Source organism: Schistocerca piceifrons, chromosome 7, assembly GCF_021461385.2.
Source record: "Schistocerca piceifrons isolate TAMUIC-IGC-003096 chromosome 7, iqSchPice1.1, whole genome shotgun sequence".
Lineage (NCBI taxonomy): Eukaryota > Metazoa > Arthropoda > Insecta > Orthoptera > Acrididae > Schistocerca > Schistocerca piceifrons.
Genome location: NC_060144.1, coordinates 480,313,288 through 480,601,645, shown reverse-complemented (window position 1 = coordinate 480,601,645; position 288,358 = coordinate 480,313,288). Strand labels below are relative to the sequence as shown.

Genomic DNA, 288,358 nt, shown 5'->3' with positions numbered 1-288,358 from the left:
GGTGTTGACGTAACACTACAGTTCAAGCACACATTCTCCTAAATCTACTCTTTAATTGCTCCCTTGAATACATAATGAGGGAATGGTACAATGGCAATCTGAAGAACATTAAGGTTGGAACACAGAAAGATGAAATATAGCTGAAATGTTTAGGATTTGCAGATGACTTCACTCTTCTCGCCAGCAACATTCAAGAAACCAAGCATCATTACAGGAAATAGCTGAAGGTCTTGGCCCTAAAAAATCTTTTCCAAAAACAGAAATAATGCTAATGGAACAGCCACTAGCAAACAAGATTAGAACTGGAGAACAGGATATAAAAATAGCTGAAAATTTTAAAGAGTTGGGAGATTTTTTTTGTGGTTTTAGGGAGCACAACTGCAGTGGTCATTAGCGCCCAAACTTGGGAGATATAGCAATAGCTAACCTGAATGAGAATCCATCCTGGCAGCGTAGAATAAACAAATTGATTAAAACAAATGTTGTTACCAAGAACACAAAAAATGCCTCTCAATAGCAGCAAATCTGAAACATTACAAAACAGTTACACAGACGCAAATAACAAATGCTAGCGAAACTATATTTAAAAAACAACCACCACGAGTTTGGAAAATAGCTTCATATGAAACAGTTTATAAAGAAATAGAACAAGTGACAAGTTCCAGGTGGTCAAAAAGTCAGAATAAATTTTAAAACTTAATAAACCACGGAATAATGTAGATAGAGAGGTAAAAATTGACACATATGCTTGGAATGACATGGGGTTTTATTAGATAAAAAAAAACAAAGTTCACAAAATATCCGACAGATGGCGCTGGCCAGCAAAACGTCAGTGACTGCGTACGACAATCGTGTATAATAGGAGCTGTAATGAGAGAGTCAGATGCGCCAGCAGTCGTAGCCTGTTGATTTTACCTGAAAAGGCGCCTTTAGTGAAGCTGTATTATCAGAATGGGGAATGTGCTAGTTCAGCGTTACGATTCTATCGTTATTGGAGGGGGATTCGAATGGGTAAAGGTCCATTGACTAATGCAACTGTGGCGAGAATGATTTCGAAGTTCAAAGCCACGGATTGTTTAGACGATAGACCTCGTAGTGGCCGACCGAGCATAAGGCGTAATGCTGCTGAGACAGTTCAGGAAGAAATGGAGACTGTAGCGCATTCGTCTATGCATGGGGAAGTCAGCGCTCGTGCAGTGGCATGTCCCACCGGCATTCCATACACTACTGTTTGGTTGGCACTGAGGCGTACCCTCCGATGCTGTCCATACAAAACCCATCGGCATCATGAACTGTTCACTGAATCAGTGAAGCGGAAGGCATTTGCAGTGTGGGTGTTTCAAAAGATGGTGGAAGACGACGATTGGTTGAGCAACGTGTTGTGGACCGACGAAGATCATTTCACGCTCCGAGGATCTGTCAACGCCCACAACTGCAGAATTTGGACTACCGGAAATCCTATAACTGTCGTGGAAACTCCATTGCATGAAGAGAAAGTCACGGTATGGGATGGATTTACCACATCTACCGTTATCAGGCCTTTTTTCTTTGAGGAAAAGTGTGATTCTGGTTTTGTAACTGCTACCGTGACGGGTGAGAGGTACGCTGATATATTACAGAATCGCATCATCCTAAGCCTGGCTGATAAACACCTGCTGTAACGCACGATGTTTATGCAGGATGGCGCTCCACCCCATATTTCAAGACGCGTGAGAGATCTCTTGTGCGCGTCGATTGGTGATGATCGTGTGCTCAGCCGCCACTTTCGTCATGCTTGGGCTCCCAGGTCCCCAGACCTCAGTCCATGCAATTATTGGCTTTGGGGTTACCTGAAGTCGCAAGTGTATCATGATCGACCGACATCTCTAGGGGTGCTGAAAGACAACATCCGACGCCAATGCCTCACCATAACTCTGGAGATGCTTTACAGTGCTGTTCACAACATTATTCCTCGACTACAGCTATTGTTGAGGAATTATGGTGGATATAATGAGTATTTCCTGTAAAGAACATCATCTGTGCTTTGTCTTACTTTGTTATGCTAATTATTGGTATTCTGATCAGATGAAGCGCCATCTGTCGGACGTTTTTTGAACTTTTGTATTTTTTTGGTTCTAATAAAACTCCATGTCATTCCAAGCATGTGTGTCAATTTGTACCTCTCTATCTACATTATTCCGTGATTTATTCAGTTTTCAAATTTATACTGACTTTTTGATCACCAAGTACAATGAAAAAGAAATGGATCTCTTCCCTAGGACAGATGATGAGGAACACTGAAAAATAGAATTATCAGGAGGATAACTGAGAAGTTATGGGAAAATAAGAATGGCATCAGCTTGATCACAAAGGAGGGCTTGATGAAATAACAGATTACGATGGAGGATTTGAAAGGCACGACAGATGCACTCAAGATACTTCAGGAGAAACGTATCACATTACCAATAAAAATTAACAAACAGGGAATGCGAAATGTTATGATATTGGATGGAGAGAGAAGGGCACAATCTGAAAGAATGAAAAAATACTGAGGCAACAAAAAGACAGGAGAAGCTAATTCGTAATATTGTCTGAAGTGGTCCAATGTTGGCCATAAAATAAAAAAAAAAATTACTTTCATGAACACTCTGAAGGTGTCATAATGAGGAATCCTTTGTCTGCCATCATTTCCAATTCCTTTATTGAATATTTTGAGGAGCAGGCACTCTACCAAGCAGTTTTATAACCAAAAGTATTTATGACACTTTTATATGACAAACAGTCAAATAGACATGAGACATTGGAAAAAAAGTAAGTAAACTGTTTATTATTTCAAAAGTAATAGCCATTACTGTTGGTAATTTATGCTGTTGCCCGTGGAACCATGATTGTGGCCAGGTATGCACCTTTTCCTCTGAAGCATGCAAAATATGTAAATTTATGAATTTGTTTCATCGCTGGAAGTATGAGCACATTTAAGGAAAATCTCTCACATCATCAATGTGCAGAGGGGTCACAAAATCTGTTAATGCACTTGTTTTCTCTGGACCAGGACAGGCTCCATCATCATTCACTAGGTACTCCAATACTTTTATTTATTGTGCAGCACAGAGACACTTCCTCTGATTCAGGTGCAGGACTGCAATATGAACACACATCAAAATGGTTGTCAGGTGACTTAGATGTTCTTCACATACCTTTGAAAAAATGGTAATGCCATTCAGGTAGCAAAGATATATTACCCATTTAGGGTGTTATTTTACAAGCATTAAATAACAAAATATCGACGGTTGGTAAGTTCTGCAATATACACCCCTGGAAATGGAAAAAAGAACACATTGACACCGGTGTGTCAGACCCACCATACTTGCTCCGGACACTGCGAGAGGGCTGTACAAGCAATGATCACACGCACGGCACAGTGGACACACCAGGAACCGCGGTGTTGGCCGTCGAATGGCGCTAGCTGCGCAGCATTTGTGCACCGCCGCCGTCAGTGTCAGCCAGTTTGCCGTGGCATACGGAGCTCCATCGCAGTCTTTAACACTGGTAGCATGCCGCGACAGCGTGGACGTGAACCGTATGTGCAGTTGACGGACTTTGAGCGAGGGCATATAGTGGGCATGCGGGAGGCCGGGTGGACGTACCGCCAAATTGCTCAACACGTGGGGCGTGAGGTCTCCACAGTACATCGATGTTGTTGCCAGTGGTCGGCGGAAGGTGCACGTGCCCGTCGACCTGGGACCGGACTGCAGCGACGCATGGATGCACGCCAAGACCGTAGGATCCTACGCAGTGCCGTAGGGGACCGCACCGCCACTTCCCAGTAAATTAGGGACACTGTTGCTCCTGGGGTATTGGCGAGGACCATTCGCAACCGTCTCCATGAAGCTGGGCTACGGTCCCGCACACCGTTAGGCCGTCTTCCGCTCACGCCCCAACATCGTGCAGCCCGCCTCCAGTGGTGTCGCGACAGGCGTGAATGGAGGGACGAATGGAGACGTGTCGTCTTCAGCGATGAGAGTCACTTCTGCCTTGGTGCCAATGATGGTCGTATGCGTGTTTGGCGCCGTGCAGGTGAGCGCCACAATCAGGACTGCATACGACCGAGGCACACTGGGCCAACACCCGGCATCATGGTGTGGGGAGCGATCTCCTACACTGGCCGTACACCACTGGTGATCGTCGAGGGGACACTGAATAGTGCACGGTACATCCAAACCGTCATCGAACCCATCGTTCTACCATTCCTAGACCGGCAAGGGAACTTGCTGTTCCAACAGGACAATGCACGTCCGCATGTATCCCGTGCCACCCAACGTGCTCTAGAAGGTGTAAGTCAACTACCCTGGCCAGCAAGATCTCCGGATCTGTCCCCCATTGAGCATGTTTGGGACTGGATGAAGCGTCGTCTCACGCGGTCTGCACATCCAGCACGAACGCTGGTCCAACTGAGGCGCCAGGTGGAAATGGCATGGCAAGCCGTTCCACAAGACTACATCCAGCATCTCTACGATCGTCTCCATGGGAGAATAGCAGCCTGCATTGCTGCGAAAGGTGGATATACACTGTACTAGTGCCGACATTGTGCATGCTCTGTTGCCTGTGTCTATGTGCCTGTGGTTCTGTCAGTGTGATCATGTGATGTATCTGACCCTAGGAATGTGTCAATAAAGTTTCCCCTTCCTGGGACAATGAATTCACGGTGTTCTTATTTCAGTTTCCAGGAGTGTATATTTGGCTCTGTTAATCACAGAAGTCTCAAAGATAAACAGGGGGTTTATGGAACTCATAGTATAGCCAGTCAATGGATAATGTCCTAGCTAATCAAAATAATGCAATATGGTCTGGGGTTATTATTCTGATTGGGGAGAAATTACATGTGGGGTTCCGGAAGTCTCAATCTTATGACCACTATTGTTCCTCATACATTAAATGATCTTCTATCTCATACACAACAAACAGAATTAGTTCTTTTCGCAAATGAAACTAATATCGTAATCAACCCCAGCATACACACAGAAACAGAAAAAGAGTAAAAAGTGTTCTTGAAAGTATGATTAACTGGTTTTCTGTGAATGGTCTCACCCTCCATTTTAAAGAGACACAACATATTCAGTTCTGCAGACATAAAAGTACTACACCAATGACAAGTGGAACACATGACCAGGAAATAATAAATAAGGTGGAAACTTCAAAATTCATAGGTTTCCATATGGATGAGAATTTACACTGGAAAAACACATTTTCGAACTCTTAAAAAACTTAGTTCAGTCACATTTCCACTTAGAATCACTGCAAATATTGATGAAAGAATAATCGTTAAGTTGTCATATGTTGCATATTTTCATGTAATAATGTCATGGAATAATGTTCTGGGGTAACTCAACTTTGAGAAATAAAATCTTGATTGCTCAGTAATGTACTCTAAGAATAATATGGGGTGCTCACACATGGCCATCTTGAAGGCATGTGATTAAGGAGTGTCATTCTGATCGCTGCTTCACAGTATATTTATTCCCTCATGAAGTTTGTTGTAAATAATTTCCTGCAGTTCAAAAGAAAAAATGATGTATATAATTGCAATACCAGTAGGAAAAAGACATTCATCCCTCCACATTAAGATTGCCTTTAGTACAGAAATTGGTGGACAACGCTGCAACTAAAATTTTTGATAACTCATCCAGTGATATACCATATCTGACAGACAACAATGCAAAATTTGAAAACAAACTGAAAAAGGTTCTCCTTGAGAATTTCTCCTATTCTGTAGAAGAACTTCTGTTATGGTAATATTTAAAATATGGGAGGCAGGAATTAACACATTACATCTATATACAGGGTGCGTCAAAAACATGTACACACACTTTGAAGCGTTATAGAAAATTTATTTCCCATTCTACAATGTTAAATTTCTGGAAATGGAAAGCTTAAAGTCCAATTGGAAAAATAAATGTACTTTGCAAATGTGATTAATGTTCAAACCGGTGGCCTTCAGCATCAATACATTTCTAAGTATGAGTCACCACTGATTCCGTACATTGTACCAAAGTGTCCAATGAGATTTCTGCACACACTGCCTGAATCTCATTCCAAAGTGTGTCCAGGTTACATGGTTTATGTCTGTACACCTCATCTTTTACTGTGTCCTATAAGAAGAAATCCAGTGGCCTGAGGTCTGGAGAGCATGCAGGAAACTCGATTGGTCCCCTGCGTCCTATCCACTGGCCTGACACACTGCGATTATGCTCTTACGTCCCTATGATAGTGCGGCGGGGTGCCATCTTATTGGAAATAAAACTCATCATTACTGTATAATGCACGAATGGCAGGGAATATGGAGTCAGCAAGCATTGTTAGGTATGTTTCTCCAGTAACATTACCTTCAAAGCAGAAAGGCCCAACGAGTCCCCTTGCAGGCAAACCACACCACACATTTACACCAGGCAAATCCACAGCCTTTTAAACTGTAATGTGTGGATTATCTTCAGACCAGTACACACAATTGTGCCTATTGACAGTTCCATTGAGATTTGAATTGGGCTTTATCCGACCAAATTATGCTACCTATAAATCCTGGTTCACGTCTCACCATCTTCTGAACCCATTCACAAAATTCTAACCTTCGATCTGGATCGTCGTCACTTAGCTGTTGCACCAGCCTTGGAATGTACACACGGAACTTGCCTTTCTTCAGAATGTGTAGCACACTACTAGCACTTACATTACTCTCACATGCCGCTTGCCTTTTTGAGGCGAACGCTGAAACAGTTCCAAGACCACAGTTGTGGTACGAGGTCGCCCTGATCGACCTTTATGCACATCACACACTGTTCCATTAATTTCGAATTTGTCTCGTAGATGTGTAATTGTTAACCTTGAAGGTGGTTCTGTACCATACTCACTTCTCCACTGTCATCGAACTGCAGCTACATTCTCAAACTTTCAGTACCACTTAACTATCTGCTTCCGCGCTTCAAAGCTCAAACGCACGTCCACCATGTTGCAGTTACTTCCTTGCCACTGCTGCCACCTGTTGAAGAAGCATAACATTACTTTATCAGAGATATTTAACCTTGTAGAACCGGAAATAAATTGTCTATGACATTTCAAAGTGTGTATACATTTTTTTGACGCACCCTGTATTTAATAATTAAAAAATAGATGAATAAAACTTCAAAATTTTATAAACGTTCAGCATGCAGCCGTATTTACAAATTAATTTTCAATATAGGTGCAAAATGACTTGTTCTGTAGCAATACGATTTATAGAGTGAATGATCCATGTAACATTTGTAAAGAAAAGAAGCAGGTTGCCCATCATATGATGAAAATTGGGTGGAGAGCTACATAGTGCAAATGGCGTAAGTTTGAAACCATGTGGCTGACTGGACCAACCATGATTAAAAAGCAAGATAACTGAGGGTCTCATGATCACAGTTAAAAATCAGTCGTGATTAAGCTGTCCCTGCACTGCAGCAAAGTTAAACGCCAGTTATCAAAAGGCATTCAGCTAATTGGGAATTTGACAGCATTTAACTCTGGATGTTATAAAGGAAAGTGTCCATTATACACACAGAGATAATGATAATCGCTGTCTGTCTATGGCAAGGAGGTTAAACTATTGTAACCTCCTTGGCATGTGGTAGTTACGCACATGCTTTTTAGATTGGTCTCATAAGGTGCCTATTGTGCCTTTACTATGGAGACCATTAAGTGCAAGAAAAGGAGGCAGAATTTTTCCAAATATTAACTTGAGAGCCTTCTGATGCGAACTGGCTGTAATGCAACAATATTCGAACTGCAAAAAATCAGACAGTGTCAAATATAATGACGAAGTTTGATTCCACTCCAGGTAGGATTAAATTTTATTTTATTTTTCATTGCACTTGGATCAGTATAACAGTAACAATTCAAGATTCATAGAATACAAAAATGGGTTACATTTTACTTAAAATATTGGCAGCATTTTCGTGTGTGCTCATATTGGCAACTAACACATTAATTATTTATTTTGTGGACAACACAAAAGACTGTTCCCTACATTCTATGTGGTTAGGTTTTACAAAGAATATTGACATCAATTCCAAGCATTCAACAGTTGTTTTCATCACGAGCACACCAAGCAGATGCCGCCAACACTATAAGCAAATTTTTACCGAAAAATAATACTAGCAACTACCAAACGTATTCAGTTCAGATGTAACAAAAAGAACACCTGAAAGACTATAAACGAGTTAAGAAAATGTGAAAGAAAGTATGTAAGACAGACAGAGGGAAGGCAGTAAAAAAAAAAATCCACACAAGGCAAAGCTGCTTGAAATAGTTGGATCGCCCTTGAAGTCCCTTAACAACCGATTTATTTTGGATCCACAAAACAGTGTGATAATGGATCCAAATGTAGATGTGACTGGAGACTCAGCAGTTGGTGGTGACAACAGTACTCCCAATCACAGTACTGTAATTAATTCTGAACCAGCAGAAAACGTCACTGCAGCTGAAATTATTATGGATAATCCTTAAGCTTCCCAAGTTTCAACAAGTGCAGCCACATCATCCACTTGGAATCAGCGAAGAATGCCCTCAAGAACCTATGGCAACTTTATCATCTTTATTGGGCAGTGTGTTGCAGAAGAGGGCTGAAATACTTCAGGAACAGCTGGAAATAATGAGAGCAGAGTATCTTAAGGAAAAAAGGATTGAAAATTTAACAATTTTGGTACTGAAAGATAAAGTAAAATACTGGAAGCGGAAAAATGCAAATGTGTAATTTTTAAAATGTTGTCTCTTCACTATTTTTCTCATTTTTAATTTAATAATTGAGTTGTACTCTATGTCCCATGTCATTACTAATAAAATTAGTGATTCTGATAATTTTACATTTGCTTTCAGTGTGTGCTTCAATATTTTGATACTTGTGCAAGATAATAATGCGGTATAAAACAATTACATGTTTTTCATTTATTAAGTAACAATTACCTCAGTGAAAAATGTTCATTAATTATAAAGCGACAGACTGCTCATCGTGCAAAGTGTCATCACTATATATTTGTTGACCAAGAAGCACTGGCTCGTTATCGTCGATGTTGGGACCTCTCTCACTACGTAACAGCCTCAGCAGCAGCAGCACAATTTCCAGAACTTGGTCGTGTTCCTTGCTATATTGTACAAGACAGCTGTAAGCACTATAATTGCCATTGTTTTTAGTGGATTACTCCTCATTCCCTGTGGATAAAATGGAGAATCTCCCCTTACACAAACAATACTATTTCTCCACATTGTTCCTTGTTCTTACATGAGACCTGTTGGTGTTCTGTATCGCTTTGTAGATTTCAAACTGGAGTCAATACACACATAGCCACTATCTCCTTGTAAGTGACCTATTGGTATTTCCCCATTCTGAAACTAGGCTCTCAGAGTGCAGCTGAGAAATATTGTACTTTTGTACACACAGCCAGGCTATTGAGCCACAGTGTCTCAAATTATTAAATTTTAGTCACTGACAGTTTGTCAGTTACATGAAAAATATGATATTCTGTTGCAGAAAAGTTCCGTTTTATACCACCCAGGACACTGAATCCTTTATTGAGTACATTCCACTGCACCACTGACTCCAAGAAATCCAGCCAGTATGATGAAACCATCCATCACAGAGTGTAATTCTGCTTGAGAAGGAAACTTTATGTATTGAGGAGATATTGCCACTATGGTGCACAGTACAACACTGATAAATTTTTGTACTATTGTACTATGTGGATTAGCACAATCACCAATTACTCCATTAAAAGCACCAGTTGCATAATTATGCCCTTAATGTCAATAAAGTCTGTTCCTAGATGTGACAACGTTATTTCGATAGGAAACAAATTCCAATGTATTGTAGATTTGGCCTAATAATCACCACACTGATATTTTGAAAGACGAAATCTCTCTTCAAATTTTTTGCCCCTATAATGTTCGACAGGATTTCCCCTTTCCACAAGTACACAGATATGGCGACGATTTAATGGACAAGATACAACATTTTTTCGTCCTAAATGCCATCGAAAACAACAGAACGTACACTAGTCAACTGTAACCTACAATGTATCACATTATTTTTTCTTTCTTCGTTCTTTTCCTGTTATACATGATATATGCAAAGACAGAGGTAAATTAACGAGTTGCTTTGTGACAGAGATAATTTTTCGATACAAAAAAAGAGAAGAGACACGCTCTTCAATTCATTAATTTCTGTACCTTCACTTGTTTGTTCGTATAAGTGATAGCGGTCGGACGTATGACGAGATCCGCTGTACCTGTATTGTTTAAAAATGCGTAGTTAAAGCGCACATAAAAAGTGTTGGATAAAGACATTGAGAAAGTAAAGTTTTATCCATATATTAACATCGACCACACCTATCTGTTCATCATTTTCCCCACGCCGATAATCCTGCATCAAGAGTTTCAGAGCAGACAAGAGGAATTTGTGTGAGCAGCGAAGGAGCAATCCTGCATCGGCTTTGTTGTAATTAGGACTACGCACAGTGCTAATAATGTGAAGAAGTACATAACTTAAATGATGAATATTGATCTTAAATGTATTGACATTTAAGGTCAGTTGATATTAGTGCCAGTTAAAGTTCACCCAGGATATGTGTACCTTCCAATTTCTTTCAATTATGCTTTAGAATTAATTTCTTAAATTATTCAAGCAGCAATTAGTAAGCAGTTTCCATTATTTATCCACAGACCTATTCTGCCACTATTCAGTGATACCATGACAGGATGGCGCCGAACGAAATATGAACAGATCTTTCAAATATTGAAAAATTTTTTTGAGATAAATGTTTCATTTTATTGTTACAAGAAGCTAATGGAACTTTTGTTGTATTTGTTACATTTCCATGAGAAGGAGAAAAAAATTGAAGGAGTAAATTAAAATTAAATTCCGCCAACAAACGAGAGGAGCCGGGAATACTGATTTCAGTGGTAAAGGTAGGAAGCTGCTATGCTGTATGGTTATGTGCCCGCAATTGGTGCCTGTTTCTCTGGCAGTAATGTCCCTTACTGAAGGTGCAATTTAATAGAAAAGGCGAAAATTTGTATAACCTTCCAATTAAAGTCATCATTGAAGTGCAAGATAAATCATAAAATTCTATAACACTGTGTCAGAAAATGATCAGGTTTATTAGTGAATATGCAGCGAAATCTAATTTAATTGAAAAGTACTGATACAGCCAAAATTTCATTTTTGAAAAATTTTGTTCATAAATTTGTTAAAAACTATTCACAATGGAGTCAAGGGAAATGGCCATACTGAAAATTCATTACAAAGTGCAATATGCGATCATGTCGGAAATGCGAGCTTGGCAACAGTTGAAGGTAACATGACAACTGGCCGTTCACAACCAAAATAACGAGGTCAGCGTCCCACTATCAAAAAATGATGGCACTGGTAATATAACTAATCGTGATGTCACTATTATGACGCCCAATGAGACAAGTTTTAAGTTCTCACTGGGAAAAATTTTTCCAAACACTGAAACTGAAACACGCGACAACGAAAATTCCTTTGATTATTTGCTCACGACGTCGTAAACAAAGAATAGGAAACAATTCGTAACAGCAATGTAAATAATGGTGGGGCACACAATTTGACACAACTTGTGCAACTAATAACACAACAGTTTACTCAGCAGTTTACGAAACATAATATAGGGCAACAGTTTACACAGCAGTTCACAAAACATCAGGAAAATATAGGGCAACAGCTTATACAGCAAAATCAGATGTTTAACGATTTCAAGAATAGCATTAGTCAACAGTTCAGTGAGATAAGCAAAACTACATGCACTGAATTATCTGACATACTCCTCTTCCAACAACTAGTCCAACATCAACAAAAATACTATAATGATACTTGTGTATGCATTATAATAGATATAAGAATCACAGTGTTAACAAACCTTAGAGTCATCAAATATTTGGAGTTTGTTTTAGACTACATAAACCCTTCTTCAGCTTACAAACTCTATTTGTATCATAGAAGCTAGAAAATGTAGGTTCAGACTCACTTTTTAATAGCTAGCACACTTTTTTTATAAGATTAAAAAATCTTCGATTCTTTTATCTTATAAAAAGTTAAGCTCTCCTTTAAAAAATTGGCCTGAACCAATATCTTCTATCTACTATTCCATTTTTTTCCTTTCTGGCTCAATTTTTTTCATATAAAAATTACAAAAATATCAATTTTACTATAAAATTCGTATAAATTTAATAGAAAATAAGAAAGATAAACCCAGGCAAGTAATTATAGTAAATTTGCGTAATTACAGTTGTTCACATTTCCCTAAAATTTTGTTATATAATACAAAATTAAGGGAAAAAAATGAGCAGTATGTTTTTTCCCTCTTACATTCCTTTTTTCGGAAAAAATATAGTTTGAGGAAAAAAAGGTAAATGGAGGTAATTAAAACAGCAAAAAAATTCGCATTTACCTAAAATTATATCAAAGGTAAAAAAAAGCACTTTACATTATAGTGCTATATTATTACCATTAATATTTTAGATTCTATTAATTTTGGTGTATCAAATGCTGTGAGTGCAAGCATCCACTACGACATTATCGTGCATTTAAAGAAACATTGAAAAAATTTTAAGAATAGCTAAAAATTTCAAACTAGAAATTCTGTCATGAAATTCTTTATCTTTATTTTTAAGTTTCTTCATTCCCTTGTTTCTCAATTTAATATTACCACAAAAAATTGAAAATCTGAAACACTAATTATTTTCAAATAATTTTCTGGTAAAAGAATTTTAAATTCATAATTCCCAAACATATTTTGTCTCCTTTTTCTAGCATTCAAATATTTGCAGCCAACAATGTTGTGTAAAACATTTATTTGTAGCTCACCATGTTTTAAACAACTTATTATTGCTAGCATTGTTGAGTTTCTTATTTTTATACTTATGACACTAATACGTAATGTCCGTATGATAGTGTATTTGTCCTGTTTTCCAAAATAAATCCTTCATCATTATGTTGGGTGCTCGGTGCCTTTTTATTTATTCAAATATCATGCTTAATGGTTTGCATTAAATTCATAGTTATGTATTGTTCCTTATTGTTAAACAATCTTCATAATCTTGCAAGCTTACTTTATGTTTAACAGTACTTTTCTTGACAATTTTCGAGTTTTTCTCTATTTTGTCATCACTTTATAAACATACTTTTTGTTCTAAAACCACAAAATTCTTCCATTATTTTCCATTACATTCATCTTTCATTTTTCCTAAAACTCTCTTGTTTACTTGGGGAATATTGTATATATTATCTGTTGGATGGTCACTACTATCAAATTTATAAATCATCGATTTCGTGACAATGTAGAAACCTTTAGTCTGTATATTGTATATGTAACTATCTGTATCTGGATTACACAACTCAATTTTATTATTTTTATATTTTGGTTTCATAAGTCTGTAATGAAAATTATACATTAGTTGTTTACATAAATAAAGCATATTCATGGCAGTATAAACTGGCTTACTAAACATAATTTTTGTTTTATTCATACAAGATTTTCATTAAATATTGTTCACCTTTAAATTTTGACTTTCCTGCAAATTTATCACATTTTACTCCATCTGAAACTAAACTTATATCTACACCATTTCTTATATTTTCCATTGTTCTTCCAAATACTGATTTATTAATCAGTTTGTAGAAATCTTTTTCAAAATCATTCTTTGCCTTAGTTCTCATTTCTGAGTTTTAGTCTACATATTTCTTTAAGCAATTGGATTGTTTGAATTTTGAAACTTTGTGTATTTTCTTAATCTTCATTCTTAAACACAGATACTGTTTAAGATTTCTATAGTGAACTGCAAAATTATGTTTATCTTCAAGAGTAGTCAATAACTTGCTTTCTTTACTGCCAGGCATTGAAAAATCTTTATGTAAATTATGTAATTTTTTGAATATTCTGGATGTAATGTAAATGTGTGTCTAACTGATGATGCATGACATATTTCACTTATTTTTGTAAACATAAATGAATTTGGTGTATTTCATTCAAACTGTCCATATGGAAAATATCTTCTCATATCCCAACCATATTAATTATTTGCATGTAAACATGCTAAATAATCAGGGGACTGATGACCTCAGATGTTAAGTCCCATAGTGCTGAGAGCCATTTTGCTAAATAATCTGATATCTTTTTACAACACAATATTCCATATATTTCTTATTTGCTTTCATATATCTTTACAACATTGGGATGTACCACCTTTCATTCCCTATTCAATCACTAAAATCATTTTGCAATTATGTAATGATCCAAGTGGTTGTTCATACAGTTTTGGCATGCCATCTAAAGGGAAATTATGTGTATTAAAATAACAAGATCGATCTAAATTATAAGCTTTTATAAAAGTTTTTCTAAAATTTTGAAATACATCTGCCAGTAACAAAACATCAGTCTTCTGATATAAATCATGACATTCACCAAGATTTTTATATTAAATTTTTGCCAAACTAATTGTGCATGTTTATAATCTTCATCAATTATTTGGCAGTCATTTAGTTTATTGTAAATATCTTGTCTTGGTGGAAGATGTGTTTCTTCAATTTCTTCCAACTGTCCTTGCAATCATAGGAATAGACACACTTTATGACTAGTAGATTTACTAGAGTTTCTGGAAAAAAATTTTTTAATGTTTTTCATCTGACCCTTTTTCAAACTTGATGGAAGTTTATCAAGACTTGAAGCCATAAATCTAAATGTGTCAGTAAACCTATCTTTAAATTTTCAATCTTCTCCCCAAAACTAATATATCTGTGCTCATTATTTGGTATTAAAGCTATATCCTTTCTATCATCACCAAGTTCTTTTACTAACAAATGAGAATCATATCCAGACAAATTATGCAGACAAACAACCACAAAATTTGGGTGTTTAGTTTTAAATTGCAATGAATACACAGTGGATTTATATATTTTCGAGTCATGATGATGAACATTTTTGTTTTGTTTGTGTACAATGACATCTACATAACGAACAAAATTTTCATTTTCCATCACTTGTTTGTTCATCAGTTGTTAAAGGTTTAATTTCTTCAAATTCACAATAAATTCTTGCAATTTCTTCAAACTCTTCTTTCATACATTCGATAAATTTTTAAAAGAATTTGGCCCGTGATAAACAACAGGCTCTTTATAGCATCTATTTATATATTTAATATAATGTTCACATTAACACAGGTGAGATTTTAAATAGAATTATTACAGAGTATTATATAGGGAAATAAAAGAGACTATTGAAAGTGTGCTTGAATTTTGTGATCAGACTACTGAGGTGAATAAAAAATTAGTTATTAATGATGTTTCAAAATGTATTCCATTTGAATTAATCAATATAAATTTTTATCTAACTACTGAAATGTTTGTGCAACATACTGATTGTTCTCATCATGAAACTAATATTATTACTTCATTCAGGCCTATGCTGAATTTGGTGGACGAATAAGTCATGAACAACTTTATCCCATATATTCCTATTTTTGATACTACACAGGACTTCGAAATAGCTGTAACTAATGAAAATGATAATTTAATTGACTGCAATGGAGCTTGTGTGATAGTTGTTTTAGAAATCTCTTTATAGAATTTTTTCCCTATACACTGAACAAGATTGAGAGCCATCGGTTCTTCTCATTCCCTGTGAATGAAAAATCAAAGAGTAATCTAAATTCCTAACAAGGATATAGAAATTATCATGTTGTTGTTGTTGTGGTCTTCAGTCCTGAGACTGGTCTGATGCAGCTCTCCATGCAACTCTATCCTGTGCAAGCTTCTTCATCTCCCAGTACTAACTGCAACCTACATCCTTCTGAATCTGCTTAATGTATTCATCTCTTGGTCTCCCTATACGATTTTTACCCTCCACGCTGCCCTCCAATACTAAATTGGTGATCCCTTGATGCCTTAGAACATGCCCTACCAACCGGTCCCCTCTTCTTGTCAAGTTGTGCCACGAACTCCTATTCACCTGAATTCTATTCAATACCTCCTCATTAGTTACGTCATCTACCCATCTAATCTTCAGCATTCTTCTGTAGCACCACATTTTGAAAGCTTCTATTCTCTTCCTGTCCACACTATTTACTGTCCATGTTTCACTTCCATACATGGCTACACTCCATGCAAATACTTTCAGAAACGACTTCCTGACACTTAAATCTATACTCAATGTTAACAAATTTCTCTTCTTCAGAAACACTTTGCTTGCCATTGCCAGTCTACGTTTTATGTCCTCCCTACTTCAATCATCATCAGTTATTTTGTTCCCCAAATAGCAAAACTCTTTTACTACTTTAAGTGTCTCATTTCCTAATCTAATTCCCTCAGCATCACTTGACTTAATTCGACTGCATTCCATGATCCTCGTTTTGCTTTTGTTGATGTTCATCTTATATCCTCCTTTTCAAGACACTGTCCATTCTGTTCAACTGCTCTTCCAAGTCCTTTGCTGTCTCTGACAGAATTACAATGACATCGAGGGCGAACCTCAAAGTTTTTATTTCTTCTCCATGGAATTTAATACCTACTCCAAATTTTTCTTTTATTTCCTTTACTGCTTGCCCTACATACAGATTAAATAACATTGGGGAGAGGCTACAACCCTGTCTCACTTCCTTCCCAACCACTGATTCCCTTCCACACTCCTCGACTCTTATAACTGCCATCTGGTTTCTGTACATATTGTAAATAACCTTTCGCTCCCTGTATTTTATTCATGCCACCTTTAGAATTTGAAAGACAGTAATCCAGTCAACATTGTCAAAATCTTTCTCTAAGTCTACAAATGCTAGAAACGAAGGTTTGCCTTTCCTTAATCTTTCTTCTAAGATAAGGCGTAAGGTCAGTATTGCCTCACGTGTTCCAACATTTCTATGGAATCCAAACTGATCTTCCCTGAAGTCGACTTCTACCAGTTTTTCCAATCCAAATTATCATGAAGGTGGGAAGTGGATGGATTCATCCTAATCATGCTGTGTTGTACATGAGCTTCAGAGTTGTTCGAACTGATGGTACAGATTATTGAATGTATTTTGAAAAAAATTTAATAAAAATTAATTGATAATTATGTGGCAAAGCTATTTGATTTTACAACAATGAAGGAAGGAAATAATGTTATCTCTAGAATGGAGCATTCCTTTATTTCATCCTCAGTTTTGTTGTATTGGACTTCATCTCTTAATGACATAATAAACATGGAAAGACACATCCTCAATAATGATAAAGTAAAGAGTAAGAAAAATAAAGTGCTTTATGCACTGAATATGGTTGGTGGTTTGTTGAAGGACTATAAATAAATTTTATGGGAAGGGAATCCTGCTGTAGTTTTTACTTGGAGTTCCGATGCTGGAGATGCTCTTGTTAGTTTCTCTGACTACAACAGTGCTGGAGTTTACAAAATGATGCAGTTCCAAGTGAAGGAAAAATTATACTAGAATCTGTGGAAATTCATTTATGTTGTTAAATATGAGCCGAATTATAAGTCTGAACAACGAGAAGGTGTACTGAAAAATCCTAAAATTCCAATTGCTTCCTACAGACCGCAAACTGTAGAAGTTTCTGGATTAGACAACAAGAAAAATTTCAAACTAGATCTATTGAATTAGCATTAGAATTTGATATACTTATTTTATTTTGTTGTGAATCAGACTACTGTTACAACTCAAAAGGCAACAATAGAATTTGTGGGTATATCTAATGATAAGATACCAAAAGACACACATCTGTATATAGTCATGCACAGTAAGAAAAATTCGACATGGGGTTCTCAACACAGAATACGTACTGAAAATTTTTAATTAATAGATGATATCCGATTTTATTCATTATATTTTTTTGGTTAGAGATTTATTATGTACATTTTGTTATTATTTTGAATTTTTAAAGTCAATTGATAATTAGCTGAGAGATAACCAACACAGATTTTACCATGGAATTGTTATACAACCCAATTTATTTACGTGTGTTGCTGGTACAGGTTTTTACAGGGACGAGGGTCTTATTCAAAAGTGCAATCAGAATTCATTTATTTGCAAAAATAAAGGAGTTACTACAAAACAAATTTCACACACTTTAAATTTTGCGCCTCTGAAAGAGTCTGAGATATATTGGTGCGAAAGTCTATCAACAGATTGCATTGAGATAATCATCATTTAACTTATTAGAGGAATGTACCTCATTTTGAACAGAAATTATTCTTTGTTTAATATTAATTTGAGTATTGACACTACATGTTGATCACATTTATTCTCTTCAAATAAAATAAAATAACGTGAAAAAATAATTTATTAGCACCCAAAATAAACTGTTGAAAATGACTTAATTTAAATCAAGTTTGTCATTCAAAATTCCAGCTTTATACACAAAGTTTAAGACTCTTTACTTTAGAAAAATTCTACTGCTTATGTTGACTGCAGGGACTGCGCATTACTGAAGGTCAGTACAATGTAATGCGTAGAGAGTGCTGCCATTTAGCTAAAACTAACAACACCCTCGTCTTCATAACTAATAGCAGCTCAAATAAATGCAATGCTTCTGTCAATTCAGATGTTAGTCTTCGTCTACAACCCTGTACTTAGTGTCAGAGGAGGCTAAAACAAATACAATGTTATTAAAGGAAAAATTGTAGGTAATTGTGAATAAATTTACTAACTATAATTATTTATCTCTGATTAACTTTTTATTTTCTCTTAATTTTATACTAATTTTATAATATAATTTATGTTTCTTATAATTTTTTATGAGCCAGAACTGAAAAATGGGATAGTAGATAGAAATTCTTCCAATCAATATGTGGGTTACAGCAAACCATTAGATAGAAAATGTAAGTTTAACTCGTTTTTATGCAACACCCAAAAACAGGTTAAAGGTTTTAGATTTTTTAGAAGTTCTATAAGACTCCAAATTTTCAATTTTATTAGGGATTTGTATTCAACAGACATTGCCCTATATCAGTTTTTGTCTTTCACGGTATTTGAAGTATAAATGTCCTCAACTTCGCCTATAATGCCAAATTCGCATTATTGCATTGTACAGGATCTGTCTTGCAGTCTGTAAATCTGACAGGCTACCTAAGGTTTCCTCGGTGATGGGATTCAATTTTGTGTTACACAGTCAGATGACACCCTGTAATCTTCAGAGACATCACAGATATCTGGTTCTTTTTCTTGCGAAAGTCGTTCTACAATTGTACAATTGCTTCTTCTTTACTTTCTATTATTTTGTCAAAAGTAACATTATCAGAGGTAGCACTGTCCTTTTCATCATCTAAATAGATTCTGTAGCAGGGCAAATCCAAATCATACCCGACAAAGGTTCCTTTCCTTGATTTATTTTCAGAACATAGCAGGCACATCCAAAATTTCTCCACTTAATAAGGCCTATTTCCGTCCATACACAATTCAGTGTGACTTTTTCATTTTATTGAGCTTCTTACAGTTTGATTTGGGATAAAGACTGCATAATTCACCGCTTCAACCCACATATTCTCATTCAGGTTCCATTCATGTATTGCTAAGCATGCTGACGGAACAACTGTGTGCATTTCTCTTTCAATTCTCCCTTTTTGGTGAAGTGTGTACGCATTAATCTTTGTGTAAAAAACTCCACGTTCATCTAGACGATCTTTAGAGAGAGAATTCTTTATTTCTTTCCCTTAGTCTAACTTTAAACATTTAGTTTCTTCCCAAACTGATTTTCTACTACTTTCACTAAAATTTCTAATTTGAAAACAGCTTCATCTTTCATCTTCAGAAAGCAAACAGTTCAGAAATGAGATGAAATCACCTTTAAACAAAAAAAAAAGATTTTGCTGCTCCTAGTGACATAAGACACACAAGTCAACATGAATTACATCTGGAGTATTTTAAAGAAACTTTGCATTTGTCAGATGAGATTTGTATACTTTAAGAACAACCAACATATACATATTATATCTAGTTATCAATCTCATTCCTTTTTAATATGCCTTGGATGTAATCAACATTATGATGAGCTAGCTTTTGAACCCACGTTCTAACTGAGATTACCGTCATACATTTGTTGGATTATTTTGTATGATGCATCATTTTGCACAGCTGTTGTTCATATCTGCCTATTGCTACAGTTTCCACAATGTCAGCAGTATTGAAAAATGAGATGTCCTCATTTGGAGTCTCAAAATCGCCTTTATCTAAGACTTGAGTAACAGAAAATAAATTAAAGTTTATATTTAGTACATGGAACATGTTCTCCAGAACTATGTCGTACTGTTGTGTTCGATCAAAAGCCTCTAATTCGACATCTTCCACTCCAGTTGCTTCTAATTCATTAGCATTACCTAGCAACGCTTTTTATGTACACTGATTTTATTTTACATAATTTGTTGACCTTCCCCTTCTAAATGTAATGTACTGCATGGTGCCACAATTTTGGTTCTAAATGTTTTCTCAATCAGACTGCAAATTTGTGTCACTTTTATTGGGAATAGATAATCCAACAGTACCTATTGCTTTACTGTTGAAAGCTTTTGATTCTTTTCTTTCAGGTTTTTCACTTATCGCATTTCTGTCTAATTCTGCATTTGGATATTCCCTAGCAAACTACAAACTAGCCCTGTCGTTTGCAGTTGTTACACAAATAATTTTCTCTGCAACATGATAAATACATTTTGCACATGGGTTTTTCCTCCAGTCTTTCTTCACATGCCTGGTTTTTTGCATTAGAAACACTGAACTATAGACTTTTCCTGCTGGCTTGTTTTGATGAAGTGCTTATTTTGTTTTGAGATGAAAGCAGTTTGGGACATGTTTGAGTGTTCTGACTCATTTTAAATGAATCTATCTACTTCCAGATGTAAATGTTAAAATAATGTGTCGAGATATTTGTCAGGTTCTGCTATGTTATTCCATATAGTACAGAAGTTGTGAAGCATCGGTAGTAATATTCCAAGAATTCACGATAAAATCCAGCTCTCTTTCACAGCTCTGTTGTCTACAGCTAAATCTTCTGCGTATTGTTGAGTCTACATACATATTTGAACAGATGGCTTACTAGTACCAAATTTTTAAGTGAAGAAATTTCTCTGCAAACCATCAATTGTTAAATCTGATTTCTTGCCATATAAGTGGCTCGAGAGTATTTGTAACGTTGTATAGTATTATAAGAGCACCTGTAAAGAGTATTGTTACCATAATTGTACAAGTATATTGCAATTAATGTAATAATGATTGCCTTGTATATGCCAAATGAATAAATAAATAAATAAATTTTTAATATTTTAAGCATCTGATTAGCAGACTTGCAACTTGCTGTTTTCGAGTCATGTTGCTTCTGATATTCGAACCCATAAAAATTTGTGCCTCAAGATCTTTCTCAATCCAAGGCTTTACAAGTTGCTCAGTTTCGCCTCCTGCTAGTTTAATTTGCTTTCCAGCTGCTATTGAATTCAACTTCTTTGATTTTATTGTGAAACATGTACATTTCAAATATGATTGAAATTATGTAACTGACAGTGGTCTGAAACACAACTGTAAGAATGGGAATAGCAGGTGAATGTGTATTTTATCTCATTGCTTATGCGCTTTGCCCTGTACTGAACTTTCCTGACTGCAAGAATGTAAGTTTAATTTAGCTGTGAGAATGTAAACTGTCAATAACTTTAAACCAAACCAAAACTGCATGAATTATTGTAACACAAAAACTGAATCTGATGCAACACTATTGATTTGAAATTGGCTCTGGTAATGACACAAAACTTGATCAATTTGAAAAAAAGGACATCTGCTTAGTGAGTGCTATCCTTGACATAATAATATTTCTTACCTTTATCTGTGCAATGATAATGCTCTTCACACTGCTCTCTGTTAGTACCCATACTTTAAATTGTATAGTTAGCAGGCAGCTACTGTGTAAGGCTGTTGCTTAGCATGCGTTTCAATTAAATCAAATATGACTGAGACAGTAACTTCTTGAGAAAAACAGTTAACTAAAAACGAGATGAATCTGAGAACTGGTATTGAGTTGGGGTAAGTAACAATATGGAACTAACTTTAAAACTCGTATTTTGACTCATTGCAAATTAATAATGATCACAATTAACACACTCAATAAACTGATTATACATTAACAATTAGCTTTACTAAATCATTGCATGTGAGTACTATACATTGTCTCAATCATCACTTATGAGTACACACATTGCATCAGTAACAAAACAACCCTCTTTATCTTAATTATTTCCAACTTCTGTTGATATTCCTTTTACAGTTAGCAAACATCATAGTACATTGCAAATAAACAAAATCATTACTGCTGATAGCGAGTAAGTATATATCCAGCACATATCAGATATGACATGTCTTTACACTTGAGAGTCCTCCATATATCCCTCGATCTAAAGTTACTCTAACAGATTACCCATAACACCTCTAATCAGCAATTTCTACTGCAAAAACGATACTATATTTGACCGTCTCTGGTCAATATAATATTTTCCTACAAAACTTGAATTAATTTACTTTATATATATATATATATATATATATATATATATATATATATATTACCTTTCAGTTGCTAAGTCTAGTTTAAAACATCTGGAGACATAACTGGCATTTCCATGATGATCCTCTGACAACACTTTCAATTGTAACTTAATAGAATTCACTGATTATAGACAAATTTGCTGTTGGTGAACGTTTACTTGTTTTTTTTTTTTTCATGGAAGACCAACTGATGACTATTGCAAAGGTCATAACAATTGTTTACAAGTTTTGTGCAAAGATAGTGTATGCATTTTATATACAAATAAGTGATACAAATATCAGTGTATTTAGTAAGACAACAGAATTTACAATTTTTGTACATGCAGAGAGCAGATACATTGTACACATGCATAAATAATAATATATACATGGTACAAATATCAGTGTACTAAGTAAGACAACAGAATTGGTTGCCAAATTATAATTATTACAGATCTTCAGGTTTTACGTAACAGAATATACGAAGATTTCAGTTTAGTTTAATATTAATATTCATTCAAACAGTTTAAGCACTAATCTTTTTGAATAAGCCCCCTTTCTGACACCTTACCGAGCTCTGCATTTTGTTATACAATATCTGGTCATTAGTACATGGACTATGGTCTATTGTTTTCAGTTTAGTTTGTTCATCTATAGTAGCAGTCTTTTTTCCTTGTACTATAGATATGAATATCAGAGCTCTTAGTTGAATTGTTTTAATGTTTGACGAAAAAATATAATTAATTTGTCACAATACAGTGAGTAGAAAATGAGCTATTTACAAAGGACAAAGATTTCCCTGCATGAGTCTCTGTGCCCTATTCCATGGAGAATACTAACTTCTCTTTTCTGCAGGGTTGATATTATGTTCATGTACACTGATCAGCAAAACATTATGACCACCTACCTGCTATTGATTTAAACCCGCTCTGATTTAAACCCACACAGGCGATAGCAGAATTACTTGGCGAGGAATGCCAGCTGGTCGGACACTTGCACAGTCCAGGCAGTATCAGTGAGTGTGCTGTACATGTATAGAATGGGGAAGGCACACAATCTATCTGAGTTTGACTGAGGGCAGATTGGAATGGTTGGGAAGCTCGACATGATCATTTCGGAAACTGCACGACTTGCATGTGTTTGAGGAGTGCTGTGGTGAGTGTCTTCAACACATGGCGAAACCAAGGTGAAACCACATCCAGATGTCTCGGGGTCAAGTGGTCACCATCCATACAGATGTTGGACACTTAAGGCTAGGCAGACTGGTAAAACAGGACAGGCAGAGAACTGTGGTGGAATTAACATCAGACTTTAATGCAGGGCAAAGTACAAGTGTGTATGAACACACAGTGCACTGAACACTCGTAACAATGGGCCTTCGTAGCTGACGACCCATACATGTGTCAATGTTAACACTATGACATTGGCAACTAGGACTGAGATGGTTACATGACCATTGGTACTGGACGTCGGCGCATTGGTGGAGTGTTGTATGATGCGATGAATCCCGATACCTTCTTTATCATGCTGATGAGAGAGTGCGAATCCGTCGTATTCCAGGGGAACAGAACTGATTGACATGTGTACTGTAGGATGGAGACAAGCTGGTGGTGGCTCCATTATGCTCTGGGGAACATTCACGTGGTCATCCATGTTACCAGGGGAGCTTGTGCAGGGCACCATGTGGGCCAAAGAGTATCGTACACTCGTTGCAAACCACCAGGCAAGGCGGCGCAGTGCTTAGCACACTGGACTCCCATTCAGAAGTATGATGGTTCAAACTCGCGCCTGGCCATCCTGATTTAGGTCTTCCGTCATTTCCCTAAATCGTTTCAGGCAAATAGTAGGATGGTTCCTGGCATGCCTGACTTACATCCCCATCCTTCCCTAATCCAATGGGACTGCCGATCTCACTGTTTGTTCCCCTCCCACAAACCAACTGGTCAACCAATCGCTGCAGACCACATATGTCCCCTCATGACAATCATGTTTCCTGACGACAGTGGCATTTTTCAACAAGATAATGTTCATTGTCACAAGGCCAAGAGTTCAATGGAGTGGTTCGAGAAACACAGTGGCGAGTTCCCTCAACTCACCAGATCTGAATCCGATCGAACACATTTAGGACGTGATTGAATGTGTTGTCAGAGTTCACTCCTCACCCTCCCCAGAATTTACTTGAATTACGTGACTTACAAGTGCGCAGCTGTGGTGCCAACTCCCTCCAGCAACTTACCAAGGCCTCATTGCTTCTGTGCCATGACGCAATGCTGCTGTTATCCATGCCAAAGTTGGATATACCAGCTATTATGTTGGTGGACATAATGTTCTGGCTGGTCAGTATATGTCAGCAACACAGCCCTATATCTCTATCTCGTAAGCTTAAAGTTCTTAACGCCTTTTCTGACTATACTTTGTCTGACAATTAAAAAAAGGTTTTGTGACTTTCGTTTGCTGACAGTAACTTTTTGGCTGTCTCTACTCGGACTATTTGCTGATACACAATGTGTCAATAACCTGTTAGTGTCCTCCTTCATAAGAACTGACGAATAGTTATGTGTTCAATTTTAACCTCTTGATAAATTCTGGTTTCAGTGATAAAAACCATTTGGTGATATTTAAGGGAATAAACTTTGATACAACTTATTCACATACTACATGCTTACACAAGAAAAAAATGACCGCAAAGAGTAATTACCACAACACTAGTATAAAATACATGGAAAATACACACACACATACACACACAAATACACCCCCCCCACACATATATATATATTTATATATATATATTTATATATATATTCTGTTATGTAGGCAGCAAAATAACATATATATATATATATATATATATATATATATATATATATATATATATATATATATATATATATATATATAACCAAACTTGTTTTTGAGTCAACAGTGTTCTGAAAGATTTGATGTAACACCCAAAATTCCTCTGCTGTACCAACCCTTTCATCTCAGAGCAGCACTTGTAACCTATGTCCTCATTATTTGCTAAATGTATTCCAGTCTTTGTCTTCCTCTACAGTTTTTACCCTCTACAGCTCCCTCTAGTTGCATAGACATTGTTCCCTAGTGTCATAACAGATGTCTTATCATCCTGTCTTTTGTTCATGTCAATGTTTTCAATATATTCCTTTCCTCAGCGATTCTGTGGAGAACTTCCTCATTTCTTGTCTCATCAGTCCACCTAATTTTTAACATTCTTCTGTAGCATCACAAATCAAATTCTTACATTCTCCCCTGTTCCAGATTTCCCAACATCAATGTTTAACCAACATTACAATGCTGTGCCCCAAACGTAGATTCTCAGAAATTTCTTCCTGAAATCAAGACCTTTATTTGATGCTACAAGACTTCTCTTGGCAGGGAAGGCCCTCTTTGCAAGTGCTATGTTGCTGTTTATGTCCTTGCTCTGCCCATCACGTGTTATTTTGCTGCCTACATAACAGAATTCTTAACTTCATCTATTTCAGGACCCCCCCCCCCCCCCCCCAATTCTGATGTTAACTTTCTTGCTGTTCTCATATCTACTTATTCTCATTACTTCCAACTTTCTTCGATTTTCCGTCAGTTCATATTCTGTACTCATTAGACAGTGTCTCAGATGGCAGTGAGTGACCATGGTAAATAATGTTTAAAGCGCAAAAAAAGCAATTAAAAGCATGGAAATATTTATAATGTGTGGATTGTGGAAATCGTTCCACAGTGATTGTGCTGTGATGTGTTCAAAAGCCCAGATCAAGTTTAATTGTCAAACATGTGAGTAGTGTTTAGGCTTTCAACTTTTCGGAGAAAAAGGAACACAAGAACCTAAAAAACCAGAGAATTGTGTAAGTAATTGAGTCAACTTATTAGCATTAATACAAAATCTAGTCAAGTTAACACATAAACTATCACACAGAAACTCAGCAATAAAGACTCTCCAGCATTGCGGGGCAGCGATCAGCGTTTACAGAGTCACAGATGTTACACAGCCATAGAGCCCATCCCCCACCCCAACTCAGGGTGGAGCACATGAGGAGAGGCTGCTGGGTGCGGCCCTCTGTCCAAAGTGATGTAGGCAGCTGTGTGACTGTGGATGCGATGGAAGACACATCGTAGACAGCAAGGTGTGTAGGGGACACAGGGAATGCCCAAAATTAACCATCAGTGGGGCAACTAACATGTTGCCACTGGCAGCGTTAGCAGATAAGGAAGTATTCTCGGCAGAGTCTTTAATTGTTGGTGGCTCGGCGGCGGCGTCTGAAGAGGGAGACATATTGGCGGCGTTGCCTTGCATTGTTGCTTCCACAGGAGGCATTGTGAGGCCGGTGGTGGTGCAAGATGGGGCAGTGATGGTGAGTGTACTGTCTGCTGAAAAATGGTAGGTGAGTCCTACCATGTCGACTTCTGGTGGAACAGGATTGGTGTGCACGAAACTGTGTGTGGCAGTGCTAGTACCTGGCCATCTTTCCATGTAGGTACTGGTAATCTTGGGAAACCATCGTCAGGCAGAAAATCGTGGAGATTCACACACACTTGGAAATTGACTTATGGGTGCATAGGAGGCATTGGGGCAGGAAGTGTCTGTTGTGACAGGTCCGCTAAAGTCCACACTAGTTTAAGCCTTTACACCGACACTGTTGCTTGATTTTCAACACCTACAATATCAAAAGTGTTTGTATCATGTTTCATCACTCGATATGGTGCTGTAAATGGTGGTCGTAGGGCGGGTTTGACTGCATCTGTACGTTGCATCACATGAGAACACGTGGCCAGGTCTTTATGAATAAAAAATTCGTTGTATCACGTGATAGGAGGGCAGTGACACATGGATGTTTTGTATATATGTGTGCACCCCTGTGACTATGTATGTTAAGCCCTGGTCTGTAGGGACCGCTTCATGTACTACGAATTCAGCAGGTAGAGAGAGGGGCTTGCTGTTTAGTATTGCAGCAAGTGATGCATCGAGGTCGTCTTTATGTGCTATGCAAATGTCCAGGAGGGAGGGACTCCACCCACGATTCTGAGTGTCAGATGAGAACAGCTTTCATCATTCAATGCAACCGTTCCAAGAGGCCATTGGATTGTGGATGGTAGGCGGTTGTGTGGAACTGGTGGGATCTGCATAGGTTGCTAATAACTGAATAGTTGCGATTCAAACTGCCGAGGCTGACCCGACATTAAGGAGACCAGGCAGTCGAATCTGCTAATCAAACTGTTTATGGAAGTTTTTGCTACTCTCTGCTGACATGTTGGAAATGGGCGTGGCCTTCATCCATCATGGCATATGATCTATCATTGACAGAATGTAGCGGTAATCATCCAATTCAGAGAATTTTATACTTATATGGATATGATGTCTGTTCTTTTGGACATGTCCGAAAGAATAGACACCATTGATGACCTGCAACGGTCTAGAACGAAATTAGAATTATGTTAATAACTTCAGCTGCTGACGGGCGTTGATATATATCAAGGGGGACAGGTGAAAATGTGTGCCCCAACTGACACTCGAACCCAGGATCTCCTGCTTACATGGCAGACGCTCTATCCATCTGAGCACCGAGGGCACAGAGACTGCAGGGACTATCTCGCGCACGCATCCCGCGAGACCCACATTCTCGCCTTGTATGTCCACACACTACATTCGTAGTGTCCCACCCCAACACACTCATTACTCGTGGAAGACATTCTTACCAAGAGTTCGGGGAATATGTGTCCATCTGCACAAAAGAAGAAGGTCATGACTGGTATTGCCAGAACTTTACACTTATATGAATGTGGTGTCTGTTCTTTTGGACATGTCTGGCAATACCAGCCATGACCTTCTTCTTCTGTGCAGATGCACACATATTGCCCGAACTCTTACGGGACTTGGTAACAATGTCTTATACGAGTAATGAGTGTGTTGGGGTGAGACACTATGAATGTAGTGTGTGGACATACAACGTGAGAATGTGGGTCATGCAGGAGGCGTGCTCGAGATAGTCCCTGCAGTCGCACTATCCTCTGTGCCCTCGGTTGCTCAGATGGATAGAGCGTCTGCCATGCAAGCAGGAGATCCAGGGTTCATGTCCTGGTCGGAGCCGACATTTTCACCTGTCCCCGTTGATATATATTAACGCCCGTCAGCAGCTGAAGGTATTAATATAATTCTAATTTAATTAAGAGAAAGGCCCTTCAGTGTCATTGTAGAAGTGGTGGAACCACCCCATTGGAATCGGGAATTTATAAAAGTTGGGCTGTGCGTGGCAGCCAGTTTTAGCATGTTGACATGGGATGCAAGTCCTGGTCCAGGGGACACAATCCTTTTTAATATTAGGTCAGACAAACCGTTCCGTGATGAGGTGTACAGCAGGGCACATGACTGGATGTGCAAGGCTGTGGACAAGGTCAAAAATTGTCCTGCGGTACAGCTCTGGGACGACTAGTCGGACATGTCCATTAAAAACATCACATCAAATTTATTTTGCCACGCCGGAACAATTGGAGTCCGGAGTATGTTCCGTTAAACAAGTTGTGGCGATCGGCATCTATCGTTTGTGCATCTGCCATTCTATCAAAGTCCAACTGGGTAGAGATAGCTGCAATACAGGAAAGATAGTCTGCCACAATATTATCGTCATCTATGATGTGTAGCATGTCGATTGTGAACTGTGCTACGAAATCTAGGTGGCGCAATCTCCTGGGTGCGGAATACAACTGTCAATGGGCGATGATCTGTAGATGTGGTAAGGGTTCTCGCCTCAACATCATCTTGAAAATGACGAAGTGTTTCATACATGGCTAGTAGTTCATGAGCAAACGTGGACCACTTTGTCTGTGTGTCGATATGTTTGCGTAAGGAAAACTTGAGCAGCTGAGTGATTCCACAGATCTCTTGCTGTAGAGATTCCCCTGAACACGTGATCGCTAGTATCAGACTCAATAATAGTAGTGCGTCGCGCGATGGTAGGGCGAGAGTCTTGACGTGTAAGAGCTGTTCTTTTATTCTGTCGATGGCTGCGTGTGTTTGGAGAGTCCAAAAGGGGCATCGTTTACCAGATGTATACTTGTCATGCAATGCTTGGCTGAGCTCTTTCCATCTATCCAGTCGCCCCTCTTGCTTTTAACAGTGGGATTCCCATTGCACTGATAATGCTACTGCCCTTACTTTTTATTTCACCGAAGGTAGTTTTGAATTTACTGAGTCAGTCGTTCTGACAACTATTTCTTTTTCAACGTTTTCACATTTTTCATGTAGCCATTTCGCCTTAGCTTCTCTGCACTTCGTATTTATTTCGTTCCTAAGTGACTTGTATTCCTGAATATTTTTGTACTTCCTTCTTTTCTTGATAAACTGAAATATTTCTTATGTTACCCATGGTTTCTTCACAGATACCTTCCTTTTGATTACGTTTTTCTATCCAACTTTTGTGATTGCCTTTTCTGGACATGCCCATTCCTCTTCAACTGAACTGCCCACTGAGCTATTCATTATCACAACAGCTGTAGTCTCAGAGAAGTTCAAGCATATCTACATTCCTTGGTACTGCTGTAACCCAATTCTTTGTGCATTGATTCTTCCTGGCTAGGCTCTTAAACATCATTACTGAATTGTGATCAGAGTTTATTTCTGCTCCTCGATATGCCTTACAATCCATTATCAGATTTCGGAATCTCTGCCTGACAGTGATGTAATCCAGCTGGAACCTTCAGTTTATCCGTTTTTTTCAGGTATACTCCCTCCTCTTGTGACTCTTGTACAGAGTACTGTCCGCTTTTTTGCAGATATCAGTAAGTCTTTCTCCACTCTCACTCCTACTACCAAGCTGATATTCTCCCATAACCATTTCTTCTACTCCTTCCCTTCTGACTGCATTCCAGTCTCCCATGACTATTAGATTTTCATCTCCTTAAGTACTGATTCACCCTTTCAATATCCCTGTATACGTTCTCTGTCTCTTCATCCTCTGCAACATCAGCACGTGTACCTGAACTGCTGTTGTCGGTATTGGTTTGCTGTCTAATATGATGTGAACAACCATATCTATCATTGAACTGTTCACAGTAATTCACACTCTGCCCTACTTTCCCGTTCATAGCGAATCCTAGCCCCATCATACCATTTTACACTCCTATTGATCTTACCCTGTACTCGTTTGACCAGAAATGTTTATCTTATTTTCATTTCACTTTACTGATCCACATTATTTCTAGATTGAGCTTTAGCATTTCGCTTTTCAGATTTTCTTGTTTCTCTACAATGTTCAAACTTCTGACATTCCATGCCCTGTGTCATAGAACCTTTCCCTTTCGTTGGTTGTTCAGTCTTTTTCTCATAGTCATCTCCCTCTTGGCAGTTCCCTGCTGGAGTTCCGAATCGGAGGTAATCTGTAATGTTTTGCCATTGTAGAGATCATCCTTGTACTTTTGAATTACAGGCCACATGTCGGGTGGATACACATCATGTGTCTTTAATGTAGTGGTTTCCATTACCTTCTGCCTCTTAACGCGACTGATCATTGCTGATTCTCCTGCCTTTTAGGGGCAGTTTTCCACTCCAAAGGCAGGAGAGCACCCTGGACCTCTGTCCATTCCTCCACCCACTTTGACAAGGTCATTGGCAGAATGAAGGTGACTTCTTATGCTGGAAGCCTTCGCCTGCAATTGCTACTGATTTTTATTCAACATTTAAGCAATGGCGATGTTCGAACCTGTAAATCATGACGTTTTGAATTAGCAGTCAAAGGCGCTATCTAGTCCAGAGGTGCATCTAAAAGACACAGGAAAGTAATTAATCCTCAATCCCTTAGTATTACAGCTGCTAAGTTCCAAATACTTTGGAAGCAAATTTTCTTACCAGTGAATAAAACTGTACTAGGATGTTGTGCACTAGATTATTGTTTCCAGTAAATATTGAATACATGGTGCATATGCAAGCAGAATTGTACTGGATTGATGCTGAACCTCTCGCAGAACTGCCAAAGGTGCGCCCCTCTTCCAAGTAAAGCCACCTTTCTCGCAAATCTATCAACATTTTTAGCCTTGTAAGTGAGTTAAATAAAAATTAATCATTATTGCACAGTATCATGTAAATGAACTATATAGATGAGAAATATGACACATAACAAGTAAATGCCATCATTACAGCAAAATATACAATTTGTCTATCCTTTCTAAAAAAAAATGAAAGTAAAGCAAAATGTATGTCTTATTGTTTATGGCAAAACATTTTACCTGATCCTCATAAATTATTAACAGTGCATGAATTATTAAATGAAAAATATTTAAAAATGTGCTGTAATTAAGAGTTGGAAAATGTCCCTTTCCAGGAATTATGATTTTATTATAATTTTACTTTGTATGTGAGGTGTTGAAAAAAGGACTGAACTCTTTAAATAGCGCCTCATCTTTGTGGTAAGTTTCACAACAAGATGGCATGAGGCTCGTTTCAGAGTGACTGTTAGTTGCCAAGTTACAGGCGCTGATGTGAGCATGTGCACAAGCTTTTCATCCAATTAGTGACAATGAAAGAACTTGAAGAATAATGTGTGTGTGTCAAATTTTGCTACCAACCTGAAAAATCTTTTACAGAGACGTTCGATTGCTTAGTTAGTTTTTTTTTTTTTACTGCGAAGTTGTTATTCATTAGGAGTTTATACCACCTGGTCAGATAGTAAACAAGGAAGTTTACCAGCGAATTTTAGCACGTTTACGGGATTCTGTGCGCAGGAAGAGGCCTGAATTACGGAAAAATCAGACTTGGATGTTGCCTCATGACAATAGCTGTGAGTTGTACTCAGACACGCAAATGGTAAGGTGACCACTCGCGATAAGAGGGAAATCTGGGTTCGAGTTCCAGTCTGGCACAAATTTTCACTGTTATTATTCCACTATACAGCTGATGATTGTACATATTCGCAACTGTGAATACGTTTCACTTTGAACAAACGTCATTTCCAAACTGTAGAGAAGATTCAGGATAATGCAACAAGAGATCTGTCCAAACAGTGCGTACCAGGAGGCTTTCCAAAAACTGAAGATACATTAGAAACTATGTATTTCTGGTGAAGGGGATTGTTTTGAGGGGGCAATGTTTGAAAATGTGTGCAATGAGCAATAAGAGTATTATAAGCAAAGTTGGCTTTTTGAACTCTCCTTGTATTCCCTTGCTTTGAACAAATGAAATCACTGAAATCTAGTTTTAGCTGTGTTTAATCTGTCAGCAAAGTACTTAAATTTTACAATCTGCTTTCTCCCCAAATCAGCTTTAAGTAGTTTCTTATCACCTTCAACTTTCTGAGACTGCCATCCCAAATTGGTACTATCATTGGAATTGTCATAAACATTCTCAAAGTTATTCTGATTTTTGGATAAGCATCTCCAGATCCATACCTTTGAAAACTTTAAAAATATCCAAATGGGACACAGTATCAATTCTCTTCAGCAGCTCTGTCACGAAAAACTTGAAAGTAGCTGTTTCATTAACTAGTTCATGTGTTCTCTGCTATAGTTTGCGCCAGAATCAGCTGCACATTTATCAGTATAGAATACAGGGCTTTCAGTTAAAGCGTTTCCTGATTGATGATTAAAGTAATTTGAAATGGTTTGATATATGAGAGATTCGTTTTCCATTTCACTCGCTGTTCTGTCAGATACTTTGATGAACTCTGGCTCAAACATATGACTCCAATCCACAGCTGGTAGAAGTGGTCAAGAATTGGAATCTTTCGATCAAATAGCCTATTTTATTTAACACTATCTCGCCAACCTTTGAGGTCCTACATTACTGTATCGAGGTAACAGGGAGAACTATATTGTTGATATGAGTGTGCTGGGTGGGTGGCAGTTGTGTGAACCAAAAATCATTTTAGCAGTGGATGTCTGTTTGGTAGTAGTCGTTTCTTTATCACGCTACTTCGACGTAATGATACTGTAGAACTGACACAGTGACAGCAATGTGCATTTACGGTCGTTGACTTAGGGATTAGCTTCTCGTTATAGGCATAAGACTGCATCATGAGAGGTAGGAGAACTCTTGTACCTTCCGTAGTTAATTCTTAAACTGCCTTTGGGAAGTGGGGAATCGGTGGTGTGGTAACAGAGAGATACGATTTCCACACTATTTATTAGTAAGCACATATACACAACAGGTGTAAGCATTACAAGCGTACAGCCTCACGGGGCATCAATCCTCATTTACAGAGTCAGAGATATAAAGTCGCCACAGAGCCCCTCCCCCCCTGCAGTGCGGAGCACGTGAGGAAAGACTGTGGTGGAATGTCATCTGTTTGATGTGATGTAGGCGGCTGTACTGGAATACATATCGTAGGCAGCAAGGTGCGCCGGGGAACGCAGGGCGAGCCCAAACCGTGACATCGGTTGTGCAACGAACGGGTTTTCGCCGTTAACGAACGGGTAGCGTTAGCAGATAAGGAAGCAGTTTCGGCAGAATCTTTAATTATTGCTGGCTCGGCGGCGGCATTTCAAGAGGGAGACATGTTGGCGGCGTTGCCTTGTATTGTTGCGTCCACAGGAGGCGTTGTGAAGCCGGCAGTGGTGTAAGCTGGGGCGGTGATGGCAAGTGTACTGTCTGCTGAAAAATGGGAGGTGAGCCCCGCCATGTCAACTTCTGGCGGTACAGAAGAGGTGTACACGAAACTGTGTGTGACAGAGCTTGCACTCGACATTCTGTCCATGTAGTTAGCGGTAGTCATGAAGCCGGTATTGCGCACTGTGACTGATATGTCGTCAGGTAGGAAATCGTGGAGATTCACACGGACTTGGAAAATTGACTAACAGGTGCAAAGGAGGTGAGGACTGTCTGTTCTGACAGATCCACTAAAGTCCACGCCCATTTAAGCCTGTTCACTGACATCGTTGTTGTTTGTTTTATAGCAATTGCGATGTCAGAAGTGTATGTATCCGCGTTTCAACGTTCGGTATGGTCCAGTAAATGGCGGTTGTAGGGCGGGTCTTACTGCATTTATAAGTTGCGTCACATGAGAACATTTGGCCAGGTCTTTATGAATAAAAATTCGTTGTGCCATGTGAAAGGAGTGTGAGATGGCACACAGATGTTTTGTATAATTGTGCACACCCACGTGAGTAAGTCTGGTAAGTCCTGGTCCGTGGGAACCATTTCATGCACTATGAACTCAGTGGATAGAGAGAGAGAGGCTCACTGTATAGTATTTCGGCGAGCGACGAATGAATTACGTTTTTATGTCCCATGCAAATGCCTAGGGCACATGAAAGCAGCTTTCATCATCCGATGTCTCTGTTCCACAAGGCCGTTGGATTGTGGGTGGTAGGCGGTTGTGTGGTGGCATCTGCATAGGTATCATAAATCAGTGAACAGTTGGGACTCAAACTATCGAGCCCAGTCCGACGCTAAGGAGGCCGGGCAGCCGAATCTGGTACTCCTCAACTGTTGATGAAAGTTTTTGCTACTGTCTCTACTGATACGTCGAAATTGGGTTTTCCTCCACCCATCATGTCATGTGATCTGCCATTGACAGAATGTAACGGTAACCACGGATTCAGAGAGTGGCCCTACAATGTCAATGTGGTCCACGTGGCACAATCCTTTTTAATGCCATACCAGACAAATCATCCATGTTGTGGCATACAGTAGGGCGCACGACCAGATGTGCAAGGTTGTGGAGAAGTTCAAATTGTCTTGTGATACTGAAGTGTTGGCAGAAGAGCCAACACCGTGTTGCTAGAGGAGGCCGAAATGCACGCTTTTAAGCTAACGCAGATTGGCGTGAGGTCTAGAACATTACAAGGAAATGAGAACTTAGAAAAACGAACGCAGTTGCTGTAATACTTAAGTTTAATCCATAATTGTAGAACATCTCTCTTGACTGTACATGCTTCAAGATAAATATCAATTGAATACGGCGCCTTGCTAGGTCGCAGCAAATGACGTAGCTGAAGGCTATGCTAAGTATCGTCTTGGCAAATGAGAGCGTAGTTGTCAGTGTAGCATCGCTAGCAAAGTCAGCTGTACAACTGGGGCGAGTGCTAGTAAGTCTCTCTAGACCTGCCGTGTGGCGGCGCTCGGTCTGCAATCACTGACAGTGAGGACACGCGGGTCTGACATATACTAACGGACCGCGGCCGATTTAAAGGCTACCACCGAGCAAGTGTGGTGTCTGGCGGTGACATCACAGATATGGCTCTGGACGACTAGTCGGACCCATCTGTTCGAAAAACACACCAAACTTGTTTGGTCAAGCCAGGTAGCGTGCGTTTTTGCAATTGTAGTCCAGAGTCTGGTTTGTTCAGCAAGCTGTGGAGATCGGCATCTGTAGCTCGTGCATCGGCGATTCTATCAATTTCCAACTGGGTGAAGGTAGCTGCAATACACGAAAGATAGTCCGCCACAATGTTATTGGTACCTTTTAATGTAATGTACTCTTAAGATATAGAATGCTGGTAGTGAACTGTGCTACGAAATCTAGGTGGTGGAATCTCCTGGGTGCAGAATCTGCCGACGTGATGCGAAATTCGTCTGCCAATGGGCGATTGGTTGTACATATGGTAAGGGGTCACCCTCAACATCATTTTGAAAGTGACAATCTGTTTCATATATGGCTAAGTAGTTCGTAGTCAAAAGTAGACCGTTTTTTCCGTGTGTCGGTACATTTGCTTAAGAAAAACCTGAGCAGCTGAGTGATTCAACCAATCTCTTGCTGTAAAGCAGCCCGATCACATGATCTCTAGCATCAGACACAATAATTAGGTGTGTATCGGGCGATGGGTCAGAGAGGGTTGTGGTGTGCAACAGGTATTCTTTTATTTTGTCAAAGGCCACCTGTATTTGCAGTGTCCAACCGAGGCATCTTTTAGCAGATGTATTCTTGCCATGCATTACTTGGGTGAGTGATAGAAAGTCTCAGCGGCGTGTGGCAGTTGATTCGGTAGTTGTTGGGAACTAGGAGGAGGAGGTTTATCTGGTCAGTTTTCTCTGGAGTAGGACGCACATCAGATGCATCGATCTGGTGTCCAACAAAGGCTGTCGAATATGTCACTTTTCATCGTTTATCAAGACCCCACGAGAGGCAAGCTTGTCATGGACGACATGCAGGTGGTTGTTGTGGTCTTGCTCGTTTCTCGAAAACATGCCTAACAAAAAGGATAATTGAACAGTACGCTATCAATAAATCTTTTCTATGTCTGTGCAACGCTTTTTAGTCTACGTGGCATGAAGAGGAACTCAAAGACACCGAATGGCGTGATTATCACAGTTTTTGGTATGCCTTCAGCTGCCACTGGAATTTGCAGATACTCTGTTCCACAATCAGTGACGCTGAAAATTTTTGTCCCGGTCAAGACGTGGCAAAAATCGTGCTATTTCTGCATGGGTATCTGTCAATCATTGTAAGGGCATTGAGGTAGTGGCAGACGCTGCACAGGCGACAATTATAGTTCTTTGTCCCACGTGACACAGATTGTATGTGGTCTAATGGGGGAATGTAGAGTTAGTCCAGGAAGGGACGCGCGACGTGATTCGTTGTCACTGTTAATGTCACACGGCATTGTCTCAGGAGTGCACCCAAGTAGAGTTATGACGCTTCACTAACCTGTGTAGACGGCCAGAGTGGCCGAGCGGTTCTAGGCGCTTCAGTCTGGAACCGCGCGACCGCTACGGTCACAGGTTCGAATCCTGCCTCGGGCATGGATGTGTGTGATATCCTTAGGTTAGTTAGGTTTAAGTAGTTCTAAGTTCTGGGGGACTGATGACCTCAGATGTTAAGTCCCATAGTGCTCAGAGCCATTTGAACCATTTTTGAACTAACCCGTGTAGTGTCTGTAGTAACGGCGCCATGGTAATGATCGGGTCGAGATGACGAAAGTCATCGAGATACTGTTGACCTGCATTTAGTGCTGCCGTGGCGTCCATGATTCGTCTCTGTAGTCCTTCATGGGTGAGCAGCGTGACGTGGTTGTCATAATGCAACGATGAGTACTCAGTTGCCTTTAAGCGTAGCTGGTTGAAAAGTACTTCGCTTTGTAGCTTCAGATCGAGTAGTGTATCGAGCAGTGGCAGTGTGACTGAGCATGTTGCAGTACCGGCAGGTAGTGTATCGTTGACCACAACATGGATCGACTGCTGGTCATCCCATTGTAATAGGAGGGCGCGGTTTAAATCTGGCGGTAGTTGCTAGTGTCGGAGAAAGTCAGCTTCCAGGACTGGTTCAGCTGTCTCTCTTACTAGGAATGTACAAATATTTGCGAACCTATGACAGAGTCGAGAGTGGTGTGAGCAGTCACAGCAACTGTGATTACAGTGTCACTGGCTGCATGGAGTTGCAGTTGTGATGGCGACAGGGTAGCAGGCGGTAGTGTGCTCATATCAGCCACAGTATCAATGAGGAAGTATGTGTGCAGGCGCCTGTCATGGACAAATAGGTAGTGACTATCTGACCATTGAAACCCTGCGTAGGTGCTGTTTTGTTATGATGTGGAGAGGCGTGTCTCCATCAGGTTGCTGTACTAGTATGGGTAGTTGCAGAATTGTCTGCAGCACTGTGCGTCCTGCCCAAATCTAGTGTGAAACCAGCAGTAACATTGTCGTGTGTCTGTTGTGGAAACAGAAGATGCATTTGGTTGGTATGGCTTTTGTTTGTACACAATTGGGTTTAAGATGGTAGAAGTGGGGCACACGGCCTGGGTCGGGTCGATCCAGCCATCGTCGGGCGGTCTGCAGTTGTGCGGAACGTCGGGACAGCTCGGCCAGGACCGTGCAAAATCGGTTTTGGTGCATGCGTACTGGCGTCGAATGTATTGTAGCGCTATTGGTTGTTGATTAGAAATCAGTGTTGTTATAGTGTCTGCATTCTATCAGCGTGTCGAAGTTTAATCTTTGGCGATGCCTCATGATGCGCTAACATCGCTGTTTAAATATTTTCTGTCAGTTTTAGGAGTTAAAGCGTCAATAGCATGTGCTCAGACAGGAGCGTTAGGTCAATTAGAGTTCTCAGGCAGCACCAGAGAGAAGACAGCTTGCTGTTGCCCAAAGTAGTCTTGTTGATGACGAGTTGTAGCTGCTGCTAAGGCGTACATTGTTAGTCGTTGTATCAGTAGTTCTTGGCAGTTTCGTATTTCTGAGAAGCCTTAATGTTCAAAAGCAAGTCGCTAATAAGATCCACACTGTCTCCAAGATGGTTCGCTGAGGGCAAATTACATCGCAGGAAAATCAACATGGAACAACAGTAGTTTTGAATAGTAGGTTTGGTTGTAAGACACCATCGCAAGGTGGGCGTGGTACAGAGGGAGGCGTGGGAGCATTGGTGTATGCGACAGGCAGAAAATGCAGCTCGACGTAGGGGGTATGTAATGAAACAGGTCAAGTCTTGGTGTGGGTGGCGTCGGCCTCATGCAGCGATATGGGTAGAACTCGGGTGGCTGTTTGGAAGACAGGTGTGCAGTAGGTATGACCTTTCTAGGGTAAGATATCTGAGACAGCAGAAAATGCATCTGAGAGTGGCCATGAGGTCCCAGCACCATAAAGAAGGAAGGCATAGTCCATTTATTATCCAGCAGTACTGTGTGTGTCTCATGGAGTTCATGCAGATGTGCAGTCATCACAACGTGGCTGACACAGGTGTGACTTCTCTCAAACTGGGAGGCAGCGGTATCTGACCTTGCCTAGATGAGGTCGTGAAAAACGCGTTCTTATAGCCCATGTTGGTTTTGGTGTTGGGTGCAGGTGATGCAAATGCGAAGCATGGTGCTGGAATGGAAGCGAGTCTATTATGATGCCCAGCACAGTTGGGATATGAGTGATGTCATAGTTTGCGGAACTCGCATTTAGTCGCAACAATCAGAAGAGGATTTGGAAAACGGAATGTATCACTGAAAGGAGACGTAAACCTTGATCCGTTGCAAACTGTTGACGCGACAAAACGACAGAGTGGTGTGGCGTGGGCCATTGTTGTTCAACCATGACGGCACTGTGTGAGGCGTCCATATGGTTCAGGTCGTAATGAGAGTGTCATAACACACATGTTTTGTCCTGTGCATAAGTCGAAGGCACTTAGATTAACATTTGTTATGGAGTTGGGCGACCATTGTTTATTGTGAATCTCTGCTGCACTTTTGTCTGGAATACCAGGAACAGATTTACTTGGTGTCAAATCTGGAATGTTTATCGTGAAGTCACTCGGTAAATTCGACACTCGTCGTGGCACAATACGCTGCTTGGCATCGGCGGCGATGGGAGTTTGTTCCGAAGATGTGGCGTACAATGAAGGTACTGTCGCTATATCGTTCGGCACTGTAGTTTGGCCAAGCCTTGGCTGGTTCAAATGGCTCTAAACCCTATGGGACTTAACATGTGAGGTCATCAGTTCTCTAGACTCTGAACTACTTGAACCTAACGAACCTAAGGACATCACACACATCCATGCCCGAGACAGGATTCGAACCTGCGACCGTAGCAGCAGCGCGGTTCCGTACTGAAGCGCCTAGAACCGCTCGGCCACAACGGCCGGCCCTTGGCTGGTAATTATCGATTTTTCATACAGGATGTTTATGGAATTCACGACCGCTTGTTGAGAGATTTTGTCGACATTGCCGCAGAAACGATGAGGTTGTACCGTCTGTCCGGCAGCATTCTCGTTTGTGTAGCCAGCGCGGGAGATTTTCGACTTAACAGCAAAATCGCTCCGCGACGCGAAAATTCGGGGTTACCACTGTGGGAAGTGGGGTACCTGCGGTGTGACAGTGGAATAGTGACACAATGTAGTGGTACGATTTCCACAGCATTTGTTAGTCTGAACATACACATAACAGGTGTAAGCGTTAGGAGCGTGCAGAGCACATTAACTCCCCAACCTCGCGGGGTAGCGATCCACATTTACAAAATCAGAGACGTTACACTATCACACGTCCTTTCTTGTTGCTATTTTATCTGTGCCTCTGCCCTCGACAGGGCGCCCATCCCGCCACACTCTCTGTAACACCCTGACTTGTGTCTAGCTCCTGATGTGCGACTACAGATCCACAGGTTCTATATCTTATGGGAATAGCTGAAACTTCTGCGAAACAGCAGACTGGCTTAAGTGGCTTGATAAGTGGCTTGATATCCGATATTCAGAGTGCGGAAAAGGCTCACATTATAACAAGAGTTCGAAGAAAAATGTATTACTGGCACAATGAAAAAAGTTGAGCGTATTGCTCCAAAATGAAGGGTACAAATATTTTATAAATATTTCATTAGCTTATGTGGTAAACATTTTAACCAGGATCGTAATTTTATGTGCCTTGAAAGAAACACACATAGATTAGAACAAGGTATTAGTTTGCAAATAAAACGTGTGGATCTTATTATACTTCAGATTAATGTCACATGACAAGTAACGAAGTTCAAAATGTCTCCTTTCCTTGCACTGAAGTGATCAACACTGGAGATGGTAGCTGCAAAATCAAATACTTGACTACTTACGTGGGTCATCAGAATATTAAAATTAATTTAGGCTTGACAGAAACAGAAAAATGATAGCTTATGACATTGTGAACAGAATTCAGTTCCATGCAATATACAACAAAATAAGAGGACCTCTATCTGCTCCCAAGTTAAAGCGAATACATTTGGTAACAAAAAAGGTTTATGTAACATTGAGAAATACCATAATTTACGTTCAAGCAGTATTATGATGTAGGAGTCCAGTAAGATTCGCTTGAATATCACATAAAAACATAGGTACAAATGCATAAGTGTGGGTTAATGAAATCAACACTAGCGCTAACTACCGCAGTCTAACACAACAGTCGCAACACTCTGTCTCATTTTTGTACCCACTGTGACTGCAACGCCCCAAGCGGCCAGGAAGGTATACTGTAGAGTCAGATGATATCTTGTGAAAGCGAAAGCGAATTGTAATTGTTGTGTTGGTGCGAAGAATGATTTTTACAAACAGGAGCGTTGTAGCTCAATAAATTGCAGCAACAACAAGAAGAAGACACCTCATTTGTCTTTTTTAGGTTTCCTAACGACTCTAGGAGCTATGAACTGCTACATTACAGAACAGTTCATTTACGATTTTCTTGTAGCCAACAAATATTTGCTCGAGAACGTCGTGTTCTTTAAGGGAAAAACTGCTAATAAACATCAGAGGACCTGACCTTTCACAGAAAGGCATCATATATCTACTCAAAAACGTGAAGTTTTCTTCACCACACTTCCAGCCGAATCAGTGTGTGTGGAAGATAGATAACGTGTATGGAATGCAATACCTACATTATTTAACTTTACAGATAAGCTACCACAACTGTAGCCGAAGAAAAAACCACCGAGACGTGATAATAAAAGAATAGAAACAATAAAACTGCTTACCAACACAGGAGAAACCAGTTCCACAATTTTTGCTGCATTTGAGCCACAAACGATAAGAACCTTCAACACATTCAGTTTTGAAACAAAAGTAATTACATTTACTAAAATATTTATGTATTAGAAAGTCGAGTAAAGTGTAAGACTGTGTTTAACATTAGGCTCCCTACAAAGTTGTTATGTGTCAGAGGAAAGTGCCTGTCATAATAAGAACAGGTAACAAATGAAATACATTCTTCTCATGCATGAAATATGTGTTTATATTCTCTTGTTTTCAGTGGAGTTAGCTGCAATATACACATATTCGAAAGTATTTCTTCATCATTAAGTTGTAGCTTACATCACTGAATGAGGGAGATTTAGCTGTTTTTACATATATTTCATGATCATTTATGTCTCTTGAATATTTAATAACACTTGGAACGCAAAAATTTAATAACTATTACACTAACTAACAAGGAAAATGATTAAAAACAAACTTTAATTTTATGGCTGTTTTCTCGCCACGTGGGGCTCTAGCATCACATCAGTTGTCAGATGGTAACAGTTTTCACAGCAGTGGGTGTCACGGCTGTATATATTAGACTGTGCTAACTGCTGTGTGTTGTTCTACAAGCCACAAGATGTAAGCAGACGAAGGCAATCACTCCTGAGAAGAGAAGACTTTGCTATTATTATTGTTAGTGTTATTATTACTATTATGGATAAGCTCATAATGAAACGCTTAAAAAGGTGTCACAGCAACGTTATTTACGTCGATGGAACCAATGATTAGGGTTTTGAATTAATTTCGATCCTTGTGCTTGACGACATGAGATAAGGTTTTCATTTATACTTCGAACAAATCAGATCAGGAAGTGCCACATACCAGTTTTTTGATGAATCAAGGACCAAAGTAGGAAAATATAGCTTCGGATGTGTGTGTCAGATTTAAATGAATCATTTTACAATCCTTGTCTTTCAAAGATAGAAGAACCACAAAACAGACTGCATTGTTGATGGCATACAGTAACACAGTGACTAGGCACAAGAGAAAAAAAATATGAAAATTAAATAGGAGGAAAGAGAAGCTGAAGTGTGTTATATGGTGAGAAGTCTTATGCAAGAGGGACAAGCTATTACTTATGAAGAACTTTAATTTATGCTCAGCTCTCTGTAGCACAGTGTTGTGTTTTTTCTGTTTGTTAAAAGTTGTTTTTTCTGCTGCTCTCATAATTAATATGGTAAAATGATAATAAGCTACTTGAGTGTCAGAGATATGAAGGAAAAAGTAACTTCATGTAGCTTAATTTTGGAATCAGCTCCTGGTGAGAATCCAAGGTGTAATAATTTGCCAAACAGTAAAAGATTATGGGGAATGCTAAGCTATAGAAATGTAGCAACGAACCAAGAATTACCAGTAGCAGTAAATTCTGTGTGTTACACCAAAATATCAATGGTCTCAGAAGCAAACTGGAGCTTCTAAATCTTGACATTACTGACACTGAATCTGTAAACCAAGCAAAAGTAATATGTCTTACAGAACACCATGTGGCAAATGGAACTGAAATGCCTCAAATTGATGGATACTCATTATCAGCCAGCTATTGCAGAACTATATAGGAGAAAGGAAAGACTGCAATCTACATTAAAACCAATGTAAAATATAAATCCCTAGACATAAGTACTTACAGTGTAGATTCTCATTTTTAAGCCTGTGGAACAGACATTACTACAAATAATAAGTCAGTTATAATTTTTGCAGTTTATAAGGCTCCTGCAGGGGAAACTATATATTTCTAAACCATAAGAACAACTTTTGAACCAAATATATTCAAAACACAAGGATTTAATTATCATGGGTGATTTTAATATTAAGTTCTTAACTACAAATAACAGCAGAAGAGAACTAGAGAATCTGATGGAATCATTTAACCTAATTTCAGTAGTTAACTTTCCCACTCGAGTAACTAGTACTAGTAAGAGCCTAATTAACAATTTATTCCTGGACAGATACAGAAGCGGCAGTATTATTGTAAGTCAAATTCTCAATGGTCTGGCAGATCACGATGGTCAGCTGCTTACAGTAAATAATATCAAACTGTGTGATAAAACTGAAACAATCCTTTAAAACAGTCAGGCCAGCCAATGATGCTATCATAGAACTCTTCAACCTTCCCTTACCCTTACAGCAGAACAAGTGGACCCTTGTATTTATAGAGAGGAATATTAACGAAAAATTTAATCTGATCATAGCGTGTAGGTTTTCACGGACGGCGTCTTCAGTAATTAAAACTTCCGGGCTAAGAGGCCATGGTCCAATAGTAGAAATACTTCCCCCTGACGTTTTGTTGCCAGCTGCGGGCAACATCATCTGAGGTGAGTCTACGACGGGCTGCTAGGCCGTGGAGGTCCTGTTTATATAGAGCGCGTAGAGGGCACCACCACTCGTCACGTGTTGTCAACAATAAAACTATCTCTGGCTGGCGTCATTACTCTCGATCGAAGGTAATCGGTTGTCACATCTTTGGTACAAAGTCGATCGCCATATCTTACCTAACTTCAAGCCTTCTTCTTTCCTGTTAAAATTATTGTGGTGCTTAAAAATCTCTACAGCCTCTCTATACATACGTGCATAATAATGTGATGTCTTAGACATCTTATGGAGACAGAGAGTAATGGACAGATTAATTTTTTGGACGTCTCAGTAATTAAACGAGCAGATGGGACTCTGGGTCACAAAGTCTACAGAAAAGATACACGCATACCGATCGTTATCTTCGTAAGGATTCGAACCATCATCCCAGCAGAAGAGAGGTATTATCAAGACATTGGTGGACAGGGCTAATAAAATCTGTGAGCCAGCTTATTTGCAAGAGGAACTAAACCACTTGCGTACCGGTTTCCAGAAAAATGGGTACGCTGGCAAGGAGATAGATCGAGCACTCCATCCCTGAATAAAAATGTCCGAAAACGTGCAACAACAACAACCATCGGTGGGGAAAGTTTTTCTTCCATTCATCCACAATATTACGGACCGTATCGGGAAAGTGCTGGCCAAGTTGAGTTGAAACAATCTTCAGACCCACCAAGAAGATTAGTGAATGCTTAAGTTCAGCAAAAGATGCACGACATCCTTTAGCTACTCCTGGTGTGTATAAAATTCCGTGTAGTTGTGGGAAGGTTTACATTGGAACCACAAAAAGAAGTATCAATACTCGCATAACTGAACACAAAAGGAACTGTCGACTGGGACACATGGACAAATCGGCTGTAGCGGAACATGTTTTTGCAACGGGTGACCATGAAATAAAATTTAGTGAGACGAGCGTGCTAGCTAAGACATAGTATTATTATGCATGTATGTATGGAGAGGCTGTAGAGATTTTTAAACACCACAATAATTTTAACAGTAAAGAAGAAGGCTTGAAGTTAGATAAGGTATGGCGATCGACTTTGTACCAAAGATGTGACAATCGATTAGCTTCGATCGAGAGTAATGACGCCAGCCAGAGATAGTTTTACTGTTGACAATACGTGACGAGTGGTGGCGCCCTCTACGCGCTCTATATAAACATGACCTCCACGGCCTAGCAGCCAGTTGTAGACTCACCTCAGATGATGTTGCCCGCAGCTGGCAATGAAACGTCAGGGAGAAGTATTTCTACTATTGGACCACGGCCTCTTAGCCCGGAAGTTTTAATTACTGAAAAATTTAATCTGTTCTCTAATGAGTTTGTGTCATTGTTTGGAGCTATATTCCCAAAAATAATCTTGAGAAACAACCCTCAGGCCAGTAAATGGAAACCCTAGATTATTAAAGGGATCAGAATTTCCTGTGGAACAAAAAAAAAATATATATGAATCCGTAAGGCTCTTTAATGATTCCATCAACAAGCAGGACTATAGATTGCACTGTAATATTTTAAAAAGGGTAATAAAAAATCCAAAACTATGAACATAGCATCTGAAATTGATAACTCAAATAACAAATCAAAAACCATCTGTCAAGCTATAAAAAGGGGGAGTGGTAAAAAGGTAGAGTACATGACTGACACATAATTAATTCAGGATGGAAATATCGTAAAAAATACTGAGGAAGTTGCTAATATCTTCAATAAACATTTTTTAACAGCTGCTGAAAAAATTGGCTGCGAAGGCTCAGTGTGTGATGCAACAGGTCTTCTGCATAAAGCTAACAATGCCAGAGTTTGCCAGATGCAGATAACCCCCCTAACAATTAGTGAGATCAATAAGACAATCAGAGAGATGAAGTCAAAAAACTCTTGTGAGGTTGATAATATTTCAACTGAGATACTTAAGCACTGTCATGGCTATATAAATGCAATCTTGTCACATTTTTAATGAATCTCTGAAACAAGGTATTGTTCCACTCAGGTTAAATGTGCCTGTGTGAAACCACTCTTCAAGAAAAGTGAAAAAACTGATGTAACAATCCATCGCCCAATATCCCTGCTAACAAGGTTTTCAATGGTCCTTGAAAAACTGATATTCAGGAGAACTGTTAATCACCTGAACAGTCATAACATTCTCAATGTCTGTTTGGTTTTTGGCAAGGCCTATTTTGCTATTTTCTGTTTCACCGATCAAATTCTCGAATCTCTTAACAATTGGAATCCTATGTGGTGGGTTAAGTGGAATAATGGGGACATGAATTAAACCCTACTTTTCTGATAGGAAACAAAGGGTAATAGTTATTGACAGTAATGGGATCCCAGCTTTATCCAAGTTGATAAAGCAATAGGGAACAACCGGGAAACATCTGTGAACAACGCATTTGATGACATTCTGAAAGCATTTAACTGTAATGGTCCCTCTCTGAATATCAGAAAAACTAATTATGCACAGTTTCATATGGCACATAAAGAATTGGGGAATATAAATATAGAATGTAATGGACAACAAATAAAGCAAACTGACTCAGCTAAATTCCTGAGTGTGTACATAGATCGCAAACTGATTTGGTCCAAGCTTATTCTAGATCTAAAAATAAGGCTACATTCTGCAACATTTGCCTTACATATAATTGCATTAACCACACATAAGGATGCTATAAGAGCTGCTTATTTCGGCAACTTCCATGCACTTTTGTCTTACAGAATCATCTTTTCGGGCAAGCAGCCCTTGGCAAAAAAAGTTTTTATTGCTCAGAAGAGAGCTGTATGCATTATGAGTGGTGTGCAACAAAGGCGCTCATGAAGGAATCTGTTTAGGAAACTACAGGTATTTACAATGATATCTCAACATATACTCCATTGTATGTTTCATAAATAAAAACGACTCTCTCTTCAACACCAGTAGTGAATATCATAGTCACAACACAAGGTCAAATGAGGACTTCTATAGTAACCAGTCGAACTATACCCTTGTACAGAAACGAGTAAATTATACAGGCATCCAAATTTACAATGCTCTTCCCCACGTCATCAGAAGTCTTGCTTCCGAAACACCAAAGTTCAAGATGAGACTGAAGGAATACCTAATACAAAAGTCATTCTATTCAATTAGTGAATTTTTTAGTGCATAGGGACAAGTTTTTATTATACAACTGAGTGAGCCATTCAGTGTGAGCGTGCACTGCTGGCCACCGTAAATGCAACACCAAGAAAGACAAGAGGTAGCACAACAAAATTTATTTTGTAGATAACATGTTGACCAAGTATCAAATGATTACGTTTACAGACGTCTGTGGCATGTGGTTCCTGCCAGAATCAGTAGCCATAGTAGCCGCCATTGTTGGAGATCACCGCTGCCACACGTCTCGGCATTGAGTCAAAGAGATGTTGGATGTGTTCCTGGGGTACAGCAGCCCAAGCAGCTTCCACACGTTGCCAAAGATCATCTGGTGTGGCAGCTGGGGATGTAATCTGGGTCACTCGTTGAGCAACCATGGACCACATGTTTTCTATCGGCGAAAGATCCGGAGAGCGAGCCGGTCAGGGAAGCACTTCAGTCTGGTTATTGACGAAGAACCTTTGGACAATGCGTGCCACGTGTGGTCGCGCATTATCTTGTTGAAATATGGCTGAGGCCGAGCCCTGAAGGTAAGGAAGGACAACTGGCTCCAGCACCTCGGATATGTAGCGCCGGCTATTTAAAGTACCGGCAATGCGTACTAGAGGCGTGCGAGAGTAATATCCAATACCGCCCCATACCATAATACCCAGTGCAAGACCAGTGTGGCGGTGCATAATGCAGCTGTCCAGCATCCTCTCTCCACGGTGTCTCCACACTCGAATCAGACCATCGTGGTGCTGCAGACAGAAGCGTGCCTCGTCAGTAAAGGCAACGTCATTCCATTCTGCCGTCCACATCTGTCTGTCATCACACCATTGGCGATGGAGACGTCTGTGGTTCTGCGTCAATGGTAGACAAAGCAATGGACGTCTTGCGGACAGACCACTCTGCTGTAAACGGCGTCGAATGGTACGTGCAGACACTGGATGATGCGTTACAGACGCAATGTGCTGTGCTATGGTTCGGTATGTCGCTGAGCGATCTGTCACTGCCATGCGCACAATTTGCGTATCAGCACGTGCAGTGGTGCACCGAGGTGAATGCGATCGACCACGTCGGTCCGTCGTACCCTCCTGCATCCAACGGTCACATATCCGCATTACAGTTGTTTGGTTTCGTCCAACACGACTAGCGGTTTCTCTGTATGATAATCCACAATCTCGGTAAGCCACTATCCTTCCTCTGTCGAACTCGGATACTTGATCAAATGATGTTCGCTGTTGTCTACGAGACATAACTGATCGTCTTGTGAAACAACCACAAGGTAAACACACGTGCCGAACGTACACTCGACGAAATCGCCAAGCCTTAAATGGCGCTATGAGGTGGCGCCACAAGTGCGCGTGATGTGCGTCTGCACTGAAATTCTAATCAGTTGCATATCTCATCGCTGCAAACCCATGGTGTAAATTTCACTTGATTCGGATGCTTCCTTCAGGGTGTTGCATTTACGGTGGCCAGCAGTGTAAATGTAAACTATTTGTTGCTGTAGTTTTACATTGTTGCTCAATATACTTTGATATTGTAAACAGTCTTCACGGGTTTGCCGCCGGATCACGTTGTGCAAATTCCACAATATTTCCTCGGAGAAACTGTCTGACATCTTCAGGTGGTTCAACCTTGCTGGTGGCTAGGTACGACTGACAGTATCTGCACATCGATGCCCAGTTTCTAGAACACGCGCGCGAAGAATGCGCAGCCGCGGAAATCGTGCATGCGGAATGATTTGCCATATTAAAACTTCCTCTGCCGAAAATCGCAGTGGGGCTCTCCCGCGCCTGCCCCGTGAAGGCTATTTACAACACATTCGCCGGGAAAGCTTGAAGAGTTACTTTGATATTGTTAATTTGAATGTGTACACTTAAGTATTAATTGTAATGTATGTAATATGCTTTTATTTCTGTTAGTGTTCCATGTTGTTACCATGAGTCTTGTCATGAATTAACCATATTGTGTGCTGCTGTATTGTTAACATTGTAAAATACTGACTCGTCCCATATACTTGCAGCTCCATTGCTATCAGGATCAACAGAACTCGCAATAAAATAAATAAATAAATAAACCTGTCACAAACAAAGAACAAGAACGTGATATAACATCTAGAATGAAAATCTTTTTCTTTGTAAATGCGTTTAATTTCAGTGTACTAATAAATTCTTTCACCGGTATACAGTATACCTGTCGGTTGTAAGGATCAAGTTGACTTCATGTGGCGCACCACACAAAAATCAGTGAAATTCGGATTTCTCGCCTAAACTCGGCTCACTTCATGTGTCTGAAGTCGTAGTTGCACGTCAGGGGCTAGAACGAGTCTGCCCTACGTGCAAGTGTTCGATGCCTGTGGGAAGGCGGCTTTATTGTAGTAGATGTGGAATGACTATCTTTGAAGTGTCGTGAGGGAATTACATAGTTGACTAGTTGAGCGTGATGTCTGCTAGTGCAGTGTAGAGCTATACAAATTACTGTATGTTGCAAACGGATCTGTTATTGCGTACTGAAAAGTGTCACATCGTTTAATGTAATTTGAGAAGCAATGAGGCTAAATCGGCTCGTTCTGTCAAGGAAATACTGCCTATTTGGCAGTCGTTCTTCGTTCGAAGTACTGCTGGTATTTACTCTGTTTGTATGTACCATTGTGATGTGTTTATGGTTGTGACTGGATGACTTTAATTTGTAGGGTCATCGGACGAAGTATACGTTGCCGGAAAAAATTAAGAAGAAACTTGCCAGTGGCCCTGGGTTAGAAGAATTTTTGCAAGAATCTGAGAGGGACTGGAGCAATTACGATGGAAAATTGAAACGCGAGAAAGGTGAATCTGAACGATTAAGATTGCCACCATGGTTGAAAACTAACATTCCAACCGGCAAAAATTTTAGTAAGATAAAAGACCAATTACGTCAATTGAATTTACATACAGTATGTGAAGAAGCAAGATGTCCCAACATAGGGGAATGCTGGGGCGGTGGTACACATGGAACCGCTACAGCGACAATAATGGTAATTTTACTGTATATTTGATTTAAAATGATGCTGTGCCCCCAAAGCCATGGTTGATGGTTGTTTTTATCAATTCGTCTACCCCATTCTTCCTTGTGATACAACCTTTTAACTAAAACACGTAATGTTTCTGTAGAAAACTCGAGCTCCAAATTGAAGGGGTGTTAAATTACTCTTTCAGAGAGATGCAAGTAGGTTTGCAGAAAAAAAGTTTGGTGGTAAAGAATGAACCTTTCACTTTGCTGCGGATTGAATACCAGTTTGAGATTTACACCTGCTGACATTCCATTGTAGACCCTTGCTTTTCATGGGCAGTACTATTACTGGCTTAACTATTCATGCTAATTTTGCTGTTCACATCATACATAGTTTGCCAGTATTTATTGTACTCTTTAAATACTACTTATGCTTTCTTGCATATAAAATTATAATACTCGGTCACTTCGCCGTTTTACAACACCGTGGAACACTGTAACAACACTGCCCAAGACAGAAAACTACCAACTTCAATGTTTACAGTTCTTGAGAATGTACTTTTTGCCATGGTTTATTGAACATACTTTGGTATGACCAAAAAACAGTAGAATATATATATATATATATGTGTGTGTGTGTGTGTGTGTGTGTGTGTGTGTGTGTGTGTGTTTTTGTATCTCAGTCTGTGGTTTCTATCAATTAATATTTATTTATGGAGGATACCAGCTTGAAAATTAATATTTGCTCATTGTATTGAAACTATAAGTTAATAATCTGACAATTTTTTAACTGAAATCTAAGGAAGTGTAAATATTTCTCATATGGAATAAATGTATTTGTTTACAGTTGTTGGGTGATACCTGCACACGAGGCTGTAGATTTTGCTCAGTGAAAACATCAAGAACACCTCCACCACCAGATCCAAATGAACCATTACATACTGCTACAGCTATTGCATCATGGGGATTGGATTATGTGGTTCTAACTTCAGTTGACAGGGATGGTATGTTAAATGTTAAGTGTAATCTTTCTTGTGTTGTTGTTTTTTTTATCTGTGGACATACTCAGCTAATTACATTTTTCATAGACTGGTTTAATGACAGATTTTAACAATGATTAGCAAGTTAATTTAGAGTTAACATAGTTAATTTCTGTTTCATGGGTGCGAGTTGTATGTTTACATTTCACAAGGGGGCCTTATGGGCTGGCCATCGTTGATTTTCTTCATGCTTACCGAAGTGCATAATTCTTGAAAAAAAAAAATCACCTTGAAAGGTCAGAAGGTTTCAAAGTGTTCTTAAGTATGACGTTTGTAACTTTTTTGACATAACTGTAGGTGGCAGAGCGCATGTCTTGTGACCATAAAGTAGCTGGTTCAAATATTGCTAGTAGTATAATTTTTGTACTTCTATTTAAATTTGATATTTATAATAAATAGAAATATTAACAAATATAAATGTTAATCAATTCATAGTGAATCATAATTTTTAATAAAAATTCCTTTTTGGTTTTAATTACTATTGGCATGAAAATGCCAGTATTAGCAATAAATTAAAATATGATGCTGAAATGCAAAATGTCAAACAGGTTTAAAAAATAATTATTTCTAGAGCTCTAAGTACATGATTATTTTTTAATGAACATTCTTTTTTGCTAGTAAATATGGGATTTAAATAAGTCTACTAGCAAGAGTGAAACCACTGGCTTTACAATTATAAGACCACTATTCTACACTGTGACCTACTGACAAATAAGTAACAAGTGTGTTCTACTTAACAGCTCTTGGAAATCTTCTATTCTTCAGAGGTGATTTTACTTTTAAGTTGGGGGATGGGGGGCTGGGAGAGAACAGTCATACTACTTACGGAAACTCATGTCTGGACAGTGGCTTTTTGAATTATATAAGATGAAGAAAATCAGAGAGTGCCAGTTCATGTGAAGTCTGCTTGTTATTATCTAGGTAACAGTCACACCTTGTAAGAACTTCAACCCAATGTAAGGTATAATTTTTCTCTGCATCCTTGCACTTCAAGTTGATCAAATAGAAACCAGTTTAGAAAAACAGGAAGTTCATTTTATGTACCATGTCCAATGAATCCTGAAGGATAATAGGATAAACACTGGAGCATTTATTCTGACCTGTAAAGGCATGCCTTTTTCCAAAGAAAATGAAAATAATGGTCTGTGAATGTAACATAAAACTGTAAGTGATGTTTCAAAGGTTTGCACTTTGACCACATGTTGTATCGTTATATAAACAACCAATCTGTGGAGATTGTAGCTGGTCATTTTGAGAGGGTGCTCTGTATGGAAAGAAACCACTTTGCATGAACTGTAACTTACTGACTTGCCAGGTCTTTAAGAAGTAGTGCAAAACACAAGCACACAATCTCCAAAGGATTAATGTACTTCCAATCTCAGAAAAAAAAAATCCAGATCCATACATCCTGTACTGATAACAAAAAAAATTTGACTTGCGTAACATTCAATGTACTAAATGTAGCTAAAGTGTGTGCACTCTCTCCATCCTCAATAATAGGTCCTGGTGGCCTCCCAAGCATTTCACTTCTGGAAAAAAAGATTGTCGCCCACTGAGCCTTCTACATCTACACTGAGGACTTCTGCCTCCTTTCATCGAGCAGAATGGTATCCTCCATAACAAATCTGTTGGAGGTGGTGATTGGGGGGGGGGGGATAGGAGGAGGGAGGAAGGCTACACCCTATCTCTAGACCCACTCCCACATGTTACCCCCTTCCCCCACTGGGTCATGGTTCTTTTGTGAGTTCGTGCATGACACCCTTGGGGCCTTGAGCTATTGCTGCCCATTCTTTCTTCCTGCGCTGCATTTCCTTCCCTGTGCTCCTCCCTGCCCCATCCTCGCTCCTTACCCACTCCCACCTCTTCCTCTCCTCTCAGTGTTCTCAATTATGTTGACCTAGTTAACCACCTGGTTTCACATATTCCTTACAGTTTTGTTGTTCTTGCCTGTTCTCTTTCATCGTGTTTGACATTTTTGGTCCCACCTTGGTGTTTGACCTCCACTTCTAAATTTTCTGTCTTTAATGTGAGCGATTTGTGGAGGAACTCTCTCCTTAGCATCTGCAGCATGGATTCTTCTGATTCTTCTGCCCCCCCCCCCTCCCCCCCTTCCTTCTCCACTGTAGCCCCCTCGATACCGCTAAGTCACCAGTATTGTAGTCAGTCTGTGTGGTGAGGCTGTTACGAACTCATCAGGCTGAGTTCCGTTAAAACACAGGGTTTACACTTCTGACACCTGAGCTGTTGCCTCCACCTGTATGCCTAGGAGTGGTTGCTTGTCATTTTGGAGCATTGGAACTTCCAGCAATGGCCGCCTTGCCAAATGGCTCTTGCTGTGGCTCGATGGCACCCATGGGGAGAGCCCCTGATAGGAGCGGGTGGTATTAGGGCAGATGCTTTTTTCATGAAGTGTATCAAGCCACATAAATCTCTCCATTCTCAAATGGCCATCTGTTATATTGGTAACAGGTCATTGAATGCTGCTTCTTATGACCCTGCAGCCTTCCCTTCCCTGGCTACACCCTGGGATGTGGGCCAGACTTGCCGGCTTGGGGTGAAACACTTTCACCACTACCCGGTCTGTACTAGGTTGGGTGGGGACGCATTTACCAACATAGAGCCGTTGTTTTTTGTGAAGAATATTGAGGATAAGTTTGGCAAAGTAGAGTCTCTCACTAAGAAGCTGTCTGGTTCCCTGTTGATCAGAGCTTCTGATGCCATCCAGTCTGTGGCTCTTCATGCTCGTTATCATCTTGCTGATATCCCAGTATCTATTACCCCGTGCTAGTCTCTGAATATGGTTCAAGGAGTGGTTTTTCATATGGACCTTATCCTTCAACTTGATGAGGAACTCCAGGCTAATCTGGAGTGACGCGCGTTCAGTTTTTTCACCATGCGCAGAAGGGTAGTAAAGACACACGCCGATACTGGTACCTTTATTCTGGACTTTGAGGGAGATAAAGCCCCAGAGAAGGTCCAGGTTGTGTGTTATTGATGTGAAGTGAAGCTGTGCATCCTGCCGTCCATGAGGTGCTTTCGGTGCGTGCATTTTGGGCATATGTCTTCCCGCTGTACGATGGACTCTCTGAGTGGTGACTGCGGACACAGACTCCATGAGTGGAACCCCTGTGTTCCACCACCTGTGTGTGCAAATTGTCATGACTGCCACTCTGCACACTCACCAGATTTCCTAGCTTACAAGAAAGAAAAGAAGATACAATAATATAAGTCCCTGGATCGTCTGTCTTATACTGAGGCTTGTCAAAAATATGATGTGCTCCATCCATTGTTGATGTCTTCTACGTTTTCTGTGTTACATCCGTTCGCCTTCCTTACGCCAGTCCTGTCCCCCTCTCCTATCACCCTTCCCTGCGATTCCCACTCCCTCTTGCTGGCAAGGGAAGTGTCTGGATCTTGCAGAAGCTTGCTCTCTCTCCGTGCCCTGCCCTCCTCAACCTCCAAAAGAGGAGGAGAAGAAGAAGAAGAAGAAGAAAAAACACAAGTCCCAAGACAAGGCCCCTGTGATGGCCCTTAAGGTGCCATCTCCTCCTTCGCAATCAGAATCTGACATCTTATTTAAGGATGTCACCCCATCCTCCTTGGTGATGGGTGGTGTCCTGGTGGCATGATTGGCTGCAACTCGTTCACTGCCCATTTGGATACCCACTCCGCTATCATTCAACAGAACTTTAGTAGCAACTGCTATCACTTCCCAGATTTGCAGTCCCTTATTTCCTTTTACTCGGTAATTTGTGTTCTCCACAAATCTCACTTTATTGACGCTCACTCATCGTCCCTTCATGGGTGTCGTGCTTTCTGTTAGTGGAACCAGGTCAGCTCTTTGAGGGTTTCCAGTGGCGTATGCATGTTGGCCTGTGCGGATATTGTCAGTACATGGATCCTCCTCCATTACACATTGGAAGCAGTTGCCATTTGGTACCAATTGGACTGTGCAATCTCTTATCTCCCTGCTGACAGGCCACCTACAACAGCTACCCTAACTGCCCTCTTCAGCAACTCTCCCCTCCCTTCCTCCTCCTTTGGGATTTTAATGCCCATCACCCTTTCTGCGGCAGTGCTTCTTCATGTAGTCGGGGGCTCCTCAGTGACCAATTTCTTGTGGATCATGATCTGTGTTTTCTTAATTATGGTTCTCCCCTACTCATTTTAGTGCTGCATATGGCACCTTCTCTGCCATTGATATTTCGTTCTCTTCCCCTCCCCTTCTACCTTCCTTATACTGGTTGCCACATGAGGACCTCTGTGTTAGTGACAACTTCCTGTTGATTCTCTTGTTCCCTTCCCGCCTCTCCATGACCAGGTTACCCCACTGGGCTCTCTGTCATACTGATTGGCCTCTATATACCTCCCAAGTCATGTTTCCACCTTCTTTGTCAGATTGCACTGGGGTCATTCCATGTAAAAGGGACCAATATTAAAAAGTCCCCTCACTTGACCCTCTCCAAATCTAATGGAATTTGGTGTGAAGGTTGTATATGGTCTTTAATGAGTATATATCAAATTTCAGTCCAGTATCTTCAGTGGTTGAACTTTTAGAGGCTTTTAAAGAGAGGCTACTCACCTTCACATCACATCCGAAAATGCAAATGTGCCAAGTTTGCTAGGCTTTTTTAAAAGTTCTAGCAGACATTTGGTCATTTGCTCTAGTATACATAGACTACTTTTTATGTTGAATCACACTATGGCAAAGATTAGGGATTTAGTCACACCTAAATATAGACAAGTCCGCAGCTCGTGGTATTGTGGTAGTGTTCTCACTTCCTGCACATGGTGTTCTAGGTTCGATTCCCAGCACGTTTAGGGATTTTCCCTGTCTCAAGATGACTGGGTGTTGTTGTGTTGTGTTGTCTTGTCTTCATCATCATCATCATTCATCCTCATTACGGTCAGAGGAAGGCAATGGCAAACCACCTCTGCTAGGACCTTGCCTAGTCAGCAGTGCAGGTCTCCTGCATTGTCCCCCTATGCTCCTTGGAGTATGGGACCTCATCATCATCATCAAATACAAATAAAAGGCTCTAAACTGGTAAAAAATTTGTCACGCTATTCTCAAAGACAAGGTTTGCTGACCACTGCTACTTTTCATGTGAACCAATCACATCAAAGCTTTAGAGGGTTAATCCTATCTATGATATCTATAAAATCAAAAAATTCGTAATTGTAGTGTCTTTTAATAGTATAAGATTTGCCTTTGGTTTAAGGAATGTAACTGAGCTTTTGGGAAGTGTTTTTACATTATTTTACAGCATAAAATATAAATATAATAAAACCTTAGAAAATGCCCATAAGATTACAAAATCTAGATCATAATGGACCGCTATGTTGCTTTAGAACATTTTAACTCTACAGTGTGTGGTGGTGCGTATATGCATTGTCACTCAGTTTCCATCGGCATAATAAGCAGCAGTAGTTTTTTAAGGCTCTGTCCTTGCAGCAGTGATACATTGCTGAATCACCACTTTCAATTGTTGCTTTCATTGTTGGTTGTTTTCACAGTTTCAGTCTTCTGTTCGGTGTAATCTTTGGCGTTTACATTGTACATTCTTAGTGTTGAGCACTGAGTATTTGAATAATCAGTAATCATTGTTGTAGCTGAAGGTAAGCACTAAAACTATATGTTTTGATACGCTTATTTGTACATTTGATACACAAACAAGTCTGAATCAGATATGCTTCAAACCAGGATATTCACGAGCTTTCAGAATTGCTTGTTACAGGTTAATAAACTGTTGTATAAAGTGAACCAAGGGACCCTTGCACCCCACTACTTGGGCGGATCAGATGGAGTTGATTGTCGTAAGTCAGCACCATTCTATTATGGAAAAAGGCAACTACAATCAGTTAAGGAAATGTCACCAGTGGACAAAGATTGTCTATGCCTGGACTTGATTTTTGCTGGAGATACCCAAATGTGTCCATACCAAAATGGCTTGTTGATGAAAAAGTTTCAATTCCTGCAGAAGACCCATTGGTAAAGAAAAACATGTAATCATGAAGGATTTAACATCAATAACCATTGCGGTGTCTCATATATTGAAGTTACTGACTAATGATGTTTTTAAATATGGTTGGAAAATTTGTACCAAATGTAGACATAAAGTGGCCCAAAAAGAATCGTCCCACCAAGATAAGCAAGAATCACCATCCACTGAAGACATAGATGTTGTTGATGCTTGCTTTACTGCTAATACTTCATTATCATCGCTTGGAGAGTCAGTGGATTCAATGGTATACATAAACCGCAAATTTCTGAAAGCCGAAGGTAATTGCCACAGCTGCTGGTGTGAGCCCAGCAGATATTGCTCAAATACAAGTGGAAGAATGCCAAAAATGTAAAGATATGGACATCTTAATTGGAGAACTTAAGATTAAACTTCAGACGTCAAGCAGTTGCTGTAAATTTCAAAGTTTGACCCTGGCCAAATAGCTGGTCTATTGAAAAAATGGCTAAAGAATTTGCTGTTTCAAGTAAAATGGTGAAGAAGGCTAGGAAACTTAAGATGGAAGATGGGATTTTGGAAACATGTGTAAATCAAAAAGGGGTAAAGCTCAGTCTTGGAGTAAAATAAAATGTCCTCACTTTTTTTTTGAAGATGATGATGTTTTCTGGTTTATGTCCTGGCGGAAAGGATTGTGTTGCAGTGAGAATAAATGGGGAAAAGATTCACAAGCAGAAATGCCTGCTCCCTTGTAACCTGAAAGAAATGTTCGTTGCTTATTGTAAGCAATATGGAAATCAACTGAGCTTCTCAAAATTTTGTGAGCCCTGGCTGAAATGGTGTACTACAAGTCTTCTGGATAACATTCAGTATGTGTATGTACAGTTCATCTAACTGTCTAATGTTGGCTTCAGCAACATCCAGCCTAGATTACTGCAAGAATTTGATGAAAAAAAACTGTATGCAGTTTGGAATCAAAAGATTGTATGCAGCAACATTGTGAGGAATGGCCAGGAAAAATGCAACTAGAGGCTTTTTTGAAGGTGCTTTTAAAGACTATGACTTGTAGAAAAACAACGGAATACAAGCAATGGGTCCATACCGACAGACACAGTAGAGACATGTCAGGAACTGTGAAAGATCTCATGGAGGCACTGATTTTGAACATCACCAATTTAAGAAGCCACCACTTTGTGCCAAAACATTAAAGTTTGTACCTTAAGCAGCTAAAAAGAAATCTTGCAGAAAATGAATTAATTATATTGATGGATTTTGCTGAGAATTATTCATTTGTTATTCAGGATGCTCTGCAAAGATTTCATTTGGAGAATAGCCAGGCCACATTGCACCCATTTGTTGTCTAGTTTGGTGGTGAAGAACATCAAGAGTATTAGCACTTGTATGATCAGCAACTGTCTCTGTCATGATGCCATTGCTGTTCATGTCTTTCAAATAAAGTTTATAGCTTATTTAAAGACAAAGCTTGAAAACATTGAGAACATTTATTACTTTAGTGATGATGTTTCAGCTGCTCAGTATAAGAATTTCAAAAATTTCATCAATTTATGTCTGCATGAAAAGGATTTTGGCATCACTGCCGAGTGAAATTCTTTTGGAAGAAGCCATGGTAAATCGCCTTGTGATGGCATGGGAGGAACAGCAGAAAGGCTAGCAGCCTGTGCTAGTCTACAGAAACCCTTAGATTCGTTCAAATCCTGTGATGATGGTATTCCAGTCAAAGCTTTTTTATGCCCCAAACGAAGAGACTAAAAAGAAATCTGCTTGATTAAGGAACAAGGTTTGCCATGGGACATGCAATATCAGGAACAAGAGAAAATCAATTTAAGCCAGTTAATTGTAAACAGCTCAGAGCAATTAGAGGTTCAAATGATGCTACAGCATTCATAGTTCATGCCTTTGAAGCAGATGAAGAAATTCCAGCAATCTCAATTGCAAATTTACAACCAGAACAATATGTTGCAGGTATGTATGCCAATTTATGGTGGTTTGGAAACAAGTGAAGTTCCACATGAACAATAAGATGTCCTTATCAGCTTTATGCACCTACACAGTTCTGCTTGTTCCTTCCACTGGCCAACTGCTAATGACACTTGCTGGATTCTGAGCAACATATTTTCATGATTTAAGAAGCACCATCAACATCAGGATGACAATACAGTTATCCACAGTTTTCCCTTGACAAAATTGTAGAACTGTTAAACCAAAAATGGAACTGACTCATTAGTATTTTTGTTTTGCAAATTTTTGTTGTTGTGTATTGTACTTGTTTTTATGGCATGTGTTAAATTAATGCTTGAAGCTGATTTATATACTGGAATTAAAAAATTGATTATGGGACTTAATGAGCAAAGTGTTTCACTCTTCAATCTTCTCGAAGAGCTAAAATAATACCTTTTTAAACCTATTCTTACTCATCAATATGAAAGATCCAGATATTAAACAATATAGCTTTGGAAGCTTAAAGCACTCTTTTTTTTTTCAGCTGCAGCAGGGAAAAAGAATTGAACAATACGCAGTTGAGATATTGCTCCCCAAAAATACTCTAAAATTTGCATGTAGAAAATTTTGGGCAAGTTTGCATATGCTTATCTTTTCATCTAGGCATCTAATGTTAATTAAATTTGATCCATTTACAGACATCACAGGTAGGAATAACCTTCTGAAGTTGTGGTGTGATTGGTTCGTATGTAAAGTAGCAGTTGTTGGTCAAACCTTGTCTCTCAGAATAGCGCAACAAATTTTTTAGCCACTTTTGAGGCTTGTATCAATACTTAGATGTGGCTAAATCCTTAATTTTTGCCATGGTGTGATTCAGCATAAAAATGTGTCGATATCTATTAAAGCAAATCCTAGCAAACGTGGCACATTTGTACCTTCGTATTTATTGTGAAGATGAGTAGCCTCTCTTGGAAATCCCTTAAAAATTCAACCACTGAAGATACTGGACTGAAATTAGGTACACAAACATCAAAGACCATATAGAACCTTCACACAAAATTTAATTAGATTTGGAGACAGTTGGGTGGGGACCCGTGGTCCCCTTGATGTGGAATGACCCATGGATGGAGTCGTACTTGATCTGTCAAGTAAGATAATGTATGCTGCCAGCATTGCTGTTCCCCATTTGACAGGCCCCGTTTGCCTTTGGCCAGTTCCATGACAGAGCACGGTTATTGCCGCTGCTGCTGCTATCTGTGATCGTAGCTGTGCCTTGTAGCATATTAAGCAGCACATGACCACTGCAGTCTTAATTACCTTTAAATGTCTGTGCACCAAAGCCTGTTGCTTAATCAAACAGAGCAAATGGGTATGTTGGGAAAGCTTTGTCTCCTCTTTGGGTTCTTCTGTCCCTTCATCACTGGTGTGGGATACATTGTGTACCCTCCAAGGTTGTCAGCGGCGGTCATCCATTCTGGACCTTGCCCTTCCAGGCGGTCTTTGTGTAGAGATCCATCAGTTTTCGCAGAACACCTCATGATTCATTTTACAACAGCATTGGTGTCAGCCTCCTATTGTGCTGCCTTCCTCCTTTGGAAGCAGCGGGCTGGAGCTTCCTGCTTATGTTTTACCCCTTGTCGGGTTGAATGAGAGCTTCATCTGGCACTCTCTTCTTCCCATAATCAGCTCCTGGCCCTGGTTCCATCCATAACCAATTGCTTCCACACCTCAATTCTCTGCGAGATCAATATTTCCTTCAGGTGTTTGACTATATTTGGCTCCAAGGCATTTTCCCCTCTCAGTGGAGAGACAGTTTTGTGGTTCCCGTCCTTAAGTCTGGCAAGGGTCTGTTGTCCCTTGATAGTTAAGAGCCCATCAGCCTGAACAATGCTCCCTTTAAGTTATTCGAATGGATGGTGGCTCTTCGGCTCAATTGGGTCCTTGACTCTTGGGATCTTTCATCTCTCTATCAGTGTGGCTTTCAGGAGCGATGATCTCCGATTGGTAATCTGCTTCATTTAGAAACCACAGTTTGACAGGCCTTTACTCAGTGCTGCCATTTGATTATCTTGTTGCAGTTTTCTTCGATCTTCGTAAAGTCTATGACACAACTTGGCACCATCACATCCACCTTTATGCTCAGAGGATGGGGTCTGTGGGGCCTCCTACTGATTTTTATTCGCCAGTTCCTGTCCCACTGGTTGTTCTGAGTTCAGATTGGCACTGTTCTCAGCTCTCAGTGGACTTAGGAGAATGGCGTTCTACAGGGCTCAGTATTAAGTGTCCTTTTTCTAATCGCTATTAATGGACTTGTGGACTCTGCGGGATTGTTGGTCACACTGGTTCTGTATAGGGGTGATTCCTGTATTTGGGATAGCTTCCATTCGGTGGCCTCTGCAGAGCAGCAGCTCCAGTGCGCGATTCCACATGGACACATACACATGCGGTTTTCAGATCTCTCCCCGTAAGTCAAGGGTGGTACATTCGTTGCTCTACTACTACAGTCCATCCAGATCCACAGCTCTACATCAATGTGCAACACCTGACCATGGTTCCCCAGTTCCATTTCTTGGGTTTTCTTTTTGACAAGCTTACTTGATTGCCCCTTATCCGTCGTTTGAAGGTTGGCTGTTTGTGTAAACTCAATGGCCTTGGCTTCCTTACCCACACGTCTCGGGTTGCGGATCATTCGACCCTTTTCTGCCTTTACCGGGCATTAATTCTGTCCTGTCTGGACTATGGCTGTCATGTTTATGGATCAGCTACCCCTTCCACATTGCTCCTCTTGGACCCGGTTCACCATTGTGTTCTCTGTTTAGTCACTGGTAATTTTCACCTTAGCTCTGTCGATAGTCTTCTCGTTGGTGCTGGGGTCCTCCCCCTTTCAATTTGGTGCTCCCACCTGCTGGTTTCATATGCCATCACTATCTAATCTTCCCCTGCTCACCCTTCCTAGTCTATTCTTTTTCCAGCCTTGGGCCATCACCTGCCAGCTGCTTGCCCTCGGGTGGGTTTACCGGTTGGGTTCTGCCTCGCTTCTCTCCACCGTAAGTTCCATCTTCCCTGCTTGTCCTCTTCCACATGTTCTCTCTTGCCCTCCCCTCCCCCCCTGCTTAGTTCCGCAGCCAGGGATTCAGATGGATCTTTTCCGGAATGAAAGCTTCTATTGCTGTTCCGTTGTTTGTTTCGATCACTCGAATGGGAATTTCAGGATGCCATCGTTTTTTACACTGATGGCTCTAAATCTGCTGATCATGTGGGATAGACCTTCATATCGTCTGTTGGCACTGAACACCATCTCTTGCATGCTGCATGTGGGGCGTTTAGTGCAGAATTGATGGTCATCTATCGGGCCCTCGTTTTATTAAACAGTCCTCCCTCAGCTGAGTTTTGTTATGTATGGACTCAATGAGTGGCCTTCAGGCTATCGCTCAGTTTTCCCCTCCACCCCTCAGTCTCTGCCATCTACAACCTCCTCACTGATCTTGCTGATGCTGCTTGTTTGGTTGATTTCCTTTGGATTCCTGACCACATAGGTATCTCAGACAATGAACTTGCTGATCGTCTCGCTCAGTTGTGGGCTGACTCTTGGGAGACTACCTCCTTGTCAAGTAAACTTCATGCAATCAAGGAGACTTCAACCATGTGTGCTTACCTGTGCCTCTTCCGGCAGAAATCTACCATCCTCTGCAGTCTTCGTATTGCCCATACTAGGTTGACCCATGGTTTTTGTACTCCGCAATGAGCTGTCCTGCCCCCCCCCCCCCCCCCCTCTCCCCCCACCCCAACCTTGTGTAGTTTTGGGGCTCCTCTCAGTGATCCATATTTTGCTGGACTGCCCCTGCCTTTTGGCCTTTCACACTAAATATGCCCTCTCACCTTTCTTGTCACGGGTTTAGTGGACGATCCTTGCGTGATTTCGTCTGTTCTTGGTTTTCTTCATGAAACTGGTTCATGCTCTCAGGTACATGTCCTTGAATCTTCCTCTGGAAGTAGTTAATGATTTAGCATAGGCGTTGGTTATGGAGGCGTTGATGTTACTTCCACGCTGGCCAGGTTCTTCCTACCTTTAGCTACATTTTGTCTGGTCTGTTTGCTGTTTTGTTTCTCCTTTTCTTGTGTCTTCTTCCGCTGTTGTTGTCCCCATTGTATCATGATAATGGTATGGTGTGTGGGTGTCGGGACGAGTCGAGTTGGTGGCAGTGCTCCATGACCCTCAGTACGTAGCGTTTCTGGGGGCACCCCTGCTCTCCCTGTTTCCACTGAACCCTCTCCTGTTCTTTGCTCTTTCTGCTGTCCCGACATCCCCTTTCCCTCTTTGTTTGCATGCTGACTGGACTGCGCTGTTTGCGTTGTTCCTCCCTTAATTTCTGCCATCCTAAATCATCTGAAGGTCAGAGAAAAGACAAAATATACACATTGCTTTAGAGCAACATTGCCAGTAAAAGTAATTGAAAAACAATATGATGGCTAATAGGTACCTTTCTTTGCAGCTAAATCAAAGATGAATCCAGTGAGATTGTATGGAAAAAGGAAGTGTAAAACCACAGTGTTTCCTCCTCTGGGCACTCTACTTTATGACTGTGACAGTTCAAGTTCGGAGTTAGAGATTCTAGTGGACAGTTCTAATGAAGATCCAGATTACCAGCCTCAAATTTCATGAAATAATCTTTTGACAGTCATAGGAGAAACTGATTCTGAAGGTGATGAAGTGGCTTTTACACATCACCAATGCAACATAGTGGCACACCGGGACCCTCAAGCTCCACCAAGAATAGAGCTTCCCCAGCAAGTCAGTTCAAATGGGTGAAGCAAGACCTTATGTGTATGTATTCAGATCTTTCTCATGAATTATGTGAATCATGTAGTGAAACTCCTTTACAATACTTCAGAAAACTATATGACTCTGAGATGATAAAACTGATTGTCAGTCAGACAAACCTATATCCTCTGCAGCAAACATCATTGAATACAAATGTAAATGATATGGGGCAATTCATTGGCATGCTAATTTACATGGGTGTAATAAATTTGCCTTCACACACCGATTATTGGGCTCAGTCTGCTAATATAGAAAAAATATCCAGTGTTATGAGTTTGAGAAGATTTTAGAAACCCTGCAGATACCATCACTTCTCAAATAATGAGAATTCTGCCAGTTCTAGGGACAGGTTGGTGAAAATTAGACCTGTTCTGGATGCTGTAGTGAGCAAATGTCAAAACCTTGATGCAGAAAATATTCAGTCAATGAAATTATGTTTCCGTATAAAGGTACAAGGGCTGGCAAATTTACGTCAATATATTCGGAACAAACTCCCCAAATGGAGGTTGAAGACTTTTGTATGAGCAGCAGTGTCTGGAATTGTATATGATTATATTTCATATACTGACAAAGGTGTGATTACAGACTTATCAGAAGATTCAAAGAAATTTGGAATTGGTGGCCAAGTTGTAATTCTGCTATGTAAGACAATAGCTCAGCCGCTAAACCAAAGGGTGTACTTTGATAGCTCCTTTTCCACACTGGAACTGTTCATTTTCCTGACAAATAAAATGGACATAGATCTCTGGGAACAGTACATAGGAACTGTATAAAAGATTTCCCACTTGAAACAGAGGTCACTACTGAAACGAGGTTGGGTAAGCTATGATTATAGGTTGGATGAAAATTACGGAATCATCATAGGTGGACAGATAACAAGGTTGTGTGTTTAGCAAGTTCATTTTGTGGAATAGAACCAGTGAAGTCTGTGAAACGTTGGAATACTGTTAAAAATGAAAGACAGATGTGCCATGTCCAAACATTGTGTCTACAATAAACAGAGTGCCTCAAAGCATTGGTACCTGAGAATTTTTGGCTGTTTATTGGACCTGTATGCTGTCGTTGCATATTTGTTTTTTTGCGGTGACAACTGTGATATGAAAATTTCATTAAAATCATTTCGAGTAGACATTGATGATGCTTTGATGGATGCAAACAAAAAGAAAGCAGGAACATCTAGTAAGGAGTCGCCAACTTCTAAGAAGAGAGCGAAGATTCCAGTGCCTGTACAAGATGTGAGGTTCGATGGCCTTGATCACTGGCCCATTCGTGGATGAAAGGGTCATTGTCATTATTGCCCAAGAGGTTACTCAGGTCTTGTGTTCCAAGTGCAGTATAATTTTGTGTTTTGTGCCTGGAAGAAATTGTTTCAAAGCTTTTCATACAAAATGTAATTGAAATGTGAAATTATGTGAAATTATCCATCACTGGTAATCTTTGTTTCCAGTTGTTGTATGTATCAGGAGACTGATATTCTCATGTATAAAGACAATAAGTTGGTTATGGACACATTTATCACAAATGAACTGAAGTGAAGCAGAAAGTAGATTGCTTTCAAATTTCAGTATATCAGTCACTCTTTGGCAATGTTGCTCTCAAGCAACATTCTGTATTTTTTATGTAATGAATAAATATTACAATTAAAATATTTATCATCATTATTCTAAGTCTATATATTGAGGACAAACCAGGAAAAGTTTTTTCTCTACATCTTTTATATTTTCCAAATAAAGGGTTAACTGAAACTAAAACTCTGAGAAAAGAAGAAGAAAACAAGGTACAAAGTTTAAAGAAAGAAGGAAACAAAGGGGCAGATTGATCTGGTAACACTAAGGACTTCAGATTCTTGAATATCACAAATGGAAATAAAAGATTGGCTACAATCCCAAGTGCTATCAGCTTACATTGAAATGTGATATAAATATTTGCCATTTTCACCTTCCCCTTGCCCCTGATCGCTCACAGTGATTATCTGATGGAACTGCAATAACCACTTCTGACACTGTGCTGAATGTAATAACATCCTGTCCAGTGGTTGGCGATACCCTGCAGGAAACAAGATTCTCAGCATACAGCTTCCTGTAGTCTACATTAGTCTTATTTGTAATTATTTCTTACTATTACTTACTGCTAATGTCTCTATTTTTCTTTTTCTTTAAAGTCATCTGGCTGTTTGTAATGGTAAGACTGTGATTATTGCTGATGCTTGATTACATTACTCTCACCTTCTTTATTAACTATGTTAACTCCTAATGAGAAAAATTACAACCAGTGTAATTAAATTGATTTCTAATTGATTTGTAGCTTTTTATGCAGTCTTATAGTTGTGAAATATACTTTTCTCTGCTTGTGCAATTGGCCCTGTAAATTGTCCTACTTTTTCTTGCCATGTTAAGCTGTACGATGTGTGACAGATGGTTAATTATTTCACAAGTGTCACTAATTTACCTATATCTTCTCCCAGTGAATAGAATACTCCTCCTATTTACCTTATATCTGGAATCTCAGAAAACTTTAGCTCTATGATCTTCTCTCCTTCAGAGATCACTAATGAGGTATGTGATATTGTGGTCAATCCTGAACGATGTGGGTCAGTGTCCATCACTTCATGTAGAGGCAAACTTGTCATATGGCCTCCCAAAGGCTGCCTAGAAGCACTTGGCATAACTGTTTGTAGCATATTGTAATTTGCAATCAATATCTGCACATCTTGAACTGGGCCTTCTTTTCCACCAACAAAACTTTCACACAATCAAACTGTCTGGAACTTATCTAAAACTGAGTATATAATTTGCATATGTTAATATTCCACTGGAGAAAAATATAAAAGTATGAGAAAGATAATAGCTGGCCATTACCTATCTCTTCTGAAGGGCTGACTGATTGGACAAATGCTGCTGGGGTGTTGTTGCTTATACCGGTATGTGATCTGACCAAAAGCCCAAAGGTGTGAGCGCATGGAACCCTAATGAAGAAAGATGGGTGGAATTCACTTTCATTGAAATAGGTCTACAAAGCCAGAAGTTTAACTGGTCTTGTCTATAAGCTTCCAAAACTTAGCTTGGTGACTTCCTTCATCAAAATTATTCACTTCAGTGTTGACATGAATATTTCATTGAAAAGGAGACAAGAACATACTTGTTGAAAGACACTACTTTCTCAATAAACTTCAGAAGATCGATTATCTGCAATAACGTGAGTATTCTCCAGTTGAAATGCACATCTTAAGGGTATAATTTGCAATGAAAAAGATAGCCAAAGTAAGAGATATAGGAGAAACCTTTATAGTTGAGCTCTTTGAACGTGTGATTAGTTTATATAACAGTAGTTTGACCATGTATCTCCCTTGTTGATATTTTTGACTTTTTCACAAAGATTGTAATAATGCATTTAAAATTAAAAATATAATCTCTTTTATGCTACATATTATGAGTTAACTTTCCATACTATTTGAAGCATAAAATGAGATGTATTTTCCTCCTCTTTAAATACATCAATATCTCTGTTATAACGTCAAGTTTAACACACATATTTCAAACCGACACAACACATATGTCACTGAGTAAGTTGACAAGCAAGACATGTGTACACGTTAGCATTCGAATGAGCACCGAGTCCCAGTCTAGCGGCCGCTGCCTGGCTGGCCGCTTAGGTGGCGCAGCTACTGCATGGCTGGCAGACAGCGCCGCACGTAGAGGATGCGCGTAACTGTGCGGCGGCGCTTTGAATGATCAGCGAGTCACAACACTTTTCCCCCCTTTTGAAATTGTTGCACTGGTCCTGATGGAGGTGTCCTGGAGATGGCTAACGTCCATAGCCGTTGTTTGACTCGCCGTAAACATCTCGAGGAGGCGGCTTCCCGTATGGACGGAAGTGTCCCTGATGATAATGGGTCGAGATGACAGGAGACGTAGGGGTCGAATCTGCTGGGGCCCCATGCACCAATCTGCCCGTTGCGGCAAGTCTAGTTGATATGACAGGAGACATGGGCGATGTGTCGGCGTCCGTTGGAGGAGGAGGCGAGTAGATTTGCTCTGACAGAGGATGGTCATCCGGTTCCTGCATGGGCACGTCTCCTGGTGGTGTCCGTTCTTGTGCTGGCATCGCGATGACGGTGAGAGGGCTGCGTTGTGAGTATGGAAGATGCCAAGATCCCGAGCATCAGGTAGAGCCGAAGGTGGTGTAGCGGCATTCGGAACAGGCGTTGCCGGCATACGAGGCTGAAGCTGGTCCGAATGACGCACTGCAACACCCGTGTCTGTCTGGATTTCATACAGGCGTCTGCCACGGTGTCGTAAGATGCGGCCCAGGCTCCATTTTGGCCGCCTGCCATATCCCCGTACCCAGACGAGGTCGTCGTCGGTGAACCGGCCAAGTGAAGGCACCCGCGGCCGTGAGGTGGAAGGCTGCAGGAGATGAAGTAGTGTGCGGGGCTGACGGCCATGTAAGAGTTCAGCTGGGCTGTGGTCGCCCTTGGGGGTGAAACGGTAAAACGCCAGAAACTGGAGAAGCACATCATCATCAGCAGCAGAAGAAGTCAGAAGTTTCTGCATCTTAGCCTTAAATGTGCAGACCAGTTGTACAGCCTCACAGTTTGATTGTGGATGGAACGGTGGGGCTGTGACATGCATAACGCCGTGACGAGCACAAAAATCCGCAAATTCGGAAGAGGCAAATTGCGGACTATTATCAGTAACAAGAGTAGAGGGGAGGCCTTCCAAAGAAAAAATGCGGGCGAGAGCACTGGTGGTTGCCGCAGTGGTAGGCGATGTGCAACGGACAATGAAAGGAAAGTTAGAGTAGGCGTCAATTATGAGGAGCCAATAAGTACCTAAAAGGGTCCCGCAAAGTCAGCATGAATGCGCTCCCAGGGCTTCTTAGGCGAAGGCCACGGTGACAAAGATGACTTCGGGGCAGCGGCCTGTGATGCACAAGGGCCGCAGGCAGCAACCATGTGTGCTATTTCAGAGTCGATGCCAGGCCAGTACACATGATGGCGTGCCAGAGATTTTGTGTGAGACACACCCCAGTGCCCTTGGTGAAGAAGGCGCAAGACCGAAGCACGCAAAGATGCAGGTACCACAACACGTGGCGAAGCATTGTCAGTGGAAAGGAGGATAACACCATCCCTAGCCATGAGGCGGTAGTGCAAAGCGTAGTAGTTCCGCAACGGATCAGAAGCCTTTGCGGACGGCTGATCTGGCCAACCCTTCTGAAAACAGTGTAAAACCTGGGAGAGGGTAGGGTCAGAACCCGTAGCAGCCGCCAGCCTGTCCCTAGTGATGGGGAACCCGTCCACAACTCGCTGCTTGGCAACATCCAGGTGGAAACACACAAGTTCGTCCCTATCGAATGCCAGATCAGGACCCATGGGAAGGCGGGACAGAGTATCAGCATTTGCATGTTGAGCCGTTGGCCGGAAATGAATTTCATAATTGAAATGAGACAAGTAAAGAGCCCATCGCTGGAGGCGGTGGGAAGTGACGTTGATGAATGAAACAAGGAAACAAGTGGTTTGTGATCCGTAACAAGATGAAATTTTGAGCCATAGAGAAAAACACCAAACTTATGAAGAGCATAAATAATGGCCAAAGCTTCCTTTTCAATTTGAGAATACTTTTGTTGGGCATCCGTGAGCGTTTTGGAGGCATAAGCAATGGGTTGTTCCGAACCGTCAGAAAAACGGTGCGCAAGGACTGCACCGACCCCGTATTGAGAGGCGTCTGTGGCAAGAACAAGATGTTGACCAGGTCGATAAGTAGCCAGGCACGGGGCCTGTTTCAGCATAGTCTTCAATTCCTGGAAAGCCGCATCGCATGATGTGGGCCAGTGAAAAGGCACGTTTTTATGCAATAGGCGATGCAACGGCTGAGCCACCAAAGCCGCAGACAGTAAAAACTTGTGATAGTATGCTATTTTCTCCAAGAAGGCCTGCAGTTCCTTAACAGATGTAGGGCGAGGAAGGGCATCGATCACAGCAACAGTTTGCTGAAGCGGACGAATACCATCCCGAGATAGTTGAAACCCCAAGTATGTGATAGATGCCTGAAAAAATTATGATTTCTGATGCTTACACTTAAGACCGGCGGAGATTTTGAAGATGTTCTTCAGTGGTGGAGCCAGTGACAACAACATTTAAGCAAAGGACAAAACCGCATGATCCTTCAAAGGAGCCAATTGCGACAACAAGCGATACATTTGAGGTGAAATCCAGGAAAGGAACAGAGACTTACATGGTTGTTCGTCCGTGACATGAAATGCCAAGAAGTGCTGTCGAAGACGTTTTTCATAATCAGACCAGTCTTCCGCTGTCTCGTCATAAGGAGGAAAAGGAGGTATAACCAACGACGAGAAACGCCCCGCATTTGACGCTGCGACGAAATCGCGAATCACCGCTGTTAGAAGCGTTTGCTGTTCAAGGAGATTTTGCAATAGTTGCTCGACAGTAGCCATGGATACCTGTGGGTCAACGGTGAAAAGTAAAAATCCCATCCTCGTCGCCAATTGTTATAACGTCAAGTTTAACACATATATTTCAGAATGACACAACACATATAAGTCACAGAGTAAGTTGACAAGCAAGACATGTGTACACGTTAGCATTCGAATGAGCACTGAGTCCCAGTCTAGCGGCCGCTGCCCGGCTGGCCGCTTAGGTGGCGCAGCTGCTGCACGGCTGGCAGACAGCGCCACACGTAGAGGACGCGCGTAATTGCGCGGCGGCGCTTTGAATGATCGGCGAGTCACAACACTTTTCCCCCCTTTGAAATTGTTGCACTGGTCCTGATGGAGGTGTCCTGGAGATGGCTAACGTCCATAGCCGTTGTTTGACTCGCCGTATAGTCTCGAGGAGGCGGCTTCCCGTACGGATGGAAGTGTCCCCGATGATAATAGGTCGAGATGACAGGAGACGTAGGGGTCGAATCTGCTGGGCCCCCATGCACCAATCTGCCCGTTGCGGCAAGTCCAGTTGATATGACAGGAGACATGGGCGATGTGTCTGCGTCCGTTGGAGGAGGAGGCGAGTAGATTTGCTCTGACAGAGGATGGTCATCCGGTTCCTGCATGGGCACGTCTCCTGGTGGCGTCCGTTCTTGTGCTGGCATCGCGATGACGGTGAGAGGGCTACGTTGTGAGTATTGAGAGATGCCAAGATCCCGAGCATCAGGTAGAGCCGAAGGTGGTGTAGCGGCATTCTGAACAGGTGTTGCCAGCACACGAGGCTGAAGCTGGTCCGAATGACGCACTGCAACACCCGTGTCTGTCTGGATTTCATACAGGCGTCTGCCACGGTGTCGTAAGATGCGGCCCAGGCTCCATTTTGGCCGCCTGCCATATCCCCGTACCCAGACGAGGTCGTCGTCGGTGAATCGGCCAAGTGAAGGCACCCGCGGCCGTGAGGTTGAAGGCCGCAGGAGATGAAGTAGCGTGCGGGGCTGACGGCCATGTAAGAGCTCAGCCGGGCTGAGCCCCCCTCTCTCCATCCCCCCCCCCTCTCTCTATCCCCCCGCTCTCTCTATCTCCCCCCCTCTCCCAAATGTTCTTCGTATGTTGCCTTTGGAATGTCTAGGCAATACTCAGTTTCTCTCCATGCCTTTGCCAACTTAGTTGCTGTCACTGTTTTTGCAGTACTGTAAGAGTTTGCATGTCAGGAACTGAACACTTTATCCTTACTGTAACCTCACAAAAAGTAACAGAAGGCATATGTCTGGTTAGTGTAATGGCTATAATGTTGGACTGTCTCTGACAATTCATGTGTCCAGAAAGATTTCAGCCACAAACTGACAATCAGATCACCCTTGATGTGGTGGTACACCATCTTGTTGAAATGCTACACATGGTTGAAACTCCCACAACTGAGGTGCAACAAAGTTCCAGCATGTCTAGGTAAACTGTAACCGTAATGCTAAGCTGATGGGGAAAATAAAAAAAAGATACAATCCAATAATTGCGTTGTGCATTAATCACACTTTTGGCCTCTCCCTTATGTGGTGTACAATGATATCTAGACATTGTGCCTGTTTACTTTCCTGAAAATGTGAAAAGTCATTTTGTCAAAAAACAAACTTAATAAATAAATCAGTCTTTGTCTGCACCGATTCGTTCCAGCATATTCCCAGTAAACTCAATAGGTGTAGTCCTATCATCTGGCTACAAGGCTTTCAAGAGCAGCAGTTGTATGCATGGATGTGCAGCATTTTTGTGTTAAATCTTCACTAGAATACTCTGAAGTTTGCATGTTTCAACAGAAACATGGCATATCAGTTTCCATGGACGGTTTTGAAATGCTGTCTGCATTGCATAAACAGTGTCATAACTCTCCAAGTACAGATTGTTGCCTTACCATAAACATTGCCACTCTCTTAACTTTTCATACTTTCATTTGATGCACTTCATGCCTGGTAGATATCAACCATAGGCATAATGGAGCTGTCAGTGAATTGTTTTAGTTGCTGTGTTTAATGAAACCACAAAAGTTATTGCACTTTCTGCTGCATAGATGGCATTGTGACAGCAGTGCTTCTAAATTGTGCTACCTACAGTGTTTGTGTGTGTGTGTGTGTGTGTGTGTGTGTGTGTGTGTGTGTGTGTGTGTGTTGGACTGAGACAGCACGTATCTACATCTACATACATACTCAATCCACCATATGGTGCCTGGCGGAGGGAACTCGTACCACAACTAGCATCTTCTCTCACTGTTCCACTCACAAACAGAACGAGGGAAAAATGACTGCCTGTATGCCTATGTACAAGCCCTAATCTCTCTTATCTTATATTTGTGATCTTTCTGCGAAATATAAGTTGGCGGCAGTAAATTGTACTGCAGTCAGCCTCAAATGCTGGTTCTCTAAATTTCCTCAGTAGCGATTCACAAAAAGAACGCCTCCTTTCCTCCAGAGACTCCCACCTGAGTTCCTGAAGCATTTCCGTAACACTCGTGTTATGATCAAACCTACCAGTAATAAATCTAGCTGCCCGCCTCTGAATTGCTTCTATGTCCGCCCTCAATCCGACCTGATAGGGATCCCAAACACTCAAGCAGTACTCAAGAATAGGTCGTATTAGTGTTTTATAAGCGGTCTCCTTTACAGATGAACCACATCTTCCCAAAATTCTACCAATGAACCGAAGACGACTATCCACATTCCCTGCAACTGCCATTGCATGCTTGTCCCACTTCATATCGCTCTGCAATGTTGCGCCCAAATATTTAATCGACGTGACTGTGGCAAGTGCTACACTACTAATGGATTATTCAAACATTACGGGATTCTTATTCCTATTCATCTGCATTAATTTACATTTATCTATATTTAGAGTTAGCTGCCATTCTTTACACCAGTCACAAATCCTGTCCAAGTCATCTTGTATCTTCCTACAGTCACTCAACGATGACACCTTCCCGTACACCACAGCACCATCAGCAAACAGCTGCACATTGCTATCCACCCTATCCAAAAGATCATTTATGTAGATAGGAAACAACAGTGGACCTACCACACTCCCCTGGGGCACTCCAGATGATACTCTCACCTCCGATGAACACTCACCATCGAGGACAACATACTGGGTTCTGTTGTTGTTGTTGTTGTGGTCTTCAGTCCTGAGACTGGTTTGATGCAGCTCTCCATGCTACTCTATCCTGTGCAAGCTTTTTCATCTCCCAGTACCTACTGCAACCTACATCCTTCTGAATCTGCTTAGTGTATTCATCTCTTGGTCTCCCTCTACGATTTTTACCCTCCACGCTGCCCTCCAATACTAAATTGGTGATCCCTTGATGCCTCAGAACATGTCCTACCAACCGATCCCTTCTTCTGGTCAAGTTGTGCCACAAACTTCTCTTCTCCCCAATCCTATTCAATACTTCCTCATTAGTTATGTGATCTACCCATCTAATCTTCAGCATTCTTCTGTAGCACCACATTTCGAAAGCTTCTATTCTCTTCTTGTCCAAACTATTTATCGTCCATGTTTCACTTCCATACATGGCTACACTCCATACGAATACTTTCAGAAATGACTTCCTGACACTTAAATCTATACTGGATGTTAACAAATTTCTCTTCTTCAGAAACGCTTTCCTTGCCATTGCCAGCCTACATTTTATATCCTCTCTACTTCGACCATCATCAGTTATTTTGCTCCCCAAGTAGCAAAACTCCTTTACTACTTTAAGTGCCTCATTTCCTAATCTAATTCCCTCAGCATCACCCGACTTAATTAGACTACATTCCATTATCCTTGTTTTGCTTTTGTTGATGTTCATCTTATATCCTCCTTTCAAGACACTGTCCATTCCATTCAACTGGGTTCTATTACTTAAGAAGTCTTCGAGCCACTCACATATTTGGGAACCAATCCCATATGCTCGTACCTTAGTTAGGAGTCTGCAGTGGGGCACCGAGTCAAATGCTTTCCGGAAGTCAAGGAATATGGCATCCGTCTGATATCCTTCATCCATGGTTCGTAAGATATCGTGAAAAAAGGGCAAGTTGGGTTTTGCAGGAGCGATGCTTTCTAAACATTTCTAAAGCCGGGCTGATGCATGGGTAGCAACTTCTCTGTCTCAAGGAAATTCATTATATTCGAACTGAGAATATGTTCGAGAATCCTGCAACAAACAGATGTTAAGGATATTGGTCTGTAATTTTGAGAATCTGTCCTTCTACCCCTCTTATATACAGGCTTCACCTGTGCTTTTTTCCAGTCACTCGGGACTTTACGTTGGGCAAGAGACTCGCGATAAATGCAAGCTAAGTAAGGAGCCAATGCAGTAGAGTACTCTCTGTAAAACCGAATTGGAATCCCATCAGGACCTGGCGATTTATTTATTTTCAACCCATTCCGCTGCTTCACAACCCCAGGGATGTCTATCACTATGTCCTCCATGCGGGAATCTGTAAGAGACTCAAACGGTGGTATGTTTGTACAATCCTCCTGCGTGAAAGATTTCTCAAATGCTGAATTTAAAATTTCAGCTTTCGTTTTGCTGTCTTCTGTTGCCAGGCCAGACTGGTCAGTGAGTGACTGGATGGAAGCCTTCAACCCGCTTACCGATTTTACGTTAAGACCAGAATTTCCTTGGGGTTTTCAGCAAGATCTTTTGCTAAGGTATGACGGTGGTAGTGATTGTATGCTTCGCGCATCGCTCTTTTTACAGCAGCACGAATCTCTACTAACTTTTGCCTGTCCTCATTCTCCCGATCTTTCTTGTACCGCGAGTGCAACTGTCTGTGCTTCCTGAGCATTCTCTGAATTGCGCTGTTAAACCACGGTGGGTCTTTTCCGTCTGTAACCCTTTTTTTCGGCACATACTTCTCCAATGCGTGATTTACAATGTGTTTAAAATTTGCCCATAATTCTTCCACATCCATCGTACCGGAAGTAAATGAAGTCGATTCATTTACTAAGTGGGATGCTAACAATGGCTTATCTGCTCTTTCTTGTAAGAATACTCTCCTCGCCTTCTTGACCAACTTTTTAACTTTTGTAACCATAGTCATAATGACAACATCATGATCACCAGTCCCTGTCTCAACATTGACACCGTCGATGAGATTGGGTCTGTTTGTGGCTACCAGATCTAAAATATTTCCATTATGCGTTGGCTGTCGATTTAGCTGCTCAAGACAGTTTTCGGATAATGTTTTCAAAAGTAATTCACCATCCATAAAACTTTGAGGTAAGCTACCACTATCAACAAACTGTATAGCTGTATTTAGCATAGTTCCTTAGAAATAAAAGTTTTGTAATCAGGAAAACACTTCATACTCACCCTGTTTTCTTTTTGTGTTTTTGTTCATTGCCTAATGTGTACGAGGTCTGTTCAAAAATTTCTGGAACATTTGTAATTTTGCGTCAATGGTATGTCGGAGCAAAATGCGGTTAGCATCCCTACACTCGCTTGTGTTGAATGTGTAACTGCCAGAAGTTTCATTGTTGTATGTCTGTTAGTTATTGTTCAGTGCTGTATCGAGGACATTGTTTGCACAGTTTGTGAATTACATGATGGCAGAGTTAGAGGAGCAATGCGTCTGCATTAAAATTTGCATGAAACTCGAGAAAATCCTTAGAGAGAGACACACCAAATGATGCAGGAAGCCTACAGTGATGAGTGCGTAAGCTGTACTCGGTGCTACGAATGATTCACTTGGTTTAAAAGTGGCCAGACTGAAGTTAAAGATGACTGTCATTGAGGATGCCCTTTGATGTCTACTGATGGTGCTCATTTCAGTAACATCAATGAAGTTGTGTGTGCCAATTGAAGACTGTCTGTTCAGGAGATGGTAGAAGAATTAACATTTGAGTTGGATCGCGTCATGAAATCCTGACACAGTGTCATGGAATGTGTTGTGTTGTTGCCAAGTTCGTGCCATTGCTCGTGTCAGGACCAGAAAGACCTTTGCCTTGCAAACTGTGAATGAAGAGCTTTTGGATTGCGCAAATGAGAATGAAATGTTCCGTAAGAGAATCATAACTGGTGATGAGATGTGGGTCTAGGGCTATGATGTTGAGACCAAGATTGAGTCTTCACAGTGGGTCTGGGAAGGTTCTCAAAGACCAAAGAAATCTTGTCAGGTCAGGTCAGATGTCGAAGCCATGCTGATAGTTTTCTTTGAATTTGAAGGCTTAATTCATAATGAATTTTTGTTACAGGGACAAACTGTTATAGATAGTATTATTAGGATGTGTACACACACCTGCGAGAAAATGTGAGAAGGAAACGGCCTGAAATGAGATGAGGCAGTTCATGTCTCTTGCAACACGGTAATGCACCAGCACATTTGTCCCTGTTGGTGCATGACTATTGCACAAAATACGAAATCACTATGTTGCCTCATCCTCTCCACTCTCCAGACCTGGGCCCTGTGGACTTTTTTTATTCACAAAGTTGATAATCCCAGTGAAAGGACGAAGATTTGCAATGATAGGCGAGATAAAAGAAAATTTGCAGATGGCACTGTGTGTGACCTGGTAAGGGTTGTACCAAGACTGCTTCCGGAAGTGGAAATGGGATTGGGCGTGGTGTATCAATAGTGAAAGAGCTTATTTAGAAGGAGACCATGCACAATAAATAAAAGGTAATCATAGAAAAATTTCCTCCCTGGGCACTCACCACTCTTCAGGGTGATGTGACCTGAGGTGTGCACAATCACCCAAGTTGAATGAGCTCCCCTGTGGGGCCCCCAGTTGGAAGGAGTGCTCGATTAGAGGCACTGGCAATTGGGTGATTTTCTCTCAATGAGCCTGTCACCATCTCGGACTACATCTATTAAATGTAAACGAAGTGAGGCTAAAGATTTCAAGAATTTTCCAGTTACACCTCAGTTTCTCGTGGTATCATGTACTGAAGATGGTCAGTCCTTTGCTGTGGTTAACCCTTTTATTATACAGAAAGATGTTGATTCAATTGCATGCCATGTAAAATCCTACTCTTCTTTATGTAATGGCACTTTGCTTTTGGAGAACAATTGTGATATTCAAGCCCAACAGCTGCTTGCAGCTTCACTCCTCCACAGCTATCCTGTTTGTGTAGGGTCCCATCGAATGCCGAATTCTTCTCATGGTGCTATCTACACTAGCTGCTCGATGATCTGACAGTGAATACGGTTGATGCAACATTAGTGTCTACCTGCACTCTTTCCCTCGTGTTTGACTGAGTAGTGCTTCCATCAAAGATCAAAGCAGGCTACGAAGTCACTGTGGTCCGACCGTACATTCCAAACCCGATGTGCTGTTACCAGTGTCAAAGTTACAACCACACTCGAATGTTGTATCAAAACACGACCAAATATGTTTCTTGAGGTAGGGATGCTCACGAGGTTGTTGCCTGCCACCTGCTACCAGCTGTATCAATTTCAATGGCGACCATGCAGCTTTGTCCCAAGAATGTCCCATGTATCTTGAGGAGGGGGCTGTCCAGGGCATCCAGGCGAACGGAAAAGTGCCTTACCCTATCGCTCGCAAGTTGTTGGCTAGTCGAAAGCCCTGCATTTTACCATCTGGCACTTAATATACTATTCTTGCTATGCCTTGCTCTGCCCGGAACATGGCCACGCTGGCTTGTGACCTCAAATTCAGCACTGCAGCTGTCAAGTTGTCCAGTGTCATGGTAGTGTCCCCGTCATCTCCTCCAGCTGTGCAACAAGCCACCAAATATTCACCTCCAGTGACAAAATCACCTGCTACACAACCAGCAGGCCGGAAAGGAAAGAAGGAATATTTGGCCGAAAACTTTTTACGTCCCTCCAGCCAATGAACATTTGAGTCGTCATGTGCCAAAGAAAGACAAATTGTCCTCTTCCCTGGCTCGTAGATCCTCTCCCACAGTGGCACTGCATGATACCCTCTCCCAACTGACCTCCGTTGCACCTATGCACACTGCCAAGTTTTTTTCTGCCCTGGAATCCGCAGACTGACCCACAGAGACTGCTGACGCTTTGTAGGTCTTGTGGAACAGAATTTTCCAGCCTCTGAGCTCTCTAGCAATGAATCTTCGAAGGCTGGCAGTGCTGAGGTGACAACTCGTCATCTTTTCCCTCTTTGCCTTTCCCCGCCATGACTCACCAATGGAATGTACAGGGCATTTGATCCAACAAGTAAGAAATACAGCTGCTCTTGGAATCAAAGCTTCCCTTCATTTTCTGCCTCCAAGAAACAAAACTGCGTCCTCACAACCGCTTTAATCTCCCGCATTTCTTTCCGGTCTGCTTTGACCTTCGCCCCTCCTCCTGAAGATGGCATTCCATCACATGGGGTAGTCGTGCTGCCCATCCAGATTGTCGTCCATAGTCAAACCATCTCACTGAACACCGAGCAGCAAGCTGTTGTCATCCGCATTTTCTTTCCTTGGTTCACCTTTTCTTTTGCAACATTTACATCCCTCTGTCATTCGGTGTCACCAGGGCAGACTTCCTCCAGCTTATTGGTGAACTCCCTACTCGGTGGCTTTAATGAACACCATCCCCTTTGGGGCTCTTCCAGAAACTGTCCCTCTTGGCTGACTTCAATCAACTCAGTCTTATCTGCTTAACACTGGGACACCCATGTCCCTGTCAGATTCCACACACACCTATTCCCATTTGGACCTCTCGTTCTGCATCGCCCAGCTTGCACGTTGTCTTGACTTGGTCATTCTCTCTGACACGTACTCAAGCGACCATTTTCTGTGTGCTGTCCGAGTACTGACTACTGCCCCACATAAGTGTGACCCCAATTGGCAGGTTTCGAAAGCTGACTGGAGGTTTTACTCCTCCCTGGTGACCTTTGAGGAACATTATTTTTCCAATTGTGATGACCAGTTAGAACACCTTACGAATGTTATCCTTACTGCCATTGAACGTTCCATTCCTCGCACGTCATCTTTATTGCGCTGTGTCTGGTCCCTTCGTGGAGTGAGGCGCGCTGCGGTGCAATTCACACGTGGACACATGCTCTCTGCCATTTTAACTGTAATCCTCTGATGGTGAACTGTATTTATTATAAACAGTTGTGTGCGCAATGTCGTCGATTCTTCAAGATAGCAAAAAATAGATGGATTTCATCTACTAATAAGAATAATATTTCCACTCCCTCTTCCATTGTGTGGGCCAACCTCGGATGGCTATCTGTGACCAAAGCCCATTCCCCAGTTTCCATCCTCACCATAGCAGATGATGATGTTGTGGACTCCACTGCTATCTCCAACACCTTAGGTTGCAATTCTGTGGATATTTCGAGCTCCACCCACTATTACCCTGCCTTTCTCCATCGGGAATTAGTGGAGGTGGCTCAGGTGATACTCTTCTCCTCTCAGAATCGTGAATGCTACAAAGCCACCTCTACTGTGAGGGTGCTAGATAATGATCTCACTTCATCCTGATCTTCCGCCCCAGGGCCAGACGATGTTCACATTCAGACGTTGCAGGACCACAATTGCGTCTGGGCAGATGGTGTGTTTTCCTGATGCTGGAATGAAACAACTGTCATACCCATGCCTAAGCTTAATAAGGACAAACACCTTCCTTCTAGCTATTGCCCCAGTTCTCTCATCAGCTGTCTTTACAAGGTGATTGAACATAAGATTTGTCTCCAGCTGGTAAGGTAGCTTGAGTCTCGCAATTTGCTAACCCCTGCATGATGTGGATTTTGAGTGCGCCGTTGTTCACCATCTCGTCACTTTGTGAACCCATATCGTGAACGGTTTTCTGTAGAAATACTAGACTGTGGCCATGTTTTTTGATTTGGAGAAAGACTAAGACACATGCTGGAGAGCATGTATTCTCTACATGTGGGGGGGGGGGGGGTGGTTCAGAGGCTGCCTGTCCCATTTCCTCCAGTAGTTTTTAAAAACACAGTTTTCAAGGTATGTGTGAGTTCTGCTTTGTTGTACACCTTTATCCAGGAAACCGGTGTGCCTCAGGGCTCTGTCCTGAGCGTCATCCTCTTTGCTGTAGCCATTAACCCTATTATGCTCCTTCTCTCGCCACACATCTCCAGCTTCCTTTTTGTCGATGATTTTGCGAAATGTTGCAGTTCTCTGTGGATTTGTCTCCTTGAGAGCAGCATCTTCAGCAATTTCTTGATTGTCTTTAACTGTGGCACATCAACAATGGCTTTTCTTTTCCCACTGACAAAACGGTCTTTTTCAATTTCTGGTGGTGCAATGGTTTCTTTGACCATCTTTAAATCTTCGGCCTTTTGCTCTTTCATTTGCTAAAACCGCAAAATTCCTGGGGATTGTGCTTGATAAAAAACTTTCTTGGTCCTCCCGTGTACCTTACCTAGCCGCCCACTGCATCTGATCCCCCAATGCCGCACCCTCTTCCATTTGCACCGATCCCTTGTTCTTTTGAAACTTTTGTGTGTCTGCATGTCCGTCCATCTTACGCCATCTCAATTCAATCTACAACTGTGGCATGCCAGTTGAGTCTGTATACAGAAACTGCCGAATTACTGCTGTCGTACTGGCATGATGATCTCCTCAGCAGATAAGCATGCCTTTTGTCTGCCATGTCCGACCACCCATCCTATGTCTGTTTCTTTGATGATGTATGAGGTGCGTCTCTCTGTTACCTCCTGGAGTTGGTTTTCGGCTCCTGCTCCAGCATCTTAACTTCATGTTACCTGCAAATTTCGCAGTGGGTGTGGACCCTTCACCACCTTGGCTTCGTGTGGTGGCCCGTTTTCAGCTTGGCCTTTGTTTGCTTCCTGACACTATTCCAGCCTTGCTCTATTGCTTTGTTTCATGACCTTTGCATGGAATTTCGCGATTATACCTTTGTGTATACTTATGGCTCACAGGCTGACCATGGTGTCGAGTGTGCCTTCGTCATTGGCACAGACGTTTTTTGGTATCAGCTTCCGGAACACTGCTAATTATTTACAGTAGAGCTCTTCACCCTGTATCAGGCCATGCATTTCATCCGGCGACACAGGCTTTTCTATTGTGTCATCTGCTCTGATTCTCTCTGTGCCCTTCAAAGCCTCTGTGTGCTATACACCATCCATCCCTTAGTGAAACTGGTCCAGGAAAGCTGTCACTTGCTCACTCATGCTGGAGCCACTGTGATGTTTATATGGGTACCTGGTCACATCAGTCGAAACAAGGCTGTTGACGCTGCTGCCAAGGCTACAGTTCTCGTACCTCAGCTCACTAGTTCTTACATTCTCTCCAATGGCCAATGTGTTGCCGCCTGTCAGATGGGAACAAGCTCTGGGCTATTAAGTCCCCCTCAGCGGCTTGGACGACCTCTTCTTGGACCTCTTGCCATGAGATCATTTTAGCTAGGTTGCATATCGGGCAGTCTTTAGCCATCACCATTTGGTAAGTGGTGCTCCCTCACCAATTTGTGCTCATTGCTCTCAGCCTTTGACAGTCTGCCATTTCCTGACAGAATGCCCTTTTTTTAACTGCTTATGTTCTCGTTTGTGTTTGCATTCTGAGTTGTCAGCTGTTTTAGTGAACGACACATGGGGTGTCGACCGTGTTTTACTTTTTATCTGTCATAGCAATACGACGAAGGCAATTTAATGAAATAACAAGTTTACTGTTACCAGTCACTGTTTTATTTTTTCCACGACGCGTTTCGAAGGTTTAAACCTCCATCATCAGGTGAATTTACATTAGTTAGTATTACATGTGTGTGTATGTTGTGTTACGGCTTTGGAGGAACTTGTGGCACTGCCTAGTGGAGAAACAAGACGCTATTTCAGAATATGGTTTTGGATAACTTTTGACAAAAAATTAAACTGATATCTAATGGTAAACTTTAATAAGTAAACTAGAGTACCTCCAGTGGTCACAAGTTCTTTTTCTGTCGTAACACTTCACACGTATACTGCCACATTTGTAAACAAATATGGCATCTGGAATCAGCTGGGTGCAAGGTTCATACAGCAGAAGAGAAGACATAATCGCAAAGTGCAAAGAAAATACATCGTAACAACATTATTACAGAATAATCGTTTAAACCATTTGCAGGTGTTTGTTTTGAGGTGTCAAATATATGTGTGTGTACTTCAGGTGGTATATAAATCCAATTTTGAAAGGTTAAAACAGCTAAACATTCGTACTCGTTTATGCAATCAGGTGGAAAGTTAAAATGGCTTAAACTTCATACTTGCTAATAACAATTAGGTAAAATGTTACAGGCTTGAATTACAATGATCATATTGGCAACAGCAGTAAAATCATACATAGATGACTCTCTTAGAAGAAAGAGAGAGAGAGAGAGAGAGAGAGAGAGAGAGAGAGAGAGAGAGAGAGGAAGGAGTGATTATATGAGAGCAAATATTTACATGACAAGGTGTCTTTAAGATTACATGTTGCATATATTAGCTGCCTAAAGGTTGGGGTAATACACTGGTTAATGTTATAAAGTATGCAGATAAATATACATTTGTGCCAGTAGTTGATGTACATACAGTTTTAAGCTGACAAGGGGTACAAGCTGTTGGTGTGATGGATTATCTGTGAATGAGGTCAATCTCTTGTACTCTTGGCAGCTGTCAATATTTATGGTAAATATTAGGATGTGTGCACGTGTGTGTGTGTGTGTGTGTGTGTGTGTGTGTGTGTGTGTGTATTTTAAGAGTGTAGACAGTTGCTGAAAACAGAGATGATACTATTGTAAATATTGTCATTTAAGATGGATTCTGGTTGTTTCATTTGGTGTTTGTATATTTGGAGTGTTTCAAGGATGTCTAGCTTCCTGCCTTTTGGTTGGATGTGTAGGATGCTAATACTTGTGTTGTTAACATGGTGTTTTGTTTCATGTAGGTGGGTAGCTATTGCTGATGTGTGGTATTTTTTGTTTTTTAGTGCTGCCATGTGTTGCTTGAACCTTATCTCAAATGATCTGCCTGTCTGTCCTATGTAGAAGCAGTCACAGTCCAAACATTCAATTTTGTACACACCTGTGTGATGAAGTGGGTCTCGTGTGCCGATGTTGTGGGGTAACTTCTGTCCAATCTTGTTGTCTGTTGTAAAGGATATGCTTATGCCTTTCCGTTTGAAGACATTAGCAATCTGGTATGAAATGTTACCCAGAAAGGGGATTGTATGGAAGGTGTTATTTTCTTTTTGTTTTTTGTGTTGTGATTGCTTTGCCATTATTGAGTGTTTTAGAGTGTCTACTATGGAGCTGTTATAGCCATTTTCAATAGCTGTTTGTTTTATTATTTCAATTTCTTGATCACATTTATCTTCTGAGAGTGGTAGCTGGATAGCTCTATTAATCATGTACCGGTATGCTGCCATTTTGTGTGCTGTGGGGTGGCAAGAGGAGTTGTGGATTGTAGTATGTGTTGTGGTAGGCTTCCGATAAATTTCAAACTGATGTCTGTTATTCTTTATTGTAATGGTAAGGTCTAGGAAATTTATACTGTCATCTTTTTGGTGTTCAACTGTGAATTTTATGCTTTCATGGGAGTTGTTGAAAAACTGATTCAACTCACTGATGTCATCTTTAGTGCCTTTGATTAAAATTATGATATCATCTACATATCTACATGAAACAAAACACCATGTTAACAACACAAGTATTAGCATCCTACACATCCAACCAAAAGGCAGGAAGCTAGACATCCTTGAAACACTCCAAATATACAAACACCAAATGAAACAACCAGAATCCATCTTAAATGACAATATTTACAATAGTATCATCTCTGTTTTCAGCAACTGTCTACACTCTTAAAATACACACACACACACACACACACACACACACACACACACACACACACACACACACGTGCACACATCCTAATATTTACCATAAATATTGACAGCTGCCAAGAGTACAAGAGATTGACCTCATTCACAGATAATCCATCACACCAACAGCTTGTACCCCTTGTCAGCTTAAAACTGTATGTACATCAACTACTGGCACAAATGTATATTTATCTGCATACTTTATAACATTAACCAGTGTATTACCCCAACCTTTAGGCAGCTAATATATGCAACATGTAATCTTAAAGACACCTTGTCATGTAAATGTTTGCTCTCATATAATCACTCCTTCCCCTCTCTCTCTCTCTCTCTCTCTTTCTCTCTCTCTCTCTCTCTTTCTTCTAAGAGAGTCATCTATGTATGATTTTACTGCTGTTGCCAATATGATCATTATAATTCAAGCCTGTAACATTTTACCTAATTGTTATTAGCAAGTATGAAGTTTAAGCCATTTTAACTTTCCACCTGATTGCATAAACGAGTACGAATGTTTAGCTGTTTTAACCTTTCAAAATTGGATTTATATACCACCTGAAGTACACACACATATATTTGACACCTCAAAACAAACACCTGCAAATGGTTTAAACGATTATTCTGTAATAATGTTGTTACGATGTATTTTCTTTGCACTTTGCGATTATGTCTTCTCTTCTGCTGTATGAACCTTGCACCCAGCTGATTCCAGATGCCATATTTGTTTACAAATGTGGCAGTATACGTGTGAAGTGTTACGACAGAAAAAGAACTTGTGACCACTGGAGGTACTCTAGTTTACTTATTAAAGTTTACCATTAGATATCAGTTTAATTTTTTGTCAAAAGTTATCCAAAACCATATTCTGAAATAGTGTCTTGTTTCTCCACTAGGCAGTGCCACAAGTTCCTCCAAAGCCGTAACAAAACATACACACATGTAATACTAACTAATGTAAATCCACCTGATGATGGAGGTTTAAACCTTCGAAACGCATCGTGGAAAAAATAAAACGGTGACTGGTAACAGTAAACTTGTTATTTCATTTAATGTCAGTAACAGTCACGGTAAAGCCTAACCTAAAAATGTTCGCATTTCAAGGCCATTTAACTTTTTAGTTCTGGACCTCTATTTCTCTGACATATTTTGTAGACCTTTCTTCAGTTCCTTGTTTTTAGCTGTCTTCACTTCCATCAATTGGGATTAACATGTAGTCATTTTTAGCTCTTCTCTTTGTCTTTGTGTACTACAGTTTTGATTAGGGCGCATATGACCTTAGTTGTTTTTGCCCCCGAAAACAAACAAACTGAAATTATGTTAGCAATGTTAGGTTGTAACTTAATCTGTTCAACTGTTTTTGATTCAGATGTACTTAAAATGTGGAAAGTTTGTTGTGACGTACATAACTGGTTAAAAAATCTCTCTGGATAATTATGAGCAGGAGATAGAACTAGTGAAAGTATGCATGGAGTGGATGTCATGCATTCAAAGGCATATGCCGTATCTCTTCTTTCTTCTTGCCCATAACAACATTTTTATCGTTAATGAGCCTCTGTCACTGATGGCAGGCGATGCATAGGGCATGGTCTGTGTAGCACACCACTGTAAGAAATGCACTCGGATAGTGATCTGAACAGCTACAGGGTAAATGCTTTTGGCAAGCTGTGAAATGTCTGAACTAGCAGCAAAGTACTGGCAGGTTTTTGTATATGCGAAGAAACAGCTGGCATTATGTTTTCAGATGCTGTATCATACCTAGTTCACATGCCCAAGTGTTCTTTACAGCTGCTGCTGTTCCCTTTTCGTAGGGGTGGGCGGGGAGACGGATGGTGTACTAAATGAATGCAGCGAAACTAGTCACCAAAATGGCTCAAAATATTTGTCAGTGTCATGATACTACATAACGTGTGTATGATTTATCCATATTACAAACTCTTCCATAATTTTTGTGTGAGTAGGAAGTATATTGTATAGATACTGTGTGACGCTGTTCTAGTATTAGTAGTAAATTCATTTTTGTGAAACCCATTTCCTTAACAGTCCTCATGTGACTAGTTCATCAGCTGAAGAGTTGTGCTAATCCCAATAACTACAGTTCTGTGTGCGAGAGTTGAATATCACATACATTTACTGAATAAAGTCTTTAGTGAGAAATCTTTTGTTAAATGGAGTGAATGGGAAATTTCTAAAGAAGCATTTTTAATTTCGAAATACTCCCAGTGAAGTTCTAGTTTTCTTGTACCCTGTCCTTTTTTATTACTCTGTTTCTTTCTTATGATGAACTGTTGACATATCTATTCTTCAGTACTTTAAATGATCATTTCTCTCTGTTAGATCTCCCAGATGGTGGTTCCTACCATTTTGCCACGACTGTGATGGAATTAAAAAAGCAGTAAGTACATTATTTGTAGAGCCAACCATTCTGGAATTGCCTGTCATTCTTTTGTCTTCTGGATTAAATATTGGAAACTCGGTTTTATTATAAGTTTGATAACAAAGTATCTCTTATACCAGGTATTTCTAAATTCACTGAAGAATTCAAAGGATGTATGCAGGGTATTGGGTAGATAGTGACAGGAGTAGAAACATCTGGTAATGAACCATTCCTTCCCATGCTACAGGAGCAGTTCTATAAATCAGAGGGATCTAGTCTCTTGCCTCTTCTATGAAATAAAATAATAATTTGCTGTTACTTGTGTAATTACAACATTTGCAAATAAACTAATTGATGTGATAACAGTGAACAGTGCTGAAGTACATACAAAATGTATCATATTCACATGTGCCACCACACACAAGCCACATTTAACCCTGTAAAAGCATTTAGACTTAATCATTGATGCCTGCTCGTTGGTTATAGTCACAGTAACAAATTAAACTTAACTCTGTCTGAACAGGCCATGAAGGCCCATCGGTACCGACAAGCCGCCGTGTCATCCTCGGCTCACAGTTATCACTGGATACAGATATGGAGGGGCATGTGGTCAGCACACCATTCTCCCCGCTGTATGTCAGTTTACAAAACCAGAGCCGGTACTTCTCAGTCAAGTAGCTTGTCAGTTTGTCTCACAAGGGCTGAGTGCACTCTGCTTGCCAACAGCACTCGGCAGACTGGATGGTCACCCATCTAAGCGTTGGCCCAGCCGGACAGTGCTTAACTTCGGTGATCTGGCGGGAACTGGTGTTACCACGGCGGCAGGGCCATAGGCCATTGTCACAGTAAAGACTATTGATCTTTCATCCGGCAGATGAGTGTGTGGTATGTTTTGATCTTATATCAGAAATAGTATGTCTTTGAAAATAGGGTGTGGACATTGTTAGCTACATCCCTGGCATTCACTAACCCACATGAACCTTCTGCATGGTGGATCATGGCCAATGGTTGAGCTCAGTCTTTGTTGGCTGCATACAAGTGTGGTGAACCTTGTGAAGCCCCACAGTCCTTTGAATTAATGTCTTTTTATGTTTATTTTGTGGCTATCGAACTAGAATATATGGGAGCTTTACATGGAATCACACTTGATTATCAAAATAACCTGACTAGGTGCCTACTGTGTATATGCATCTCTTACACTTTTCATATATTGAAGTTGAATTGAAGTAATAACAGTACAATTCAAAGTACTCTGTATTGTTCCTCAATGTAGCACACTGTGCTAAAAATGCCTAAGTTTGTCCAGTGTAATTAACAATTATGTTTGTTTTATATTCACACTGAAGTAACATTTGTTGTTGCATTTCCACATTAGTTAAACAAGTAATCACTGATCATGGATGCCTCTTCATATATGTTTTACTCTCAGTATGTTTCCCCCACAATAACTACTGAATCTCAAACATGACCCAGTATCAACCATAATTCAGGGTGTATATGCGCCGGACAGCTAGAAAAACCCAGGAATTTTTCATGGTTTTAGTTTTTAGTTAAAACAGATAACTCTAACAAAGAAATTTATTTTAGCCCACTACTGCAGAATAATACTGCAGCAATAAGGCATAAACGAGAGAATAACACCAAAGTAAAACTTTAGTTTCAAGGAAAATGTGTCATTTACAACAACTAGACACTGTGTGACACAATCCACACAAAAGTGTCTGTAACAACATTGTGCTTTCAAAGCGCCTTTCTCAAGAGTCTCGTTTTGATGAGTGCGACATCTACATTTGCACATTGCTGCAGGAAACTATTGCGAACAGTGGACTGAGAAGCATTACTATCAAAGTAAATTTCCTTTTATACAAGATGAATTAAGTTACATGTGAGAATGTGTGATGAGTTTCTTAAATCAATGAGCTTTAGACTGTCATTCAGAACTTAACATTTAGAACCAACCACAAAGAAAAATTTCAGGCCCAGAAGACGAATCATATATGCTATTACTTAATATTTTACTGGCACATTTGTGTTTGATATATCTTAAAGGGTACCACGTGCTAGAAAAGGTCAAGATTCAAGGTTAGTTTTTCATATTTATTTTAGTTCTTTCTTGGATTACAAATTGTGCAATAATGATGGCAAAAGTTTAATTATCCTTTAAAAAAAGTGTGAAGCAAGTTCGTGAGAAATTGCGCATGTAATTGGGTTTCCTATGGAAAGGTTGAAGTGCTCGACAGAACATGTATTCAGCCAGGTAACCCACAAAATGTCCTGTGCACAGCAGTGAAATTTATAATCAGGCTTGTCAGAAATATTCAGCTGCTGCAATTTAAGCCGTGTTCTTAGGACCCTGCCCAATCACACCCTCAAAAAATTTATGACCAGTGTTGTGTGTGAAAGCTTAGCTTTTGTTGTAGCTATGCTGTATGTATATTAACTTAAGCCACTAACTTTTCCTCTTTGTGTGTTTCCACTATTTAACAGTGACATTGCTGTTGGCTGACAACAGTATGTGTCCTATGCTCTCAATATCTGCTGTCATTGGCTTGCAAGATCACATGACATGAGCTATAATAGCTGACAAAAGCACACGAAAGTTTCAGTTTCAGTGCTTCGGAATCTACTGTGGTGTAGTAGGTTGAATTCCTATTTGTGCATTGTAAATATTGCTGAGCATCAAAGATCTTTTCAAAACACATTGTTTTTTGCTGGGTTTCATTTCCATAATGTTTGAAAGTTCTATGCTGTTGTATGAAACCTTCAGCATTCAAAGGGTTAATAAGTTTTATAGCTCTGAGGGCAGGTATATTGTCACTTAACACAGAAAAAATTTGCTTTCACTAGTGGTATAGTGTATTTTCAGCAAGGAAAAAATGTATTTTAACTGGAAAATCTGGAAATTTTTTTCATTATCCATATGTACACCCCATAATTAATCCCTTGTGCCATTACACAGATCAACTGAAACACTTTCCATCTACTAACTATTAATTCCACTTCCTAATGCGTATGATAGCTCTGTGCAGTACTTCAGCACTGATTCCACTCCCCACGCAAAGACACTGTATGACTCCTAGCACTGCGGCATTGTCATTATACAGCAAGACAGTGCTTTCACAGAGAAAGTGTTCTTGGTTCCAAAAGTTCCAGGAGCCAGCTGTTAAGTAAGGAGTACTGTGTTGATAAGTTATGACAGCAAAGATAGCAGTATGCCTTACAACATGTGGGTGCTGATCTTGGTAATTGTGAATACTGCCAATCCTCTGTAACTGTAAGCTCTGTGAATGCTTCATTAATCATTGTGGCGAGCAATGGTGAAACATTGTGTCATAGGGAGCATAGTTCTTCACTTGAACACTCGGGTTTGAGGATGATATAAACTTCAGAAACATCGATGTATGCTATATGGCAGTGAAGTGGATGGCTGTTGAAGTGCTACAATTGTTTGCTGGTGATGTCTGGGATGAGAATATATTCATGATATTAAATGTGATATGAGGTCTTTTGAAAATATCTCATCCTTTTATATTCAAAAAGATGTTCAGTGTATTGAAGAAACCCTTAGATCAGTAAGGTGGCTTAGAAACTTGTGCTTCTTCGCAAGTTATTCAATTACAAAAGGCAAAATTACTTGGCAAGTAACAAATATGTATGGAGCTTCACAAAATCTTCAACTTCTGGTGTTGTGCTCATGCGGAGGTGTAATGGGGATGGATATCTGAAGAGTTGACACAACTGGGAAGATCGTTATATTGTCGCAATATGTAACTTGAGAAAACAGCTGCGACTCCAACACACTAGTCTTACTAGAATATGACAATGCTATATTTATGTGTTTTAAGATGACATTGCACATTAAACCCAATGAAGTGTTCCAAATGATAACACTATGGGCACACCACCTTAAATTACATAGCTTACATGTGGCAAATGAACTTGGAGTATCCTGTTCATCACCACTATTACAAATAAACTGCACTGGGAATCTCACAGTCTGTAGTCACGAACATTCATTGAAGGTAAAAAATTCAGGCAGTCAAGGTACGAACAGAATCATATATGCCAAAGCAATAAAGCTTATAAGTGTTAGGAATCCACCGGTGTTTGCTATCTCATTGCCACTGAGACTGAGAAATTAGTAGAGACGAGGAAATCTTTTTACCCTCACAACACTGTAAACTGGAACTGGCAACTGTGTTCATGAGTGCTTTTGCAAACACACCATTTTGTTAAAGTCAGTCATGTTTTTCGAGCCTGCAAACATACAACACAGTAGTGAACTGTGTAGTAACTTGTCTTCCACAGAAGCACATGTGGAAAACCAAGACAAAGAAATTACAGCTATCAAGCTGCCAGTTTCAAATGTGAAACACAAAACAGAAAGTCACAGGGCCAGGAAACCTGGCTGGAACCATACTAACTTTATATTTCATGATCTTCTCCATTATTTTTGAAGGAGACCCGTATTTGTGGATCTGTAGCTGATAACATATTTGTTTTGGAATTAATCCCTACAGAGATTAAAACGTAGTAGAGCTCTTTGCTTGTAGGTTATGTAACTATTTGTAACTGAAACTACATTGTATGCTTTGTAGGGATTAATTTTCTGTTGGGCATTACATTAATTAATATATACATAGTGTGATTTAATCAAATTTATACTTTTGAAACGTACTCTTTTTGCATAATTTTTATGCAATAGTGCTTGATAATGGGGCTGCGACTCCAAAGCTAGTGGTAACAAATAGAAGTAGAAATAAAATAAAACAAAGTGTAACTGTGAAACTTAGTTTTCCAAAACAAATGATTAATTTTGACTGACATGTCAGATGATGCACTGTTTGTAATCTATGGAATTACAGATTTCTCTAAGAAACCAACAAACCCCTCATCCTCTCAACAGTGTAGACTCACCAAAAGTGCAGAGACAAAAAGACAAAGAATAACCTCACTGTTAAAATTGTTACCATATTTCAGTAGAACATTACTGACTTCAGAAAACATGGAAGAATTAAGATACTTCATCTCCCAGTACCTACTGCAACCTACATCCTTCTGAATCTGCTTAGTGTATTGATCTCTTGGTCTCCCCCTACGATTTTTACCCTCCACGCTGCCCTCCAATACTAAATTGGTGATCCCTTGATGCCTCAGAACATGTCCTACCAACCGATCCCTTCTTCTGGTCAGGTTGTGCCACAAACTTCTCTTCTCCCCAATCCTATTCAATACTTCCTCATTAGTTATGTGATCTACCCATCTAATCTTCAGCATTCTTCTGTAGCACCACATTTCGAAAGCTTCTATTCTCTTCTTGTCCAAACTATTTATCGTCCATGTTTCACTTCCATACATGGCTACACTCCATACGAATACTTTCAGAAATGACTTCCTGATACTTAAATCAATACTGGATGTTAACAAATTTCTCTTCTTCAGAAACGCTTTCCTCGCCATTGCCAACCTACATTTTATATCCTCTCTATTTCGACCATCATCAGTTATTTTGCTCCCCAAATAGCAAAACTCCTTTACTACTTTAAGTGCTTCATTTCCTAATCTAATTCCCTCAGCATCACCCGACTTAATTAGACTACATTCCATTATCCTTGTTTTGCTTTTGTTGATGTTCATCTTATATCCTCCTTTCAAGACACTGTCCATTCCATTCAACTGCTCTTCCAAGTCCTTTGCTGTCTCTGACAGAATTACAATGTCATCGGCGAACCTCAAAGTTTTTATTTCTTCTCCATGAATTTTAATACCTACTCCGAATTTTTCTTTTGTTTCCTTTACTGCTTGCTCAATATACAGATTGAACAACATCGGGGACAGGCTACAACCCTGTCTTACTCCCTTCCCAACCACTGCTTCCCTTTCATGTCCCTCGACTCTTGTAACTGCCATCTGGTTTCTGTACAAATTGTAAATAGCCTTTCGCTCCCTGTATTTTACCCCTGCCACCTTTAGAATTTGAAAGAGAGTATTCCAGTCAACATTGTCAAAAGCTTTCTCTAAGTCTACAAATGCTAGAAACGTAGGTTTGCCTTTCCTTAATCTTTCTTCTAAGATAAGTCGTAAGGTCAGTATTGCCTCACGTGTTCCAGTGTTTCTACGGAATCCAAACTGATCTTCCCCGAGGTTGGCTTCTACTAGTTTTTCCATTCGTCTGTAAAGAATTCGTGTTAGTATTTTGCAGCTGTGACTTATTAAGCTGATAGTTCGGTAATTTTCACATCTGTCAACACCTGCTTTCTTTGGGATTGGAATTATTATATTCTTCTTGAAGTTTGTGGGTATTTCGCCTGTTTCATACATCTTGCTCACCAGATGGTAGAGTTTTGTCAGGACTGGCTCTCCCGCGGCCGTCAGTAGTTCCAATGGAATATTGTCTACTTTGGGGGCCTTGTTTCGACTCGGGTCTTTCAGTGCTCTGTCAAACTCTTCACGCAGTATCGTATCTCCCATTTCATCTTCATCTACATCCTCTTCCATATCCATAATATTGTCCTCCAGTACATCGCCCTTGTATAGACCCTCTATATACTCCTTCCACCTTTCTGCTTTCCATTCTTTGCTTAGAACTGGGTTTCCATTTGAGCTCTTGATATTCATACAAGTTGTTCTCTTATCTCCAAAGGTCTCTTTAATTTTCCTGTAGGCGGTATCTATCTTACCCCTAGTGAGATAGGCCTCTACATCCTTACATTTGTCCTCTAGCCATCCCTGCTTAGCCATTTTGCACTTCCTGTCGATATCATTTTTGAGACGTTTGTATTCCTTTTTGCCTGTTTCACTTACTGCATTTTTATATTTTCTCCTTTCATCTATTAAATTCAATATTTCTTCTGTTACCCAAGGATTTCTACTAGCCCTCGTCTTTTTACCTACTTGATCCTCTGCTGCCTTCACTACTTCATCCGTCAAAGCTACCCATTCTTCTTCTACTGTATTTATTTCCCCCATTCCTGTCAATTGCTCCCTTATGCTCTCCCTGAATCTCTGTACAACCTCTGGTTCTTTTAGTTTATCCAGGTCCCATCTCCTTAAATTCCCACCTTTTTGCAGTTTCTTCAGTTTTAATCTACAGGTCATAACCAATAGATTGTGGTCAGAGTCCACATCTGCCCCTGGAAATGTCTTACAATTTAAAACCTGGTTCCTAAATCTCTGTCTTACCATTATATAATCTATCTGATACCTTTTAGTATCTCCAGGGTTCTTCCATGTATACAACCTTCTTTCATGATTCTTAAACCAAGTGTCAGTTACGATTATGTTGTGCTCTGTGCAAAATTCTACCAGGCGGCTTCCTCTTTCATTTCTGTCCCCCAATCCATATTCACCTACTATGTTTCCTTCTCTCCCTTTTCCTACACTCGAATTCCAGTCACCCATGACTATTAAATTTTCGTCTCCCTTCACAATCTGAATAATTTCTTTTATTTCATCATAAATTTCTTCAATTTCTTCGTCATCTGCAGAGCTAGTTGGCATATAAACTTGTACTACTGTAGTAGGTGTGGGCTTCGTATCTGTCTTGGCCACAATAATGCGTTCACTATGCTGTTTGTAGTAGCTTACCCGCATTCCTATTTTCCTATTCATTATTAAACCTACTCCTGCATTACCCCTATTTGATTTTGTGTTTATAAACCTGTAGCCACCTGACCAGAAGTCTTGTTCCTCCTGCCACCGAACTTCACTAATTCACACTATATCTAACTTCAACCTATCCATTTCCCTTTTTAAATTTTCTAACCTACCTGCCCGATTAAGGGATCTGACATTCCACGCTCCGATCCGTAGAACGCCAGTTTTCTTTCTCCTGATAACGACATCCTCTTTAGTAGTCCCCGCCCGGAGATCCGAATGGGGGACTATTTTACCTCCGGAATATTTTACCCAAGAGGACGCCATCATCATGTAATCATACCGTAAAGCTGCATGCCCTCGGGAAAAATTACGGCTGTAGTTTCCCCTTGCTTTCAGCCGGTCGCAGTACCAGCACAGCAAGGCCGTTTTGGTTATTGTTACAAGGCCAGATCAGTCAATCATCCAGACTGTTGCCCTTGCAACTACTGAAAAGGCTGCTGCCCCTCTTCAGGAACCACACGTTTGTCTGGCCTCTCAACAGATACCCCTCCGTTGTGGTTGCACCTACGGTACGGCTATCTGTATCGCTGAGGCACGCAAGCCTCCCCACCAACGGCAAGGTCCATGGTTCTTTCCTATAAATGATAATTATAGCATCTTGTCTCTCCTCCTCAACACACTTACAAGCGATTGCTCCCATACTTGTGCCCAATCCGGAGATCATATGTAGTCTTTATGTGCTTACCCCCCCCCCCCCCCCCCCTCGAGAGTTCTCTAGACAATGAGGCACCTAACAACCATATTTCACAGCTTCCCCATCCATTCATACTATGGGAGGAGTCAATCGTGTGCAATAGGGTTGCACCCCTCCAGGGAGCTCGTTGCTCTTTGGTGGGTCTGTGCTTGGCTACTATGGGGCCCCAACCATTGCAACATCATTTCCCTCCCATGCTGCAATCTATCCTCTTGCTGTTTTTTTCGCCTTGTCTGCAGAACATGTCTGGGCTGTTTTTGGAAATGTACTGTGCATTTTCGATAATCAGTATCAGAATACTCTCCACTGTTGCTTTTTTCTTTCTTCAATCACCTTCTCCTATCCTTCCTCCTGGGCCCTCCTGAAGGCCAGCCCACGCGTGTGACGTGTAACAGGTGACTGGATAACGCACAGTTTCCAGCCCCGGATTGATAAGTAAGGTTTGCACGTACCCCTGGTATACGTCAGGCCAGGGTGGGATGATTGCCTCAGTTGGTACCTTCCCAAATTGATGGTTGGTCCCTGTGTCAGGTGTTCGGGAGGTGCGATCAGAGGTATGAACGGTCACCTAAGGCAGGTGTGCCCCCCTTCTGAAGGGGCCCCCCAGTTGGAAGGAGCACACCATCGGAAATGCTGGCAGTTGTGGGCAATTTTCCCACATTGAGCCAAACATCATCACAGTTAACAGCTGTGAATAATAAACAGACTGAGGCTAATGATTCAAAGCTGCACCAGGGTTCCTTGTGGTTTCACATACTGTAGACTGTCATTCCTTTGCTATGGTAAATGCATTTATTATTCAGAAAGGTGTTGATGCAATTGCTGGCCCTGTGAAATCCTGCTACACAATGGCACTTTGGTCTTGGAAACTACTTCTGATTCTCAAGCACAACTACTGCTTGCAGCTTTGTTCCTCCATGGTTATCCTGTTCGTGTTGAGGTCCATAGAACGCTGATTTCTCCCCATGATGTTATTTACACTACACTGCTCAATTGTCTGACCGAGGCAGAAATCCAAACATGTCATTGCTGTCCATCGGGTGATGAAAAAGATAGATGCCTCCTTGGTGCGAGCACGCGCGCGCGCACACACACACACACACACACACACACACACACACACACACACACACACTCTCTCTCTCTCTCTCTCTCTCTCTCTCTCTCTCTCTCTTTCTCTTTCTCTTTCTCATTTTTGGTAGAGTGGTACTTCTGTCAAAGATCAAAGCAGAGTATGAAGTTATCCCAGTCAGACTGTATAGTCTGAACCCAATGTGCTGCTAGCAGTATCATCATTACAACCACATGCAAGAGTCCTGTCAACACCCAGCCAAATGTGTAACCTGAGATAGGGATGTTCACCAGGGAAATTGTATGCCTCCGTCTCCCTGCTGGATCAAGTCAATGGCGGCCATGCCGCCGCCTCCTGCGATTGTCCCGTGTACCTCGAGGAGTGGCCTGTCCAGGAGATCCGAGTGAAGGAAAAAGTGCCTTACCTGGTTGCTCGCAAGTTTTTGGCTAATTGGAAACCCTGTGTTCTAACATCTGGCACCTACAGTACTGTTCCTGCTGCAGCTCGCTCTACGAAGGACGTGGCCGTGCAGACGTGCGACCTCAAATTTAGCACCGTGGTTGTGAAAGCACCCAGCATCATGTTAGTGTCCCTGTTTCCTCTTCCAGCTGTGCAACCAGCTGTTAAACTCTCACTTCAAGGGGACGAAGCCACTAGCTACAAAGCTGGCAGGATGGAAAGGACAGAAGACTCCCGTGAAGACTTTCTGTGTCCCTCCAGCCAACCGACACTTGGGTCTTCCTCTGCTAACTGGAAAGGCTCGAAGAAGTCAAACAGAGGCAAATGGTCCTCTCCTTTGCCGATTCAAAAATCCTCTTCGACAGTGTCGCAAAGTGATACCCTTGCCTGGCCAACCTCTGTGTCGCCAGTGCGCACCACCAACTGTTTTTCTGCCCTGGACTCTGCAGGCGACAGAATAAACTGCCAATGCTTCTGTAGACCTCATAGAGCAGGATCCTCCTGCCTCTGTGCCCTGTAGCAGCGAGTCTTCGAAGGCCGCCACTCTGGAGCCGCCGGGGTGACAAATGGAGGTCCAGAACTGAAAAGTAAATGGCCTTCACTGTATTGCTTCAAAGGATAAAAAGTAAAATGCAGTTGGAGCCCATGCGTAATTCACAAAAATAGCTGATAACTCAAACCGCTAACACAAACCAAAAGTGTAAGCGGTTAAAAACAAGGGCATTCTGTCTGGCAAAGACAGACAGTCAAAAGTCTGGTGCAATATGCACAAAGTGATGGAGGAGCACCACTTAACAAATGGCAATAACTGAAGATTGTGCCTGATGCGGAATCCAGCGAAAATCGTCTCACGGCAAGAGGGCCAATAGGAGATCGTCCAAGCTTCCCTTCGTGATTCTCCTCCAATGGAACATTTGCGGCCTTCGAACCAATAAAGAGGATTTATGGCTGCTCTTAGAATCACAGTGTCTATTTGTTCTCTGCCTTCAGGAAACAAAATTGCGTCCTCACAACTGATTTGAGCTCTCGCATTTCTTCCCAGTGCATTTTGAAGTTCCCACTGGGGTCGGCATTCCATCTCGTGGGTGAGTCATGCTGCTCATACAGGATATACAGGATGATGACAATAGTCAACCCATCTCCATTACTACCCATCTTCAAGCTGTTGCAGTTTGCCTTTTCATTCCTCCCATGACTTTTCCCCTTTGTACCATTTACATCCCTCTATCATACGATGTTTTCAGGGCAGACTTCCTCCAGCTTATTGGGCAGCCGCCTCACCCCTTTCTGTTGCTTGGTGGCTTTAATGCGCACCATCCCCTTTGGGGTTCTCCCAGAACCTGTCAGAGAGGTGCCCTCTTGGCTTTCTTAATCAGCTTAACCTATTCTGCCTTAACGCAGGAGCATCCACTTTCCTTTCAGACTCCACGCACACCTATTCCCATTTGGACCTAATATTCTGCACTGCCCAATTTGCCCATCGTCTAGAATGGTCTCTTCTCTCTGACACACACTCAAGTGACCATTTCCCGTGTGCTGTCTGTCTGCTGACTCCTACTCCACCTCTGTGCACACCCAAGTGGCAGCTTACTAAGGCCGACGGGAGGCTTTACTGCTCCCTGGCAACCTTTGACAAACATTATTTCCCCTGTTGTGATGACCTGGTGGAATATCTTACAAACATTATCCTTACCGCCGCAGAATGTTCCATTTCTCGCACTTCCTCTTTACCGTGCCGTGTCCTGGTTTCTTGGCAGACTGAGGCATGCCACAATGCAATTTGCATGTGGAGACGTGCTCTCTGCATTTTTAACTGTCATCCTACAATGGCAAACTACATTAATTATAAACAGATGCGTGCACAGAATCGTCGTGTTCTTTAGTACAGCAAAGAAGCTAGCTGGATTTCGTTCACTAGTTCTTTTAATAGTTCCACTCCCTCTTCTGTCATTTGGACCAACCTCCGATGGCTCTCTGGGACCAAAATCTATTCCCCAATTTCTGGCCTGACACTCACAGACAATGTCACCGTGGACCCTATTGCTATCTCCAACACTTTGGGCTACCATTCTGCGGAGATTTTGAGCTCCTCCCACTACCATCCTGTCTTCCTCCATCAGAAACGGGCAGAGGCGGCTTGGGTAGTACTCTTCTCCTCTCAGAATCGTGAATGCTATGATGCCATCTTTACTGTGAGTGAGCTAGATAATGCTATCACTTCATCCTGATCTTCCACCCCAGGACCGTACGAAGTTAACATTCAGATGTTGAGCATTTTTCTTTTGTGGGCAAGCACTTTCTGCTTAACACGTACAACCGTATCTGGACAGAGGGCACATTTCCCAGACGCTGGCGTGAAGGGACTGCCATAACCATACCTAAGCCCAGTAAGGACAAACACCTTCCTTCTAGCTACTGCCCCATTTCTCTCACTAGCTGTGTTTGCAAGGTGATGGAACATATGATTCATGCTCGGTTGGTATGGTGGCTCGAGTCTCACAATTTACTAACCACTGCACAGTGTGGCTTTCGAACGTGTCATTCTACAGTTGACCATCTCGTCTCTTTGTCCACTCATGTCCTGAATGGTTTTTTGTGGAAATCATAGACTGTGGTTTCAGTTTAGAGAAAGCCTCTGACACCTGCTAGAGGACTGGTATCATCTGTACACACTACACATGGGGTTTCTGTGGCCACATGCGCCGTTTCGTTCAGGAATTTTTAATAGACAGAGTTTTTAAGGTACGTGTGGGTTATGCCTTGTCAGGCACTTTTATCCAGGAAAACGGTGTGCCTCAGCGTTCTGTCCTGAGCATCGTCCTCTTTGCTATCACCATTAACCCTGTAGTGGCAGGTCTCCTGTTGGGCATCTCCAGCTCACTTTTCGTTGTCAGTTTTGCCATATATTGCAGTTATCCACGGACTTGTATCACTGAGCGGTGTCCTCAGCAATGTGTCAATCATCTTTTCTCATGGAGCATAGACAATGGCTTTTGTTTTTCCACCGACAAAACCGTTTGTATGAATTTCTGGCAGTGCAATTGCTTTCTTCCACCATCTTATGTCATGGCCCTGTTGCTCTTCCATTCATTGAAACTACAAAATTCCTGGGACTCGTGCTCGATAGGAAACACTCTCGGTCCTCCCATGTGTCCTACCTGGCAGTCCACTGTATTCAGTCCCTCAGTGTCCTTTGTGCCCTCAATGGTACTTCCTGGGGTGCAGATCGAGCCACCCTCTTCCATTTGTACTGGCCCCTTGTTCGTTCGAAAGTAGACTATGGGTGTTTTGTTTATGTATCTTCATGTCTGTCCCTCTGACGTCATCTCAATACTATCCGCCATTGTGGCATCAATTTGGCCGCGGGCACCTTTTACAGTAGCCCAGTTAGGGCCTGTATGCAGAAGCTGCTGAACTACCGCTGTCCTACCATCTTGACTTTCTCCTCAGTAGATATGCGTGCCGTTTGTCTTCTGCCGTGTGTGGCCACCCATCCTATGGCTCCTTCAAAGACTCCTTTGATTGCCAGTATGGGGCTCATTCCTCCTCTCTGTTACCTCCTGGAGTTTGCTTTTGGCTCTTGCTCTGGCAGCCTAACTTCATGCTATCTGCAACTTACTTTCCCGGTGGGTGTGAACCCTTCACCACCTTGGCCTCATGTGACGGCCCGATTTCACCTTGGCCTTTATTCGCTTCCTGAGGGCACTACTCCAGCCTTTCTCCATCCCCTTCAGTTTCACGACCTTCACATGGAACTTCACGGTAGTACCTTTTTGTACACTGATGGCTCTTCGGCTGACCGTGGTGTCGGGTGTGCCTTCATCATTGGCGCTTACGTTTTTCGGTATCAACTTCTGGAACAGCAGAGCTCTTCACCCAGTATCAGGCCATGCAGTGCATCAGGCAACATACGCTCTTCAATTGTGTCATCTGCTCTGGCTCTTTGTCTTTCAAAGCCTCTTGCATGCTGTACACCTCTCATCCTGTAGTGCAATGGGTCCAGGAAAACTGTCACTTGCTCACTCTTGATGGAACCACCTTGATATTTGCGTAGGTTCCTGGTCACGCCGGTCTGACAGGTAACGAGGCCGCTGACACACCGAGTGAGGTGGCGCAGTGGTTAGCACAGTGGACTCGCATTCGGGAGGACGACGGTTCAATCCTGCAGTCCGGCCACCCTGATTTAGGTTTTCCGTGATTTCCCTAAATCACTCCAGGCAAATGCCGGGATGGTTCCTTTGAAAGGGCACGGCCGACTTCCTTCCCTGTCCTTCCCTAATCCGATGAGACTGATGATCTCGCTGTTTGGTCTCTTCCCCCAAACAATCCAAAAAGCCGCTGACACTGCTGCCGAGCCTATAGTCTTCGTACCTCAGCTCGCTAGTTCTCACATTCCCTCCGATGATTTGTGTTGCCATCTGTCAGCAGGTGGTGTCACTTTGGCTCTTTATGGGAACAAGCTTGGGTTATTAAGCATCTCCCAGCAGCTTAGACGGTCTTCTATTGGCCCTCTTGCCGTGAGATGATTTTAGCTGGATTGCGCATCGGGCTCAGTCTTCAGTTATTGCCATTTGTTAAGTGGTGCTCCTTCACCACTTTGTGCATATTGCACCATACTTTTGATTGTCTGTCTTTGCCAGACAGAATGCCCTTGTTTTTAACTGCTTACATTTTGGTCTGTGTTAGCAGTTTGAGTTAACAGCCATTTTTGTGAATGACGCATGGGCTCCAACTGCATTTACTTTTTATCCGTTGTAGCAATATGGCGAAGGCCATTTACTTTTTAGTTGTGGACCTCCATTTCTCCATGGCGTATTTTATAGACCTTTCTCCACGTCCCTGTTTTTAGCTGTCTTCTTCAATCAATTGGAATTGACGTGTAGTCGTTTTTAACTCCTCTCTTTGTCTTCATGTTCCAGCGGTTTGACATGGGCGCATATGACTCTAGTTGTTTTTGTGCCCTAAAACAAAACAAACAAAACAATGGGGCTGCACTACTATTGGTTTGATGATTGAGCTGTTGAGAGTCTCTTGTTGATAGAAGATCAGCGTCTTCCGAATATTGGGCAAAGCATGCGTCAGTACTGCTACAGGGTTGTTCTCTGCATATAGCTAAACTTATGACTTCCAACTCTCACTTGCACTTAGTGGGAAGTGGTCGATGATCTGAAATTCAATAATCACTTTGTGACCTGGATACACAGGGTCGTCCATTGATCATGACCGGGCCAAATATGTCACGAATAAGCATCAAATGAAAAAACTACAAAGAACGAAACCTGTCTAGCTTGAAGGGGGAAACCAGATGGCACTGGTTGGCCCACTAGATGGCACTGCCATAGGTCAAACGGATATCAGCTGTGTTTTTTTAAAATAGGAACCCACATTTTTTATTGCATATTCGTATAGTACGTAAAGAAATATGAATGTTTTAGTTGGACCATTTTTTTCGTTTTGTGATAGATGGCACTGTAATAGTCGCAAATATATGGCTCACAATTTTAGACGAACAGTTGGTAACAGGTAGGTTTTTTAAATTAAAATACAAAACGTAGGTACATTTGAACATTTTATTTCGGTTGTTCCAATGTGATACATGTACCTTTGTGAACTTACCATTTCTGAGAACACATGCTGTTACGGCATGATTACCTGTAAATACCACATTAATGCAATAAATGTTCAAAATGATGTCCGTCAACCTCAATGCACTTGGCAAGTGTGAAAACATTCCTCTCAACAGCGATTAGTTCACCTTCCGTAATGTTTGCACATGCATTGACAATGCGCTGACGCAAATTGTCAGGTGTTGTCGGTGGATCACGATAGCAAATACCCTTCAACTTTCCCCACAGAAAGAAATCTGGGGACATCAGATCCAGTGAATGTGCGGGCCATGGTATGGTGCTTCAACGACCAATCCACCTGTCTTGAATTATGCTATTCAGTACCACTTCAACCGCATGCGAGCTATGTGCCAGACATCCATCGTGTTTAAGTAGATCGCCATTCTGTCATGCAGTGAAACATCTTGTAGTAACATCAGCATGCATTGCACCATTTAGATTGCCATCGATAAAATGGGGACCAATTATCCTTCCTTCCGTAATGCCACACCATACATTAACCCACCAAGGTCGCTGATGTTCCACTTGTCGCAGCCATCGTTGATTTTCCGTTGCCCAATAGTGCATATGATGCCGGTTTACGTTACCGCTGTTGGTGAATGACGCTTCATCACTAAATAGAATGCGCACAAAAAATTGTCATCGTCCTGTAATTTCTCTTGCGCCCAGTGGCAGAACTGTACACGATGTTCAAAGTCGTCGCCATGTAATTCCTGGTTCATAGAAATATGATACGGGTGCAATCGATGTTGATGTAGCATTCTCAACACTGATGTTTTTGAGATTCCCGATTCTCGCGCAATTTATCTGATACTGATGTGCGGATTAGCCGCAACAGCAGCTAAAACGCCTACTTGGGCATCATCATTTGTTGCAGGTTGTGGCTGACATTTGACATGTGGCTGAACACTTCCTGTTTCCTTAAATAATTTAACTATCTGGCGAACAGTCCGGACACTTGGATGATGTCGTCCAGGATACAGAGGAGCAGCATACATAGCACATGCCTGTTGGGCATTTTGATCACGATAGCCATACATCAACACGATATCGACCTTTTCTGCAATTGGTAAACGGTCCATTTTAACATGGGTAATGTATCATGAAGCAAATACCATTTGCACTGGCGGAATGTTACATGATACCATGTACTTATACGTTTGTGACTATTACAGCACCTTATACTATATTTCTGTACGTACTGCACAAATATGTAATAAAAAATGGGGGTTCCTATTTTAAAAAATGCAGTTGATATCCATTTGACCTATGGCAGTGCCATCTAGCGGGCCAACCATAGCGCCATCTGATTTCCCCCTTCAAGCTAGATGAGTTTCGTTCTTTGTAGTTTTCTCGTTTGATGCTTATTTCGTGAGATATTTGGCCTGGTCACTATCAATGGACCACCCTGTATACACACCAGAGGGAGCAATGCCTGAAAAAACTTTGAGGTGGGTCTACAAACATATGGTTGTATTTAAAGTCAGTGTCCAGGGTTGGGTGGATCACATCCAACAGTGCCATTGACGCATCTAATCCAGAATCTCAGGCAGAGCAGTAAAGACTGACTGTATGTGCAGCTATGCAATCGGTAACAGGTGAGTGGCTCTGTGGGGCTTCGAGAGCACACCATCTAGGGAGATCTTCACAGCCTTTTTGATAGCGAGGGCAAAGTACCATCTTGTAATTCAGTTTCTGAACTCCATCAACCACTCCATTATGGCAACAGTTGTATGGGAAGCAATTAGGAAGATTTCCGGAACGCATAGGAGGAAAGTTTGATGTTCTGAGAGCTGATAGAAATGGTCATTTGAATCAAAAGCATTCATTTTATTTCAAATAGCTTTCAGAACTGTTAGATCCTTACTCTGGGAGGAAAGAAGATTGAGAGACACCTACCCTGTTCTGAGGATGAGGGGAGACTAAAATGAAGTTACAGATGTTGTTGTTTGGGGAGTCTGTTGTTTGGTGAGTCTGTGTGCCCTGCCTCCTCTTTTTCTCCCTGAGATAAAGATTTGGGTGTTTGTCAGCAGTATTTAGGATTTTACCTTCTGAAGTTAAAGTACTGGCTAGCCCTTCTTTCTTTTTAAATATACATATATTCTTTGCTCTGAATATCTTTGATGCCAGGAAACCCACAGTTGAATTTACTGATAACTCGATTTGTGTCCTGTAGTGAACAGTTAGTGTATGAGACAGTGTCATAGGCTGCCAGTGTGCATTTTCAATTGAATGCAAAGTTCAACAAAATGTGTAGGAACAGCGATTAGTGTGTTATGAGTTTCTACGTGTGTGATGTTTCACAAGCTTGAGGATGATCGAAAATTACATGCCGTAACCTTTTATTCATTGTACTTTGCCCTACTGGATACAAGGCTGCAAGCTTAAAATTGGTCACTCACATTCACACACATTGTGTTCCATACAGCCCATTGTTCAGGGATGAGAAACGTTTCAAGCTATACATTAACAGGCAGAAGCCCTCAGGGGCTCAGCATTGATTTGCCAGGTACGGGTTTGGCAACCCTGGTGTTCGTGAGCTGGGGACTGGTAAGCGCCGCCAATCCCCAGTCTCTGTAAGCTCTGGGGCTGTTTCAGTGACCACCACGTGGTGTGGCGGTGGAACATTGTGTGTCTAAGGGGACGGGGATCTTGGCTTGACCGCCTGGATTGTGAGAACAGGATAAACCTCCATAAAAAAACCTTCAATCTCAAGGTGTGCTGTGCACTGATGGGATGCATAGCTGTTGAGGTGGAACAGTCGTTAGTAGGCAACCTGTGGGGAACTTGGCCCACCTCAGTTGTATAAGGCTTACTCGGGCATCTGGGGCTCTGTCTGAGTGGACCCTTATTTCCCTAGCTGCTCGTGGGACCGAGATGGAACCCTCGAAACCATCATCTTCTCCTTCCAGTGGGAAGGGTGTACCACCTAGGAGTATTCACACCCATTCATCCAAAAGAATGAGAGGGGATAGTCCTCCTGATAATAAGAATACTTTGGACTGCAGTAGTAGGGCTCATGGAGTCATGAATAACAATGTGTTTCTGATGATAAAGAGGAAGGAAGGGATATGTGAAAAAGCGTCCCCCTTTTATATCCATAAGGGTTTGGAAGGGCTTGCTGGAACATTGAAATCTAGAAAACGATTGTGCAATGGCTCAGTGTTGGTCCAGTCCAAACTAAGAGGTCACAGCAGATAGACCTTCTTAAGAAATCACAAAAACTGGGTGACTATGATATCATTGTTGAGATGCACACCTCTCTCAAATCAGTAAGGGCATTGTCACATGTCAAGATAGCATGGACATCTCAGAACTGAAGCAAAAATGTACGCCCCGGGGAATAGTTGATGTGGAGCAACAAAAGTGCAGGAATAATCGAGAAACTGAAAAGACTGCCTCTTTCATTGTTACATTCAGTTCTCTGACACTGCCTGAACATCTTATGGTGGGGTTCTTTTGACTTAATGTTTGGCTTTAGTTTCCAAATCCTATGCGGTGCTATAAATGACAGCATTTCGGCCAAACAGCCATGAGTTGTGGAGGTGAAGCAATCTGCAGGAACTGTGGAAAAGCCGCTCATGACGCTGGGACTGACTGACTGTCTCCTGCGATCTGCATAATCTGCTCTGGGAACCACCCAGTCTGGAGCCGAGACTGCCCTATTTTTGCTGAAGAACGCAAAATACAAGAGATAAAAGTGACCAAGCAGATCCCGAAGCAAAAAAGAACATAAGGCGACAAAAACAGACGAAGCCTAGTGTGCCTGTATCCACCACAAGCACCTGTACTTGCATGTGTGCATGTCAAGGGAAAAAGAATAAGGACAAAGCAATCCAGGCAGCTGCACCAGGAAAGTCAAACAACAGTTCCACAGTGAGCATCCAGAAGGTATAAGAAAAGCAGAGTGCCTCTCAATGCCTACTTTCCCCTTCATCCTCAAAGGGACAGGATGCAGGGAAGGGCTCAAGATGTTCTGGTTAAAAACTGTCCCGAGTGCTGTTGGATGACATTCTTTGCCGTCTGACTGATGAGGAGGGTACGTGGGGTTAGATGGCTTGGATCCAGGCAGCCTCTCCACTCCCCCCTTGCTCTTAAAGTGCTTCACCTCCCTAGTGCAAAGATGCGGTAAATTAAAACTGCACTGATGACATGGCTTCCATACCACAGTGGAACATGAGTGGATTCAGGACTCACATGGAGGAATTGAAACTCACAGCACTGGCATGTCCCTTGTGCTTTTGTTTACAAGCAGCACATTTTAAAGATACAGATGTCCCTCTGCTATTGGGGTATTCACTATACGACAAGGATGACCTATCAGGAGAAAGGGCCAAGGGAGGTGTCGCAGTGTTTGTCACTAATGCACACCACTCCTCTGCTCTCCCCTTGGCTACTGACCTGCAAGCAGTTGCAGTTCAAATTCATGTGTCAAAGCATCACTGTTTGCTCACTGTATTTACATCTGCAAGATGCACTAGACTCTGAGGCTCTCACGGATCTTATCACACAACTCCTGCAACCATTCCTTCTCTTGGGAGTCTTCAATGCTCATCATGTTCTGTGGCTCTCGACAAATACTTGCCCTCGGGGTTGGGTTTTGGAGGGCCTCGTGATGTCTTATGAGCTGTGCATCCTCAACATGGGTAATCATACTCATTTCTATACTGCTACTGGGTCATTCATCGACTTCTCTTTCCGTTCTCATGCCCTTGCTGACCCTGTTCAGTGGGAGGTCATTGATTACCTTCATTCCAGTGACCACTTCCCAATCTGCCTTCACCTACTAAATTGCTCATCATGTAAAGTTAAGCCCCAAAATGGATGGTCAGCAGGGCTAACTGGACGCGTTTCAGCCAGCTGGCTGTGTTTGAACACTGCAATAGCATCCAAGAAGGATGGGTGGACCACATCACACGAGTGATGCATCGTGTCACTGATGTCTCCATCCCACAGTACTCAGGTCTTGTTAGGAGGCAACCAGTACCTTGGTGGACAGATGAGTGCTGTTCCGCAAACCAGGAGAGGCGTGTGGCTCTTTGACATTTTAAATGCCGACCGACAGCAGACAACTGTAGGGCGTGTTGAGCCTCGAGGCCCAAGGCTCGACACGTCATTAGGGAGAGTAAGAAAAGGTCATGGCAAGAGTTCCTGGACTCCATCAATCATTCCACTTCTTCTATAAAAGTATGGGAAGCCATCTGGAGGATTTTTGGTAAATGCAGCCATTTACTGATAGCAGCAGTGCTCAACAGGGGTGCCTCCAAATGACACCCAGAGATGTTGATCAGATGCTGGCTGAACATTTTGCACAAACTACTGCCAATGAAAGCCAGGATCCAGTGTTTTGTCATTATCATGCAATTGTATAGAGGGAAAAGTTGGACTTCAGGTCCAACAGTTCTGGGGCCGACAACTCCATTTTCTCCATGTGGGAGCTCGAATTGGCACTGACTGAGATCTGTGACACTGCACCTGGTCACAACCAAATCTGGCACTTCGTGCTTAGATATTGCTAGTGGCATCTAAGGAAATCCTCCTTGGATGTTTTAATCTGACGTGGCAGACATGCAACTTCCCCAACTCGTGGAGGGAGGCTATTCTGATCCCTTTCCTCAAACCAGGAAAGGACTGCATATGTCCCAGTAGTTATTGGAGTAGCACCTTAACGAGCTGTGTAGGAAAGACTCTGGAGCAAGTGGTTAACTATCGTCGAGTTTGGTCGTTAGAGACCAGGAAACTCCTTCGCCACTCCCAGTGTGGATTCCGAAGATTTCGGTCCACTGTCACTAATCTGACCCTCCTAGAGGCAGCTATTCAGCAGGCTTTCCTCCGTAAGCATCACTGTATCGGGATGTTCTTCGATATAAGTAAGGCATAAGATACTACTTGGAGACACTGTATTGTTGCCCAACTGCATCAATGGGGCTTTTGTGGCCACAACCCCATCCTCATAAGGTCTTTCCTGTCTCGACTGTTTTTTATGACCCAAGTTGGTGACATGCTGTCTGATTGGTTTAAGCAGGAGAATGGTGTTCCTCAGGACAGTGTTTTTAAGCTTTAACCTCTTTCAATAGCCATCAACAGTATCACATTGATGGTAAGGAGTTTTGTACAGTGCTCCTTATTTGTAGACGATGTTGCTGTTTTCTGTTCCTCCTCCAGTGTTAAAACAGTGGGCTATCAGTTGCAACTGACAATGTGGAGGGTAGAGGAGTGGGCTGCAAAGATGGGTTTCCAGTTTTTTGCAGATAAGTATGTGTATATTCATTTTAATCACTCTCATCATCTTTTTAGTTTGCGTGCCTTGACTATGGAGGACACCACCCTACATTTTAGACACACAGTGCAGTTTCAGGGCCTCATTTTTGACTCCCAATTTTGTGGCTACCATAACTGCAAGACCTGAAAGCCAGAATGCTGAAGACACTGAACAGTATCAAATGCTTTGGTCACAGGTCGTGGGGAGCGGACAGGGAGTGTCTCCTTCAGTTACTGAAGAGGCCCAGGGTGATTTCAGGTTTGGTGCAGTACAGGAGAGAGAGTACTCCTGCTTCCATTTTTAATGTGATATTCTCTGATATTTTTTCTGAGTACCGCGACCATGTAGCTATTTTTACGGATGGGTCTAAGCAGGGAGACTCTGTTGGTTGCTGTGTCGTTTTCCTGGCTTGTGTCCTCAAGGTCAGACTGCCTCCAGAATTTACAGTCTTCAATGCAGAATTAATTGCAATCTTGCGAGCACTGGAGCAGATGAGACGTTCTCCCGGTGTTAGACTTCTCAAGTGCTCAGATTCTCTGAGTGCTCTTTACTCTCTCCAGTATTAGTACCAAGCAGATACAGTAACCCAGAATATCCAGGATACTCTCCTACTATGACTGTGGAAGGAGGTGTCTTTCTGCTGGGTACCTTGGCACACAGGAATTGCCGGGAATGAAAGGGGGGATCCCAAGGAGGCGTGTTGTGATCCTCTGGTATTTTGATGTGCTTTACCCCTGCATGCTATCACCTTGCTGTTGAGGTACAAAGTCATGTGTCAGTGGGAAGTGGCTGGCAGTGACCAATAACGAGCTCCGTGTCATCAAGCCCACAACTCCGCTGTGGAGTACTTCCTTCCAGCCATGTCAGCGGGACAAGGTCCTTCTTACTCATCTACACATAGGCCACAGCCCTATGACACATGAATTCTTACTTCATCAAGAGGACCCTCCAATATGTGGTGCTTGTGGCGTGCAGACCACGGAGTGCCACATTTTATTGGACTGCATTTTATTTGCTGACTAGCGGACTGTGGTGGATTTGCCAGTGGATCTGCTGTCTATTTTATGTATTGGTGAAATGAATGTGATTAAGGTTTTAAAGTTTTGTGAATTGTTCAAAGCTTTTAACAAGATTTTATGGAGATGTTTGAAATGTGCCAAAGGGTGGCTCGCTCACCCTAGTTTTTTGTAAGTGATCAGTCAGTGTTAGACTACTCAAGTGCTCAGATTTATTTTAGTTCTTCTGTGACTTGTTTTCTGTGTTTTAATTTTTTGGTTAGCTCTGTTCCCTCCTAATTGGTTGTAGTGTATGTGATAACAGAGTGACTATCTGGTCATTTAAAGTGCATGTGTGTGTATTACAACACTTTTAGTTCATCTCCATATTCATTTGTTTTCGTAAGTGTAAGGGCGCTGATGACCTCGCCGTTGGGCACGCATCAGATACACACACACACACACACACACACACACACACACACACACACACACACACAAGCACCAGGCAGAAGCAGCCATTGCATGTTACTTTCGCAGAGTATCCTGACCATCGTTTTCTCCTGGTGCAAATCTACGTATATTATTAATAGTGGTAATTACTTGTATTACTTTATTTTAGATGTAAGTCAGTGGGAATGTAGATACTTTGAAACAAACCACTGCTCCTCTTCTTACACATGCAGCTGCTGTGTGTACATACAACTTCATAGTAAGACACTCTCACCAGTCTATATACTGGAAAAGCTACAACCCTTTATAATGCAATGTTTGTGTTAACCTAAATTTGCATATTTAGATGTAAATATCCTGATGACTTATAGAATGAGTAATCTTTGATGGTCCATTTTTTTTCTCTGCATCCGTTTTCAGCTACTGAAAGGAAAAATTTATTGAATTTAGCTGCCAGTTATTTCAGACTAGCATCATCTGTCTTTGCTATTACGATCAGAGAGTTCAACATCATATGCTACATCAAGTTTATTTGTTTAATGCCTCATAACGATTCAAACTGGAGTTGTAGCCATTAATAGTATTTACAGGTAGAACCATGTTTACACATGATGAAATCAGTATCTCACACAATAATTCTCATTGCTCATAGGAAAATTGACATGGTGCATTGAATACAGATTTATGGTTTTTCTGTATCAGTGATTGGTACAACATGATCTTTGAGATATTTTTCTAGGTCCTGTTACTTTATAGGAATGATTGACAGGAAGCAGTTATTTGCTTTTTTGGAAACCATATTTGTTGAACAACTGGAGAATGTTTCATCACTACACATAGAATGAAGTGTGTGTCCTTAGTGGAGTTTTACTGTACTGTACTATTAGTGTCGTGCAACATCCCACATAATTTCTGTGCTTAGTGGATTAGTTGTGGTAACAGCAGTATGCAGCTACCAGGATCTCTGGCGCTAACATTGTTAGATGTTATTTACAGCATTCAGTGAAGACAGAAATAGAAGGTGGATGAATGATGAACTCAAGAATCGTATTTTATTAGTCTCATAATGTATGTAACCTAAATAACTTGATTCAAGTACAGCAGAAACATCAAAAAGTTTGGCAAAACTTCACGATAAAACATAGAACAAGTGTTACTAATAACAGTAGCCTAATGACACCATTTTGATACCTATTAAAAAAAAAGTTCAATAACATGTTACCCATTGGTCAAAGTGGTAGGTCATATCATGAGAAGAGCTCAGCCAACAGTGACAGAATTTGTGTTATTGCTTAGCGTCGTGTTCTCAATGTCATGGAGTGGTGAATTCAGTTGTCCTCTTGCCGTAATGTATCTGTGCTTCTGTGATTGTCATAAAATTGGGCATGGAGTGTTTTGTATTAGGAAGAATGGTGTTCTGTGCTTACCAACTGCTGATCATTGTATCAGGTTTATCATATTAAGTATAAGTAAGTGAGATCCATTATATTATTGTAATTGTTTCCACAAAGTTATGATATAAAATGTAATGTAGGTCCACAGCCCAAAACAATTCTTGTAAATGAATTAATCCTAAGCTTCAAGTCTATATCTATACTCTGAAAACCACTGTGAGATGCATGGCAGAAGGTTTGTCCCATTGTACCACTTTATTAGGCTTTCTCTCCATTCAAGTGCGTGAAGAATGATTGTTTGAATGCCTCTGTGCATGCAGTAATTATTCTAACCTTATTCTCATAATCCCTATGTGAGCATGTGTAGGGGGTTTTAGTTCAATTTCTTCAGCACCTCTGGGACACTATCCCATGGATCAAAAAAACCTGTGACCTTTCATGCTGCCCTTCTTTCTATACATTCAATATTCTCTGTTAGTCCTATTTGGTAAGGGTCCCACACACTTGATCAATATTATAGAACTGGTTGCATGAGTGATTTGTAAGCAATCTCCTTTGTAGACTAATTGCACTTCCCCAGTGTTCTACCAATAAACCAGAGTCTACCACCTGCTTTACACACAACTGAGTGTATGTGATCTTTCAACTTCATATAGCTACAAAATGTTACACTCAGATATTTGTATGAGCTGGCCAATTCCTCAGAGACTCACTGATTTATGGCCATAGGAGACTGTTTTTTCGTTTTTGAGTATTTAGCAGCGTTTTTTACACAGTACTTCATCGTAGATAACTGCGTCATCTGAGAAATGTCTGAGGTTACTATTAACACTTTGAGGACTAGCAGCTTAGACACACTCCTGGTCCAGAGGACCGGCTATTTTTAGTGTTTTTTTTGAAATGTCACTGGCATATTTTGATTTAAGGTATCTTGAAACAGAAAACATATTATGAAAGAACATCTTTAAGGTTTATTTTAAATGTTTATTTTAATCATATTTGTTGATGACAAAATTAATAACAAGAAGCATAAAATGTATGATTTCAGTTTGACAAAAAATGAGTTTTTTAGTTTAGTGCAAATTCACAGTGTGAAAGATTTTGAAGCATTCTGGCATGCAGAGTGGTACATTGCAGTCTGGACACAACCAGCTGGTTTCCTTCCAACCTGCTTTACCACTAGATTTTTTTTTTGTTTTCTTAGAGCAAACTTTACACACTCCAGTTGGATGCTCCTTATCAGTGGCTGGAATTTTTTCTGCAGAGTGTTGTCCTAGAAGTCTGTTGCTGTAAGTTTCACTAGGAACATTGTCTAGTGCCAAATTTGTACCCTTGTGAATCAGTCCTCCTCCAATTTGTCATAGAAAAGTGGAAAAAACAGCAACTCTTTCTTTGAGCAGGAGTCCTGGTTTCCCGGTATAAGACAAATGCATTTGTTGCAGCCATTATAAGCATGTGGAAGTACAATGTATTCCACCACTTCATCTAAATGCATAGTAAGAAATCATTTGATCACTCCTATTGACCCCCATTTTGTAAATATTATAGTCAAGAATGGCATCTGGTTTTGATTTTACATTGATACCCTCATTTGTATGAACAGATGTGTCAGAGCTGGTCATTTTTTGCACAGTGGACAGGCATAGTACATCAGTTGTCTTTCCACTTCAAACAAAGCAGATGATTCCTCCTCATTGACATTGACTTGTACCTTTTCAGTTTTTTGGAAACAATTTTGTTTGGTAGTTCTTTCTGGTTAGTCACATGTACCTAATGCCTTCGTTTTATGTTGCCACAGAAAATTGAATACGGTTGGTGAACTATAAAATCTGTCCATGTAAACAGTGTGGCCTTTTCCCAGGTAATCTGCTAGCAACCTCTCAAATAATGGTATTATGGAGTTGTCTTGTGTTCCTTTCCCAGCATATACCTCCAGTCTAAGAATGTAACCAGTTTTGGAATCGCACACAATAAAGATCTTGATTCCATACTTCTCAGGTTTATTTTTTATGGAAACCTGAAATACCATTCTTCCACGAAAACCACACATTCCTTTGTCAATAGTGAGGTTTTCTGATGGGTAAAATGATTTTTGTAATTCTATAAGAAATGATCCAGGATTGACCTGATTTTATGCATGGGTCATGCTGAGGTTGGCTTTTTGGAACATAAGTTGCATTGTCATTCAAATGCAGGTTTGATAATATTTCCTTGAATCTGTTTCTGGCCATAACAGAACCAGGGAAAGGGGTTGAAATAAAATTGTTGGTAGACCAGTAATATGTCAGTTTCGGTTTTTTCACAAGACACATGTGTATAAATATGCCAAAAAACAAATACACAAAAAACTGTGAAGCTTCACCCTGGAAGCTGCTTTGAGTTTGTCATAAACAGACTTTGCATATCTGTTTTGGATTTTGTGTGTTTCATTATGGAATAGGGGAAAGAGATCGAAAACACATCAAGAGGAGTGGAATTCTCATGAACAGCTGCCATTACTCCACTTTTCTCTACAAATTGTGGCACAGTATGCTAGTTGTCAGCAAATTTCCAGCATAATTTGGCATCAGTGGGTTTTTTCCGGAAATTCGTTGCCTCTTTGTTGGAGGTACAGACAGCTGTGTTGCAGCTGACACCTGTGTTGCAGATGATGTACTTTGTTCAGTAAACACTGGCTGCACAGATGCAGGCTCATCATATTCCTGTGCAAGATAGATGAGACAAGATAACTGAAGCATCTCGAGCAATATGTCGTAATAATAATACTGAAGAAATACTGCAGTAGACAACTCCTTACCTGTATCTGAATCCTCTTCATTCTCTTCACATTCAGACTTTTCCCACTCAGAACAAGAATCGTCCAACTCTTCTTCTCACTCAGAAAACATGTCATATTTGAGAGAAAAATTAACAAGAAACGAGAACATTTGAAACTCACGGCTACACCAATGCACAATGGCGCAGCGTGTCACGGAAGCTGCTATGCGTGTCTTGCTGTTTCTTTCGATGTAGTTCTAAACCATAACACAGAGCGGAATGGCAGTCAAGGGACGTATAGGCAGGCGTTCCACGCAGCACTACCACAGTAGCCGGCCTGCTTCCGGATGGCTAATAGACTGTGAGTGGCGAGCAACAGCCGCCCGACCTATACTCGGGTGCGGTCATTTCAAAGCAGTTCTGTGGTCCGACCTTCGCTCGGGCTCAGTTGCCAAAGTGTTAATGTTGTCTGCAAGGTGATGCGTATACAACATGAACAGCAAGGGTCCCAATACACTTCCCTGGGGCACACCTGAAGTCACTTCTACATCTCATGATAACACTCTGTCCAAGATGACATGCTTCATCCTCCCTAATAAAAATTCCTCAGTCCAGCCACAAATGTCACCTGGTACCCCCATATGGTAGTACTTTGACAACAAGCATAGTTGTAGTACTGAGTCAAATTCTTTTTGGAAGTCAAGAAATATTGCTTCTACTTGGCCACCGTAATCCAAAGCTTTAAGTATGTCTTGTGAAAAAAGTGCATGTTGGGTTTCTCATGATCGCTATTCTCGGAATCCGTGCTGGTTGGCATCGAAGAGGTCATTCTGTTCTAGATACCTCATTATGTTTGAGCTCAGAATATGTTCTAAGATCTTACAACAAATCGATGTCAAGGATATTGCATGCCAGTTTTGTGGATCATTTCTGCTACCCTTCTTGTAGAAGGGTGTGATCTGTGCTTTTCTCCAAGAACTGGCCATGGTTCTTTGTTGAGGGATCAATGATTGATTAGAATTAGAAGAGGGGCTAACTGAGCCGCAAATTCAGTATAGAATCTGACAGGGATTCCATCGGGCCCTGGAGATTTGTTAAGTTTCAACGATTTAAGCTGTTCCTCAATACCACTGATACTAATATGCATTTCATTCATCTTCTCAGTGGTGTGAGGGCAATTCTCTTGGGTTTTCCTTTGTAGAGAAACATTTGAAAACAAAGTTAAGCTTTTCTGCTTTTGCTTTGCTGCTGTCAACTTCAGTTCCAGTCTTGTCCATGAGTGTATGGACACTAACTTTGGTGCCACTAGCAGCCTTTACATATGACCCGAATTTCTTTGGGTTTTGTGAAATATCATTTGACAATACTCTGCTGTGGTCATCATTGGAGGTATCGTGCAGCCAAACGTGTTTCATTCAGCATCTCTCTATCAATAGCAGTAGGCTTTTTTTGACACCTAGTATGCGGTAATCTCTCTTTCTTTTGGAGTTTGTGTACAGTTGTGTACTATTCTTTTAAACTCGAGCCATAGTTCCGCTACACTACATGCTCCTGCCCTATACTGAAAGTTTCAAGTTTGTCATTGAGATATGACACTACTGACTTTTTATCTCATTTACTGAACTTTCCTATCTTTCTGCTTGTTTTAATTGTCCTTTGTACTTTGTTAATCATTGCCACAAATGTGTCATGGTCACTGATACCAGTTTTGATGTAGACAGTATTTGTTACCATTAGATCCAGTATATTTTTGTCACGAGTGGGCTTCCTAACTATCTGTTCTAGGTGGTTATCAGAGAAGACATTTAGTAATGTTTCAGAGGATCATGCCAACCACTAATGAAACTAATTTTCCCAACTCATTGTTGAATGATTAAAGTCTTCACTGACAGTTACAGTAAGATAGGGGAACTTACATACAAGTGTATAATAGGAGATCTTACTTAAAAGTTAACTGAGGTGTACTGCCGTTTTCTCTAAAGCTTTTGGTTACATCAGGAAATTACTGTGGTAGGCAATAGAAGGATCCAGTTATCATGTTATGCCCACCCCTGATACTGAGTCTTGCCCAAACAATCTCATATGCAGCCTTACTTTCTATCTCAGAGGGTTTCAGTTTCTTGTCTTTTGCGACAAATATGCCACTTCCATTTGCTATTTGCCTGTTGTTGTTGTTGTTGTGGTCTTCAGTCCTGAGACTGGTTTGATGCAGCTCTCCATGCTACTCTATCCTGTGCAAGCTTCTTCATCTCCCAATACCTACTGCAACCTACATCCTTCTGAATCTGCTTAGTGTATTGATCTCTTGGTCTCCCTCTACGATTTTTACCCTCCACGCTGCCCTCCAATGCTAAATTTGTGATCCCTTGATGCCTCAAAACATGTCCTACCAACCGATCCCTTCTTCTGGTCAAGTTGTGCCACAAACTTCTCTTCTCCCCAATCCTATTCAATACCTCCTCATTAGTTACGTGATCTACCCACCTTATCTTCAGCATTCTTCTGTAGCACCACATTTCGAAAGCTTCTATTCTCTTCTTGTCCAAACTGGTTATCGTCCATGTTTCACTTCCATACATGGCTACACTCCATACAAATACTTTCAGAAACGACTTCCTGACACTTAAATCTATACTCGATGTTAACAAATTTCTCTTCTTCAGAAACGATTTCCTTGCCATTGCCAATCTACATTTTATATCCTCTCTACTTCGACCATCATCAGTTATTTTACTCCCTAAATAGCAAAACTCCTTTACTACTTTAAGTGTCTCATTTCCTAATCTAATCCCCTCAGCATCACCCGATTTAATTTGACTACATTCCATTATCCTCGTTTTGCTTTTGTTGATGTTCATCTTATATCCTCCTTTCAAGACACTGTCCATTCCGTTCAACTGCTCTTCCAAGTCCTTTGCTGTCTCTGACAGAATTACAATGTCATCGGCGAACCTCAAAGTTTTTACTTCTTCTCCATGAATTTTAATACCTACTCCGAATTTTTCCTTTGTTTCCTTTACTGCTTGCTCAATATACAGATTGAATAACATCAGGGACAGGCTACAACCCTGTCTCACTCCCTTCCCAACCACTGCTTCCCTTTCATGCCCCTCGACTCTTATAACTGCCATCTGGTTTCTGTACAAATTGTAAATAGCCTTTTGCTCCCTGTATTTTACCCCTGCCACCTTAAGAATTTGAAAGAGAGTATTCCAGTTAACGTTGTCAAAAGCTTTCTCTAAGTCTACAAATGCTAGAAACGTAGGTTTGCCTTTTCTTAATCTTTCTTCTAAGATAAGTCGTAAGGTTAGTATTGCCTCACGTGTTCCAACATTTCTACGGAATCCAAACTGATCTTCCCCGAGGTCAGCTTCTACCAGTTTTTCCATTCGTCTGTAAAGAATTCGCGTTAGTATTTTGCAGCTGTGACTTATTAAACTGATAGTTCGGTAATTTTCACATCTGTCAACACCTGCTTTCTTTGGGATTGGAATTATTATATTCTTCTTGAAGTCTGTGGGTATTTCGCCTATCTCATACATCTTGCTCACCAGATGGTAGAGTTTTGTCATGACTGGCTCTCCCAAGGTCATCAGTAGTTCTGATGGAATGTTGTCTACTCCCGGGGCCTTGTTTCGACTCAGATCTTTCAGTACTCTGTCAAACTCTTCACGCAGTATCTTATCTCCCATTTCATCTTCATCTACATCCTCTTCCATTTCCATAATATTGTCCTCAAGGACATCGCCCTTGTATAAACCCTCTATATACTCCTTCCACCTTTCTGCCTTCCCTTCTTTGCTTAGAACTGGGTTGCCATCTGAGCTCTTGATATTCATACAAGTGGTTCTCTTCTCTCCAAAGGTCTCTTTAATTTTCCTGTAGGCAGTATCTATCTTACCCCTAGTGAGACAAGCCTCTACATCCTTACATTTGTCCTCTAGCCATCCCTGCTTTGCCATTTTGCACTTCCTGTCGATCTCATTTTTGAGATGTTTGTATTCCTTTTTGCCTGCTTCATTTACTGCATTTTTATATTTTCTCCTTTCATCAATTAAATTCAATATTTCTTCTGTTACCCAAGGATTTCTATTAGCCCTTGTCTTTTTACCTACTTGATCCTCTGCTGCCTTCACTACTTCATCCCTCAGAGCTACCCATTCTTCTTCTACTGTATTTCTTTCCCCCATTCCTGTCAATTGTTCCCTTATGCTCTCCCTGAAACTCTGTACAACCTCTGGTTCTTTCAGTTTATCCAGGTCCCATCTCTTTAAATTCCCGCCTTTTTGCAGTTTCTTCAGTTTCAATCTGCAGTTCATAAGCAATAGATTGTGGTCAGAATCCACATCTGCCCCTGGAAATGTCTTACAATTTAAAACCTGGTTCCTAAATCTCTGTCTTACCATTATGTAATCTATCTGATACCTTTTAGAATCTCCAGGATTCTTCCAGGTATACAACCTTCTTTCATGATTCTTAAACCAAGTGTTAGTTACGATTATGTTGTGCTCTGTGCAAAATTCTACCAGGCGGCTTCCTCTTTCATTTCTGTCCCCCAGTCCATATTCACCTACTATGTTTCCTTCTCTCCCTTTTCCTACACTCGAATTCCAGTCACCCATGACTATTAAATTTTCGTCTCCCTTCACAATCTGAATAATTTCTTTTATTTCATCATACATTTCTTCAATTTCTTCGTCATCTGCAGAGCTAGTTGGCATATAAACTTGTACTACTGTAGTAGGTGTGGGCTTCGTATCTATCTTGGCCACAATAATGCGTTCACTATGCTGTTTGTAGTAGCTTACCCGCATTCCTATTTTCCTATTCATTATTAAACCTACTCCTGCATTACCCCTATTTGATTTTGTGTTTATAACCCTGTAGTCACCTGACCAGAAGTCTTGTTCCTCCTGCCACCGAACTTCACTAATTCCCACTATATCTAACTTCAACCTATCCATTTCCCTTTTTAAATTTTCTAACCTACCTGCCCGATTAAGGGATCTGACATTCCACGCTCCGATCCGTAGAACACCAGTTTTCTTTCTCCTGATAACGACGTCCTCTTGAGTAGTCCCCGCCCGGAGATCCGAATGGGGGACTATTTTACCTCCAGAATATTTTACCCAAGAGGACGCCATCATCATTTAATCATACAGTACAGCTGCATGTCCTCGGGAGAAATTACGGCTGTAGTTTCCCCTTGCTTTCAGCCGTTCGCAGTACCAGCACAGCAAGGCTGTTTTGGTTAATGTTACAAGGCCAGATCAGTCAATCATTCCGACTGTTGCCCCTGCAACTACTGAAAAGGCTGCTGCCCCTCTTCAGGAACCACATGTTTGTCTGGCCTCTCAACAGATACCCCTCCGTTGTGGTTGCACCTACGGTACGGCTATCTGTATCGCTGAGGCACGCAAGCCTCCCCACCAACGGCAAGGTCCATGGTTCATGGGGGGGCTATTTGCCTTTACTTTCAATATACATTCAAATTGTCCCCAAAAATATCAGTGCTATCAGTTTCAGGTTTCAATCAGCTTTCTGTACCTAGTATTCTGTGAGCTTTGCTGCGTTTCAGGAGCTCTTCGAACTCTGGCACTTTGTTGCTGATGCTTTGGCACTTAAGAAATATGGTTTTAATCCTCGCAAGTGGGAGGCATTTGTTTCGGTCTTACCCTGATATTTCTGTTGTATTAGACTGGCTCATGTATGTAGTTTCCAGTCAGTTAATTTGTGTTTTGTTAGCTTGTTGTATAACTTAAATCTGTTCTGTTGCTCTCACAACAGCAAAAATCTAACTTGATTTTTTAACAAAGCAGTTATCAATCACATTGCTTCTAACTACACAAGAAATGTTGAATCTTTTGAATTTGTTATTATTACTATTATTATTAAAGCAGTAAGAGGCACCTGAGATAGATTACTTCCACTAATAAATGCTGTTTTACATCAGGCCACAATGCTTATGCATGAAAAGTGTCTTAAGAAATAAATGCTTATGACACAGAATACTGTACTTGTAGATCAAACAGTCCACCTGTGTACTGCTGGTTCGAAGTGCCCAACAGGCACAGTATTCCGGTGGTGAGATATTTTGCTGTCATCAGTGTGCCTGACAATGGTGACATGTTTGATTGCTGAAATAATTGGCAGCACACCCATGGACTGTTTAACTACTACTCTGGGAAAACTGAAGAATCACTGTACTTGTAGCTACAGCAGAGGTGATGTGATATACAAAATCATTATGAATTTGACAACAAATATTCTTCAAGAAGCTTGGGAAGTTTCTGGTATCATTGATGTGGAAAACGTAATAAAAAGTGTTAATTAAGAGTTGCAGAGGACATTAGCATAGACTTTCAACATGCCTCTCTGTCTACGGTATGTTAAAGGCTTGTTACACCAAGTTCCAGATCCTGTAAGATTTTGAAATGCCAGTATTTTAGATCCTCCCCACTATTCTGCTACTATTTTAGATGCTCTACCTGTTCTTGTGGAACTAGTCAAGATGCATAAAAAAATATTGAAAGTTCTTGGTCGTTCATATTCATCTTGGTAGGCCTGTGTCACTGCTCTGGCAGTTGTAAACAGTTAGAATTGCCCTATGCATGTGGCTCACATAATGAATACAGATCAAAATCCCAAAGCATATACTTTACAGGGAAATTAGGAAGGTCTGCTATTCTGCTGTGTTTATGGTGCCAGTTAAAAATGTTACTCAAATATCAGTAATTTCACTCATTCACAGGGATATGACATAAGCTGAAATCCTCCTTCCTTTACTATTGAATTTTATCCCCCATCATAGTTTCATTGTTGCCTTCCTAATGAGTGAACAATGTTTAGTGTTACACGTTGGATGCAGTTACGAAGATAGTAAAACAGGTTAAGTACTTTCAGAACACAAAATTTTTCAATTCTTCAGATTTCCATAATACTGCACAAATGCTAAAACAGATGTAGTCAGCAGAGGAAATTCTTTAAAATATCCAGGTCCTCCTCCTCCTCCAACAAACAAAAAGGAAGAGTAGGTAGCATAATTCTACTGGATATTGAACACTTACAGTCCCTGGCCAATTTATTAGATACACTACAGTTTTAAGCAAATTTTGATTTATGTCTAACAAATTTCTTTTTAGTACATAAATTGTGATAAAATGATTATTTGTTGTCTGCTTCATAACCAAGGTGATATAACAAATAAATGAAATGTAGTATTTGTTGAAAATATTTTATTTCAATAATTACAACAAAAATTAAAATATTGTGAAAGTGAAAACAGTAGTTTTAATATTTTGTTGAACCACCTTTTGCAGCTATGAGAGCCTTAATACGACAGGGTATGCTGTTGATGCATTTGTGTATGATGATAGCACACATGGATGATCTTCTCTAAAAGCTGTGTTGTGATAACATCTTTTGCCACCTCTGTCTTCATTAGTTCCCATACATTTTGTATGGGGTTCATGTCAGGACTATTACCTGGCCAGTCTTACAGAGGGATACTTTGTTCCTTGAGAAAGGATTTAACTGACCTGGCTGTGTGACAGGGAGCTCCATCCTGCATAAAAATAAATCGTTCCCCATTTGGGAACCATTCTTTGAGTTGTGGTATTAACCGTCTTTGCAGGACTTCCTTGTACTGGTCTTACCTCATTATGCCGTTAACCATATAAAGACTTCTTGTACCTTTGCCACAGCTGACAGTCCAAATCATCACCTTAGTTGTGTGCTTTATGGTCTGAATAATGCAGTCAGGATGAAATTTTTCTCTTGTTCAATGGCGCGCACATACTGAGATTTGTTAGTTAAAATTTCAAACGTGCTTTCATCGCTGAAGCATACCAATAAAAATCAAGAAACATAATTAATATACTATGAATAAATGTACATAGGTTATATCATATCGTAAATAATAATTTTAAAGTTAAATTACTGATCTCCAGAAGTTCACATCGTTACCACATCACTGTTTAGCCCACTTCAGACGCTTTGCTTTCATTGTGGCTGTTAACTTCGGATTTCTAATGGCTTGGCAGGCCTTGAAATCAATATCCTTCAACTTTCTGTGAACAGTGCATTCAGAAGCAGTCACATAAGCCTTTCCCAGTTGAGATTTTATCTGTTTTGTTATTGCAGACCTGTTTTCTCGGCAAATTCTTTTGAGTAATCTTTCTGACCTTGAGGTGAAAATTGGTTTTCTTCCACATTTATTCTTACTTCTGGGGCTCAGTTCTTCACCTAAAGTAATCTTCTTCTTTGTGCACCTCACGCTAGCTTCTGACATTTCCAACCTTCGTGAAATTTCCTGATTGGAATACATTTTTGTATTAACGAGGGCGTGGACCTCAGCTTTTTTGCATGGTGAACTGTCCCCTCATTTACACATTTTTGAAGGTCACAATTAGTAATATCTGGCTGTTAAACAATCAATTGTGATGTTGATATTACAAAACTGATAATCAAAGCGAACAAAGTGCTACACCAGTTACTTGCGAGAACGCCACTGAACAAGTCCTTTCCTGTACTCTGTACATTGATACCTACAATGAGTCAACAATACAATGTCACGTAGCAACAATAGATACAAAATTCAACACTGTAATAAGTGCCCTGAATAACTGTCATAAATTTTCTGATTAATCGCATTAAATATAGTACTCAGTATGTAATTGTTACAAATAACATTAAAATGTGCAATGTGTCTAATACTTTGGTCAGAGACTGTATATAAACAACATTAGCTAGTAGTAGTAGCAGCTAAGGATTCATGGTGAGGACAGTATGTTGTCTCCTGTAAGCTGTCGTCTTCCTTTTATGAGTTAGTGTGAATGAAAAGTGGTGGAGTACTGGAGGTGAAAAATAACAAGCTCATGTAGCTCAAATAGTTGCCTGGCCTTGATTTACATAGTGTAATTCTTGCAGTAAAAAGCAAAATGCCCATCCCTGAGTAGGAAATTGTTTAAATGAGTTGTTGGGGAATGAATTGTGTGATTTTGTTAGTTGCTTTTAGGGTGAAGTTCCTTGTCTTCTTTCCCTACCCCCCATCATTATCTTTCTTTACCGTGCAAAGTGTGATCAAAGGTTGTACGTGTTTGAGTGCTTGGCGAATTCTCACTTTTGAAAAAGATGTATCAAAGACTGTGTATTAAATTTTGCGTGAAAAATGGAATAAAATGCAGCTCTGAATTTGAAATGTTTACTGTGGTCTTTGGCGAATTATTATTAGTAAGACAAGAGTTGCCGAGTGACATAATAATTTTAAAGAGGACAGAGAAGATGTTGAAAATGACTGCCCTGGACATCATGGCGCACAAATTACTGTGGCATTCTGCAAGAGGTAAAGAAAATGATTTTGGAAAATTGCTGAATTGCCATCAGAGAGGTTGCTGATGATGTTGGCATATTCGTCGGCTCTTGCCAAGCATTTTTTGATTTGGGCATGAAACATATAACAGCAAAGTTTGTTCCAAAATTGTTGCATTTCAACCAGAAATTATGTCTTGTAGAAATTACTCAGGACTTGCTGAATGAAGTCAACAAAGATTCAGAACCTGTAAAGGAGGTTATAACAGGTGACAAAATGTAGGTATATGAGTACTATATTGAAACCAATGCCCAATCATCCCAGTGGAAACAGCCTGAAGAGCAAAGACCGAAAAAAATCCGACAAGTTTGATCATTTGTTATCAACTCCAAGATTGGAAAAAGTGCTGGCCCAAGTATATTAAATCTGAGAGGGATTACTTAGAAGGGAACAAAGTTGATGTTGATGAATAAATAAAGATTCTTTAGGATAAACAAAACTTGCTATTACTTTTTAAGCACAGCTTGTCTGTGTTTAAATCATTGGCAGTAATACAGATACTGTGAACTGGAGAAGACCGTTCAGCTTTAAGGTGTGAAGAAACCATCGGAATATTATTTTCTTCTCTTCTGAATGTGGCCCTATGCTTGTAAAAATGCGTAGTTGCTCAGATTAATGTAATTTGATGTTATTTTCCTCATTTATTAACTTTAAATTTAACTATCTGTCTGTGATGTAAGGAATTTTCCAGACTTACATTAAGTACTTGGACAATACACTGATCAGCCACAACATTATGACCACCTACCTAATAGCTGGTATGTCCACCTTCAGCGTGGATAACAGTGGTGACGCATCATGGCAAGTAAGCAGTGAGGCTTTGGTAGGTCATTGGAGGGAGTTGACACCACATCTGCACACACGTCACTTAATTCCTGTAAAATACTGAGCTGTGGCGCCACATTCAATCACATCTCAGCTGTGTTTGGTCGCATTCAGATCTGGCGAGTTGGGGGAGGGGGGGGGGGGGGGGCAGCAAACCAATTGGAACTCACCACTGTGTTGCTTGTACCACTTCACCCCACTCCTCTCATTGAAAAATGCCACTGCCATCGGGAAATATGATTGTGATGAAGGGATGTATATGGTCTACAACCAGTGTATGATACTTCTTGGCCATTATGGTGCCCGGACCCATGGATGCCCACGTGCACATTCCCCATAGCACAAGGGAGCCACTGCCAACTTGTCTCCGTCCTGCAGTACAGGTGTCAAGGAGCTCTGTGTCCCTGGAAGACGATGGATTCACACCCTCCCATTGGCATGATGAAGTATCAGGAGTCATCAGACCATACAATGTTCTGCCGCTGTGCCAACGTCCAGTGCTAATGGTCATTTGCCCATTTCAATCATAGTTGCCATTGTTGTGGTGTTAACATAGGGACATGCAAGGGTTGTTGGCTGCGGAGGACCAACATTAGGTGTGACGGGTGCACTGTGTGTTCAAACACACTTGTACTCTGCCCAGCATTTAAGTCTGATGTTAGCTCTGCCACAGTTCATTGCCTGTCCTGTTTTACCAGTCTGCCTAGCCTACGGCGTCGAGACACCTTCAATGAGGGATGGCCACCCAACCTCATGACATCTGGACATGTTTCACATTTGTTTTGCCACATGTTGAAGACACTCATTACAGCACTCCTCAAACACCTGACAAGATAGTTTCTGAAATGCTCATGCCAAGCCTCTGGGCAATTACAATCTGCCCTCGGTCAAACTCTGGTAGATTGTGTGTCTTCCATATTCTACACATGAACAACATGCTCTCTGATATCACATGCACCATGTGTGTGTGTGTCTCAGTCATTCCTTGCCAGGTGACACATCACCTGGATGAGTTTATATGGATAGTAGGTAATGTTTTGGTTGATCAGTCTGCATCAGATTATGAAACAGTATTTTGCACACAAGCAAGCATGTCAGTGTTATTCATTGTCAAGTATTACAAAGAAAATATAGTCAGTTTTTGAAAATACAATGTAATTGTATAGATCAAAAATGTGCTCACCAATTGGCGGTAAGAGAACACACACATAAAAAGTATTACAGTTATGCAAGCTTGGTGGGTAGGTTTTTTTTTTATCTATCCAATTACCTTATATTGTCAGGTATCCCAAAGAAAGCAGGTGTTGACAGATGTGAAAATTACCGAACTATCAGTTTAATAAGTCACAGCTGCAAAATACTAACTCGAATTATTTACAGACGAATGGAAAAACTGATAGAAGCCGACCTTGGGGAAGATCAGTTTGGATTCCGTACGACTTATATTAGAAGAAAGATTAAGGAATGGCAAACCTACGTTTCTAGCATTTGTAGACTTAGAGAAAGCTTCTGACAATGTTGACTGGAATACTCTCTTTCAAATTCTGAAGATGGCAAGGATAAAATACAGAGAGCGAAAGGCTATTTACAATTTGTACAGAAAGCAGATGGCCGTTATAAGAGTCAAGGGGTATGAAAGGGAAGCAGTGGTTGGGAAGGGAGTGAGACAGGGTTGTAGCCTCTCCCTGATGTTATTCAACCTGTATATTGAGCAAGCAGTAAAGGAAACAAAAGAAAAATTCGGAGTAGGTATTAAAATCCATGGAGAAGAAATAAAAACTTTGAGGTTCGCCGATGACATTGTAATTCTGTCAGAGACAGCAAAGGACTTGGAAGAGCAGTTGAACGGAATGGACAGTGTCTTGAAAGGAGGGTATAAGATGAACATCAACAAAAGCAAAACGAGGATAATGGAATGTAGTCGAATTAAGTCGGGTGATGCTGATGGAATTAGATTAGGAAATGAGACACTTAAAGTAGTAAAGGAGTTTTGCTATTTGGGGAGTAAAATAACTGATGATGGTCGAAGTAGAGGAGATATAAAATGTAGACTGGCAATGGCAAGGAAAGCGTTTCTGAAGAAGAGAAATTTGTTAACATCGAGTATTGATTTAAGTGTCAGGAAGTTGTTTCTGAAAGTATTTGTATGGAGTGTAGCCATGTATGGAAGTGAAATGTGGACGATAAATAGCTTAGATAAGAAGAGAATAGAAGCTTTCGAAATGTGGTGCTACAGAAGAATGCTGAAGATTAGATGGGTTGATCACATAACTAATGAGGAGGTATTGAATAGAATTGGGGAGAAGAGGAGCTTGTGGCACAACTTGACTAGAAGAAGGGATTGGTTGGTAGGACATGTTCTGAGACATCAAGGGATCACCAATTTAGTATTGGAGGGCAGCGTGGAGGGTAAAAATCGTAGAGGGAGACCAAGAGATGAATACACTAAACAGATTCAGAAGGATGTAGGTTGCAGCAGGTACTGGGAGATGAAGAAGCTTGCACAGGATAGAGTAGCATGGAGAGCTGCATCAAACCAGTCTCAGGACTGAAAACCGCAACAACAACAACAACATTAGGCATTATACTTATAAAGACTACTTACACTGCTCAGAAATGTGAAAATTCAGCGTTTCATAGATTGGCTATCAAGATGTAAGCAGTCCCCTTCTATTCCGTCCTGCTGCTGTTATAATCTCATTCTGCATTTTAACTTCTGTAGGTACAGTTTTAGTTGTACTGCAATAAGCGAACTTCTCTCACTCTCTCTATCATTTTAATTTTATGTATGTTCACAGGAATCCAGAGATAATGGTTGAATGTCTAGTACCAGATTTCCGTGGTGACCTCAATGCTGTGAAAACAATTGTGGAGTCAGGCCTGGATGTTTTCGCTCATAACATAGAGACTGTGGAAGCACTTACTCCATTTGTTAGAGATCGCCGAGCACGTTATCAGTAAGCTTTACCATAATGTGTGTGACTTATTGTTTATTAATATTGTTAGACAATGTATTCTGGTGTGTCTAGAAATTGAGAACATCGTCGTGAAAGACTTGAGCTTACAAGCAGATTAAAGCAAATACTATCTAAGCAGTTTAATAGTAGGAAAGTTCTAGTGGAATGTAAATATTTTAAGAGTAAAGGAGACTATTCACAGAAAAGTTATCTTTTGATGAGAATGCGCGCACACACACACACACACACACACACACACACACACACACACGCACACGCACACACACACACCTATGCCCCTACATGTTGCTGGCTAGACTGACAGTGCCAATGCTTTTTTTTGCGGCAGATGGGCTGGTATGGTGGGGGTAGTGACGGGTAGGGTGGGGTGGGTAGAGAGAGAGAGGGAGATGTGAAGGAGGGAGAGGGTCTGGGACTGGGAGTGGGTGAATAACAGCTTGGAGGTAGATGGGTTTGATGGCTGGCTGGTTGGAAGTGGCACAAGCTGCAGGTGATTTGGTTACATGAATTGGGAGGGGTGATAGGACGGAGGAAGGGGGAACTGTTGGAGGGAGTGTGTGGGGACAGTGGGTTACCTGAGTTGAGGCCAGGACGATTGCAGGAGTGAGGGATAACTCCCATCTGCATTTCAGAGAAACTGGTGGTGGAAGAAAGGATCCAGATGGCTCGGTTGTGAAGCAGCCATTGAAATTGAATGTTTTGTGCTCAGCTGCATATTGTCATTGAGTGGTCAACTTTGTTCATGACAACAGTTTGATGGTGGCCATTCATCCTGGTGGACAGCTAGTTGGTCATCATCCCAACATAAGACTGTGCAGTATTTGCAGCAGTGTTGATATATGACATTACTGCTTTCGCTGGTGGCCCAGCCACTGAAGGGGTAGGTTGAGCCTGTGACAAGAATGGAGTAGCAGGCACTGGGTGGCTGGATTGATCAGGTCTTGCTCCTTGGTCAGCCACAGGGATATGACCCCTGTGGCAAGGGGTTGGGAGTGGGAGTGGCTTAGGGATCAACTAGGATGTTATATAGATTGGGGAGTGATGGAACACCACTTCAGGAGGGGTGGGAAAATTATTGGGTAAGATACCCTCATTTCAGAACAGAATTGATATAATCAAAGCCTTGGTAAAGGATGCAGTTCAGTTCTTCCAGTCCAGGCTTTTTTTTTTTTTTTTTTGGGGGGGGGGGGGGGGGGGGGGTAGAACTTTGTAGTTGATTTTTGGGAGTGCTGGAAGGATTGGGGGCCATATTGTATCCTTGGTCATTTCTCGTAGCTCATAAATGAAGTTGAAGATTATGATCTTTCATCAAAAAGACAAAAGTACATAGATGTCCATGTCCTCCATTTGAAACCCTACTACAGTCCATAGGCACAGACCTACAATGGGAGGTTAGAAAGTGAAGACCCATTGTGCAATTACAAAGCTTCGACGTGAGGGGCTACTTTCGATGCTCGTCATAGTGCAGAGGATCTAACAACACAACCAGTACATGAGGATCCCCCAGTGCCACTATACAGAGAACCATTAATGGGATTTAGACCCAGGATATTGTAGTCGGCACTTCTGAAATAGCGTGTCGCTGCTTCTACAGGAGAGGGAGTACTGCCATGAGCTGTGGTACTTGAAGTGTGGCATTACTGGTTAGCATCTCTGGTTGGTGACCTGTGAGTTGTCAGTTCGAACCAGCAGGTATTTTTTATTTAGTGTTTATCATTTCCGGATGGTTCTTGAAATATCGTATGTATGTAATACTAGTATATTCAGGAATATTGGATGTTTGTATACATATCTACACACTGTGTCCAGGAAGTTATTTCTGTTGTGGATGTATGTTGGTGTAGCTAAAAAACATGTTCCATCAGTGCTAGATACTGTAGTTCATTGATGATTCTGCCTTCAAATTTGGACTTGATTGTGGTTTAGATGCGACAATATATTTCATTTTATCTTTACATATTTCATTATAATTACGTGTCATTGCATTTTTTTAAGCTTATGCTGCATAAAATTAATTATTATTGCTTGGTTTTTATCCCTCTGCATATTTACTCACACCTCAGTAAGCCACTCTCTTAGAAAAACATCTGGATACGACCTAACGTAAAAATTGAAGACAAAGTAAATTCTCTCTTAATATCACAGTCTAGTGCAGTAAAAAGTGGATAAAAGATTTTATTCAGAGCTGTTATTTTCTCAGCCACTCTGGTGTGCATTTTAGAATAAAATTCTGCTGTCAGTTGCACAACCAGAAAATTTATTTCAGTTTCACAGTTTCAAAAGATTAATGTGTCCTCGTCAGAAACCTACAAGATTTCCATATTATAAATCATTAGAACTTGGCCATACTTTATGTAAAGTACAGGAAATGTATTACAAAAACTTATTAAATATTGGTTTAGCTCACGTCAATATCTTCTACACAGAAGCATAATGCCATGACATGTCAAAAAATGTTCATATTGTATGTGATAATTATAAACACAGATTGATAATTTACAGTAAATGGATCACATTCATGTACATTGTCAAGTTGTTGTGCTAGCAGGAAGAAACATGTATAAAAGCATATAAAAAGTATAACACAGTCTAATGTAAGTAGTGATACTCCATCTCATCTTTGTTACCCACTGTGATAGGAGCATGTTGAATGCAAGTGATATTGGCGAGCTCGTGAAAGCGAATTGCAATTGCTTATATTGGTTTATAGAACTGTTATTGCGAACAGGGTTCTTTGTAGCACAATAAACTGCAGCAGCAAGAAGACGACACCACATGTATGGTTTTTCTTATAATTTCCTAAGCACCCTCAGAGGTATACAACATAATTTGCTGTATTTTGTCATGTAGCTTACATATGTGTATTAATTATTAATGTTATTTTCAGCCGTAGAAAGTGACTACTGAGTAGCAAAAGAGAAGATCTCGCGAAGAAAGTCTCTGTTTACCAATGTAATAATGTGAAGTTTTGTTTGCTACACTTCAAAACAAACCAGTTTATGAACACAGAAAATGGTAAACTTGTATGGAATGAAGTACCTACATTGACATATCAAATAAGCCATCTCAACTGTTGATGGAAAGAAAATGGCCATAAAGAATATCAGTATCAGCATGATTTCAACAGAACTCTTGCAAAGCAAGGATCAAAAGCTCTCTTTCTACAATGATTATAAAAAATAAAACTCACTCTTACATGCACAGTATAGCGTTACTCTAGCTTGGCTGATTGTTCTCCGTAGTCTTTGTGTGCTTACAAGAACCAATAGATTTATTTGTATCCATTGTTCAGAAATTAATGGATGAAAAGGTTGAAAATAAAAAGATGTCAATGTTGGATAGTAATGGGAGCTTAAAACGAATTTATATAAAAATTGTTGAATTAAACCATAAAACTGTATGTAAGAAAGGAAAAATTTCTCTTGTTTGTTGCTTCATGGGGAGGGCAAACCAAGCTGGAAATACTTTTCTTTTTGTAAGCGTTTACCAACATGTAAAGTTGAATTTAATTATCATAAATATACAGCTATAGTCCAGTCTTCTGTATATTTTTGTAAGAAAATCAAGACGTTTACGTAACTTATATTTTCCATGTATTTAATAATAAAAGTGAAAATAATTCTCAAGAATATTGTACTAAAATTTAATATAAAAACAAAGATGAGGTGACTTACCGAACAAAAGCGCTGGCAGGTCGATAGACACACAAACAAACACAAACATACACACAAAATTCAAGCTTTCGCAACAAACTGTTGCCTCATCAGGAAAGAGGGAAGGAGAGGGGAAGACGAAAGGAAGTGGGTTTTAAGGGAGAGGGTAAGGAGTCATTCCAATCCCGGGAGCGGAAAGACTTACCTTAGGGGGAAAAAAGGACAGGTATACACTCGCACACACGCACATATCCATCCACACATACAGTCTGTATGTGTGGATGGATATGTGCGTGTGTGCGAGTGTATACCTGTCCTTTTTTCCCCCTAAGGTAAGTCTTTCCGCTCCCGGGATTGGAATGACTCCTTACCCTCTCCCTTAAAACCCACTTCCTTTCGTCTTCCCCTCTCCTTCCCTCTTTCCTGATGAGGCAACAGTTTGTTGCGAAAGCTTGAATTTTGTGTGTATGTTTGTGTTTGTTTGTGTGTCTATCGACCTGCCAGCGCTTTTGTTCGGTAAGTCACCTCATCTTTGTTTTTGTACTAAAATTTAATCTACACTAGATTACCGGCTGCTATCTTCAGGCTTTTCAGACATGATTCACTACCAGTGTTACGCTTCCCCACAGACATTATAAAGGAGCCTTGTGACAACTAGTAAAATCTGTCAGAAACAGTAAAACTGTCCTAAGACACAAAAGCTGCCAGTTCCCCAAACTTGCCCTATATCAGTGCCGGATACATCAGAATCTTCAACACAGACCTGCTGTGAAGGTGAAGTGGTTTAATGAAGTGAAATTATTCATGTCTTATAAAAATGCGTGAAATGTAAGACTGTACAAATCATTAGAGTTCATGCAAAGCTATTATGCCAACAGGTAAAGTGCCTATCATTAAAAGAACAGACAGCAATGGAAAATGTATCAGAAAGATCAAATGAAGAATGACAAACAAATTTTGAAAACTATTGTATCCCACAAAAAATATGCTCTTGATTTATTGCTAAGCCAGATCAACACGACATTGAAGGATAAATGTGGAGCAAGATGGAAAATAAGTTCCCAGAATGAGATTTTCACTCTGCAGCGGAGTGTGCGCTGATACGAAACTTCCTGGCAGATTAAAACTCTGTGCCTGATCGTGACTCGAACTCGGGACCTTTGCCTTTTCGCGGGCAAGTGCTCTACCATCAGAGCTACCGTAGCACGACTCACACCCGGTCCTCACAGCTGGTAGAGCACTTGCCCGCGAAAGGCAAAGGTCCCGAGTTCGAGTCTCGGTCGGGCACACAGTTTGAATCTGCCAGGAGGTTTCAGAAAAATAAGTTGTTTGCTCCAAATTTATAATAATACAGCACTTCGGCATACATGATTTTTATCGGAATGTTTAATGTTTGTCAGTGCATACATACTTAGAAATCACTAACCAAAACGGCCTTGTAACACTAACCAAAACAGCCTTGCTGTGCTGGTACTGCGAACGGCTGAAAGCAAGGGGAAACTACAGCCGTAATTTTTCCCGAGGGCATACAGCTTTACTGTATGGTTAAATGATGATGGTGTCCTCTTGGGTAAAATATTCCAGAAGTAAAATAGTCCCCCATTCGGATCTCCGGGCGGGGACTACTCAAGAGGACGTTGTTATCAGGAGAAAGAAAACTGGCGTTCTACGGATCAGAGCGTGGAATGTCAGATCCCATAATCGGGCAGGTAGGTTAGAAAATTTAAAAAGGGAAATGGATAGGTTAGAGTTAGATATAGTGGGAATTAGCGAAGTTCGGTGGCAGAAGGAAGGAACAAGACTTTCGGTCAGGTGAATACAGGGTTATAAATACAAAATCAAATAGGTTTAATAATGAATAAAAACATAGGAGTGTGGGTAACCTACTACAAACAGCATAGTGAATGCATTATTGTGGCCAAGATAGACACGAAGCCCACGCCTACTACAGTAGTACAAGTTTATATGCCAACTAGCTCTGCAGATGATGAAGAAATTGATGAAATGTATGATGAGATAAAAGAAATTATTCAAATAGTGAAAGGAGACAAAAATATAATAGTTATGGGGAACTGGAAATCAATAGTACGAAAAGGAAGAGAAGGAAAAGTAGTAGGTGAATATGGACTAGGGGTAAGGAATAAAACAGGAAACTGCCTGGTAGAATTTTGCACAGAGCATAACTAAATTATAGCTAACACTTGGTTTAAGAATCATGAAAGAAGGTTGCATATGTGGAAGAGGCCTGGACACACTTAAAGGTTTCGGATAGATTATATAATGGTAAGACAGAGATTTAGGAACCAGGTTTTAAATTGTAAGACTTTTCCAGGAGCAGATGTGGACTCTGACCACAATATATTGGTTGTGAACTGTAGATTAAAACTGAAGAAACTGCAAAAAGGTGGGAATTTAAGGAGATGGGACCTGGATAAACTGAAAGAACCAGGGGTTATACACAGTTTCAGGGAGAGCATAAGGGAACAATTGACAGGAATGGGGGAAAGAAATACAGTAGAAGAAGAATGGGTAGCTTTGAGGGATAAAGTAGTGAAGGCAGCAGAGGATCAAGTAGGTAAAAAGATGACTAGTAGAAATCCTTGGGTAACAGAAGAAATATTGAATTTAATTGATGAAAGGAGAAAATATAAAAATGCAGTAAATGAAGCAGGCAAAAAGGAATACAAACGTGTCAAAAATGAGATCGACAGGAAGTGCAAAATGGCTAAGCTGGGATGGCTAGAGGACAAATGTAAGGGGCTTATCTCACTAGGGGTAAGATAGATACTGCCTACAGGAAAATTAAAGAGATCTTTGGAGAAAAGAGAACCACTTGCATGAATATCAAGAGCTCAGATGGAAACCCAGTTCTAAGCAAAGAAGGGAAAGCAGAAAGGTGGAAGGAGTACATAGAGGGTCTATACAAGGGCAACATACTTAAGGACAATATTCTGGAAATGGAAGAGAATGTAGATGAAGACGAAATGGGAGATACAATACTGCACGAAGAGTTTGACAGAGCACTGAAAGACCTGAGTCGAAACAAGGCCCCAGGAGTAGACAACATTCCATTAGAACTACTGACAGCCAGCCCTGACAAAACTCTACCATCCGGTGAGCAAGTTGTCTGAGACAGGCGAAATACCCTCAGACTTCAAGAAGAATATAATAATTCCAATCCCAAAGAAAGCAGGTGTTGACAGATGTGAAATTACCAAACTATCAGTTTAATAAGTCAAAGCTGCAAAATACTAACACGAATTCTTTACAGATGAGTGGAAAAACTGATAGAAGCTGGCCTCGGGGAAGATCAGTTTGGTTTGTAGAAATATTGGAACATGTGAGGCAATTCTTACCTTACGGCTTAGAAGAAAGATTAAGGAAAGGCAAACCTACGTTCCTAGCATTTGTAGACTTAGAGAGACTTAGAGAAAGCTTTTGAACATGTTGACTGGAATACTATTTCAAATTCTAAAGGTGGCAGGGGTAAAATACAGGGAGCGAAAGGCTATTTACAGTTTGTACAGAAGCCAGATGGCAGTTAGAAGAGTCGAGGTACATGAAAGGGAAGCAGTGGTTGGGAAGGGAGTGAGACAGGGTTGTAGCCTCTCCCCGATGTTATTCAACCTGTATATTGAGCAAGCAGTAAAGGAAACAAAAGAAAAATTCGGAGTAGGTATTAAAATCCATGGAGAAGAAATAAAAACTTTGAGGTTCGCCGATGACGTTGTAATTCTGTCAGACACAGCAAAGGACCTGGAAGAGCAGCTGAATGGAATGGACAGTGTCTTGAAAGGAGGATATAAGATGAACATCAACAGAAGCAAATCGAGGATAATGGAATGTAGTCGAATTAAGTCGGGTGATGCTGAGGGAATTAGATTAGGAAATGAGACATTTGAAGTAGTAAAGGAGTTTTGCTATTTGGGGAGCAAAATAACTGATGATGGTCGAAGTAGAGAGGATATAGAATGTAGACTGGCAATGGCAAGGAAAGTGTTTCTGAAGAAGAGAAATTTGTTAAAATCAAGTATAGATTTAAGTGCCAGGAAGTCGCTTCTGAAAGTATTTGTATGGAGTGTAGCCATGTATGGAAGTGAAACGTGGACGATAAATAGTTTCGACAAGAAGAGAAGCAGCTTCCGAAATGTGGTGCTACAGAAGAATGCTGGAGATTAGATGGGTGGATCACATAACTAATGAGTAGGTATTGAGTAGAATGGGGAGAAGAGGAGTTTGTGGCACAACTTTACTAGAAGAAGGGATTGGTTGGTAGGACATGTTCTGAGGCAAGGGATCATCAATTTAGTATTGGAGGACAACGTGGAGGGTAAGAATCGTAGAGGGAGATCAAGAGATGAATACACTAAGCAGATTTAGAAGGATGTAGGTTGCAGTAGGTACGGGGAGATGAAGAAACTTGCACAGGATAGCATGGAGAGCTGCATCAAACCAGTCTCAGGACCGAAGACCACAACAACAACAATATTATGCAACTATTGACTCATAAAAACTGAGTAAATATTATCATATTTGTGTTTGTAATATAAGGTTTGTATTTACATGTATTTTCTAGAAATAACTTTTCATGTTGTATTTCATATTTTGCAGTTTTGCACCAAATTTTAATTTATTATGAATACTCAGTGTTTCATGCAATTAGTAAACAAAAAGTTATTTTTCTTAAAAAATTATTTCAGTATTTGTTCATTAACATTTCCGTTTGATTTAGAATACAAATAAGCTAAAAAAGTGTTGTTTAGTGAGAACTGAATGGTTGGCCTCGCAGTTACAAGACTTTGCACTATGCACTTCTTCCCTTCAACTTACTCTTTATTTTTTATTCATCTTTATGTGAAATTGAACTTTCGATTAATTGTTTAACCATTATTGCATTTAGTCTGACAAAAGCTTTTTATGGTACACACAAAAAATAGCAACTACAGTATTCATAGAAAAATGAATTTTACATACTCTTCTAACTACGTAAGAATATGATTTTTTAACTTCTTATATTTGGAAGGCATTTTCACAGTCATGCCTAAGTAGTGTCAGTCTTGTGCCTCTTCTCTTCTTTCGCATCCTTATATTCCTCATCCTGAATATCCAAGCTGTAATTTGTGTTCCTGTAGTTGATACAGTCCTCTTTGATGTGTCTACAGGAAATCGTGATTACAAAAAAAAGGTCCCAACAGAATTTCCAGTTGTGACTTATTATGGTAATTACTTCAGTTCTTAGCATTATGTTGTTTCAGCCATGTTTCATACTTTATTTTCAACAACGCACAGTGAAAAAACTGATGGGGCAGAACATTTTTATATTTAAAAAAAATTTGTATGAAACAGTGCTTGCAAAAAACAGAACTATTTGCAATCTTAACAAATTTTATTAAAATATAGTAATTCCATTTCCTGACAGCTTACTCTTGTAGGTATATACAGTACACTGAAAGTATGTATGTACAATACTGTTATTGGTGGTGGTGGTGTGGGGGGGGGGGGGGGGGGGATGGGAGGAAATCTGTATTTGTTTTTTGAAGTGTCCTTTCCACCATCAAGTTTGCCACAAATTTTTAAATGTCTTCCATTGTTTTATCAATTTAGCCATTCAGATATGCATCTAAGTAGCTGCGCATACCTTTCATAATGTTCTGCAACATTGACTTCATTGCTGACATCTACATTGATACTATATTTCGAACTGTGAAAAATCCTAAAAAGTCTTCATCTGTTATAATTGGCACCGTACACGCATAAGTGAAAAATTCATCCAGCGATACTGTTAGCCCCCCCATGAACAATGGACCTTGCTGTTGATGTGGTGGATTGTGTGTCTCAGTGGTACAGATAGCCACACTTTAACTGCAACCACAATGTAGGGGTATCTGTTGAGAGGCTAGACAAACATGTGGTTCTTTTTCAATAATTGCGAGGGAAACAGTCTGGGTGATTGATCTGGCCTTGTAACATTAAACAAATGGCCTTGCTGTGCTTTTACTGTGGATGACTGGAAGCAACTGGGAACTAAAACTATAATTTTTCTCGAGGGTATGCAGCTTTACTGTAGAGTTAAGTGGTGACGTCCTCTTGGGTAAAATATTCTGGAGGTAAAGTAGCCCCTCTTTCGGATGACTCAGGAGCATGTCATGTGGATTGGAGTGTGGAATCGCCTTAATCGGGCAGGTAGGGTAGAAAATTTAAAAAGGGGAATGGACAGGTTGAAGTTAGATATAGTGGGAATTAGTGAAGTTCGGTAGGGGGAGGTACAGGACTTTTGATCAGGTGAATACAGGGTTATAAATAAAAGATTAAATGGGGTAATGCAGGAGTGGGTTTACTAATGAATAAGAAAATACGAATGCTACTATGAACACCGTAGTGAACACAGCAAGTGGTGAAGAGATTGAAGAAATGTATGATGGGATAAAAGAAGTTATTCAGAAGGTTAAAGGTGACAAAAATTTAATTTTGAAGGTGACAAAAATGTAATTGTGTTGGAGGACTGGTATTCGATATTGGAGAAGGAATGGAAGGAAAAGTTGGAAGTGAATATGGACTCGGGAACAGGAATAAAAGAGAAAGCTGCCAGGTAGAATTTTACACAGAGCATAATTTAATCTTCATTAACTCTTGGTTTAAGAAATATATAAGAAGGTTGTATGCATTGGAAGACAACTGGAGACACCACATGGACCATTATATAATGGTAAGACAGATTTCGGAACCAGATTTTAAATTGTAAGACCATTTTCAGGGTCAGATGTGGACTCTGACCACTGTGATCAGTTATGAACTGAAGATTAAAACTGAAGAAATTGGAAAAAGAGTAGGAAATTTAGGAGATGGGTCCTGGATAAGTTGAAAGAACCAGAGGTTGCTGAGAGTTTCAGAGGGAGCATTATGTGAAAGAATACAGAAGACGACAAATGGGTAGCTTTAAGAGATGAAATAGCGAAGGCAAAAGAGGATCAAATCAGTAAAAGGACAAGGCCAAGTAGAAATACTATGGTAACAAGAGGGTATTGTAGGAGGAGACCAAATGATAAATTGTTTCAAGTTCCATGTTCTCTCCAGAAGAGGGAATGACGATTGTCTGACTGAACACAAAATCTTGACTCATCTGTGAACAGCACCTAGCACCATTCGTTAAGACTCCAATCCTGAAATTCCTCTGTCCAGTTTTGTGGGCTAAATGGTGTGGTGGTTTTAATGGGACACACACCATAGGCCTCCATGCATAGAGGCTATGTTTCCGAAGGTGATTTGGGACTGTTTGTGTTGATATTGCGTGTCCTGTTGCTGCCTGATAGATGCATTGCAGCTGAGTTGCATTCAGCCTACTTTCTCGATGGGCTGTTAACTGGAGATAACGGTCATCTCTTGCTGGTGTTAGCTGTGTACGACCTCGGCCTTGCCTTCTTTTAACGGTTCCTGTTGTCTGAAGTCGCATCCAGGCCCTGGAAATGACACTTTGGGACAGTCCAACAGCTGCAGCCATCTCCCTCTTTCTCAGTCCCACTTTCAACTGTTCTATGACTCTCCACACCATAGTTTCGGGTAAGTCAAGTTGTTGTTGCATTGCATTACCTGCTCGCTACACTATTTGAACCCAACTGCTTGTATAATTCGTTTGATAGAGTAAACAACTCAACACCAACCCCTTCTGCAGCAACTTTCCATTATTACCTCCATCTCGGTGACCATATGTTGTTGCGTCCACTCCGTAGAACTGACAGAAAGATGTTGAACCATTGTAGTTCATTCTGCCAATGACAATACTTCAGAACCTGGATATCTCAACTGATCCCCTAATTGTTTTGACCAGTGTATTTTGGTCTAGTTTATAAATATATCATCAGTTATTGTGCTGGTACATTAAGTTATTCTAGTATGGGAACTCACTACAGAAGCAAGATTATATGTGAACATCAAATTTTCTACGTCTGGTCGGTCTCGAATTTGTTAGAAAGTTTACACTGAAGTTCCCAAGCACTATCACACTACTTCTGCATTCAAATATGTTTACTAGGAGAGCATCTTACTACTTCAAAACGAGGCTCCAGCTCCCTAAAGGTACCCTGTGTACTGTTACTACTGATATATCAGAATTATTTAAGGACAATTCTATGGCACGCACACTTCCAAATGTTGTTCTGAACAATAATTCTGCATCCCAGTTGCTCTATGTCTGACACTGTTTTTATCATAGATGACAAGGCCATCTCTTTTTTTGTATTTTCTACAAAACGTTGTTGCTAAGTAATAATTATTTATCAGATGTTTTCCATTATTGATGTATATCTTCCACCCTCCTTTCAAGATGCTGTCCATTCCGTTCAACTGCTCTTCCATGTCCTTTGCTCTCTCTGTCTGAAATACAATGTCATCGGCAAGCCTGTAAGTTTTTATTTCTTTGTCCTGAACTTTAATTCACTTTCCAGATTTCTCCTTGGTTTCCCTTTACTGCTTGCTCAATTTACAGACTGAATAACATTGGGGATTAGGCTACAACCCTGTATCGCTGCCTTCTCATCTACTGTGTCCAAGTGCTGCTGTAATTCAATGTCTATTTTTAATTATCTTCGACAGTTCGGAATTAGCAATGCCAAACTACTTTAGGCTTCTGTTTTAATGACTTTTTTTATCAACTACTTGGGCAGATCCATTTTCATTTATGTAAAACAGTGATTTGTTTCCGTATGCCACTGCATTTAAAAATTTAAATTTACTGTACTTGAAAGAAATGATTTTGGCACACAAATTGCAAGCCTCACCCCCCCCCCCCCCCCCCCCTTACCAAATTAAAATGTTTAACACTGGCAGTACACAAAGACAAACATTAAATCAGCTACAGAAGGAATAATTGTTTATTTTATTCGGTGTCATGTCCAGACTACAGAAAAAGGTCCATTTGTTTGTCTGAGAAGGAAAGTCTCTTAAAGTTTTAACAATTTTTGTTTTGTGGTAAAAGAAAAAAATTTGTGCGGCTATGTACTATTTTGTCGGAACTACAGTTGTTTTATGTTAATCCATTTCTCGTGTTTTGCATTTTCATGTATCTTTTCCACCATACTGACACTGCATTAAGAGGTACCTTAGAGGCCTTCGTGGAAAGGATAACTTGGATAAGGGGGGGAGGGGGAAGGTAATGCTGAAGGTTGTGTGTGACTGTCTTTATTAGATATGCAAATAAGGTAATGAAAAGTACTTGGTGGAATATAAATAATGGAAGGGGTAGAGGTATCATCACACTGTATACTTGAGGCTTTGAGTCATTGACAGGCCATTTACAAGGAGTGATAACATTGCTAGCTTTTATACAAGTCTCACTTCATAGATAATAGAATACACATACATGCTTGTGTATGCAAGTAAGTGTAGTCTATTAACTCTGAAGAACAGTTCATTTATGTGCTTGCAGAAACTCAACACTACAACTGTATGGCAAGTTATTACCTTTAATCCTTGCATTATTTGTTAAAACTGTGTATCCCATCTGTCCAACAGTCAGCAGCTGCACACAATGGCAAACAACAAGATATCTTAGACGTGATACAGTTACTCGCTTCAATTTTTAATGATTCATCTATAGTACTTACGTTGTCTGCACTTGCTAAAAGCTGCCATTGGGTATTATACATACTGTTGCGGAGTTTCTCAGCTTTAATCGTATGAAAAAATTTAAGAATACAAGATGTGTTTTCCAGAAAATACTGATATAAAATATTCTAATAAAAGAATATTTTAAAATGAATAACTCTGTTGCACAGGTGGCTAAACATCTCTGTACCTTATTTTGAGATATGCATTGCAACTGGTAGGCAAGACTCTCTGTCTACGTATGTGCCATAAATGAACGAGTGTGGCTTTGTCCATAACAAACACGTGTGTGTGTGTGTGTGTGTGTGTGTGTGTGTGTGTGTGTGTGTGTGTGTGTGTGTGTTTCCCCCTGCGCCGCCCCCCACCCCCACCCCCTCCCCTGAAGATACACTGCCCAATATCTTAATTTCTAACAGTCTACTTCAATCTCACTTTCAAGAATGAAAATGACAGATTGACATTGCAACTAAGATCTTAACAATTCAGATAATTCTTGATGTTTTTATTTGTTACAGGCAGTCATTAACTGTGCTGAAGGGAGCCAAAGAAATAAAACAAGATCTGATTACTAAATCATCTATAATGTTGGGCCTTGGGGAAACTGATGAGGAAATTCGTAAAACACTTGAAGGTGAGGAATTATAAGCTGTAAATTATTGTAATTCAGTGTATCACTATGAAACAACTGTAAATCATAATCTGCTGCAGGGTAACATTTGATACCATGTTACTTCACCCTGTGCATTGTGATGTGGTTGGATCCTCCTGGACATGCTGTCCACAAGCTGGTTGAAATGTTGTGGCTCAAGCCTGAGGATTCTTCTACAGCTGCCCCTTCTGGGGTACCTCATGCAGTGTGACAGGAGTTATCCTGTGATAGCGAACTGCAAGTTATAATTGATCTCAAGTGTACTTATTTGGGTTCATGACAGCAGCTACTGCAGACCATTCCATTTGGAAAAAAAGGTGTTCATGAGGTGGGCATGGTGTGAAATATTGTCTTGAAAGATCAACTTATTGCCTAAATGTTGACTAAGGGGCTAAATAGTTTGAAGGATTGGATTCTGTCTCAATACTGCAAAGCCCTCAAATTATTCTTGACAATGATGGGCGTCAAACATCCATACATGAGTTTGGCTCAAAAAATGACTGACCTCTCACTTTGCTGAACCTTTGGGACTGTGTATCTGACTTGTGGATTGGTACCTGACCAGACCACATCCACACTCTTCTGTAATGATCATCAGGAGTAAGACAAATTCTGCACTTGTCAAGGGAGATCAGAGTATACTGTTGACTCTGTGTGTGATGAATCTATGAATAACACCTTTGCCCTGTACACCATTTCAGCAGGCGGGTGATGTATCCTACTAACAACCCTTTTTGCCATAAAGCCAAAAATCACACATGGTCTAAGCTACAAATGACTACTTTAGGTAGCTGTCAGAAAAATGTACACAAGCAAAATTTTCCTGTTCAAAATTTGAAAGAGATCACACTGCACTGAGAATGTTTGACTATTTACCTCTATTACACAGGTAGCTGTGTGTAGCAATTTCGTATCATCCAAAAAGCATTGAGAATGACATTTCCATAAAAAATGAACTATGTAAGTCATGAGGGTGGTATATAACTTTTTTGGATAGTTTAAATGAATGGTTTGGTTACCCGTGTGATTTTTTTCAAAATTGTACTTTTTTGTTTTGGCCTGAAAAAATTTTCAAGAAGTTTGATTTATTATTACATTGCATTTATCCACACATACATAGATGACAAGTAGGCCCTATCCATTGCCTTATCTAACAATGATGATGTAACATTGTCAGAAAGTTTTATTGCAACTTAAATTTTTCTGCCTGGTGTGCTAGTATAGCAATATGTGCAGGACAGCTTCTGTGGACTTCTACAATTCTAACAGGTACATGGTGGCAGAATGAAGCTTTGGTTTGAGACATAAGATGTGTTTGGCTTATTTAGTGGATAAGATTAACCAAGGATGGAAATACTGTGAATTCGGGGCATGACATGGTACACAATTGTAATCTATGAAAATGTTCTTGTTGAACTGTTTCTCTCCTCCCTCCCCCTCCCATTTTCCCATGTTAAACATAATTTTTAAATGGTGTCTTTTGAGTAATTTATGACCTTACCAATGCTTTATGATTACGAATTCTGCACACACTACCTGCCTCTTTCAGTTTGGTTCTTGATTCATTTGTTTGTATTTTCTTCTCTCCTAATAATTCTCACCAAGCAACACTCAGTTTTTGGATGCTCTTCATACACAAGGATGAAAGTACTTTTTGCATGACACTGTAACATAGCTGAATGAAACTTCAACTATACATAAACAAACTGCTACAGTATACTACAGAAGGTAGCTGAAAGACATAAGCGACGGATGAACAGAAATATCACTTCCATTCAAAGATAATAATTACACTGAAGTCACCGTGATTTGTGGTGGTTCGCAGGACATTAATGGGGTGTATGGTCACCCCGAAAGGCAATGCATGCACCACAACATGCTCCCATACTGGTTGCAAGGTTGGTGAGGAGTGCTCGTGTGTTCCACTTGTCAGTCTGTGGAGTTGGCAACTGCCGTATGGTCATTGGTGAATGAATGTGGACATGCTGCAATTTTTCTCATACTAGAAGCATACAATATTATATACAGTTATGACTATACTAATTTTGCTCAAACTTGGCCACTTCCAATGGATTTTATGCTCCATGATGTTCATGTTCTGTGCAGGAGGCTGGACACCATTGACACTAAAGCATGATGAACAGTCTTGTCTTCTCCACAGTCACGCAGAATATCATTTTGATTGGTTTATTCCCACTGACTTTTGACCTGCAAACTCCAGGTGTCAGTATATTCAGGGACTTCCAAGTCATCCATTTTTCATCACAGCCAGGAGGTAAGAGTTTTGGAAACACTCTCCCAGCCAGGGGAAGGTAGGTTGTAGCCCTCCATAATTGCAACCTAGTTTTTTCAGCAGTGCTTCCAAGTGCTGTCGATGTTCTTACAACACTCTGTCTTGAAATAGGTTGTCGTGGGTGTAGTCTATCTCAACACATTACATGATGGGATTTAAGTTGGTGGTGGGGGGGGGGGGGGGGGGCGGCGCATTGGGGTGAGGGTTGGAGGAGCGACAGGCAGGCCAGTGGTGCACACGATGAATACCCTCACGTTCCAAGAGCTCCTTCACCTTTGCTGTTCGATGTGCTCATGCTTTGTCATTTGTAAAAATGAATTCAGGGCTGAATACACCCTTGAGAAGATGCACATGGGGAAGGGAGTATAATGTCACAATGATGCTGACCGGTGAATGTTCAAAGATTTGGAAGTCAGAGCACCCATGCAACATTATGCATCCAGACCCCTAAAACCTGGACCATCAAAATGATCATGTTAGATAATGTTCCTGGATACATTATGTGTTCCCACCTCTCGCCATATGAGGTTATGCTCAGAATCAGACGCATACAATTGTATCATCCACATACATTTTAACTAATCAGATGTTTCGAACATGTCAGAATGAGTGCTCATTGATGCATAGACTGAGAAGATATTCCATGCACATTATTACTTTACTAGTTTCTTTACATGCTTCTGAGAGAAGTGAATTTGAACTGTTCATCTGATTTCAGATGAGTCATTAGTTTTGTTGTAAGAGTTTGTTTCTTTTGCAATCACCAGTGTAGTCTGAACTGTGTGCCACCATTACTGCTAGTTATTGAACTGTGGCAGTTTGATATGCTCAGTTAGTCTCACACAGGAGCTTTCCCCTTCCATTTTCCCAGTTAGTAGTATTGATTTCAACACCATCTGAAAGACACCACAGGTAGCTTTCTTTTCTTGTTTAGCAGTTCAAGCCTGTGCTTGCATGCAGACATAGAATGAACTGGCCACTGTCTAGAAACAGCTGGAAGCTGCATTGACCATAGTTGATACGGTAGGTGGGGCACCAGTGGCCAAAGCTGCAACATCTTTGGTGTCACAGGAATCTCCTGGAAATCGCTGCGTTTTCCATTGTGTAACATCTGATTGATGTTGTTCTAACTAGAGGGTGAGATACAGACAGTGGTGGGTTTGTGAATATCTTAGTAGAGAGTGAATATAAGAACTGACCACATGTCTGCCCTCTTTTGCCTTAGCAACAGGTAAGAGTTGCTGACCAGCCAGCACAGGAGGCCAATCTGTTGGGCCGGTGGCCAATTTTCCTGCTCAGTGCAAGCTAGCAGAAGGGTCAGTTTATTGGTTATTGGGAGGAGGTGATGAAGCCTCTGAGGTAAGTGGCAGACAGGTTGGAAATGAATGCCAGCGTGCACTCGCATACTTGCCCGAGATGTGGAGGAGACTTGAAGTGGCTGTTTAAACCCAGTGGGTGCAACCAGTTAAAAATTGTGGCCCATGTTGGCACAAATGATGCCTGCTGCCTGGTTCTGAGGCTATCCTTGATTCCTTTAGGCAGTTGACAAGATGGTCAAACATTGTTAGTCTCGCACTTGTGGGGCTTGCTATTTGCAGCAACGTACCTGGAGGCAATCACAGTGCTCTGGTTTGGAGCAGTGTGAAAGGTCTAAAGTAGAAGCTCAGACAATTCTGCACTGATCTCTGATATGAATTTCTTGATCTCTGCTAATAGGTGGAGAACTGTAGGGCCCCCCCCTCAATAGGTCAGGTGAACATTACAAAATGGGAGTGGCTATGTGAATAGCAAAGTACACTTGGCATGTAATTTTGGTTTTGAAACTTGGATTCCTCTGTGTGATCAATGACGAATCAACTCCAGAGAAAAATTATCCAACATGCAGGAGGAACAGAAAGATACAATCATTATTGTCAGTTAATAATGCCAAGACAGTATTGGAAGCAGAGAACTGGCTGAAACCAGACATGAATAACAGCAAAATACTAAATTCAGAATGGATAAATGAGGTGCCAGTGTATTGGCATACAGAACTTGATAGTACCTAATGAGATTACAAATGTGAACTAACCTGGTTTAAGGTAAGCACAAACATAGAAACCAGATGCATTTACACACACACACACACACACAGTATAACCCCGCTTTTACATTCCTGAAAGTTAATGTTTTCCTGCCATTTACGACATTTTTTTATTTGTCTTTTCAATAGCACCCAATTTTGCATAAACATGTTTATAATTTTCCTGCGATTTACGCATTACGAAAAAATGTTCATGGAGAAAAAAAATGATATTGGCTGTTCAGTAGTGTTTACAAATATTATGTGGTATTCCACTCAGTGGATTTGAACCGATAAACATGTAAAAGATGGAACAATTCATGTCGTATCGCCTACTGCAGCTGCTAAGTTCTACTTGGCGTGGTGGTTGACGGGAGTAACTAGGTTTGTTCGAATTAAGATCTCATGACCAATCGCAACAATTTCCAAACTGTCTCTACCACACAAATGCAGTTTTGTGATTGTTGTGATCATCGTGACAGCTTTGTCAAACCATATTTAGGCGTTTGGCCACTTGTAGCACTAGTTTACACAGTCATTCACTTAGCATTGCTCATAAGTTTTTGGTTAAACACAGCAATGGGAAAATACAGGATCGAGAAGGGAGCCAACAAAATAAGCATTATTATTATTATTATTATTATTATTATTTTACAAAGAATAGTAGGAATGTACGAGGCGTGTTTTTTTTTAAGTAAGTACCGTTTTCGAATTTAAAAAAAAAACGTGCTAAGATATCTCAATAATTTTATTGTTACATGAAAGCCTGTACCTTAATCTTCTTTTCTACATAATTTTTGTCAATATTGAGGCACTTGTTATAACGTTGTACCAGCTTTTGAATACCCTTCTCATAGAAGTCTGCCGCCTGACTTGTTAACCACTGCATCACCACTGTTTTGACTTCGTCATCGTCTTGAAGACGCTGACCGCCAAAGTGTTTCTTCAAGTGCAGGAACAGATGGTAGTCACTGGGCGCAAGATCGGGGCTGTATGGAGGATCTAGAATTTCCCAGTGAAAATATGTGATGAAATCTTTGGTCTGACTCGAGACATGCAGAATGGGCATTGTCTTGCAGGAAAATGATGGCCTTCCTCAACTTCCATGGACAGTTGATTTGATTCTGGTGTGACGTAGGCCACCCATGTTTCATCGCCCGTAACAATTTGGCTTAAGAAATCATCACTGTCGTTGTGGTACCGCTCAAGGAAAGTCAATGCACTGTCTAAATGTTTGGTTTTGTGCACATCCATCAACATTTGCGGTAGCCAACGTGTGCACAATTTTCGGTAATTCAGGTGCTCGGTCACAATGCCATGAGAAACATTAGAAAGTCATCCCGCAAGGAGGAAATCGTAAAGTGTCTGATTTCTCTCACCTTATTGTCCACTTCCTGCACCAAACTTTCATTAACAGCCAAAGGATGCCCACTCTGTTGTTCATCATGCACATTTGTGCAGCCATCTTTAAATGCTGTCACCCACTTTCTTACCATTCCATCACTCATGTTTTTTCCGTAAACTGCACAGATCTCATGATGAATATTGTTCGCTTTTAGGCCTTTAGCACTAAGATATCTTATAACAGCCCGTACTTCACAGTCGGCGGGACTCACGATTATCGGAAACATCTTAAACACTGACTACACAATGTAAACAAGGAAGAATCAGACTGTAATGGCGTCAGTTCATAGACAACAGATGTAGGTACCCAGTGCGCACGTTTTTTTGTTTTTAACAATATTGCTTGTATTTATATATATATTTTTTTGCAAAGATTCATTCAATTTTACATATGTAAAGCATTATATACAGCTAAAATTAAAATTCACTGCTAATTGCAGTGTTGCTTATATGAGCTTGGGGTACATTTATTGTACAATTCGGTCTATTCACAGTTCATTTTGCCTCAGCATTCGCACTAGGAATAATTCTTAATACAGACCTGAGCACATTTAGCAAATTTGGAACCTGAACATTTTTGGCTCTCAAGGTACAGAAAACACTAAGGCACCTTCTGATTGCATTCTGTTCAATGCACAACCCTTGATTCAAAATATCTTCTGCGTTACAATGTTCGTCATTCAAACAATCTTCAACTACATCAGCTAACCGAAGTCAGTTAATTACTTCTTGAAAGTGCTTAAATTTGAGCTTGTACCAAGACAGAGGCATCCAAGATTGTACTGCCATTGGCAAATGATCTTCAACTTTGAAATTCGTGACTAAATATGTTTTCAATTCGACTTAAAAGTCCATAACATTATCTTCAAGATGTTTTCTGAAACAGTGAACTTATTGAAAACAACTTTATTTGCGCCACCATTCTTTGCTCAGTTTTACTAATCAGAGTCTTGGCTGCATCAAGTTTCCATTATACTAATATCAGAGCATTCCAAAAAGTTAAAACATTCTAAAACAACTGCACCAATATGGAAAAAAGTTGAATAAATGTCCAAGGTTGACTATTATCAGAATCATTATAAAAAAAAAAGCAAAAACTTCAGAGCTTTGGGACAACCATCAATACTTTCATGTTGAATGTTAATGGGTTCCCAATTTGTAATGGTTCTGACAACTGCTCCTGTTAAAGAAAGCTGTCTAGTTGGTAAATATAGGATAATTTCACTTCATTCTATATCTAAAATTCAAAAAGCTTTGAAATTTCCCTTCACTTTGCAGAAACAGAAATGACCATACAGTATTAGGAATAGTTTTTCTTCACCACAGGGGTGGAGATAGTAGGGAAAGCCGTGGTGTGTCAGGCAAAATAAAAATTGTTTTAACGACCATTGCAAAAGTTAGAAAAATATGTGATGAGTTTGAAATGATATAGGGCATGAGATCTAACAAAAAATAACCAGAACACGGGGTTTCCAGGGAAATAGGGGATAGTTGGCAACCCTGGTGGTTTTCTGCATAAGTGAGGAGGCACAGTATGTGATAACTTCAAAAAGATGACTACAGTGTAAGAGATGCAGAATAACACATACTGAAGCACCTCACAAAATACTTACGTACTTAATTGCATTTAACAACAAAAAATTCTTGATATGCATCATGTTAAGCATGAAAAAATACATACCTAGTGCATTATTTCACTATTTTGACAGTTGCAGGCTTTCCAAAAACATTATGATGTATGAAATTGAGTCAAACATTTCTACTTCCAAGCCAGTTATCAGGTCCAATGACATCAGCACTTTTTATTAGATAATACACAAGTTCTTGACAAGTATTTTGATCCCTATTATGTACATATACGTAAGTGCGAAAAATGCAAGGGGGTATCCTATACGTAATTTTTACCACTTAAAATGTTATTTCCCACATTTTACACTATTTTTTGAAGGCCCATGAGAATTGTAAAAGTGGGGTTTCACTTTTATTACCGGCCTGAGGAAGTGGCTGTAGGAGTAGTGCTTCAGAGAAAACCTGAAGCATGTTTTAAATTTCCACATTGTGCTATTGTAAATTCAATTTGCCGGCTATAGCAGAGTCATGTAATCCAAACTGCTGCCAGAGACAGGGCTTCATGGGAGATTGTCATATCCGCACATTACAGTGAGTAGATAGTTACAGAAATAACTCTTGATGGCAATGTCCTAAGCCTCCCAGTAACCACCCGAACAGAAATTTTTGAATGGATTAATGTAGATGAGGACTTCTGTTGTTATGAGGAATGTTAAGAAAGTAGGAAAATATGTTTGCTTAGTAATAATATCAGAGAAATTGCAAAGTGTCTGAGTAGTCATAACTGACATTCTGGTCTGAGGGAAAGATGTGCACACATGGATAAAAATTCAAAAGCATTGAAGTATATGCCTTAGAGCAGTACCAGTAACTCCCCACCCCCGATTCTTTAAAGAATCAAACTCCTACGTATAAAAGAACTCTGTTTAAATATAAGCTAGCTTTTCATGCATGTCAATGTCATATCTCATGAAGTACATGTTGTACAGTGATATAATGTTGCATATATATATATAATAGAGGGAAACATTCCACGCGAGAAAATATATTTAAAAACAAAGATGATGTGACTTACCATACGAAAGCGCTGGCAGGTCGATAGAAACACGAACAGACACATACATACACACAAAATTCAAGCTTTCGCAACAAACTGTTGCCTCATCAGGAAAGAGGGAAGGAGAGGGAAAGATGAAAGGAAGTGGGTTTTAAGGGAGAGGGTAAGGAGTCATTCCAATCCCGGGAGCGGAAAGACTTACCTTACGGGGAAAAAAGGACGGGTATGCGCGTGCGCACACACACACACATATACAGACACAAGCAGACATGTGTCTGTATATGTGTGTGTGTGAGCGCGAGTGCATACCCATCCTTTTTTCCCCCTAAGGTAAGTCTTTCCGCTCCCAGGATTGGAATGACTCCCTTACCCTCTCCCTTAAAACCCACTTCCTTTCGTCTTTCCTGATGAGGCAACAGTTTGTTGCAAAAGCTTGAATTTTGTGTGTATGTGTCTGTTCGTGTTTCTATCGACCTGCCAGCGCTTTCGTATGGTAAGTCACATCATCTTTGTTTTTTAAAAAAAAAAATATATGTGTGTGTCAGCAAAATGTATTGTGAATAATTAGTAAAAACCTAATAAATTAAAACGTTATGCCTGATGCTGAAGTTTTCCTTCAGGAACAGTGAACATCTAGTAAGGAAAAGAAACTTTTCTTTTCCTTATTTTGGGGATTGTCAAATAATGGATATTTGAATGCCACGAGTTACAGTTACTCAATACATGTTCAGTATCTAACTTTAATAATTGATGTATTAACTGTTCATTTTTTTTTTCAAAACTATGTTCCAAAAAATAATTCTTTTTATTATGAAAGACATCCTATAATGAATGACATTACATATTACAGCTTTTAAAGATCATAAACTAAGTTAATACATTTTGAAAACTGCCTGTAATAAAACCCTGAGTATACTTGTGCACTGGACTTTGATTAAAATATTCTGAAACTTGATTTTTTAGCTTCTGTGAAGCCTATCCATGTATTACAAGAGCTGACTGGAGCACAGTGGATGTATTATTCTCATACCACTGAAATGTCACTTTCAGTCTTTAGTGACGTAACATCACCTTCTTCTTCACTTTCTGAGCTAAATTCACTGTCAAACTGAGGGTCTTTATATCCTTTTTTAAAAAAAATTGCCTCAACAATACAAGAGAGTCTGAAAGCATGCATTTTGTTGTCCAGTATCCAAATCTGCACAATGTAAATGTGCTTCAAATATAGTACCAGATGCTCTCAAATGGCAATGAACATTTAATCTGTAGTTCAGGGCTTCCATTGTCTCTATAGCATATTTTATGGACCTTTCTCCAAGTCACTGTTTTTATCTGTCTTTCCTTCCCTTGAATGGGCTTAGCATGTATTCACTTTTAACCTCCTTTTTTGTCTTCATGTTCTGTGGTTTTGATGTGGTCACATAAGACCCTAGTTGTTTTTGCACCCTAAAACAAAACAAACAATCCAGATGCTCTCCCAGTGGCCAATTATCAGTGCTGAAATGGATACAGGCAGTGTTTTATTTTTTCGAAAATATTTACGTTGCCCGAGTATACTCGTGGTTTAACCTTAACATAAGAATACATTTTTTACTGAGTAGATTATGAAAGACAATTTAATATGAAAAATTGAAAGTTACATGTTGCCTCTGGAAGCCATTAGATAAGCAACATTTAACTTGTACTGAATTACTGTTTCAGCTGTTTAGTAATGTACTTGTCATGAGGGATGGGAAAGAGCCACTGTGGTAGAAGCCTTTGGTGAATTTTGTCAACCAGTCAGTAAGTGCTAAGAAGTTTTGGTCATATAGGAAGTCAGTAAATGGATCAAACATTTATTCACTCAGTGATCATATTGACAATGAAAAAGATGACAATTATTGAATTCAGTCTGTAGTAGGTATCTTTGTTCATCAGTCGCACAAATCCTGAAATGGAAGATACTGAGAAAAAAGTTTGCTGAGTAAAAAAATGAATCAATTTTGTTCAGTAGTCGAAAGGGATCCAATGTGAGATAATGCAAATAAACGTGCTCCTCTTCTAATAGGTTTCATTTGTCATTGGAGCAACAAAGGATAGCAAGTGAGAAGAAAGAATCAGTCCCCTTTTCAAGAAGAGTTGCTGGATAGGTGCACATGATCATAGGCCTGTATCACTGATGCCAGTCTGTAGTAGAAATATAAAAGGTTTTATACTCAAACTGACTTTTTGACAGCAAAAATCTCCTCTACATAAGTTAACATGGATTCTGTATGAACACAGCTTGCTAGTCTTATCCATGTTAATGTCCCACTCCTTTACTTTTGAAAGAATTTGATAGACTTCTGCACTCTCACCTAGTGGACAAAATACAAGGTCAGAAGCTCGATGACGCTGTTGTCTGTAGGAAGCTTGCAATACCTAATGACTGGCTGAGATTCAGTAATACTTAGGAAGATTGATATGATTTATTCAGGGACTTGCCGTTTACCCAATGTAAATGAGTGCAACATATACCGCATAAATAGATTAAAGAAAAAAAAATTACTATATATCATGCTATAGGTGGTGAAACACCTATAAATAAAAAGGGAAGTCAACCACTCACCTACAGGCGATAGATATGTGGAGTACAGAAACGCACTAGCTTTGTTTCTAGTAGCACAAGTACACATTCTCACAGACACACAAACTCCTGTGGCCTGTGTCTAGGACAATTAATCATGCTTGATTATTGAAAGCAGTTGCCTGAGGGGATAGTGAGAGAGAATATGAATGGTTGCATGGGGGGGGGGGGGGGTTTGGAGAGAAGGCAATGCACAATCTGAACAGAGGAGTGGTGTGCACAGAAGAGAAAAAGAAAAAGGTGATGCAGTGGGAACACGTTTCTGATCCACTATAGTTTGGCAACAGCCCTTCATCGGAGTGTACAGTTGGTTACCTATCGTATCCACAGTAGAATGTTGTATAGTAGTTGCAGCATACCGGATACATTACATTACATGGCTGCATTCATTTGTAACTGACACTGGAATGTGGTACGAAGTAAGGTATGGGTGTATAGAACCAGTCATGCACCTGGTTGACCACAAGGGAATGGTCCATGAGCTGCAGGATTCAATTAGGGATGGACAATGATATTCTGCAGGAAGGGAGGTGTACCCTACCCACATCTCACCTGGAGGCATGATGAGGTTATCTAAGAGCATGTAGTTTATCTTTTCAGGGGAGTTGTTGGTCAACAGGTTTCTGGTGTCTCAGGAGCAGATTGCACGTGAGATTTGTTTATGTATGAGGTGGATAGAATACTGTCAGTAAAGGTCCTGATAAGGTTATTGGTATATTTTGACAACTCCTGTTTTCCTCCACAGATGGTGAGGTCATAAGGAAGAGACTTTTTGACCTGGAATGGGTGACAGCTGTCAAAGTGGAGGTATGGTTGTTGGTTGATATGGACAGACTATCCATCTAACAGATGGAGACTGACATCTAGGAAGGTAGTTTGAACAGTTGAGGTGAAGCAGATTTGGGAATAGGTATTGAGGCTATGGAGGAAAGAGCAAAATTTGTCCACACCATGCATCCATGAAAATATCAGTGAACCTCTAAACCAGATGAGAGGTTTCAGAAGTTGACATGGTAGGAGAGGTTCCCCCAGGTGGCTCATAAATAAGATGGCAGAAAATAGTGCCATGCTAGTAACCATGGCAGAACCATAGATTTGTTTATAAATTTGGCATTAATACTGAAAAATTGTGGGTCAGGGTGCGATTCGTTAGGATTGGAAAAGTAGTGTTTCTCGGCTGCAAGGCCATGGGGCATGTTGGTATACAAGGCCATCACATCCACAGTGAGCAGCTAGGACTCTGGTGGTAATGGGACAGGTTCTGTCGAAGCACTGTGCCAAGCCACAATGGGATGACGTGCAGTGTGGGATTGTGTTTGTGGAGTTGGACCTAAGGTGTTCAGGTCCTCTTGGTCATCTGGGATGGGATCATCTCTGCATACAAACCTTAACACGATGATCCCATACCAGAAGTCCAACATGACCTCAAGCAGCTTCTCAAGGCCTTAGCCATAAGTCATCCCATAACCTGACACCTGAATCCATCTCTCTCCTCACAACAGCAACACCCAACACCTCAAACTCCACAAACCCAACCCCACAGGTCTCCCATCTGGTTGTCCCATTGCAGCTGGGTACAGTGCTCCCAAAGGATGAACCTCTGCATTTGTTTGCCAACACTTCCAAACTATTATCATTAACCTTCTATTTTACATTCAAGACACTTCTCACTCCTTTACCACCTCTCCACAGCTCCTGCTCATTATCACCAGACACCTTGTTTGTCACTTTGGATGTGTCTTTGTACATCATCACCTCCCACACCTATGGCACTGATGCCATCGAACACTACCTTTTCTAACAACCCACTATCTTATGTCAACTTATTTATGAACCATCTGGAGGAATCTTTTCTTTCCAATCAACACCTAAAACCTCTTGTCTGGTTCAGATTCAGTGATGATATTTTCATGATCTGTGCTCGCAGCAAGGATAACCTTTGCTCTTTCCTCCATAACCTCAACACATATTCCCCAATCTACTTCACCTGGACCTTCTCAACTCATTGAGTCACATTCTTAGATGTCAATGTGTCTGTCCATGTCAAGTACACTAAGCATCAGCAGTACCTTCACTTTTGACAGCTGTCACCCATTCCAGGTCAAAAAGCCTCTTGCTTAATGCCTTTCATCTATGCATGCCGCATCTGCTGTGGAAAGGAGTTGTGAAAATATACCGATAACCTTACCAGAGCTCTGTTACTGGCAGACAATATCCTATCCACCTCAAAGTCTCCCATACCATATGCTTATCTGATCACCCACTATAACCCTGGCCTTGAAAAATTCAACATCATCCACCACCAGGGCTTAAGAGTACCTCTCATCATGCCCAGAGATGACAGATATTACCCACATTCCCCAAGTAGAGTTCCACAGCTCACCCAACCGACAGTATATCCTTATCCATTTCTATTCCAGTCCTGCACACCATACGTCATTCCTTTGTGGTTGGCCCAGGTACAAGATCTGTTCCATACACTCACTCACCACAGTCCCTTCTCAGGTGTTTCCTACCCAATAAAAGGCAGGGCCATCTGTGAAAGCAGCCATGTTATATATCAGCTATGCTGCAACTACTGTACAGCATTCTATGTGGGCATAAGTAACCAACTGCCTAGTTGCACGAGTGGCTATCACCAAACAATGATGAATGCCAAACTTGACCATCGAGTTGCCAACCAAGCTGTATACCACAACACAAATGACTTCAACAGATGATTCACTATGTTGACCATTTGGATATTACCTTCCAGCACAAGTCTCTATGAACTATGAAGATGGGAACTGTCTCTCCATCCTATTCTGCACTCTTATGCAATCACCCTGTACACCCTCCACTAACCCTTTCTCTTCTTTCCACACTCCTCCTCCATCCAGATTGTGCACTGCCTTCCCCTCTCCTTCTTCTTAAACTTTTTGCCCTGTCCATTGTACTTGCAATTTGTTATGTGGCATGGAATACCTGCCTCTCTCCCATTAACCCCTCCCCACCTCCACCAGCTCATGCAGGTGCTTTCAATAATCAAGAATGAATAATCATTCTTACCATGGCTGTGGGAGTGTGCTTTTGAGTGTCTTTGTTGTTGTGTGTGGAGTACTTTTGCCAGAAAAGAGCTAGCACTCAGAAGCTATTGGGAATGTTGTTTTCTGTTATGTGTTCTAAGCTCCACCCAGCAATATTTTTTTATGTATAGCTCCTTCCGGGAATTTCTGTTACAGTAATAACTTAAAAATATCTGATTGTAACCATCCTGATCAGCAGGTGCTAGACTAAGATTCATTGCAACAATGTTAAGGAAATGTAATTCATCAAGAAAGGCGTAATGTACAAAATATTGGTAAGGCTGATATTTGATGGTGCTCATCAATCTGGAATCTGTAACACCATTTGGGGGGAGGGGGTGTTCACTAAGTGTAAGAGCATTACAGAGGCACTTACACAGTGCCTCTAACAGTGTCTAGTGGCAGAGGATTCGAGAGAGACACTGTGTATCACAGAGAGGTAGACTGTTGAAAGTCTGCGATTGTACATTCCAGTAACTTTCTTCAGTCTCCACAAATGGAAAAGAGAACGGGGAATAGATAGTGGTACCATAAGTACTCTTCACCACACACCTTAGGGGGGCTTGAGCGTGTAGGCATAAATGTAAACATTTATTTGTAAAGTGAGCTACTGTTCTAGCAGAAGTTTCTTTGATAGCTGTAGTATTTTTAATTTTCTTGTTTGCAATAAATTTTACACCATAATTTCTTCCCTGGTGTTTATGACTTGATTTTAATTCAGTTTGGCCTTTGCTTTATCTCAACAATTTTGACAATATTACTGTATCCCACTTGTTCTTATTTAAATCCTCTTCCAAACCCACTAATTTATCTTGGAATCTTAGATTTCTGCAATTTGTTGTCCTTAAATGAAAAGTAGAACTAAATGACCATATGGGTATTGTACTGTAATTTTTTAAGTTCTCTAAAATTCCCCTCAATTACTAATTGAGGATGTTAGTTAAATACAGCTGGCTGCATCAAATTACTATAACCAAATGAGAGGGTGCTCTCATTTTACCTCACCAGTACAGTATTTATGTAACTTGCAAAACAAAAGAAATGTGTTTATGTGGTCATTCCATCCTGATTATGTGTAGGGCAGCATATGAGCTTTTTAAAAATGGAAGACAGCCATTTCTTGCCATTGAATAGAGGCACTCTTTCAGACTAAATGGTTGTATAATAATCTGTAAATGTATTGAAGCAGCCTAGTTGGTGGACTTCCTCGACGCCTTGTCCTTCCACATATGGCCATAATTTTCTGCCCCCAGTAGCTGAGTGGTCAGCGTGACAGACTGTCAATCCTAAGGGTTCGATTCCCGGCTGGGTCGGAGATTTTCTCCGCTCAGGGACTGGGTGTTGTGTTGTCCGAATGATCATCATTTCATCCCCATCGACGCGCAGGTCGCCGAAGTGGCGTCAAATCGAAAGACCTGCACCAGACGGGAGGCCCTAGCCACACGACATTTCATTTTCCACCCACACTCAGAGATCGAGTGTGAGAGGGCATGCCTTCACTACCAGTATTATTCTGTACTGAAACAATTTAACAACATCTTTCACTATAGTCATGACCAGATTTAATCATGCCCTAAAGTGAGAAACATCCTTCCCACATCTCCCAAACTGATACTCCAGCACCCACTTAATCTATGAAATAGCCCAGATCATCCTTAAGACTAACATACAGTATCCAAAGATTCTTGCCACAAGGGCTGGATATCTGTGGAAGACCAGATGGAAGGTAGAAGTATTATTATGATATGATAGTAGGATACACCGGCCTAGACTTAACTGTGTGTGGCACCAATCATCTCATGTAACTTCAAAACAGACTTCTACATGGGTGTGAGCTTAAAGCAGCTGTGCACGCAAATAGGCCATTGCCTGGGACCCCCACCACACACACCCATGACCAGTTTCTTTGAGTTACGCAGATGGGAATTTATAACTTATACTCTGATCGCACATGATCGCACAACCCTTCTGAGGCCAGATTCCACTAGACCATCCCAGCCTCATGACCATGTGTGTCACTTTTCTCAATACACACACACACACACACACACACACACACACACACACACACAAGCAGACATTTGTAAAGGCAAAGAGTTTGGGCAGAGACGTCAGTCGCGGCGGAAGTACAGAGGCAAAGATGTTGCTGAAAGACAGGTGAGGTACGAGTGGCGGCAAATTGAAATTAGCGGAGGTTGAGGCCTGGCGGATAACGAGAAGAGAGGATATACTGAAGGGCAAGTTCCCATCTCCGGAGTTCTGACAGGTTGGTGTTAGTGGGAAGTATCCAGATAACCCTGACAGTGCAACACTGTGCCAAGATGTGCTGGCTGTGCACCAAGGCATGTTTAGCCACAGGGTGATCCTCATTACCAACAAACACTGTCTGCCTGTGTCCATTCATGCGAATGGACAGTTTGTTGCTGGTGATTCCCACATAGAAAGCATCACAGTGTAGGCAGGTCAGTTGGTAAATCACGTGGGTGCTTTCACACGTGGCTCTGCCTTTGATCGTGTACACTTTCCGGGTTACAGGACTGGAGTAGGTGGTGGTGGGAGGGTGCATGGGACAGGTTTTACACCGGGGGCGGTTACAAGGGTGGGAGCCAGAGGGTAGGGGAGGTGGTTTCGGGATTTCATAGGGATGAACTAAGAGGTTACGAAGGTTAGGTGGACGGCGGAAAGACACTCTTGGTGGAGTGGGGAGGATTTGAGGAAGTCGTATCCCTGCTGGAGAGCCACATTCAGAGTCTGATCCAGTCCCGGAAAGTATCCTGTCACAAGTGGGGCACTTTTGGGGTTCTTCTGTGGGAGGTTCTGGGTTTGAGGGGATGAGGAAGTGGCTCTGGTTATTTGCTTCTGTACCAGGTTGGGAGGGTATTTGCGGGATGCGAAAGCTGTTTTCAGGTTGTTGGTGTAATGGTTCAGGGCTTCAGGACTGGAGCAGATTCGTTTGCCACAAAGACCTAGGCTGTAGGGAAGGGACCGTTTGATGTGGAATGGGTGGCAGCTGTCATAATGAAGGTACTGTTGCTTATTGGTGGGTTTGATGTGGACGGACGTGTGAAGATGGCCATTGGACAGATGGAGGTCAACGTCAAGGAAAGTGGCATGGGATTTGGAGTAGGACCAGGTGAATCTGATGGAACCAAAGGAGTTGAGGTTGGAGAGGAAATTCTGGAGTTCTTCTTCACTGTGAGTCCAGATCATGAAGATGTCATCAATAAATCTGTACCAAACTTTGGGTTGGCAGGCCTGGGTAACCAAGAAGGCTTCCTCTAAGCGACCCATGAATAGGTTGGCGTACGAGGGGGCCATCCTGGTACCCATGGCTGTTCCCTTTAATTGTTGGTATGTCTGGCCTTCAGAAGTGAAGAAGTTGTGGGTCAGGATGAAGCTGGCTAAGGTAATGAGGAAAGAGGTTTTAGGTAGGGTGGCAGGTGATCGGCGTGAAAGGAAGTGCTCCATCGCAGCGAGGCCCTGGACGTGCGGAATATTTGTGTATAAGGAAGTGGCATCAATGGTTACAAGGATGGTTTCCGGGGGTAACAGACTGGGTAGGGATTCCAGGCATTCGAGAAAGTGGTTGGTGTCTTTGATGAAGGATGGGAGACTGCATGTAATGGGTTGAAGGTGTTGATCTACATAGGCAGAGATACGTTCTGTGGGGGCTTGGTAACCAGCTACAATGGGGCGGCCGGGATGATTGGGTTTGTGAATTTTAGGAAGAAGGTAGAAGGTAGGGGTGGGGTCAGGAGGTTGATGGAGTCAGGTGAAAGGTTTTGTAGGGGGCCTAAGGTTCTGAGGATTCCTTGAAGCTCCGCCTGGACATCAGGAATAGGATTACCTTGGCAAACTTTGTATGTGGTGTTGTCTGGAAGCTGACGCAGTCCCTCAGCCACATACTCCCGACAATCAAGTGCCACGGTCATGGAACCCTTGTCCGCCGGAAGAATTACGGTGGATCGGTCAGTCTTCAGCAGTGGTGATGTTGGGAGTAGGATTAAGGTTTTTTAAGAAGGATTGAGAAGCAAGGCTGGAAGTCAGAAATTCCTCGAAGGTTTGGAGAGGTTGATTTTGAGGAAGAGGAGGTGGGTCCCGCTGTGAAGGAGGACGGAACTGTTCCAGGCAGGGTTCAATTTGGATGGTGTCTTGGGGAGTTGGATCATTAGGAGTAGGATTAGGATCATTTTTCTTCGTGGCAAAGTGATATTTCCAGCAGAGAGTACGAGTGTAGGACAGTAAATCTCTGACGAGGGCTGTTTGGTTGAATCTGGGAGTGGGGCTGAAGGTGAGGCCTTTGGATAGGACAGAGGTTTCGGATTGGGAGGATCCAACTCCCCAAGACACTATCCAAATTGAACCCTGCCTGGAACAGTTCCGTCCTCGGTCACAGCAGGACCCACCTCCTGTCCCTCTCCAAACTTTCCAGGAATTTCTGACTTCCAGCCTTGCTTCTCAGTCCTTCTTAAAAAACCTTAATCCTACTCCCAACATCACCACTGCTGAAGCCCAAACCATCCGTGATCTGAAGGCTGACCGATCATCGTCATTCTTCTGGCGGACAAAAGGGTTCCATGACCGTGGTACTTGATTGTCGGGAGTATGTGGCTGAGGGACTGCGTCAGCTTTCAGACAACACCACATACAAAGTTTGCCAAGGTAATCCCATTCCTGATGTCCAGGCGGAGCTTCAAGGAATCCTCAGAACCTTGGGCCCCCTACAAAACCTTTCACCTGACTCCATCAACCTCCTGACCCCACCGAAACCCCGCACCCCTACGTTCTACCTTCTTCCTAAAATTCACAAACCCAATCATCCCGGCCGCCCCATTGTAGCTGGTTACCAAGCCCCCACAGAATGTATCTCTGACTACGTAGATCAACACCTTCAACCCATTACATGCAGTCTCCCATCCTTCATCAAAGACACCAACCACTTTCTCGAACGCCTGGTATCCTTACCCAATCTATTACTCCCGGAAACCATCCTTGTAACCATTGATGCCACTTCCTTATAAACAAATATTCCGCACGTCCAGGGCCTCGCTGCAATGGAGCACTTCCTTTCACGCCGACCACCTGCCACCCTACCTAAAACCTCTTTCCTCATTACCTTAGCCAACATACCAACAATTAAAGGGAACAGCCATGGGTACCAGGATGGCCCCCTCGTACGCCAACCTATTCATGGGTCACTTAGAGGAAGCCTTCTTGGTTACCCAGGCCTGCCAACCCAAAGTTTGGTACAGATTTATTGATGACATCTTCATGATCTGGACTCACAGTGAAGAAGAACTCCAGAATTTCCTTTCCAACCTCAACTCCTTTGGTTCCATCAGATTCACCTGGTCCTACTCCAAACCCCATGCCACTTTCCTTGACATTGACCTCCATCTGTCCAATGGCCATCTTCACACGTCTGTCCACATCAAACCCACCAATAAGCAACAGTACCTTCATTATGACAGCTGCCACCCATTCCACATCAAACGGTCCCTTCTCTACAGCCTAGGTCTTTGTGGCAAACGAATCTGCTCCAGTCCGGAATCCCTGAACCATTACACCAACAACCTGAAAACAGCTTTCACATGCCGCAACTACCCTCCCGACCTGGTACAGAAGCAAATAACCAGAGCCACTTCCTCATCCCCTCAAATCCGGAACCTCCCACAGAAGAACCCCAAAAGTGCCCCACTTGTGACAGGATACTTTCCGGGACTGGATCAGACTCTGAATGTGGCTCTCCAGCAGGGATACGACTTCCTCAAATCCTCCCCACTCCACCAAGAGTGTCTTTCCGCCGTCCACCTAACCTTCGTAACCTCTTAGTTCATCCCTATGAAATCCCGAAACCACCTCCCCTACCCTCTGGCTCCCACCCTTGTAACCGCCCCCGGTGTAAAACCTGTCCCATGCACCCTCCCACCACCACCTACTCCAGTCCTGTAACCCGGAAAGTGTACACGATCAAAGGCAGAGCCACGTGTGAAAGCACCCACGTGATTTACCAACTGACCTGCCTACACTGTGATGCTTTCTATGTGGGAATGACCAGCAACAAACTGTCCATTCGCATGAATGGACACAGGCAGACAGTGTTTGTTGGTAATGAGGATCACCCTGTGGCTGCACATGCCTTGGTGCACGGCCAGCACATCTTGGCACAGTGTTACACCGTCCGGGATATCTGGATACTTCCCACTAACACCAACCTGTCAGAACTCCGGAGATGGGAACTTGCCCTTCAGTATATCCTCTCTTCTCGTTATCCGCCAGGCCTCGACCTCCGCTAATTTCAAGTTGCCGCCTCTCATACCTCACCTGTCTTTCAAGCATTTAATTTGTACCAGGGCTGCAAACAAAAAAATTAATTACATTGTGATAGTTAAAACTTTCAGTACTACCCCCTCAAAGACATACATAAAGTAATCTACATGTGGTTCCCATAGTTATTACATTTTTTTTTTAGATTAGCACTAATGATTATTTTCTGTTGCTGGTATACTTAACAGAATTAGCCAATAGTGGTTGCTTTTGCCTGCTAACATATAATTTTATTTATTCCACAATCCTGAATGAATGAACAATCAGCAGTTCTTAAATGCTTTCCAGAAATGCAAGTTTTTAATGCCAGCTGTTTGTTTCCAGATTTGCGAGCAATGGGAGTTGACTGTGTCACTCTTGGTCAATATATGCAGCCAACAAAACGTCACCTAAAAGTAGTGGAGTATGTTCATCCTGAAAAATTTAAACACTGGGAGAGGGTGGGAAATGAGATGGGGTTCTTGTACACTGCGAGTGGTCCACTAGTTCGCAGTTCGTACAAGGCAGGAGAGTTTTTTATCAGCAGCATTATTAAGAAGAGGAAAGCACACAGTGCATAGAAATTTATTTGTTATGTGAACACTTGCAATTATTGTAAGGCAGATGTTTGACATTACAGTGTTTATGTGGTCCTTCAGTAAGCCTATTGTAAGTTGTGTTAATAAAACCATTTTAAAACATGAACAGAGAGACACTTTTGCAGTAAAAATCTTTATTTTTGAGACAGAAAGGGGAAAAGTGACCTCTTGTCACAAAAGTAAAATTATCAGTACAAGCAAAAATATCCTATAATGTCTAAATATCCCTTTTTGGTTTTTGTGTATTATAATAATTTACATCATTCTGTAAGTGCCTGTATCAATTTGAAAATCGTTTGAGCCAAACAGGAGTCAGTAGTATCATTAAAAGCATGTCAGTCTTCTGAAAACGGATCTCTTCTCATTATGGGGGAAATAACATTGGCCCAACAATAGGCCCCCTTTTAAAATATCACAATTGTGTTATGCAAGCTTCAAAAAATAGCTTCTCCTAAATTTTAGAGGTAATTTTAAAGAGCTCAGAAATTTCGTATAAAAGATGATTTTGTTATTACAATTTGTCACTTTTTATATTAGAAATGCCTACAGATGTTGCCAATTTGCTGTTGAGCATAATATAGAATTACTAAAACAGCACAAGATTCATTAATTTCTTCTCAGTTTACTTAATATTAAATTTATATACACTGCAGTGTGCTGTAGGTCTGAGGGGGTTAACCACATAATATGCAATGCTGACTTGTTGTTGTTGTTGTCGTCTTCAGTCCTGAGACTGGTTTGATGCAGCTCTCCATGCTACTCTATCCCGTGCAAGCTTCTTCATCTCCCAGTACCTACTGCAACCTACATCTTTCTGAATCTGCTTAGTGTATTCAACTCTTGGTCTCCCCCTACGATTTTTACCCTCCACGCTGCCCTCCAATACTAAATTGGTGATCCCTTGATGCCTCAGAACATGTCCTACCAACCGATCCCTTCTTCTGGTCAAGTTGTGCCACAAACTTCTCTTCTCCCCAATCCTATTCAATACTTCCTCATTAGTTATGTGATCTACCCATCTAATCTTCAGCATTCTTCTGTAGCACCACATTTCGAAAGCTTCTATTCTCTTCTTGTCCAAACTATTTACCGTCCATGTTTCACTTCCATACATGGCTACACTCCATACAAATACTTTCAGAAATGACTTCCTGACACTTAAATCAATACTGGATGTTAACAAATTTCTCTTCTTCAGAAACGCTTTCCTTGCCATTGCCAGTCTGCATTTTATATCCTCTCTACTTCGACCATCATCAGTTATTTTGCTCCCCAAATAGCAAAACTCCTTCACTACTTTAAGTGTCTCATTTCCTAATCTAATTCCCTCAGCATCACCCGACTTAATTTGACTACATTCCATTATCCTCGTTTTGCTTTTGTTGATGTTCATCTTATATCCTCCTTTCAAGACACTGTCCATTCCGTTCAACTGCTCTTCTAAGTCCTTTGCTGTCTCTGACAGAATTACAATGTCATCGGCAAACCTCAAAGTTTTTATTTCTTCTCCATGGATTTTAATACCTACTCCGAATTTCTCTTTTGTTTCCTTTACTGCTTGCTCAATATACAGATTGAATAACATTGGGGAGAGGCTACAACCCTGTCTTACTCCCTTCCCAACCACTGCTTCCCTTTCATGCCCCTCGACTCTTATAACTGCCATCTGGTTTCTGTACAAATTGTAAATAGCCTTTCGCTCCCTGTATTTTACCCCTGCCACCTTTAGAATTTGAAAGACAGTATTCCAGTCAACATTGTCAAAAGCTTTCTCTAAGTCTACAAATGCTAGAAACGTAGGTTTGCCTTTCCTTAATCTTTCTTCTAAGATAAGTCGTAAGGTCAGTATTGCCTCACGTGTTCCAGTATTTCTACGGAATCCAAACTGATCTTCCCCGAGGTCGGCTTCTACTAGTTCTTCCATTTGTCTGTAAAGAATTCGTGTTAGTATTTTGCAGCTGTGGCTTATTAAACTGATTGTTCGGTAATTTTCAAATCTGTCAACACCGGCTTTTTTGGGATTGGAATTATTATATTCTTCTTGAAGTCTGAGGGTATTTCGCCAGTCTTATACATCTGGCTCACCAGATGGTAGAGTTTTGTCAGGACTGGCTCTCCCAAGGCCGTCAGTAGTTCCAATGGAATGTTGTCTACTCCAGGGGCCTTGTTTCGACTCAGGTCATTCAGTGCTGTGTCAAACTCTTCACGCAGTATCGTATCTCCCATTTCGTCTTCATCTACATCCTCTTCCATTTCCATAATATTGTCCTCAAGTACATCGCCCTTGTATAGACCCCTTCCACCTTTCTGCTTTCCCTTCTTTGCTTAGAACTGGGCTTTCATCTGAGCTCTTGATGTTCATACAAGTGGGTCTCTTTTCTCCAAAGGTCTCTTTAATTTTCCTGTAGGCAGTATCTATCTTACCCCTAGTGAGATAAGCCTCTACATCCTTACATTTGTCCTGTAGCCATCCCTGCTTAGCCATTTTGCACTTCCTATCGATCTCCTTTTTGCCTGCTTCATTTACTGCATTTTTATATTTTCTCCTTTCATCAATTAAATTCAATATTTCTTCTGTTACCCAAGGATTTCTGCTAGCCCTCGTCTTTTTACCTACTTGATTCTCTGCTGCCTTCACTGCTTCATCCCTCAAAGCTACCCATTCTTCTTCTACTGTATTTCTTTCCCGCATTCCTTTCAATCGTTCCCTTATGCTCTCCCTGAAACTCTGTACAACCTCTGGTTCTTTCAGTTTATCCAGGTCCCATCTCCTTAAATTCCCACCTTTTTGAAGTATCTTCAGTTCAGAGTCCACATCTGCCCCTGGAAATGTCTTACAATTTAAAACCTGGTTCCTAAATCTCTGTCTTACCATTATATAATCTATCTGGTACCTTTTAGTATCTCCAGGGTTCTTCCATGTATACAACCTTCTATCATGATTCTTAAACCAAGTGTTAGCTATGATTAAGTTGTGCTCTGTGCAAAATTCTACCAGGCGGTTTCCTCTTTCATTTCTTAGCCCCAATCCATATTCACCTACTACGTTTCCTTCTCTCCCTTTTCCTACAATCGAATTCCAGTCACCCATGACTATTAAATTTTCGCCTCCCTTCACCATCTGAATAATTTCTTTTATTTCATCATACATTTCTTCAATTTCTTCGTCATCTGCGGAGCTAGTTGGCATATAAACTTGTACTACTGTAGTAGGTGTGGGCTTCGTATCTATCTTGGCCACAATAATGCGTTCACTACGCTGTTTGTAGTAGCTTATCCGCATTCCTATTTTCCTATTCATTATTAAACCTACTCCTGCATTACCCCTATTTGACTTTGTGTTTATAACCCTGTAGTCACCTGACCAGAAGTCTTGTTCCTCCTGCCACCGAACTTCACTAATTCCCACTATATCTAACTTTAACCTATCCATTTCCCTTTTTAAATTTTCTAACCTACCTGCCCGATTAAGGGATCTGACATTCCACGCTCCGATCCGTAGAATGCCAGTTTTCTTTCTCCTGATAACGACATCCTCCTGAGTAGTCCCCGCCCGGAGATCCGAATGGGGGAGTATTTTACCTCCGGAATATTTTACCCAAGAGGACGCCATAATCATTTAACCATACAGTAAAGCTGCATGCCCTCGGGAAAAATTACAGCCGTAGTTTCCCCTTGCTTTCAGCCGTTCGCAGTACCAGCGCAGCAAGGCCATTTTGGTTATTGTTACAAGGCCAGATCAGTCAATCATCCAGACTGTTGCCCTTGCAACTACTGAAAAAGCTGCTGCCCCTCTTCAGGAACCACATGTTTGTCTGGCCTCTCAACAGATACCCCTCCGTTGTGGTTGTACCTACTCTATGGCTATCTGTATCGCTGAGGCACACAAGCCTCCCCACCAACGGCAAGGTCCATGGTTCATGGGGGGACTATTATTTGGTGAAGGACAACGTATAGGGTAATAACATATGCAGAATTTGTTAAGTATATACAGTTAAACAATGGTAATAAAATTAAAGTTTAATAATTTCCTGTAAATATTTAGAAATCCTATGATATTTTGACTTTTTATGTAAGTATCCATAGAACATTTTTAAAAAATTACTCCAGATGATGCCCAGCATTGACACGATGACTACCACATGCAAAGTGATGGATGTTCCACTGCCTGGCCAAGTCACAGCGTCAGCTGTGATGCTCTTCTGTAGCCAGGAGTGACGTCTTGGCTGTCAACATATTCAAATCCATTTTTCATTATAAAATCGGATAACTGATGAGATAAAAGAAAGCCAAAGAAAATGGCATTTGGAGGGGTTCTTAAGTACACTGCTGTTATGTTTGCTGTAGTCATCCAATTTTTGATGATACATTGCCAGCAAAGAGTATAAAAGCAGTCTTATTATTGTCTTCTTCTGTTTTTCCACCCTCTGTGTTGTTCTTGGTGCTTTTGTGTCATAGGGCCATTTGAATCTGTTGACTGCTATATCCATTCTTGAGGAAGACGGATTCCAGGCATCACAGCTCTGCCATCCAACTTTGTTCGGGTGAAATGGAGTATGGTACTAATGTTGAGCATTATGCAAGGGATGGACACAGCTGGAGGCATTGGCTTACAGTACACACTGGGGGCAAGTGAGTCATCAGACCAGCACTGAACTAGGATGTTGAGTAAAAGAAGTTTGCTATCATTTTCTGTTTTCATGGATGAAATTCAGATGCTTAAGAATTTCTGTAGTTTCTTGGACCAATGTGGCCGGATGACGAAAGTATTGTTGACATACTAAAAGAAACAGGATTTAGTTCATCAGTTTCCAGTGCTCTGTCCTTTAAGTACTCCACAAACAAATTTGCTACAAGTGGAAAGAGTGGCTGTGCTGATAGTATTGTCCAATTAAAATAAAATAGGTCAATGTCAGAATGAGTCTGAAAGGCTGTCTGGTTAGGGCTGAATTTCACATTGATTAGTTTTATGTAGTCTTCCAAGAGGAATAGAGTGAAACGTGGGACGACATCAAAGCTGATCATAATGTCAGACTCCTGCAGCCAACCAATGAAATCACCCAAGTTTTATATATGTGATGTGAACATTTGACGTTGTGAGGGACCAACAGATAAGCCAGATGCTTCACCAGGGGATATGTTGCTGCCCCAGTGTTGCTCACTATTGGGTCTCATGCCATTCTTGAGGGTCATTGGTAGGCCACAGTCTTAGGTGGTACAGCGGCGCACCGGCTCAGTGATTTGGCGACCTAATCATCGAGTGCTCTGTTCTTTAACAGGACGAAATTGTGCTTTATGAAACTGGCTTGATTGGATCTGCTGCTATTTTCCGGTGTGCTGGATTGTCCAGAAGCTCTAGAAATTTCCACTCTTAGTCCTTATGCTGGGGAAGAACTGTGCAATAGCCCTTATCAACTGGAAGGACGATTTCTTGATCTACTCCAAGGGCACAAAATTCTTTCCTTTATGCTTTGGAATTGTTGCTCCTTGGTGAAGCAGAGTTTGTGAGAATTTGGCAGATTTCCTCTACGGTATCACTTGGTGCTCCAACAGCACTAGATTTCAGCTGTTGGAAGTGATGTGTGTGTTAGCATGAAGTTCAGCCCTTTCTCCAGTACTGCTGTCACTGCATCTTCTTGCAAGAACTTAACTGGAAATTAAGAAAACTTGGTAATTTGTCTCTCGGTTTATTTCTTGTTCTGACTGGGCTCAGGTGACTGTCAACCCATTCCCATGAATCTGCGGAGTGTATAGAGGATGCCTGTAGATGAAGAGTTAAGTGCTGTCTGGCATTAACACCGAACTGTCATCGAGTGAAACAGAGCCTTTCTCTGACCAAGGCCAGGTGTTGGCTCTTCGTTTGCTGTGGTTAGCTACAGGGATGCTGATGTCGTGCATCACCCTGATACCTTAGTAAAAAGGTGAGGCAGCTTAGCAGACGTCCTTCCTGGTTTCAAAGCTTGTCCAGGTTTCTCATAAGTGGGTAGTACGTGACTGATAATTTAACATGGATGTGGGAGTCAATACCAAGTGACATCCGGATACGAGACAGAAAGCAACTGAGACTCTCTGCCACCAAGCACAATGCAGAGCCGATGAGGCCTCTAGCATCACCTGATGCTGGTGGAACAGTCGTTCACTGAGATATCTAGATGGCAGTACACTTGAGAATCTTGGAAGCTGTGCTTTGCTCAAGACACCGACTGCCTTTTGGCCTGTTGCAGCTATAGAATGTAGCTCTGTCGACCCTGTGGCACTCAAACCATGTTAGAACTACCTCTGTGCATGGCATATTTGACTTAATAAAAAACCCATACAGAGTTTAGCAACCAGGTGCCCCTTCCCAACCATAAATATTTTCCTTTTAATTCTAGCATGAATACAACTGATTACACTGCTGTGTTAATGCAAGCATTTTTCAGTCGCAGTAAACCAAGTAATGCCTTAAAGAAAATTAAATCTATAACCCATACTCCCATGCACTATTACAGTAAGTAATTAATGAGTAATAAACAGAAGAAATACCCCCTCACCAAATCCAGCAACCCAGGCAAGTGCTTGTGTGCTACACATCAGTCTGTTACGCTGACTTTCATGTGTTTTACGCAAGGAATAACATCCTATATTAAACAGCCATTGAAATGTCTTGGATTCGTTTAGCAACATACTTGAAATTGCCTCCAAAGTGGATTTATCAATGTACTGTAGAATCTTGTTTTCTCGATCTACTGATTGGTTACTTTTAATAATTCAATATCCAACTGTCAAAGTGTGGCACACACAAAGTAAAACATGCACACAGAATTTAATTGTGTAATGTTACATAGAATTGGTAATGTAGCACTTTTGGAAACTTTACGTGTACAGCAAATACGTACAGACATGTTTCAATATAATTTTTATTAAAAATTGATAAAAAAATATTTTACTCAGACATCAGATTGTCATCATTTACAGAGAGAGTTTCTAGTGCTAAGGCGGCCTTTTCTCGGTGTTCTGCTACATTCTGCAGCACTCTAATGGTATACTTGTTGAAGTCACATCTAGAAATGAAGAAAAAAGCTAGTTTAATAACTATGCTTACATGTTAGTTTTACATTACAGTGTATTCTGAGACGAAAGTAGTAAACATGTGGTAACTACTAGGAGATTATATGCTCAATGCGAACACACTTCTTACTAGGCAGTAGTATTATTGTTAGTAACACCTTTAAAACATATTGTAAGAGGTGAAAATATTAATTCTCTCTTATTTGATGCACACATAGTATTTAAACACTTTCAAATTTCGCATAATTAGAATTGTAACCTACAGAAGTTACAACTGAACAAGTACTAAAATGAATTATTCATGGTCCCAAGCTATAAAAACTGGATATTTTATGTATGGATAATCAGTGATGTGTTTCACGTCAGTTCTATTTTTTTTTATTTTTACTCTGCAATACTGTTATGTAGCATTTCTCATCAGGCTCACATCTCTTCGCCCTAAAGCCTTTTACACATTTTGCTGCTGGCAGATGCTAGTGTCTGCACTGTTTTCTTGTTGTAAATGGCACATTTTCTTTGCAACTAAAGTTTTATTTTGGTGTTATTTTCGCATTTATGTTAAATTGCTGCAGTATTATTCTGCCTTAGTGGGCTAAAGTAAAATTATTTGTTGGTGTAGCAGTTCTTGCCTGTCAAAATTACAAAAATTTAACTGAAGACTAAAATAATAAAATTTTTGGAGTTATGCAAAATTTCCAAGCTTTTCTCAGTTTTTTTGCACAGGTGAAAACATTCCCTGTTTTTCCCCAATTATCCTGCAATGTACACACCTTGTTACTGTCTGCTGGACTTTCTTAAAGAACAAAACTGTATTTGGTTCCATTACTTAAACTATCAATAATACTTACATTTTCATGAGGTCCTGGTACTTTTTATTTAAGTTTTTCTGCAGTCTGATGAGAAAACTTGTTATTGTGGAATGTGATGAAGGATTCTGCAGTCTCTGCCCATGCAGAGTCAGCAAGGTTTGGACCCAAATTAAATAGAACTCCAAATGCCTTGATGACTCTACCATTTCAGCCAAGAATTTCAACATCTTCTCAACATATGGCAAAGGAAGAGACTGAACAGCCAGGTTAACTGTAAAGTAAAAACAACACATTTATTTTTAAGAAATGGAAGAATTTCACTAATTCTAACACATCCCTTTCTTACACACAAACGGAGATAAAATGCGTACTATTATGCTGCTGTATGAATTATTTCAGACTTACCATAATCTGTTGGAATGCTTTCAGTCAATTCCTTAATTAAGTCTTTTTCATTCAGTTTCAGTGCCATCATTAAAGCTGAAGAAAACAGGATAATAAAATATTAAAATAATCCACACGCAATTACAAAAACCATATAGTTAACAAATACAAAAGCCACATACCTTCAGAAAATTCCTGGTCATACAATTTTTCTCGAACAGTAGAAGGTGTTATATCAACATCTAATTGATAGGGATCAAACACCAGTGCTGTGTCTAGTGCATACACAAGAAGACCTTCTGTAGTTGCTGCAGCCCATGCTTCACCTTAACAAAAATATATTTAATACACACTTTTCAGTAGATAAAGGAAGGGGGAAAAGTGAAGTAACCTACTACTGTGAACACCATCATTCACGTGACAATCACAAAATTTTGCGCAAAATGTGAGCAAAAAACTATACTCGAGCTGCTGGCCAGCACCAAATTCTGGGTGCAGCTTCAGAACAGTTGGGATACAGTATGTGCACACATCTCTTTACTGATGCTACAGTCCTGTGACAGGAACTGTCATGATTTCAGGGTCATCTTAAAACACACTTTGGTCATTATACAGTTTGTTCACAAAGAGAAAAACAAGAGTTACCTAATTCTGAATTGGCAGAAATCAGTTTACTTCAGCTCGGTCATTTTTTGTGTCTGTCCACTGCCCGATCTAATTGAGAAACTTGCATATGCAATCACTGTGAAGTGATTTTCGTGCCAAGTTGTGTTGTGTCATAAGTTAATACAGCTGCTCACGAGTGATGAAGTGGTTACTGGCCCATCATTGGCAGTGCAAGATACACTTTCCACCCATCAGCCTAGGCCAGGAGGAGCAGCGCAACAAAAATAAAGAGTTGCTTCCTCGTCTTTCTGATGAACATTGATGTGCACAGAAGCACGCTTTAGCATTGCGAGAAGAATTCAGAAATTTTGCAAAAGTAATGGGGAAACCTCCAGCAAACGAGGTAAATTTCAGTTCAAATGAAACTATATGGCTCCAGAGACCTTTTCAAGTCTCAAATACCTACGATATATATACGCAGACTGAAGTGACAAATGAAAATTTGTATCAAGGCTGGGGTTTGAACCCGAGTCTCCTGCTCAATAGGCAGATTTGCTAACCGCTGCACCACCTTAGCACAGTGGCTTTGCACAACTGTACAGGCTACTTAACACATCTCCCCCCAGGTTTGGGTCTTGAAAAGATCTCTGGAATATATAGTTACATTTGAACAAAGGACCTATGCTGGGGTTTCAGGCAGGATTCCCCATTTCGTTCACTGCTGAGGTGCTATTCCAAAACAGTTTGAGAGCTTACGCAATGCTGTCCGTGTTTAGGGGGACACCAAGTGGGCTGAGACCTGAATGGGAATCTGGATTGAGGGAGGAGGTATGTTGGGTAGTCCGTGCAGTTGTGCAAAGCCACTGTGCCAGGGTGGTGGTGTAGTTAGCACATCTGCCTAGTGAGCACCTGGGTTCGAAACCCAGCCTACAAATTTTCATTTGCCACTTCAGTCAGCATATATACATCAAATTATTCAGTTTGATAGTGCTTTGAAACTGCCTCCCTCCTAGTCTAAACTACTCTACAGTAGTAACTTAGTGTGTGTAAAATCCACATTACTAGTTGCAGGAATTTCTAGTACTGTTTCCCTTACAAGGAGACTTTCTGTAACGACATATGCAGTTCTGTGGGTCCCAGGTATCATCACACCCTGCAATCATTTACGAGTGATGAACAAAAAAGAATTTCCTGTAATCCACGAGATGACTAAAGCTGCCATAATGATGGTGATTATCGTCACAATGTAAGTTTTACTACTGGTTCTTGTTAAATTTTGAACTGTCTATGAAAACTGATGCTGGATTAGCAGCAACAAGCAGCATTATTCATTATGAAACTATCAATCCGAATCCCTTAACCCTTTCACAGCTAGGGACATACAACTACACCCATCAGGTACAACACGCAGATGGCTAGGGGCATACGCATATGCTTGGCTGGTGGAATGTCCAGACAGCTTTGGGAATTCACTTACGGCAGACAGGTAGGGAGACCCGACGGCAATGACGTTCATGAACATGTGGTGCAGGAGCAGGTAAACAAGCACAATAGAACAGTGACTTGCCTTTTTCCTCATTTCAACATTCCTGCCAGCACTGTCATAACCTGTGCAGGTGGCTCTTGGTAATGTCGCGAAGTGCTACCTGCTCCTCGGCCCTTCTGCTTAAGAGTTGTTCACTGGCCAGTCCTGTTTCTGGATTTGGTGAGACAACAGTGTGTGCCTGTATTGCATATGCAATGTTGGAAGATAATTTATGGACAAGGAAATCACGGAAATCCTCAAGAGTAATAAGATGAAGATGGTAGGGATACTTTGGACATTCCCTCCGAGGAAGATTTGGAGTGTCTGGAAGTACAGCTGATTCTTCAACACCATGAGAAACTTTTTCAGAAAGGTTCTTCTTCTGGTAAGTGAAGCTTCATCACAAAAAAGAATGCGTGATTGGTCACATGATCATCCTTGTGACGATATGTCACCACTTCGTGAACACATTTAGCGGTATATCAATAGACTTCAGTGATTTAGGAAGTCATTTACACTTTTTTATTTTATTTCATTTGAATATATTTCTAGCATTCGGAAAAAGAGAAATAATTACTACATATTTCTTACCAAAATAAATAAATAAATAAAAAGAATATAAAAAAGGACGACAGTACGCAGCAAGTTAGCATGATGGAAGCATATACAGCCCGCAGAATTTTATTGCTTCTTGGCATGTTCCCTATTTGTGCTAAGAACTAAAAAGTTAGAAGTGAATTAATATTGATCAACAGATTCTTTGCTTCAAACACTAATATACTCACACTTCAATGTCCTGGAACTGGTACAAACTGAATCTGCATTTATTGCACATTAGTGACAATTTGGCCACATCTCAAGATATTCTTGTGAAAATAGGGCTCAATGCAGAGCACACAAGAACAAAATTCCTTTAGGCTATAGCCCCTTTTGAAAATTTAAGTATGAAGAAATGTAGCCAGCTTGGTATTAAAATTTTCATTCTATGACATACACAGTAATTAATTCTATATTATAGTGTCTACAACAGTGCTGCAGTGGAAATAGAATCCAGAAATTCTGGCTGGGGGAAATCAGGTGATGTATTTATGAGTTTGTTACTGATATACCTTAACAAAGGTGATACCATTTGTTTGGACAATTGGTATCCAAGCCCTGAATTATTTCTATGGCTCCATGAGAAATGTACCAAAGCCATTGGTATAGTATGCAAAAACAGGAAACATTTACCACCACTGCCTGACACATTGAAAAAGAGGAAAATACAATTCAAGTTCTGTGGAACATTGTTGGCTCTAAAATGGATGGACAACAAAGAAGTCTGGATGGTTTCAACCATAAATGGACCACAGGCCAAACTAATCGAAAACTACTTGCTTAGTGAGCTACAATACGTCAATGGTTGCTGTTGGTAAGACAGACATGATGTACAGTGCATCCTAACGACAATGAAATAGTACAAGACGGTGTTCTTCCATTTGACTGAGTTGTGTGTGCTGAAAGAAAAAACAATTTTTGAAATAAAAAATAAACAGAACACACCACTTGCAAACATTCTACCTTGAACTAATCCACTAGTTGCTTGATAAATTTCATCAATAAACAAGTAAAGCTGAGATCCTAAGGACACCAAAACAAGAAACTCTATTTCAACTGCGAAATAAAGAATGGCATTGTCCAGGTTTCCTTAAGAGCAATGGAGATTCCCCAAACATGCCATGTGGTATGTACTGCTAATGCACAGCAAAAAAATGACAGGTATAAGATGCAAAAAGTGTGATATTGCTCTCTGCATGGTAGGATGTTTTGAAAAATATCACACACAAAGGAAACTTAAGGGTATTTTATTAAGTCTTTATGTTTCAAGAAAAGGAAAGTAAAAAGAATAAAAATAGGGGAAAGGTTTTTAACTGTGTCAGTGGCAGTCCAAAACCTGTGTCAAAAATGAGGACAGGAAACCGCAAAAGTCAATTGGATGGAACATGACACATGAAAAGAGAAAACAAGCATAAAGTTTGCTACAGGGTGGTCCATCTGAAGTTTTGGATGAGATCATCTCTAAAACTATACATTGGGTAAAAATAGTGGGTAAGACAAGTTCGTAAGCTCAAAGGGGGGACATCAAATGATACTACATGTGACTTCCAAGCCCTTGCCCCCTTGGGTGGGGTAGGGGCCACTTTTAAATCTTAAATGGAAACACCCATTTTTTTATTGGAGATTCAGATTCTCCATAAAAAGTAATCAAGTTTTGTCTGAAACATTTTTTAATCACTGACTGATGGCCCCGAAATTGAGAAAGAAGTAAAATTGGGGAAGTACTCTGATTTATTTAGAATTATCCGAGAAAGACATATCAAATCGATAAAAAATGTGCACCAATTCTTTCGTTACGCCAAATTAAGCTATTTTTGTACAAAATGTACTGTATCCTACTTTTAGCGTTACCCAGGAACAACAACATGGATGTAGTAGAATGATGTCCCTATGGGGTGCTTCATTAGTGTGAGTCCCCTTGCCTCCCACATGTTGGGGTGCTTAATTAATGACATTAGCCATGAAGAAATTGTTCAAAATTATCCCCATTTGCTTCAATGCATAAAGTCAATCATCTGCGAAAGTTGTCCACAGTTTTGAGCAGCACAAAAAAATGGTTCAAATGGCTCTGAGCACTATGGGACTCAACTGCTGTGGTCATAAGTCCCCTAGAACTTAGAACTACTTAAACCTAACTAACCTAAGGACATCACACACATCCATGCCCGAGGCAGGATTCGAACCTGCGACCGTAGCGGTCATGCGGTTCCAGACTGTAGCGCCTTTAACCGCTCGGCCACTCCGGCCGGCTGAGCAGCACATCCCGTTAGTATGGCTGCACACACTCTTCGAATGCACTGCTCCATATCATTTTGGGCTGTGCGCTGCTTGTCATAAACAATATTTTTTCAATTACCCCACAAGAAAAAAATCAGATGTTAGGTCTGGTGAACATGGAGGCCACTGAATTGGTCCACCGCGTCCTATCCACCGACCAGGTTACCGTGAATTTAAAATGTTCCACACATTTTTAGCATAATGGGGAGCTGCTCCATCCTGTTGGAACAACATTTGTTGCCTGGTTTCTAAATCAACATCTTTCATTAGCTCCAACAAATCATCACGGAGAAGTTGTAACTATCAAGTAACCATTTAAAATTCCACTCCAGATCATTAATGACAATTTATGTTGATTGTCAATGGGTCTGTGCCAGTGTGGATTGACAGGGGACCAATAATGACGATTTAATCAGCAACTGTTTTTTAATGTGGCTTCATCGGTGAACGTATCTAAAAAAAATCATTGTCACCTCTTATCATTTCCAAGGCCCAGTGGGAGAAATGCACGCGTATTTGCATATCTTTCAGTGTCAATGCCTGTGTCAGTGTGATATGATACACATGATATTTATGTGCCTTCGAAATCCTCAAAACAGTTGGTTTCAGTATTCCAGTTTGTCTCTGAATCACATGACTACTCATTTCGGGATCCAGTTGAACACAAGCGAGAACGGTAAGGGTATGAGCACCACTTTCATTGTATTCGTGATGACTAGGTGGATGGTGCATGTATCTATTTCGAGCTCGTTGAGTGCAATTTTGAATAATGTTTTCGCTTGGATGTAGTCTGTCTGGGAAATGATCCGCATACAATTGTGAAGCTGCAGTGTAGTTGTTATGGAATTCACCTAAAATTAACATCATATCAACAATCTCTGTAGGAGGATAGTGAGCCATGTTTCACTAAAGAATAATTTACTTTTATCAGTTGATGTTTACGGTTCACAATCTGAAAGTGGAGTGATGTCTGATCGCATTGCACCCACCTTTATACTGAGCCATAGTTTGCAGTTTGGCCACAGTAGCGCCACAGTCAGGTGAGTCATGCAATTGTGAAGAGTTCCCTAACGAGATTTTAATACCATTCCACCTCCCTTCATCAAAAACTGTGGCAGGTAGGATATATTTTGAGGAAAAAAAAAACTTAATTTGGCGTAATTAAAGAATTGGTGCACATTTTGTATTAATTTGATGCATCGTTCTCGGATCATTTTAAGTAAATCGGAGTTCTTTCCCAATTTTAATTTTTCTTAGTTTCAACGCCATCTGTCAATAGTTTTAAAAAATGTTTCAGACAAAACTTGATTACTTTTTATGGAGAATCCGAATCTGCAATAAAAAATGGGGGTTTCCATTTAAGATTTAAAAGTTGACCCCCACCCCACCGAAGGAGGCAGGGGCTGGGGGTCACGTGTAGTATCATTTGATGTCCCCCTTTGAGCTTACGAACTTGTCCTATCCACTATTTTTAGCCGATGTATAGTTTTCAAGATAATCTCATCCGAAACGTCAGATGGATCACTATGTACATAGCGAGCACCTGCAGCGAGGTACGGAAAAGAGAGTGAACACAGAGGTGCTAGGGGAGGCTTGAGTTGCATATGCGCTGTGTTTGGAAGCACACAGGGCGGCAGTATAAGCTGGCAACGTGTAGAAGAACTGAGACTGTTGGTACTGGCGTTGGTGAATCTGACTCTCATAGGTTGATGGGACTGAGTGGACAGCCTTGTTTCTGCTGACAATGGCATTGGAACCACGGATAGTTTTTTTTTTTTTTTTTTTTTTTTTTAGCAAAATTTCAGCCCAGGAACTGTCGTAACAATGTGATTTAATGTGTTGCTGCCTCTTTTTGCCTCATTTGAAATTCTCGCCAGCTACTTCAATCTGTGCTATAGGTATTGACAACTGCCAGTCCTTAACGATTTCCTTAGTAGTGAAATGCCCATGTTTTGATGGTTTATCAAGAGTGGTTAAATATTTTTTTAATTTTATTTACTGGACCAATTGGTTGCTTGAAGTTTTCCAGGCCATAGTTTAAATTGTCATAATTGTCTGGCCTGTATTCCCTGAAGCATGTATGAACATGCTTTTGAGGCTTGTTGAATCAAAACCAGCTGTTTGTGTGTTTTAGAAGCTTGTCTTGTTACTTTGTTTTCTCTCCCGTGTGTACAACGACCTGCCTGAGGAGACGGGCGAGCTGGGCCTGTTGATTGTTGGCGAGTAAAAGTGTTCGTACCAAGAGCGGCAATTCATGTGTAATGAAAGGAAAGATGTGTAATCCGGCTTTAAGTATACGCCTCCAATTATAACCATTATATCTTGATGCATTTGTAGTTGCGTGAGTGGTGGCTTAATTTTAAAACCACAAGTTTGTTGAATGATCCTGTGTTGAACTATTGCAGAAGTCAACTCGAATAGTTTTAGAGATTTCTATATTTAATTAGAGTAATGTTTTTATGAGAAACTTTGTCTTAAATTTTTTTTTTTTTTTTTTAAAATTGTGAGCTCATGCGTAGATGCTGGCTTAGAGTAAGACCGAAGTTTGTATTCTGGCCTAGTTATTTTTCTAGTTGAAGTACCAGCCTTATTGGATTCTGATTGCTTTGGTAGTGGTTATTTAAATATTGCTGCTTGGTAAAATATATTTTTATTTTAATAGCTTGCCTAAAAGTTTAATGCTAAATGAGCTGATGTTTGTCTACCCTTTCTTAAGATCAAGTCCGCAAGCGCAATGATTCTGTATGTATATATTTTTTTAGTAAGTACCAAGGAATGAAACTTGCTCAGAGAGTTATATTGTAAGAAAGTCAATCATGTTTGAGAATTGTGACTTAGTCCTTTCATTAACTGAACTTTTCCTGTGCTAGCGTAGAGTTGTGCTACAAGAATCTCACTGTTGAATATTTTATTATGGAGAATCAAGTTCAGGCTTTAATTACAAATAAGGCAATAGGCTTATTGCAGAAGGAGCTATACCAAAATTTTCCTTTTTTAAATCTGTGTCAGGCTATATGCGACAATTTGTTTTTGAATTTCAATAATTATTATTTATGATTATAGTAAGAATTGTTTGTCCAAGTTTTGGGCGTCTTCACTAGGAACTGCTCATTTATAAAACTATAAATCTTAACACGTATTTAATAAAATTATGCTAGGTTACATGCAAATAAATTGATAATGTAAATCTCCAGTTACAGAACTTTTAAATAGCAAATACGAAGAAAGTTCTTAATATTTTCTTAAGACACCTTTCTCCCAGCTCAGGAATAACAACAGAAATTGGTGGGTTACTTCTGAAGTCCTGTTTTGTGGTTATCAAAAACTGCTGTCACTGTGACTTAATTGTGATACTGATTTTATAAAGCGTATTATTTAAGAGTGCTTCTAAACATGCTGGAACATACGATTAGCTGACAGTGGAACATTCCCTGCCATAGCCTGCAGCGGTCGACAACTGAGTCATTTGTCTGGCAGCCAGGTGCACAATATGTATGCCCTGTCAGCAGGCCAGACAGGCAAGACTCTCAGCCCTTGCACCCAATATATGCCATTCAACAACAATATAAATAGTAAACATTTTAAATTCAAACACTGAGTCTTGAAGAATATGCTCGGTAAGAACCAAGAAAACACTGGTTATTGAGCTCTTATTGGCTGGCAACGTGTTATGTCACCCAACACCAAGTAAAGCCACTACACCAAACTAACACACATCAAATGAACTCGCGTGCTGGATATGTGGAGAGAGGGAGTGGCCCTTCAATGATGGGAGTGCAGGTAGAGGTGAAAGCATTTTGTGAAGTGCTGAAAATATACTTTTTGTGCAGATCATGTGCTATGGCAGAGATGTCATACAGAAATAGAAGAATGGTTTTGCAAAAACACATTTTAAAGACTTTGGCATTCAAATCTGACATGATACAACTGCCAACTACATATACTACCAGCATATACACATTGCACTGTAGATCACAAAGACTGGCATCAGTGATAGAAGGCACGAAGTGGAACTGTAGTGTTTGAGCCTTCTTTTAAATTTAAATTTTATACAGTGTACAGAAATTCACTGAGCTGACTTCTAATAAGCTCTAATGTCAATTACAGAAGTAAACTCATTTTTTCGTGTCTCTATTTCCCTCAATGAGGGACTGAAAATGCACAAGCCCACATGCTAGATGCTGACACCTTTCACCGTGCTTCACAGTTTTAATTTCAACTCACCATGTTCATCAATTTTAGCTTTTTTCTGGGTAACCACAACGAAAAGATATCTCAAAAACATGTGTTCTGACATATAATTTGTGGTCGTAGCATGTCGGAAAATAGCTCTGTTACCTTGTATTCAATTTTTTGACGAGTTTTAACTTGTGTACACACCTGTGATTTTTTTAAGAACTGATGAAATTCATTACCACAAATAATTGTATAAACATTACAGAGTACATTTAATTTCCTTCACTTATGCAGTTTTTATACAATATATTGGAGAGGATTACGATTTTTAATTATATATGCCAATCCCATATGTCTTTGCTTGTATTTTGGGATTTTTAATGTTGTTCTTGATTCTGCATTTTCCTCAATTTTGCGTTTTCTAAGTCTGGACTGCATGAAAATGTAAAATAAGGGCTTCAATGTACACAGCTTTTGCCATGGAAGGAAACTGCTACAAACAATGAATTTCACAGTTTCAAGATTTTCAGTATGCTGCCCCCCTTGCCACTCCTTCGAATGATGTTCAATCCATCCCCTACTGAGCACAAACAAGACTGCTGCAAATGTTGTGCTACAAGTACTGTAGATTTGTGGCTGAAAGTGACAGACAGTCAAGGGGCAGGGGAGTGGGTTAGAAGAAGAAACAATATGAAAGTGAGGTACAAATGTGAATAGAAACACTAACCTAGAGACTGCAACCTATTCCAAATTCACAAATGAGTGACCATTACATTACCTGAAGATGATAAACATCCACTAGTCACAACTGGAGAAACATGTATGCATAAAGACGAACATGTTTTACTAGAAGGCACTTTTTGGTATCATACAAATTCAGTAGTTCTAATCTCGCAAATGATTCAGAAAAATATTTCATGGAAGACACATAACTTTTATGGCAATATTTGCTGTTTAGCATCATATATTTAATACTGAATGATTTTGAGGCTACTGTGCTTAATTACTGGAATAATTACTGCATCCAATACAATCTTTTAATTCATAACAAGAGAATGGCAACCACTCACTTATAGTGCACTGATGTGTGGTGCCTAGGAACACACAACAGAAAACAATACTCCCAATAGCTTTCGAGATCTTGCTAGTAAAGGCACATAAGCGTGTATACACCCCTCCCCCCCTTTCCCATAGCAATACTCCTTCAATTACATATTTATATAGTAGTAGATCAAATCATCTCAATGCACACTGCCTCATTATGCAACTGTTTTAGAAAACGTAAATCAGTATCAGGCAGTGCCTCTATTATACAAAATTCTTAAGTGATAAACCTTCTAAACTATAAATACCCCGTAATGATTAGATCTTTATCTGTCTTTTGTTTTTGTTCTTATCTGCTGTCTAATAAGCATAGGTAATTTTATTCGACTGCAGATAGCCTGTAATACACTTTTCTTTACCGACGATATTTTGTATGTAACAATTAAGCACACAATCAGGCAATGAGTTATTGACCCCCTCTAGTTTCCATAATAGTCTCAATTTGGTGGAGATGGGAGTCCATCAGTTTTTTTTCAGGAATTCTGTATCCAATTGAAGTAACTCACTGATAATTAGATCCTACAGAGCTACCAAATTACGAGAATGTTGACTGTTACATTGTACCTGCTGTTCCAAATAGATCCAGACATTTTCTGTAGGATCAAGATCAGGTGTGGTGCGACAGGGCGCAAGTGTGTTAACCAACCCAAGATGTGGAACCCTGCACATTCAGCTGTTATTATGGAAGACAGGAATGTCCACAGCATATGCGTCACGAAAATATAGAAGTAAGGGCAACCTCTAGTCACCGAGAATGTTAGAATAGACCTGGTTCATGTTAACTTTACATGAAAAGATTTGGCCCAAGTCATGTTGCACTAAACACCACAAAACCATCTCCAGATGGAACTACTCTCTACACACTTATTTGAGTCTCAGTGCACTAGACACCTGGTATAATTTGAAGGGACAAATAAGTGATTTATTTATCCATACTACATGCCTCCAGTAATCTACTGTCTATAATCTGATTAAAATTACTTGATAGTTGGCCTTTGTCACTTGACACTACAGTGTTGCCCCACCCGCTGCTGGCTACTGCTAGGTTACATGCAACACACGAACAGACATGTCATTTCAAAATTGCTGTTAATGTGTAACACGGGGCAATGTTGGAAGCCACTGCTGTGAGATACAATGGATATGGGAGATGCTCTGGTGACAGCTGATTTTAAGTGACCATTGATTAAACTGTGGCAAGTGACAAGTTTTGTGACCCTGAATTTCAACTCTTGTCCTAAACTAACCACAACCTTGTTATATGCAATGTATCTGAGAAAATGGCAATCTGCGGCAGAACTAAAATCACAATCACTTTGTTCATGGCGTTTATGGCTAACCTCTATGGGCAAAACTTAAGGCAGAAAAAATTCATGATATGATTGTAAGCAAAGCCACCTTCCACAACAAAATTTGTTTTAGCAGTCAAGTGAACTGTAATTTCTCGCTGTTATTGGTCAAACTTTAATTTCTCGCTGTTACTGGTTACCTGAAACTACCCTCACATTATCTACATGGGATGCCATGTTACCAACTGATGACCAATCCTGGTTGGCACTTGGCTGCAGATTATATGTGACACAAGCAGAATCCAAACAAAAAAGAATGATAGGAGGAAAAATAAGACCAAATAAAAAAGTCAATGCAATGCTGCGATTTGAACTTTTAACCTTTTACATGTCAGATTTCTATGCTAACCACTAAGCTATACCATTACATTACCAACAGATGATGGATTTATGACTGGTGTCCCAGATGCAATGATAAATTGACACCCTTTAAAAATGTGGCTTCACGCAATGTTGTGCAAAGCTTATCTAATGAAAGCCAATCTCTGTGATTACAATAACTGTATTGTGACAATGAATCATGTCTTGTGGGGCAAGGATCTGGCAGTGTGTGGTTAACACTGTGTGTGTGTGTGTGTGTGGGGGGGGGGGGGGGGGGGGGGGAGGAGTTGTGTGATGAGATAAGAAATAAAAGGGCCAGACTCTCAGGATTCAGGATCCAAATGCACCAACAAAGGAAGCCAAACAAAGAATTGGAATTGAACTAATTGTTGTGGCAGTTTGGGAAACAGCTAACGGTTCAGGAGTGACATTGAGCGCTCTGACTGGGGGAAACCAGCTGCAATGCGTCAAGTATCTACTGTCAAGTAATTTTAATTGTACTACAGTTTCTGTGTTTGACCCATTCAAGATGTGCATCTGTATGTACCACTGTGAGCAATGGGCTTTTAACAGGTGCTTCAACTCCAAATGTTTGCTTGGAAACTAGTTGAGATGGACCTGCATTCATTGACAGCAGAAGTTCTTGTCAGGTTTGAAACTCATCATCAATGACATGATATGATACTCATCTCAGGTTCCTGTTGGTCAGCATATTTTCACAAAAACTGCTCTTATGCTGTGTCAGATGGCTGCAAGTGGTATAGCATTTACTGTGTGCCAAGGGAGAGTCCATGCTGATATGTCAACCAATCAGGCAATTTCATTCATAGCATGTTTGTGGGCATATGAAATTATTAATGCTCTCTTCTTCCACATCCACACATTGACACATCTTATTACACTGTTTCCATACAACAGACTGGCACATACACACCATTTCACTGCCATGACTAATGTCAGCAATAGGTGGACACTCACCTGGTGCCAAATCTACATCAATGTGAACAATGCACTCTTTCAAGGGGTTAACTAATATTTTTTTTTTCCCCCTGGGAGTTTATATAAGTATTTATGGAATTAATCTTTTGCCTATGTGAAATAATTTTTGTTTCACATTAAACAATAAAATCTGTTTGTTTATATTAGGTCCTAGATGGAGAAAAAACTTCCCTTACTTTGTTCTTAAGTCAAACAATGGAAACTGCAGCTAGGAATATCAACAATGTAGGAAAAGACAGATTGCTACTTACCTTAAAGAAGACATGTCAAGTTGCAGAAAGGTACAATCTTTTAATTATGCCTGTCTGCAACTTGACATGTCTTCTTCACAGTAAGAAGCAATGTTTCTTTTCTTACATTGTTTTGGATGTCAGATTTTCTTCTAACTCCTTCCCTTCTTGCTTTCACAAATTTATGGTGTCAGGTATATACATGCACAAAACATACTTACACACTTTACAAGGATGTGACTTCAGCTGCCATCTCATCTCACTTCTTCAGGTTATGTATTACTCCCAGAACAAATAATTTTCTACAAATAATGTATAATTTATCTAATAAAAAATTTTCCATCTCTAAAAAATGGAAAGCCTTCACAATTCTCGAAATACCATATTCTTAATTTCATTTTTAAGCTGTGGAAATAATTTTGAAATTGTAGCCACATGACAACATCTTGCCATGATATTTCGGCTGAAATATTGCTCGTATGTGGGAAGAATGCCCAGGACTTGAACAGCTTCTTTCTTCATTATCTTGTGAGTAGTCACATTTATTTCTAGTTAAAGCAGTGCTAATTTGATGAAGGGGTTATTCACTGCATTTGAACACAGACTGTAGAGAAGATAGACAATGTTCTGTGACTGATTTAATGAAAGGGAGGAAGACTTTCCCTTTAGCACAGCCCTAAGGAAACGCAGTATTGACGTAGTTTTTAAACCAACAAGAAAGGTGCCTGCCTATTTGAACACTGCAAAGGCTCATGTCCACCACCTGCCACAGCAGGAGTATACAAAACCCACAGCACATGCAGTCAAGTGGAAATAGGAACTAAAAAAGGAACATGGTTTCACCATGATAAATAAAAAATAAAAATAAAAAATCAACAGAAAAGGAGGAGGATTGAAATTATGCAAGCTGTGAGCCTTAGTGTTATATATACAGCAGACAACACTAACTATTCTTCACTACACTGGTTTGACTAAGACCTTAGACAGCAATGTCATAACATCACAATCCGACCTTTATATGGATACTTTACACACACTATGTATTTAGAACATTTTTACTGAGAATAGTAATTACTGTCAAACGAACTGCAAAAGTGAGAATGGAAATTACACAACATTCAACATATTATTATATCCTAACAGTGATCAAACTATTATCCCTGATATAGCTGTTAAATCTGATCACAAAAACATGCAAGAATGCGCTGCTGATGGCAAGAATACATAATTCATGTCAGGTATGCAAGACGAAAATTAAGTTTACAGGCAATTGCCCTGTTACTGAAACTGTGGTACCTGTAGGAGAAAATTGAAGACATGACACTCGAACCTCTGGTTTCGTGGCACGAGCAGCCATTTCGCCTCGTCTGACCCCTGGCAAATTTACACTGACATTTCCTCCTTCAAGCTGCTCTCGTTCCTCCACCAGTGACAAGTTCCCAAACTCCGTTAACTTTCGTCTGTTGATGTAGTCCTATACACAATAATTTTTCAAACATTGTTATCTGCAGATATTCAAAGTTAACAATGAATGACAGACAAATGTAATGACTATTTTATATGTTAGCATACTAGAGTTTCTTATTTTAACATTATAGAAGGAAAAAGTTGTCTCCCCGTTAAATGAAGCAATATGAATGAATGGTAGTTATCAACAGGTAAACCTTTCACAGTTTAAATCAAAATAGATACGATGAACATGGTGTAAATGGTAAAATCAAAGAATGACTATAATGCAGCAGTCCATACAATGAATTTCACTTGAATAAACAGTAATATACACTTAATGATCTTTGTTGCTTCTCAAAATTATACAGCTACAATACTGAGCTAATATCACAATCAACCTTCACCATAATTAACAAATTATGTTTAAAACAACATATTGTGTCATTAACCATTCACTGCTGACAATTAACTATCTGTACAAATCACATCTTACCTACTCCCCAAGAAACTTAGTTTCAGTAGTGTGAGCGACAACTTCCAAGGCACTACACTTCACCCCACTTTCGCTTCATTTTCTGCTGTTAGTACACCATACTTCATATAATCAATCTGTGTATTCATGAACAGTTTACACAAACCCTGCCTGTCTTTATATTATGGTAGAGCACTTTAGTCATGAACTTAATTTGTGTTTATAATTGTAGGGGGAGAGGTAGGAGGAGGGAAGGGCAGCCATTTCTTCATCTCTGTTCAAACAAAAGAAAAATTATATATAAAAACAAAGATGAGGTGACTTACCGAACAAAAGCACTGGCAGGTCGATAGACACACAAACAAACACAAACACACACACAAAATTCAAGCTTTCGCAACAAACTGTTGCCTCATCAGGAAAGAGGGAAGGAGAGGGGAAGACGAAAGGAAGTGGGTTTTAAAGGAGAGGGTAAGGAGTCATTCCAATCCCGGGAGCGGAAAGACTTACCTTAGGGGGAAAAAAAGACAGGTATACACTCGCGCACACGCACATATCCATCCACACATACAGATGTGTGTCTATCGACCTGCCAGCGCTTTTGTTCGGTAAGTCACCTCATCTTTGTTTTTATATATAATTTTTCCCACGTGGAATGTTTCCTTCCTTTATATTGATATCATTAATTTGAATCAAACAAAAGAAAAGCTACAAATATTAATCTCAGTGGATGCAATTGCTTCATGAAGCCTTAAATTATGGAAAACAGCCAAACTAAACAGATACGAAAAGCAGACCTAAAGGCAACAGGCAGATAGTTTCCTCTGTGATGCCAAACTGAATGTATTTCAACCATTAACTTATATCTGCATTAACAGTAAAAGACTGAGCAAAATATGAGCGTTCTCAAGAGCTGAATATAAGCAAATATCAGGTCAATTATCATCTCACAAAACACAACTTCACAGGAATTCACTTGTTGCTCATCGATACAATCCACCCCCGTCTAACAAATTCCTTACAGTATTACTTTTTTCCTCAGGCAACAATGACTAGCATCTTGTGATAAAGCTTTGCATTACATGCATAATTTATACATGCACTATGTATATGCTTACATCAAAGCACATACCTTTCTAAACAAGAATCTTGCAGGTGTTAAGTGTTATCCATCAAAACCAAGAATTGCAATTATTAAAATGAATTCTTACTGATAGTTGTACTGAACCAACTCAGCACCCTAACAGACAGTTTCAATAACCTTCATTAAGGGAATCAATATCTGAAATAACATGCCAAAAATAAATAAATTCTCTTCAGCAGCAGATCAAAGATTTACTTATTTTAACATAGCTTGAAGAAACAGGCATTGGTGACAATTCTGCAGCTATACTCAATTTATAAAATTTATCCACAATTCTGGAATCTTTCTGACATTAGTTGCATTAGGTGTGAAGATATTACATACTGGTGACATAATGGAAATTTGTGCCGGACTGGGAATCAAACCCAGATTTTCCCGCTTGTCGTGAGCGATCTCATTAACCACTTCAGCTATCCAAGCACACTTCCAGGACTGACCCAAACTCCCACACATCAATACTGTCTACTACACCATCGGTCACAACTTTACTTGACTTCCCGTCATGTGGTTTCAAGGAGACAAACATATTCAACATTAGTATTATGCTCATCATTCTTCCTGTGAAGCCTTCCAATACTTATTTAAAATAATGTCTGAAGAAACAGAACAGGATATAAATGAATAACATCACAGTAAAATATGACATACCATAACTTTCCAAGTAAGAAATATCAAAGATGGCAGCTGACAAGAGAGACCTAATCTGGTATTCTTGTGTGGCTTCTATGCCTAACTCATCACCAAAACCATTTTCTCTAATACTTTTCTTTCTTTTACAGATAACAATAGCTTTGCCTCTGAAAGCTAGTGGTTGAGAGTCCTTTTGCCCATATCTATGAATTCAATTGCAACACATTTATTACAACAATACTTATGAAAAATTGCTATATTCAGAAAGAAAGGTCTGTTTACACCAAAACATATCCTGCCAATAGTGCTCTCCCTAGTGCGACAGGAAAGGCCAATGGGACAAAAAACTCTGCCAGTGATGAAGTGTTAATCAGAAACATGAAAGTATGTGCCAATATGTCTCAGTCCCAAAGAGTAAAACACTTAATCTTTTGAGTGCCAGGGCAGAATACTCAGTCTCTCAGAAATGAGTTTGTGGTACCATCAATGATTTTCTAACCCTAAAGCATATATTTTTAGCACTATAATGCATGTGTGGAACCAGTGAAGAGTGAAGAGGGTCATGTGCATGAGTGTGGTCTTGATCACAAAATCAGACCACAGTGAGAGATGTGTACCATTTACTCCACAAGTGTAATGGACCAAAAACTCTGTACACAATATTGGCATGACAAGGGTATGCATTAATGCTTCCAATACGGCATGCTACTGGTTTAACTGGTGGCACACATTCAATTATGTCAGCTTCCATTACCCACAAAAAAGCAATGCCTCAGATTGTGAAGTGTATGTGAAAGCAGTTGTTGGAGTATGTAAGTGGTAAGATTTTGAGTTAGGCTTCAAATTGTCCTACAGTCATTGCTCCATATGTGTTACACACTAACATGCTTTCTGGGCCTGCATACAAACCAAATTAAAGGAGTTTCCCTACGAACACACCCTAATCCTCTCATGACTCCATGCCCTGAGCATTCAAGGCTCTGCAGCATGTGCTTCACACAGAATACTAAAACCCAGATCAGTTGCAATACTGCAAAACTAATTATGTGTATCAAGTCCAAGGAGAGGAACCATATTCCCATCCCTGAGGTGTGTAATGGCAAGAATCATTAAGAGGCATAGTGTCAGCAGCAGATGGAAAGAAACAAGAGAATTTATTCTCACAATCAGTTTCCATGAGAATACATTATTCCCTTGTTTGGCACCACACACTTCCACAGCTTCCAATATCCTTAAAACAGGCAGTGAACTCTGTTCAACATGACTCATAAGGCTAACAGTGTCACTGAAATCTTGTTTCTGACATGTGTATGATAAATAAAGAAACCAGCTCTACAAACTGTGTGAACTAATTAACCACATTATGCAACAACACTGTAAGCATTTACCTAGAAACTTTGAAATGTACATACTCTATGTTAGCACCGCTGGGCTCATTGTCATCAATAGTACTGGGTGCATACTGATCATGGAGTGGTTTATACACCACTAATAGTTAAATTGCCCATAGTCAGTATCTTAACAAATGGGACTCTTCCACATTTTACCCCTATCAGTACATACAGCCTTAAAGAATAGTTGAAAGTTAACACAACTTTTTCCTCACATTTTCTTGCTGATTGCATAACTGCATTGGTCTCTTTATAACTCATATAACACTTAGCTACAGTTCTTTAAACATACGGCTGCAGACTAAGGTTGGAGGAAGGTAAAAAGAAAATGCCTTTGCTTTACTGTACATTACTGTCTCGAATACATGTGCTGACACATGACTGTCCAAAACAACTACTGTTTCAATGACTATTTTAGTTTTACTTTTGATACAGAGAAGACTCACTGCCATCTCTGAATGCAACTTTTAGTTAAAGCCATATTACAATAGGTGCACATGAAAAACGTTGTGTTTTTAATTAATTTTGATTCACAGCCTATGGTTCATATTTGATTTGACAGTAGCACGTAATGAAATAAAAATAGATAAACCTACTAATGTATCTGTCCTTAACAAGTTTAGCACTGATTGTGACAGGATATAATTTAGGCTTATTTTTTGCTAGTAACAGTTCACATGGTACATAGACATACCTGCAAATGTCACTGACATACTGTCACTAAGCATGTATGTAAACATGATAACATTGCAGTGAGGTGATATCTTGGGTCAATGCCAATCAAAATACTAACAAGTACTTCATGAGAATAAAGGCAGCACCTGTAAGAAAGTTTCCTATATTACACTACAAATATGAAATTAATAAAAACACTGAGAAGCAGTTACCAGATGGGCGTAATAGGCACCACAAACTTGGATTTCATTAATTACTAAATATTTTTGGCCCATATTCAGTTGAGAGCATAAAAATAAACTAGAATTCGATTCTGAACTGTCCTTCATGCTATCCAGCACACAATCAGGCCACAAGGTATAAGACAAGACTCAACAGTATATATAATATTTGATATTTGCATTTCACTGGAAGGAGTTACATATCTTAGCACTAGGATCTACCCATTCTATACTGATTCTAAGTACTAAAAGGTTCTGTGAAATTCTGAATTTAATACTGGATACCTTATGGCCAACACATCTCTTTCTTCTATTACATTCGCGGACAATTCTTCCTCTTTGCATATGCCCCTAATGTACTCTACCCACATATTTATTTTTAATTCTGATTAATTTAAATATAGAATTCCATTTGAGCTCTTTAGGTACAGTCAAATGGACAATTTTTCCAGTGGGATTTGAGCTCGACAAAATTCAGCTTGAATTTCAGCAGGTCTGCTGCCCGAACAGAGTAGGAGAAACTGCATGGCTAGAAGGCCAGGTACACATGCCACAGAAACAACTTGTCAATAACAGCAACAGAAAGTGTTTTATTAGACACCATAAGATATGATTGATCCGTCTTATGCTAAGTGACAGATATACAAAGAGAAAGTTCATTCTACTACATAATAAACCGAAATAATATAATAATGGTCCGATAATTTTTTTTTTTAAATGTTGCTGAATGTCTGTTAACTCATTTGAAAAAACAGATATTTCTAAAACAACTATAGTGAATAGGGATTGCTTGTAAATATATCTGATGTAAAGAATAAAATTTGTTATAGTTTTTGTACTTAACAACTTCGTTTCTTTATTCCAGTTCCATTTTCTCCCATTCTCCCCCAACAAGTGCCACGGATGTTGTTAGTCATGACTCCGTCTTCATCCTTTTGTTTTTACAGTCTGGATACCATTTACTGTTAACTACATGGATATTTTTGTACCTTCCAAATTAACAGCTCGCTACCCATATAATCCATATTGCGTACGATTACTGAAACATTCTGGTCAGTAGCATATAACTGAATCAATGCTGCATGAAATACCACTTTTGTGCCACTCAGATACCAAGAGAGCCAGGCCATGGGGCCTATTCTGTCTCATTCGTACCGATTAATGTGGTAGGTTATCCTCAGTAGTGACATCATTTTCAGTTCTTTATTCAAAATTGCTATTCTGTAAGCTTCTGAGACCTGTTAATGATCAGTCCTGCCGCCAATTTTCTGAAAACTATACTGAGAGGTGGCTAGGTTTTGGTATGGCCACTCATTTGACTCTGTGTGATTTGTTTACAGCTAGAATTTGTTATTTTAGAATTACTGGGTGGTTTTAGGTTTAGATTTAATGACTATGTTTTACTGAACAATCACCAAGATGCATCAGAGTGGAAAGTGAGTTCATAACAGATTGTTTTCCTATCAGTCAATATCTCACAAAATATGTTATTTTTATGTAATTAAGAGTTTAAAAATCATCAAATTTCAAGAGGTTGGCTCTACTTATGTATATTACATGAGTGTTATCATCAAATTTCAAAAGGTAGGCTCTGCTGATGTATATTACATGGGTGTTAGTTGAAATTACTAGTGACTTTGCGTACTTTTTCCCGCATATGGTTTACTTATTAACTATCGAAATACATTTAAAACTTTTAAGTAACAATGGTAAGGAACTTTGTGAAGCCTGATAGTGAAAACCTTACAAAATTTCATTCGTTTACTGCTTACGCCTGCATCATTTGGCAACTAATTCAGCCTGCATTTGCAAGAAAAAAGAACAGCTTAAATTAGAGTTTCAGTAGCCAAGAGGTTAAGGCAACGAACTGCAGTGCTGAAGATCGTAAATTCACATACTACTGGATACAATTCCCCCCCCATGTTTGTAACACATTCTGAGATTTCATTATTTGTGAAAGTTACGTATTTTTCTGAAATATTTGTTGCTTTTTCATGTAAGAGTGTGCTTTCTCAGTATTTACTATCTTCGATTTTGTACTTCCATATGTTTAAGAAATGAAATGGTTGTACATGAAACAACTCTCAATGAAATTTATATTTTTTTGTCACAAATTAGTCACTATTTTTTTCTGAATATGTAGCAATTTCCGAGTGCGCGGTCAAACAGGAATTTAAGAGCACAACTTCAATTACTGTGAACGAAACTAGCGACAATTATCTTTGCTTGTCACAAGTATTTATCTGCAATTGAATCCTTAATAACAGTAGATGGAGATGAAAGTTTTGTGAAGCACCTTCACAAATAAGAGAAGTTAAACGCATATGACAATCAACAAACTGCCTCCAATTAGTTGCTTAGACGGAGCATACTTCCATGAATTTTGAAGCAACTAAGGTACAACTGAAAACAGGAAAAATGACGAATTGAAAATCCTTTTAACATGAGAAATGAATTGTGACCTGATGTGTTAACTTCAAAAGGAACTGATTACGCGTATACCTGCGTGCTTGCCATATACTTTCTGTCGCTTTGCTCTGATTGCAGTTTGTTTCGTGAGTTTCTTTACTGATTTCAGACTCATTTTAATACTGTCAACTATAGCTTTAACATTTAATAGTCCACCATATGTGACAGTTTACATATGTGCCTGTCTCAACCTACAGCACTAGCCCACATCCCAATAAATTTGACAACACCTGCTCACTTTCGGCTACCATTGCTGCACTGTCAATGACTCTACCATGCTAATTCTCTGTCCTTGACAAACAACTACAGTCCTTAAATTTCCTCAAAAACTTTTCAATGAAAAAATGAACATCAGCAGTGACAATAAACTTGCTTTACACCTATCCTGGTTTTGACTTCTTATACAAATATGTCAGTAAAGACTATCCTAATTGGCTTTGGAGAAAGTGCATGGCACTGGTGTTGACGTTATCAATACTACACTGCCTAAAAAAAGAGGGAAAAGAAGAAAATATTTCATCTCACATTATAAAACACCTTTCCATATTTATAGTGCCACAATACGCTCCGGAATATGATGCGACGTGATTTGCATTTTGAAAGTGCTTCTGGATGCCACATAAACAATCATTTTGTAGTGTGTTTACACATTCCAAGCCCTTATCAGTGCTGCAGTAATGAAGCTGCAGAATGGCAGGAATTTCATGAATGCCTCTGTTAACTATAATCTATCATAGATCCCTTGAACAAAAAACAGTGCTCAGTATCTAGAAGAAAGCACAGGTCACACTCATATACAAGATGGGTAGCAGAAGAGATCCACAGAACTGCCATACAATATTCTAAACATCCATCTCCTGTAGAATCTTAGCACATATTCTGAGCTCAAACATAATGAATGAGGTGTCTTTAACAGACAACAGAATGACCTCCTCCATGACAACCATTATGGATTTTGAAATCGTCAATCATGTGGAATCCAACTCACACTTTTCGCATGTAACACACTGAAAGCCACGAATGAAGACGGTCAGGTAAATGTAGTATTTCTTTATTTCTGAAGAGCATCTGACTCGATAATACACCTATGCCTATTGTCAAATGTACAATTGTATTTGTTATAAAGCAAAGTTTATGACAGGATTGAGGATTTTTTGGTACGAAGGACACAGCACTTTATCTTGGATGGAGAGTCATCGACAGATGTACCAGTAACTTTGAGTATACCCCAAGACAGTGTGCTGGATCCCTCATTCATGTTATATATTAATGATCTTGTGGACAACACTAATAGTAACCTCAGACTTTTCATAGATGATGGAGTTATCTATAATGAAGTTCAGTCCAAAAGAAACAGCACAAATATTCAGTCAAATCTTGGATAAGATTACAATGTAGTGGAAAGGTTGGCAACTTGCTGTAAATGTTTAGAAATGTAAAGGTGTGCATTTCACAAACTAAAAAAAGTAGTATCCTCCGACTACGATATCAGTGAATCACCAACAGCATCAGAAAACTCATACAAATACCTGAATGAAACTCTTTGTAGATACATGAAATGGAACAGTCACATAGGCTCATTCGCAGGTAAAGCAGATACCTGACTTCAGTTCATTTGCAGAACACTACAGGAATGCAATGTCAGTCTACAAAGGAGACTGCTTACAAATCACTTGTGCAACCCATCCCAGAATACTGCTCAAGTGTGTGGGACCCATACCAGGTAGGACTGAGGGGAAGGGGGGGGGGGGGAGATACTGAACACATATACACTGAATAGCAACTTGAATGGTTGTATGACCTGTGGGAAAGCATCACAGAGATGTTGAAAGAAATGAACTGGCAGAATCTTGAAGATTATATAAGCGCTGGCAGGTTGATAGACACACGAACATACACACAAAATTCAAGCTTTCGCAACCAACGGTTGCTTCATCAGGAAAGAGGGAACGAGAGGGAAAGACGAAAGGATGTGGGTTTCAAGGGAGAGGGTAAGGAGTCATTCCAATCTTGGGAGCGGAAAGACTTACCTTAGGGGGAAAAAAGGACAGGTATACACTCGCATACACACACATATCCATCAGCACATACACAGACACAAGCAGACATTTGTAAAGGCAAAGAGTCTGGGCAGAAATGTCAGTCAAGGCCGAAGTACAAAGGCAAAGATGTTGTTGAATGACAGGTGAGGTATGAGCGGCAGCAACTTTAAATTAGCGGAGGTTGAGGCCCGGCGGGTAACGAGAAGAGAGGATATACTGAAGGGCAAGTTCCCATCTCCGGAGTTCTGACAGGTTGGTGTTAGTGGGAAGTATCCAGATATCCCGGACGGTGTAACACTGTGCCAAGATGTGCTGGCTGTGCACCAAGGCATGTTTAGCCATAGGGTGATCCTCATTACCAACAAACACTGTCTGCCTGTGTCCATTCATGCGAATGGACAGTTTGTTGCTGGTCATTCCCACATAGAAAGCTTCACAGTGTAGGCAGGCCAGTTGGTAAATCACGTGGGTGCTTTCACACGTGGCTCTGCCTTTGATCGTGTACACCTTCCGGGTTACAGGACTGGAGTAGGTGGTGGTGGGAGGGTGCATGGGACAGGTTTTACACCGGAGGCGGTTACAAGGGTAGGAGCCAGAGGGTAGGGGAGGTGGTTTGGGGATTTCATAGGGATGAACTAAGAGGTTACAAAGGTTAGGTGGACGGCAGAAAGACACTCGTGGTGGAGTGGGGAGGATTTCATGAAGGATGGATCTCAAATGAAGGTGTACACGATCAAAGGCAGAGCCACGTGTGAAGGCACCCACGTGATATACCAACTGACCTTCGTACACTGAACCTTTCTATGTGGGAATGACCAGCAACAAACTGTCCATTCGCATGAATGGACACAGGCAGACAAGTGTTTGTTGGTAATGAGGATCACCCTGTGGCTAAACATGCCTTGGTGCACAGCCAGCACATCTTGGCACAGTGTTACACCGTCCGGGTTAACTGGATACTTCCCACTAACACCAACCTGTCAGAACTCCGGAGATGGGAACTTGCCCTTCAGTATATCCTCTCTTCTCGTCACCCGCCAGGCCTCAACCTCTGCTAATTTCAAGTTGCCGCTGCTCATACCTCACCTGTCATTCAACAACATCTTTGCCTCTGTACTTCCGCCTTGACTGACATCTCTGCCCAAACTCTTTGCCTTTACAAATGTCTGCTTGTGTCTGTGTATGTGCGGATGGATGTGTGCGCGCGCGTGCGCGCGCGTGCGCGCGCGCGAGAGAGTGTATACCTGTCCTTTTTTTTCCCCTAAGGTAAGTCTTTCTGCTCTCGGGATTGGAATTACTCCTTACTCTATCCCTTAAAACCCACATCCTTTCGTCTTTCCCTCTCCTTCCCTCTTTCCTGATGAAGCAACCGTTGGTTGCGAAAGCTTGAATTTTGTGTGTATGTTTCTGTTTCACACACACACACACACACACACACACACACACTATCCTGAGAAAGCCTACTCACAAAGTTTCAGGAACCAGCTTTGGATAGTAACACCAGGGATGTACTTCAAACCCCTACATATCACTCCCATATGAATCATGATGACAAGATCAGACTAATTTTACCAAGCACAGACACATTTCAGCCAGGTTGGGGATTTTCTCAGCCCTGGGACTGGGTGTTTGTGTTATAATAATAATAATAATAATAATCATCATCATCATTTGTGACAATGGCTAGATTGGATTGAGCAAAAACCAGACTGTGTAAAAATTGGGACTTTGTACGGGTGCCTGATAACCGCACATTTGAGCGCCCCACAAACCAAACACCACCACCACCACCACCACCACCACAGAGACATTTAAAAATCATTCTTACTGCGCTCCAAACATGAATGGAGTGGAAAAAAGCCCTAATATCTAGAACAATGGAATATAGTACAATGGAACATACATTGTCATGCACTTCACAGTGTGTTGCACAGTATGGATGTAGATATTGGCTTATTGACTTGGACTCTGGTTGTACTGGAAACTATTTACACACTACTTCACTCTATATTTAACTTCTCTGTTTTGATTACTGTTTTAACAGTAGTGTGCGATTTATGGTTCACCCACACAATGCCTTTTTTTTCAACTTTGCACATGAATTTCCAACAGCACGACTATGCATGTACATTTGTAATTTCCTGGAAATGGAAGCCATGCATAAAGCAGATTACTTCCTGCCTTCAGTGGGAATCTTTGCTGTTTTGCAGATGACAGGCACTTGGGGGCTCATGTGTGTTACATTGTGTAGTGTGTTAAGGTTATGCTGCGAACTGATTTATGTGCAATAATGCCTGTTGGCTCCAATGGAAGTATGCTTTAACTTAAAGATGATTAGAGACAAAGAGAAGTCATATGGAATTCCATTCAGAAGATCAGTGGAATAAAAATTTGAGAGGAGATGCCCTGAGGGTCAATATTAGATAAAAAGTCTCTGGTCATATTACTGTAAAAAATAAGATAACCTAAGCTTTGAAGTAAGAAATCAGAGAAAAAATAAGCCAGAAATTTTTATAAGGGGTACATATGAAAACTGTGGGCATATATTCATGGGGTACGTGCAGCACCCCAACAAGCTACTAGAAATAGAAATGAAGGAAATCGATGATGTAAAAAACAAAAAATTGAGAAATATATTCTAGTAGATTCTGGAATCTATCAAATTCTCAAAATTTTGAAGTCTGAGGATGTTAGTCTACATATAATCTTTCACAATTAAAGATGCTTCCACAACATTTTTAGTACAATACAAATGACACATTGAAAGTTAATTAACCTTCACGTAATGACTGTAAGGACCTGTCTTAAGCACTTCTCAATTTCAGAAATAATCAATTAAATAGTTAAAACTGATGTATAAATTGCCGCTTACTAGCTAATGAAATTTTATTGCCAGCCTTATTGCTGTAGTTTCCCAAGCAGAAAATCTAAAATCTTGGCATGACATCCCCCTGAAATTTGCAAACAAAACAAAGTGGCAATGTGTTTCTTGTAACTCTGTTATTTAGATACTTCTTTACCTACAGTCACTTTTGCGTTTTCTTTTTATGTTGCTTTTTCATCACAATGAACGCAGCACAAGCTCCCAAACAAAGAAGGGGATCCATAGCAACTGCTTGCACAATGAGGCAAAGTGTGGACATGCGAACCGCTACGTGTACACGTGTTCTTTCCACAAATTTCTGTACATGCCCTTTTATTCTCATGCACCTGTGATTGCGCATGACGAAAGAGACATCGTGTGTACATACCTTTAGTTTACAAGGTGTATGTCCTTTCAGGGCTCCCAGTATATCAAGGATAATTTATTTACACAAAAAATTCAGGTTACACTGACTGAACCATTGATCCTTAAGATGTGATTATAAATCTCCAAACTATGTTATTTTTAGTTACTGTCATCTGATGCACTACAATTTCAATCAACACGGCAACAAAGCAGATGGACAGAAAGGGAATGGTTAATTACTCTGTTTATTAACTTGCAGACCCAAACTTTCAGTCATCTGGAAAGTAAACTGCAACTAACTGCACCCTGTGATCCACTTTTGAAGAGCAACAATTGTTGCTTGGATCAACATATAACATTTTTTACTGGTTTTTAATCAGTGATGAAACTTTGAAAAATTCCTTTAAGCAGAAGTCCAAGTGTCAAAGCATGCAGTGGAAACATCATGAATTGCCTGACTATAAGAAATTCAAAATGCAACCATCAGCAGTTAAGGTCATGGTAAGCTCCTTCGGGAGCGCCCATGGTCCAATTTTGTGAGTATTTTTGGAGGAACAATTCACTATCAAGACTCTATACTACACGGGCATGGCAGAGAGCAAAATCTAGTCCTCTCGGAAGAGAAAATTCATGGTAGCAAGAGGAAAGGTGTGCTGCTTCTTCAAGACAACGTTCAATCTGGTACCTGAAGAGCCATCCACCAGCCATTGTTACGTGGCTTGTGGAGTACAGATGTAGATGGTGTGAGGGAACAGAATTAAGGCAAATTAAATTCTGAAATCTAATCTTAAACATCAGAGTTGTAAAAATTTCTGTACCTTCATCATCTATAATTAGCAAGTGTATATGCAATTAGTTTGGTTATGATTATAATAATAATTAAGCAGGTCCACACTAGGCCCAAAAGATCTTACTTTATGTTTTGTATATGTTCAAATTTTAGTTTTTTATTGTATTATTTAAGGTAATCTTTGGGTAGCATGTTGGGGCTGGAACTTAGCAGCAGACATCCCTATGTCACAGTAGGTACTACACAGAATTATCAACAACATGCGGAATGTGAAACAGAACCACAGAATATTCTGATGAAAACCATGGAGAAGACAGTTAACAATGACAACAAATAAATAAAATGAGAATTTATGCAAACCTTTCAGTTTTTATAAGTGTGAGCTTAGTCAATGCTTACGTCAGAAAGTCAATTATTTTTTGAAAAAGTGGAAATTATTCAATTTGAATAATAATAGAAGATGATCTCACTCAAAAGGAAGCTACATGAACTTAGAAACTCAAATGTTATCATCTTCTTCGTTCCACATCGACACGATTTACCAAACTGGTCATGTGTAAATGAAGTAGTGCGGTGAGCAAATAAAGAAATACAAAATGTATGCTTGAGATTCGGAAACTTAACATTTGTAGACATAAGCAGCATAGGAAGAAGATTCAACACAACCCATGGTCTACACCTCAACAAACTAGGAAAAGACTTGGTTATAACACGGATTGAAGAAATAGTAAACAACAAACTGAATGCGGAGTGTTATGGAACAGTGGCCATCCCTCTCAAGGACAAAAATAACGAATTCACGGATGAATCAACCACAAAATATCAGGTCAGTGATACAATACGTCATTGATACAATACATCAGCAGGACAAAAGTGATGTCTTTTTAGGACAATAAAACTTTCCACCAGCGCAACACCAGATGCAAGTGTACGTGATCCACATATGCCTCGCAGACCTCAGTTCAAACGAGTGCAATTTATCGTTTTTGCATTATAATGTACAGGGTTTAGGAACAAAACAGATGCATTTGAATAATTCATCACAGAGCTAACTCCACATGTAGTAATAGTCACAGAACACCAAAAAACAGTCGACAACATTCATCATTTCAAATTAGAAGACTATAACCTAGCAACATTCTACTGCCAAACACAAAATAAAGGCGGTGGTGTCGCCATTTACGTGAGAAAATATAAGTTAATAACAGCCACAGAAAAAGTGTTATGGACAAAAAATTAAATGCTGACAAAGATTTCGAAATTACAGCTCTTAAACTCACATTTTTTACTGTTTCGTTCACTGTTGTATATAGATCCCCGAGTGGAAACTTGGGTGCTTTCCTGGAATCACTTGATGGAGTTCCAAGTAAATCAATGTCAGGTTACAGAAATGTAAATGTTATAATACTTGTGACTTACCAAACGAAAGTGCTGGCAGGTTGATAGATACACAAACAAACACAGACATACACACAAAATTCAAGCTTTCGCAACCAACGGTTGCTTCATCAGGAAAGGAGAGGGAAAGACGAAAGGATGTGGGTTTTAAGGGAGAGGGTAAGGAGTCATTCCAATCCCGGGAGCGGAAAGCCTTACCTTAGGGGGAAAAAAGGACAGGTATACACTTGCACACACACACATATCCATCCGCACATACACAGTGTATGTGCGGATGGATGTGTGTGTGTGTGTGTGTGTGTGTGTGTGTGTGTGTGTGTGTGTGTGTGTGTGTGTGGGCGCGCGCGCTAGTGTATACCTGTCCTTTTTTCCCCCTAAGGTAAGTCTTTCCGCTCCCGGGATTGGAATGACTCCTTACCCTCTCCCTTAAAACCCACATCCTTTCGTCTTTCCCTCTCCTTCCCTCTTTCCTGGTGAAGCAACCGTTGGTTGCGAAAGCTTGAATTTTGTGTGTATGTTTGTTTGTGTATCTATCAACCTGCCAGCACTTTCGTTTGGTAAGTCACATCGTCTTTGTTTTTAGATATATTTTTCCCACGTGGAATGTTTCCCTCTATTATATTGTTATCATAGTTGGCTGCATCAACATAAACACCTTACTCGACAACCAGGAAGGCAAGCAGAATGTCTAACAGACCCACATGAATTGATCATATCATTAAAAATTATGACCATATCATCTCAGCAGACATCATAAATGGTCATTTTTCAGATCATTTAGGCCAAACACCAGTACTAAAATGTAATACCAAGTTCAAACCAAGAAAAATGTATGAACACAAGTGAATACTATCTGCAAACACCACTGCCAAGCTAAGACTTAGTTTAAGTCAGGAATCATGGGAATCAGTTATTACTACCAATGGGGTAAACAATAAATGGAATGAATTTGTAGAAATCCTGACTGGGCACCTAAATAGGACCATGCCAATAACAAAAGTAAATATTCACAAAAACCAACCTTTAACATCAAAACCTGTACCATTAGACTGTAAAACGAAAGATCTAAAAGAAAAAATGGAAAACATGTATCGCTTACACAGACTAACTGACTCAGAGGTACATAAAGAAACCTACAAGCAGTACAAATAAAAGTACCGCAAAGAAGTCAGAAAATTAAAAGCAGAAAGAATCAGCCAAGACATACGAAACTCAGATAATGTCTCAAAGTCTTGCAGGTCACTTGTAAATAAAATAAGAAATAAGGAAACAGACACCAAAATTAAGAATTAACTGCAAACAATAATGTCATTTCTGATCCCTTTCTGGTCAGCAATATTTTCGATAATTACTTCATAGACATTGTCGAAAATGATGTATGTATGAAACAGGATAAACAGCACATATTCAAGAGTAGCGACAAACAGAACTGCAGTAGTACACTACCTGCAGTAAGTGCTTATGATATTTTGCAGCACATTTATAGCCTCAAAAACAAAAAAATTAGCAGGAATAGATGAAATTTCTCCATATTTAATGAAGAAATGCAAACATGAACTGTTGAAACCACTACTTCATCTTATAAACTGAACACTCTAAGAAGGTGTGTTCCCTGACAGGTTGAAACTGGCTGTAATTAAACCATTACACAAAAAAGGGGAAAGAAAGCATGTACAGAACTACAGGCCCATAGCCCTTATCTCAGCATTCAGCAAACTGATAGAAAAAATAATATTAAGAAGAATCCAGGAACACTACAGTAACGCTGACGTACTAGGGGATTTCTAACATGGTTTCAGGAAGGGTTGAAGCACCATGTCAGCAGCTGTACAATTTGGTCACCGCGTACTTGAAAACATAAATGAAAAGTCTCAAATGGCAGGAGTATTCTTGGACCTCTCAAAAGTTTTTGACAGAGTACACCACGATGTACTCTTGTCAAAAACTGCGAAGAGTGGTGTCACTGGAAAACTCGTGCAATTGCTTGAAACATATTTAAAAGGCAGGCAACAGTGAATAGAAACCCTATATTACAAAGGAGAAATACTAGAGTGGAAAAGGTCAAGTATAAGAAATATACATTTTGGGGTTCCCCAGGGCTCCATTTTAGGTCGAGTCCTATTCATGTTACATAAATGATTTCACAAGTTCTCTAGACAGCAAGCAATTGGTCACTATGTATGCCGATGATACATCTGGTGTCTGTTGTGCAGACAGTGAGACCAGCCTAGTTGAAGAAATTCGTAGCTTTATTGAAAAGGCAAGAGCACACTTCGAAAAAGACAATTTGAAAGTAAACATGGAAAAACAAATATCATTCATTTTAAACCCAGTGGTATAAACAGGCACAACATTGAGACTAAGGAAACTCTGTCAAATAACTAACTTCTTACGATTAAGGGAAATGGTACGCCAGAATTGGTGCCATCTTTTAATGGATGAAGTAAGAAAATTGACTAGGAACTTAGATGAAGGAAAAAAGCATGAGAAGGTAAAGGAGAAATTAAAATCGGTAAGGTGATACATTCTCCTTGCAGACTTAGGTACCAGGTATGGAATGACATTCCACCCTCAGAACATTAATCACACAGTTTTCAATGTGTCCAATATAAATATGAAAGCAAAAGCATTTCAAATATTGTAGAAGAATACAGAGAGTGGTGGGAATATTATGACATGAATTAGGCAGCTAATTAAGAGCTCTTACCATCTATGACTTTAGCACAATGATGATCAGAGAGAGAATTGCAATTGATTGTAAATGTGGCCGTTGTTGCTAAATGCTTCAACTACTGACAGCTGTACTGTATTGTCTTCAACACATGTTGCTGTTTACATTTGGAAGTACTCATTCTGTTTGGAAAGGTGGACTGAGAACTGAAGAAAAAATTAGAGGAATGAAGACTATGAGGATTCTCAAAGAGATGTGTTTATAATTAGACAATTTTCACCTGAAAAGTTTTTCTTCTAGAGCTTACGATTACCTGGAGTTCTGCACAAATTATTCAGCATATATGTTCTTAGTCACATTTATTCCTTTTCTTCCCCAACAACTGAGCTGTGTCAATTGAACAAGACAGAATGTGAAACCACAGCAACCACAGAATAACTCCATTTATCATAACTGCACTTGGGTATCGTTATGCATGTGACATCATGCTTACCAGTACGTTCCAAAATGCACTGCATACAAATGGGATTTTCTGCTGCTTGTACCACTGGTTCCATTGGTGATAAAAAGGTAGGGTCAAGAGTTTTGGATAGCCTTTGGGCTAGGGGCCATTTGTATCCCCAATAGAAGGATCATCTTATTGCCACTATCCTACAGTACATGGTCAAATTATGGATATTACACACATTCTATTGCTTAGGCAAATGGAGCCAATCAGCTGGTGCTTTTTGCATTTGATGTGATCTATGTTGGGCTTGATGGGACTTACAGAGGCACTGTTAGTTCATGGGTGGAACCTCGAAAAATTTCTAGGCATCTTTATCTGTTTCCAAGGTACATTATCATCTGAATGGTTCTAGGAACTCCTCACTGTAATACTGAATTACATGCAATATGCGCATGTAAAATCTGGTCTGAAGTGTAAAATTAGTTTTGCATTATTTCAATTTCATGTAAGTAAACTATCAAAATTTTATTGACTCATCAATGCAAACAAAAGAAGGGGACTCAGTAGAAAAATGCTGCTATTGGACCACAAAAAGGGTGAATACACTCCTTTTCATCAAAAGATTGACTGGAAAATGGGGTGCCAGCTGACTCGTTCTATCATATTTGCAAAAATGTTGGGAAGTGAACATACGAGGGCTATCCACAAAGTACATTACGTTTTGGAATTAAAAATAAATAAAGTATTGGAAATTTTTTTATTACATACAGATGAAAGCCACACTTAAATACTACTTTTCTACATAGTTGCCATTTAAATTAAGACACTTATCGTAGCGATGGACGAGCTTGGAAATTCCTTCGTCGTAAAATTCGGCCACCTGCGCCTTCAACCACGTGGTTACCTCTTCTTGAAGCTGTGCGTCGTCATCAAAACGCTGCATGGCCAACCACTTCTTCATTGCAGGGAATAAGTGGAAGTCGCTCGGTGCCAGGTCGGGACTCTACGACGGATGAGGAAACAACTCCCACTTAAAAGATCAGAGAACTTCACGAGTGGCATTTGCCGTGTGGGCCCGGGCGTTGTCGTGAATCAGCAAGATCTTTGAGCCCAACTTTCCCCTGTGCTTGTTTTGTATTGCTCTTCTGAGGTTGTGCAGAGTTTGGCAATACCTTTGAGAGTTTATTGTAGTGCCTCTTTCCAGGAAATCCACAAAAATCACACCTTTTCTGTCCCAAAAGAGGTAACCACGTGGTTGAAGGTGCAGGCGGCCGAATTTTACGACGAAGGAATTTCCAAGCTCGTCCATCGCTATGATAAGTGCCTTAATTTAAATGGCAACTATGTAGAAAAGTAGTATTTAAGTGTGGCTTTCATCTGTATATAATAAAAAAAATTTCCAATACTTTATTTATTTTTAATTCCAAAACGTAGTGTACTCTGTGGATAGCCCTCGTATTTGCACTTTTTAATGCTGAGAGAGAAGCAGACAGTGGCAGCAGGAAAGAGACAGAGAAGTAATAAGTACTAGAAGATAGTGGACAGTGTTTGTCATATAGAAAAAGTGAAGGAGACAATGGCAGTGTGAGAGAAAGAGAGGGACACGGTGGTAGTGGAACACAGTAAACAGTGAAAAAGAAGTGCCAGGAAACGTGTAAAGGAGACAGTGCCTGTGGGGGAGGAATACAGAGAAGGAGAAAGTAGGAGTGGGTGAGACCAGTGATAATGAGACACAGAGTCTATGACAATGACGAGGAGAACAGAGAGGGGGATAGTGAGAAGAGATAACAGCACTGGTAATGAATGAATGAGATAGTAGCAATAAAAGAGAAAAAGAGCGAGACAGTGACAGTGGGAGGAGACACTAGTAGTAGTAGTACAGAATAAAGGCGACTGTGAGACAGGAGAAAGTGACATCAAATAACTAACGAACTGACAAAGAAACACGTTTACAAAACTGGCAATAAAGAATGCTGGAATTTCAAATGAATAATAATGGTAGCAAAGAAAAGGTAACTGGCAAGATGCTAATGAACCTGTTGGAGAACACAGAATTTGCTATTTGTTCACTTTGAAGATTATCTCTGTAAATCTTTCACGCATCAGGTTTTTATGTGCTCCCTTCTACCATGCTCCCCCCCCCCCCCCCCTTTCTCTCGCTCTGTGTGTGTGTGTGTGTGTGTGTGTGTGTGTGTGTGTGTGTGTGTGTGTGTGTGTGTGTGTGTGTGTGTGCGCGCGCGCGCGCGAGAGAGAGTGTGTGTGTGTTCCACTTCACATAGTGTTGCACTATGTGAAGTGGAATTTTTTACAGTTGAGAAAGTATTAAACACTCTGGAAAGAATTAGTACAATTGACAGTCGTAATTTATACTCACATCCACAGCATCAAGTGAGCGGTTCTGTGTGATTTCAAATTTCTTTATAAGCATCGATTCATTGACACTATATATGCATACATTTTTTGACTGTCCTCCTGCTAATATACATTTTCCATCAGCAGTGTAGCAAAGGCTATTGAAAGCTCTGTAAGAAAAAACATAACAATTTCATTTTCCACACCTTGTTCATATCCAAAGAATCTAGAGAGATGATACAGGTATCAGTCAACACTGAGTGAAATGATCTGTGTGACAAATTAGGCAAGGAAGAATACAGGTAACGTCTCAAAAAAGAACATCCTTTATCTAAAGAAACTAACAGAAAAAATAGAGGTTTTCCTTCTTAAGTCTCAAATTGAGCTAAAATATGTAAGAAATGTGTGGAAATGTGGAGACTCTGACCACAATCTATTGGTTATGACCTGTAGATTAAAACTGAAGAAACTGCAAAAAGGTGGGAACTTAAGGAGATGGGACCTGGATAAAGTGAAAGAACCAGAGGTTGTACAGTGTTTCAGGGAGATCATAAGGGAACAATTTACAGGAATGGGGGAAAGAAATACAGTAGAAGAAGAGTGGGTAGCTCTGAGGGATGAAATAGTGAAGGCAGCAGAGGATCAAGTAGGTAAAAAGACGAGGGCTAGTAGAAATCCTTGGGTAGCAGAAGAAATATTGATTAATTGATGAAAGGAGAAAATATAAAAATGCAGTAAATGGAGCAGGCAAAAAGGAATACAAACTTCTCAAAAATGAGATCAGCAGGAAGTGCAAAATGGCTAAGCAGGGATGGCTAGAGGACAAATGTAAGGATGTAGAGGCTTATCTCACTAGGGGTAAGATAGATACTGCCTATAAGAAAATTAAAGAGACCTTTGGAGATAAGAGAACCACTTGTATGAATATCAAGAGCTCAGATGGAAGTTCTAAGCAAAGAAGGGAAAGCAGTAAGGTGGAAGCAGTATATAGAGGGTCTATACGAGGGCGATGTACTTGAGGACAATATTATGGAAATGGAAGAGGATGTAGATGAAGATGAAATGGGAGATACGATACTGCGTGAAGAGTTTGACAGAGCACTGAAAGACCTGAGTCAAAACAAGGCCCCGGGAGTAGACAACATTCCATTGGAACTACTGACGGCCTTGGGAGAGCCAGTCCTGACAAAACTCTACCATCTGGTGAGCAAGATGTAGGAGACAGGCGAAATACCCTCAGACTTCAAGAAGAATATAATAATTCCAATCCCAAAGAAAGCAGGTGTTGACAGATGTGAAAATTACCGAACTATCAGTTTAATAAGTCACAGCTGAAAAATACTAACATGAATTCTTTACAGACAAATGGAAAAACTTGCAGAAGCCAACCTCGGGGAATATAAGTTTGGATTCCGTAGAAATACTGGAACACGTGAGGCAATACTTACCTTACGACTTATCTTAGAAAATAGATTAAGGAAAGGCAAACCTACGTTTCTAGCATTTGTAGACTTAGAGAAAGCTTTTGACAATGTTGACTGGAATACTCTCTTTCAAATTCTAAAGGTGGCAGGGGTAAAATACAGGGAGCGAAAGGCTATTTACAATTTGTACAGAAACCAGATGGCAGTTATAAGAGTTGAGGGGTATCAAAGGGAAGCAGTTGTTGGGAAGGGGGTAAGACAGGGTTGTAGCCTCTCCCCGATGTTATTCAATCTGTATATTGAGCAAGCAGTAAAGGAAACAAAAGAAAAATTCGGAGTAGGTATTAAAATCCATGGAGAAGAAATAAAAACTCTGAGGTTTGCCGATGACATTGTAATTCTGTCAGACAGAGCAAAGGACTTGGAAGAGCAGTTGAATGGAATGGATAGCGTCTTGGATAGAGGATATAAGATGAACATCAACAAAAGCAAAACGAGGATAATGGAATGTAGTCGAATTAAGTCGGTTGATGCTGAGGGAATTAGATTAGGAAATGAGACCCTTAAAGTAGTAAAGGAGTTTTGCTATTTGGGGAGCAAAATAACTGATGATGGTCGAAGTAGAGAGGATATCAAATGTAGACTGGCAATGGCAAGGAAAGCGTTTCTGAAGAAGAGAAATTTGTGTCAGGAAGTCTTTTCTGAAAGTATTTGTATGGAGTGTAGCCATGTATGGAAGTGAGACATGGACGATAAATAGTTTGGACAAGAAGAGAATAGAAGCTTTCGAAATGTGGTGCTACAGAAGAATGCTGAACATTAGATGGGTATATCACATAACTAATGAGGAAGTATTGAATAGGATTGTGGAGAAGAGAAGTTTGTGGCACAACTTGACCAGAAGAAGGGATCGGGTGGTAGGACATGTTCTGAGGCATCAAGGGATGACCAATTTCGTATTGGAGAGCAGCGTGGAGGGTAAAAATCAGAGAGGGAGACCAAGAGATGAATACACTAAGCAGATTCAGGAGGATGTAGGTTGCAGTAGGTACTGGGAGATGAAGAAGCTTGCACAGGATAGAGTAGCATGGAGAGCTGCATCAAACCAGTCTCAGGACTGAAGACCACAACAACGAACAACAATGTAAGAAATTCACACTGCTGTAATACGACAATTTTTGCAATAAATTTGATGAACACTTACTTTCCCTGAAGATTTTTTTTCGCTGTAATGAGATCAGTTTCAGATCGACCACTGCCCAGGTCATTACGGCCTTCAATGCTGCCCGTTTGCTGTGATGTGCGAATGTTAAAGAATGAAACTTGACCATCAAGTGTTGCTACAGCCACCTCTTGGCCAGAGGGAGCGTATGCTACACATAAACCTGAAACACAGGTGATCTTTTAGAAATTAAACTGAAACACTCTTCTGAAAGGCCAACTAAAAACTGTAAACACACCTAGGACATCCTATGAACAAATAGCAACATATTTCCAGACTGCTTATTGCAAAAAACTGAAAGCACTACTTCATTGTAAAACAGTGATAGGAATAATTAAGAAAAACTACATTTGTATAACATTAGGATTCATTTAAACTTATATAACAAACTATTATTGACAGCTGTGTAACAACATTTAAATTCACAGGGATCAAACGTTCTGCTTTAGTTCTAATTTTTCAGTATTTAATTTTAAACTGTGTTAACAATTACTCACAGGGAAAACATATGACATTTAACAGTACATGTGGTAACTATATTGCATTTGTATTTACTTCTGCTGCATTTTATGAAAACTAATTTCCACTTAGGTACAGCCTTAAGACACAAAACCTGTCCACTGGCTGGCCGCTACAGAGACTTCATCTGAAATCGTTCACTTAAGGTACCAATAAAACTGGCCACTACTCAGAATTCCCAAGTTTGGTCATCTGCATGATCTGGCAGACATTCTGGAGGAAATGTTGCATTTGACTGGAGCTGTTACAGTGCTGTATGCTGTATCTACTAGTGGTTGATTGGTAAACAGTGTGCAATGTAGATACAAAGGTATGAGTTACAATCTGTTTCCTCATTCATTTTTCAAATGACAATATGGTGGTATCCATCTGATGGAACCTTAAATATAATACACTTCACTTTCTAACCTGCCAATAAAATCAAAAACATCCACGAATAATTCCACAAAATGGCTCGTGATTATGTCAAGATCAGAACAGTTTATGCTATCTCGTTTCCTCACATTACAAAGGCCATTGGCTACCAGCCACTAACAACACGTCACCAGTAGTTTGAAGTCAGGTGCTGTCCACCAGGTGAACTTGGCACAGTGCGCCATGGGCATGTTTCTGTTCATGCACTGGCAAGCATAAAATTGTTTATTATTATTGTTTTATTTTCCTTGTGAAATAATGTCTACAAACTGAGTGACCATCGTGCAATATCACAACATGCACAGGTTGCTATGAGTATATTTATCAACTGCCAATTTCTTATTTTAAGTGCTAGTATTTTTCTTGCAGTTACATATTGGATTTTGTGTACTTTAAAACTTATGACCATTGTCTAAGCACTAGAAAATAAGGTTGCAAGTGCAAACAAGTCTAACATTTGCAACATTGTTCGCTTTGAGATCAACAGAGGGTTGGGAGCAGTGGAGGCCGCTTGAAATGTTTGTATCTTACATGGGATGAGTGCTTTTGGGCATCTGACATCAGAATAGATTTTTTGGTTTCAAGAAAGATTGTTCAAGCAGTAAGTTTTCATAATCAACGTAAATGGTGAGCTGTGACCATTTAACCTTCATGCGACATTTGCATTCAATGGGCAACTGTTATACAGGCTCGAATTCAAAGCAACATGTCTTTAGGATACACTCCATACAAAATTTTATGACATGCTTCATTATTAATAACACCAACAGAACACCTTTTTGATCAGTCTTGCATGGACTCTTTTGAGAAACATAAGAAACCTATAAGAAAAGGTCTGCGAGAAATAACATTTGATCACTATTCTAAAAATAAAAGCCCTTTTGTCAATCTCATACCAGGAAAAACACTGTGTCCAACATGTTATTTTAGGATATTTGTAATTCACAAGAGGAAGGATAGTGAAACCTCAGATACAGAATTTTGTGACCCATCAGCAACCATTAAAAAAGTAGATACAGCTTGTGAAATCCTGGGTATATCACCTGCTAGTAAAATTAGAAAACTAAGTCAAGATAAAAAAACCAAGTGCCTTGAATACAAAAACTGAGAAAGTGGCAGCTACAGTCAAAAATAATTTGGAAGTTTTGTTTCAAAATACAATTGTACTAAAACACATGAAAGTTCTAAAACTTCACCAACTGAATATGATGATTTGATAGAAAAACTAAATGCAGTACTTCAAACAAAGAGGATAAATTATCAGTTTACTGCCAAATTCTTGGAGTCGAGCGAAAGTTAGTGATGAATTTTATTTGTCAGAATGTCTTGTTAAGTTAACAAGGCAATTAGTGAAAGAACAGGGAATTTTACCAGCATTACAAAAGAAAAGTGCATCTAATTTGGTAGATGAAAACACAATCAATAAAGTTATTAAGTATTATGACGATGACAATAACAGCCGTTTGATGTCTGGTAAAAAAGACTGTGTTTCTGTGAAAGAAAAGGTTCCAAGATTCAAAGACAAAAAGGTTAATATTGTGTAATTTAAATGAACTATTCACTGAATTTAAAAAAAAAAAAAAAAAACAACCACCTTGACATTAAAATTGGAAGATCAAAGTTTTGCGAGTTGAGACCAAGATGGTGTATTGTTGCAGGGGCACCTGGCACCCATAATGTTTGTGTTTGTATCATAAGAATGTAAAGTTGGTGATAGATGAGGCCAATCTTAGAGTTGACTATAAAAACCTTTTGGAAGTTATGGTATGCAATATTGACAGTTACAATTGTATGATCAATGGAAAATGTGAAGATTGTCCAGGCAAACAAGCCTTACTTGATATGTGTGGAGAATCCGAAGAAGACTATTTGATGCCTGACAATATAAAATACAAACAATGGGTGTCACAAGACAGAACTGAAATGGTGAGTCATAAAATCACGAGAAGTGTTGGTGGCTAACCTTGAAAATCTGAAAATGCATCATTTTATTGCAAAAGCTCAAAGTAAATTTTTGAAGACAAAAAGCAAACCTTGCCAGCTGATGAATGCTCAGTTCTTCCTGACTCTCCAGAAAATTATTCCTTTGTTGTTCAAGATGAAGTACAAGGGCACCACTGTGTAAACAAACAGGCCACAGTTCAGTCATTTGTATTCTATTATAAAGATGAAGATAAACTAATGAGCCACAGCTTTTGTGTCATAAGTGACTACCTTGAACACAACACTACAGCAGTGCACATTTTTCAACTAAAATTAACAAACTACATTAAACAGCACCAACTCTCCCTTCTTTTTTTTAAAAAAAGTTTTGGGTTTAATGTAGAATGGACTTTTCACTTCATGTCATGGGAAGAATGCTTGTAAAGGTGGCGGGGGTACAACAAAGCAAGCTGTCACAAATGCAAGTCTGTAGCAGACCGATGATCACATCATAACGCCTCAAGAAATGTTTGAATTCTGTAAAAAACATATCAAAGGAATTACCTATATTTTGTACAATGTGAGGAAATACAAGAAGTTTATGGCAGTGTCTTGAAGGAAAGGTACAACACTTTTCAAAAGATTAAAGGCACTTGACTGGTTCTTCAAAATAAAGACATAGTGGCTTGTGTTTACAATGAACAGTGGTGGATTGGTGAAGTTGATAATATTGACTGTCAAAACCAAGATGTACATGTTGTATTTTGTCACCATCCAACAAATTGAGAAGGATCAAGTTTGTATGCCACTTAAAAATGTACTAAGGAAGCTGTCGCCCATGGAATTTACAACTGTGAACTTATCCTGCGAACTTATAATCTAACACCCAAACTGAGTGAATAAATTTCTCAAATGTTCAATGAGCGATGTACTAAAAACAAATAAGAGAACAATATAATGTAATTAGTAGGCTTATTTTCAATAAAAAAGTAAGTAATCATAGATATGATTAAATTATATACTGTAACTGATATATTCCATAAGCCTAAATATCGCAAATGTTAAAAAACGAATTTTTGACTCGTGTTTGAAATTTTTTTCCGTAACTCCCAATTGAATCACAAAGTTTTAATTAATACTGAAATTTGATATCATAAAAGTCTATTAACAGTAAAATTTTTCAGATTTTTATCTTGTCCCCCAACAAAGATATTGCAGGCCACAAAATGGAAAAATTAAAAAAATCAGTTTTTAAAATACTGTGTTTTTGTAAGTGTGAGCTGCTCACCATTGATACTCTATAAAAAGTAACTACACTATACAGTGTAATAGCAGAAAAAATATCAAAGCTGAGAAATTGATCTTTCTTTGGAAAACTACTGTTTAAAAATTGAGTTTTTTAATTCGTGGCTGATAACTTTGAACTATTAAAAATATATTAAAATACATTCAGCTAAGTGGTAAAGATGTTAATTTGTAGCCCAGAGTGTGTTGAACTAAATGCATTTTATCTGAAAGGCTCAGGACAATCCAGTACTAAATAACTGTAAAAAATGTAGATGCTTGCAAATACGAAAAAAAGCATGCGGCCTGGAACAAATATGCCAGCCATTTCAAAATAATAAACAATAAATTTTTTAAAATATTTTTGTGAGTACTAAACATTGGGGAATTCTGAGATGGTCAAGCAACCAATTATTTTTTTCTTGGACCACTTGGTATGGATTGACCCTGTAACAATACTTAGAAAAGTGTTTTGTTTTGTGCAAACATAACCTTTTTAAGTGGAATAATGACTATTGACATTTACAAACTAAAAGTAGGGTAAATCAGAATGTCAGTGGTGTTTGGCGCAGGATTCTAGAGTGAGTCGTTTATGCGATACAATACTTTGAAAATTTTCCACACCAACAGCTATTTGCGCCATTCACTCTACGTAGTTGCTCAGTATGATGATGTTATGTTTACTTACAGTGTGCTTCTGTGTGTCTTGAGTGCACTGTGACTTGCTAGTTGGTGTGTGACATCCAAGTAGCAGGTTGTGAGAGGAGGACGGGATTTACCAATTCAGAAAAGGCAACATGCACATTGTATATGGAGGGTGTAGAAAGAACACCTTGGCAATTATTTATCAAACTCTTCAACCAGTTACAGGAACGTGGTTGTTAACACCTAGACAGCATAACAGAAGGAAACACGTGATAAGAGAAAAGGAGGCAATTAATGTTCTTGCTGTTGCAGCTGATCTGCAAATTAGCTCCTGTGCAATTAAGCGAGGAAGTGGTTGAGTCAGGCTAGCGTCTTATGCATTCTCCATAAATGCAGGTTCCAGGCCTATCATATCTCTCCATCAAGAGCTGCATGGAGACTATTTGAAGAATCATGTTAACTTCCGTACATAGGCAGTAATAGATGCCCCAGATGTATCGTGTATCTTATTTAGTAATGAAGACACATTTACCAATCATGACCAGGGAAACTGCCGAAACGTGCACTACTGGTCTGTTGACAAGCCCACTGGCTTCATCAGGTGGAACGTCGACATCCACAGAGTGTAAAGGTGTGTGTGTGTGTGTGTGTGTGTGTGTGTGTGTGTGTGTGTGTGTGAATTATCAACTTATAGGCCTGTGTTTCACCGATGGAACACTGAACGCACAGAAGTATTGCAACCTCTCAATACATGGATTCAAAATGACATTCCCCTGCAGACTAGGAAGAACCTGTGATATCAACATGATGGCTGTCAACCAGCCCATAGTGGACAAAATAATACAGCAGGTCTTCATGAATTGTTTCAATATCACTGGGATGGACGCAGAGGACCTGTACCTTGGCTGGCTAGATCTCTGGATTTGACACCTGTGGACTTTTTTATGCGAAAGCTGAAACACGCTGCCTACAACTTGCCAACTACACCCGATGATATCAATGACCTATTACTACACGTTGCTTAGACATCTCTGCTGAAATGCTAGCATGTCTGCACCTGTCATTCCACACCAGACTGGAAGTGTGTATTGCCACTGCCGGTGGTCTTTTTGAACACAACCTGTGATAGTAAATTGTCTCGTTACTGGTCAGAAACCACATAACTCGCGTGTGCACTTGTTCTTTGGTGTGTGCTACCACAGATATTCTGCAAGAGTCCGTGTGGGAAGTTTTCAAAATATGATATTTCGTATATGACTCGCACCTGAATCCTGCAAATAAACACCACTGACATTCTAATTTACCCTACTTTTAATTTGTTAATGTGAACAGGCATTGTTCCAGCTAGAAAAGTTGTGCATTTGCACATAAAGTAAACTTTCTAAGTATTATTACAATCTGTTGACTGGCTAACAATATTTGCGGTGCAAGTTTTAGGTGATTCACCCAGTATATTATTTTGCAGCTATACAGGATAAATTTAAATTTATTTTCTACCAATTTTACATTGTAAAGGTGTAATAGAAGTTTTGTTACCAATTTTGCAGAAATTAACACAAACGTTTGTGTCATTATAGAGGTAATACGCAGATCTTTTAATTTGTCAGCCTGTAAGAGCTCCGGAATGCCTTGTTATGATCAAATGCATCTAACTCCTAGAAGTCTGATGGTAGCGACACTAAGTCAATTTCCGGAAGCGATACATAGTACAAGGCTGAAGCCAAACTTTGCTCTCTTAGACAGAAGCTTGCCTTTAATTACTTAGAACAACAGCAGACACATTAAATTAACAATATCAAAATATTCATTAAATGACAATGCATGAGAAATCATCAGTGTTGGTGGTGAATATAATTGTCATTCAACATTGCATTGCGCTCTCGACTTGCAAAACAAGAAAAATTGAACAAATTTGGAAAGGAATATGTCATGGCACTCTGTAGTTTATGTTCAATTCACAACCTGATTCAAATTACCCTAAACTTGAGCTACAGCTTTATTCAGTTGCCAAATACTTTTCCCTTTACCTGACAAGTTTAGTAAGTCACCAACTAGAGCAGCATATGTGCCTGCTTGGTGTTAATAAGACATGTGGTTCGTACGTTACACTGAGCAAGCTGGCAGGTGTTTCCCTTCAAGTGTTCAGAGTCTTTGGTTCCATTCCCTACTTGGTCTTGAGGAAAATGCGAGGCAGGGTAGATGTTCCTATTCGCACATCAGTGCATAGTGGATGCTAACTTACAGAGCAGGTAATATGTAGAGAGAGATCAGAGTGCAAGAAGTGATATTAACATGATAGCTTTACTTAGGTAGTCAGTTCTAGATTGAGTGCACCACCACTAACACCACGCAAAGTAACATAGTACCATCTCATTCACTGAGCACCAGTATCCTTCTAATCATATAGTCATTAATATCATTATTACAAAATAATTGCTGTAAATGTTTTGACAAAAAACTGTAGAGTACCTTATGACTTTCTATTTGCAGTATACCTAACTCAGAGAGAATTTAAAGTAGCAATAACAGGTCAACTACACTGAGTGAAGGGGAGAGCCTCTGTGTGTTTCCTCAAGTTCTTGCAGTTTGATCTTATTTAGTTCCTCAAGTTTCACTGCTATACTTTGTATCAACATTGTTTTATTTCTGGAAGAGACTGGAGCTGAAATTATGTTGTTGTTGTTGTTGTCTTCAGTCCAGAGACTGGTTTGATGCAGCTCTCCATGCTACTCTATCCTGTTCAAGTTTCTTCATCTCCCAGTACCTACTGCAACCTACATCCTTCTGAATCTGCTTAGTGTATTCATCTCTTGGTCTCCCTCTACGACTTTTACCCTCCACGCTGCCCTCCAATACTAAACTGGTGATCCCTTGATGCCTCAGAACATGTCCTACCAACCGGTCCCTTCTTCTGGTCAAGTTGTGCCACAAACTTCTCTCCTCCCCAATCCTATTCAATACTTCCTCACTAGTTATGTGATCTACCCATCTAATCATCAGCATTCTTCTGTAGCACCACATTTCGAAAGCTTCTATTCTCTTCTTGTCCAAAATATTTATCGTCCATGTTTCACTTCCATACATGGCTACACTCCATACAAACACTTTCAGAAACGACTTCCTGACACTTAAATCTATACTCGATGTTAATAAATATCTCTTCTTCAGAAATGCTTTCCTTGTCATTTCCAGTCTACATTTGATATCCTCTCTACTTCGACCATCATCAGTTATTTTGCTCCCCAAATAGCAAAACTCCTTTACTACTTTAAGTGTCTCATTTCCTAATCTAATTCCCTCAGCATCACTTGACTTATTTCGACTACATTCCATTATCCTCATTTTGCTTTTGTTGATGTTCATTTTAGATTTTCCTTTCAAGACACTATCAATTCTGTTCAACTGCTCTTCCAAGTCCTTTGCTCTGTCTGACAGAATTACAATGTCATCGGCGAACCTCAAAGTTTTTAATTCTTCTCCATGGATTTTTATACCTACTCCGAATTTTTCTTTTGTTTCCTTTACTGCTTGCTCAATATACAGATTGAACAACATCGGGGAGAGGCTACAACCCTGTCTTACTCCCTTCCCAACCACTGCTTCCCTTTCATGTCCCTCGACTCTTATAACTGGCATCTGGTTTCTGTACAAATTGTAAATAGCTTTTCGCTCCCTGTATTTTACCCCTGCCACCTTCAGAATTTGAAAGAGAGTATTCCAGTCAACATTGTCAAAAGCTTTCTCTAAGTCTACAAATGCTAGAAACGTAGGTTTGCCTTTCCTTAATCTAGCTTCTAAGACAAGTCGTAGGGTCAGTATTGAAATTATATCTCTAATGAAAATGAAACTGAGGTGGGTAGACATGTAGCCAGATGAATGGATGATTGATGTAACAAGGAATTTTTTCAGTGGATTCCAAGGGATTTAAATGTACGGCTAATGAAAGGCAGGTAAATGACATTAGAAACTATGTTGGAGCAATATAGATGCATATAGAATAGACAGGCAAAAACAGAGCAGGTAAAATAGCACACAAATCCACAAATGAGTTAATGGTTGTGTGAGAACGTAACTCTCAAATGGTTGTTACTCAGTAGACAGGGGATGCTGAACACACGCATAACGACTGTGGTTTTACACTTTTGGACATTTAATTGCAACACACTTCACATAGATACAGATTTTAAGCAATTGTAATAAGCATAACATCTGTTCACAGCATTAATTCAATAAAGTAATTTGAAAACAAATGAACTAGTGCAGATACTGTGTGTTGTACAATACTTGATATTTGCACCAGAAGCTATCAGCATGTACCTGCTGTCTTTACAAAGCATAATTGTAACAATATGTTACAACACGTAGCACTGACAGGACCAGTGAGTAGAAGTTTCTTTAAGTATAATTTTGGCTTTACAGTGTATATTTGAATATACAAATGCACTGACATTATCGTACACTGTCCAATTTTCTTTCCAGTGAATCAGATAAGAACATATTCTGTTATATAGTGGAAAATTATGAATCAGACTTTTTTCTTATCTGTGTCTTTTCATGCCACACACACACAGAGAGAGAGAGAGAGAGAGAGAGAGAGAGAGAGAGAGAGAGAGAGAGAATTAATTTCAAATTTACCAAACACTACAACATACTAACCATCTGCAGACAGCTGCACAGTTTCATGCATACCGCCTGATTCTACAGCATTCCATAACTTAAGTGTTTTGTCCCACGACACAGATGCCATTGCAGTGCTAGCAGGGCTGGGGTTGAATGCAATGCTTGAAACTGGTCCTTCATGCCCACTTAATACCTATGAACAACAACTTCTTATTAATACAAGCTAATTGTGGCATATAAAAATTGTGATACAGCATATTTCTGGTTATTTGGGGTAATGTGGGGGAGATGGTGCATGAATAATGGAGAAAATGAATAATTGAGATATTTTGAAACATGTATTCTTTGTTCAAAAATTTATTTATGTTCTGTACATAGGTACAGCAGGCCTGTTTATTTCTTAAAATAGTGTGTGATGATATCCTTCAGGGAGGTGATGACATTTTTTCGCACAGCATTTTGAATATTTCTTGCAGCAGTCATGTCATTGTACTGAAACTCTTCTGGTCCATATAATCTTGAAAATTATCAACAGATTGCAGTGGGGTGCAGTGACTTATAAGGTCACTGTCTTCATCCCTAGTTTCACATCCACTGTCCTCTGTTTTGCTGCGAAGCAGCGGTCATAATTTCAATGTCACTCGTACTGGAAGTGGGGTTCACATGCGTCAATCTTCAGCCACTCATTCAAAATTTTCGTCTTAAACATCTTCAAAACCATAAAACCTGTGGCCCAATTCACTATTTGTGAAGTTGTTATTTCATTAGCACTGAAACCTTAAAAATCACTTTCTTTTATATCTGGAAGAATTTTCCTCCATGACTGGACTAGTGTATGGGACGTAACTGCCAGGCAGCAGATATCTTAAGTACGGTACCTGGAATTGTCAACTTCTTGAAAGCCTCCAAATCATCCTAATCAATTAGCATTCTCAGTAGACCAGGCCAATAGTGCCTTTTCTCTGATGAAATTATGCCTTTGTCCATGGGCTGTATAATGGCACTCACGTTAAGATGTAAAAGCTTAGTTACGATGAGATGATCATCAGATACAAGAATCCTCTCATCACGATGTGAAGGGATGTTATCAGGCAACAGAACAGCCTCCTGTAGCAATCCTTTCTCTTCTAGAAATCATCAAACTTGTACAAAATATGTGCGTAACCAGGTATTGAAAATTTCGCTATTCCTCCATGCTCCTTTTCGGTTGTGATAATGCACATGTTGATCCTTAGCTGCAAAATCTTTGAATGCTCTTTTTTTTTTCCCCCAATCACTTTGTGGTTCACACAAGCATTAACGTTGGTCTTAAATGCAAAGGTAGACAATTCCAATACAGGCCACTTTCGTCTGTATTATAAATTTGGTCTGGTGTGAAATTCTTTTCTTCCACAAATTTCTGGATCTCTTACCAGCAGTAATCAGAGGCCCCTACAGCTTCACTGGGCCAGGAGGGGGCGAGGGGACCATTTTTGGGCACATATCCCGCCTGAAACAATGATATCATATGCTCGTTTCTGGCTAAACCATTGCAAAAGAGCAGCATCTAATTCATCAAATGAAGATTTCCTCATTTTGTGCAGACAGTCCAGAACTAGAATCTTATTTCCTGACAAAAAAAAAAAAAAAAAAACTGTATTTTCTACTTATTCTTTTTAATGTTCAGTAGTCCGCATTCCAATACTGTAATCAGCATTCACTGCAGCAGTTTTCCCCTTCTCTGAAACATTTCAATTCATTCTAATTTTTATTTTAATGTGAATACTTTTCTTTTGTTTCTCCACCATCTCTTTTACAAATTTATTTTAACTTGCTTTGTTGACATTTACACACCAATTAACATCAGAAAACTGAGTTCGTTTCCAATTCACAAGGTACAGGCTGGCTGATAACAATGGGGACAGTACGCTGCTGTCATCCAGCAACTGTTTAAACAATGTAAATGGTACTTCCTATTGTGTGATGCTGTTTGCTAGTGACAAATATTGTACTTTTCTTTAAATAATACACAAATAATTTGCAAACCAGATAATCTGCATATGAATAATCAAGAGGACACTGTATTTTCAAATACTCTGAATATAAAAGTTACATAAAAACTAGACAACAAAAACCAAACACTAAACCCTAGTGTGTATCTTCACAAAAAAAGAGTGACCATGTTACCTCAACTAATATCAAGGATTTAAAGTCACTTAGTCTTGTACAAAAAGGTGTGCATTATTCAGGAACACACATTTTCAATAACTTGCCAGCAGCCATAAAAAGCTTAACAACCAATGAAATTCAGTTTAAGAGAAGCCTAAAGGATTTATTGGTGGCCAACTCCTTCTACTCCATTGATGAATTTCTGAGGAAAACCAACTGATTTGTATATAAGTACAACATAACTTCTGCACAATTTCAGTGCAGTAATGTGTTCACTGAAAATTTGTGTGTGTGTGTGTGTGTGTGTGTGTGTGTGTGTGTGTAAGTATAATCTAACTTCTGCACCATTTCAGTGCAGTAATGTGTTCATTGTAAATAAGTATTACAGTAGTTGTATTACATGTTTCTTACCTTATAAATAAATATAAAACTTTTTTATTTTAAATTCAGTGCAATAGTATTTGTAAAATGACTCTTAGTGTTCATTAAAAAATGACGATCATTCCACTTGGGACCTGTGGAATGGTACATTAGCTTATTTGTTTTAGTTTAAATATTTGTCATGTATTGTTGTTTTTCTGACATGTTCCACATCCTGGAGGACCTCCTCACTATGGATCAATTGGAATGAAAGTAAATCTAATCTAATCTAATCTAGGTATAACTGAACAAATGTAATCTCACAATAACCTATTTTCTTCAACTTCTATTTCTTTAAAATTTAGGATCTACCATATATTACCTCTACAAGTCTTCCAATTTTTAATGACCATAAAAAGATTTCAAAAACATCTTGTCCTCCAGCTGCAACAAATTCCGCACTAGAATCAATTGCCAAACATGAAAACTGAACTGGCCTAGGAGATGTAAATGTCCTAAAGTTGCGGTACCTGCAATATAAGCATAACTTTAACGACATTTTCAGTGAGCTATACATGAGCACTGCAACACAGTTCAATATAACATACTTAAGGGGGGTAGGATGTCAAAGGGGCCGACTTGGAGCAGAAGAGGCACCACAGGACATTTTGATTTCCACTGTCTGTAGTTTTACAAATTAATTCATGAAACTTTGTCAGCATGATCAGGAAGGATTCAGGATACACACTAATAGCAGTGGGAGATCGAAAACAGTAACAAAATAAATCTTTTTACATGCAAAATTTCATCATTTTTTTCACTTACTACTGGCTGCATTTGTTGATATAGGTACACTTTTCTTCGTAAGTAATACAGATTCTTCGATGAATTTTGCACAGCATACAAATCATACTTACAGGTGTATGAAACTCTAGAATTTATTTAATTTATAAAAAAATGAATGAGCTGTAACATTTTAAACTTCGTGTTTATATAAAACTCAAATTTTATAGTTAATTATCTCCATTTTTACCACAGTTTTAATAGATTTATAAAATTCTAGAGTTTCATACACTTGCAAGTATGGTTAGTATGCTGTGCCAAATTCATTGAAGAATGTCTCTTACTTCTGAAGAAAAGTGTACCTATACCAACAAATGCAGCCAATAGTAAGTGAAAAAATGATGTAATTTCGCATGTGAAAAAAAATTATTTTGTTATGTTTTTGAACTTCCACAGCTATGAGTGTGACTCCTGAATCCTTCCTGGTCATGCTTACGAAGTTTTATGAATTTATTTGTAAAAGTATAGAGAGTGGAAATGAAAATGTCCTGTCTTGTCTCTCCTGCTCCAGATCGGCCTGTTTGACGTCCTGCCCCCCTTAATGAGCAAGAGCACAAACAATCTTATTTGTAAAGTAGCATCACAAGCCACCATAAATACACATAACAAAAGAAACACATTCTTATGAAAAGGAAAGTTGCTACTCAGCATGACGTGTTGCGATAGGCACAATAAAAAGACTGTCACAAATATAGCTTTCAGCTAGTAAGGCTTTTGTCAAAATTAGACGATGAAAACACACATACATGCAAATGCAACTCACATACACATGACCACAGTCTCAGGCAACTGAGGCCACACCGCTCAGGCAATCCATCCTGGATTTTCCATTGTTTAATATATTAAACTTTACTGGTTTTGACTATTAGTCATCATCAGAAGTAAAACATCTAGCAAATGTAAAACTTGCAAATTATTATTAAATGTAAGGTTATAAAAGTGTTAAAAGTTCCATGCTAAAGAGAAAAATAAAATAATACTTTGTATCTTCTTATGGAAGTAACATACCAATATGTGATCAAACACTGTTGTAGTAACTTAAAAATAAATTGCCAATGGTACAATGCACAACAAGCAGGCAAGGCTGTTGATTTTATATGACCACAATGACTGAACACATCTTGATTTGCTACTCCTGTAATAAAATATTAGGTATATTTCATTTTTCTCTTTGGATTGCAGTTACTTATAGTTTTGTACCTGTTTATATTTTTGTATTTTCTAGATTTTTAGATCCGATAATCGCTCATTAGAGTTGAAACCTGTTAACCATAATATACCTGCCAGATGCAATCAAAAGATTTGAGGATATAATAGTGTACTTCAAGAGGTCACGTGCTTTAGTTTGACAATGTCAAATTTCATATCCTAACTTAATTAGTCTGTGACAAAGCAAGCTGGGATCTTTTTACTTCCTCTCTTCTTTTGCCACCTGCCTCCTTAAATTCATTTTTTCATTTTTGCCTAATTACCATTAACATACATGAATACAATTTGCATTTTCATAAAAGAGAAAGGTTGGCCCTCAGTCTTAAGAAATATAGCATAAGATCTAATTTTGTGCTTAGTTTTGTGTAGGTCATATGTAATTTATTTTGACCATTCCTGTTTAATACCTTTGATACAGGGTGAAAACATTTGGAAGAAGAACTACTAGTATTTATTTGGCTCTATTCAAAAACACATTAGCAAAATCAGCCCTTAATTAATTCCAAAATAATTACCAGATTTGTCAAAAGCATTGTTTGCATAACCGTATCTATTAATTTCATTATTTAAATAAATAATTCGGAGTAATCTTTGTGGTAGAAGAAACTGTTAAAAAGAAAGAATTTTTTGATGTATTCAGTTAATTGAATGAGTTATGTTTTAATTGTAATTACTGTACCTTAAACATCAAACAATGTATAGTTTCAGTGTCTATTATTGCGAGGATATATAAGGGACCAATTTCTGGTCCCGAGGCATTCAGTCCACGGCCGATTTTCAGATGGGAAGTCTGTATCAGTTTCGAGTAACAGTAATGCATTAACTAAACAGTGGAATTAGTGTAACACAAATAGGCCAACAATGACAGTGTCTGTTCAATTTAATTGAGAAATATGGTCACACATACCTTATTATTCTGCAAAAACTGTGAACTATGCTGTTAGGTATTTATTGCTCACAGATGTTCAACAGCAAACTACTGTAGTAGTATGCTGAATTTGCCTGCAAGCTATAAATGAGGTTTATCATTTACTAATAGTGAACTGGCCATGTATCTGTGTAATATTGGGGGGAGGGAGGAGGGGGTTGTGAACAGCGAAAGTAAAGAACTGTGAAATGCAACTGTTGGCTACATCATTTACCGTAGTCAGTGTTGAACTTCCACCCCCTATCTTTCAGCCAGTATGTCGACACCGAGGACTATCACTGAAGAAATAAAGCAGGTGAACGTCACAAGTTCACTAATACTGTGCTATATTTTTAAAGTTAATCTAGCAAATACCAAGAAGTATTAATCATATCAGGATTCCATAACACGTAATACTGTGCCAAATTTAAGCTTTGGGCCTGTCTTTCAACTTACACATAAATCTTACATTTTAGTACTTAACTACAACGATACACACTATGTTTGATATGAATTCTAGAGTGTATACAACATTTAACACACCTGGCCATATCAAATGCACGAACTGTTCCATCCAGAGATGCAGAAACCACAAATTTTCTGTTAGGACTGAACTGGACAGCAGAGATGCCAGCAGTGTGTTCAGTAAACGTTACAAAACAAAATCCCGTGCTTGTATTCCATAATTTAACCTGTAACAATGAAAGATAATACATGAGACAGTATAGATTTTTTGACGCAGACATACTTAGTGGCTGATTTGACTCAGTTAGTACTCAAGCTGTAGTCATTTCCCACCATTTTTATTTTCTATGGGTTGATAAAGAAACTTCTATAGCAATAAAAGGTATTAATTTTATTTCCTTACTTTTCTCTTTTTTAAAAGAGTAATGTAGGATAGTAATTTCTGCAATGTTTCATTCATTATATCGTCATGATTTATTTTGATAAATTGAAAAAAGTGTTTTAAGTGAATTTCTGTTAGTAGGGGCAAAATTGGACAATTGAAGGTCTGACCTGATTTATTAGTCATCTTAAATTGGTTGATATAAAACTAAACTTAATTTCAAATATCCATTACAGGTTAGTATGTAACAAAATGCCTACAACACACAAACCCAACCTACAACTTAAGCACTAAGTTAAACATTCAGCAGGCCTTCAAAGCTGTTTCGCGAGGTTGTGTTTATCAAAACTCAGCAGAAAAATACAAAATTCCCAAGACAGTGCTGCAGTGACATATGAAATCCAGTGGAACAAATATAACATCTCTGAAAATTCGTGCCTGATGTCAGAGGTGAAGATCCAGAAGATGAATACCAGGTATCATTGAACGGAACGAGTTTTTCAGATTCAGAGTATATGCTTGAACAAGACATCGTTGAAGAACGCAATTATGCGAAGAGATGTGGTTTACCAGTCACAGGGATGTATAACTATCTGGAGATAAAATCTTGAAAGAAAATTACTGGACTGTGTTTAACTTATTGAATGTCATGCTACTTCATCTAAGAAGGTCTCTCCCATCTGGTTCACAGGTATGGTGCTAGATGTAAAAAAAATGAGCAACACAATGAAGCATCATTTGTCAAATTCACTGAAACCAAAATCAACTTTTAAGTGGCCAGAGATGGAAGAGTGCTGCCTAAACAAGGGACAGAGGGTTGTAGGTCTACTTCATCCACAACTCCTTTGAAGAGGTCTAACAAAATTCAATGCTAACTTTCCTGAGTGGCAATCAAGTTTGTACATTAATTTACTCTTTCCTGGATTTTAGAATCATCAGCTTTTTTTTTTTCATTTCTGTTCACGTTGTAAACAGCAGTTTAATGCTGCTTTGTAAGGTATTGTTAGCTTAAAAATAAACTTTATTCAGCTTGATGCATTATATAATTTAAAAAATCACAAGGTATATTCTTGAACACAAAAACTGGAAATCACAGAGACAAAATATGCTTCCCTTCGGGATTGTAAGTCTGACCAGCTCCACAATCTGGTAGCTTTGTAGGATACAAAACTTTCAGGAGGAAGTGTTGTCTTACACTCAAGCTGTTGCAATGCTGTATCTGCTTGTGGTCTAGCACTAAACATTGTGCACCATAAATGCAAAGCTGCGAGTCTGAGTTCAATTCTCTATTTAATTTTTTAAACAACATATCATTTGTCTACTGGACGTATCAGTCAGATGGAACTTCAAAGATAATTTCCTTCATGTAATGGAAAAAACTTTCACAAACATTTCCTTGAAACAGCTCATTGCTGCGTTAAGATCAGAACAATTTATGTTTAACAATTTCCTTCCTATGCAGCAGCCATTAACCATTGGTCACCAGCAGCACTCAGATAATTGGGAAGTGGCCCACCTTGTGCACGTTTCTGCTCTCACATTGACAAGTAAAAATTTTTTCATTATTTTAATTTTATTCCCCGAGTGCAGTACTTTCGATAAACTGTGTGAACACAGTGCAGTAACACAATAGTGCAGCTATAGTTCACACAGCATACAACCTTTGAAGCGCATAACCTACAATCACAATTAAGTGATACCTAAAGCAAAATTGAGTGCGAAATGTTTATGTTTGACACACTGGCAAGTACATTGCCAAGAGCATATTTATCAATTATAATTTTTTTTACTTGAAGTTCTAGTATTTGCCTTGCAGTAACACATCGGAATTTGCATACTTGAATCTTTTAAATGTTGTTTAAGCAATTAAAATACAATCTGAAGTGGAAGGATGTCTTATATTAGTGAAATATTGTTCACTTTCAGTTTAACAGAGGAGTGAAAGCAGCAGTGGTTGCTGGAAACATCAGTGCCATGTGGTGGCAGTGGTGGCTGTGGCGGCGGCGGTGAGTGTGCTATCTACGGAATCATGGCAGAACATTGTTTTCTTGCTTCAAGAAAGATTGCTCTGTCATGAATGATCTTCCACATTAATACTTTATTTATCCAAATGCAAGACAACTTTTTCTTCTGATTCTCATGGTCAAAAAATTCGCCTGTGGCTTAGATCCAAGGGCAAAGAAGCTCTGAAAAATGCCATTACAAGCTACCACTAGTTGTTATTTAGGCACAGATGCTGTTGTATTAATGTTTCAAATATTGAATGTTACGAATTTTTTATCATGGGGGAAATTCAAACTTAATATTGTTCGTCTTTGAATTTAGTAGTTTTTTGAATATTCATACCAATAAAAATAAATTTCTTTACATGCCATCAAAATGAACATTTTAAGGAACTTTGAGATGTTGGCAAGCACGGTAAGTACAGTTTAAATGTAAATGTACATTCATAAGCTGATGCAACAATAATAAGTGTTTTATTGCCTTAACTTAATTTCATATTCATGAGTACATGTAAGTTCCACATTTGAACATGAGCACCCCTATAAACAAGCTCTTTCGAGACATTGTTACTTCTGTGAGAGATTTCTACCTTGGCAGATGATCAATATGAATCTTATGTTATCCGCACTGCATGCAATGGGTGAAACTTGCTCGATGTACCAATCACCCTTTCTCAACATCATTTGTGCTTCTTCCACTGACATCTAGGCCAATGACAGCAGCGCTCACTGCAATTTTTGTAGATAGTACATTCGGATTTCCCCCTTTGTTTCAGTCTACTTTATTACTTTTGTAAAATGCCAATGTTTAGTCCACTATGCTGAAGCACGTTGACTATACTGCGAAGCTGAAAAGAGAAGTGATTTTTCTCGAGGAAAAAACATAAAATTGTACTGCAGGACAGCGATATGGAATCGATGAGAGTAATGTAAAATGGTGGTGATGGTCAAAAGAACAACTCTTAGCTTGTTCGAGCAACATAAAAACATTCATGGGCCAAAACATGGTCTCTATTATACATTAGAAGTTGTGCTGAATGATTTTGTTTGGGAGCTGTGACAGAAGTTCTTGTTAATTGTTAAAGTTAAAGCACATGAATTTGTATGACAGCAAAAAGTTATTAATTTCAAATGAAGCCGCGACTGGATTGCCCATTTCATGAAATGTTGGGAATTTTCTCTTCACAGACGCACTTCAATTGCACAGAAACGGCCAGAAAACTACGGGGAAAAACTCATCAAATTCCAGTGTTTCATAATCAGATGGCACACGAAAAATCATTATATTTTTGGTCAAATGGGTAATGTGAACCAACTCTGATGTATTTTGAAATGCCCTCAAATTACATGGCAGAAGCAAAAGGGAACAACGATGTCAAGATATTGTCCACAGTTGGTGAAAAGCAGCACATGCTGTCATACTTGCTTGTACAGCTGATGTCCATAAACTGCTACCACTGTTTTTTAATGCAAGACATTACTGAAGTCCAAGGCATTTCCAAAAAGTGCTATTGTATGCATTAGATCAAGTGGCTGGTTCACAGAGGACTCGGTATTAGAGTTGATTAAACTTTTACAGCAATGTCATTCTGGCTTGTACTAAATTCGTACACAGATCATACTACTCCAACTGTAAACAGAAAATTAGTAGAGGACAGAACGGACTTCGCTGTATTTCCAGGAGTGGTGGTAATTCTACAGTCATTAGATGTTTGTTTAAATGAACCATTTAACACTTTCCAACATGAACCATAGTGCATGGAACTGTACCAAAAGGCCTTGCTGTTTTTAATATTTTAAACTACTACCAGTCTTCAACAGTTTCTGTTATTGCAATAAAACAACCTGTGTTGCTTCCAAAAGAAATCTATATATTAAACAAAAATTTTAATAAACAAGTATGCTGCTTGTTTTATCTACAGTAAGCTCCTTTGGCTTTGTTTTAAGATGCAGTTTTGGTCTTTGTATGATAAATTTTAAACCATGGTAATTCACACAATGCCACTTTGCATCCGCTACACAGGTAGCTTTTGTGTGTGTGTGTCTGTATGTGTGAGTGTGGGGGGGAGGGGGCAGTGGGGGAGGGGGCAGTGGGGGAGGGGGCAGTGGGGGAGGGGGGAACCACACTCCTCCAAAACGTTTTTTTGTCTCTCAGAATACACACTAAAAATTCTTTTCATTTCTGTTTCTTGCCTATTAATGGCTGAGCTCTAGCAAAACACATCATCTCAAGTAAAAGGGCAGTGCAAGAGAAATATTTTGCATCTCTTGTTGTTGTTGTTGTTGTTGTCGTCTTCAGTCCTGAGACTGGTTTGATGCAGCTCTCCATGCTACTCTACCCTGTGCAAGCCTCTTCATCTCCCAGTACCTACTGCAGCCTACATCCTTCTGAATGTGCTTAGTGTATTCATCTCTTGGTCTCCCTCTATGATTTTTACCCTCCACGCTGCCCTCCAGTACTACATTGGTGATCCCTTGATGTCTCAGAACATGTCTTACCAACCGATCCCTTCTTCTAGTCAAGTTGTGCCACAAACTCCTCTTCTCCACAATTCTGTTCAATACCTTCTCATTAGTTATGTGATCTACCCATCTAATCTTCAGCATTCTTCTGTAGCACCACATTTTGAAAACTTCTATTCTCTTCTTGTCCAAACTATTTATCGTCCATGTTTCACTGCCATATATGGCTACACTCCATACAAATACTTTCAGAAACGACTTCCTGACACTTAAATCTATGCTCGATGTTAACAAATTTCTCTTCTTCAGAAACCCTTTCCTTGCCATTGCCAGTCTACATTTGATATCCTCTCTACTTCGACCATCATCAGTTATTTTGCTCCCCAACTAGCAAAACTACTTTACTACTTTAAGTGTCTCATTTCCTAATCTAATTCCCTCAGCATCACCAGACTTATTTCGACTACATTCCATTATCCTCGATTTGCTTTTGTTGATGTTCATCTTATATCCTCCTTTCAAGACACTATCCATTCCGTTCAACTGCTCTTCCAAGTCCTTTGCTCTGTCTGACAGAATTATAATGTCATCGGCGAACCTGAAAGTTTTTATTTCTTCTCCATGAATTTTAATACCTACTCCAAACTTTTATTTCGTTTCCTTTGCTGTCTCACTCCCTTCCCAACCACTGCTTCCCTTTCACGTCCCCTCGAACTCTTATAACTGCCATCTGGTTTCTGTACAAATTGTAAGTAGCCTTTCGCTCCCTGCAATTTACCCCTGCCACCTTTAGAATTTGAAAGAGAGAATTCCAGTCAACATTGTCAAAAGCTTTCTCTAATTCTACAAATGCTAGAAGCGGAGGTTTGCCTTTCCTTAATCTTTCTTCTAAGATAAGTCGTAAGGTCAGTATTGCCTCACGTGTTCCAGTATTTCTACGGAATCCAAGTTGATCTTCCCAGAGGTTGGCTTCTACAAGTTTTTCCATTTGTCTGTAAAACTGATAGTTCAGTAACTTTCACATCTGTCAACACCTGCTTTCTTTGGGATTGGAATTATTATATTCTTCTTGAAGCCTGAGGGAATTTCGCCTGTCTCATACATCTTGCTCACCAGATGGTAGAGTTTTGTCAGGACTGGCTCTCCCAAGGCTGTCAGTAGTTCTAATGGAATGTTGTCTACTCCTGGGGCCTTCTTTCGATTTAGGTCTCTCACTGCTCTGTCAAACTTTTCATGCAGTATCATATCTCCCATTTCATCTTCATCTACATCCTCTTCCATTTCCACAATATTGTCCTCAAGAACACCGCCCCTGTATAGACCCTCTATATACTCCTTCCACCTTTCTGCTTTCCCTTCTTTGCTTGGAACTGGGTTTCCATCTGAGCTCTTGATATTCATACAAGTGGTTCTCTTTTCTCCAAAGGTCTCTTTAATTTTCCTGTAGGTAGTATCTATCTTACCCCTCATGAGATAAGCCTCTACAACCTTACATTTGTCCTGTAGCCATCCCTGCTTAACCATTTTGCACTGCCGGTCGATCTCATTTTTGAGACGTTTGTATTCCTTTTTGCCTGCTTCACTTGCTGCATTTTTGTATTTTCTCCTTTCATCAATTAAATTCAGTATCTCTTCTGTTACCCAAGGATTTCTATTACCCCTCGTCTTTTTTCCTACTTGATCCTCTGCTGCCTTGACTATTTCATTCCTCAAAGCTACCCATTCTTCTTCTACTGTATTTCTTTCCCCCATTCCTGTCAATTGTTCCCTTATGCTCTCCCTGAAACTCTGTACAACCTCTGGTTCTTTCAGTTTATGCCAAGTCCCATCTCCTTACAGTCCCACCTTTTTGCAGTTTCTTCAGTTTTAATCTACAGTTCATAAACAGTAGATTGTGGTCAGAGTGCACATCTGCCCCTGAAAATGTCTTACAATTTAAAATCTGGTTCCTAAATCTCTGTCTTACCATTATATAATCTATCTGAAACCTTTTAGTATCTTTGCATGTGGTGGCACAAAAAGGGTGTTGTGTATTATGAACTGCTCCCCAGGAGACTCTCCATTGCAGTTGGCTTTTGTTGCAAAAACCTTAGATGCCTTACAGTCACAGTGTAAGAAAAACAGCCAAGTAGGCTATATAAAGTGTTGCCACTGCATGAAAATGCCCGCACTTTGGGCTTCAAAACAGACTGTCGTACTCACGTAGTAGGGAATTGCGGTAGATGGAGTGGACCTAATTAACAAATTATTGTACCACAGTTGTGTATTCACAAAAAACTAAAAGTTACTCCAGCAGAAGCAGAAGAAAAGATGTAAATTTAGCATGATACACCCATGATGTAAGTCGACGATCATAGATTTGTCAAACATATTCTATGTTTTTCCGAAGTGTAGGTTATACCAGTAGGAGGAGGAAGCATTTCCATAGCTGATATGTTCCTCTGGTGGTATATAAAGTCAATTAATCAGTTTTGGTCTTCTCCTGCTATAATTTTACATTTTTTTGTGAATGCACAATTAGGCACAATAATTTGTCCACTGGGTTTCTTTATACAATTACTCCAACTGCAACATCTCCATACTCCTCTTGTTTGACACAAGCTGATTCAAAGCTTAAAATACATAAAGTCTTACTAATTTGTGACAGTTTAGCAAACTTTTCCAGGAAATGGTTTCCAGTTGATAGTCTGGAGAGTCCCAATGTACCAGGTCGTGGTTCAAGATCTCTGATGTCTAAAAGATTTGCATGATAACTGTCATAAATTGACATGGGGTGCTTTCCAGTTAACTTGTAGAATATAAAGGTATTTACCATCACCATTAGTATTATGTGGAATGCAAACTTTCTCCACCACAGCACGGTTTGAAGCTCAAATGCCAAGTATGACAGTTGCTGGTCTGATATGCCAACACCCAACTTGTTTTTATTATAGTACACCACACAGGCTGGCTTTGCCTGCTTCCCGCCTCTCTTAACAGAGAAGTGTGGTTTGTATTTATCATGTGCACATTTCTTTTGTCAATCCCTGTCTAGATTTTCTTGTAGTTCCCACAAGAGCAGCTTTTCCAGCTTCCAGTTCTGAACCAAGGATTGAACTGGTGTAGAATCTATCTGTAAACAAAGTGTAACCTTTTCCTGGCAGATTCCCAAGCAGTGCCTTTAAGAGTGTTACTGCGTCGTACCTCTTACCTCCATAAACAGAAATATTCTAGGCGCAACGTGTCTCTGACTGAAAAAATGTACACTTTTATCCCATATTTGGCTTCTGTGGCATGTACTGCTTGAAATACACATGGCAACAATATTTGCACATGCTTTCATCTATTTTAATATTTTGAGATGGTGTATATGCACATTAGAAATTAGCAGGCTCTCACCTTGTGCAGTAGGTTATAGCCAGCCTCTCCTGTTTTTCTTAGCCACTGAATAGTCACTGATGTGAAAGTTTCTCAAAATAGAAAGAAACTTGTCACAGCTGAAGATGTTCATACAGAAATTACACAACAACAGGAGTCTTGGATCAGTGGTCTCACATACACAGTGTTACACTCACACACAAGCCGCAACTTCCAGAAACTTCATTATTTCTACGAGAGTAACTACTTTCCACTTTGATTGTGAGCAGTCCTTTCCACTTTGATTGTGAGCAGGAAGATGAAAGAGAATTTGTGCTTCGTAATTTATTATGCTTTGTTGCACATACGGATTATTTCGCTGCTTTATATGATCCACAAAACTGTCTGTAAGTAAACACAAAATGACATCTCGAGATGCGCTATTCCTGTCTAAACTGCACTTTCCATATTGTCCTGAGAACAGATGGATATCTGGAACACAATCATTAGTCATCCAGTGTTCCTCAGAATCTGTACAGGACTAAGTTCTCGGCCTTACACTTTCCTCGGTCTTCCGCACTCTTCAGGCATTGTATCAACAGGAATAATGGCAATATTTGCCTCTGAAGAACTTTGACACCCGCTCTCAAAAATCACTTCCAACAGTAATTAAGTATTGAAAGCTCTTTCAATAGAAATCTGAATAAAAACACTGCATATTTTGCTATATGAAATCCTTATCTGGACAGTCAAAAACCACTACTTTAATAACGTGTGTCATCATCAAATCATGCAAATCATTATCCTTTCAAAAATCAACATATCTTTCTTCAAAATCACACAACAACACAAGCAAATTTCATCATTCATCAATCCCCCACTCCGAAAACCTGAGTTGATCACCCTTGACCAGCATGCCCGTGCCATCTAGTGTCAAATACTTCAATTACAGAATGAGATTTTCACTGTGCAGCGGAGTGTGTGCTGATATGAAAACTTCCTGGCAGATTAAAACTGTGTGACGGACCGAGACTTGAACTCTGGACCTTTACCTTTCGCGTGCAGGAGAGCTTCTGTAAAGTTTGGAAGGTAGGAGACGAGGTACTGGCAGAAGTAAAGCTGTGAGGACAGGGCGTCTGTGCTTGGGTAGCTCAGTTGAGCTAAAGGCAAAGGTCTCGAGTTCGAGTCTCGGTCCGGCACACAGTTTTAATCTGCCAGGAAGTTTCACTTCAATTACAGTTTCTGCCGTGGCTCCCACATCAAACAGAGCCTGTAAGGAAGGAAGAAAACGACTGAGAATGTGCACCCATAAAATCAAGGCCATCAGATTTTCAGGCAGGTAAGGTACGCCCGTATTTTTATGGGCATCAGCTCCAAAGCATTAAGGACAAACATGAAAGACACACAATGGCTGATGCATGATGACTGGCAATTAATGCCTGTAGTACATGTCAAATGTGCAAGCTTGTCTTAAGTGTGTGAGTGGATTGACCGATCTCGGACATGTATCCCCAATAAAACTATCAACCACAGATTTAAAAACTGCTTTGTTTTTAATGTGCCTGATGAAGATCTCTACAAAGATTGTAGCAACAAGTAATTGAGTGAAGATGACACAGAATTGTCTGAGTAATGTTTAAAAACAGTATTATCCATTTATGATAGTTCAATGAAACTGTTTTGTGCTTTTGCTTTTCATTTCTAAGTCATTTTGTTTTAGATACGTGACAGTATCCAGCCAGTTGGTGAGCCTATGCTACTACAAATGAGAAAGACATGGTGAGTGTTTCTCACATGCATGTTTATGCGATAGTTATTTATGTCTTTTTGTTCTATTGTGTGTTGTAAATTTGTATTCTTGTTTGCACATTATTGGGAGTTTCTCCGTATTGAGACACACATGTGACGTCACCACTCACAGAACACATGCTTGTATTGCTAATTATGGTCCCCTGTATTCTAGGCAGCTGTGCCCTAATTTTTTTGTTGAACAACTTTGAGAGATAGGAGACGCTGCATGATAAAGATTTTCTACAGTGATGACAATACCTACAACTACAATGTAAACAACTACGCATGAGCAGCACCTATTAAACTGAGGGGATCCGACAAATGAACAGTTCCAGTGATTCCATCAGAAAGCAGGTACATGGCCCATGTTGTCTGTAGTTCAACCATGCCTAGACGGTCAATGCTGTGGTTCAATAACATCAGCATTGTTACTTTGTGCCAGGAAGGGCTCTCAACAAGGGTAGTGTCCAGGTGTCTTGGAGTGAACCAAAGTGACGTTGTTCAGACATGGAGGAGATACAGAGACAGGAACTGTCAATGACATGCCTCGCTTAGGCCTCCCAAGGGCTACAACTTCAGTGGATCACCACTACCTATGGATTATGGCTCTGAGGAACCCTGACAACACTGCCACGATGTTGAATAATGATTTTCATGTAGCCATAGGACGTCGTGTTATGACTCAAGCTGTGCCCAACAGGCTGCACGATGTGCAACTTCACTCCCGACGTCCATGGTGAGGTCCATCTTTGCAACTACAACACCATGCAGGGCGGTACACATGGGTCCAACAACATGCCAAATGGACCGCTCAGGATTGGCATCATGTTCTCTTCACTGATAAGTGTCACACATAAGCCTTCAACTAGACAATTGTCGAAGACGTGTTTGGAGGCAACCTGTTCAGGCTGAATGCCTCAGACACACTGTCCAGCAAGGGCAGCAAGGTGGAGGTTGCCTGCTGTTTTGGGATGGAATTATGTGGGGATGATGTATGCCGCTGGTGGTCATGGAAGGCGCTGCAACGGCTGTACAATATGTGAATGCCATCCTCTGACCGATAGTGCAACCATATCGGCAGCATATTGGCGAGGCATTTGTATTCATGGACAACAATTCGGGGCCCCATTGTGCATATCTTGTGAATGACTTCCTTCAGGATAACGACATCGCTCGACTAGAGTGGCCAGCATGTTCTTCAGACATGAACCCTATTGAACATGCCTGGGATAGATTGAAAAGGGCTGTTTATGGACGAAGTGACCCCACAAACCACTCTGAGGGATCTACGCCGAATCGCCGTTGAGGAGTGGGACCATCTGGACCAACAGCGCCTTGATGAACTTGTAGATATGCATGCATCAATGCAAGAGGACGTGCTACTGGGTATTAGAGGTACCGGTGTGTACAGCCATCTGGACCACTACCTCTGAAGGTCTCACTGTATGGTGGTACAACATGCAATGTGTGGTTTTCATGCGCAATAAAAAGGGTGGAAATAATGTTTATGTTGATCTCTATTCCAATTTTCTACACAGGTTCTGGAACTCTCAGAACCGAGGTGATGCAAAACCTTTTCTGATGTGTGTGCATACTTTAAATCAGGTGCAATACTCTGACAACCCAAAATGTAACTGTCCTGGATGAAAATACTATACTTCATTGAAAGAGAGAGAACATGAGTTGTGCAGCCCAAAAAAGTCTTAGCAGCCCCAGTTCTACTCTGAATATTTTGATACATATTGTGAATTCTCACTGCTGTCAGTGTTTGCAATGTAATGGTAATTTTAAGTGTCCAACAGGCTAAATTTAATTCCATTCAAGTTACTACAAGTAAGTACCACTCCCAGCAAATCCCTGAGATGTGGGGCCATTTTATACTTTATCCATCATATGATGGCTATCTGTTTCAGATTTTAAGTGTGGCTTGAAATGAGGGTAACTCCCCCCCCCACCCCCCCTCCCTCCCAGCAACCACAATACATTCTATATCACTGGGTGCCAACATGTTTGCTATTAAGGCAGAGTTCTAACTGACAGGTCATGGACATGAATATTGCACTATAATATTGTGCTGTTCTTAGCCTCACACTTTTGTGCAAAATATTGAAATGATATTTTTTGCATATTTTAAGCTTTGAATCAGCATGTGTCAAACTAGAGGAGTATGGAGATGTTGCAGTTGGAGTAATTGTATAAAGAAACCCAGTGGACAAATTATTGTGCCTAACTGTGTATTCACACAAAAAAAAAAAAAATGCAAAATTATAGCAGGAGAAAACCAAAACTGGTTAATTGACTTTCTATACCACCAGAGAAACATATCAGCTATGGAAATGCTTCCTCCTCCTACTGGTATAACCTAGACTGTGGAAAAACATAGAATACGTTTGACAAATCTATTATCATCGAGTTAGATCCTGGATGTGTCATGCTAAATTTACATGATTTTCCTTGACTTTTCCATTGAATCTGAGTGATTTTCACTTAAGGTGTGATACTGGGTTATCAATTTATGGTTTTGAGTCCATGAAAGCCATTCCATGAAGAAACTACAATTAATTTTGTCTTTTACTGCACAAATTACATGTCTCAGCCACCACTGGGGCTATGAGGGAGAGAAAAATGATGCAGCTGTTCAGTTCAGTAGCTGTGAGGTAAGGTGTTCGCATTTTGAAGTGGAAGCTACATCTTAGTTTTCAGTTCTATTCTTGATGGAGACAAACTTTTGCATTTTCTGTGACAGAGCTACATGAAGTCGGATTGAAAATAAACAAGATAAACCTTACGAAAACCTCTTCATCACGTCTTCTTGCTACTTTCAGTAACGTATAGTATAAGGTTGAAAGACATTATATAGCACACCTGATAAGGTCTTTTCTTCTTCTTCTTCTTCTTCTTCTTCTGCTGCTGCTGCTGCTGGAGTAACTTTTAGTTTTTTGTGAATATACAATTGTGGTACAATGATTTGTTAATTAGGTCTACTCCATCTACCGCAATTCCCTACTACGTATGATGGTCTGTTTTGAAGCCCAAAGTGCATAACATCTTACTAACCTGTGACAATTTGGGCACACTTGTGATACAAATACTTTGTGTTTTATTGTGATAGATTTTCATCCTAAAGTTATCATGCCAAGTTGTAACACATTTATATTAGTGCAGTGCATATTTTATAGTGTTTTTTGATTAGTTTATTGAACACAACAGTAAACAAGAGATAGTTTTATCATAAAAGGAACAAGATATTCTCTCACATTATTTAGAACAATCTGACAACGCTCAGATAGCTTACAGATTCCACACTACTAGTTCAGAGTTAAACCATGTTTGAAACACACTTTCGTTTGCAAAGTAATTTTCTTCACTGCTTATTATGTGAAAACAGCTGAGTGCAGGTGGGCATTCTCAAGCAGTATCAACACCTTATATAGCCTACTTGGGTGTTTTTCTTACAATGTGACTGTAAGGCACCTAAGGTTTTTGCAACAAATGGCAGCTGCAATGGACAGTCTCCTGGGGAGCAGTTTGTAATACACAACACCCTTTTTGTGCCACCAGATGCAAAATCTTTCTCTTGCACTGCCCTTTACTTGAGAAGATGTCTTTTGTTAGAGCTCAGCCATTCATTTTCTCTCAAGAATTTAACATAAAGGCACCGTAACTCGTCACCAGTATCAATACTGCACAGGAATGCTCACTGAACAAACTTATGATGTTCAAACAAGAATGCAATAATAGTCACCTCTTTGAGTTTTATTGGTTAGAATTACAGCACATGGTACACCTACATCCAATTTCTGAAACTTGCCTGTTGAATGTAAATGTCAAATGAAGGCTGTTGCAGTGCTTCATATATGTCAATTATCAACATTTTCTGAATGTGGGAAATCATTTATACAGGAATGATTTTTCTTGATACAAGAAATCCTTTTCTGATGTGACTGACTGTTAACACTCATCCCACACACAATACAAATGCTTCAAGCACCTCTGTCGCCTTCACTCCTCTATTAAACTCAAAGCGAACAATATTTCACAAATATCTGACATCCTTTCCCCTCAGATTATATTTTGTAATGCTTAAACAATGTCCACAAGTTTCAAATATGCAAAATACAATACATGGCTGAAAGGCAACTACTAAAGTTTCAAGTAAAAAAAAAAATTGCAATTGATAAATACATTCACATTGCTCTACTCCACAAGACAAACAAACATATGGAGATTGTATAACAACCCAATTATGTTTCAAGTAGCTTTTAACTGTGACTGTAATTCACACACTTCACTATTCCTCAAATTGCATACTGTGCGAGCAATGTCTGTGCTACTGTGTTATTGAACAGCATTCACTTAGTTTATTGAAGTTAGTTTGCATGATAAATTGAACTAAAATAATAAATAATTTTATGCAACAAATGCTAAAGCAGAAATGTGTTCAAGATGTGCCACATTGTGATCACCTGAGCAGACATCTGCTGGTTTCAGGTGGCCAGTGGTGAATGGCCAGTGGTCGCTGTATGGAGAGGAAACTAGCATAAATTGTTTGAATCTTACTGCACTGTATGTTTCACATGACAATGTTACAGTATAAAGTCAAGTGCTGGCATGCCAGTCCGAAATGAGAGAGCAGAGAAGGCTGTAAAGAAGAAATCAGCGAATTGCATGCTGACCGACCACCCCCCTTCCCCCCTCCCAGGACGACAATGCGATGGCAGCACCCTCTATGCAAAGGGGACTTAAGTGCCATGCCAAATGTTTGCAGCCCACTTCTACAGCAGCATGAAGATTAGACACTTCAAGACCAGCGACTTAGGAATTTTATATACTGAAGAGATTTCTTATTTTCTTGTCGCCCTTTGCTTGTGATACTTCTGTGTTATTGTCAAAGTTAAGTATTGTCATCGATTCATTTCATAATACACCTCTTTAACATGATTTGCTTGAATTGTTGTCTAGCGATCCAAGAAGCAGGTTTCCTAGGCACTCCAAATTTGATGAGTAGGCAGGATACAACAACAATAACAAAGATGACCTAGTGAAGACCCAAGGTATCAACATGTCTAATACATTTTCATTCACACTATTCTTCCTAAACAATGGAACTCACCTTCCCATCATCTCCACCAGTCACAATGTGCTGACCATCAGGGGAGTACGAGAGACATCGCATATTGTTGAAATGGCCTTGTTGTTTCATAATGTAAGTTTCACTTTGCCATTCCCATACTAGCAACTGTCCAAGTCCTGGGCTGCCAACTGCCAACCAGTCACCCTCTCGATTTAGTGCGAGGGCTGATATTGCTGTATCTATACTGAAAATGTACAACATCTAATTGCCTTGTTTCATAATGATGAAACACAAACAGAAATATGCTATTTAACTAAATGTTTACTAATCGGTGTAATCTATTGGCTTTGTGCAATAAATGCTTTATTTAGGAATGTAGTGAGTAAACAAGTTTTACAGTTTACAAAACTGTAAAAATTACATGCAAAGAAAATTGGGGAAAATAAATTCCCCTCACTTCACATTCACTTTCAATCGTTACTCTTATAATGCATGCACTGCAAAAGCTGAGTGTTGTATAATTAATTGAAGGGCATCAAGTTTCACCTTAAAGAATGTATAAGGTTGACGTCAGGAAGCTCGTGCAGGAGAAATGCACCAGTGGAATATCCTGTAACTAGAAGACGAGTCTTGCGGTGGTAAGTAGCAGCAGTAAGCCTGACACCGAGCTGGCCTTTAAACTCATCACAGAGGTAATGCCTTCCTAGTCTTGTGTAGAACAGCTTCTCAAAGTCCTGTGATGCTCTTGTTTCACTTGACAAACTGCTTTCTTCTGTAAAAACAAACCAAAAAGCATGTATGTAAGAAGATGCCTCCTCCCTCCAAATGCATAAATGTTATTTAAAAGATTTAAAAGTGTGTGTATGTGTGGAGGGTAGGGGGGAGGGGGGGGGAGACAGTAAGATGATTGACAATAACATAACTGTGCCTAAGGTTTATTGAAACTGTCAAAAACGTAAGAATTTTTTACCATGATTACATGCATCTTATGTGGTTGTTTTACCGGCCCTTTCTCACCATAAACCAAGTGACTTGTTTGATCATGTCCCAGATAAAGGTTCTCTATTCAAATGAGTATGCTGATTGCTTCAAGGCATTTAGTTAGTTAAGATAATTATCTGTTTTTGCCAACTTATTAAAGGTAGCTTATTTGTCTAACAATGGGCATCACTAGAGAAATGATGCAGTTTTATTGTTGAAGTATTTCATTTCCCTTGTATTCAGGGAGCAAATATTTGATTTACAGTCACACTTGATCCTAATGGTCCTTGTGGCAGCAATTCTGCTGTAAATTCATCTCTCTCAAACAGAAATATAAATAACACTTCAACACAAGAATAAAGTAGCACACAACAGCACAGATCAGTAGTAATGACTACTGTAAAATGGAAACTTTCATGGACTGATATGTCACACTTACTAAAATATTCTGGGCTATTAATGCCATGGTTGGATGAATTTCTTATTGAAGCCCGTTTCATCCATGTCTGCAGATCACATCTTCAAAGAGGGCAGTATCAGTTTTGATCAACTGATGCACACCCTGGCATACTAATAACTGAAGTAAAAATTCCACTTCCTGCATGATCCTGTGCAGAGGTGTGGCGTCACATTTTGAATGCTCGAGTGCAATTGGCTGTTGTCCAATAGTGCTATTGCCCTGTGGTGGAAGACTGGTACACCTCATCTTCAGCACCGGAATCCAGATGTCATTAAGTTTCACATCCTACCCCTTCAGATGAAAATCATTGGGGTGTTCAAAAATTTATATGGCCTCTCTGAATAGCTTTTCAAAGAATCCACTTGTGGCTGCTAGTGCCAGTATCCTACAAAATCAAATCCATTGGTCTCCTGCTTGCAAAGCATGTTCTGCAACCACTGACCTGCATTTCTCCCCTTCTATAGTTGTTCTTTTGTTCCTTTAGTTGTTTTTCGACTTCTTTTGGTAGCACCCATGTACACATATCTGCAACTCCACAGCATCCTGTAAATTCTTGCTCCTTCTAGCAGTTTATGAGAATCCTTGGTTGACTTTACGTGTTCCTGTATCTTCCAGGTGGATTTTGTAGATTAAAGTGATATTCCCTTTAGTGAAGATTTTTCCTATGCATGAGTAACATCCTTAATGAATGGCACAAAAACTTTGGATTCCTGAGATGTCTGAATACATTTTTGCAGCTGAGAGTTAGCACCACAAAGTAGCTGAAATACTGTACACCTATGGAAAGCTTCTACATATTGCAGTTTGTCACCTAATGTGGCACATATACATGTATCAGCTCTGATAATTTCTTACTGAATGCAACTAAGACAGGAGTAAAACTTTAAACGTACCATTATTTGCTAGAAAATGAAAGCAGAGACACTGTACCTTTTCTCCTTGGTGTATCATCTTCAGAGCCACTTTCATCTTTAGTTTCTCGCAATTTTTTTTGTGGAGGTTCTCGAGCCACTAAGTCGTCTATACCAATGTTGCATTCCCAAACACAGACTTGTCCATTGGAACTAACTGTAGTTAGGTCTAAAGAATTATCCTCAAAAAAGCAACCCACCAGGGAATCTGTGTGGCTACCCAGTGAGTATGATTGAAAATTTGCCAATTTTTGTAGACTGTACAATTTTGTTGACATATCCTTTGAACCAACAGCCAGAATCCTGCAAAAAATGTTTTATGAAACCATAAGCCAATAAACACTTCAACAAGAAGAACTTTAGCAAATACAAAAAACTGAGTAAAGGATGTGGCCTGTATGGGGAGAGTAATGCAAAGCATTTGTTAATATTTTTTATGGTGGTGACTGTGTGAAAGTACCCTAAAAAGAAGGTCTGAAAGAAAGAAAGAAAGAGTAAAGGCCTGAGACAGGCCTTTGGCTTAGAACCAAAGCGACCAGGCCTTGTCAACGAAATCCTCATTACTGCAGAATGTGGGTCAACCAGAGGTTGGCTTTGATGTGGCAACCAGCTGTCTGTCACTGTGACCAATACCATATTGTCTCAAAATATAGACTTCCCAATCAACAGGTGCATTTACCTGTTGTGTTCTCCCACTGAGGTCTGAGGTAGCATTGACAGATTGATTTGCCATATCAGCAAGCACACAATCATGGAGTGGAAATCAAGCAAACAGAAAAACTTATCATTGAGGTGAAGAAGTACAATTTATTGTATGATAAAGATGATGTAGGTCAAAAGAACATTTTGAATTGTAGAAGGCCAAAACAGAGGGCTTTAGTGCTGAACAGGATTTAAATGGTAAATACTTTTGCAAAGATTTTAATTTCCACACATGCAATAAGTTACATAAAAAATAGTGAAGCACATCACAGTATTATGTAATGGAAATTAATCAGTGCATCTTACAACTAAAAGTATGTCATGGGATAATGATATGCACATATACAGATCAGGCTTTCTCTCTCACCACAGACAACACAGTGACCAACAGCATTCACTTAATGACCAAGAGCAGTGGCGTTTGCACAGAGTTGTCAGTGCTAACAGAAAAGCAACACTGCATGAAATAACTGCAGAAACCAATGTGGGACTTACGATGAACATAACCATTAGGACAGTGCTGCAAAATTTGGTGTTAATGGGCTATGGCAGCCGACTTGGGCACCTTTGCTAACAGCGCGACATCACCTGCAGTGCCTCTCTGGGCTTGTGACCACATTGGTTGGAACCTAGACGACTGGAAAGCTGTGACCTGGTCAAACGATTGCAGATTTCAGTTGGTAGGTAGGGTTTGAGGTTGCACAAACCCATGAAACCGTGGGCCCTTTTTGCCGACAAAGCATTGTGCAAGCTGGTGGTGGCTCCATAATTGTGTGGAAAATGTTTATATGGAATGGAATGCGTCCCCTGGTTCAAATGAACCTATCGCTAACTAGAACAGGTTATTTTCAGCTACTTGGAGACCATTTTCAGACATTCAGAGACGGAATTTTTATGGATGAGGATGCTCTATCTCACTGTGCCACAGCTGTTTGCAATTGGTTTGAAGAACATTTTGGACAATTCGAGGGAATTATTTGGCTACCCAGATTCCCTGACATGAATCCCATTAAACATTTATGGGACATAATTGAGAGGTCAGTTTGTGCTCAAAATCCTGTACTGGCAACACTACCGCAATTGTGGATGACTATAGAGGCATCATGGCCGAATCTTCTTCCAACGACTTGCTGAGACCATGCCGTGTCAGGTCGCTGCACTACATCGGACCACATGAGTTCCAACATGGTACTAGGAGATATCTCATGCCTTTTGTCACCTCAGTGTATATTGTGTTAGAGCATAACTATAAGTGCAAGTACATAATCAATAATGTGATTGTAGAACACCTAAATAGAAAGAACCACTGCCTTTGTTGAAATTTGACTTTATGTAAGGCAGTTATGTGTGTTATTTAAGTGAAAATTGTCTTAGCCCCACATTGTATTCCTAATGTTGAATTATTTTCATGCGTTCTTCTTTCATTTACAGCTGAAGAAGTTATTCCACACAATAATTCCACAGTGCAATTTAAAACAATACTTCCAATCTCATGAGAAATGTCCGCAACAGAGTGCATTTCTTGGTGGTTGTGACAGGTTCGGTTGGTTCTGTGTTTCTACGGCTCAGTTAATTTCTTATGTAGTTGTATAAAATATTCCAAATTTCATAGCATTTTCACTTTACTGTCTTGTAAATGTCAGAATGTTCTGTCTGAAATGAAAATGTGACTGTGCTGTTGTCTTTGTAATTGCACGCAACTTTGACAATATAGAAAATAAAACCTGGCAAGAATAATTCATAAACTTCACAGGATGAATGCTGAATACTAGAGAACTACATAACGCAACAGAAATTCAGATTTGAGTGAGAACAACAGCATATCTTAACACTATCACATCCTCAACCAATTTTCACAATACATGAAAATACTTGCAAAACGTATCTTAATGACACATTTCTTCAATACAAAGGCAATGCCACTGCCATAAGATCCCTCTTCATACTGATGTCATGCGCCCAACAAACTCCCTTCTTTGTAGTTACCATTTCATAGTACTAATGAATGAGTTGGTCCTTGTCTGAGATACCCATTTATGCACAAAATCTGTAACTTATACCAAAAATTTAATGAAATCGCACAATGTAAACAGGCCACATCACTCGCACAAAGATATTGTGTCCTACGTGACCTCAAATTGTCTTCTGCCATGACACTCGTGCTACATGTGCAAACTGGAAATGCGATTTTGACCTCATGACTGAGTGGTTTTTATCAGGAAGTCAAAGTATTTGTCAAGTTATAGTTGAGATGGTGTAAAAAGATCCCCCCCCCCCCCCCCCCCCCGACAGCTTGCAGTGCTGTTGATAGCTTTCAACTGTGCAGCGCTTATGGCTGCAAATGAAAACAGTTGCCATCTACAGAGCTACAACACTGAGGTGTTGCTATAAAGATGTTTAAAAAACTGCTTTTTGTTATTGGTTGAGGAGGCCTGCAAAGCTGGTGTGCCCAGCCCACTGCACCTGTCAAGGATCAACTTACATACTCTAGCTGTAGCTCTATGGCCGCCCTGATTCAGGTTTTCCTAAATCATATATGATTTTAGGAAAATGCCGGCACCGTTCCTTTTGCAAGGCCACAGCCGACCATATACTTATATAGTTGTGTGTATGCATAAGGCATGTTTAAAAAAAAAAAAAAGTCAAACTGTAGAAATAGCACAATCAGCAGAAGGAGCACACTGCCACTACTAAGTGCATCTAGTGGCAGGTTTAGACAACAAACTGTTCTTAACATCATTTATCTGTGACTGTTAGTTGTTGAGCCACAGCCAGTGAAGTTAGCATGAGCACAAGCTCTTCATCAGATTAGTGACAACAAAAAGAGCTTGAGGAACAATGTATGATTATGGAATTTTGCTATGTACTTGGCAAAAATTTTAGACACATTTAGATTGCTTAGTCAAGTACATAGAGAGGACTGTACGAGGCGAACACAGTGCCGCATGTGGTTTAAGAATTATGAACACAGCAGAAAGTCAATCAGAGAAGATCCCAGGCCCGGACAACGTTCCACATAAACAGCTGCTGCTGCTGCTGATGATGATGATGATGATGTTGATGTGTTGTGATCTGCGTAAATTGTAGTTTAACTGTCCCAAAAACTGCTGACGAAGAATGCATCACTGCAGGATCATGTTTCAAATTTTGAGTGACAAACTTGTGATGCACAGTGTTGAAATATGTACCGCATTTGTTGACTGGCCCATGTCATAATCAACCAGGAACTGCTTGCTACAACAAATGGCAACAAAAACATCTTTAAGAAGATCACAACAGGAAATGAGATTGGGGTTTATCACTGTGATGTTGAAACAAAGGAGCAGTTACTGCAGTGGGTACGCGAAGGTCCTACCTCTCTATGAACACACGTCGAAGTCCAAAGATCAAGACAAGTGCTGGTCCCATTTTTTTACTGCAAAGTCATTGTACATCAGAAATCTGTAACACCTGATCAAATGGAAAATAAAGAAGTCTACTATTGAAATTCAGCGCATTTGAGGGATGTTGTGTGCAGGAGGCAGCCTGAATTATGGAAAAACTAGACTTTGATGACACATTATGACAATATGCTAAATCACCCATTACTCCTCGTCTGCAGCTACATGGTGAAACAACAGCCACCTGTTGTGCCCCATCAACCTTATTCTCCAGACCTAGTCCCAGCACACTTTTTCCCATTTTCCAAGCTCAATGCCAAACCATAGAGGAGACTCACAACAATGTGACAAGAATCCTAGAAAGTGCGTCCCAAGATGCTTTCCAAAGATTGAAAAAAATATTGGGAAAGGTGTATTGACAATAGAGGGGACTACTTTGAGGGTGGCAGTGCTGAAAATGTAATAGAATGAGCAATAAAGATGTTATGAGAAACGTTCAATCTTTTACTGAACATACCCTGTATGCTGGAGCTATTTATTCTCATTCTATTGTTACGACAATATTTAGGTTATATTAGGTTATCGCTGTGAGATTATCCCTGGACGGATAAATGAATGAATACATACTCATATTTTGTAGTGTTTCTAAAGCTAAACTATGAAAAGAAAAGGATACAGAATAATATTTTGTCCTTATGAAGGCACAAGTGCATGATTTAGACATTTGAGAACACGAGAAAACAGTAGTAGCGTTGGAGTTTACACAAACTACTTTTAAAACACCATTACTAGTCCACCAAATAACATTGTGGAATATGACTGTGTATCTTTCAGCATTTGGCTGCATGTAAACATGACATGCTTTTGAAAATCACATTCAAAATACAAGGAGGGGGGGGGGGGGAAGGAGAGAATGTGTGTGTGTCTGTGATTGTGTGTGTGTGTGTGTGTGTGTGTGTGTGTGTGAGAGAGAGAGAGAGAGAGAGAGAGAGAGAGAGAGAGAGAGAGAGAGAGAGAGAGAGAGAGAGAGAGAAGAGAGAAGAGAGAGAGAGAGAGAGAATAATTCACTATACCTGGAATCAGAAGCCCACTCAATGCATGTCACATCATCAGTTGCATCATGAAAAACTCTTTCCATTATAAACGGATTAATGAGACCAGCTAGGTTATCTGGTGATCTGTAAATAAATACTGCAACAAATGACAATAAAAGTGAAAAATATTTATATTATTGTGAATTACACATTCAAACATTGTAAAACAGGTTTACACATGACTGCATATTGTCATAAATCAACACATGCACACTGATGCCAAGAATTTTATTTCTGGATGTGGGGCGGCACACATCACACACATTCCTGCTTTCTTCATCTGGCAGCACTTCTCTTCCTTTTCTTACCAGGGCCGGTAGTCGTATTCAAATGCCCTATTTTAATACACTGACCTTTTATTTTAAAAGTGGCATAAATCCACTCTTAAAACAATTACGGATCACATAAATTACACAACATTAATCACAAATTATGAGAAATTTTATTTGTTCCTGAAGCTCTCTTGTTGAAGGGTCAAACAAAATTGTATTAACAGCTGTTTGTAGCACCAGCTGATAAGTAATACTTCATATGTTAGTGTACTGCTAGTAGCATAATGGGTGGAGTCGAGCGTGACCCAGTGATGGTACACGTTGCCTGAAATCCTAAAGTTCCAAATTTTCCAATGGAACTTTTATTTTAAAAACAAAGGACACAAAACCCACAAGGTCGACTTACAAACTGACAGCCAGTACGATGTACTTTTTGAAAACACTTGAAAAAGGTTCGAGTCTCCATAGAAACTTTTTAAAAAATTTGAATTCTAAGTTTATTATAAAATTGTGATGTTAAGTGACAAATACTAAATCATAATCTCTCACAGAAGAAGGGGGGTGGGAGGGGGTGAAAAGACCAGTCTTCATTAATATCTTTCACAAAAACAAAACTTACAACAAATATAAAAGATGCTCCAAAAATTAACAGTGTCGATAAATTTAAATATATTGGTGAGATAATACAGAAAAATGACTGTAACAGGGAATGGCTAATGAATTCAGGGCAAGGAAGGTGGAAAAGGCCTTTCAGTTGACACAAGATATGTACTGGAAGTGATCTACTTTCCTTCATGCAAAGTTAAGCCCTACTTTACAATAACATAAACAGAATGTTTACACACAGCCGACTGCCTGGATTTGACTAAGACAGGAGAAATAGGAAATATGGGGGGGGGGGAGACCCTATGCAAAATACTGGGAACAACAGTACACAATGGTAAATACAGGAATAATAAGATCTGTACAAGAAAACTGAACAGCTAAACCTAATGACAAGAAAATGGAATGATGGTTTACGACTATCTGTTTCAAACGAATGAAAATAGGACATCTAAGAAAATTTTTGAACATGTCAACCACAAAAAAATCTCCCTGCTACACTTCGTTTCCTTCTTCCATGAACCATAGACCTTGCCGTTGGTGAGGAGGCTTGCATGCCTAAGTGATACAGATAGCTGCACCACAGGTGCAAGCACAACAGAGGGGCCAGACAAACATGTGGTTCCTGAAGAGAGGCAGCAGCCTTTTCAGTAGTTACAGGGTAACAGTCTGGATGGTTGAATAATCTGGCTTAGTAACATTAACCAAAACGGCCTTGCTGTGCTGGAACTGCGAACAGCTGAAAGCAAGGGGAAACTACAGCCGTAATTTTTCCCGAGCGCATGCAAATTTACTGTATGGTTAAATGATGATGGCGTCCTCTTGGGTAAAATATTTCGGAGGTAAAATAGTCTCCCATTCGGATCTCCCGGCGGGGACTACTCAAGAGGACGCTGTTATCAGGAGAAAGAAAACTGGCGTTCTACGGATCAGAGCGTGGAATGTCAGATCCCTTAATAGGGCAGGTAGGTTGGAAAATTTAAAAAAGGAAATGGGTAGGTTAAAGTTAGATATACTGGGAATTAGCGAAGTTCAGTGGCAGGAGGAACAAGACTTTTGTTCGTATGAATACAGGGTTATAAATACAAAATCAAATAGATTTAATAATGAATAAAAACATAGGAGTGTGGGTAAGCTACTACAAACAGCATAGTAAACGCCTTATTGTGGCCAAGATAGACACGAAGCCCATGCCTACTACAGTAGTACAAGTTTATATGCCAACTAGCTCCGCAGATAACGAAAAGATTGATGAAATGTATGATGAGATAAAAGAAATTATTCAAATGATGAAAGGAGACTGGAATTCGATAGTACGAAAAGGAAGAGAAAGAAAAGTAGTAGGTGAATATGGACTAGGGTAAGGAATAAAACAGGAAACTGCCTGGTAGAATTTTGCACAGAGCATAACTTAATTATAGCTAACACTTGGTTTAAGAACCATGAAAGAAGGTTGTATATGTGGAAGAAGCCTGGACACACTTGAAGGTTTCAGATAGATTATATAATGGTAAGACAGAGATTTAGGAACCAGGTTTTAAATTGTAAGACATTTCCAGGGGCAGGTGTGGACTCTGACCGCAATCTATTGGTTATGAACTGTAGTTTAAAACTGAAGAAACTGCAAAAAAGGTGAGAATTTAAGGAGATGGGACCTGGATAAACTGAAAGAACCAGAGGTTGTAGAGAGTTTCAAAGAGAGCATTAAGGAAAGATTGACAAGAATGGGGAAATACAGTAGAACAAGAATGGGTAGCTTTGAGACATGAAATAGTGATGGCAGCAGAGGATCAAGTAGGTAAAAAGACGAGGGCTAGAGAAATCCTTGGGTAACATAAGAGATATTGAATTTAATTGATGAAAGCAGAAAATATAAAAATGCAGTAAATGAAGTAGGCATTAAGAAAACAAATGTCTCAATAATGAGATCGACAGTAAGTGTAAAATGGCTAAACACGACTAGTGTAAGGATGTAGGGGCATGTATCACTAGGAGTAAGGTAGATACTGCCTACAGGAAAATTGAAGAGACCTTTGGAGAGAAGAGAACCACTAGTATGACTATCAAGAACTCAGGTGGAAAACCAGTTCTAAGCAAATAAGGGAAAGCAGGAAGGTGGAAGGAGTATATAAAGGGTCTATACAAGGGAAACATAGTTGAGGGCAATATTATGGAAATGGAAGAGGACGTAGATGAAGATAGAATGGGAGATATGATACTGCGTGAAGAGCACTGAAAGACCTGCATCGAAACGAGGCCCTGGGAGTAGACAACATTCCATTAGAACTACTGATAACCTTGGGAGAGCCAGTCCTGATGAAACTCTACCATCTGGTGAGCAAGATGTATGAGACAGGCGAAATTCCCTCAGACTTCAAGAAGAATATAATAATTTCAATCCCAAAGAATGCACGTGTTGACAGATGTGAAAATTACTGAACTATCAGTTTAATATGTCGTGGCTGCATAATACTAACACGAATTCTTTACAGACGAATGGAAAAACTGGTAGAAGCCAACCTCGGGGTAGATCAGTTTGGATTTTGTAGAGATGTTGGAACACTTGAGGCAATACTGACCCTACAAATTATCTTAGAAGATGGATTAAAGAAAGGAAAACCTACTTTTCTAGTATTTGTAGACTTCAGAAAGCTTTTGACAATGTTGACTGGAATACTCTCTTTGAAATTGTGAAGGTGGCACATGTCAAATACAGGGAGTGAAAGGCTATTTACAATTTGTACAGGAACCAGATGGCAGTTATAAGATTTGAGGTGCATGAAAGGGAAGCAGTGTTTGGGAAGGGAATCAGACAAGGTTGTAGCCTATCCTTGATGTTATTCAATCTAAATATTGAGCATGCAGTGAAGGACACAAAAGAAAAATTTGGAGTAGGAATTAAAATACATGGAGAAATAAAAAACATTTTGAGGTTTGTCGACGACACTGTAATTCAGTCAGAGACAGCAAACGACATGGAAGAGCAGTTGAACGGAATGGACAGTGTTTTGAAAGGAGGATATAAGATGAAAATCAACAAAAGCAAAACGAGGATAATGGAATGTAGTCTGATTAAATCAGGTGAAGCTGAGGAAACTAGATTAGGAAATGAGACACTTAAAGTAGTAAAGGAGTTTTGCTATTTGGGCAGCAGAATAACTGATGATGGTCGAAGTAGAGAGGATATAAAATGCAGACTGGCAATGGCAAGGAAAGTGTTTCTGTATAAGAGAAACTTGTTAACATCAAGTATAGATTTAAGTGCCAGGAAGTCTTTTCTGAAAGTATTTGTATAGAGTAGAGCTGTGTATGGAAGTGAAACATGGACAATAAATAGTTTAGACAAGAAGAGAATAGAAGCTTTCGAAATGTGGTGCTACAGAAGAATGCTGAAGATTAGATGGGCAGATCACGTAACTAATGAGGAGATACTGAACAGAATTGAGGAGAAGAGGAATTCATGGCACAACTTGACTAGAAGAAGGGATCAGTTGGTAGGGCATATTCTGAGGCATCAAGGGATCACCAATTTAGTATTGGTGGGCAGTGTGGAGGGTAAAAATTGTAGAGGAAGATCAAGAGATGAATACACTAAACAGATTCAGAAGGATGTAGGTTGCAGCAGGTACTGGTAGATGAAGAACCTTGCACAGGATAAAGTAGCATGGAGAGCTGCACCAAACCAGTCTCTGGATTGAAGACAACAACAACAACAACAACAACAACGACAGTCGGTTTCCAGAAATCTAAAGTGATCTGAATGACTGAATAAAGGAAAATTTTGAACAGAGACATGTTTTTAAAGAAAGTTTTAGATTCCCTTATCCATAGGAGGGCATTAAGTGCTCCATAGCAGGCCCTAAACAAATTTTAGTAAAGCCTTTCTTATTTTTAATTACTAATCTCAATACAAAGTTAGCATTTGTGATAAAATTTGATACAAAAAGACAAAATATGAAGTACACAGATACCATTGTAGCACAATTCTGGCCTTGTAAAATGGACAGTTATATACTGCCCGAAGATGCCATTGCTGCGAAAGACATCAACCATGAAGTGATGCAGGTGGTCCACAATTACATTTACATAGTCCACAGCTGTCATGGTGCCTTTGATTACTACTGTAAGTCCAATGTATCCCATAGGAAAATGCTGCCACCACTGGCCTGCATCAGTGGCATGGTGCACGTTTCAAGCAGCAGTTCACTATGATAATGACGTATCTGGATGCAGCTAATGACCTGGTGTAACATGAGATGTAAATTATCTGACAAGTCTAAATGTTTCCCTTGGTGTACAGCATAATCTCGCTTACCCGAGTCCTCTACAATCTTGATTATGTCTTTAGGTCTACAGGGGTCAGCTGCTGCAGAGCCCCATGTTGAGCTATATGTGCTGAGAAGTGTGCTTTGAAAGAATAGTGCCTGTGCCAACACTGTGCTCAGTTCATCATATCTGTCACAAATTGCTTCCTATCCTGCTTCACAGAGTAAGCAAGCCTCTGACCATCTTCTACAGTGAGGTATGGATGTGGCTGATACCTGTCACCAATTTGTGGTTTCACTGCCTTCCAACCACTTTCCATAGATGCTCACAATAGTAGCATGCTGCCAGCTAACGAATTTCCCCGTTTCCCAGGTAATAATAATTTGTCATTTGCCAAAGTTGCTTATGTCACTTGATTTCGGCACTTTCAGCCTGTATTGCGAATAGAATGATTCCCCATTCATCTCTGCTCTGCTTATAAACTTTCCTTGCTGTGCAGTGTACCCAAAATGCCGCCAGTTGGCATTCACTGTTGGCAGTGGTCATAATATTTTGGCTCATCAATGGATGTATGAGCAAAAACAATTGATTATAGTTTTACAAAAGAAGCCTTGCAATTTATTGCAGCTACTCAATATCAAAAGCAATTCTCTTTGTCGCTGTGTGTGTGTGTGTGTTTTTTCTTTCTTCAAAGTTGGTTTTACTGAGTGTTTTTGAGGTCCTCATGCTGCTTTAGGAAACTATTGTCCAGGTGTTGACCTGCAAATTTTGAAATTGTGGTGAAGAAACTCTTTAGGTTCCTTGTAAGTTTAACTACATACAAATAAACAAAACAAACACCATCCAAACAGGCCCTGTTCACTCAACAGACAGAATAAAATTAATTTCAACAGAGTACTTGAAAGTTACCATTTGAAACATTAAAGCAATTTCATGAAACATTAAAGTAATTTCATGACTGGGTTTCTCTATCTTAAACTATACAAAATTAATATGTATCAGTGGGTGTCCAGCTTTGACAGACCATGCAGAGCACCTGTTACTCTCCTGTCTACACCTCTTCAACAGCTTTCAGTGTTAAGCAGCCCCATCATGCCTTATGTAAGCAGGCAGCAAGTTTTTGTTTGGTTATGGACAAGAATACAGAAGAACCAGTCTCCTCCCACAAATTACATCATTCAGGAAGGATCTACAATACAACTGCAATCTTGTCAACCAGCCTCAATCAAATGAACATTCACAGATAAATGTGCCAGTATTTGCTACCATTTCCTTGTATCTGAGAACAAGAGTTTACACTAGGGGGAATGGAATAGAACATAAGATGACAAGCATAGCCTATGAACACTGTGTTATTGTTTTTGACACTAGCAATCGTCACACAGTATATAACAGTATAGAGTTAGAACCACGATGCAAAACTCTGGTCTTGCATGGTGTGTGCAGTGTCTCTGATGAAAAATACAAATGGTGTAAGAATGGAAGAACATAGGTGTCTTAATTGGTAAATAAGGATGAAATGTGTGTATGCAGTGCACTTAACTGTAACAGCAGCTCTAGCCTTTCCTTAGCTTTGTTCTCAGAATTTGCAGAGGTCGGTTTATACTTTTTACTGGCTTCTCATGACAACTGGTGAGGAAATTTGAAAGTGGAACACTGACAACTGAGATAACCCGAAGAAGGGCTAGCAGTTGAAGACATTTACATTAAAGATAATCTCACATTTCAATAGTTACTGAATCTCAGTTTCTTATGTCTGCAGTACCATATGTGGAGCACTTCAAATATTTTATTAAAGTACATATAAGGAAGACAATATCAACAAAATATCATTAATGAAATGTGAAATATACATTCAACCTGTCACATTGGTTACCAGAAAAAGGAGATTGCTTACAAATTACTCGTGGGACCGATTCTAGAGTATCGCTCATGTGTATGGGACCCGTTGGTTGGTTGTTTGAGGTTAAATGGACCAAACAGCAAGGTCATCAGTCCCTTGTTTCAAATAGACTCCATTCTGCTAACGGGACATCTCAGAAAAGTCAGAACAATAAAACGGAAAAACGTAAAAGGGCAGCATGTTGTCATTTGTAAAAACAAATGAGGGAAGTCGGCAAGAGAACGAACCCAACACTATGCTGAAGCAGCATAGGCAAGACCACCTGTGACTTAAAAGATACAACTGCTATAATGCAGAAAGTACGTATGGGAATAGAAAGACTAACCAAGCCTTAAAAAGAAGGGGTAAAAACAGAGTAAAAGAGGAAGAAAAGAGGATTCCGGTCAGGGAGGTGAATCGGGAATCTCTGAACACTGCCTACAGTGGGAGACACCCAAACACTAACCGCCCTGCCCCAACACCAGAGAGAGATTAAAAACTTTAAAACAGAGAATAAAAACCACTCTCCCGGAGGAAACCGAGAACCAGAGAGACCATCCGGGAATCGTCAGCCAACATCAAAGGTAAAGTGTGGGGGAGTCTGTACTTAGCACGCAGAGCCAAAAGAAGGGGGCATTCAACCAAAATGTGGGCCACTGACTGGAAGGCTCCACAACCACATAGCGGGGGTGGCTCATCACGCAAAACAAAACCATGGGTCAGCCTGGTATGGCCAATGCGGAGACGACACAGTGTGGTCGAGTCCTTGCGGGAGAGGCGAAAGGAAGAACGCCATGGGCCTGGTGTCACCTTAATTGCACGAAGTTTATTAGACAGTGGAGTAGCCTCCCAAGAATTGGCCCATGACTGTGCGAAGTGGGATTTGATGTGAAGCCGTAAATCCGCTGCAGGAGGGGTTACAGAAAACGGGGGTAAGTAACTGCTCCCCCAGCCAAACGATCAGCGAGCTCATTACCTGGGATACCCACATGGCCCGGGACCCATAGGAAGTCAATAGAACAAGCAGCACGGTGAAGATCAGCGAGATGGTCATGGATGGCAGAGACCAAGGGATGGCGCGAAAAACACCGGTCAATAGCAAGAAGGCCACTCATCGAGTCCGTACATAACAAAACGCGGTTGTGTTGGGATTGTTTAATAAAGGTAAGGGCCCGGGAAATTGCCATCAATTCCGCAGTAAACACCCCACATGTAGGTGGCAGCAGATGATTTTCCGTTCCAACAAAGGACGTGAAGGCATACCCAACATGGTCAGCAGATTTAGAGCCATCAGTGTAAAAAACAACAGCATCCCGAAACTCCCATAAAATTTGGCAGAAAAAGGAACGGAACACCACCGGGGGGGGATGGAATCTTTCGGACCGCGGCGGAGATCCATCCGAATTCGAGGCCGAAGAACTAACCAAGGAGGGGTGGAGGGGAGGGAGCGAGGAAGACAGGGCAAAGAAGGAAGCCCGTCTCCTGGGTCCGTGGAGAACTAAAAGCAGTACCAACTCGAACTCTGAATGACCGATGGATCAGGAACTGGCGGATAAAAATAGGGAGTGGGCCCCGAAGACCCCACTGATGAAGGGTTAGTAAGATGTGATGGCGCCATGCAGTGTCATAGGCCTTGCGAAGGTCAAAAAACACTGCAACCAAATGGCGGCGCTGGGAAAAAGCCTGCCGAACTGCGGATTCCAAGCGAAGTAAATGATCGATTGAAGATCGTCCCTCTCGAAAGCCACACTGGTAAGGGGACAATAGATCCCGAGATTCGAGGACCCAAGTGAGCCGACGGGCTACCAGCCGTTCAAGTAACTTACAAACAACATTGGTCAAACTAATTGGCCGATAGCTGTCAACAGATAGGGGGTTCTTACCAGGCTTAAGGACAGGAACCATAATGCTATCCCTCCACTGAGAAGGGAAGTCACCCTGGAGGCAGATACGGTTAAACACCCGAAGAAGATGTTTCCGTTGTGGAGCACTGAGATGTTGAAGCAGTTGGTTATGAATGGAATCTGGGCCAGGGGCCGTATCATGAGAAGAAGATAGAGCATAAAGAAATTCCCATTCAGTAAAAGGTTCGTTGTAAGATTCTGACTCACAAGTGGTGAAACATAAGGTGAGAGCTTCAGCCTGCTGTTTTTGATGAAGGAAAGCAGCTGGATAGGAGGCTGACGCTGATGCCACTGCAAAATGGGTCGCAAGATGTTCTGCGATAACTAATGGGTCTGTACAAATGCCATCTGGGAGGTGAAGGCCTGGGAGGGTGGACAGCCGATGGCAACCTCGGAGAGAGCGAAGTGTAGCCCATACCCGTGACAGAGGGACAGTGGAACCAAGGGAAGAAACGAATCATTCCCAACATATCCGCTTGCTCTGTTTGATTAAATAACGGGCCTTAGCGCGAAGGTGCTTGAAGGTAGTAAGGCTGGCTACGGATGGGTGCCTCTTAAAGTGTTGCAAAGCTCGACGGCGATCACAGATGGCAATGGCAATGGCCGTACTCCACCACGGGACTTGCCGGCGACGAAATGGTCCAGATGAGCACGGGACAGCAAGGTTAGCAGCGCGAACAATCGCGTCAGACACGTCACGTAGGACGTCATCAATACAACCCGACAAAGAGGGAGAAAACTCGACCTGTGCAGTGTATAGAGGCCAATCGGCGCGGTGGAAAGACCAACGAGGTAACCTGTCCATCGGGGAGCGGGAAGGGAGCGTGATAATCTACGGGAAATGGTCACTATCACAAAAGGTCGTCGTGTGGCAACCAGTGTAATGAAGGGAGGAGAGAGGGAGAAGAAAGAGAAAGATCAATGGCAGAAAAGGTACCATGACCGGCACTGAAATGAGTAGGGGAGCCATCATTAAGAAGGCACAGGTCGTGGTCTGCAATAAATTGGTCTATAAGAAGACCTCGTCTAGATGGAAAGGCACTGCCCCACAAAGGATGATGAGCATTAAAATCCTCAAGGAGGAGGAAGGGAGGAGGAAGTTGCTGAAGAAGGGTGGTTAAGGCAGCAGGTGTAAGAGTCCTGTCAGGAGGGAGATAAAGATTGCAAACTGTGACTGCAGAGTCTAAGTGTACCCTAACAGCAACCGCTTCCAATGTAGTTTGGAGAGGAATCCACGTGCTAGCAATGTCTGTACGGACCAACGTACAAACGCCACCAGAAGCCCGGAAGGGTCCGACCTGATTTCAACAGAAAACATGGAACCCACGGAGGGTCGGTGAGTGAGCATCAGTAAAATGAGATTCCTGGAGAACCACACAAGCTGCAGAGTAGGACGAAAGAAGGGATTTCAATTCTGGAAGGTGACGATAGTAGCCATTACAATTCCATTGGAGAACCACAGAACAATGGTTTAAATGAGGGCTGAACACGCTAAATCCAGTCATACCGCCGGGTCCCCACCCGTCACCGACAAGGAGGGGGGCGACATCCATGAACGACAGGTCAGAATCCGGTTGTGAAGTCGGGGAAGGGACCTCCGGTGACACCAGAGGCTCTTTGTCCCGGGACTTATGTTTCTTCTTCTTTTCAGGCTGAGATCGAGGAGGGCTGTGTGGCATAAAGGAGCCAGCTGCAGCAAGATCAGGAACAGAAAGAGACCGGGCGACCTGGGGGCCGATAGACCGCGGCTCTCGCGGTCGCCGCGCGGCAGCAGACCTTTGACCTGGAAGGTGCCGGGAAGGGGCATCCCGGGAGAGGCGCCCTTGACCGGCAGACGCCGAAGGAGTGGGACACTTCTCCGGCTGGGGAGGGGGAGCAGCGCCCAGAGGAGAAGGTGTGGGAGCCGCAGGGGAGGGGGGAAGGAGAGGGGTCCGGGATGGGGGTAAGGAAGGGGGAGGAAGGCATGAAGATGTAACCAAGGCGTAACTAGATGTCATGGACACAGGGTGCAATCGTGCTTATTTCTTACGGGCCTCTGTGTAGCTTAAACGATCAAGGGACTTATACTCCTGTATCTTTTTTTCTTTCTTATAGACTGGGCAATCTGGTGAACGTGGAGAATGACTACCATGACAATTTACACATACAGGAGGGGGAACACAGGGACTCCCCTCATGGAGTGGACGTCCACAGTCACCACAGAGAGGGTCCTGGGAACAGCGAGAAGACATGTGGCCAAAACGCAAGCACTTAAAACACCGCATAGGAGGTGGGATGTACGGCTTCACATCACAGCGATAGACCATAATCTTAACTTTCTCAGGAAGGGTATCCCCTTCAAAGGCCAGGATAAAGGCACCAGTATCAATACGATTATCTTTAGGACCCTTCTGAACACGCCGAACAAAGTGAACACCCCGCCGTCCGAGATTGTCCCGAAGTTCCTCATCAGTTTGAAGGATGAGGTCCCTGTGAAAAAAATCACACCTTGTACCATATTTAGAGACTGGTGAGGGGTAATGGACACAGGAATTGTGCCAAGATGGGTACAGGCACGAAGGGCCGCAGATTGGGCAGCCGAAGCAGTTTTTATCAGCAACGAACCCGACCGCATCTTGCTCAGGGAGTCCACTTCGCCGAACTTGTCTTCAATATGTTCCACAAAGAATAAAGGTTTGACACTGGTGAAAGTATCGGGGGAAAGGTTTTGCCCCTAGACGACGGTCCTGACCCTCTTCCCAGGGGGTAGCCATGGAAGGGAAGGCCGAAGGGGCAAGAGAAGCAGCACTTGAGGAATCAGTACCACGCAGAGAGACGGCCACAGAAGAACGGCCAGAGTTTTGGACCCGTATGCGTTTCATCTGCATAGCGTCTGCCCTGATACCACCCACTCCGATCAGGGGCTCTCCTCACGGGCGCCACCCAGCCACAGCAAGGGCTGTCTGGCACGGCGGCCATTGCCGGGAGTTCCGATGCTCCAGGATGGCGAGCAACCACTCCAAGGCATGCATGAGGAGGTCACAGCTCAGGTATCAGAAGTGTGATCCCTGTGTGTTCAGGGGGCTCAACCAAAAGGGTACATAGCGACCCCACCACACGGGCTGGCTACCGTGCTGGCTATGCACCCTAGCATCAGACAACGACGTAAAAGAAAAGGTGGAATGTACTAGGAGGGCGCACGTCGGAGACCCTAGGTAAGGTGCTCTTCCCCAAATGGCTCACACTACGGAAGAGAAATTTTGGAATGGAGGTCAAACCCCAGAGGGGGACCAAGGAATGCCAAAAGGAGGAGATGATTACGCAACAAAGCCGGAGTGTAAAACCAACAGAACCAGGAGGATAGCGGGGGCCAACATAAGCAAGGACACGAATAGAGGGAGAGGAGAGGGCGAGGGGAAAGGAGCATGGAGGGGAAAGGAGGGGAAGGGAAAGGAAATGCAGCCCGGGAGAGAAAGAAGGCTGCAATGGCTCGGGGCCCCGTGCTCGCCACGCACGTATCCACAAAAAGAGTTGTGGACCCCCTGGGGGGATGGGACCCGTACCAAATAGGACTAACAGGGGATGAAGAAGATATACAGAGAAGGGCAGCACAGATGGTCACAGGTTGGTATGATCCATGAGAGAGTGTAACAGAGATACTGAAGACAGACGTGAACTATCACGAGAAAGCCTATTAGTAAGTTTCAAAAACTGGCTGTACATGATGATTCTAGGAAAATCCTATAATCCCTTATGTATCACTCACACAGGGATTATGAGGCTAGATTAGAATAATTACTGCATGCACAGAGGCATTCAAGCAATCTTTCTTCCTGTGGTCCATATGTGAATGGAATAGGAAGAAACCCTAATAACTGGTTCAGTGGGATGTACTCTCTGCCATGCACCTCACAGACATTTGGAGACCATGGATGTAGGTGTACATAAAGTCTGCTATATAGTTTTTTGAGGGCAGAGAGAGAGAATAAATCCAGTAAATGATTTTTACTTACCATGAAAAAATCTATAACATAATGGTGATACACCCGTTTATCAACCATGTAATTACACTACAATAAACATATGCACAAGGAATATATGGTATACCATGTGTGGTCAAAAGTAAGATCTTATGAGGTATCACATGAAATTTGTGACTGGACTGAGGACTTTTTGGTAGAGAGTGTAACGAAGCAGGGTTGCCCACTGCTATCCCATTTTGGTTTTACACTCCTTCAGTAATTTAGTTAAGCAATGAATTTATTTTTTTTTTCTTCATTTTCACTACTCAGATTCCGACTACAGATTCTGTGGCCTTCAGCCTCATAGTACAGAATTCAGAAATAGTTTAAATAAAATTCCCCTAGTAAAATCTATTATTTCAGTACATTCTAATGTCTATTCTGAAAGTAATGAGCTGATTAGTTTTATTGGAAATGCATCCTATTAAAAGTTATGAACAATGACTTATATTGTGCAATACATATTAAGTAAAATTTGAGTGAGCTAATAGATCGAATTCAGCTATAAGACTGCATCCGAAAGAAAGCCTAAATTTTACTGATTCCAGCAAAGTGTTTAAATTAACCAAAAGTCTATTAGTTAAATAGATCCTAAGACTTGAAATCTGTAGCCTGTATGACTTTCAGTGCCAACTGTGACCAAACTACTAAATAATTCCGAGATCTGTTTTGATACTTTTGCTACCTTTATTTTTCCTACGTAAAATGACTCCAGTCTCAACTTTGTAAGTGCATTAATTAAGAATTAAGTAAATTTGAATAAGTAAAAATTATTGTTGAAGATGGTTGCCATGGTTAGAAGTCGGGAATTCCCACTGCGGATGCACAAGTTAGTTCCGCGTAATTTAAATTGATACAGCTCACTCATGTTATTTAAGTAATAAAACCCAATAGTTAACTTCAAAATCAATTTAGAAAGGATCATTTTAACCCTGGGTAATTATAAACTATAATATATTAACAGAAATAGTCAAATATTCAAGCACTCGTCTATATAAGGTCTGAGCTGGTGCAGTTCTCCGTTATTTCTCGGTCAGATTCTCATGGAGCAAAAGTGCAGCAAGTCGGTTAATTTTTCCGGTCGGTACCAAAAAAATGTGTACTTGTGAACATTGTTAAAGACTGGAAGTTTCCGACCTACCTAATGTGACGATTAAGTGTAAGAGGCCTGGTCACATGAATATTGCGTGCGTGAGTGACAACAAATCGCACTGTGGTTGTCATAAATGTTCAACAATGAATACAGTCTTGACTTTTGATTTTGGAAAACTTAATCTGCGATCCTGGCTTCTTAATTTCAGTGTGATTTAGGCGAGACGGACGCAGCTACCGGGAAGACAATATTGAATAAGCAAAGCAAGGTAGGTCGGGAACACTGCGCACTATCTACTGGGTGAGTAAATGTTTCAATACATCCGGTTGTGACGTGAACTTTAAGTGGCACTAATACAAGGATACAGCTCAGCACATCACAAGAGCACACAGCAAGTTATCTTGGATGGAGAGTCATCCGTCCTCAGATGTAGATGCAACTTCGGATGTGCCCCAGGGAAGTATGTTGGGACCCTTGCTGTTCATGTTATATATTAATGACCTTGCAGACAATATTAATAGTAAAATCAGGCTTTTAGCAGATGATGAAGTTATCTATAATGAAGTACATCTGAGAGAAGTAGCATAAATATTCAGTCAGATCTTGATAAGATTTCAAAGTGGTACAGAGACTGGCAACTTGCTCTAAATGTTCAGAAATTTTAAATTTTGCACTTCACAAAATGAAAAAGTGTTATCCAATGACTAATATAATGAGTCACTATTGGAATTGGTCAACTCATACAAATACCTAGGTCTAACACTTCGTAAGGGTATGAAATGGAATGACCACATAGGCTCAGTCATGGATACAGCAGGTGGTAGACTTCGATTTATTGGTAGAACACTGGGGAAGTACAATCAGTCTACAATAAAAGAGTGCTTACAAATCACCTGCAAGACTGGTTCTACAATACTCCTCAAATGTGTTGGACCCGTGCTGGATAGGACTAACAGAGGATATTGAACATATACAGAGAAGGACAGCATGAATGGTCACAGGTTTGTTTAATCCATGGGATAGTGTCACAGAGATCTGAAGGAACTGAGCTTGCAGACTCATGAAGACAGACATAAACTGTCCTGAGCAACAAAGTTTCAAGAACCGGCTTTAAATGATTACTCTAGGGATATACTACAACCCCTATGTATCCCTCACACAGGGATCATGAGGATAAGATTAGAATAATTATTGCACACACAGAAGCATTCAATCATTCTTCCAGCACTTCATATGTGAATGGAACAGAAAGAAACCCTAATAACTGGTACAATGGGACACACCCTCTGCCATGCAGCTCACTGCAGGGTGGAGAAAAATTGTGTCACGAAATTTTAACCTTGGATAGCTGATGCCAGCAGGAAATTAGAGATGTGTACATCGACAATGCACCATTTTTAAACTATGGAAAATTGGCAACACGCGCTCCGATTGCTCTGTTGCTGTTCGTTGGTTGGTGGGCAGCGCTATGGTTGTCGGTTCACACATACAAATGTCCCTCGCCTTGTCGCTGCCCCAACGTGATACGCACACATGTCGAATAGGTCTTGTTGTTTGTCTCCAACTCACCTCAGAGGCATTCACACGTAAGCTTTGCTTCGGAGCACACACACGTCACCTGCGATTTAATCATACAGGAAGCATGGAGGCACAGTATTCATTTGAAGAACAACGAGATAAGGTTTTTGTTAACGGACTAGCCAATGGTAATGTGCATGAAGCTGGACGTTTGTATGAGGAACAATACCAAGCAAGATGCCACCAACACCCACAAACGTTGACAGCAATTCACCGGTGACTTGGTGCAACAGGGTCGTTAGCAGGATAGCACGGTGATGCTGGAAGACCTCTAAAATTAGGGGATGCTGCATTTGAAGAGACTGTTCTCGAGCGCTTTGAGGAAGCACCTATGACCAGTACTCTAGCGGCTGAACATGGCATGGGGATCACACATCGGTTAGTATGGGAGGTTTTGAGGGGTTATGGCCAGCATCCATTTAGTTTCCACCCTGTCCAAGACCTAAATCCTGTGGTGGACTATGAACACAGGTAAGGGTTTTGCCATTAGTTTCTGTGATGTGCTGCACGAGATCCCAATTTCCCTACCATTGTATTATTTACTGACGAGTGCACCTTCCATCGGGATGGCCTTTACTACACTCTAAAATGTTCATTAGTGGACAAGGGAAAATCCTCACATCACATATGTCCACGGACACCAGGAACGATTTTCGCTCAACATTTGGGCAGGCATTGTGGGTGACCATCTGATTGGGCTGGCCCATCTACCTCCTCGACTTACCAGGGTAAATTACCTTCACTTTTTGCAAGAAACTCTACCTGGCCTGCTGGAAGACGTTCCCCTGAACATACGGCTATGCATGTGGTTGCAGCATGATGGGGCACCCGCACATAACAATCTTCCTGTGCGCTGATGCCTAAATGAACTCTTCGACTGCTGGGTAATTGGCATACGTACTCGTAGGACACAGCCTCTACGATCACCAGACCTCACGCCACTGGACTTTTTCCTGTAGGGATTCTTCAAGGTTCTAGCTCACCCATCCGGACACGAACCACTTAGAAACAACGAGGAATTAATGGATCGCATTCAATATGCTGCCAATCACATCAGGGCAATGGCAGGAATCTTTGAAATAGTTCGGCAAAACACCATTCGACGTTACCAGGCTTGTGTCATGTCAGAAGGTCACCAGTTCAAGCATCTGGTTTAAGTAAACAATGTCCTATCTATAAAAAAGACATCAATCATGAAGTGATGCAGGTGGTCCACAATCACATTTACATAGTCTACAGCTGTCATGGTGCCTTTGATTACTACTATAAGACCAATGTATCCCATAGCAAAATACTGCCACCACTGGCTTGCATCAGTGGCATGGTGCATGTTGTAAAAGACTTTCTGTACACGAACTAACAGTTGTTGACAGGTTTGTTCCTTGTACGTTGTATCATGAAACTACAATGGATGTGTCGGACCCCGGCAGATTTGCCCCCAGGCCCTCAGGGTGGAAGGCAGGCATGCCACCATAGAGCACGCAGGTCACCTGGGATAAATCGCGATCTCCAGCAGCCAAAGCATTTGCAGTCATGTGTTGTCCAGAGCATCTGGCAACAGGGCAATTCCACAGCCAATTGGAGCTTGTGGTGCCAAGTTTCGGTAGTTTAAAAATTGTGCATTGTTGACCTACACAACATTAGTAATTTTGGTTCCTACTGACATAAATTATCCAGGGTTAAAATTTCGTGACACAATTTTTCTCTGCCCTGTAATTAGATGCATTTTTAATTTTAATCACTACAATAGATACATACTCACACATCTTTCAAGGAAATTTATCTTGCTTTTCATTTTTAATAAAAATTACAAACTCATGAATATTCAGCTTATTCCAGCCTGATACAAGTAGATAATGAATTTATCATCTACTTGGACCTTTGAGTGCTTTGGAAATATTCTACCAATTATATTTCTTTTATTTTGGCATCTGTGTTATGGATCTCTTGGATCCCAAAAAGCAGCTGTGACATACATATCTTTCTATGACCTACATTGAACACTTCAATTCTCAAGCAGCTCATAACAACAACAGAAGTAAATAAGACAGCAGATGAGAGCTTTCTGTACTGCCAAAGCACAAATGACACAAACTTCCTTTGTGGTTTGCTAAAAGACTAACAGCCAGTGGAATATGAGTGAACCCTAGTAAATGCAAGCTGAAAATGCTTGACTGCTGTTGACTTGCAGTCACCTGTCATTTACACCAGATAGAATTCCAGATAGAATTCGCATTTGCCAGTGCTAGTTCACTTGTGTCAGTAAAACAATCCACACTGCTGTGTATTACAACTACCACTGCCAGATCAACAAGGCTGAGACAAAAACATGCAGTACTGAATGGAGGCTTGAAGATGACGAGTAAAGAGAGCATTACTATTGCAACATCAAGTATCGAGTATGAATGGAACAAGTTTGTTTACAAGCAAGATACACAGTGCATACTATCGACATTTGTACAGTTGTGCAGATGTTTTCAGTGCAATACTGATACAAAGACAAATGGGGCAAGGAATCAAATGGAACATAATTACACTGTATTGAGCAACAGGAAACTACAGGTCACTTATACCAAAATATTTAGAAAATACACCTGCAAAAACCCTGAAATTTTATCGGTGGCATTTGAGTTCATACAGTGAAAAACCAACAACTTAGAGAAATTCTACCACAGACCACTAATGAAGCAGATAATAACATGCAGAAATTTTATAGTGATGTTCATTTTTATTAGAGCTAGTATTTCTTTCTATGTATATGATAAAGTAACCTTTCTCAGACTTGACTGTAACAAAGCCATGACAAAAAGCTTCAAGCGAATCTTAGAAATCCTGATGATGGAGCTTTCTCTCCAGAATACATACTGGAAATACAGCAACACCTAAAAAGCTGAAGTACAGAAAGCCGACTGACTCATTCATTCATAAAACATAGATTAAAATGAATTTATTTATTAAGGCCACCTGGATCTGCCAAGCACAAAAACGACTAAATAATAGGTCACAAATATGAAGACGGGTCTTTCAGGATCTAATATGCATCACACTTTAAAAAACACCATATTTGTGACTGATGGCTGTTCTTTCCTCATATTTACAGATCTAAACCTGTCAGAGCTCCAGCAATTAGCCAGTACACACAAAATTCTGTTTCAAAAGATTCACTGCATTTTTAACCTCTGTTTACATAGTAATAATTTTCTTAGAACCTTCAGTCTATTCTAAGTACAAACACATAGTTTTAAGACAGCACTTTTGATGCAAAACTTACCTTTATTTTCTTTGGAAACAGCAAAGTGTTTGCCATTTGGGCTAAACTTCACACAACTAACTGAATGTTTGAAATGATGCCTGTGTATAACAGTTCGACTGATTAAACTAATCAGATGTGCTTCACCAGCTGGAAAAGAAAAAGATTAAAAATTATTTCCTTTTAGAGATTCTCCATCAACCTACAAAGGCATTACTACTTACCTTCATTTACAGATATTAAGATAGAACCACTTGGTGAGATTTCAGTGGTGGTGTAGTTGAATCTACTTTCGACTGGAAGAGTTGTTGAACGATTGCTGGAATTAGACAAACAAAACATTAGTAAAGCAGGGAAAACAAACTTCAAAGTACATAAAAACAAGTACAAAACCTTCAATATGGCGTGTCTGAACGAACAGCTGGATTACAGCTTCAGTACTTATCAATACTGGGCCAGGCTTTTTTGTACCAAATTGATAATGTGGCCTTCTTTATTAAACCTGTTTTTATTATAATCACCATAGAAATGTACTATATTCCACAAAAAGAAGAAACCAATGGACATTCAAACTCCAGGATTTTACATTACAAAGTAACGGAAAATGACAATGATACAAGGTGATGACATGTGGACAGCTAAATAGCACACAGTGAAATAACAAAAAACTTTCTTGGGCTAGCTTCCATTCATTCATCTGGGTACAAGTTCCATTCACTTGTATTTAATTTTCATTACAGCCTTTACTGAATCTTCTATTCCGGTTTATTGTCACATAATTTTGTTTTCATGACTAAATTTTTAATCATCTGTTTCTTTTGTTTCTTGTTCTTCTGGTCATGGTTTTCAAATGTCCTAAACATAAAAAAAGCAACCAATGCTTCTATGACTGCAAAGTTTATTTCTACTCTCTCCTTTCCAACATGTTAGTCACAAATTATTTTAGTCTTCTAGTAATTTGTTTCTAGGCTTATTTCCAACTTGCTTTATAAATTTCTCCCATTTATTGTTGAAGTTTATTTGTGAGAGGGTAAATAGGACAAAATCACCAACAAAACAATGGCAATTTGAGTGTGTTCCATGAATACCTATTTCTTTTTCAGTTTACCAGTGTAAAGACCTGCAAACTTCTTACAGCAGTACTGATAATAGTTTAAGTGATAAGGAATCTGTGTCTCTGGCCCCTCTTTCAATTCTAAATCTCCCACTGTTCTGAGAAAGTGTAGTGGAAGCTGCAGCAATGATGTACAACTTCTTCAGTACACTGAGATAGGTTGAATCAATGCCTTCTTTCTCTTGGGCTGTTAGTACAGATTTTATTGAAACTAATGCAAAAGTTTTTTTATTACTTACGTTACCAAGACAATGTGGTAATTCATACTCATTATCCACTCTGTAATTTTATTTACAACATGTAAATGGTCCACTGTGATCTACCCACTGCTCAGGTCAGCTGTAATGAAATCTAGACTTTTTCCCACACAACTGGTAATGGTTTAAGTAAATATCTTAACACTGTGGAGAGGAGGCTGATGTGTTTACAGGTTGTCTTTTGTGCCTCCTTTTTATGTGAAGTCCAACAAATGTAACACTGTTATTGTTTGGGAGAATTTTCTTCCTTCACAGACAATCTGTACACATTTTGCAAGTTAATTTTTTAATACACTGACATGAGATTTAATGACTTCCAATGAAACACCATTTCCACATGCCTTTCCTTTTTCCATATTTTGAATGGCTTTATGTACCTTATCTGGCTTCAGTTATGAAAAGTCTTATTATTATCATTCCTAGCAAATTTCTGGAGGTATAAGGGAGCCCAAAAGCCATACCCACAGTTAGTTGGAAGTTAAGGGACTGAACAGCAAGATCATCAGTCTGTCAGTCAAGGGGTAGCTCATCTGGAGTTAGTGATGTCCAGTGGAAATGTGATGAGATGATGGAGGTACACGTAAGTGATAAAATCACGGTACTAAGGCACTACTGATGCCAGAGGTGAGAAAAAATTTACAAAGAAGAAAAAGAATGTGGATTGAGCCAGTACATATATCAGATCAGGTGAAAGGTGTCCCAGGGCTCACCTGTAGCAATAGTAACCCTACCCGCATCTGACCACCCACAATTAAGGGTGAAGGCAGTTACAGAGTAAAGAAAGCCTTTTGGCTGGGAGATTTATATGAGCAAAATTGGGAAGCCTAAAATGTGATGGACATCAGTTGGACCATCAATAATAAAACACTGTACAAGGAATAATTACAGCAGAAGATGGTTATCCTCCAAGGCTCTGCAGGTGATAGGAGCCATCCCTCCCACAGCCGTCCTACCCCTGAACTATTATAGAAAAAGTACGAAAGAGGGGAACAGCACTCACTATTCAACAGAATGCTATCCCTAAAATAAAAAATAGGGTGTGATCGAAAAAGAGACAAACCACATTGAGAAGCAATTAAAACAGAGTAAAAATGGAAACACCCAAGTCCAATAACTTCACCCCACCTCGAATTTAGTTTAAAATGTTATATCTGAGAATAAAAACTACTTTCATGGAGAACTTGGAGAACCAGATCAAATGTGTCTCAATTGTCTGCCAATATTAAAGGCAAATAATCTGGAAGAACATGCTTACTATGGAGAACCGCCAGTGGACTGCCGTCAGGATATAAGCTACTATCTGTTAAGACTCCACAACCAAAATGTGGATGAGGCTTGTTACAAAAGTAAAACTAAGAGTTAACCTTGTATGACCAAAATGGAGATGACATAGGATGGTGGACTCCTTCCAGAAGGAGGAGTGACATATATTCCAGGCAACAAATGATTTACCTGACCAACAGGAGATGTAAAAGCATATCCTGCCCTAGACATGATTTGAGAGCTGCCAGTGTAGATGATGCTTCACACGAACTGAAAGGAACAGGCTGCAAAAGGTCATGGGGGTGGGGTGACAAACTTTAGGGCCTTAAAATAGACTAGCTCTAATCTTCTAATTTGCAGCCTCGGTACTAACCAACACAGAGAAGAGGGTAGTGCGTACAGGGAGCCACAGGGAACATTTTAAGAAATATAGGTGTAGGTGAAGATCTCAGCAGAGGGCCTTGATGTGCATTCCACCAGATAGTCCCACCCGAGACTGGGTGCCTGGCTTGATGCTCCTTGTATGCATGTTGGATGTTTAAGAAATTGTCAGGTGGTAATTGCATAAGCGAGCAACAGTTATACTGTTTCAACTGAAGTGCGAATATCCCCAACTCCAGCGAGGAGATTGTCTATGGGACTAATCTGGAAGACACCAGTGGCCAGTAGTACTCCATGATGATGAACTGGATCTAACAATTTCAAAGCTGAAGATGCCAGTGAACCCTGAATCTAGCAACCAGTCCAATTGGAATGAAACCAGGGCCCAGGCAGCACTATATGCATCCCAAGAGGCATGAACATGAAAGCAAAGTTAGGCTTCTGCATGTAGATAGTCTTTAGTTGATGAATATGGGCCAGTCAAGTAAGGTTTTTATCAATAATGAGAACCAAATCTCGGGACTGTCTGACAACGTCCAAGTGCTAGGTACCCAAGCACAGTTTTGTATCAGAATGAACCATGGTATGATGACAAAAATGCATGAGGTGAATTTTTACAGGAGAGAATTGGAAACCACAAGAATGGTCTAAGCAAACACACCTCAGATGATATCTTCCTTTTTTAATTATACATCAATGTAAAATAACTTAATGTCTTTGTACGTGGCAGTTACGTGTGTACTGATAATAAGCAATAAATATTTGTGGCATGTCCAATGTTATTCCTAGGCTATTTTAACATATATCTGAAGAAATATTTTTCCTGAAGAACTGATACTTTCCTAATGAGGAAAGAATTCTTGAAACAGTCAATAGAAATTATGGAAAGTCGAAATCAAAAAACAAAGAAAAAAGCTAATGTAATTGTATGTCCGGTTTTGGCGAATTTATGCTGAACAGAGTTTGTGAGAGATTAACTAATGAGTCTTTACTTAAAACAATCTGCAAGATGGGATTTATAAGACAGTTGATGTTTTCATACCAGTCTTTAATCTGCGGAGAAATATAATTAGAAGGGGAAATATTAATAATATTGGAAATAATAATATAGGACATCAGAGACTATTGCTAGTTGTGATGTAACACTAAACCGTTATCACTGGATTGCTATAGCGATGGATCAACGGCTAGCTATAAACAATCTGCAATACAACAATACAAGCTTCTTATAAATAAAATAATAACTATTAAGACCTCAATGACCTGCACAAATTTATACTTTGGACAGCTATAGCAGTATGCATGTAGCATGCAATTAATTACTAAAGAAGTCTAAGCATGCAAAAACACCCAGTGCCATGTACATGCTACACCTGGAGTGCAGACTACATACAGATCAGTGTCACCACAAACTACACACGTGATTCAAATGAAAATCTTAAAAGTGCAATAAAATTGATGAGCAGCCTCACAGATGTTAAGGTCATTCCATCTGAGGCCTTAGACAGTGACCATCGGCTGTTGGTAGCCACCCTGAGAGAGAAAAAAGATAGGAGGGCAACAGATATACAGGAGAAAAGGTTGAAGACATGGATGCTGGAAGAGGATGAACGGAGGACCCAGTACCAGACACTGATCAGGAAGAAGCTGCCAAAGGAAGATCAGAGAACAGTGGAAGAAGAATGGGGAGATTTTAAGAGGGCTCTAGTTGAGGCAGCTGAGACTGTGTGCGGAAGAACTAGCACAAAGAGGAGAAGTAAGGAAACCCCATGGTGGAACAACATAAGTAAAGAGGCAGTACTTCGAAAGAACAAAGCCTCCAGAGAATGGTTCCAGACCCGAACAGAGGAAGCTAGGGTAAAATATAAGGAAAGCAAGAAGCGGCACAGACCATAGTAAGGGCGGAAAAGAAGAAGTGGATGGAAAAATGGACAAGAATGTTAGAAGAGGACAGTGAAGGGAACAAAAAAGTACTTTACACCATGGTAAGAAATAAGAGGAATGACAGAAGCGAGTGCCTGAGGATCATGGATAATAATGGAAGAATTGTGGAGGAAATGCATGAGCTCAAAAAGATTTGGAAGGAGTACTTTGAAGATCTGTTGAATGCCGCCAAGCGGGTAACTAACAGCGATGGAGAGCCTAAGGCAGCAGACGATTATAATAGTGGGGAAATTGATGATCTAACTTGGAATGAAGTGGAAGAAGCCATAAAGAGGATGAAAGGGGGCAAGGCACCAGGTTGGGACGATGTAACAGTGGATATGATACGAGCAGCAGTAGAAGTAGGAACCCAGTGGCTATACAGAGTGCTGAGGGTGGTGTGGAAGGAGAACAGAATTCCTGAGGATTGGAGGAAAGGAATTATAGTCCCGATCTTCAAGAAAGGGGATAAAAGGAGATGTGAGAACTACAGAGGAATCACCCTGCTATGCCACTGTGGAAAAATCTATGAAAAGATCCTGGAGAAGAGAATAAGAAGCAGTATTGAAAGTAGACTGCAAGAGGAGCAGTATGGTTTCAGACCGGGAAGATCAACAACGGACCTCATATTTGCGGTAAGGCAACTGCAGGAAAGGCACTATGAGTACGGGAAGGACTTAATCATGGGCTTTTTAGATATTGAGAAGGCGTATGACAGTATCTGTAGGGACAAGCTCTGGGATGTGCTGAACGCAAAAGGGATAGATGAAGAGATAACACGAAAAGTCAGAAAAATGTATGAGGGAAGTGAGAGTTGTGTGAAAGTGGGGAGGGAACGTACTGCATGGTTCAAGCTGGAAAATGGGCTGCTACAGGGAAGTGCACTTTCGCCTTTATTGTTTATTATTGTTATGGATGAAATCCTACAGCAAGTATCAGATGCAATTGGAGATCATAAAATGAAAGCAGTGCTTTTTGCCGATGACCTGATGTTATGGGGAAATTGCGAGAAGGGGGTGCAAGAGCAGTTAGATGTATGGGAGGCAACGGCAGCACAATATGGAATGCATTTCTCTGCAAAGAAAAGTGAAATAATTGTCACAACAAGGAAGAAGAATAGGCCAAATGTGGATATAACATGTGGAGGGGAAAAACTACAAGTGATAGAGAACTTCAAGTACCTGGGAAGCATGATTGAAAGTAAGGGGGGAAACGCAATGGAAATAAATGAAAGGTGCAGAAAAGCAGGGCAGTTCTACAAATGCATTAGGGGGCTTATTTGGAGCAAGGAGGTGCCACAGAAATCCAAGGGAATTATATACCGAACCTACTTTGTCCCCATATTGGCATACGGAAGTGAGACATGGGTAATGCACAAAAGCGACAAAAGTAGAATACAGGCTAGTGAAATGAAGTTCCAGAGGAGCAGGTTGAGTGTAACAAGACGAGACAGATTGCGAAATGTGTATGTGAGGGAAAGACTAAAGGAGGAACCAGTACAGGACAGGATAGAAAAATCAAGACTGCAGTGGTATGGACACATGAAGAGAATGGATGAGGGAAGAATTCCAAAGAGGATGTTTGATCTGCAACTGGAGGGGAAAAGGCCCAGAGGAAGACCAAGAGATAGATGGGTGAAGGGAGTGAAGGAATGTGTGACGAGAAGAGGAGAGAACTGGACAAAGGTGGAAGAGGGGGAATGGTGGAAAGATAGAACACGATGGAGAGGCTTGTGTTCCCGACAGACCCAGCCAGTGGCTGGAAACTATCCAAGATGATGATGATGATGATGATGATGACTATTATCAAAATAACCACTACTTTGGATATTGTTGTTGGTTCAGCACATAATATTGTCCATGATATGCTGTGATCCAATAATGCACCCACAAGATGGGAGCCACGTCAGCTGACTGCCAATATGAGGAATCGTTGCATCAGTGCCTGTGAAGAACTTAAGAAAAACTTCTAGGTTGTAGGTAACGGTTTTCTAGCAACAGGAGATGTAACCTAGGTACATTACCCCAAATGAAAAGATCTAGCAAAGAATAGTGCCTTACACCTTTGTCAGACTCAAAAAAAGTTCTTTACTGAACCACTGGCAGGGAGCCATGCTCTTTTGGGAACTAAATTGGGTAATTTTGGAACATTACATGGAAAGGGAATTAGCGGCGATGAATAATTAATACTCAAATCTACGACAAAATCAACTCTGCCCCACTATCAGGAGGTCATCGCAATACAACAACACTCTTCCATCATATTGCTCATTAAACTGTAGTAACAAAGTAGTTGTTGCTGTTATGGTCTTCAGTCTGAAGATTGGTTTTATGCAACTCTCCATACTAAACCATCCTGTGCAAGCCTCTTCTTCACTGAATAACTAATGCAATGTACATTCTTCTGAACCTGCTTACTATATTCATCTCAGTCTCCCTCTACAATTTTTACCCTTCCCCCACCAGTACTAAATTGGTAATCCCTTGTCATCTCAGAATGTCCTAGCAACCAAACTCTTCTTCTAGTCAGGTTATACCACACTTTTCTTTTCTTCCCAATTCTATTCAGCATATCCTCACTAGTTACATTATCTACCCATCTAATCTTCAACATCCTTCTCTAGCACCACATTTCAAAGTCTTCTATTCTGTTCTTGCTTTATCTGTTTATAGTCCATGTTTCACTTCCACATATGGCTAATGTCTACACCAATACTTTCAGAAAAGATATCCTGACACTTAAATCTATGATGAAATTACAATTAAATCAATACCATTAGCTGCCAACGGGAATTGATATACATCAATAGGGACAGTTGAAAATGTGTGCCCCGACTACGACTCGAACCCCGGATCTCCTGCTTACATGGCAGACACCCTATCCATCTGAGCCACCGAGGGCACAGAGGATATTGTGACTGCAGGTACTTATCACTGGCATGTTCCCCGTGAGACACGCATTCTCAACTTATAGTCCACACACTACATTCGTAGTCCCCCTACCATTATACCCATGCCATCTTCATATTGTTAAAGGCTAACTGGCTGATGACCTACTTCAGAGCGGATGCACACAAATTGCCTGAACTCTTATGAGATTTGGTAGATTGTATGCTGCGAGTAATGGGTATAATGGCAGGGACACTACGGGTGTAGTGTGTGGACTGTAAGTTGAGAATTCGGGTCTCACGGGGAGCATTCTGGCAATAAATCCCTGCAGTCGCACTATCCTCTGTGCCCTCAGTGGCTCAGGATAGACCGTCTGCCGTGTAAGCAGGAGATCCCAGACCCTGGTCGGGGCACACATTTTCAACTGTCCCCATTTACGTACATCCATGCCCGTCAGCAGCTAATGGTATTAATTTAATTGTAATTTCATTCTAGAGAGCTGCTCGGTCACCAATAGCATCTGTTCTTTTCAGACATGTCTGAAAGAACACATGTCATCTTCATATCATTAAAGACTAACCGGCAGATGACCTTTGGAGATGTCCGAAAGAACAGATGCCATCCTCATACTTAAATCTATGTTCAATGTTAACAAGTGATTTTCTTTCCATTGCCAGTATACATTTTATATCCTCTCCACTTTGGCCATCATCTGTCACATTGCTGCCCAAACAGCAAAACTCATCTACTGCCTTCAGTGTCTCACTTCCAAATCTAACTCCTTCAACATCACTTGATTTCATTCCACTATCCTCCTCTCGCTTTTGTTGATATTCAACTTATATTTTCCTTTCAAGACACTGTCCATTCTGTTCAACTGATCTTTCAAGTCCTTTGCTGTCTCCGACAAATACAATATCACCGGAAAAACTCAAAGTTTTTATTTCTTCTCCCTGAACTTTAAATCCCACTCCAAATTTTTCTTTCATTTCCTTTACTGCTTGTACAATGTACATAATCAATAACATCGGGATAGGCTACAACCCTTCTTGCTCCCTTCTCAACCAGTGCTTCCCTTTCATGCCCCTTGACTCTTTATAACTGCCATCTGGTTTTTGGACAAGTCATAAACAGCATATTGCTACCTGTGTTTTACCCCTGATACCTTCAGAATTTCAGAGTATTCCTGTCAACATTGTCGAAAGCTTTCTCTAAGTCAAAAAATGCTGTAAGCACAGGTTTGGCTTTCCTTAACCTACTTGCAAGAGAAGTCATAGTGTCAGTACTGCCTCACACGTGCCTACATTTCTCTGGAATCCAATGTCGACTCATACCAATTTTTCCATTCTTCTATAAAGAGCTTGTGTCAGCATTTTACATCTGTATCCACATATATACTCTGCAAACCACTGTGAGCTGCATGGCGGATGGTACATCCCATTGTACTAGTTATTAGGGTTTCTTTCCTTCCGTTCACGTATGGAGCGCTGGAAGAATTATTGATTGAATGCCTCTACGCATGCAAAAATTATTCTAATCTTATCCTCATGATCGCAATGTGAGCGATACATAGGGGGTTGTAGTATATCCCTAGAGTAATCATTTAAAGCTGGTTCATGAAACTTTGTTGATAGACTTTCTCAGGATAGTTTATGTCTGTCTTCAAGAGTCTGCCAGTTCAGTTCCTTCAGCATCTCTGTGGCACTTTCCCACAGATTAAACAAACCTGTGACCATTCGTGCTGCACTTTTCTTTGCAGATTCAATATCTCTTGTTAATCCTATCTGGTATGTGTCCCACACACTTGAGAAATATTCTACAACCAGTCACATGAGTGATTTGTAGGCAATCTCTTTTGTTGACTGATCACACTTCCTCCGTATTCTACCAATAAACCAAAGTCTACCACCTGCTTTACCCATGACTGAATGTATGTGATCATTTCATTTTGCAACAATGACTTACTAAACTGATAGTTCAGTAATTTTCACATCTGTCAGTGCCTGCTTTCTTTTGAATTGGAATTATTACTTTTTATTGAAGTCTGTGGTGGTACCTTCCATTCAGAAAGTGGGTGCACTCAGTCATCCTTTTTTTATTTTAGATTTTATTACGCAAATCCATATTTCGGCAAGTAGCTAGCCATTCTCAATGCAATGTCAGTCACAGTTCTTTGAATGCTACGTACTATTAAAAGAATTGGGACTGACACCCGAACAACAGGGACTAACATGCACTGAGAATAGACAATAGTGCATTGAGAATGGCTAGACACACACACACACACACACACACACACACACACACACAGAGGGCGCCATCAAACACGACAAGACATCTACAAACACAACCAACTCAAACTCCATGCTGTAATGACGTCACACACAACAACATCCTTACGTCATGGGTCAAAGCAGATAGGTGGAATCTGACGCTTCCACTGACCTAAATAATGAAATGAAGAGTATGTTTCATCAATCGGAATGGACGACCATGACCTTATCAAGGTAGAGATACAAAGTTAGCGAGAAAAATAGAAAACAGAAGTATGGAGAAAGACTGCTGAGGATGCCAATTCCTGTCCAAGGCCGTAACAGTGAAGACTTTAAAAATACATAGAAAAATATATAAGAAATGATGTTTTAGAAACAGGGAATCCATCTTTGGCAACAAAATCAGGAACACATGATTGCACAACATTATTTAACTCTGAGGCAGTAGATTCAAAGCCTTGTGCAGAAAAATTTTTAGTCGACACAATTTGATTGCCCCTCCATACCACCTCCCCCAGTGGTGACACATGGTTCTTGGCCGAGGGCATGCAGTACTGCTTATGGGGAATTCTTTCCTGGAGTTACTCCACAGGAGTGCACCAGCTTTCACTCTCTCCTGGGCCTCACTATCAGCATCAACATGACAATATTATGATTCCAATCATTACAGATGCCTACGCTTACATTTAAGATAATTGAGATGTAAGTCCACTCAACAGGTCTTGGTTACAAAAGGATTGTACGAGGCAATGAGCCACTAGAGTTCATTCATTCAAAAAGGGAGCAAGCACGATTTATTAAGATATGGTCAATAACTGTGAATTTGTGGTATCTTATAATAAAGTATGGCAGAAACATAAGATAAACTAAGAATACGATTATTAACACATTTTCTGTACAAAACACAATGAGAAACCTTGTTTAAAATGTGAGACATTAACTGACATGTTAAGGCTACACAACAAATTCACTGACAACATAACATAGATTATTTACTGATGTCCATCACCCAGTCGGACATTACATATACAAGAGGTACCTAATCAACTTCATTGTCTTAGGATTCTAAGCTAACAGCGAAATTTATATAGTTCTTACTGTAAATATTCTTGTACTCAAATACAAATTTTTACTGAGGACTGAGTACAAGTACCTAACAGGAAAGCATTGCAGCAAACTGAGCACCGAAATTCTACATTTATATCCAACAGTAAAAACAAAATGTGACTGAGAATTTTGAAGCTGAATCATGCTTTCAATAACAAAATATAGTTGTTTTTGCCTTTCCTCATGAATGTGATGACTGATGTAAAGAATGGGAATACGACATGACTGTTGTTAGAGTAATAGTTTTTGTACATATGGGAGAGGACATACACCACCAGAATAAATTTAGGCACCAGTATCATCTCTAATTACTGAGTGAACAATACTGAGGCGCGTCCCAGGTGGCGGACAGGGGGGTCCTCACCAGCTTGCTGGCGGACTTGAGCGAAATAAAATAGCTCTTGTGGACCAAACACACATTCCATCAATTTCATTTTTTACCATCCATAATTCACCCGTCACCCTTCCAGATTACTTCTGGAACTGTGAACCCTGACCTTGGTCAGACAACTGATCATTGATCAGACAATCAAACAAATATGAGGAGCCTCCTACTGAAAGAATCCGCCGGTTTGGACAGTCACGACAAGATTATCCAGGTGAAGACACCATTCGGATATGGCGGGGTGTCACACAGAGGACAAAGGCGAGCCGGAGTGCCTAGTGATGCACTGAATGAACAAACAAACATGCAACATATTCCACATAAGAAGGTGCTAAAATTTAACAAACTAGAAAGATTTTCATATTTTGCAACAGTAAATATTAATTCTTTAACGGAAGTTGGTAAATTGAAACATTTAACAGATGTCTTAGATCAACAGAACATAGTTATCACAGCCCTTAAAGAGTTACGCAATACTGACCAGGCCTCAATTAAATGAGGAGGATATCGACTTTATAGGGGATCACCAGTAGAAAGGGTAATAGAAAATGTTCCCCCAATTCGGTGTGGGTTTCTTGGTACATAATAGAAAATGGGATTCCACTGAGGATTTTTCATCCAATTCCTGAGCATTGAAATTCTATACTTAAATCAACACTACAAATAAAATGCGATTGTGAATTTTGAAGCTGAATCATACTCACAATAACAAAATATAGTTGTCTTTGCCTCTCCTCATGAATGTGATGACTGATGTAAAGAACGGCATGGCATTGTTAACAGTTACGGCGGAAAACCAAAGATACACACTGATAAATATTTATGCTCCAACTAATGTTAAAAATAGAACTTACAAGGATGGGACGGGAAAATCCTGGGATGAACTTGATCAACTAGTAAGGACCGTACTGTAGACTAACAATAAAATTCTGCTTAGAGACTGTAATGCGAAGATAGGACAAGAGAAGAAATTTCGAGGTGTGATGGGACAACGGCCAGCGCATAAACTTACAAACAAGAACGGGGAACAGTTAATTTAATTTTGTATTACAAATGGATTGGTTTTGAAGACAACAAGGTTTAAGAGGAGACCATATAAGTTAATTGTGGTGTCACCGCCAGACACCACACTTGCCAGGTGGTAGCCTTTAAATCGGCCGCGGTCCGTTAGTATACGTCGGACCCGCATGTCGCCACTATCAGTGATTGCAGACCGAATGCCGCCACACGGCAGGTCTAGAGACACTTCCTAGCACTCGCGCCAGTTGTACAACCGACTTTGCTAGTGATGGTTCACAGACAAAATACGCTCTCATTTGCCGAGACTATAGTTAGCATAGCCTTCAGCTACGTCATTTGCTACGACCTAGCAAGGCGCCATTACCAGTTACTATTGATGCTGTAAAACATGTACCGTCAAGAGCGATGTTCACCATTTACGGATTAAAGTTAAGTATTCCACAGCTACGTCCTTTCTTGCTAGTCTAATTTCCTTGACCTGTTCCAGACCTCATGCCAGCCTGCGTGAGCTAAAACGCGTGCCTTTAGGCTTCCTCTCATAGTGGGTTGGCTCTCTTGCCAATCCACAACATTAATAACATGGAAATGCCCTAATACCAAGCTAGGAGAGTTCCAGATAGATCATGCAGCCATGGATCAGAAATTCCATAATGAAATCTATAATGTTAAAGTGCTGCGTGAGTCGATGTTGATTCAGACCACTATATTTCAAAAAGTTAAATCAAACTGACACCTAAATGAAAAAGCAAACCTCAAAAGTTAGATACAAAGAGAACGTATGACCCTAATTATATCATGTAAGATCAAGAATAGGCTACGTTTAAGTGACAATCTAGAAGCAACTGTCAATCGATTAAAAGCCTTGGCTGCAGAAGTAGCTCCTTTACGGGAATGCAAGAAACATGCTTGGTGGAATGAGGAATGTGGTGTAGCAATTTAACATATACATAAGACCTGGTTAAATGAGCAACAAAAGAGAACTGAAAGCTCCAAGGATGAATTAATAAATGCTAGGCATTCAACTGCCAAAGAAATTAGAAGGGTCAAAAGGCAATTTCATAAGGACTCGCTAAAATCTATTGAGGATGCTTTCAATCACCACAAGACAAGAGATTACTATCAGAGATTCAAACAGTACCAGTCAAAGTACACACCCCACCTACTCTTATGATGAAGGATACAAACAGAAAGGTAGCACATAGCAATTATGACAATTAAATGATATTGGCTAAATATTTTAAACAGTTACTAAATAGTGTGGAACCTGAACATAATTTGGAATTTGACCCCTATCCACGAAACAAAACATATTTAGGAAGAGTTACACCACCACATCCAGATGAAGTACAAGCAGCAATTAACTCACTTTGCAATTATAAAGCAGTAGGTGAGAACCAACTAGTGGCAGAACTTTGGAAATATGGAAATGTACATTTAACTATTCTGAACTTACACAACATCTTACTGACATTTGGAATACTGAGAAGTTGCCAGAGAAATGGAATGTTGCAATAATTCATCCACTACATAAACAAGGAGACAGATTGGATCCAACTAATTATAGGGATTTATCCATGCTGGATATTACTTACAAATTTTTTTCCAAGGTTCTGTATCTCAGAATTCATGAACAGCTTGATGGTGAACTAGGCGAATATCAAGGAGGCTTCCATGCAGGAAAAAGCTTTCCTGATCAAATTATTAGTCTCAAGTGGATAATGAAACATCAAAGTGTCAGGAACAAGAAGCTAGTGATCACCTTTGTTGATTTTAAAAAAAAGCTTATGATAATAGGCATCATGAATCTCTACTGTCAATTCTTAAAGAATTTGGTTTACATCAGAAACTTGTGGACCTCACTGCAGTCACCCTTTAAAATATCAAAGCTAGAGTAAGGTTCAGAAATGAATTCTCTGAACCTTTTGAGATTTATACTGGCCTTCGACAAGGTGATGGATTGTCTCCGTTATTGTTCAATTGTGAGCTGGAGAAAATCATCCATGAATGGAACAAGATATGCCCACCATCTGTTAAGATTGGAAGAAAGATCTGACTTAACTCCCTTGCATTTGCAGATGATTTGGCACTGTTAGCAAACAATACTGATGAAGCAAAGGTTCAGACAGAACAACTAGAATGATTAGTGGTAAAGGTTAAATTGCAAATTTTGTTTGAGAAAACAGATATGACACCCAGCTTCCCAGTTGACATCCCATATCATACTCCAAAAATGATCAAAAAATTAAATAGTAAAAAAGTTTAAATATCTTGGTGAGATTATTACCTGGAATGCTAATGAAAGAGCATAAACAGATAGTAGAACATTAAAACTACAGGGAGTGCAGAGAACCACAGGCCAACCTACAAAAAACAATCTCTCTCAATGAATGTTACATTTAAACAGTACTCCTCCATCGTTAAACTGGAAGCAACATATGCAAGTGAAACACTACTCAAACTAAATACTCAAGCAACAACTGACAAATTGCAGAAAGTTGATTGAAGAATACTCCAAACAATTATCTGTAAAAAAAACAGCAAGTTAATGGGCAGTGGAGACTTTTGCCCAATTCAGTAGTGTATAAAGAAAGTGAATCGGTTATTGATACAATGTGGAAAAGAAGGATTGCATTTCTCAGTCACATATCTCGCCTACCAAATATTAGAATCTTGAAACAACTTTTTGACTACTTCTGGAACAGTGAAACAAAAACACCTGGTTTAAAGAAGTACAAAGTGATCCGGATGAATTCAACATCACCACACACAAAATTCAACACAGAGAAGAGAAACTGCTTTTGAAGAACAAATACACACGGCTGACACTCAACCCATCAGAACGGAAGAAGTGTCATATCTGCAGAAGAACGAGCTGCCAGATTATAGCGGAATTTTGGGAAACGAAGAAATTGCTGACTGCTAAGACATAAACTTAATCATTGTAGACTCTGTTGTATTATGTTTGATTTTAGTGCTTCAATGTGGGCGTAAACTATGTAAAGTAATAAATAAACAAGGCTTTAAGAGTGGTCGGCAGGTGTCAGTATTCTAAATACAAAACATAAATCATACGTTCGGTTTATAACAGTAAATGACAATATTTGATACATTCTAGATATCATTTAATTTACTAGGCCTAAGTTATGTGGAATTCTGATGTATAAACAGTACTCTTACTTTTTCAAATCGTAAATCGTTATCCTGTTTCCTACTGGGCTAACAACCGAGTCACCGTCCGGTGTAAACAATAGATTGCCTTTCCTGTACACTGTTCCAAGTAAGTTGGAAAACTGAAATAAAGAAATTACATCGCTGATGGGTTGCTACGTCCAGTGTCAAATAAACACAAAAACATGATCTTATTAATTTACAATGTACACTCATCAATCTGTCAAAGACACAAGATATGAATTACATTACCTTGTAACAGAACTTCATGTCGATTTGAAAAAATGAAAATATTTCTATCTATACTTCTGCTACAAACTCCAAATCCCACATGGCAACTTCAAATACAACCGCAATCCGCTTCGTCTTTGTTATTGTACAATCAAAGATTCAGGAACTTCTGCAAGGGGGCGCAGGGCAAAGATTCAATATTTGACTATCGTCCTGCGGAGAGAAATATATTTGTAATATGCAGAAAAAGAAATATTTTTATGGCTATCTTATTGAAATTTAAGTTAAAGAAAAATACATTGAACCCCGTTAGTTCAACATAAATTTCATTATTTAGTCGGCGAGCCTACAATTTGACGTCATAGCAGTATTTCCAACGGCAGTTCCTATTCGCTAACTGCAGAGGGCTGAAACAGCTCTCGACCAATAGACATTGAGTACACAAATGCGGTGAGCCAGAAAAGTTCAACCCATCACATGATCCATACCACTGTGTAGGCCATATTTGACAGAGGCTGAGTAGTGTGGTGTAGTGCGTGTGGAGTCTGGTGGGTGATTGTTCAGAAAATACTCAGCAAAAATGGCGTTAGGAGAAGATCGTCCAATCTACGGCCCTTTCTTTGGAGTAATGGGGGCTGCATCTGCAATAATTTTCAGCTGTGAGTAATCTACCTTAATAAGTATTGATTGGTGAATGTTAGATGATGAAATGTATTACCATAATATTGTAGTCCTGCTCGCAAAAATGAGATAGCTTCTCGGTAGATAAACCCACAGGTTAGGGGAAAACTCTCTCCCTCGATCCCTAAGATATGATAGAAATCTATCTCTTAAATAGCCGAACATGCTTTAAGGGTGCTATCTTCATAGATCGGGGCCCGATGCAAAGGATGAGTGGGCTAAGATTATTAACGCTCTTTTGTGTTTGTAAAATAACGCTCCCACTACAGTTTTCCCCCCTGTAATACAAAAGGGGCGTGTTGGATACATAGTGTTAATTCAGTGTTTTCACAAGGATTCGGTGGGATTTTGAAATATGTTGAATTTGTTTTTAGCTCTGGGAGCAGCATACGGAACTGCGAAGTCCGGTACGGGTATTGCAGCGATGTCTGTAATGCGACCAGAGCTGATTATGAAGTCTATAATCCCCGTTGTCATGGCTGGTATCATCGCAATTTACGGCTTGGTCGTAGCAGTATTGATAGCAGGAGCTCTTGAGGAGCCCGCCAGCTACACTTTATTTAAGTAAGTAGTTAGAAATTAGACTGGCTAAAGATTTCTTGTAAATATTCTTTACTGACAAACTTCATGTCTTCCAGGGGATTTGTCCACTTGGGGGCAGGATTGGCCGTCGGATTTAGCGGGCTGGCAGCAGGATTTGCTATCGGCATCGTAGGCGATGCTGGAGTTAGAGGAACTGCTCAACAACCACGTCTCTTTGTAGGAATGATTTTGATTCTCATTTTCGCTGAGGTGTTAGGTCTTTATGGACTTATTGTCGCTATCTACTTGTATACCAAATAAATTGCCCTTTGGTAAACGTGTTTCCATCAGTCATCTGCATGAAAGATTTTGTTCGTGGAAGTCATCTTATTGTGAATCATGCCTTCATTGTGAGTTGACTTCCTACAGCAGCCACCTCGTTTACAATTTGACACTTGGATGAAAAGTAGCACAATGTATGTAATGTGGCATATTTCGAAATTAGGCAGTTTGGTGCTTCAGTTTGAAAGAAGCAGCAGTTCGTTAACCCATAAATCATCGGATAATTTTGTTACTTTGTATATACTCTATGAAAACTTTTTTTTTAAACTGTTTGATGTATATAACTGTTGAAACTGCACAATCGTTTTGTTTAAAACTGTGCTCGTATCAAAAGTTGTAGAGATTTTTTTTGCAAAAAGCTGCAGTGTTTTACATGGGCATGTTAATTATTTGGTGCAAAATGGTATTGTTACCGACTTTGAAAAAATTTAATAAATAAATTGTGGTGTCTTTAGTCAGGGTGTGAAATAGCATAGAATCATTAAGACTCAGTGAACGCGGTTTACATTCCATTAAGTCATTAGGTGTTAATTTATCGTCACTGACATTGCCAGGGAAGACAGTTACTTGAGGCAATTTGTACATGCTGAAGGACCTGTGATATTATTTTACTTATTGGTCCCTGGTAGTTTAAAAGTTCAGTATTTATATTGGACACAAATTCTGCCCCAGTTATTGATGCTGGAGTAGTATTTGTGGCAACTGATATGGCATGTTCTATGAGAAAGGTCACCAGAGGAAAATTGTGCCTGCCCAAGTAATCTTTCTTTGATATGCAGACGTTGTTTGAATCTCCACTATACATTAAGCATATGTGTGAATATGTAGTATAGTGTGTGTGTGTGTGTGTGTGTGTGTGTGTGTGTCAGAATGATAGTCAATGAATTGTATGTATAGGTAGTGTAATTTCAAACTGCATCTTATTTGTACATGTTGGTTATAGTGAAAATGTATTTAACTTGGGTGAAGGCTGAACATTTTCATTCCAGTAGTTGAGATTAGATCTTTTTGAATGTAAATAAATCAAGATTTCCTTGTAAAGTGCCCTTTCCAATTTTTGTGTAATTGGAGCCATATGGTCTTTTTTTTCCAAAGTAAAGCCTTCAAAATCCCTGTTCAGAGCAGTTAAGATTTTAGCATTGTACAATAGTGTTAAATTGAGACAGCAATGGGAATTGTGTATGTGACAATGCTTACTACAAACATTAGCAACTTTGTATGAAAGTGTGAGCCGTTAAATATTGGATACCTAACTGTTGTGTAAATACAGACTACTTGGAATTTAAACTGCCTTCATTTAACTCTCCTTTTCTACATATGTTTTGAAGTAACTGTTAGCATTTTTTCACTGTACTTCTGTGGCTGTCTGGAATGGAAATGGGAATGACAAGGGTGACAGTTACAAGCACTTTCAGATCAGCCATGTAACTGAAAATCTTTTGTAAAGACCAGTGGCAAAGCATTGCTGCATTACTATTTTGAGTTTTTGCAAGCTATGGTTTTTATTGTATTCATTCTGATGACACTCTAACCTTAATACATTTTGTCAAAATATTGAATACATTAAAATTAGATAGAAACTCACCTGAAAATATAGTAAACCAAGCTGTTAGATTCCTTTGTATTGCAAGTTGTTGGTATTCTGCATCTACTTTTTGTACAATTGGTAAGTTTCTGATTAATTAAAATGATCATGAGTTACTTGTAGGCAGAAAAGATGGTACATTGTCCACATGTGAGGTTTGTGTTCATAATTGAGGGCAAGACACATTGCATAAAACTCTCAAATATTAGTCTAAGTAGCAGTGATTGCTAAGGTGTAATTCTCAGCCCATAAAGTCAAATGAATTGTACAACTGGAAATAAACTGTTATAAAACCAGGTCTGTAATTTGCTAAAACATCAACTGCAAGTTGCTTTACTATAAAAACTAAAAATGTTACTTGTGTCTAGTTTTTAAGTATTCAATTAAGTGTCAGGATCCACATGAAAAGCCAGGGTTTACTTCTCTGCTGACACTTTCATTAACCATGGCTTAATTCCCAGTAAACTGTTACTGCCAAAGATGTCATGTTACTTGATGAGGGTCATCAAGTTTTAGTTAATTGTTGGATTGTCTATACAGAATTTGGCTGTGTGCTTAGTGTATAAAATTGAGGAAATATGTTTCGCTATAGTGAGAAGTCTGTATGGGTAGCATCACAAAGAACACAGGGTAGTCACAGATGTGAAGATTTAAATATTATAAAAGCAGTTGATCAGAATTTGTAGACAGGCTGTGGAATGAGGAAAGTAATTGATAACATTCTCAAATAACAAATGTTACTGTGTTGCTTAGGCAGAATTCTAAAAGATGGTTTCATGACTCAGTTCAGGAGTTGCATTTCAATGTGTGGATTGTTTTATCTTTTGTTAGGATCTCAGTTTCAAAGAATATGCTTCTGTTTGGAGGACATAAATGTAATTTCAGCAATAGCCTGCAATTTATAATGCCTGTATTAAACTGTTAAAGATTTAATTAGAAAGTCTATGATCACACACCATTAAGCAAGGTACCCCCAGTCACATTTTTAGTCTTAATATTAAAACTTTAACAGTGCAATATGGTCCTAAATATATTTCTACCACTTAAAGATGGAGTGTTAAAGGATTTCCTTAGTTTATGAATAACATACGCCCTCCCTCAAAGTGAAGATTTTGGTCAGTCTTGCCATAATTATAAAGTGCAAATGTGACTTCACTTTCACATTCATGAAACCTGTTAATTACCAGCATTTTACTGGTAACAGCAATCAGTGATAGATCATGCTGTCCAAACACTGGTTGTTAAATGTGCCAGTGGGTCCCATTCAGCAGCAGATCTGTTGTACACTGTAAAATCTTGTGTATACTCTGTAGAAAAAATGAAATTGCTTTTCCCTCCAACTGCTTGTTAGTAAATTGACTGTACTACATGGCAGCTTCTGGGCAAGGTTGTCAGTTGGGTGTCATGGGTACTGAGCCTAGAAAATTTATGAAATGACAGTTGGTCTTGTATCTGTAACATTGAAAATTTGTTATTAAGACTATCAGAATGACGACAGTTCAGATCCTTATTGGCTATACAGATTAAATTTTTTGTAGTTTCCCCAAACATTTTTATTGTATATGCTGCGATGTTTCATTTTATTTGGATTTGGCCAGTTTCCTTCCCCATTCAGAACCAGCTCTATATCTCTAATGGGCTTGACACTGGCATGTTAAAACATATTCTGGTCACACTTTTGCAGACTTGAAGCTTACATTTGATTCTTGTTTTCTCTGAATGAAAATAGCCACAAAATTCCATAATTGTTTGTCCATTTCATTAGGCTAATTGTGAATCAAAATGATAGTGTGCAGTATAGTCTAGTTTTGAAAGTGACACAGGTTTTGGCCTTAAGGCTAGGCATATTGTTAGAGTAGACATTGCATCAGTATTTGAAGTAAAACTTTAACTTGGAAGCAAAAATGTGATTCGTTGCACTTTCCTTAGGATTAAGTATAGGATGAATGTTGAAATATGAACTGACAAGTTTATGTAGCAAAGGGCTGACAATACCATTCTTTATCCCACTAGTATAAAGATAACTGTTCAGTGCCCAAGGTGTAGGAGTAGCTCTAAAATTGGTCTGAATCCTGATATGTTACTACCAGTGTTGAAAAATTTGCAGTTGCATATGTAAAAATGTTATGAAGAGAATGCTGAGCATCATTGCTTGAATATTGAGGGGTTCTAAAGTGAGGTAAAAACTAATCCACTTTGGTTAAAGGTTGCATTCTCTTCAGCTCATGAGTTACATTCCTAATGACTGATGCATTGTTTACAAACATGAGAGGTTGACAGTATTCAGAAGTTTTCAGTTGGAGTGTAATATAACCTTGATCATTGGGTGACTTTTTATTTAAATGAGAAATTGTGAACCCATGTCTTCTGAGCCACAGTATTAGTTTATACAGTAGATTGATACAGCACAGCTACTACATAAAACTGTACAATCAAAACTATTCTGTTGGTTAAGTTAACTAATTTGTTGCTTAAATATGTATAGAGGCAACAAACATCTTGATATCAATGTCTCAGCATATGCTGGAAAATCTTCTGTGCTCTTGTATATATGCACCCAAGCAATTGAATAACACTCTAATAAGTAGTGTTCAGCACCTGCTTTAGCGCTGCTGCTGCTGCTGCTGCTGCTGCTGGAGGCGCCGTTTGGGAATGATTTTTATCCCATGGCAGCTCGGCCGCTGCATGGTTTGAGACAGGACCAAGGACGAAACGACAAAAGCTGCAGCTTGGGGTGGAAAGCTGAGCCGACGACCACTCCAAACCCCATCCCCCGCTACTAAGTGCTAGATCTGAGTAAAGTGCGTATCACAATTACTAGCGAAACCTGACACAGTTAACATGTAATAGGAAAAAGGGAGGCGAGACGCTTGGGGTAAGAGCAGTTCCCTGATGGCGTCCGGGTGTGCTCAGGACTGAAGTCAGCTGTTCAGGAAGAGGAGAGCCAAAGCACATAAATTCCCAAGAGGCACTCATCTCCCTTCGGGGTCATAGTACCGTGCCATTGTCATTTGAGATACGTGTGAACACATTTTGTCCAGGTGGTTTTTCCCATGCGTAGAGCACCCAATGGCGTTGTTGCTTGACTGGCCCATACTAGCTGGAGTCTGAGATACATTTTTCTACGCATCCTTGAACCTTGATCTGACTGCGCATTAAAAAACTTTCCCTTAATTATTTCCATTTAACAGTTGTCTGTACATGAAAGTAAATCAGTATTTACAAAATTACACCTGTTACAGTAAATGCGCAAGAGTAATGAAGCAATTCACACAAAGCAAATCAGGCCCGAAAATGACGTTATGGGGTTGATTACTAAGACTATGCCGGTCACGGAAACCGGATACAGTTGAGGGTTGCCTATCTAATGGTTTCCAGGGCAACAAAGTGATGTTACTCATATACTGAAAATTTAAAATCCTGACATCTCTTCAGAGGTATAGACTTATGTGTAAAACACAAGACAAATATTAGTTATAAACTGTGTCTTGAGGTAGCGCAATTCATAGCGCGCCAATACCCAGACACTGTGTGTGTGTGTGTGTGTGTGTGTGTGTGTGTGTGTGTGTGTGTGTCCCTTAGCGGTTTGCAGCAAATCTTAGGTATAATTTCACAAAATAATGAAAGGTTGTCGCTTACATTTTCGCAGTTAATGCTATAAAACTGCCGCCTAGCCATGATGTGTTCACTTCTATTTGCAACGCATTTTTGCAGACAGTCTCGACATTTACCAGCGATCGTACATGTACAAAACTGTATCATTGTACGGGACATAGTTCGGGAGATAAGACGTCATATAAACGTTTAGATGTGAGGGAAAACAGCTTTTACTTGAAACGGAGTGAAAATTGCCGTAATATACTCACCCTAAAACCTAATGAGGAAATTTGATACTTTGTCCGTCTTAGTTGCATGAATATACAATTGTCGCTTCAGTGGTTATCACCACTTTCGAGCTGACATGCCCATTCTCAAACCACACGCGTTTTTAACGGTGACTAGTCGCACGATGCCAGAACATACGAATAGCTTCTGTACAGAAAGTCAAACTGTGAGCAACAAGTACTCTCATTGATAAGTTAGACTACGTGTCTGTCGAATCTGAATGACAGAAAATAAAACTATCAAATTTCTGTACTAAACAATTGCGGACCTACCATCCCAAGGCAGCATGCTTCGAAGCAGTAAGTTTAAACATATCAGACCTTTTGTAAAGTTTTCTACGCTTACGTATTTATCGTCAAATATTTAACGCGTTAACTCATTTGTAATCAGAAGTGGGAATTAACACGTCCACTGCCGAACGCTGAGGTTTCGCCGCCAGGCGAGGCACACGGCTGAGGCTGTTCTGCTGTGACTGGCGGCGTCCACGCGGCAGTCAACGTGTTAAGAGTTGGGGGTTTACTGGTTATTTCCTTAAGCGAGTCGTGCAGAAGATAGAGGGAAATCAACGAGTGGTTTTTATAACAAACAAATCATTACAAATTTTCATTCACTTAAGGACCCCCGCCCCCCAATAAAATACACATTACCAGTTCCGGGTGGTTGTAGCCACCATCTAACGTAATAATATAGCTAGGTCAGAATTTGAATAACAAAGGCAGCAAAATACAAAACACTTTATGATTGAGCACTTCTATACATTTAGACAACAGCTTTCAAAAGTAACTACAGTAGATATCAATATGATATCGTAGCATGTCGATGCTTTTGCTACTTCAGGACGTATCACAATTCTACACTGATTACTGTTGAAGTGCTGTCACATAGTTTGACAGATAACCAATCGAAATTAGGTAGTGTGAATATTACCGTATGCAATCGCGTCATGATCACGAACAGTGCGATCAATTCTGTTGCTGTAA

At 40.1% G+C, this 288,358-nt stretch overlaps 3 protein-coding genes across 4 annotated transcripts; 2 read left to right on the top strand and 1 right to left on the bottom strand.

Moving 5' to 3' along the window:
* The first annotated feature begins 49,776 nt into the window (after window positions 1–49,776).
* Window positions 49,777–162,242, top strand: LOC124804906 (lipoyl synthase, mitochondrial). The gene is made up of 7 exons (XM_047265282.1): window positions 49,777–50,000; window positions 50,079–50,399; window positions 51,222–51,378; window positions 86,690–86,747; window positions 127,095–127,253; window positions 141,043–141,158; window positions 161,883–162,242. The coding sequence occupies exons 1-7, from the start codon at window positions 49,935–49,937 to the stop codon at window positions 162,116–162,118; spliced, it is 1,113 nt and encodes a 370-aa protein (XP_047121238.1). The 5' UTR covers window positions 49,777–49,934; the 3' UTR covers window positions 162,119–162,242.
* Window positions 162,243–169,015: 6,773 nt separating this feature from the next.
* On the bottom strand, window positions 169,016–280,525 carry LOC124805141 (periodic tryptophan protein 2 homolog). Of its 2 annotated transcripts, XM_047265608.1 has the most exons (18): window positions 280,385–280,525; window positions 280,142–280,254; window positions 264,578–264,672; window positions 264,375–264,503; window positions 245,484–245,601; window positions 240,348–240,631; window positions 238,523–238,748; window positions 238,016–238,220; window positions 223,006–223,154; window positions 219,886–220,033; window positions 217,032–217,188; window positions 207,573–207,753; window positions 204,967–205,114; window positions 184,860–185,037; window positions 170,562–170,705; window positions 170,401–170,475; window positions 170,035–170,266; window positions 169,016–169,179 (listed from the first exon to the last, which is right to left on the bottom strand). In XM_047265608.1, the coding sequence occupies exons 1-18, from the start codon at window positions 280,400–280,402 to the stop codon at window positions 169,062–169,064; spliced, it is 2,718 nt and encodes a 905-aa protein (XP_047121564.1). In that variant the 5' UTR covers window positions 280,403–280,525; the 3' UTR covers window positions 169,016–169,061. The 2 variants fall into 2 exon arrangements, with proteins under 2 accessions (XP_047121564.1, XP_047121565.1); XM_047265609.1 differs by lacking the exons at window positions 264,578–264,672; window positions 280,142–280,254; window positions 280,385–280,525 and having other exon boundaries at window positions 245,484–245,588; window positions 264,375–264,480.
* A 306-nt stretch (window positions 280,526–280,831) lies between these two features.
* LOC124805140 (V-type proton ATPase 16 kDa proteolipid subunit c) lies at window positions 280,832–283,789 on the top strand. The gene is made up of 3 exons (XM_047265607.1): window positions 280,832–281,022; window positions 281,419–281,608; window positions 281,683–283,789. Exons 1-3 carry the CDS (start codon window positions 280,944–280,946, stop codon window positions 281,885–281,887), a joined length of 474 nt encoding a protein of 157 aa, XP_047121563.1. The 5' UTR covers window positions 280,832–280,943; the 3' UTR covers window positions 281,888–283,789.
* The last annotated feature ends 4,569 nt before the right edge of the window (window positions 283,790–288,358 follow it).

Coding starts and splice junctions, on each gene's coding strand:
- LOC124804906 (XM_047265282.1), top strand. CDS start 49,935: ATGAGGCTAAATCGGCTCGTTCTGTCAAGGAAATACTGCCTATTTGGC. Junction 51,379..86,689: donor AACTTCAGTTGACAGGGATG/GTATGTTAAATG, acceptor TCTCTCTGTTAG/ATCTCCCAGATGGTGGTTCC. Junction 86,748..127,094: donor GTGATGGAATTAAAAAAGCA/GTAAGTACATTA, acceptor GTATGTTCACAG/GAATCCAGAGATAATGGTTG.
- LOC124805141 (XM_047265608.1), bottom strand. Junction 223,155..238,015: donor CTGGTGGAGATGATGGGAAG/GTGAGTTCCATT, acceptor TCATTGTTACAG/GTTAAATTATGGAATACAAG. Junction 220,034..223,005: donor CGTGCATTTGATATGGCCAG/GTGTGTTAAATG, acceptor CTTATATTGCAG/GTACCGCAACTTTAGGACAT.
- LOC124805140 (XM_047265607.1), top strand. CDS start 280,944: ATGGCGTTAGGAGAAGATCGTCCAATCTACGGCCCTTTCTTTGGAGTA. Junction 281,023..281,418: donor ATCTGCAATAATTTTCAGCT/GTGAGTAATCTA, acceptor ATTTGTTTTTAG/CTCTGGGAGCAGCATACGGA. Junction 281,609..281,682: donor GCCAGCTACACTTTATTTAA/GTAAGTAGTTAG, acceptor CATGTCTTCCAG/GGGATTTGTCCACTTGGGGG.